Source organism: Dendropsophus ebraccatus, chromosome 1, assembly GCF_027789765.1.
Source record: "Dendropsophus ebraccatus isolate aDenEbr1 chromosome 1, aDenEbr1.pat, whole genome shotgun sequence".
NCBI lineage: Eukaryota > Metazoa > Chordata > Amphibia > Anura > Hylidae > Dendropsophus > Dendropsophus ebraccatus.
In genome coordinates, this window is record NC_091454.1 from 87235005 (window position 1) to 87519960 (window position 284956).

A 284956-nucleotide genomic window follows, 5' to 3' on the forward strand; every position below is an offset into this window, starting at 1 on the left:
GTGTCTCCCCACAATCACCCTCTGTATCACCCATCTCCTGTGTCCCATCTCCCCACAATTACCCCCTGTATCATCCATCTCCTGTGTCCCCCCCATCTCCCCACAATTACCCCCTGTATCATCCATCTCCTGTGTCCCCCCAACACCCCACAATCACCCCCTGTATCATCCATCTCCTGTGTCCCCCCATCTCCCCACAATCACCCCCTGTATCATCCATCTCCTGTGTCTCCCCATCTCCCCACAATCACCCCCTGTATCATCCATCTCCTCATATTCCTCCTGTGTCTCCCCACAATTACCCCTTGTATCATCCATCTCCTGTGTCCCCCCATCTCCCCACAATCACCCCCTGTATCATCCATCTCCTGTGTCTCCCCATCTCCCCACAATCACCCCCTGTATCATCCATCTCCTCATATTCCTCCTGTGTCTCCCCACAATTACCCCTTGTATAATCCATCTCCTGTGTCCCCCCATCTCCCCACAGTCACCCCCTGTATCATCCATCTCCTGTGTCCCACCATCTCCCCACAATCACCCCCTGTATCATCCGTCTCCTCATATTCCTCCTGTGTCTCCCCACAATTACCCCCTGTATCATCCATCTCCTGTGTCCCCCCATCTCCCCACAATCACCCCCTATATCATCCATCTCCTGTGTCCCCCCAACACCCCACAATCACCCCCTGTATCATCCATCTCCTGTGTCCCCCCCATCTCCCCACAATCACCCCCTGTATCATCCATCTCCTGTGTCTCCCCATCTCCCCACAATCACCCCCTGTATTATCCATCTCCTGTGTCTCCCCACGATCACCCCCTGTATCATCCATCTCCTGTGTCCCCCCATCTCCCCTCAATCACCCCCTGTATCATCTATCTCCTGTGTCCCCCCATCTCCCCACAATCACCCCCTGTATCATCCATCTCCTGTGTCTCCCCACAATCACCCTCTGTATCATCCATCTCCTGTGTCCCATCTCCCCACAATTACCCCCTGTATCATCCATCTCCTGTGTCCCCCCATCTCCCCACAATCACCCCCTGTATCATCCATCTCCTGTGTCCCCCCATCTCCCCACAATCACCCCCTGTATCATCCATCTCCTGTGTCTCCCATCTCCCCACAATCACCCCCTGTATCATCCATCTCCTGTGTCTCCCATCTCCCCACAATCACCCCCTGTATCATGCATCTCCTGTGTCCCATCTCCTGTGTGCCCCATCTCCTGTATCATCCATCTCCCCACAATCACCCCCTGTATCATGCATCTCCTGTGTCCCCCCCATCTCCCCAAAATCAACCCCTGTATCATCCATCTCCTGTGTCCCCCCCATCTCCCCACAATCACCCCCTGTATCATCCATCTCCTGTGTCTCCCCACAATCACCCCCTGTATCATCCATCTCCTGTGTCTCCCCATCTCCCCACAATCACCCCCTGTATCATCCATCTCCTGTGTCTCCTCACAATCACCCTCTGTATCATCCATCTCCTGTGTCCCATCTCCCCACAATTACCCCCTGTATCATCCATCTCCTGTGTCTCCCCACAATCACCCTCTGTATCATCCATCTCCTGTGTCCCATCTCCCCACAATTACCCCCTGTATCATCCATCTCCTGTGTCCCCCCATCTCCCCACAATTACCCCCTGTATCATCCATCTCCTGTGTCCCCCAACACCCCACAATCACCCCCTGTATCATCCATCTCCTGTGTCCCCCCATCTCCCCACAATCACCCCCTGTATCATCCATCTCCTGTGTCCCCCCATCTCCCCACAATCACCCCCTGTATCATCCATCTCCTGTGTCTCCCCATCTCCCCACAATCACCCCCTGTATCATCCATCTCCTCATATTCCTCCTGTGTCTCCCCACAATTACCCCTTGTATCATGCATCTCCTGTGTCCCATCTCCTGTGTGCCCCATTTCCTGTATCATCCATCTCCCCACAATCACCCCCTGTATCATGCATCTCCTGTGTCCCCCCCATCTCCCCACAATCAACCCCTGTATCATCCATCTCCTGTGTCCCCCCCATCTCCCCACAATCACCCCCTGTATCATCCATCTCCTGTGTCTCCCCACAATCACCCCCTGTATCATCCATCTCCTGTGTCTCCCCATCTCCCCACAATCACCCCCTGTATCATCCATCTCCTGTGTCTCCTCACAATCACCCTCTGTATCATCCATCTCCTGTGTCCCATCTCCCCACAATTACCCCCTGTATCATCCATCTCCTGTGTCTCCCCACAATCACCCTCTGTATCATCCATCTCCTGTGTCTCCCCACAATCACCCCCTGTATCATCCATCTCTTGTGTCCCCCCATCTCCCCACAATCATCCCCTGTATCATCCATCTCCTGTGTTCCCCCATCTCCCCACAATCACCCCCTGTATCATCCATCTCCTGTGTCCCCCCATCTCCCCATAATCACCCCCTGTATCATCCATCTCCTGTGTCCCCCCATCTCCCCACAATCACCCCCTGTATCATCCATCTCCTGTGTCCCCCCATCTCCCCACAATCACCCCCTGTATCATCCATCTCCTCATATTCCTCCTGTGTCTCCCCACAATTACCCCTTGTATCATCCATCTCCTGTGTCCCCCCATCTCCCCACAATCACCCCCTGTATCATCCATCTCCTGTGTCCCACCATCTCACCACAATCACCCCCTGTATCATCCGTCTCCTCATATTCCTTCTGTGTCTCCCCACAATTACCCCCTGTATCATCATTCTCCTGTGTCCCCCCCATCTCCCCACAATCACCCCCTGTATCATCCATCTCCTGTGTCTCCCAATTACCCCCTGTATCATCATTCTCCTGTGTCCCCCCCATCTCCCCACAATCACCCCCTGTTTCATCCATCTCCTGTGTCTCCCAATTACCCCCTGTATCATCATTCTCCTGTGTCCCCCCCCATCTCCCCACAATTACCCCCTGTATCATCCATCTCCTGTGTCTCCCCATCTCCCCACAATCACCCCCTGTATCATCCATCTCCCCACAATCACCCCCTGTATCATCCATCTCCTGTGTCTCCCCACAATCACCCCCTGTATCATCCATCTCCTGTGTCTCCCATCTCCCCACAATCACCCCCTGTATCATCCATCTCCTGTGTCTCCCCACAATCACCCTCTGTATCATCCATCTCCTGTGTCCCATCTCCCCACAATTACCCCCTGTATCATCCATCTCCTGTGTCCCCCCCATCTCCCCACAATTACCCCCTGTATCATCCATCTCCTGTGTCCCCCAACACCCCACAATCACCCCCTGTATCATCCATCTCCTGTGTCCCCCCATCTCCCCACAATCACCCCCTGTATCATCCATCTCCTGTGTCCATCTCCCCACAATCACCCCCTGTATCATCCATCTCCTGTGTCTCCCCATCTCCCCACAATCACCCCCTGTATCATCCATCTCCTGTGACCCCCCCATCTCCCCACAATCACCCCCTGTATCATCCATCTCCTGTGTCTCCCCATCTCCCCACAATCACCCCCTGTATCATCCATCTCCTCATATTCCTCCTGTGTCTCCCCACAATTACCCCTTGTATCATCCATCTCCTGTGTCCCCCCATCTCCCCACAATCACCCCCTGTATCATCCATCTCCTGTGTCCCACCATCTCACCACAATCACCCCCTGTATCATCCGTCTCCTCATATTCCTTCTGTGTCTCCCCACAATTACCCCCTGTATCATCATTCTCCTGTGTCCCCCCCATCTCCCCACAATCACCCCCTGTATCATCCATTTCCTGTGTCTCCCAATTACCCCCTGTATCATCATTCTCCTGTGTCCCCCCCCCATCTCCCCACAATTACCCCCTGTATCATCCATCTCCTGTGTCTCCCCATCTCCCCACAATCACCCCCTGTATCATCCATCTCCCCACAATCACCCCCTGTATCATCCATCTCCCGTGTCTCCCCACAATCACCCCCTGTATCATCCATCTCCTGTGTCTCCCATCTCCCCACAATCACCCCCTGTATCATCCATCTCCTGTGTCTCCCCACAATCACCCTCTGTATCATCCATCTCCTGTGTGCCCCATCTCCTGTGTCCCCCCCATCTCCCCACAATTACCCCCTGTATCATCCATCTCCTGTGTCCCCCCATCTCCCCACAATTACCCCCTGTATCATCCATCTCCTGTGTCCCCCAACACCCCACAATCACCCCCTGTATCATCCATCTCCTGTGTCCCCCCATCTCCCCACAATCACCCCCTGTATCATCTATCTCCTGTGTCCCCCATCTCCCCACAATCACCCCCTGTATCATCCATCTCCTGTGTCTCCCCATCTCCCCACAATCACCCCCTGTATCATCCATCTCCTCATATTCCTCCTGTGTCTCCCCACAATTACCCCTTGTATCATCCATCTCCTGTGTCCCCCCATCTCCCCACAATCACCCCCTGTATCATCCATCTCCTGTGTCCCCCCATCTCCCCACAATCACCCCCTGTATCATCTATCTCCTGTGTCCCCCATCTCCCCACAATCACCCCCTGTATCATCCATCTCCTGTGTCTCCCCATCTCCCCACAATCACCCCCTGTATCATCCGTCTCCTCATATTCCTTCTGTGTCTCCCCACAATTACCCCCTGTATCATCATTCTCCTGTGTCCCCCCCATCTCCCCACAATTACCCCCTGTATCATCCATCTCCTGTGTCTCCCAATTACCCCCTGTATCATCATTCTCCTGTGTCCCCCCCCCCCCCATCTCCCCACAATTACCCCCTGTATCATCCATCTCCTGTGTCTCCCCATCTCCCCACAATCACCCCCTGTATCATCCATCTCCCCACAATCACCCCCTGTATCATCCATCTCCTGTGTCCCCCCCCCCATCTCCCCACAATTACCCCCTGTATCATCCATCTCCTGTGTCTCCCCATCTCCCCACAATCACCCCCTGTATCATCCATCTCCCCACAATTACCCCCTGTATCATCCATCTCCTGTGTCTCCCCATCTCCCCACAATCACCCCCTGTATCATCCATCTCCCCACAATCACCCCCTGTATCATCCATCTCCTGTGTCTCCCCACAATCACCCCCTGTATCATCCATCTCCTGTGTCTCCCCATCTCCCCACAATCACCCCCTGTATCATCCATCTCCCCACAATTACCCCCTGTATCATCCATCTCCTGTGTCTCCCCATCTCCCCACAATCACCCCCTGTATCATCCATCTCCTCACAATCACCCCCTGTATCATCCATCTCCTGTGTCTCCCCACAATCACCCCCTGTATCATCCATCTCCTGTGTCTCCCATCTCCCCACAATCACCCCCTGTATCATGCATCTCCTGTGTCCCATCTCCTGTGTGCCCCATCTCCTGTATCATCCATCTCCCCACAATCACTCCTGTATCATCCATCTCCTGTATCATCCATCTCCCCACAATCACCCCCTGTATCATGCATCTCCTGTGTCCCCCCATCTCCCCACAATCACCCCCTGTATCATCCATCTCCTGTGTCCCCCCAACAATTACCCCGTATCATCCATCTCCTGTGTCTCCCCACAATCACCCCCTGTATCATCCATCTCCTGTGTTCCCCCATCTCCCCACAATCACCCCCTGTATCATCCATCTCCTGTGTTCCCCCATCTCCCCACAATCACCCCCTGTATCATCCATCTCCTGTGTCCCCCCATCTCCCCATAATCACCCCCTGTATCATCCATCTCCTGTGTCCCCCCATCTCCCCATAATTACCCCCTGTATCATCCATCTCCTGTGTCCCCCATCTCCTGTGTCTCCCCACAATCACCCCCTGTATCATCCATCTCCTGTGTCTCCCCACAATCACCCCCTGTATCATCCATCTCCTGTGTCCCCCCCATCTCAGCAAAGTAAAACAAAAAACAGGCCAGCAGCTACTCACCTCACCACTGGTTCCCCCGCTGTCCCTGTGTCCTCCTGGATGCTTCCTGGTCAGGCTGATCACAGATCTCATAGAGTGCCGGCAGGTAGCGGCACCCTGCACTATACCCAGCACAGCCGGCAGGTAGCGGCACCCTGTATTATATCCAGCACAGCCGGCAGGTAGCGGCACCCCGAAATTATATCCAGCACAGCCGGCAGGTAGCGGCACCCCGTATTATACCCAGCACAGCCGGCAGGTAGCGGCACCCTGTATTACACCCAGCACAGCCGGCAGCACCCTGTATTATACCCAGCACAGCCGGCAGGTAGGGGCACCCTGTATTACACCCAGCACAGCCGGCAGGTAGCAGCACCCCGTATTATAACCAGCACAGCCGGCAGGTAGCGGCACCCCGTATTATACTCAGCACAGCCGGCAGGTAGCGGCACCCTGTATTATATCCAGCACAGCCGGCAGGTAGCGGCACCCTGTTGTATATCCAGCACAGCCGGCAGGTAGCGGCACCCTGTATTATATCCAGCACAGCCGGCAGGTAGCAGCACCCTGTATTATATCCAGCACAGCCGGCAGGTAGGAGCACCCTGTATTATACCCAGCACAGCCGGCAGGTAGCAGCACCCTGTATTATATCCAGCACAGCCGGCAGGTAGGAGCACCCTGTATTATAACCAGCACAGCCGGCAGGTAGCGGCACCCCATATTATACCCAGCACAGCCGGCAGGTAGCAGCACCCTGTATTATATCCAGCACAGCCGGCAGGTAGGAGCACCCTGTATTATAACCAGCACAGCCGGCAGGTAGCGGCACCCTGTATTATAACCAGCACAGCCGGCAGGTAGCGGCACCCCGTATTATACTCAGCACAGCCGGCAGGTAGCGGCACCCTGTATTATATCCAGCACAGCCGGCAGGTAGCAGCACCCTGTATTATATCCAGCACAGCCGGCAGGTAGCAGCACCCCGTATTATATCCAGCACAGCCGGCAGGTAGCGGCACCCCGTATTATACTCAGCACAGCCGGCAGGTAGCAGCACCCTGTATTATATCCAGCACAGCCGGCAGGTAGGAGCACCCTGTATTATAACCAGCACAGCCGGCAGGTAGCAGCACCCCGTATTATAACCAGCACAGTCGGCAGGTAGCGGCACCCCGTATTATAACCAGCACAGCCGGCAGGAAGCGGCACCCCGTATTATACTCAGTACAGCCGGCAGGTAGCGGCACCCTGTATTACACCCAGGCCCGCTTCTGCCATGAGGCGGAATGAGCCTTCCGCCTCAGGCGGCAGATTTTGCGGTCCGGCAGGGGGCGGCATTATGTCCCCCCTGCTGTCATTTTTGTTAAGTATCACTTAACAAAAATGACAGCGGCCGCTCACCTGTCCCGTCGCCCGCGCTCTCCACATCCCGTCAGGTCCCGCGATGTCACCCTGCAGCTGTCACGGACCTCCAGGCTGTGGTGAGTGCCCGGGGTCGGTGGGGGACGCGCTGGGGTGATCGGGTCGCGCGGGACCCGATCACCCCACTCACTCACCACAGCCTGGAGGTCCGTCACATTGCGGGACCTGACGGGATGTGGAGACAGCAGAGAGCGCGGGCCGGCTGCGGCGTGGGACAGGTGAGTGGATGGCTGCGGCGAGGGGGGGGGGGGGGAGTGCCAGCCATCACTCGGGGCGGCCGCCTGAGGTTTGCCACAGGCGGCAGAAACCCCACAATCGGCCCTGATTACACCCAGCACAGCCGGCAGGTAGCGGCACCCTGTATTATACCCAGGGCCGCTTTAACCAGAGGGCACATGGTGCACGTGCACCGGGCCCACTGGTTAAAGGGCCCCCCCCCCCCGAGCAGGCCGGCCGTTGCTATGTGCGACCAATGCGGTCGCACAGGGCTCCGGCCACCAGCCTGTCATGGGGGAGCGCCATGGATGGGTAATCTACTTACCCCTCCATGGCACCCCCTGCAGGCCCCCCCCGTCCGCCGCTGCCCCCGTCCGCTGCTGCTGCGGCGCTTCAGCAGCAGCGACACTGACAGAGAGAGAGCCATTGGCTCCCTCCCTGTCAGTCACTCACTCTTGTGGCCGCACTTCCTGCGGTCACAAGAGGCCGCGCTCTCCCTCTAGCGCCCGACGTCACTGGAGCGTCGGCGCGAGGGTAAGGGGAGTGCAGCCTCTTGTGACCGCAGGAAGTGCGGCCACAGGAGGGAAGAGAAGAGGAACGCGTGGACCCAGGTGAGTAAAAGTGTTTGTTTTTTTCAATGTTATATAGCAGGGGGAGCTATATACTATGGGGGGGGCACAGGGGGCTATATACTATGGGGGAGAACAGGGGGCTATATACTATGGGGGAGAACGGGGGCTATATACTATTGGGGAGCACAGGGGGGCTATATACTATGGGGGAGAACGGGGGCTATATACTATTGGGGAGCACAGGGGGGCTATATACTATGGGGGAGCACAGGGGAGCTATATACTATGGGGGAGCTATATACTATCAGGGAGCACAGGGGGGCTATATACTATGGGGGAGAACGGGGGCTATATACTATTGGGGAGCACAGGGGGCTATATACTATGGGGGAGAACGGGGGCTATATACTATTGGGGAGCACAGGGGGCTATATACTATGGGGGAGCACAGGGGGCTATATACTATGGGGGAGCACAGGGGAGCTATATACTATGGGGGAGCACAGGGGGCTATACACTATGGGGGAGCACAGGGGAGCTATATACTATTGGGGAGCACAGGGGAGCTATATACTATTGGGAAGCACAGGGGGCTATATACTATTGGGGAGCACAGGGGAGCTATATACTATGGGGGAGCACAGGGGAGCTATATACTTTGGGGGAGCACAGGGGGCTATATACTATTGGGGAGCACAGGGGGCTATATACTATGGGGGAGCACAGGGGGCTATATACTATGGGGGAGCACAGGGGGCTATATACTATGGGGGAGCACAGGGGAGCTATATACTATGGGGGAGCACAGGGGGCTATACACTATGGGGGAGAACGGGGGCTATATACTATTGGGGAGCACAGGGGGCTATATACTATGGGGGAGCACAGGGGGCTATATACTATGGGGGAGCACAGGGGAGCTATATACTATGGGGGAGCACAGGGGGCTATACACTATGGGGGAGCACAGGGGAGCTATATACTATTGGGGAGCACAGGGGAGCTATATACTATTGGGAAGCACAGGGGGCTATATACTATTGGGGAGCACAGGGGAGCTATATACTATGGGGGAGCACAGGGGAGCTATATACTTTGGGGGAGCACAGGGGGCTATATACTATGGGGGAGCACAGGGGGCTATATACTATTGGGGAGCACAGGGGGCTATATACTTTGGGGGAGCACAGGGGGCTATATACTATGGGGGAGCACAGGGGAGCTATATACTATGGGGGAGCACAGGGGAGCTATATACTATGGGGAGCACAGGGGGCTATATACTACTGGGGAGCACAGGGGGCTATATACTATGGGGGAGCACAGGGGGCTATATACTATGGGGGAGCACAGGGGGTTATATACTATTGGGGAGCACAGGTTAGCTATATACTATTGGGGAGCACAGGGGCTATATACTATTGGGGAGCACAGGGGAGCTATATACTATTGGGGAGCACAGGGGTCTATATACTATGGGGGAGAGCACAGGGGGCTATATATTATGGAGAGCACAGGGGGGCTATATACTATTGAGGGGGAGCACAGGGGGGCTATATACTATTGGGGGAGAGCACAGGGGGGCTATATACTATTGTGGGAGAGCACAGGGGGGCTATATACTATTGGGGGAGAGCACAGGGGGCTATATACTATTGTGGGAGAGCACAGGGGGGCTATATACTATTGTGGGAGAGCACAGGGGGGCTATATACTATTGTGGGAGAGCATAGGGGGGCTATATACTATTGGGGGAGAGCACAGGGGGGCTATATACTATTGTGGGTGAGCACAGGGGGCTATATACTACTGGGGAGAGTGCACAGGGGGGCTATATACTAATGGGGGAGCGCACAGGAGGGCTGTATATAACTGGAGGAGCACATGAGGGTCTATATACTACAGGGACACCTTAAAACTATGGAGGCACAGAGGGGTGTAACTATGTAGGAGTACAGAGGGGTGTAACTACTGTATAGGGGTACAAGGGACCTAACTACTGTATGTGTTGGAGCCTAAAATATTTGTCTGGCAGATTCTGGAGAGAAGATTCACAGCCAGGAGAAGACTTCAAGGTGGCCCAGGCTGGATGGAGAGAAAAAGAAAAGGTGACAGACTCTGATCGGAGAAGACGCCTCCGGTGAGTCACTGGATGTAACTTCACTCTGTTATAGGCTTGTACTGATAGGGGTCATGGTATGGCGGTATTATGTAATGGTATCAATGGTGATATCTTTCTGTTTTGTTTAGTGCAGTTTTTATGTAATATGTAATCACTGAATGGTGGAAATAGTGTTATAAGGTATCTACTGTATGTATTGGGGCTCTTGATACAGTGTGGGGGCAAATTCAGTACATTATACAATGTGCAGAAAGGTAAGGGGGGGCCCACTCTTGAGGGCTGTGCACTGGGCCCACCAATGTATTAAAACGGCCCTGATTATACCCAGCACAGCCGGCAGGTAGCGGCACCCCGTATTATATCCAGCACAGCCGGCAGGTAGCGGCACCCCGTATTATATCCAGCACAGCCGGCAGGTAGCAGCACCCCGTATTATATCCAGCACAGCCGGCAGGTAGCGGCACCCCGTATTATATCCAGCACAGCCGGCAGGTAGCGGCACCCTGTATTATATCCAGCACAGCCGGCAGGTAGCGCCACCCCGTATTATATCCAGCACAGTCGGCAGGTAGCGGCACCCTGTATTATATCCAGCACAGCCGGCAGGTAGCGGCACCCTTTATTATATACAGCACAGCCGGCAGGTAGCGGCACCCTGTATTATATCCAGCACAGCCGGCAGGTAGCGGCACCCTGTATTATAACCAGCACAGCCGGCAGGTAGCGGCACCCTGTATTATATACAGCACAGCCGGCAGGTAGCGGCACCCCGTATTAAACCCAGCCCCACTCCCAGCCGCCTCGGAGTAGCCAGCTGCAGGGCCCTCCACTTGCTACCGTAACTACTGATAGACTCCCGCCCACTCCTTTCATTGATCCGCACACGTCGCATCCTTGCTTCTGATTGGCGGGAGCAGCTGTCAGTTAGCAGCTGCCAGACACGGGCTGTGCCGGTGTGCGGGGGGCGGAGACGGGAGGTTACGGCTCCTCCCTCTGCCTTCCAGCCGAGTCTGGCAGGGTCTGGCGGCGCAGTGCTGTGCTGAGGGGTAACCAGGAAGGAAAAGGGGGTGAAACTGCTGCTGCGCCCCCTGCGAGGGACAGGTGCGGCGTCCAGAGGAGAGCGGTGTCCGGTCCCTCCCTGCTCTCTGTCCCCGCCCGGCACTGCCGGCTCACTCTGCTCTTTGTGTTGGGTTTGAGCGGACTGCACCGCTGCCGGGTTAGAGCATGCTCCTGCCTGCCGCTGCCATTCATCATCTCCGTGCACGCTGAGCCGGGAGGCCCCCATTGTAGTGGGTGTAAGCTGCTCCCACCAGTGACCTTCCCTCCCTCCTCGTCCTGCCGGGGTTCGGGCTGCTCCTCAGTGTCCGGGCTGCTCAGTGACTGGGTCAGCGATCTGTCCCCATAGTTCTGTATGGTCATCCTCCTCCCATACTTCTTGCCTGCCGCCTCTATAGCGCCCCTGGCGGTGCCTCTAGTCTTCTGGCCTCCTATCATGGCTTCTCTGCTGACCTCTGGACTTGTCTTCCAGAAAACTTCAGCAGAGTGAGTTCAGTCTGTGGACAAGTAGTGGGCACCTTACCATCTTGGCACTGAACAAGAACCAAGAAGACTCAGGATACAGCCAAGACCCAAGAAGTGCAGGAAAATGTCTACCCCCAGCAGGTTCAAGAAGGACAAGGAGATCATTGCAGAATATGAGAGCCAAGTCAAAGGTAAAAACCAGGGGTGTCACAGGGTGGGCATGGCAGAGGGTGTGCCAGGCGTTGGTGGTATCTCTCTGGGGGTGCAGGGGCATATCACACAGCAGGTGGCAGACATTAGATAAGAATAGTCTACTGTCATGTCTGATTACCAGAGTATGTGCTGGAGAAGTCCACTTTGGTATGTGATGACTGCCCCAGCCTTGCATGTAGGCTGCCAAGGGGGGCCGAGTAACCCACTGGACCACCAATGTACACTGCAGCAGGGCATGTGTGTGTAGTACAAAGGCTGCAGACCATTGATCTAATGGCTGCCATTTATACATTGGGTTGTACTATGGTTGTGGTCCCTACAATAATGTCTGGTCACCCCACAGCTGCAGTTATTGGGAATGTATTCAGTCATTCCACTGTCCATAGGACTGCATTCAGTAGTCCCAAGGTTGTAATCCATAAGAAAATGTGGAGTAACAGTATAGCTGCAGTCTTTAGGAGTGCATTGAGTCACAGCAGGGCTGCTGAGCTATAGGAATCCACTGAGCCACAGCTGGGCTATAGGAATCCACTGAGCCACAGCTGGGCTATAGGAATCCACTGAGCCACAGCTGGGCTATAGGAATCCACTGAGCCACAGCTGGGCTATAGGAATCCACTGAGCCACAGCTGGGCTATAGGAATCCACTGAGCCACAGCTGGGCTATAGGAATCCACTGAGCCACAGCTGGGCTATAGGAATCCACTGAGCCACAGCTGGGCTATAGGAATCCACTGAGCCACAGCTGGGCTATAGGAATCCACTGAGCCACAGCTGGGCTATAGGAATCCACTGAGCCACAGCTGGGCTATAGGAATCCACTGAGCCACAGCTGGGCTATAGGAATCCACTGAGCCACAGCTGGGCTATAGGAATCCACTGAGCCACAGCTGGGCTATAGGAATCCACTGAGCCACAGCTGGGCTATAGGAATCCACTGAGCCACAGCTGGGCTATAGGAATCCACTGAGCCACAGCTGGGCTATAGGAATCCACTGAGCCACAGCTGGGCTATAGGAATCCACTGAGCCACAGCTGGGCTATAGGAATCCACTGAGCCACAGCTGGGCTATAGGAATCCACTGAGCCACAGCTGGGCTATAGGAATCCACTGAGCCACAGCTGGGCTATAGGAATCCACTGAGCCACAGCTGGGCTATAGGAATCCACTGAGCCACAGCTGGGCTATAGGAATCCCCTGAGCCACAGCTGGGCTATAGGAATCCCCTGAGCCACAGCTGGGCTATAGGAATCCCCTGAGCCACAGCTGGGCTATAGGAATCCCCTGAGCCACAGCTGGGCTATAGGAATCCACTGAGCCACAGCTGGGCTATAGGAATCCACTGAGCCACAGCTGGGCCACAGACCATAGGAATCCACTGAGCCGCAGCTTGGCCACAGACCATAGGAATCCACTGAGCCGCAGCTTGGCCATAGGAATCCACAGAGCCGCAGCTTGGCCATAGGAATCCACAGAGCCGCAGCTTGGCCGTAGGTATCCACAGAGCCTAACCCATGGGTCTCCAAACTGCGGCCCTCCAGCTGTTGCAAAACTACATTTCCCATCATGCCTGGACAGCTAAATCCAAAGCTTTAGCTGTCCAGGCATGATGGGAGTTGTGGTTTCGCAACAGCTGGAGGGCCGTGGTTTGGAGACCCATGGCCTAAGCAGAGTTTCAGTCCATAAGAATTCACAGAGCCATAGCATGGCTGCAGTCCATAGGTATCCACAGAGCCGCAGCTGGGCTACAGTCCATAGCGATCCATTGAGGCAGAACACAGCTGCAGCCTGTGTCAAAAGTTTCCCATGTCTTTAATTGGTATCCCCATCGCAATTAATATATTTATACGGGTAGGAATCGTCAAGTTTAAATATTTTTGCATATACAACCATTTAGCAAACTTGCCTCCCTCTCCTGATATGTCGCTCTTTCGCTCCCATGGTTGACAGTTCATTGTCTAGGTTGTGGAGCCAAATGTATACTATAGCTATATATACACCAGCCAGACCACTGCTTAGAGCAGAGTGGTGGTCAGTAACCTAGACAACAAGCTGTCAACAGTGGGAGGGAAAGGGCGGCATACCAGGAGAAGGAGGTAAGTTTGCTAAATGGTTGTATATACAAAAATATTTAACTTGACGAGTCCTACACATATAACTATGATAGTATAGATGGGAATACCTCTTTAACTCTGTTACCAGTGTTTGTATTTATAGAACGGACTACTATAGACATTACTCCCAATCCTTTGTTGTGCTTGTATCTTCTATGTCGGTGCCTTGTTCTGTTCTTGCTGTATCTTGGGCTCATTTGGTTTCTTATAGATATAAGTAGTGCAGAGAAATATGTTATGTTTCCTAGTACCACTTATTTCTCCTATAACTTTGCTGGAAAGAACAAAGGAGCCTGGAGAAGTCCGCAGTACAGCATGGTTGTAGGCTGTCAACGTGTGAGGTGCAGGGCCTACAAGTGATGACATGTACCCTTACATTGGGCCTCCTGTATTAGGCTGGCCTTAGAGGCAAGCCTTGTCCCCCATCCATACATTGTTTCAGGATTTCTTTCTATTGTTGTAGATCTGCAGTGATCTTGTTGAGATATTGGTCACATGATTTGTTGCTTGTGTATTTTTTGTATATATTGTATAAGATTTGAATAGATTTTCCTTTTAGTGGTGTGTGCGGGTTAGGTGGAAGAAACCATGCATGTGCTTACACTTCATTGCGTTAAATGAGTCTGGCGGCTGGCCAGGGACCACTTCTAATTCCTAACTGTTTAACATACTGTTCTGTGCTCTCATTTATTCACTGTTCTGTGATCTCATTGACTGTTGCATTGATGTATTTTTATATTTGTGTGTCATAGTCTGGATATTGCTTTGTGGTTTATGTGTGGTCATGGTTTGTGTGGTTTAAGCACATATGACAGCATAGGGACAAAAATCTGAGTAAGGTTTTGTTCACAGAGTGTGCTCGTACAGTCATTTACAGAATGCAAGTGACTTATGTTCTCAGTATATGAAGAGAAATGATACAGGAGTGAAAAAAGCCAAAACATCAGTTTATAAATCCTGGCCATTGTTGTTGCATGTATTCACGCGAAGTTAGAGGTACATTCAGATTGCTTTTTAGTAGGTCTGGACTATCAAATATACTGGATTTCTGAGACATAATAGAAAAAGTGTAAAGGTAAAGAGCATTGAGGAAGACGATAATCTTCTACCTCTGTTCTTGCAAAATTCCAGATTAAAGGGGTAATCTAGAGCTATAGAAATTATTACTGACCTCGCTTAAGACTCCTCAGCTTTCTTGTTTCCACAGTCAATCTCTTTCTCTACGCTTGTATGGGGTGGACTGTGTTGCTGTTGGTTCTAAGTTGTAGCCAAAACCGTGGCCGCACAATTTTGCTAGTAATCCTGGTAATATCATGTGGCCGTTGGTCATTGTGGCTTTATTCACAGCTCAGGTGTAACTCAGAACCCATCAACATGGAAGCTGGAGTGCCAGGCGTGAGGTTAGTAATAAGCTTTTATTCAGCTTGGGTCTAAGCTTATGTATTCACTCTCGTGTCTGAAGGTCCATCATATTTGTGAAATAGTGCAGTGCAATGTGGCGCTGTTTTTTCTAACAATCTGACAGACAACATGGCGGACACAACAGACCCAATGGGTCTGTCTGTCACTGGATTGTCCATCACACGATACATGTGAACAGTCATTGTGGTAAAGTGTTGTATGTATAGGCCTATTATCAGGCTGTGATGGATGGTATCATTGAATATGTCCTTGGGACTTTCTTGTAATTATTCTTTGGGGAATTCTTGGAAGTTCAGCAGTGGCTTGGCTATGTACGGCCCATTGCTTAGCAACACAGGCCGCTACTAGTAGCTGATGCATTTACCATGCACCATCTATCCATTACAAGAGACAGTAAGGAGGGATTCAAGGGAGGTGACATTTTCATTCCACAGACAAACCTGCCACAAAAACCGAATGTCACACAGAGTATTAAAGAACAATGATGAGAAGCTTTGTGCAGTTGACTGTCTAGAGATAGAAGGGTTTGGTATACATCAGTGCTTCTCAAACTGTGAGGCGCCCCCTAGTTTCTGGTGAGGCTCAGCTGGGAAGCCAGTTTTCAGAAAATTTACTATAATCCCCACAGTCCTTTTTTGCAGTTTGCAAAAATCTCCATTAATTTATTTAGTACTTGCTTTATTAGTATCTAGAGCTTGGAAGATGGGTGAAAGGTAGCTCTAGCATTACTTTCAGCTTTTAAGCAGACTTTGGTGAGGCCCAGGCACCCTCTTAGTCATTCTGGTGAGGCCCAGGCATTACCTTGGTCTGTTGGGTGAGGCTCCAGTAGAAAAAGTTTGAGAAGCACTGGTATACATAATAGATGTACTAGCCATAACAGCACCTGGCCTTAGCCTGCAGTACAATACAATGCTCATTGTTTAATGGCAGTGGTTGGGGCTACCATCTGTGGGGTTATTGTGCATCCTGTGACCCATTGATCTCTCTCCTTTTCTTTATGGCTGACACCTACTCTGGGTCTTGATGTCACATTTGGACAAATAGACTCCCTACTGGGGCAGAAGCTATTAAGACTACATAAAGTAATATCAGGTATCAATGAATGGTAAAATATTAATGTATTGGTAATTGAGATATTACTAAGTAATGGTGGATATTGGTAAAATGATAAATAACATTGTATTAGTTGCCTTTAAAGTATAATTCTGCCCTGTCATTCTAGTGATCAGTGGGATTTAGTAGTACTTTATGTTGCTATGCATTAACAGCATCTTGACCAAGTCCATGAAAAGCTTATGCGACTCATGGCTTTAATAAATTTTGGACCAGATTTAGTAAACTGTCCATACCAACCAATCACAGCTCAGTTTTCAGCTCTGGTAACATGACATCTGAGCTTTGTGATTGGTTATCAGTGGTAGTTTACACCAGGATCAGTTTTGGGGTATGTCCACACTACAGAATCCCGTCGGCTCACCCATTGCGGATTCCGCAGCTCATGGCCACACGCATCTTCGCTGGTCCCATAGGTTTCATTCTATGGGTTAGCAGAGTCCGCCGTCAAGAATCTGCCAAACCATAGAATGGAGTCTATAGTAGCAGTGGAGATGCGAGCGGGGGCAAGCTGCAGAATGCAAGGTAGGTGATCCGTGGGATTCTGTAGTGTGGACATACCCTTACACTCGTTGATATTTGGGCCTTTGTGTTTTATAAGAGATTTGCCTCTTTGTAGAGTTTTGATCTCTTCTAGTTTCCATGACCGTGCGTTCTAAACCTTCATAAGGAAGTGGTCTGTGTGCTTGGGTGTTCCAGCCTGTCACACTCAGTATTCCAGAATAGTTTTCTTTGTGTTTATTTGCTTTGTATACTTCTTGTGAAATGACAAGACTCAGATCTTTGACAGCTGTGACTTTAAATGCCAGAGTATGTGACTCTCAATGCCAGTGTGTATTTGTAGAGGCACCTCAGAGGTGAATAAAAGGTGACTCTTCAGAAGATACATTGGCGAAGCATGCATGGGCAGGTACATGACTGTAGGTGTGGGATAACATGTCATCACAGTGTTTTTATTGCTGGAAGACTTCAAAAATAAGAGGTTAAATGTCCTTGGGTGAGTGCACTAGGTATGTTCCTTTCTTCAGTTGGATCTATTGATGAGTATAGAGTGGCTAAGAGAAGTGTACACAGGAATATGACACACAGTAGACTCTGAATGTGAAAGCCTTGAGGCTTCATCTGGCCCATAGACTGGCAGCTGCAGAACTTTGCTATAATGTAAGGATATGCTCAACAGAAGAGATGGAATGACTCACCGAACTAGGAAAACAATGTGTCTCTGATTTCATATACATAGGCTTTATGATTATCCCAAATATATTGGCTTGGGATAGTAGAACACAATGAAAAACATTTTAAGATTATCTCTCGTATTTTCCTCCACTTTTCCACTTTAAACATTTCAGTATAGCCCAAGAGCATGGATGGAGGCCAAGATGCTGAGTTCATGCCAAACACTATGCAAAATCCTTACAATCTACTAGTGAGTGGTGGGAGCATGGCCAAGGCAGGCTTTTAATGCTGCATTTTGATCAATTATTTTCTATTTGGTCTCTTAGGTTAACAAATGTGTATTTACTTGTACATGACCTTTCCAGCAATGAGAATATGAGCAGCATAAGGGGTGTTTTGCCCTCCTGGGAGTTACACAAGCAAACCTTTGTGGTTTGCCAAATGTGGAACATGCTTGTTTTTGTCATCTGTATTCTCTAAACTACACTTTGCTTAAAATAAATGGTTATATTTAGTATGTCTGCCACTTCTGATTGTGGTTGGGGCATATGGCAAGTGGTGCTTCAAAGCTAAGCCATGTTGACCATTTGCCTTAAGAAAACAGGGTACTGTTAACACAGTATGGGTCCATTGTCACCGAACGGGGTGTAGGTGTTATTTTCTATCACATGTCTACGTGCATGCACTATCTATATGGGATAAGTAGAAGCCAGAGTCCGCTGATGTCAAAAATGATGAAAAATAATAAGCCATGAGTGATTTCCCTAGTAGGTTCTAGACATGTGCAAGTCCCTATGTAAGAATATGTTACGTATACAGAATGTATTCATAGATATTCTGCAGCACTGAAATAAACTGAAGAAGAGCATTGGTAACAGTCTGAAGAAAAGCTTCTGTCTGTATACACCACTTGTATTCTTGGTTGGAGAAATTTTGAAAGAATGGGACAGAGCCTTCCAGAGCCCACATAGTGTGATGGTGGGCGGTGGTAATGACAGCCATAGGTCCATGGCTGAAAGGAACTGAATTCATACTGTAGGATGAAACAGAATAAGGAAAGGTGGGTGCAGTTTGGTAATGGGCAATAATGCACCATCTCCATTATGATGTGTGCTGGCTAGTGGGGGTGTCAGTGAAGTAGTCATATGTGATTACATCATGACATATCCTTGTCTTACATGAAGAGGACAGGAAGCTAAAAGGAAAACACAGCTCATTGCTGGAAAGAGCGAGATACCCCTGCAGGTTTGAGAAACTTCCTGAGGCATTCTTTATGAAGCAGTAGTCAGTATATTAGAAATGCAATGCAATTTAGATTAATAAATACCTGGTGGTGCGTTTACACAGAGATTTATCTGACAAATTTTTAAAACCAAAGCCAGTAATGGATTAGAAAAGAGGAGAAATCTTAATCTTTAACCTGTTCCCTGTTTATAGACTGCTTCTGGCTTTGTCTTGAAAGATCTGTCAGATAAATCTCTCTGTGTAAACACACCATTACTTTTTATCCAGGAGGACTAATTATGCGTTTACACAGAGATTTATTTTACAGATTTTTGAAGCCAAAGCCAGGAATGGATTTGAAAAGAGGAGAAATATCAGTTTTTCCTTTGACCTGTTCCCTGTTTATAGTCTATTCCTGGCTTTAGCTTCAAAAATCTGTCAGATAAATCTCTGTGTAAAGACACTTCTCAAATATTATGAATTTTACGACTGTCTAGTGCTGCGGAATCTGCTATACAAAAAATAACAACAACTACTACGACAGGCAGTTTTATAATATGATCAGGCTTTGACAAAAGCAAATAAGTTACAAGAAAAATTAGACACCCATTCATTTCTTCAACTAGAGTTTGCTGACAGTGTCTCGTCAGATCTCATGTACTTTTATTACAGAGTCAGTTTTCTTGACCACACCACAAATATTGAAGCATTTAGAAAGTCTTCAGAGCCTTTTACTTTTGTTTTTACATTTTGTTATATTGTGGTCTTGTTTAAAAAAAACACTTGGTACCCCATATTAACCCCTTAAGGACCGGGCCTGAAATGGCCTTAAGGACCGGAGCAAATTTTATGAATATGACCAGTGTCACTTTATTCATTAATAACTTCGGGATGCTTTTACCTATCTGGCTGATTCTGAGATTGTTTTCTCGTGACATATTGTACTTTACATTTCTGGTAAATTGACGTTGATACTTTTAACGAATCTTTATGAAAAAACCAAAATAACGTGAAAAATTTAGAGAAAATGCATTTTTCCAACTTTAAAACTTTTCTGCTTATACAGAAAATGGTTATACCACATAAATTATATATTAAATAGCATTAGCAACATGTCTACTTTATGTTGGCGGCATTTATTAAACTATATTTCATTTTTTTTAGACAATAGAAAGCGTAAAACATAAGCAGCAAATTTCTAAATTTTCAGTAAAATTTCAAAATCAGATATTTTTAGGGACCTGTTCAGGTTTAAAGTGTATTTGAGGGGCCTGTATGTTAGAAAGCCCCACAAAGCACCCCATTTCAGAAACTGCACCCCCCAAACTCTGCAAAAGCACATCCAGAAAGTTTTTTAACCCTTTAGGGGAGTCACAGAAATAAAAGCTAAGTGTGTAAGAAATTTGAAAATTTTAATTTTCTGTGCAGAGATTTTCTTGTAATCCAATATTTTTCATAATTGTAAACCTATTACCAGAGAAATTCACCCCAATATTGATTGCCCCGTTTCTGCAGTTTATAGAAATACCCCATATGTGGCCCTATTGCGCTATTTGACGCAACCAGAAGCCTCAGATATAAAGGAGCTCCTAGTGAATTTGAACACCTCAGTTATATTTGGTCATTTTTGACTGTACCACTTCAGGTTGGCAGAGGCTCTGGGGTACCAAAACCTAAAAAACACCCCTAAAGGGACACCATTTAGAAAACTACACCCCTCAAGGAATGTAACAAGGGGTGCGGTGAGCATCTGGACCCCACAGGTGCTTCACAGATTTTCTGAACAATATGGCGTAAAAAAATAAAAATAATTTCTTTATACTAAAACGTTGTTCTAGCCTTCAATTTTTCATTTCCACAAAGGGATAAAAGGAAAAAAAAATGCATAAAACATGTAGCGCAGTTTCTCCCGAGTACAGAAATACCCCGGATGTGGCGATAAAGTGCCAAGGGGGTGCAGGACGAGCCTCCAAAGGGAAGGAGCGCCAATTGGCCTTTGAAGCTGAATTTCACTGGAATGGATTTCAAGGGTCATGTCGCATTTACAGACCCCTCGTGCTGCCAAGACACTGGAAACCCCCCACAAGTGACCCCATTCTGGAAACTACACCCCTCAAGGAATCTAATAAGGGGTGCAGTGAGCATATGGACCCCACTGGTGACGGGCACAAATGTGGAACAATGTGACGTGAAAGTGAAAAATTTCATTTTTTCACTTTCAAGACACAAATGTGGCCGTCATCAAGGGGTCCATATCCTCACTGCACCGCTTGATAGATTCCCTAAGGGGTGCAGTTTCCAGAATGGGGTCACTTGTGGGGGGTTTCCACTGTTTTGGCAGCACGAGGGCTCTGTAAGTGCAACATGGTGTTCATCATCCATTCTGGCCAAATCCAGCCTCCAAAATCCAAATGGCGCTCCTTCCCTTCAGAGGCTTGCCCTGCGCCCATATGGCGCTTTATGTCCACATGTGGGGTATTTACGGACTCGGGGGAAATTGCTCTACACATTTTGTGTGTTTTTTTCTCTTTTAACCCCTTGTGAAAATGAAAAATTCAAGGCTAGACCAACATTATAGTGTAAAAAAAGTAATATTTCATTTTCCCGCCACATTGTTCCACATTTGTGCCCATCACCAGTGGGGTCCATATGCTCACTACACCCCTTGTTACACTCCCTGAGGGGTGTAGTTTCCAGAATGGGGTCACTTGTGGGGGCTTTTACTGCCTTGGCAGCACAGGGAGTTTTTAAATGCAACATGGCCCTCGAAATCCATTCTACCCAAATCCAGCCCCAAAAAGCTAAATGGCGCTCCTTCCCATTGGAGGCTTGTCTTGCGGCTAAATAGCGCCTTAAGTCCACATGTGGGGTATTTCCATACTCGGGGGAAATTTCTCTACATGTTTTGTTTTGTTTCTTCTCTTTTAACCCCTTGTGCAAATGAGAAACCTGAAAACTAGATCAATGATGTTGTGTAAAAATTAAATTTTTTACACTTAAACATTGGCCTAGCCGTGAATTTTTCATTTTCACAAGGGTTTAAAAGAGAAAAAGAACACAAAATGTGTAGAGCAGTTTGTCCCGAGTACAGAAATACCACAGATGTGCACATAAAGCGCCATGCGGCCGCAAGACGGGCCTCCGAAGGGAAGGAGCGCTATTTGGCTTTTGGAGGCTGGATTTGGCTGGAATAGATTTCAAGGGCAATGTCGCATTTACAAAGACCCTATGCTGCCAAGACAGTGGTAAACCCCCACAAGTGACCCCATTCTGGAAACTACACCCCTCAAGGAATCTAACAAGGGGTGCAGTGAGCATATGGACCCCACTGGTGACGGGCACAAATGTGGAACAATGTGACGTGAAAGTGAAAAATTTCGTTTTTTCATTTTCACAGCACAAATGTGCCAGTCATTGAGGGGTCCATATTCTCACTGCACCCCTTATTAGATTCCTTGAGGGGTGTAGTTTCCATAATGGGGTCCCTTCTGGGGGGTTTTCAATGTCTTGGCAACACAGGGCCTTTGTAAATGCGACATGGCATTCACCATCCATTCTAGCCAAATGGCGCTCCTTCCCTTTGGAGGCTTACCCTGCACCCACATGGCGCTTTATGTCCACATGTGGGGTATTTCCGTACTCGGGGAAAATTGTTCTACACATTTCGTGTTTTTTTATCTTTTAACCCCTTGTGAAAATGAAAAAATAAAGACTAGATCAATGATTTAGTGTAAAAATTTAATTTTTTTTTACACTAAATGTTGGTCTAGCCTTGATTTTTTCATTTCCACAAGGGGTTAAAAGAGAAAATTAACACAAAACGTGTAGGGTAATTTCCCCTGAGTAAGAAAATACCCCACATGTGGATATAATGTGCCATATGGACACAGGGCAAGCCACCAAAGGGACAGAGCGCCATTTAGAGGCTGGAATGGAGGACGAAGGCCATGTCGGGTTCGCAGAGTGCCCGTGCTGCCAAAACATTGGAAACCCCCCACAAGTGACCACATTATGGAAACTACACCCCTCAAGGAATGTAACAAGGGGTATAGTGAGCATATGGACCCGACTGGTGACGGGCACAAATGTGGAATAATGTGCTGTGAAAATGAAAAATTTTATTTTTTTACACTAAAACGTTGGTGTAACTTTGAATTTTTATGTTCACAAGGGGTTAAAAGAAAAAATAAACCACTACTCATGTAGAGCAATTTCCCCCGATTACAAGAGTACCCCACATGTGGACACAAAGTGCAAAGTCACCGCATGCAAAGCCTCCAAAGGGAAGGAGCGTAATTTGGATTTTGGAAGCTGGATTTGGCCAGAATGGAGGACGAAGGGCTCTCAGAGCCCCGATGCTGCCAAAACAGAGGAAACCCCCCACAAGTGACCCCAACGAACTCAGGAATCTGTGGTTCGTACGGGGTGGGGTCACTTGAGGGGGCTTGTGGGGCTTCCTGGGGCAGCTCCTTGGGGGCTTGTCATCACTAAATGGTGATAACAATGAGGACGAAGAGGAAGGAAGAAGGAACGAGGGATCTTCCTCTTCTCCCTCAATGGTTGTCTCAGTATCGGAGGCAATCCAGGCGAATGCCTCCTCAGCCGAGAACAACCTGTGGCCATTTTTTTGTTATTTTTTCTTTAGGATGCCTTCACACACACACCGGATCCACACACTGCGGATCCAGCGCCAGTGCATCCGTATGAGAATACATACACGCAGCAGGAATGACATCCCACTGCCTATATGTAAGTTAACCCCGAAGGGTGAGAGGAGAGGGGTGGCAGGACAGAGGGGAGAGGGTGAAGGGAGAGGGTGGCATGACAGAGGGTGGAAGGAATGGGGAGAGGGTGGAAGGGGAGAGGGTAAGAGGAGGGTGGCAGCAGGACGCAGGGGAGGGAGGCAGCAGGACGCAGGGGAGGGTGGCGGCAGGACGCGGGAAGGGCTGGCAGGACGCGGGAAGGGCTGGCAGGATGCAGGGGGGGCTGGCAGGACAGAGCACACAGGAGAGGGCTGGCAGGACACGGGGGGGGGGGGGGCTGCAGGACGGATGGGGGTCTGGCAGGACACGGGAGGGCTGGCGGAACACAGGGGGGGACTGGCAGAACACAGGGGGGGACTGGCAGAACACAGGGGGGGCTGGCAGAACACAGGGGGGGGCTGGCAGAACACAGGGGGGGGCTGGCAGAACACAGGGGGGGGCTGGCAGAACCCAGGGGGGGGCTGGCAGAACACAGGGGGGGGGGCTGGCAGAACACAGGGGGGGGGGGCTGGCAGAACACAGGGGGGGGGCTGGCAGAACACAGGGGGGGGGGCTGGCAGAACACGGGAAGGGCTGGCAGAACACTGGGGGGGCTGGCAGATCGCTGGGGGGGCTGGCAGATCGCTGGGGGGGCTGGCAGATCGCTGGGGGGGCTGGCAGATTGCTGGGGGGGCTAGCAGATCGCTGGGGGGGCTGGCAGAACACTGGGGGGGCTGGCAGATCGCTGGGGGGCTGGCAGATCGCTGGGGGGGCTGGCAGATCGCTGGGGGGGCTGGCAGATCGCTGGGGGGGCTGGCAGATCACTGGGGGGGCTGGCAGGACAGAGGACACGGGGGGGGGGCTTGCAGGACACAGGGGGGCTGTCAGCTCGGAGGGGGGGGGCTGAAAACAGGAAGGGGGGCTGGCCGGACTGAGGGGTGGAGGGGAGGAGGAGAAAACACCGGGGAGGCACGGGGGGGGGGGGGGCGGGCGGAGGAAGATGAGGACGACGGAGGGTAGGAAGAACAGGGAGATCAGCTGTCCTGATCTCCCTGTTACCGGAGACGGGGCGGCGGCGGCGGCAGCTTGGGGGGAGGAGGCACCCGGCGCCCTCCAGGACCGCGCCGGGTGCATGCTGCTCCCATCATCTCCTTCTCTGCTGCTGATTATCAGCAAGCAGAGAAGGTGATGATGGTGGTAGTAGTGTGGATCGCCGGTGATTGGCCGGCTGGCGGCAGCCAGCCAATCACGGGCGATCGGGGGGCCGGATCAACGGGCAGGTGATGCCCGGTCACAGCTGTGATTGGTGCTGTCTCTGACAGCACCAATCACAGCTCTTTGCCGGGGTCCGGTCCCGGAAATCCAGCAAATTGCTGTGATTGGCCGATGCGAAGTCATCGGCCAATCACAGCGATCGTCGTCACGGGGGGCAGGGAAACTGCCCCCTACGTGACACAGGAACATGGCTGCTGATAGAATCAGCAGCCATCTTCACCGGAGCGCCGCGCGATTTCGCGCGGCGCCCGTTTAAAGGGCTGACGTACCGGTACGTCATGGGTCCTTAAGTGACAGTGATCCATGACGTGCCGGTACGTCATGGGTCCTTAAGAGGTTAAAGGACAACTCCCGCGGGACCCCAAAAAAAAAACAAAGACAGACACACAGACACCATACTCACCATCTCTCCGGTGACGATCGCCACTCGATTCGCCCGCCGTCCGCCTCTCCGTCGCCGCCGTCCGCCATCCAGCGATGTCTCCGACTTCCGGGTCCAGGGGATGGAAAAGGCTGCCAGTGCGCTTGCGCACCGGCAGCCTTTTCATTGGCTGGAGCGCATCACATGGCTTCCAGCAAGCTCAGCCAATCAGGGCTGAGCAAGCTGGAAGCCATGTGATGCGCTCCAGCCAATGAAAAGGCTGCTGGTGCACATGTGCACCAGCAGCCTTTTCATCCCCATTCACTTTGCATGAAGACGCCGAGGACGAAGAAGACCCGGACCGCCCCTCGGCTCTGACGTCGTCGTCACCAGATGCCGCCCCGGAGAAGAGGACCGTGACGATCGTAATAGGTAATGTATACATTCCTTAACTTCCGGGGTGGGTGGTCGGGGGTCCGAAAGTGGGGGAAGGGGGCCAGGCCGGGTATTTAACCACATTACAAAGTTATATAACTTTGTAATGTGTGTTAAATGAGCAAAAAAAAAATTTTGTGGGAGTTGTCCTTTAAGAATATAAAAACAGAATGATAGAAATCTTTGCAAATTTATTTAAAAAAGGAAAAAAACGAAGTATTGCATTGATATGTGTTCCAACTCTTACTTAGTATATAGATGAAGTACCTTTGGCAATAATTACAGCCTCCAGCCTTCTTGCGTATAATACCACAAGGATGGCACACCTGGATTTGGGGATTTTCTGCCGTTCTTCTCTTGAGATCCTGTTATGCTCTGTCAGGTTGGATGGTGACCATCATTGGATTCAGGTATCTCCAAAAATGTTTGATTGTTTTAATTCAGGCCACTCATGGACATTCACAGAATTGTCCCTAAGCCACTCCCTTCTTGTCTATATGCTTAGGGTCATAGGGGGAGATTGATCAAACATGGTGTAAAGTGAAATCAGATTCCACCTTTCATTTTCCAAAGACTCTGTGAGAAAACAAAAGTGGAATCTGATTGGTTGCTAGGGGCAACAGAGCCAATTCTACTTTACACCGGTTTGATAAATCTCCCCCATTGTCTTAAAAGAAGGTGAACCTTCAGTCCAGTCTGTGCTCCAGAGCACTCTGGATCAGGTTCCATTAAGAATAATTCTGACCAGTTTCACTGTTCCAGCATTGAAAACATTGATGCCGCAGGTGATGGGACTTTCCTCCAGAAATGACACTTAACTTAAAGTGTCTCTGTCGTTTGAAAAAACTTTTGACATGTTAGAGAGGCATGTCAAACGTTCTGATCATTCCGGGTCGAGTGTTCAGATCCATACCAATTGCAAGAACGAGCAGATTTGTTTCAAGTGATCAGTCGTACTGATTGTGTATGTAAGTCTATGGAGCCCGACTGATAAAACTGACACAGAGCAGGGAGCTCCCCCCACTTGTTCTCACGATCGGTCCAGGTCTGAACACTCAGACCCAGAACAATCAAAACTTTTGACATGTCAAAGGTTTTCCCAAAACGACAGTGACACTTAAAAATTGAAGACAAGAAGTAAAATTGTTGTTTCTTACAATCAAGCCACTCTGCAGTGTTAAGTGGTTCAGCATAGTCACTGGCAGCAGTTATACGGTATGTGCAGTAGAACCTGTACCTTCTGATTTACATTTTTGATGTTTAATTCAGAAAAAAAAATCTATTCTTTTGTAAACCACAATATTTAAAGTTGCATTTAGGCCTCATAGACATGGCTGAACCCTGTGCAGAGAGTCAACATAGTGATCTGGGGACACCTTGAAATTTTCTGAAGCTTCTAGGCTAGAATAACTCTGTAATATGGAATGTGATGGAGCACGGAGAAAAAGTACATGATTTCCAAGTAAGGAACTGCAGTTATTAAGGGTTAAAGCATTGTTTGGAATGGTAAACTGTGGCACCTTTTTAGAAGTGTTACTCTTAAGGTGTGACACGTGTAAGTGAAAGGTGGTACTTTGTCTTGTAGGAGTTGTCATTGACTAATGTTTCAACACTTTTGCCAACATTTCAGATAGTGGAATGAAGCTCAATCATCAGTGCTAGGTTTACTGCAGTTATAAAGTTTCTGCCTCTGTTTATTTGGTCAGAACATCTATACTTATTTCAGTATACTGTTATGAAGGAGTAATAAAGCCTATAATTATGGACACAACAGGGCCATTCACCTGAATCATAGATGTCCTGTCCATTTGACTGGAAGTGGTCTAGCTGCCTAATAAAGGCCGCATCATTTTGTACATCATTGTGTTAAATACAGGTTTTGTCTGACACTAAACATATTATTGCATAGACATTGGGTTCACGCATGCTTACAGACTCTTTGGAAAATGAAAGGTGGAATCTGATTGGTTGCTAGGGGCAAATGAGCCAGTTTCACTTTAAGTCATGTTTGATAAATCTCCCCCATAGTTTGGTTTCCTGCTTAGCAGAATGACTGAATCTGTTGGTGGATCTTGCTGGAGATACAATATCCTTGTGATATCTGCACGGTTTTCATAAATCTCAAGTTATAAAGATGTGTCTAGCAGCGCTTGTGCTTCTGGAGTGCAGACCATTAATCATATATATGATGCTTTATGACTGGTTTCACCTAAAGCATGATAGATGTCTGCTGAGAAGATGCAATGCATGCCTTCAGGCACTTCTTTTTATTGCTTACTAGCTGACGTAGACGATGTATATTCTGTGCATCTCAGTCCGTCTGCTCACCAGTGTGTAATGTCTTTAGATTTCATTAAATGCTTGTTGGTTTCTTTTTGTTCCGTATTTAAATGTTTTAGTAAGGATGAGTAAAAAAAACTGTCACTTACTTGCAAAAACAGCACCACCCCTGTCCTTAGGTTGTGTGTGGTATTACAATTCAGCTCTATTTACTCGGATTGAGCTGAGTTGCAGAACCTCACCCAAAGTGAGGACAGGAGAAGTGCTGTTTTTGGAAGAAAGTGGCTGTGTTTACTTAACCTTCATAATCCATTTAATGCAGAGGTCTCAGTATTTGTCCATTCATCCTTCCTTTGCAACTCCTCAGCGGTGTAATCCAGTGCCTCGCTACAGTGAGGTTATGCTCTAAAACAATTGAAGTTGGATGTTTCAGTCTGCTGAGCAATTGACAGGATGAATTGAACATAGGAAAAGTACTTGATGATTCTTTTTAATGCATTGCTGTCTGCCGGTGAAGGTTTTGTTGTCCTTGCCATGATGTGATAATGAGACATTACATTTCCTAAGTAATGCTTCCCTCCGTGTTGCATTGCGTTGCTGTCTACGTGAGCTGTGAAAGTGATGTTGGCTGCCACACTTGGTTTTGGTCTATTTTTAAAGACAAAGCAATTAGATATAAAAATATCTGTGAGTCAGTTTCCATGTCTGAAGATTTTTAGGCTGTGTTCATGTGTAGCCTTGTGTGCCTCAGGGACAGAACTGCATGAGGTCAATTGCTGTGGTTTTGCAATATAGTTAGGCTGGGTTCACACTGCGTTTTTGCAAACACTTTTTTTTAATCCGTTTTTTGCAAAAAAACTGATGAAAACCGGATGACAAAAAGGATGCATTTGTGTGCATCCGTTTTGATCCGTTTTTCCATTGACTTCCATTGTAAAAAAAAACGGATCAAAACGGATCCGTTTTTTTTAACGCACACATAAGTAGTGTCAGCTACGTTTTTGTGTTCGTCAAAGAAAACAGATCCGTTTTGATCTGTTTTTATTTACAATGGAACTCAATGGAAAAACGGATCAAAACGGATGCACACAAATGCATCCGTTTTTTTCATCCCTTTTTTTGCAAGTGTGAACCCAGCCTTACTGACCCTGCTGTTTTGTTTCAGGTAAAACGTGAAAAATGTTACACCTATCTGCAGTGTCACAAAACCATGGTCAATTGGTGTTAACATTGTTAGCTTTTGTTTTTTGTTTACCTGCAAAATGCCTAAGGGTAGCTTCACACGTACAGGATTCGCAGCGGATTTCACATTACGAGTTCTGGAGCGAAATCTGCTGCGATCCTGTGTACTGTCATTTTCTATGGATTTACATACTCGTAGCAGATTTTTTTCATTCTTCCCAATTAACCCATTGCTGCTGGAATAATACGTTACCTGCCTGCACTCCCGCTTTCTTCTCAGGCTCCATGGTGTCCCGCTTAGCTATTCAGTGGCTGTAGCGTGGCAGCGCACTGATTTCCTGAGTGGGACGCCAGGGAGCCAGGAGCATGAGAAGCAAGGTACTGTATTAGCCGGGCAGTGCCGGGGTAAGTGGGACAAGGCTTTACACGCTCGCAGCGGAATTAAAAATCCACTGCAAGTATGTAAAGTCATAGAAAATGACAGGGCACAGTATTGCAGTGGATTTTTCTGTGGACCCTGTATGTGTGAAGCTACCCTTAGGCTTGATTCATGTTTAGCATATTGGTCAGTATTTTACTCATACTGTCTGGTCCTCATTTTCACCAAAACCCACATGGAACTGACAGAGAAAGAAAAAAAATAGTGAAACATGCCTTTCTGCGCAAATTAAATTTTTTTTCTGCCACGTTCTTTTTCCACAGTAAAATTTGCGATTGATATTAAATCCTTTTTTTAAAAATTGATCCTTTTTTAAAAAAAATATTAATCAATGGATTTATTAGTTATTCCTCTGCAAAAATAACTGCCATTAGTACAAGGTCATGTGTGAGAGTGTAATGTTGTGCTTACACAGAGAGATTTATCTGACAGATTTTTGAAGCCAAAGCCAGGAGCAGGCTATAAACAGAGAACAGGTAATAAAGTAAAGACCGAGATTTCTCCTCTTTTCACATCCGTTCCTGGCTTTGGCTTTAAAAATCTGTCAGATAAATCTGTGTAAAGGCACCCTTATGCATGGTGCATGATTGCAAGCAGCTTGCAATTATAGACCACACAATTCTGAAGGGGATGAAGTATATGGAGACACAACTGCAAAATAGACTGTATAAATGCTGGTCTTAATTTCTTGTGGAACTGGTTGGAAACTACACACCGATATGTTTTCAAAACAGATGTGTGGATAAACCCATAGAAATCAATGTTTCCTATTTCTGTCCGTTAATCAGGATCCTGATATACGAACAGAAAAAAAAATGATGTATGGACGAGGCCAAGCCAAGTATTTCAGAACTTATTATGCACCACAACGCATGTGCAATGCGGATACATTGTTTTTAATGGGAGTTGGCTGTTCCCCTTTTTTCGGTGAGTGCAGGTCAAGTCTGCAGGAATAAGGAACATGTCACCTATTCAGAGTGAGCATGCTGACACGGTCATTTGGTGCTTGGCGTGATATTTACCATTGCGGTAGAACTACAGTACATATTTATTTTTCAGAACAAAGTGCAAAAAACAAGCCAGAAACCTGTATAAAAGTGGCCCCTTTAAATGTTCCCTTAGTCTCCGCCTAGCCTCCCTAGCTCTGCGCTGCTTATACAAGACTTTACACCACCAAGATGGGCAGGTGCTCAATTATTGAAACAGAATTTAAACGCATTTTGGCTGCTTTGAACCCTTTACTGAGTACAATGGCCACAATCCTCTGCTCTCTGAGATAACCCACAGAGGATCCCCAATCTTTGTCTCTCTCAGCTGCTTTTTGTTTGCTTTAATGCCTTTTGAGAAAGGGGGCTGTACCCTTATAGACATTATAACCCATTGATAAGTGTAGTGATGGAGACAATGTGTTGTAGCGGTTTCCTCTCTTGTCCGCGGTTCATTTCTGCAGCAGATCTAGAATATGTGAGCTTACTATTTGGGATCCAGTTCAGGTTTTGGCAAGTTTAAAGAATGCATTATCTGTGTAAAACAATGCTTTAGATTATTTGTTACATAAGTAGTCAGTTCTAAGGATGTCACATATTTTCTATTCATGTTGGTTGTATTATGAAGCCTATGCAGTTATTGTTTCCTGGAAAGTACAATTTAGTGGCAGCTGCCAATGGGAAATACCCTCCGGACTCTGGATTTTTATTCCATGTGAAAGCTCCAGAGTAAAACGACTATTTATAACTACAAGGGCACATGAAGTGCGTTTATAGATATTATTCTCTTTCTGTGTACATTGGTCTGAACCCTGACTGCACAAGCCTAGGGAATAGCATGTGTAGCCAGTGTTCCCAATCTGTATTTACAGGATATGCTAAGTGTTGCCCAGACCCTTCTCTCTGTCTGTCTATTGAGCCGATCTATTCTGACACTTTGAAAGGACTGGCAGGACAGTCGCTCTCTAATATTCTCTGGCACCTGCCATTTTTTAGGATTAGGTTATTTTTAATGTGGCATATCAGCAGATGGGATGCGCTGCCCTTATGTATATGGGATTATGGTTTTATACTCGCGTGCATGGTCCTGATATCTGTATTAAAAGCGGTTTTACAATTCCAAAGGAGGCCCTACAGGCTATGGGGAAAGCTGTACCTGAAGACTAGTACATAGGTATATCATCTGCTATTTTCTAAGGTTTACATTGTGGACACTGAAGGACATATAGCTTATCCCAACCAACTACATTGCAGGACAGAGGGAAGGAGGTCTCTCCTCTGCCTTAGCCACATTGGAGTGCTTTCAGTATGTACAGGTAGAGAATCGGTTGTTCTCAACCAGCAGGGACATACAAAGCATCAGTGACATTCATCACAGACAAAGGCCGTCAGTGCCCCATTGTCTGTGATTTGTTCTGTGGGCCCAGCCTGTGTATTACAGGTCTATTGTTCTTCAGGAGGGTCAAGCCTGTCAGGACCTCTGCCCACTCAGCCCTGAATATCTCCATTTTCATGAACTTTTCAGTGCTGGATGAAAGACTCAGCAGGGCTTGTGGTTTTGTCTCTGATTCCTCCCATTCTGTGCATTATGTCAGTGGACAATCCCAAAGTAACAGCTGCTTCTCGGCCCATCATTGTTCTTTACAATATGCTGATGTACCAGCGCAGTGTTTTACACACCATTGTTTGTGACTCCTGTATACTAGAGATGCTTGTTTCAATCAGCCATAACATTAAAACCCCTGAGAGATGAAGTGAATAACATTGATTATCATGTGACATAGGAATGTGTGAAAAGTTTTGATCGATCAGGAAAACAATCAGTGGTGTGTGGTAGCACACGTAACTTTCCTGCTGTCAGTCTCTCAGTCCAGCAGTCTCATAGACTTACAATGTTTTGGCAGGACAAACATTGCTGGATCTGGCTGCCTCATATTGTCATGCTCTTGTGGCAACTATCAGGAACAAAGCCCCAATCCTAACAGTTAACCCTTTAGTGTGACAGAGGGATAGGACTCCCTTTGTCTTCCAATGTTACACAGCCAAGTAATTGCAGGGTAGGCTAGATTCACACAACGTTTTTGTAATCCTTTTTTTTTTTTCATCCTTTTTTTTTTGCAAAAAACGGATAAAAAAAACTGACAGGTAATGTGGGCTGCAAGGACATCGGTAACTATGTCCCTGCAGCCCTCGCTCAACGATCATCAGGCCGTGGACTAGGCCCAGTAAACGAGCGGCGATCTAGCATGTCTACATCGTTGATCGGGCCATCCTCGGCCCGTGAAATAGGACCCTTATGGTGTGTTTACACAAAGATTTATCTGACAGATTTTGGAAGCCAAAGCCAGGAATGGATTTGAAAAGAGGATAGATTCCAGTCTTTCCTTTATGACCTGATCCCTGTTTATAGTCTGTTCCTGGTTTTGGCTTCAAAGATCTGTCAGATAAATCTGTCTGTGTAAATGCACCATTAGAAAGATGGCCTACCACTGATGCCTTTTTTTGTATATGCTTTAAATTGGGGGAAAGCAAAAACTTGAAAAGTAAACAAAATCTCATCTGCTGGAAGGTTAGGAACTCTGCATCACTGAGCAGTCTGGTTGTATTTTTGTGTGCTATTACTTCCTGCTGGCAGCAGCCTGTTTACACAGAGAGATTTATCTGACATATTTTTAAAGCCAAAGCCAGGAATGGATTTGAAAAGAATCTGTCTTTCCCTTATGACCTGTTCCCTCTTTATAGTCTGTTCCTGGCTTTGGGTTCAAAGATCTGTCAGATAAATCTCTCTGTGTAAACGCACCATTAGGGCGCTATTATGTTAAAAGACTATTGTGTGGAAAATTATAATATTGTTTGAATTTAAGCAATTATCTTTCAGTGTGTAGGCAGCCAACAATCAAATGACTAACAAAAATTTGTTTGTATGTTGTTGATAGCATCTTTTGAGCTGACCACAAAATCATTGTTTATCTTTGGCAAATTTTTTGGTGTGAGTACACAAATGATCGTAATTCAAACAGTAACTAACGTCTGGTTCCTTGCATTATGATAAATGATTTCAGGTTGTTCCCAAAAGCTCTCATTCGCATATGTTTATTGTTAATCTGAGAAAACGAAAATCTGGATAATCTGCATCTTTATTTTTACATTATCTGACTAATTGTGTCTGTGTGGTATGTACACTTTTAGGGTTATTTTAGGGTCTGGGCACAGCTTATTGTGCCTGCTTTTAGACTAGGATACTACTAGTTATAGCTAGTACTGTGAATTAGCTCTTTGTTTGGACTAAAGAGCAATACAGACTATTAAGTAAGGACTTTCATTTCTTCTTGCTGCATAAACCTCTGCCTGTGACTTTAAACAAGCTGAATGAAAAGCTGCCAAAAAAGCTAATCGAACTTAAAGGGGAAATATGAACAGGTTAGACGAATCTAACGTGCTGATAGCCCCCTATAGCGCCTGGGATGCTGAGGAGGAAGGTGTGTGTGTTACCTTCCTCCTCAGCGCCAATCTTACAATGTTAGTTGGAGAAATCTTTGCTCTGGTGCGGTTAGGAACATTGCTGCGTTGTCCGGCCCACCTGCTCCATTGATTAGCATCAGAAGGATCGGCCAGATGACGCAGCAATGCACTGGAGCGGAGATGACTCCGACTAACAACACGGGACACACAATGCCAGGCCGACTATGTGCTCAAACGCTGGTGCGTTTCGGAGAGTCTCTCCTTAATCATGGCATGGTTCACAAACCTTACTACACTTGTAGTTTCAGTATGTGCTGCCTCTACGGGGAGTGTGTAAAGAGGTCGTCTTACACAGGTGTTTGTATTTGCCATTTAATTTCTATGTATATATAATATATTAGTGTGTGTGTGGTAATGCTTGTAAACCGTGCCATGTCTAAGGAGCTAGTCTCCGAAACACATCCGCTTTTAAAGTGACTCTGTAGCCACAATCTGACCCCCCCCCCCCCCCAAACCGCTTGAATCATTGCATAGCTGCTTTTAATCCAAGATCTGTCCTGTGGCTGTTCAGCAGGTGATGCAGTTATTGTCCTAAAAAACAACTTTTAAACTGGCAGCCCTGTGTCAGATTGGCTTGGCCTAGAATGTCTGTGCCCTAGGATTGCACCACCCCTCTGTCCCTCCTTTCTGCCCTCATCACCATTAGGATTGCCCCTAGAACAATTTCTCCTATTCATCACCTGTCTAAACACTGCACATGTGCTGGATCGTTAAGGCTTCAGAAAAGTGATGAATAGGAAAAATCTTTCCTGGGGGAACATGATGAGGGAAGAGAGGCGGTGCAGGCCTAGGGCATAGACACTCTAGGCCATGCCAATTTGACACAGGGCTGCAAGTTGTTTTAACGTTGCGAATAAAGTAAAAGATTTTAACATTTGGAGCCGGAGACCATTTTCTTCTTAGCCATAATGTATTATGTGACCCTGGGGACCTTGCCTCTTTGACCTTAGTATTACCTCTCCTTTTCCATCCTTGAACACTTCTTTATGAGGCATGCTCACTCTGTTCTGTGATTTACATCCAGACATGATTATGACAGCTCAAGTATGGCAGAGAACTACTGCGAGAATGATGTGTTCTGTTTGATGTAAACAGATTGAGTGGAAAACCTGTCTCTTAAAGGAAGTCTCTATGCTCGGATAACTATTATTAATTGTTGCTGGGCACTTTTTACAGAACTCCTAAACATCTGTTGTAAGAAAATCTCCTGCTGGCCCTTCCTCAGCATACTAGCAACAAGGCTTTGAGAAATGACTACAAAAGGACAAGTTCCTAACTATTAAAGAACGGTCCAAACATTCTACCTGTGTACATGACATATTAAGTCCTTTGATGGCTCCAATTCAGCCTTGAATGCACATCGTTTCTTGTGACCTCAAAATCCCTTTGCTTGAATGTGCTCTGTGCAGAGTACTCAGAGGCATTACTTTCATCTGATACTATTGCAAAATCACTGCTGCATAGCTAAAAGTGCAACACCGTTATAACCAATACTTATACTAATTCATAATTCATTAAAATGTGTGCGGTATTCCCTCCATTTACAATAGCCATTTGTTCTTAGCAGCTGTGAAAGTTATACCCTAAGGGCTCGTTCACACTAGTGATGCACGATGCACCGAAATATCGATACTACTATCGATATTTCGGGCAGAAAAACGGTTCGATACCAGGATTTCCTGGTATCGATACTTCATGTTAATCTGCATAATAGTGCAGATTAACATGAAGTATGGTGCAGAGAACACGGCCGGCAGCTACTTGAGCGCCGGCCGTGTGCTCTGTGTGCCGCCCCCTGCCCCCTGTCGTCCCCTCCTCCGCCCGCGCGCTCTCCGCTCCCGGCGGCGCCAAATTTAAATAGCCGGCACATAGCGATCGCTAGTGCCGGATATTTTAAAGGGTAGATGCCGCTGTCATAACCGACAGCGGCATTTAACCCCCGCAGAGCCGATCCATATGCAGCACGAGTCTGTTGCATATGGATCGGCTCCTCACTGCTAATGACTGCGGCCCGCAATCCCGCGGGCGGCAGTCATTCAACCATTCCAAATACGGGACCCGCCGGTGCTGCGGCAGCGGTCCCTTACACCAGCCAGTTCCCCAACCTCCGGGTCCACAATCCTGTCGCCGCCCCCCCCCTTCCCGCGGGGCCCACCGATACAGTGGCACAACAATTCCCAGAATACCTTCTTGTGGGGAGTTGTTGTTCACAAGGAGGCATGCTGGGAGTAGTTGTGCCAGGAGGCTGCTAATGCATTACAACTCCCAGCAGCATACCTCCTTGTGCACTACATCCCCCAGCATACCTCTTTGTGCACGAGGAGGCATGCTGGGAGTTGTAGTGCACAAGAATGTATGCTGCACTGATTGGTTGTGTCAGGAGCTGCACAACTGCAATTCCCTGCATACCTCCTTGTGCACTACAACTCCCAGCATACCTTCTTGTGGGGAGTTGCAAAGCACAAGGAATTATGCTCTAAGTTGTTGTTCACCAGGAGGTATGCTGAGAGGTGTAGTGCACAAGGAGGTATGCTGGGAGTTGTAGTGCACAAGGAGGTATGCTGGGAGTCGCAGTTGTGCGGCAGCAGCCTTTCAAAACATCCCAGCATACCTTCTTATGCATTACAACTCCTAGCATACCTCCCTGTGCACTACAACTCCCCACAAGAAGGTATTCTGGGAGTTGTTGTGCACAGGGAGGTATGTTTGAGGTTAGAGGGGAATTAAAAATGTAAAAAAAGTGTTTTTAAAATAAAACAAAAAAAATAATAAAGGTTCTAACAATCCCCCCTTTTCCCTTTTTTTAAAAAAAAAAAAAAAACAACAAAAAAAAAACACCATACATGTATTTGGCATCCATTACATGTGAATTGTCCGAACTATAAAATGTAACAAAGTGATCAAGAAGTCACATAAATAAAAATGTTGTGCATGGGGGGAACATATCTGTAGTCAGGGAGGAGGGAAATTATATTTGTATTTTTACATGTTTTTTTTTTTTTCTCAAACTTTTTATTTAGTATTGAATTGGTATTGAGTATCGAAATCCGAAAGCTGGTATCGGTATCGAACTCAAAATTTTGGTATCGTGACATCCCTAGTTCACACAGAGCAAAAGCGGCTGAATTTCTGCGCTGAATCAGCGCTGAAATTTCAGCCGTTAAAATAGGTGCAGAGCTAATTTCCATTGTGTTGAATGGAGATTCTGCTCTGAACTAATCCGCTTTCCGCCAGAAGAATGAAGCTAGCGGAAGCCTATACAAATCAATGGGGCTCTGATTTTCTGTTTCAGCGCGGAATGCGCATATTCAGCGCGTAATACAAGCGGAAATTACGCGCTGAATCAGCGCGGAAATGGGGAAAAAAGGGGGGGAGGAGGATTCTAGTATATATTCTGGTATAGTCTAGTTTACTCGCCAAATACTCGCTGAATTTCAGCGCTGAATGCATGCGGATTCAGCGCGGATTCCTCGAGTATTCCGCGCTGAATTGGTCAAGAGCTGATTGCGAGCTGAACACTTTCCTAGCGGAATACGCAGGGATTCTGCTTACATTCTGCTTATATTCTGCTCGGAATTCAGCGTCAGTTGATTTCAGGCGGAAATATTTCCTCGCGTAATCCGCCCCTTTTGCTCTGTGTGAACGTAGCCTAAAAAAGACCATAGTTTTGTGGAAGACTAGTAAAGTGCTTCCTCCAAACTCATCTCAAGAAAAAGGTTAAAAAAAATCTAAATCTAAAGAGATTAAAGCAAGTCTCTATGGATGAAAGTGATAAAGAGCAGTTAGGATAAATTGGTGTTACCCACACTTAAAGAATGTACCCTTATCTGTCAGACTTTTATGGCAAATCTTGTGATATCTGCACCTCTTAAAGGGGTTATCCAGCGCCACAAAAACATGGCCACTTTCTTTCAGAGACAACACTACTCTTGTCTCCAGGTTCAGGTGGGGTTTGCAATTCAACTCCATTCACTTCAATGGAACTGAGCAGCAAAACCCCGCCCAAGCTGGAGACAAGAGTTGTGTTGTCTCTGAAAGAAAGTGGCCATGTTTTTGTAGCACTGGATACCCCAACCCTTCTGTTGAGGTGGCAGTTGCTGTTATATTAAATGGGAATAAATAAGGTGGTGCCTGTGCATGTTCACGGCTCTCTCCATTAACTTGTATGGAAGAAACAGTAAAACCTGTATCTGTCAGTGTGTATATACCATAAAATATCTTGTATAGTACACCCTGTACCAAATGAATTAAAGGTAGTATCCCCCACCTAGCATCCAATGGGGAACCCTGGCACATACATTGTATGTATGCTATTTTAGAGTGAGGGGCTGTATGTTATATGGCTATATGCTAAAGCCATATATATGGTGCTAGGGGTCAGATCCTGTTCCTATAAGGACAAAGCAAGGAAGCATTTCCTAAAGGCTTTGTTTAAGAAAGGTTTTCCTGTTTTATCATGAGTATTGTAGATCAAATCCTATTCTTGGTACTAAATGTTCCTCTCCTATGAAGAGCCATGTTACAGCTATCGTGGACCAGAATAGCATTTCATGGCTAGGTTCTACCACTATTTTGAAAAAGGTGAGGCAATTGGTTTTGAAACCACAGGGTTATCCAGTGCTACAAAAACATGGCCACTTTCTTTCTGAGACAACAAGACTCTTGTCTCCAGTTCAGGTGCGGTTTGCAATTAAGCTCCATTCTCTTCAATGGAACTGAGCAGAAAAACCCCGCCCAAGCTGGAGACAATGGTGGGGCTGTCTCTGGAAGAAAGTGGCCATGTTTTTGTAGTGCTGGATAACCCCTTTAATCAGGCACAGGATCAGGGCAGGCTGCTTTAGATGTGGGTCAGACAGTCTGGGTCTGCAACAGGCACAGAAGGGGTAAGGCAGGCAAGTGTTATCAGAGAAAAAGGCACGGGGCAGTATAGACAGAATAGTAGATGCAGGAACACACCTTCGCTAAGGAACCAACAATGCTTCTACAAGAAAGGACAAATGAAGCAACTTTAAATAGGTGCAAGAGAGACAGCATGACTGCATTGGCTCCTCCCTGCCAAGTTCCATCCACTTTTTTGACTCTGCGTGGCTGAGACCTTGTGCAAACATTTGCACTTTTCTCACACAAAACTGAAGTCGTCTTGGGTTGATTAATTCCTCCTTCTTGTTTTAGCATGTAATTAAATGCATTTCTTTCTTTGGTACAGCTTGGAGAGGTAGTCAAGGATCTATTCTCCTTTTCATATCGTAAACTACAACAGCAGAGTACAACTTTTTTTTTTTTTTGTTAAATGCTATATATGCCTTTAAATCTAGAATATTAATTGGTCACTTTATATTTGACTCTGTTGTGCTGGAGGTATAAAGTATGTTTCATTTACTTGGCATCCTACTGTTAGGACTCTGGTTACACTCAATACCCTCCAGTCTTGGGCTTCCTCCGGTCACGCTAATATATTTAGCACACAATTAATATTACCATGTCTGCTTCCGTTAAGGCGTTTAGCATCAATGAAAAACCCCAACACAGCAGATTTTGAAGCTTTGTTCCTTCCCTTAGTGGTCAAGTAAATCCCCTTTTCCTGAGAAATTCTATAAGTGCTTTGATACATTTTGCCAGTCAAACAGCAGACATCACATCCTGGGCTTTGTTTGTTAGCAGTTCTTCCAGTACTTTTTTTTTCATTTTATATTTTGTAAAATGTGGCTACTATTTTTTTCTCATTCTGCTCAGTAGATGTGCATTCTTTCAGCTCAACAGACATTGATCTCATACGTTTGCCTAAGGTATAAAATTAGATGTTTTAAGAGGATAGGAATGTTTCTGGATCAAGTTTAAGTCTACATTCTCAAAAACATATCTAACACTGTTGTCCATTGTCCATGCCGTCCAGCTTTGTCAGTAATATGTCACCTGATAGGTGGGTAAAAAATCAAATTACTTCCTCTAGCACACTTTTTTAAATTAATGTCCACAGCCAGTCTAAAGGAATATTCTCAGCTCAACTAACATAGTTAAACTTGTAGGACTCGTCATAGTAAATTTTTTTGCAAATACCTTAAATTTAACTCTTTACTTACTGCCCCATGTTAATTAAAGGCAGGGGAAAGGCATATGGAGCAGGCTCAGGTGCTAAGCCTCCTCCATACACTACATGGATCCTGCTAATGACAGCAATCCTGCTGATGTCAGTCATGTATCCATTTTATTTCTGCGATCAATAGCTGTCAGACGTTCGGTCGTCACGCCACAGTGCTTTTACAAGGTTGCACAAATGCTTGATAGGTAACTTGTGCAACCAGAGGCCTATACTTACCCTCCATGGCCGCCTTAATGTCTCTGGTAATAGAGTCTGGCTAAGCCAGAGCACCAATCTAACTGAACATGGAATAGTATTAGCAGTCTAATGGTTACTTATGAAAGTTCTCTAAGGGGACTTAGTTTTTAAAAATTTATCAAAATAAAAAACTCTCCGAAGTTCAAATCACACCCTTTTTGCCTGTAAAAAAAAAAAAAAAAAAAAAGTTTCTGTCCTTTGTAGTTTTTGTTTCCATTGTTTTTTGTTTGTTATTTAGATTCCTGGATTCCCAGTTAATACTTTCTTAAAAAGATGAAGTTCTCACATTGTACCAATTATTTGAAAGACTGGCAAAGTACACACAGAGGACAGACATCGTGCACGTGACCAGTCTTAAAATAGATCAGACAGTGACGTGAAATGTGGTAAGGGATATTGCAATGGCAAGCATATAATGATCTGCACTGCAGAGATGGAGGGGGAAAGCATCAGATTCCTAGGACGACTCTGCCTATCACTACTGCTAAGCATAGCAACCATCTCCTAGGAGACACCAACAATCAAGAAGAATGAAGAAAAAAATAGGGAAAACGAGGAACGATTCTTTTGTCAAAATATTTTACAAAGATACTTTGTGTAGCCTGGAGTGTGCAAACTGCTGTATAATGCTTACAAGTCACAAAGTTCAGGGAATAGTTATATATTCGTGCAGTGTATGCTAACCAATATTAGCAACATTTGGTAGGTTTATATAGATTTTTTTATTGGGTGATTAATTAGGACACTTGCTATAAAATATAAATAAATGCCCCTTTGTAGAATATTTGTATTACTTATTTTATCTCTTTACTCCTGGTTCATTCCTGGTAGACAGATTCCTGTGAAGAATTTATGGATACTGACTACAAAGTGTCATGTAGTCAGGTTCTAGACAGTTTTCTCTAGTGATTCATCCTGCAGCTGCATCCCGTCACATCCATGTTCTTAAAGGGGTTATCCAGCGCTACAAAAACATGGCCACTTTCCCCTACTGTTGTCTCCCCTTTAATGTACCTGCTAATATGCCCATAGACTCAAACATATCAGAAGAATACTGAAATGGTGCCCTATCTAAAGCCCCTATTACATAGGGCAATCACCGGGAGCAAGCTGCGCCGACAGTGAGCGGGTAAGTGTGTGTTTGGGGGGAGGGGGGGCTCCCCGGACGATGTAAAGATGGTCCGGGGAGCCCGTGGGAGATAGCAACTGTCTGCTGCCATCGCTTCTATTGCACGGAGCAACAGCAGCGAATCCTTGCCTTCCAAGTCGTTTACACAGACAGATTTATCTGACAGATTTCTGAAGCCAAAACCGGGAACAGACTATAAACAGAGAATAGGTCATAAGGGAAAGACTGATTTCTCCTTTTTTCAGATCCATTCCTGGCTTTGGCTTCAAGAACCTGTCAGATAAATCTGTCTGTGTAAATGCACCATTACACGAAGTGATTATCAGCTGTAATGCCCGATAATCGCCCATATACGGCTGATAATTGCTTTGTGTAATAGTGCCTTAAGGGTACCCATTAACAGATCTAGACAAGCAGAGGGATGTTCATTTTTAAAGGGTACCTATTGCTTGGAAAACCTTCTGACGTCACATGTGAGAACAGGTGGGGGAACTGGCCACCATCTGTAAATAAAGCAAGCTGTTAGAATCACTCAGCTAAGTGATAGGCCTGTTTGTTTCTACTTGGCACCTTACTGTTTGGACGGTGGCATAATCGATGTATGGATTTAGAGTAAGGCTATTGACTTTCTATAGTATTGTAATAAACTCTTAGTGTATGTGCACACTATGGAATACATGCTGAAATTTTAAGCGGAGTCTGCACAGCAGACTCTGTTTGAGGTTCCGCCGTTCTCATAGATTCAATGATGTTCCCAAACGAAATCCCCCATCCGCCCAAAGAATTGATATGCTTGAAATTTCTGCGCATATTCCGTAGTGTGCACATACCCTAATAATTGTCACTTTGTTCTATGTGCAAAACCAGCTGTTTTGCCTGCTTATTTTAGTGATCATTGGGGACTCAGCAACTGGACCACTACACCATGTCAGAAGGTTTTCTAAGCAATAGGTACCCTTTAATGATGATAGAGTTTCTGCTTCATTAATATCTAGCTCTGCCCTGTATTTGTAAAATGCATGGATTAGTAACCCATAGGATTGCCAGCAAAAAAAGACCACCTGGTCCATCTAATGTGACCTTTTTTACTTTTTATTTTTTAGGATAGATACAGGTTTATTGTAGACATGTGCATTTCATGCATATGGCAGCTCCTGTTCACAGCCACGTGTGGTGCTGCAGATGAATAAAACTGAAGAGCTCTGAGACACGTAAGAAGAGTAAAGTCATTCAACACTTGCATCCATACACTCAGCATCTAAAAAGCTATTTAATAGTGTCCTCCAATGCATTTAGCGTTTAAAAGCACTAGAAACGGAAGTAATTTCATCTAGTCCCAAAAACCGAGTGTTAAATGTACGATTGCTGAACCTGCCAAGGGCTGCCCTAAGCACCATAAATTACATGGCTCGCTGAGCGTGCGCTGTGGCTTTGAGCAACAGCTGCCCTGCTAAAACTTGCTGATCCTCGCCGTCTACCTGGCTCAGGCTGTAAATTATATGCCTGGTTTCCATATGACGCAGCTGTTTTACACTCTGCAAGCTATATTTATACTATTCTGTAATAGCAATGTAAAATGGAACCACAGTGTTCTTGTCTCGTATCAGTTGAAAATAAAAACATATTTCTTTTTGCATTGTTCGCAGGTGAAAGCTATAAAAAATAAAATGTGTTTCCATAGAATTTCTCCTTCCACTTTTTTTTTAAGCATATGTTTTTAGAAAAAAATCTGTAAAAGAATGGATGACAGATCCCTTTCATTTGTTTTTCGCCCAGCTGTACATTTTGGCATGCGTTAGCATAGAATCTATTGCAATCCTTGTGCTCGCTTCAGGGCTAGAGGCATATTGATAAAGATGTAATGTGACCTGTGCATTTTGACCTAGTAAGAAAACTACACCCTAAAATAATTGAAGTGTCAGGCTGATGGAAAATGTGTGCGGATCCTAGGTTCAGGATATAAGCTGTAGATCCCTCTGTGTGAGGAGCTGAGAACCTGTGTTATAGTGCGTTTACACGAAACGATAATTGGCCCGATCGTACGATTAAAGATGTCATAACGATTAGCGTTTAGACGGTACAATATATCGTACGGAAAAATCGTTAGGGGTTGTGCGCATGCAGCCCGGCCCCCCGTTCGCTGCCCGGTCCCCCGCTCATCCGCAGCCCGGCCCCACGGTCAACCGCAGCCCCCTGCGCCGCCCCGATCGACACCTTCGCCCTGATCGCCACCCCCGCCGCTCTGATTGCCACCTCCCCACCACCATTGCTCCGATCGCCCCCGCCGCGAGCATACGATACCTGCTCCACGTAGCAGGTCTTCGAAGTCCCCGGCTCCCCTCTTCAGTGCATTGATTGGCTGAAGAGGGGAGCCGGGAATTTCAAACGGCTCCTCTTCAGCCAATCAGTGCTCCTCTTCAGCCCTGATTGGTTTGAAATTCCCGACTCCCCTCTTCAGCCAATCAATGCAAGGCAGCACTGATTGGCTGGAGAGGAGCCGTTAGAAATTCCCGGCTCCCCTCTTCAGCCAATCAATGCAAGGCAGCTCTGATTGGCTGAAGAGGAGCTGTTTGAAATCAGTGCTGCCGTGCATTGATTGGCTGAAGAGGGGAGCCGGGAATTTCAAACTGCTCCTCTTCAGCCAATCAGTGGTGAAGAGGAGCACTGATTGGCTGAAGAGGGGAGTCTGGGATTTCGAAGACCTGCTACGCGGAGCAGGTAACGTATGCTGGGTGGGGGGGGGGGGGGCGATTGGAGCCAGCGCAGGGGGCTGCGGATGAGCGGGTGGCCGGACTTTCACACGACGACTGTTTACACGGAACGATCTGCGAATTTTTTGTGAACGACTATTTGATGAAAATGAACGATTTCTGAAATGAAATGAAAATGAGATGAAAATGAACGATTTCTCGTTCGTCGTTTGATCGTTCGCTGCGTTTACACATACGATTATCGTTCGAATTCGATCGTTATCGCGCAAATTCGCACGATAATCGTTACGTGTAAACGCACCTTTATGCTAGGTTCTTTTTTTGGCCATTTGATGGCTGTCTTTGTGGACGCCCATCATTTTGAGGTCAAATACTGATGTTATTTCAAAATAACGAATGTTAATTTCAAAATAATGGGCATTATTTGACCTCAAAATGATGGACGTCCCCAAAGACTGCCATCGAACGGCAAAAAAAAGGCGTGAACCTAGTCTTGCCCTGTCGCCACCAAACCTTGAGGGAGACAATTGTTTTTCTCGTCTGTTGTTCCATACTTCTCAGCTATGATGCAGCTTGTGGTGTGTAGTAAACGTATAGCACTGCATTTAAGAGGTGATTCTCTTTTTCTTTAATCCGCGTGACCCTGGTTTTGGGTTTCAACTTGCTTTTGTGATCTGCATGTCCCAGAAAGAATAAAATCCTTTCAGTTCTCTCCCATCCTGTTATTTAATACAGTGGTGCTGCTTACACACCAGGCCGCTTATCTCTTCAGAGACTGCATAGTTTAGCTGGCACAAAGCCTACCACTCTGCAAACAAGCAGCACTCTTCCTGAGGTCAAAGGACAAAGAACTGTGTGTGTTTATAAAATATGCAGTAAATGCTATACGATTTCCTTATGCTGACTTAACTGGCGTGCTTGGGATAGTGCTTCTGCTTGGGGTTTCTGTAGCGGTCACGCCACATATTCTAGTGCAACTAATGCTGCACTTATATGAAAACTTAAGGATAGCATTTCTAGATATGTTCTGTTAAGGGTCACCCCTCAGAAACGCATTTGTTGTAAGAATATGAAGGTTATTGTCTGCTGTTCTGTATACTAGATCTTTTGTCTTTGTGAATGCTTTACATATATTTATATAGAGTGACACTAGTGAAATGTGAGCAAGGCCGAAGGGAGCCAGCATACAGTATGCTCTATAAATTATGCACTGTCAACATACGGACGGCTGTGCTTGCCTTATGACATGCTTAAGACCTGTATTGGAAGCAAGTGCAGGATGTTCAGCATTTTTTATCAGGTGTGATAAAAGATCAGCATTTTCCGTCTTTGGTGTGGCTGCTTTGTCACCTGGCACTGGCTAATTCATAGGATATACTAAAGAGGCACTGCCACAATATTATTATTATATTTTTTTTTCAGAAATCAACAGGGGTTGGGAACATAAGCATTTCTGCAGTATTCAATATTTTTTTTAAGTTTGCTATGTTTAAATCAATGTTATACATACGGTCATTAAATATCTCCCTTCACTGCACATGTGTACAGCAGCTGCATGTCCACATTCAGTAGCAGAGAATCCTAGGGGTTCTTGCATTCTCCTTTGAAATAAAGAAAAAAACTCACTACAGATATATCTTTAATAGAGATGAGCAAACCGGGTTCGGGTTCGAGTCCATCTGAACCCGAACGATCGGCATTTGATTAGCGGTGGCTGCTGAACTTGGATAAAGCTCTAAGGTTGTTTGGAAATTATGGATACAGCCAATGACTATATCCATGTTTTCCACATAGCCTTAGGGCCTAATCCAACTTCAGCAGCCACCGCTAATCAAATGCCGAACGATCGGGTTCAGATGGAATCGTACTTGCTCCAGGTTCGCTCATCTCTAATCTTTAACAGTGTTTTTTGTGAAGTAAGAGAAAATACCAGAACTCTATTTCCATTACCTAAACAAGAAGGGTTATTTGAGGTTATTTTTTACAGTGGACAGAGTAAGTGGTTGGGAAATGAACATATTATTGTGAATTTATGTGAAATTCCATTAGCAAAATGGTATTTTGTATGAAATTGAGTCAAGTTCACTGCAATTTTCTATTGTATTTTCACATCTACTCATTATTTATTCTCTAGGCTATTAAAATATAGAAATAACATTTACTTTAATCTTCATTAAAGAATAGTTTTAGCGACTCAAAACATTGGTGGCTATTGAGATGGTAAAGTAAAACTGTCCCATGGAGCCCCTTTCATCTTTTAACAAATATAGACAAAGCAATTTAACGATTACCGATAAACAATCACAGATGAGAGCTCTGTTAAATTATTCACCATATTACATAGAACGATAGTTTTTAGGTACTATGATAGTTTACTCCATCTGATTCCAGCAAAAGAGTGAACGATGTGAAATTACACTTAACGATTAGCCAACGACTAAAGGTGCGTTTACACGTAACGATTATCGTGCGAATTTGCGCGATAACGATCGAATTTGAAAGATAATCGTACATGTAAGCGAACGATCAAACAACAAACGAGAAATTGTTCATTTTGATCTTTAAACATGTTCTCAAATAGTCGTTCATCGTTCGCAAAAAATTAGCAAATTGTTCCGTGTAAACAGTCGTTCGCCGATTTAGGCAATGTGTGAGATAGGCTTAAGTGATCGCAAAGCGAATTTTCCGTACGATATATCGTTCCGTCTGAACGCTGATCGTTTTGAAAAAAAAATCGTTACTCCAACATTGTTAATTGTACGATTGGGCCAATTATCGTTTCGTGTAAACGCACCTTGAAGCTGGGTTCACACACTGTATACTTCAGGCAGTATTTGGTCCTCAAGTCAGGTCCTCATAGCAACCAAAACCAGGAGTGGATTGAAAACACAGAAAGGCTCTGTTCACACAATGTTGAAATTGAGTGGATGGCCGTCATATAACGGTAAATAACTGCCATTATTTCAATATAACAGCCGTTGTTTTAAAATAACAGCAAAAATTTGCCATTAAATGACGGCCATCCACTCAATTACAACATTATGTGAACATAGCCTTTCTGTGTTTTTAATCCACTCCTGGTTTTGGTTGCTATACAGCCTCACAAATACAGCCTCAAATATACATAGTGTGAACCCAGCCTGCCAATGATTTTGGTGTCAGCACAAATCACCGACACATGATGGACTTCTCATTGGTCGTTTGATCATTTACACAAAACGATTATTTAAATTTGAACAGTATAAGGATTTTTTGCATGATAATGGTTCTGCGTAATAAGGAGTTTTGTCTAATAAGTGGCTGATTTTTTTTCCTATCAGAAGGAGGGCCACTCTTATTGTATTAGGTATTGCTTCCCTTTACCATTTAAAGGGGTACTCTGGAGAAAAAAAATGGTTTTAAATCAACTGGTTTCAGAAAGTTATATAGATTTGTAAATTACTTCTATTCAAAAAAAAAAAGAAGAAAACCCGTAGTGTAGACATACAACAATTTTGTGTAATTATTGACATTATTCTTTTAGGGTCCAGGTTCTTCTTCCAACACCCCACAACAGACTGCATACTGCACTTCATCATTTGCAGTTATGTAAAATGTGGACAAGTGGACTAGAGTTATCTAGGATTAGAAAAAATAGCTTTCTTCCAAAATCCGCACCACACCTGTCCATACATTATGTATAGTATTACAACACTGCTCTGTTCATTTCTATGGAATCATTTCTGGAAGAAAGCAGTTACGCTTTTCTAATCCTGGGTACCTATTTAACAAGATCAGCTAAGGTGGAAGTTGTGACATAGTTTTGTCTGATGATATCCAGTGGGGCTTGCTGTGTATTGGGTTTTTGGAAACTTCATATAGCTATATGGCTGTAGAAATATACGTATGATTTTAATTAGAGATGAGCGAACCTTGAGCATGCTCGAGTCGATCCGAACCCGAACTTTCGGCATTTGATTAGCGGTGGCTGCTGAACTTGGATAAAGCCCTAAGGCTATGTGGAAAACATGGATATAGTCATTGGCTGTATCCATGTTTTCCAGACAACCTTAGAGCTTTATCCAACTGCAGCAGCCGCCACTAATCAAATACCAAACGTTCGGGTTCGGATCGACCCGAACCCGGTTCGCTCATCTCTAATTTTTATGCCTTTGTTGATCAAGTTTGGCACCATATTAATTGCTCCCTATAGTCTATGCAGTGATACTGCAGCACTTGTAGTGTTGAATTTACGGGGTAAATACAGTTTTATTTCATTACATATAATGTATATAAATATATATATATATATATATATATATATATATATATATATATGTGTATATGTATGTGTGTGTGTATATATATATATATATATATATATATATATATATATATATATATATATATATATATAATATATATAAATTTTTCGTAACTACTGGGAACACCTTGAAGAAGCTTAGCAAAGTGCCTGAAAGCTGCAAAAAATAAATCTGGTCTAATTTGGATTCTATTATATTTGCACATTGTATTGTACTGATATATTTTTCAATGTTCAGTAATATCATACTTTGTGCATTATTTGTGTAAATGGCTTTTCATTGTTTTCCATTTTGTAGCTCTACGTCTTCCTGCACTGTTATGATATTGTTCTCTGTTCTATACTGCATTTGTTCCAGTCCCCGGTCTTGGGTTGATGTAATAGCCGTGGTTGTCTCAGTACTGTTGTAATGAGATTTTCTGTGGCTTGTCAGCCCTGAGGCGGCCAGATTGAAGGATGAACTTTATATGTAGACAGGAAATTGTCTCCAGTCCAGACACTGGTGTTCGGTGTGCTGATGTGCACATAACATGCGCAGTGCACTGAGACAAGCCGCTTCCAAGCAATTGAACAGACAACAACAAATGAACTTTGTTTATCTCCAAAGGTAAAGACCTGCAGACACTGTCATGCACTGTACTCTGCATCCCCAGCACCTAGTATTTATTGTGCAGAGGGAAGGGGTCACATAGTCTCCTGTAAATTGCTTATTGGAATTATTTCATTGGGTGATTTTAGGTTTGAAGGATTCTCAGATTACATGGTGCATGGAATAAGGGTTTGCTACAATGAATTGTTACTATTAATACATGGAGATCCTCTCCATTGTTGCGTACATGCAGCAAATACCAAGTTTCAGTGTCCTTGGTTGCCCTTACAAAAAAAATCCATTCAACTGTTCTTGTGACAGATAATATAGTTATAACATCTCACGAAGAAGGTACAGTTCTTTTACACAGAGATTTATCTGACAGATTTTGAAGCCAAAGCCAGGAACAGACTATAAACAGAGAACGGGTCATAAAGGAAAGACTGAGCTTTCTCCTCTTCTCATATCCGTTCCTGGATTTGGCTTTAAAAATCTGTCAGATAAATCTCTCTATGTAAAAGCACCCTTAGTCCAGCCTTGAAAAGCATGGACGAAATAAAAATTCTGCGTTACCAATGTTTTTGGAGGAGACACTACACCCAAACCAAAGCCTCCTGGACTCCTCCTTGCTTTCTCTACTGTCATTACAGCTTCCTGTACAAGTTATGCAGCAACACATCCTCCTCTACTGTATTTCTGCATAAAGTTGGAGTTTTTCTCCCGAGAATGGATTAGTTTATAGGAAATAATTCTGAGGGTCCGTTCACATATAGTGAAAATCTGCTGCGAGTTCTTCAGGCAGAGCACTGTTTGAAAATTAAAAAAATTCTGCTGCGAGTATGTAAACCTGTTGAAACTGACAGTACGGGGAATTGCAGTGGATTTCACAGCAAACTCGCTATGTGAAATCTGCTGCAATTCTGCTGTATGTGAACCCATCCTAAAGCCCCTATTACATGGCGCTCGCTTGATCCTCGTTCCCCGCTCGCTGCCGGCGCTGAGGGGGGCTGCCCAGGTGATCGCTTTATCACCCAGGCAGCCCATAGCAGATGGCATCGGTCTGCTGCTGCTCCTATTCCACAGGGTGATGGCAGCATATTGCGGCTATCTAGGTCATTTGTCTTTCAAAATTGTTGTCTTCTATTACGTGAGACAATTATTGGCCGTAACGGCCGATAATCGTTTTGTGTAATAAGGCCTTAAAGGGGTTGTCCGGCGAAAAAAAATTATTCACAGAATAACACACATTACAAAGTTATACAACTTTGTAATGTATGTTATGTCTGTGAATGGCCCCCTTCCCCGTGTCCCACCACCCCCACCCGTGTACCCGGAAGTGTGGTGCATTATACTCACCGCATGTCGTGTCGTCCACGGTCTCCGATCGTCAGCAGTGACGTCTTCTTCGGGAGCTTGGCGGATCTTCCCGAGTGCCGGCCGCCCTCTGCAGCGTCATCCGAAGCTCAGCCGCGATTGGCTGAGCATAACTGTGCTCAGCCAATCGCGGCTGAGCGGCTGATGACGCGGCCACGTCATCAGCTGCTCAGCCGCGATTGGCTGAGCACAGTTATGCTCAGCCAATCGCGGCTGAGCTTCGGATGACGCTGCAGAGGGCGGCCGGCACTCGGGAAGATCCGCCAAGCTCCCGAAGAAGACGTCACTGCTGACGATCGGAGACCGTGGTCGGCACGCGACAGGTAATGTATAGCGCACCACACTTCCGGGTACACGGGTGGGGGTGGTGGGACACGGGGAAGGGGGCCATTCACAGACATAACATACATTACAAAGTTGTATAACTTTGTAATGTGTGTTATTCTGTGAATAATTTTTTTTCGCCGGACAACCCCTTTAAGTCTATGGTTACACACTGCTCAGTATTTTGGTCAGTATTTTTACAACAAAAACCAGGAGTGGATTGAAAACACAGAAACTCTTATGTTCACACACTGCTGAAATGATGTGGATGGCCGTCATTTACTGGCAAATATAGGCCGTTATTTCAGAACAATGTAGGACAGTGTGTAAACATAGCCTTTCTGAGTTTTCCGTCTACTCCTGGTTTTGGTTGCATATTACTGACCAAAATACTGTGTGTGGACATGACCTAAACATGCAGGACTAAAGAATGACCATATTGTCATTCAGAATTATGGAAAAGCTGGGTTACCGGCTCTGAGTAATAAGTGCTTTTTTTTTTTTTTTTTTTACAGTTCTTTGCAAAAGAAAATAATACCACACAAGTTCCATTTCACTTCTTATATTTTCTAAGCAGCTTTTTAGGTTTCGTTCATACGGAGTAAAACTGGGGAATTTGCCGCCGCGGAATCCCGCCAGCCTCCCTGTCATAGTGACAGTCTATGGGAGGCTCGCGCACCTCCTCTCTCAGCGCTGAAGAATGGGCATGTTTGTTCTACAGCACAGAGAGAGGAGGCGCGTGAGCCTCCCATAGACTGTCACTATGACAGGGAGGCTGGCGGGATTCCGCAGCGGAGAATGCCCCAGTTTTACTCCATGTGAACAGAGCTTTACAGTTTCGTTTCTAATATTTTAATTCACATTTTATATTTTAATGTGCCTCATAACACTCCAGCAAGTAGTTGGTTTGTCATTGAAAAGATGTCAATTTTTTGTTCTTTTGACCTCTGCACATCGCTATCCCTAGACCGTATTGATATATTGGAAAGAAAGAGTAATTGTATATTGGCAAAGTGTGCATTTTCTAATTTTTTAAAGCAAGGTGACTTTCTTTTGGTGAGTTAAAGGTGAATCATTTGCTTGTGTATTTGGGATTTTTGTAAAAGATTTCCTGATATACTTGTGTTACCAGAATTACATTTTAACCAGCGCTACACTAGGCATTTTTGTAAATTTAAAAGATTGATTTTAACCATCAAGCTACAGCTGCAGTCCAAAGCAGTATAGTGACTTATGTGCAGTTATGTGGCCTACATCTGTAACTCAGTGTCTAAAATCAGTCGTGTAGCACTACAAATTGCAGTGTAGCCCCTGGCCTAGCATGAGCAGTCACATAATAAAGAAGGGTAGCTGTGAGCCTTCAGACTTATCCACAGTATACAAATGGGACTTCCTGGGGCAGTACTATATCTCTACATAACACAGATATAGTCTTCTGCTCTTCCATCCATCCTGAAGAATCTAGGTGTACTCTCCCTCCATGATGTCTTCCAGGAGTATTCTGTCAGATTATAAGCAATTCTCCACTGTCCAACATGACATGGTTCTAACTATGTAGCTGATGTCCCCCTGAGTTTACAATGTGCAGTCTAAATCATTGTGTTCTATACTTTTATTATGGTTCAGTATAGTGTTAGTAAAACACCAAGCATGATTGTAAATTGAGAAGGATAATGCTGCGTTTACAGGTAACGATTAACGTGCGAATTTGCGCGATAACTGTCGAATTCGAACGATAATCGTACGTGTGAACGATCGAACGACGCACGATAAATCGTACATTTTGATCTTTCATCAGGTCATCAAATCGTCGTTCATCGTACGCAAAAAATTCGCAAATCGTTCCGTGTGAACAGTCGTTCGCCGATTTAACCAATGTGTGAGATGGGCTTAAATGATCGCAAAACGATCGCAGTGCGAATATTCGTACGATATATCGTACCATCTAAACGCTGATCGTTATTAAAAAAAAAAACGTAAATCCGACATCGCTAATCGTACGATCGTGCCAATAATCGTTACGTGTAAACGCAGCATAACAGATAATCTCTGTATTAGGAGCAGATACTATTTGTATAGGTAAGCTTTCCCACATGCTGCTTTGTATCTGTAATCATACCATCTACATAGTAACAGATGATGCCAATACAATAAAGTGCAGCTGTCTAATTTACCAGCATTATGTTTGGTCCAGGCCTGTGAGCTGCACATCTGCCCTGGATTAATTACCACTAACTTCGAGCCTCTTCCAACATGGAAAAGTGTGTGCTCCATCTAGGATGGTCCCTACATGCTTCACATTCAATCCCGCAATTAGGTTATCTGATAGGAAATGAAGCTTATATTATTAGACGCATTTAGTGTTTTCTTATCAAGGGATTAGAGCTGGCAGTGGCACATCAAATTGTTCATAATGTCGCTGTCACTGCTGATCACATCATGTTTCGGATGAATTGCTCCTTAGTCATGGTAGGTGAAATTGAACTCTCTTTATTGCTCTTTGTAAAAGGTGGCCTTTAATGTAAATGAAAGTGGTAGCTTTACATAAAGAGAAGGTACATGTGCACTCCTGAGGAAATGCAAGAAGAGCTGAAGAATACTTATTCAAGATGCCAGCATCATCCTGTAGTAGTTCTAAAGCTTCTTGTTGTTTAAACCTTTTTTTTTATTTTTATTTTTGGAAGAAATTTTAATTACACTTTAGGGTCTATTTACACATATAGTATCGCAACTAATTTCACGTTGCCACTTTGGCAGTGATTGGCTGTGATTCTAACGTGTCATTGTCATTTCAAAAAACGTTTGACATGACATAGAGACATGTATCAAATTTCATTTGTATCCAAGTCTGCATAAATACGACGTTTTAACCCCTCCTGGGATCTTTGTCGCGGGGTTGAGGCGTCGTATTTATGTAGACTTGGATACAAATAAAATTTGGAACAACACCTCTGGATGTCGTTGGCTTCTCTTCATACTGGTTACGAATACTCACCTGGGGATTGTGGGTACACCTACGGGCATCCTAACAAGTAACTACTGCTTAAAGGGACCATTGGAGCTGCTGAACCCTTTCTTTGCCAGCCTTGATGTCATAGACACGTGAAAAATTTTGATCAGTCCTGGTCTCAGTATTCAGACCCATACTAATCAGGCTCCTCATGTAAGTCTATGGAGCCTGACTCTTTCACTGATACGGAGCAGGGAGCTGACCACACTGCAGTGCGGTCCTCTCCCTGCTCATTCTCACAATCGGTATAGGTCGGAACAATCAGACCCAGACTGATCAAAACTTTTCACAGGTCTCTGACATTTCAAGAAATCTTTAAAAGTCTAATAGAGTCCATAGTGGAGTAAAAGTAACTATAGTGCTGCTGTAATGTTAAAATAAAAAGTTATGCTTATCAGTCTATGCTCTGCCCCCTACAAAGTCTCCAGGTCCCCACTTAGTGACAGTGGCTCACAGCCAGAGATTGGCCAAGCAGGCTGTCGGTAAGCCAGGGACAGGAGATGCTGCTTAAGAATATCTGGTGTAAACTTATTTATTTTTTTAACATTACAGCAACACTATATAGTCACAGGTTTATGGAAAATCCATGCGTAAATGGAGTCCTATAGACTTTAAGGGTGCGTTCACATCTACACGATCCGCAGCAGATCTGCAGCAGATCCGCAGCAGGTTTGATGGTTCAGATTTGAGGCTGTGTTCAGTTATTTGAATGAAATCTGCTACGGATCCGCAGCAGAAAATCAGCTGCGGATGCGGTAAGTGTGAACGTACCCTAATAGTAATCAGTATTGCAGTGGATTTCACTAAAGAAGCTTGCATTGTGAAATCCACTTAAGGGTAGCTTCACACGTACCGTATCACTGCGTTTTTAACGGTGCGTCTTTAACGCTGCGTTTTTGCTGTGTTTTTTACATGCGCGTTTTGATTTTCACATGATTTTCATGTGAAAATCAAAACTCGCATGTAAAAGACGCACCGTTAAAGATGCACCGTTAAAGAGGCAGCGATACGGTACGTGTGAAGCTACCCTAAATACGATACATGTGAATGGACCCTAAAGGGGCATTACCATTTAGCATTCTAACATAGTTATGAACAGCAATGTAGAGGATAGCGCCCGCACCACAGGTGTATGAGGCTCACGTTAGGACACTCGGGCAAAAAGACATCAAAGACAAATCCACTGGGGTAGCAGTCGGGGTGCAGTAGAGGAGCGGAGGGTACAATTGGCATAAGCAAGTAGAAAATAATCCAATGCACTCACCGATCAGATGTACTCTTCAGTGGTTTATTGTGTACAAATCATACCAGGGAGGGGGGAGGGTGGAATAGGTGCGGGAGCGTCTCTGCAGTAACAGTTACTGCAGAGACGCTCCCGCACCTATTCCACCCTCCCCCCTCCCTGGTATGATTTGTACACAATAAACCACTGAAGAGTACATCTGATCGGTGAGTGCATTGGATTATTTTCTACTTGCTTATGCCTAACATAGTTATACTTCTAAGGTTCATCAAGTTAAATATGTTTGCAAATACATTCATTTAGCAAACTTGACTTATATACTTCATCTTTCTCTCCTATTGTTGACCTTTCCTTGTCGAGGCTACCAACCACCACTCTGCCATAAAAGTAGTGAGTGGTATATACACAGCTGAAATGTGGTAATTTTTTCTGGCTTGTAGAGTTTTGCTTAAGCAGTACCTGTATTTGAAAGGTAATTTATCACTTCGGGACCGGAGCAGGATACACTTACAATGGAGTCTACTGCACTTCTGGGAATTCCGTCCTTCGCCGTCAACAGAGGAGGAGCGCGCCTGTAAGATTTTTTTTGTGTATCCTGCTGCAGTCGTGAAGGATGGGTACACATTAAAAAGGGAGGGTAAAAAGTTTACTCTCTACTAAAATGTGCTGATGGTTCCCCACTTCTGCTATTTACACTGCTGCAGCAATGATGTGTTGTCTTAAAATATGACCGCAGCAGCCAATCACTGCCTGTTACACAGACATGAAGGGTTCCTGAACGGTGTTACTTAATATTAAATCCTATTATTATGTTTTTGTTTTTTTTTTAGATATGTGACATTTGCCTATACAAGCACTAGTATGCTTTTGTAAACATTGGATTTACTATGTAATAAACACCTTTTTTGGTGTAAAAAATTATTTGCAAAAAATAAAAAAATTGCAACCTTCTGTGGGGTTTATGCCATCCTCGCCAAGTGCTCAAGTGCGTGATCTTTGTGCCAAAGGGGGCCATGCCTCCAGGACCTGGCAGATTTACTGTAGCTCTCACCAGTACTTTGCTCAGAGCTAGTGTAGATTTATACATGCAGCACATGGGCAGCAGCTGCAGTGCAGATACATGAAGAGGAGCATGTCTCCAATCCAACAGCAGTGGGAGTTTACCAAAGACCTCGCTTTTAAATGCTCGTCTTAGTAAATTCCCTAAAACATTTCTTGTGGTTGTACTGTTGATTATATAAGTTGTTCTCTTGTGTAACATATTTACAAATAGAAGATGCCTTTTTTGATTAAAATTTAAAATAAGCTTCACTTTGTGATCATGTAGACTTTGCACTTGATCATCTGACCTTTATTTCATAGTATTAAGGGGGTTATCCAGCGAAAATCCTCTTCATTCAAATCAACTGATTTCAGAAATTTATATAGTTGTGTAACCAGCGTTTACACGAAACGATTATAATTCGCGATAACTATCGCATTTGAGCGATAATCGGCTCGTGTAAACTCGGTGAACGATCAAACGACGAGCGAGAAATTGTTCATTTTGATCTTTTAACATGTTCTCAAATTGTTGTTGGTCGTTCACAAAAAATTCGCAGTCTTTCACTGGTTTTCCTCTTAGTGCGAGATAAGCTTAAGCGATCTTAAAATGATCGCAATAATGATTTTTCTTAGGAATTTTCGAACAATTTTTTAAATGATTTATTCGTCTAAACGCTGATCGTTATAAAAACCAAATCGTTGCTTCAAAAACGTCAAACGATCGATTGGGCGAATTATCGCTTTGTGTAAACGCAGCATAATTTACTTCTATTTAAAAATCTGAAGTCCTACTTATCAGCTGCTGTATGTCCCGCATAAAGTGCTGTTTTCTTTTCAGTCTTACACGGTGCTTTCGGCTGATATCTCTGTCTGACACAGGAACTGTCCAGAGCAGCAGTAAATTCCCATAGATAACCTCTCCTGCTCTGGACAGAGTCCCTGTCTGGAACAGAGAACTGAGCAGAGAGCACTGTGGCAGACTGAAAATAAAACAAACACTTCATGCAGGACATGCAGCAGCTGATAAGTTTGGGAAGATTTGAGATTTTTATATAGAAGTAAATTACAAATCTATACAACTTTCTGAAACCAGTTTATTTAAAAGAAAAAGATTTTTGCTGGATAACCCATTTAAAGCCCTCAGTAACCAGTCAGTGATTACAGAAAGGAAATGAAGTGTACTGAAGTGTCTGAATGTGTGGGGTCCCTCAAAGCAAGAGACACTCCTTGTAGCCATTCTCCTTAGCGGTACTACATAAGGGACCTGCATGTAAAGCCAGCATTACCTATTTGTGTACCAGATAAACCCCTTGGAAGAATTGTTTGTCTAATGGTACTTGTGGTTGTAACTAGTATTAGCTCAGCTTAAAACTGCACAACGCCATCAGTATGTGCTTTTGAAGTAATAATTTACATCTACTTGTGATGCTTCTACCAGGATCCACAGCTGCTACTTCCGTCTCTAATTGGTTTTGAATAGAAAAAACTGTTGCGCTAACTTCTTCTAACAAGTGCTAGCACTGTTTCCACCACTGCTAGTGGAGAGGTAGCCTTTATTTATTTATTTATTTTTAATGTATACAGTGGTGCCTTGGATTACAACATAATTCGTTCCGGGACCAAATCACTCTTAAACCAAAGCATATTTTCCCACAAGGAATCATCACAATGTAGACAAATGGTTCCACACCCCAAAAATATATTTTTTTTAAATTCTGAATAACAGGTTAAATGAAACAAATATTTAGAAACAGCTGAATATGTGATAATATAAGTTACTGTACAGTATAGCAATCAGCATGTAGAATATAATGTATCGTAAGTGCATAACAATTAAAAAACAGCAGTAGTTTGTAGATACAGGATGGAACTGCAGATCCAGATAATGCAGTAGTACAGCAGGCTAGAATAGAGAAGCAGGGCTGCTGTCAGGTCTGTGTGGTCACATGACAGCAATGGGGAAGGGGTGTGTGTTCAGCATGGACCAATCAGGAAAAGAGAATCACAGAGCTGTGCATGAGGACAGTGACAGAAACTTTTCTATACAGCAGTGTGAATGGCTGAGTGTGAGTGCAGGCACTTTATAGCAGCAGTGTGTATAGTTTAGTGTGAGTGCAGGCACTTTATAGCAGCAGTGTGTATAGTTTAGTGTGAGTGCAGGCACTTTATAGCAGCAGTGTGTATAGTTTAGTGTGAGTGCAGGCACAATATAGCCGGAATGGTGAGGATGGGAAACACAAGGGCGGACAGAGACTGCAGGGAGCATGAAGCAATGAGCAGGGCAGATATGGGCACATACATGCAGCACTCTCTGCCCGGGAGAGAGGAGCCCCGATTAGCCGGCCGCACCGACACGCAGACAGGAATCTCAGGCAGGAGTCACAGGCAGGAAAGCTGGGACCACAATGCTTAGGGTAGCAATGCAGAGGCTCCAGCGGCGGGGTCAGGACAGGAGCAGGGATTTATAGGAAGAGCTTGGTGCATACAGCCAATTAGGAGGGTACTGCCTCTTTAAATCTGTAAGAACTGGCTTGCATATGCCCAAGGAGGAGGGGACCAGAGCAGGACAGAACAGGAGCATGAACAGGTGAGACACCTGGGGGGGCAGCAACCCGGGCCCCTGCACGTGAGCTTCCACATCTGCTAAGATCAGCCGGCAGTGAGAGCGAGTGCGGCTGAGCACGGGATGTCGCCGCCGCCGTGACATGATTCCTTTGTTCCTCTTTTCTGCTGTTCCATTTTAATCATTTTTTTTATCAACACTATGACGCAGTTTGTAGTGTTTAGGTTTCTTTGACTATGGCCTGCGCCTTTCCTTGCCCGTCTGTGTTAGTAAATTCCTTTAGCTCTGTGTTCTTTTCCTCTCATACTTTAGAAGAAATGTATGACTAAATAGCCAATTGGGTGTTGCTTGTTGGGGCTAAACGTTGTCACTATTAGACTATGTTTAGTCCATTTCCTGAACAAATATATGAAATGTCTGTGTCGGACAATAGTGGCCGCACAAAATGGACGTGTCAGTTTTTTGTGTGGCCGCATGGAATTGCGGCCAAAGTGCATACAGTGTGTATACACTCCAGACAGAATTCCATAGTAATTAAAGCGATCAGCCGTTGTCATTAAATAATGGCTGTTGTTGCAAACCTGCAATAACGTCCGTTGTTTAATGAAAATATATGTTTTTGTAAACATGGCCTAAATCCGACAACCTTTTTAACAGGTTGCCGATGTGTACCTGTGACGTGTGAACTATAGCAAAAAAAAAGTTTCTTTCAAATCAACTGGTGCCAGAGATTTGTAATTTACTTCTATTAAAAAAATCACAAGTCTTCCAGTACTTATCAGCTGCTGAATGTCCTGCGGGAAGTGGTGTATTCCTTCCAGTCTGGAGAGAAGGAGAGGTTTTCTATGGGGATTTGCTTCTGCTCTGGACAATTCCTGTCACAGAGGTAGCAGCAGAGGGCACTGTGTCAGACTGGAAAGAATACATCACTTCCTGTAGGACACACAGCAGCTGATAAGTACTGGAAAAATTGAGATTTTTTTTTTTTAAATAGAAGTAAGTTACAAATCTCTGTACTTTCTGACACCAGTTGATTTGAGCCAACATCTCTTTGCATCTACTGCATGCTCACTGTGTTTTACATTATAAAAAAATATAGTTCTAGCTCTTGTGTGGTCATTTCAGGAAAGAATCTGTCAGGATGTAATGCAGGAGCTCATCTAGACAAGCTTCTCAACTGGTTCTAGTATCATCCAGCAGGATTGAGGCTTCAGCCTGTTATCTGCCCGTTATCTGTAAAACAGGCTATAACTTGGGATAAGAAATACAAGGACAACAAGTCTGGAATCACACTTTTCCCCCTGTGTATATCAGAAAAGTACCCTACATAAATGCTAAGCACCTCCATAGGGATATGTTACATGACCCAACAGAGATTCTTTTTGCCCTCTTGCCGGTGTAGGTCAGTATACTGCATGAATTGAAGTATTGAATAGCATGGTAGACTACGCTATTTCCATTGACATGAAAATCCATTAAACAAATACCATATTAGCCTGTGGGTGAAAGATGCCACTGTAGTGGATATGTCATGGCCTTTTCAATATCTTTTCTGAACAGATGCCATTATAGATTTTGGGTGATGGTTCATTATATCAATGCCTAATGGTGCTTTTACACAGAGAGATTTATCTGACAGATTTTTGAAGCCAAAGCCAGGAATGGATTTAAAAAGAGAATAGATCCCAGTCTTAATGACCTATTCTATGTTTGTAGTCTGTTCCTGGCTTTGGCTTCAAAGATCTGTCGGATAAATCTGTCTGTGTAAATGCACCTTAACAGTGGTATCTGGCTTCCATAGGCTACAAGGCAACCACTGGGTGAATGTCATTGCAAATCTCAGTGTATGCATTAAATGGATCCCATATTAGTCTTTGACCAAGGCCACTGGTAGGCATCTGCCACAGCCTCAGTATAGTGTATATATCTGGAGCTTTCCCCAGTGTGTACATATACATTAAAATTGGGGAAGATTTACTAAGACCGGAGGTTTCAGACGCTGGTCTCGTAAAATAAAGATTAGTAAATTCCTGTTGGTTTCCAATTTATGCACTTCAGTGGCTGCCCTATGCGCCGTGCCTTGAAATCTTTGCTAACTTCAGGCTAGTAGATTTTAGCTAAAATTTGCATTAGCTCTCTAGCATAAGGTATAGTAAATCTGACTTGTAGGCCACACCGCTTTTCACAGTTTATCCATTTAAATCGGACCTGTCACAGGTTTAAAATAGTTAAATTAAGTGCATTGTTGTATAGTGCTGCTTGGTTTGATTTTACAAACATCTTGCAGGCAAGTTGTAAGATGTGTATAGCTTTTGCATCCAGAAGGAAAAGACCCCTTTGCTTTTGGAACTTATTTCCATATTAATTAAAAAAAAACTCCAGGTAGAGGTAAAAAAGAAAATAACCTTCTGCCGAAGCATAAAGCATTACTTTCCTTTCTATCCCAGTTTTGAAACTACCAAAAATCCATTTGTTTTGGGGGGTTTTGTTCTGTTTTGTGTTTGTACACTTCCTGGTTTATCAGTTGTACACAGTACTACAGGTTCCAGAATGCAATGCTTTCCCTCAGCTGTTCATCACAGTCCTCCACCCTGCACATTCCCCACCCAAATCTATTGCAGAACATCTAGGCTGGGTTTACACATTGCAGTTTCATTTTGTTACTGAATTATTTGCAGTAATTTATTATTTCACAACACACAGTTACTACCTGTGACACCACACAGCACAATGTATTCTCTACCTGTAACACCACACAGCTCGCTGTATTCTCTACCTGTGACACCACACAGCACGCTGTATTCTCTACCTGTAACACCACACAGCTCGCTGTATTCTCTACCTGTGACACCACACAGCACAATGTATTCTCTACCTGTAACACCACACAGCTCGCTGTATTCTCTACCTGTGACACCACACAGCACAATGTATTCTCTACCTGTAACACCACACAGCACACTGTATTCTCTACCTGTAACACCACACAGCACGCTATATTCTCTACCTGTAACACCACACAGCACGCTGTATTCTCTACCTGTAACACCACACAGCACGCTGTATTCTCTACCTGTAACACCACACAGCATGCTGTATTCTCTACCTGTAACACAGATATTGGAATAAAGTAAAGAACTTTTTACATTTAATTTTAATTTTTTTTTCTTTTCATCTCAACGCACATACAGTATTATGATAGCATCTTTTATCTTTGAGGTTGAGCTCCACAATAAGGACTTTTTCCGATATTATGTTACATGGAATATACTGTTTATTCCTTGTTTTTTAGCAGTGCCGGCTCTGATCCTCTCTGCCGTTTAGCATCATTTAATTGTGTTACTGCATCATTTTTGTGAATACGCTGCAGTACTGCAATGACACACTTTTCTTCCTCTTTAATCTGTAAAAGCAAAGTATGCATGCAATCAGACCTATACAACCACCTAAAACTCTGTGACAGGTCCATTTAAATATAAAAATGGGATTTATGAAACGGACATTAGGTCCATAATATAGTAATACCTCGGTTTTCGAACGCTTTGAAACTCGAACTGCTTGGTATTCGAACAAAAATTTACCCAGTAGTGGTGTTTGGAATTCGAACTTTGCTCGGTTTTCGAACGTTTTCCGAACGTTTTTGCGAGCGTGGATGGTGGGTTGTACCTGGTGAGTTAATCAGTGGTGAGGCTTCACATACAGTACAGTGCTGTATAAGACTGCTGGAGTGCATATACAGTGCAGTAGTAGTACAGGCAGTGCACCACCATATCCCATACATTATAGTGCTTAGATGGGGGGGCGCTATACAGTAAAGGATGGGTGAGGAGTTGGTGACTACTGTACTACAATTGCTGGTTCTGATGAACATTTCTTATGTTTAATGTCCTGTACAGTATAGTGCTGTTCTGTACTGTACTGTAGTGATTATACTGAGCACTTAGTCTAATAAATGAGTATTGTAGGTAATTATTGGTGGCTGCTGGAACCAATTAATCACATTTACATTATTTCCTATGGGAAGACACTGCTCGGTTTTCAAACTGCTTGGTTCTCAAACTGCCCTCCGGAACCAATTAAGTTCGAGAACCGAGGTATCACTGTAATAGGAATAATTTATAGGAACCAAACAATTTATTAATGTATGCATTCTAAAATTTTGCAGGCAGTGTGTTGGCAGTCCAATATGATCTCTACTAAGTCGGACTATGTCCAAGAGGTTTCACCACAACGGCCTCAGCAATTTCTAAATATTTTTAGAGTAGCTTAATGGAATGGCTTTGGGTTGTTTCAGTTTATTTAGGTCAAGCGTGGTCAATACTAATACTAGTTCCATGTTCATAAACTGTCCTCAGAACCCATAACTCTCTTGGTTTAGGACTCAATTCATAGCCTAATAGTATTACAGGTTTTCCTGCAGTTTTTTTTCCTTGCGTTCCTTTTCGGAGCATGAAAAGAAAATAAATAGGGGATTTGGTCCTGACTCATTTACCAAGACAACTTAGCAGATTTTGCAGCCATTCACTTATTTCTTGGCCTGATTTTTCATTGACTTTCACCAATTGCTAAGAAAAGACCCATGGCTAAAAGTTATTAGTGGCTGTATTGTAAACTTGGCTGCGTCTTGCTGATCGCTTTGTGTTTGTTTGAATTTCTCTTGTTTCTTGTGTTCTAGCAGCTGTAGTATTCCCAAAAGCCCCAGTCATAACAGAGCGCTTGGAAATGTCAACAGACTGAGCATTATCTGAACACTTACACAACTTTTTACAATTGTCTTTTTCATATTTTGCAGTAATGCTGGTATTGCTTGTAAAGTTTTAGCTTTAAACTGCGGATTTGCCTTAGTAATATAAAGGTCAGATAAGGACACAAAGGTTGAAATGGCATGTGTTTTATACTGAATATAACCGGAATTCAAATGATGAGTTTGGCACACTGTATTTTTTTATTTTGAGAAAAAAAATTCTATCTTGACTTACCTTTTTACCCCAATTTTTCTAGTAAAGAAGTGCTGCCACCATTGTAATCAAAGTTTACCCATGTTCTTCCTTTCTATATAGTCATTGTCATCATTAACTTCTGTATGTGTACATGCAAAGCTACAGTCCATACCTTCATAGATTACAGCCAGATGTGACCACTTTAGATTTTATAGAGGAACAGAAACATATTACACTTTCCCTTCCACTATTCTGAATATTGCCATTTTTTAAATAGAAAATTTGGTATGCATATGTACTAGTCTGAATTAGTTTGTAGACTTAAGAAAGGTCTTGAATCATTTGACTTATTTTTAAGTTAATCGGATCTCTCTTTATTGAACAGTAGCCAAGCTGTTACATGCATCCCGCATAAGAATGTACATGTGCAAGATGTCATATATTGCACAACTGAACACAGTCCTCTCTGTTATAAACTTTAAGAATCACTTAAAGTCCAGTTGAGATTCCCATACCCACCCCCCACCCCAATGGCAAAACCATACTATCTGTAGCATGTTTATCCATTCTTTGCCATTTAATGGGAAATTAGTCCTGTTATTTTAAAACAACGGCCCTTGTTTTGAAATAACGGATGTTATTTGTCATTAAATGGCGGACTTTCACTCAATTTCAACAGTGTGTGAACATAGCCTTTCTGTGTTTTCGATCCACTCCTGGTTTTGGTTGTAAAATACTGAGCAAAAATACTGTGTGGAAACATAGCGTTAGGGCCAGTTCACACAGAGTAAAATCGGCGGAATTTTGTGGAAGAACTGTCCACCGCGGAATCCAGCCTGCCTCAGTGTGGCACTCTTTCTCTTTGTGAGGGCTTATGCCCCTCTTCTCTCTGTGGCTGTCCGCTTAAAGAGTTGTCATGTCCCGTAGAGAAACCTTGCCACACTGAGGCGGGCGGGATGCCGCAGTGGAGAGTTCCTCCGATTTTCCTCCCTTTTGAACTGGCCCTTGGGGTCCATTTACACATAAAGGCCCTTCTCCAGATTTGATGGCACAGATTTAAAGCTGTAGGTATTAATGTAACTGAATGATTGAACCCAGCATTAAATCTGCTGCAGATCCTGTATGTGTGAATTGACTCTTACACTTCAATAATAAAACTGTGACAGCCATTAGATAAGGTTGGATTTTTTATTTTCCGTGTACAAGTACATTCGATAGCATGGTAGCACATATTACACTGAAAAACATCAGCATCCAGCAGAGCTGTTATTAACTTCACAGTGTGCATCCCTTTGTGTCTTCTAAGACAAACAGCAATTTTCAGATCAGTGTGCGGGAAAACACTGAGCGCTTGCCTGCTATCCGCTGGGCATTTCAAATGTCACGGGTAATACTTTAAATGATCGGTTTCAAATATTACAAGCTTGTTGCATTTCCTCAGCTCTCTTTTATATGCATGAGAAAATCATCTTCAACTTTCATAAACCTTTCTGGCGAATAATCTTGCAATTACAACCTTGAGATTAGAGAATTCTCATACAGGTCTATATCTATATAGGTGTATCTCCCGCAAAGATTAAGTTATACATATATATGAAGACCTGCCGGAGTAAATTGCTCCGCGCTGGTGTAGATTCCACTGAGTGTGCACTGTGGAGCTTCGGTGCACTTGTATGCCTTTACATAAATCCTGTGACCCTGGGAGTTTTTAGGACCAGCGAGTTAGATGCTGGTCTTGATAAATTCCCTCACCCCCATAGTGACCTCATAGAGACTTATTGTCCCTTTACTGCGCTAATAGGCCCGAAATAACTTGTAATGGAAGCCAGGTCTTCTCGGGAACCAGGACAGGTAAGCACTCATTCATTGTCATAAAAAAAGAGATTTGTCAGTAAATTTGCTGACTAAAATAAATGCAGTGTACGAGAAGGCTTATTGGCCTGACTTATGAGACAACTCTTTTGTTTTTGTTGCTCCAGCACTGAAATAGGAGCATTAGAAATTGTATGCAAACTAGGAGGTAAAGGCCACAGGGCATTCCCCCAGCTGCAAAAGCCCAGCAATGTTTGTGCTGGCAATCTAAACAGACACAAAAAGGGGGTCAAACATTGCTGAGCTTTTGTGCTCAGGGGAACACCCTGTGGGCTTTATCTTATTTACGTAAAATGTCTAAAGCTTGTATTTCTGCATCAGAGTGGCAGATTGAAATAAGAGTTACATCTCCTGATTTAGGATAAGAAACCCTATTGTACTCTGCTTTTACGAAGACTAATGTTTCAGATGCTAGTCTTTAGCCAAAGTATGATTGCATATTAAGATGCCATCTTGTCTGTTCACCAGAAAAAGAGATATATACATCCACTATTAGCAGGCATAGATTTGTGCCACAATTTACTCCTAATGGCTAGCTGGATCAATGTATTCCCCAATCTGTTTAGTGATTAGCAAGGATACTGTAGCACATGGTTTTTTAAGACTTGCCATTTCTGCTCTTGGAGAGTTTGTGGAATTTGTTTTTGGTACATAGACTGCTTCCATATTGCTGCCAAACTGCTTATTTAGAAAAACAAGCACTACATGAAAATTCCCACATGCCGCATTGTCTGTGCCAGTTGACATATTAAGAAGGGGAATCAGACTTTTTATTTTACACACACTAGAAATCCATTGCAGTTAACAGCTGTGATCTTTTCATAACACCTTTGCAGTGACAAAACAGATGAGCCGTGCTCCTTGTTGTGCGGGGGAGGAAAGCATTTCGGTATATTAGGTGTTTGCTTGTATGCAGATGATTGGTGTTTGCTTAAGCTCTCGAACACAGAGTAATGTAAGATGGCCAAGGTGGCCTGTGGTTTGTGTTGCTGGGATCTCTTCCTACTGGGCCCCCTACTTCATTTTTTATGCTATAATTAATCTTGTGTACCTTGTATTGTTAATGTTTAAAGCTCCCCTTTACTCACACTTACTTTATACTGCTCAGCAAGAACCAAGGCTTTTGCTATGATTAAATGTATGTTTCTCAGACTGTAGATGCTGATTATAAGGAAACACAAAGCCACTGCCATTAATGATAATGGATTTATTGAGAAGCAGTGCGTCATACCTCATTCATCTTGGCATTTTAGCTTCTGTGGTTTTTAGTTGACATCCCCTTATAAAAATCCCCCCCATTCTTGCTCACAAGGTACAGGTACATTGGGAGCAAATTCCAAACGCTTTGTTTTTTTACCTTGTTTTCTGGCGTGAGTTTATTGTCTGCATCATGGTGAACTTGGCATTTGATCTGAGGATTCATATTTGTTTGCTTTATTTTGCAGAGATAAGAGCTCAGCTGGTTGAGCAACAGAAATGCTTGGAGCAACAAACAGAGATGAGAGTCCAGCTCCTTCAGGACCTCCAGGACTTCTTCCGCAAGAAATCTGAAATCGAGATGGAGTATTCCCGGAATTTGGAAAAACTTGCAGAGAGATTTATGGCTAAGACCAGAAGCACAAAAGATCACCAGCAATATAAGTAATAATTGTACTTTTTAATAGTTCTTATGGACTAGGGATGCTACTTTCAGATGTTGCTTAATTGTTTTTTAATTTTTCATGCCTTCAACATTTTTCCTGTGGATCGATGCTTTTGGCCTTTGTTGACCTCCTATGTTTCAGTAACTACTTGCATTCCTCATGAGCTAATGGTTCTGAAACATCTTTTCTTATAGTTCTGTTATGCTGTCCTTATGCTGTTATTCTTACTACAATGGCTAAATAGCCAACTGGGCATTACCTGGGTGATCTTTTTAATGGCATTGTCAGCTTTGATTGGATCAGGAGCGTTGCTAGGGTCCTAAAACATCCGGGGCCCAGGCCCAGGCCCTCTGAGTGCCATCATAAGCGGTTAGTGAAGGAGCCCAGTGCAGAAGCCCAGCTCTATTGCCGCCACTCATAATAACTGCGGCTAAGCAGACACAGACAGCTTCTTCACAGCTCCCCCTGTGCACACAGCCTCTGGGAGGTCTGCCCTATCTCCTATCCTCTAGGCCAGTGTTTCCCAACCTTTTCTACCTCGGGGAACTCCTACCAGATAAAGTTCTACAAAATGCAAAAACCTCATTCAATGACTCACAGGTCACGCATCACGCACACACACTACCCCACCAGTGTGCCTCCCATATAGTAATACCCCCTCTGCTGTGCCTCTTATATAGTAAAAATGGTCCTGCTGTAAATACCATAGTAATAAAGTTCTCCTGCCTGCCTGCAATTAACCTGACCGCCATCCACCCACACTACCCCACCTGACCCCCTCTACCCACACTACCCCACCTGACCCCCCTCCACATACACACTATCCCATTTGACCCCCACACACATACTACCCCACCTGACCCCCCCCCCCCCACACACACACACACACACACACTACCCCACCTGACCCCCTCACACACATTATCCCACCTGATCCCCCTCACACACATTATCCCACCTGATCCCCCCACACACTATTTTATGCATCAAGATAGCACCATTCACCTCCCTGTGCTTCGCTCCCCTGCCTCCCTCATGCTTCTCTCCCCTGTTTCTCTCTCCCATGCTTTTTTCTTCTGTTTCTCTCCCCCATGCTTTTCTCCCCTGCTTATCTCCGCCATGCTTTTCTCCACGTGCTTCTCCCCCATATGCTTTTCCTCCGAGATAGTCGCGGCTGCTGCTGTCCGCCTCCCCTACTGGCCGCCCGTAGCGCCCGGATGTGCTCCTACAACTTAATCAGCTCGGAGCGGGAGCGTGGGGTCGCTGCGGCGGGCTGTGGTGCATGCGTTGATTGGATGCGCGCACCACGGCTCGGGCGGGCGGCCAGTAGGTCAGGCGGACAGCAGCAGCAGCGATCTGCAAGCCAGATGCGGCCATCAAAAGAGCCCCGAATAAAACTGCCTAGCGACGCCAATGGATTGGATAGTGCCAGGCAGTGTAAGGACCCCCCCCCCCCAACTTATAACACCCAGTTGGCTATTTAGCCATACAGTTCTAGAAAAGATAACAGATGAACATAAGATTTTCTAGAATTAATGTTTCATGGAGAAGTATTTATTAAAGCTGGCAAATCTACAAGGGCTCTTTAAGGAGTCTATCCTAGATAGTCTTAAAATTGGAAAAACATTAGCTCTCATTGGCCATATCGAATTCTCTGAAAGGTAAATCTATGCAGATTTGTAGTCCTACAAATGGGGGGGGGGAGAGATATATAATTGCACTACACCTTAAGGCATGCCTATATTTGTCACACATTTCTGTGCAACAGCTTATTTTGCTTGTGACTAGTCTTTAGCGGACCTGTCAAAATGTACGAGTTTGGCAACGCTATCCAAACATGAATGCTTGACATTTGATTCCCCACAGCTGAAGAAGTTGGATGCCGCCCTAAGGTCCTGCAAAACCTTGCTAAAGTCATAGGCGATGGTTTGGGTTTGGATTATGTTGCCAAACCTGATTATTTTACCAGGTCCACTCAACACTACTTGTGACTTCTACAAACCACAGACCACTGAAAATGTCCTTCATGCCAAATTTAATTTGCCACTTTGAAGTCCTATTTCTTCACGCAGAAGCCACTTCAGCCCAGACCACACATAGATATGGTCAAGATTAATTCAAATTGTTACACCTAGTATGAAAACTCAGTACATAAAAACTTCATGATAACTAAGGTGCTACTTCTTGACAGAGAAGTGCAGTGTAAATACAATAGAGCTAGTGGGAGAAATGCTGCCTGTAATAAATTCCCCCCAAAGTGGTGGTGAAACTGCTTGGATATATATAAACTCATATTTTTGAAACACAAAAGCATGAGACAAAACAACATAAAAAAACTTTGCAAGATAAAAAGAAAATGGAAAATTTTTAAAAAATGGGAGATGTGACTAATGCTACTTGAAGGCAGGTGCTATGTGTTAAACTTATAGATTGTTTAGGTCGTAGTTGGCATGAACGACTTTCTATCCCTGGAAGCTCAGGCTAGGCCAAAGATTATGGCAAAGATTGATTAGCAAATTTTCGCACTAACTGGCATTGTGCCAAAAGGAAACCTTAACAGACCAACCATGCTCGACAAGTGGTCGAAATACGTAGTATATGGGCAGCTTAAGCCATGTTGTGACCCTTTGAATACCCAGCTTTGGAGTTATGTGAATCACATGGGACAAGTGATATTTAGTAAAATGTATTTATATTAGCTACTTAGAGCCTCATGGACTCCTATGTAAGTCCAGCCCTGCAGCTGTTTTGACATGCCGAGGTTTCCAGAGCGAAGCAGCATGTTCTGCTGAACAACTTCGGGGTGCACGGATAATGAGATTTACGCTGAAGTTATGTGAAGTGCTCAAGGCTTTTCTCTTGTCAACAAATTGTCAGGGGCCAGCTGTTCACCAGTCTATGACTTGTATTGTAAATACTATATATCCTTGAAGAAACAGCATCAGTATTAAAAGTTCTATGCATGAATTGTTTTAATTCCTACCTAATACCTGGCTGAATATCTGGCTCCTTGCTGCCTTACAATTGCTTTGCTGCATTCTTGATTCACTTGTGTGTCCTCTTTGTGGAAGGTCATGTAGAAGTTTATTTTTTTAGAGCATAACTCCAGTTGGCACTGGCAACATCATATTTGGAAGTTTGTTGAATTACATAAATGCATCCTTTTGTATAATTTATACCAGCTTATATGATGCATACATTCCAGATAATTCCCCTAGATCTCATTTACCACCCTGGAAAGAGATAGATGGGAGGTCAATAAAAGGACAAAAAGACAATAGCTGAAGCTCAGTCTCCAGTCTCCTGAGGAATGATCTCTGGACAGGTCACAGAGCAAACCCAGGAAACATTTCCATTCTAGTGAACAGGGTCTATGCCAATTTGTTTCTATGTCTATGGGGCAAGATGGCTGCCTTTTTAGTATTTTAATGTACTAAAAATTCAATAAAAAATAAAATAAAAATAGATCAGAAAAAAAGAACATGTTTTGGTATTTGCCCTGTTTGGAAATCCCTGGTTGGCAATGGCTTCCTCTGGCTTTTTGATGGGTTTCCCATTGGTAGGACGGTTACTGACCAAATGATAGGATGTGTTGAGGAGGGCACTTCCGTAGTGGTGGTGCTCGAGGCAGTAGGTATCCAAGTAAAATAGTTAGAAAAGACCCGGCACTCACCAGATGATACTTGCTAATTTATTGAGGTGCAAAAAGCATCAGGTACAGAGAGGACGTGTTTTGGGCAAGCATGGCCTTCACTCTAAGCTGATGAAGGCCATGCTTTGCTGAAACGCGTCCTCTCTGTACTTGATGCTTTTTGCACCTCAATAAATTGGCAAGTATCATCTGGTGAGTGCCGGGTCTTTTCTACTATTTGACGCTGATCAATTGATAACTGTGTTGGTCATAGTGTGAAAGGGGTTGTCTCTGGTGAGAGTATAGGTTTGCACATCAGCAAGTTGATGCCTGTGTGGAGGAAGGGAGGTAACAACTGATCTAAGCTAGTCAGCTTGTTCAATGAATGAAAACATTGTGTCTCCTATGCATACACAGTGCTTTACTGTACTTATTGAACAGACATTGGGACTCATACAGGTAGATTTTAGGTGGAGATATGTTTTGAATTGACTGGTAATGTGTTGGTGGGCTTTGGGGCTGGATTAAAGGATTTTTAACTAGACATTAGTTGTTTAATCTCTAGTAACCTGGGAGCAACTATCACATTTATCGCTCATCTGTGAGAACGAGCCCTTGAGAACAAGGCTTCTTCCAAATTACTAAGACATTGAGAAGAGTGTTTAAGGATCCCATGATTATTTAATGATGGTTACTTTCTCCTGGCGGCCACATTAGCCGGCTGTTTCTGATCGCTCTATGGTTGGGAGCTGAGCACACCATTACTGTTTTAGCTTCAGATTTTGTTGCTTTTCCAAGACTGGAGCTTCTGTATTCTGCCTGATAAACAGATCACCTTTATTAGCTATTGTCTGCATGTCATTTGTGGATTTCATTATTTATTTATTTATTGGACAAGTGACAGTGAATGATGGCACATGTATGAGAGCAGCTGGGTGGTGATTAATGTATAATCTAAGCAAGTAGGACAAGTCAGCAGCAGGGGAGCCAGGGTGTAGACGAGTATGACATTTTACTGTCACAGTTAGTATAAAGTCTTCATTTCTAGTTCAACAATTTTCAGTTTATAAACAAAAGTACAACTATTAGTAACTTTTTTTCAAAGGGAAGACTTTGGTAATGCTGTAAATCGTGAAGCTCGTTCAGCGGACAGTTCTCACCTATGTTAACCAGATGAATTTTTGTACCATAACCTCAATAGTATCTCTGTCTGAAGGCGTTTTACAATATTCGTACAAACCTAAGCAGCTGTCTAAACACCAGCCTAAGAACATGACCTAAGTTCCTGCTGATCTGGTCTGTATGACCACAAGGGGTCAAGTTAAAAAGGGTGAAGTCATGTTTGTGGTGTCTTATATAAGGTTGTCCCCTGGATAGTACAGGCAAGGGCAGAAGCATCAGAAACTCTCATTTCTGTAGTTGTTTTAGAAGACATCTTGTGCATTAAACATAAGGAATACATCTTGTCTCTACAGACATCTACTGTAATAATGGTCAACCCAGAACACCAATGTGTGGCTATATATTACTTTCCATTGTTGTGCTGATATTTGTGTATGTCTGGATTGTTACTCTACATATTGATTTCTCAGCTATGATCAGGCTGGCGAAGGTCTGGCATAAGACTTCTCATTTCACTACATGTTGTGTCTGCAGTAATGTGTAGGACATATGGCACATTCTCAGACTTTCTTCACACTTACTACAGTAACTGCTGGTAAAGAAAATCTGTTTCATTTTCTCTGTCAAGGAAGTGATATTTTTGACTATGTATACAGCGTCATGCCACCAGCCAGTATGTAGTAATGCATGTCGTACATAAAGCTTGTATAAATCTCCTCCCTGGACCCAGAATGCTGTTCAGTCCATCTGACTCCCCATTTTCCGCTCAGATTATATATAATCAATAACATCTGAATTCCAAAACCTTTAGGGGGAATTAATCAGACTGTGGAAAGTTGCCAGATTTTTACCCTTGTTTTGTGCAAAACATTGTGACTTTCTGTAACTTTACACCGAGCTTGCTGTACATGTTAGCACTAGGGTGGGTGTGAAAGGGGATGTGGCCTTCAGGAAAAACACCAAAACTGTGCTAAAAGGCTAGTGTGAATTGTAACTGAGCTCGGAGCTAGCTTACGTTAGGCAGCCACACATGCAGCTGCCACACTGCCCTATTTATTAGGAGGCGTGCGGATCCAATATCAAGCAGTTCGTGACCCTGGGGAGTTCCACACCTAGCACTCATGCTTTTTACTTACACAACTGTAACATTTTAAAATGTATAATGTATATTTTATGAAACTTTTTTGGGGAGGTAAAAAAAAAAAATCATTTTTGACATTTGTTTTTGGCTTTGGTTGAGGTTAGGTTTTCTACATTGTGTTTAGGCTCATGAACATGATCTGTTACTGGGCCAGGGTTTGTACATGGTAAATATTAGCACTTTAAGTGCTTTGTTTGCATCGCATTAAGGGTGCTAACACACACGACCGATGTGCAGCAGTTACGCAGGAGATTTGATGGTGTGTTCAGCTATTTACATCAAATCTGCTGCGTATCATAGCAGAAAATTCACTGCGATACGGTCTGTGTGTTAGCACCCTAACACTACGTGACAGCATGTGCACAGCTCAACATTGTGGCCCAGATTTACTAATGGGTCTGCACCAGAATTCTGTCCACATTTGGTATACAGGACCTTTCTCCACATTTATTATGTATTTTAGACAGTTCGGAGACACAGGATCTAAAAATGAGGTGTGGCCTAAGCGACAACACTGTGCACCAAAAATGTAACGCACATTAAGCTAAACTAATAGTTAGTTTAATCGCCCTATTCCACGGGCCGTCTAGAAGAGCAGCGCTCGTTTGCTCCTTGTTCCCCGCTTGCTGAATGCGGGAGGGGCGGCAGGGAGCTGGGGGGGGGGGGGGGGTGCCCGGCCCGGGTGATCGCTGATCGGCCGGGCAGCCCATAGGATACAGCAGCGTCTGCTGCCGATGCTCCTATTCAATGGAGCGACGGCAGCAGATCGTTGCTGTATCAGTCGCTTGATACATGTTGAAAAACAAGCGACTGCAACGACGATCAGCCGACATAAACGATGTCGGCTGATCGTTGCACTCTATTCCACGGGACGATTATCGTCCTAGCGGCCAATATCGGCCGAATACGGACGATAATCGTTCCGTGGAATAGGGCCTTAAAGTTTGCAGGCAGTCTTCCTGAAGGCTGAGAACATGTACTGTCAGAGTAACCTCCTTCAAGTTTTAGTGTGAGTGGGTTTTATTAAACCATACATGTATTAGCATTGATGGCAAAAATAAAAAAAAAAAAAAAAAACAAACAATTTGGCATTTTGTCTTCTACAAGGAACTCTGGAAACCATCATATTGTGGATGTGGCTAAAATAATTACAGCATTTACATAACCAAAAACATTGGCTACATTTAAAGTGAATCTCCAGGCATATATTTTATTGCATAAGGTGCTTTAGCAGGCTAAACAGCAACCCTTCTCCCCTCTTATTACATGTCTCCTTCCCCAGCTAATCACTCTAGTCTGGTCCCAGCACCCTGGGCAATTCACACCTTAGCCCAGAAAATCCAGTGGCTAGAACAATTGTTAAAGCACCCAATACTTGGCAAAAACACTTGGTGTGTTTTAGTTCCTTTATGACAACATAGTAATTTAATATGTAGGGAATATAAATGGTGGCTATGATTTCCAGGTGGCTTTTTTTTTTATTAATGCTTATTCTTCAGTACAGTATGTGGGCTGTGATTGACTTTCACATATCCTGTCTGTTAATTCTCTGTAATTGTTCTTCCTAGGAAAGACCAGAATTTGCTGTCCCCTGTAAACTGCTGGTATTTACTTCTGAACCAAGTGAGAAGAGAAAGCAAAGATCATGCGACTCTGAGTGATATTTACTTAAACAACGTTATAATGCGATTCATGCAGATAAGTGAAGATTCTACCAGGATGTTTAAGAAGGTATTTACGGCATTTTCTTTAACCACACCTCCATGTTTGTTACTGTGTAATGTAGAGATAACATCTGTTAATAATGGGCAACTACATTTTAGTTGTTATTGCCATTTTTTCAGGCTATATAGTAATAATTCTAGGTACTTTTGTCTTTTTTCTGAAGGTCTATGGATTAGATCTTGTAGACCAGTCATATTCACTTATTTTTCAGCATTGAGTACTTTGTCACATAACTGGCCACTTAGCCTGGGTTTACAGCGATTCGGTGGCGTTTTCCTCTGGCGCAGGAGGAGAACACATCTTTGAGCTGATCTCGGTCATTTGAATGGGACAATTCCGGATCGCCAAACAACCAGTGCTCGGGAACGCATCTTGAAGCATTCTTCTGTGCAGTCTGTCTGATCATTGGGCTCCCCACCCATTCAAGCCTATGGAGTGCCGGTTACAGACGCAGACCATTTGCATCTTCCGGCTTTTGCCTCTAGTGCTCCAAGCAGAAGAAGAAGGAGAGCCGAAAGGAAATGAAATCTCCCCGAAGTGAAGCTGGGTAGAGGGGGTGGGTGCTACAGCGTTCCCTTTCTCTCCTTTTGTATCCAGACAGTGCCTGACAACCCTACATCCTGCTCTTCAGCCATGGCCAAGACAATAGGTACAACACAGCTGCTCCAGGACCTGTCTGCAACCCTTTTACTGATCATTTAAAAATGTGATTAAAATTTGAATATAGAAAAATAGAGTAAAAAACTGATGAAAACTGATACAATAAAATTATGGAAACTGATGGCAACTGAGGGCATTTAACTAACAAAAGGATGAAAAGACTGATGACGACTGATGCCTTTTTGGCGTCAGTTGTGCTCTCAGTTGTGGTCAGTTTCTGACAAATACTGCAAAAGATGCAACTTATCAATGTAAACCCAGCCTTAGCTGATAAAATGTGTAGTTCATGAGGGCTATATAGGGGTGGAAGCCTAATAACTGTTCTTAAAGATGACAATCAGCACAATGTCAATGACAGTTATACAAAAATGATTTGTACAAAATTAATTGAAAACAGCATTTTGGTGACTGGTGCATTTGCCTTTGTGTATTAATGAAAACATTAAAGAGGTTGTGGGGAGGCAAAAAAAATACTTTTTGTTAAAAGTAAAGCACTAGTTTCCATTAGCAGGGATGGCCTGATGACCAAAATGGCAGAGCTGTCATGTGATCTTGGAAGTTCAGTTGTTGACATGTTGTCACAGCTGCCTCCCCCTCATGTACTGTATGTGAGTCACTCATTGCACATCAGTAAGAGGACGATCCTATGAGGCCAAACTTATGGGCTCCTATGGCCACTCCTTCATCCAAGTGATGAGGGCATCATTGCCAAGGAAAACTAATTACTTAATTTCTATATCAAGGGCATTGGTCCTGTCTTTGTGCTTCCAATCCGTTTAGGTAGAAGCAAAAACCAAGGGGGAGATTTATCAAACATGGTGTAAAGTGAAACTGGCTCAGTTGCCCCTAGCAACCAATCAGATTCCACTTTTCATTCCTCACAGTTTCTTGGGAAAATGAAAGGTAGAATCTGATTGGTTGCTAGGGGCAACTCAGCCAGTTTCACTTTACTCCATGTTTGATAAATCTCCCCCCAAGTCTCTATCCATAAAGGGATTTGTCTTTTACTTATAGCACCATAGAATAGAATTCCCTTAACCACATGGGATCAGATCCTTTTATCACTGGCATACAGTGCAGTCAGTCTAAACTAAGGTACATTTACACACATTGAATTTTCTGTATCCAGCAAATAACAATGGGTTATAGTGATAATTGTCTGTAAATGGACATTGTGCTTGAGGGAAATCTGGCAGTCACCATTATCACCAACCTTGTAGTGTGAAAGCTGTTATCTCAGAGAAGACTCAGTCTAGGGGAATGAGAAGATGACTTGTTTCCTGTCAAAATGATTCCTATCCTGGAGTAATTTCTGTGAGTTATGTTCCTCACTCAGAACAATTGATCTTTTATTATTAGTGGCCTGCAGTATAGATTTGAGGTAAAAATATTTTATATATGAGCATGGGCAACTGCAGGCTGTCATTTAGACACTGATGATTTAGATATTATTTTGGCGACTTCCTATACTTTCTGACGGTCAGAGTTGCCAACCACTTATCAGAAAGTCACAAATACTGCCAACTGTTTTTCTGGACAAATTGGAAAACCAAAATGAGAAATTGGTAATGAATGCAAAGTAATGCACTGCCTAAAGCTCAGCAGAGTGGTATAAACATAGGGGGAGATTTATCAAACATGGTGTAAAGTAGAACTGGCTCAGTTGCCCCTAGCAACCAATCAGATTCCACTTTTCATTCCTCACAGTTTCTTGGGAAAATTAAAGGTAGAATCTGATTGGTTGCTAGGGACAACTAAGCCCCTACTTTACACCATGTTTTATAAATCTCCCCCATAGTTTTGGCCTGTACAATGAAAGAAAAATAGTACATGGGCTATAGAGTGTCACTAAGGCTTGGGTTTACACTACGTTTTTGCAACCCGTTTTTTGAAAGAAAAAAAAAATGCATTTGTGTGCATCCATTTTGATCTGTTTTTCCATTGACTTCCATTATAAAAAAAAAGGAACAAAACGGATCCGTTTTTTTTTTTAACTGACACAAAACCGTAGCTGACCCTACTTTTGTGTCCGGTAAAAAAACCCAGATACATTCTTCTTCTTTTTTTTTTTTTTCAGAAAAAATGGATCAAACGGATGATCTGTTTTTCATCAATTTTTTGCAAAAAAAACGATTAAAAAATGGATTGCAAAAACATAGTGTGAACCCAGCCTAAGTAAACTAGACAATATTGGGCATATTAATCTTTCCGGGATCAGCCAGTTGGTCTCTGTTGTTTTAGTTTATTGTTTGTTGTAAGCCTTAAATGGAGGCTATCAGAATATTATCAGAGGCTGTTGTTCCTTGTTCTATTTACCAGTAGTGCACTGCACTAGACGTCATCTTATGAGATAAAGGACAACTTCGGTAAAAAGCTTTTTAAACACATTACAAAGTTTGTAATATGCCTCAATCACCTATCTCCCCCCCCCCCTTCCCCCTCAATCCCCCACCAGGAAGTGAAGTAAACTCATTCTTACCTAATGACTGTTGACCCCAGGCTGCTCTGTGGCAGCCATTTTGTGACAATGACGTCATCAAGAGGGAGGTGGGTCTAAGCCCTGTTAGGCCAGCCTCCCTTTGTCAGATGACTCAGGTTGGTCAGCTCTGATTGGCTGAACAAGCTGTAAGGCCTCTAACAGTTAGACATCACAGGAGACAAAGTGCATCATGGGAAAGTCCAAACCAGGAAGTGAAGAAAAAATATTATTATATTAAAAACACAAAGCGAGTAAAATTTAAAATCACATGTATAGCGAAGTAAAGAAAAAATTGAAACTGTGTCTCAGAATATATTAGAGAACGCTCCTGCCTTATTAGAGTGAATGTGGGATCCTATGTGAATATGGCATCATATGTTTTCACTTATTCTGGAGTTTAGTGAGAAATCTTTTACCTGAGGAAAACCATTTAAAGTTCTACCAATGATTGTGAAACTGTGGTCACAGCAATTGATAATATCAATGTGAACCTCACTCTACTGTATGTATCTGAAGTGGTTAAGTGGAAAGAATACAGAATAAGCCCTCTATTTTCCTGTTTATTTTCTTTAACTTCATTAGTGAACTCCTTTCAAGCAGATTAGCTTGTTTCTGCTCATTATCACACATGCTAAGACACGCATTCAGATGAGCACTGCAATGCACCCTCAAGGCTCAAACCATGGGGTTTACAAAAACTCGGCTTCCTTGGAATTCTTCTTTCTCTTTCCAGCGTCTTGTTTGCATCTGTCATCTCTCCCTAATGGGGATGTGAAAGGCTGGGTTGGTTGGAACACTGTGCTCTACTTAATTCTAATAGAACCACTGCAGCCACTTAGCATTCTGAATGGCTTGGTTTCTCGGCCCAGTGTTGCATGGAGCGCCGGAAATCACAAGGAATGTGTCCCCAAAAATAGGATTCACTATAGGCATGCTGTGCTCAGTTGTTAATAGTACCAATCAAGCCTGCTTAGGCTTTTCTTCTTTCCTGTGTCTTTGTCTTCCAGTGTAACAAGTGAGCTTCTATTTACTGTCATTAATTCTTTGCATTTTAGCTTCAACACAAGTATACCATTAAATATCTTTGGCAAAGACGCAATGATTATTGCTAACTATTTCATGGCCAAGGCTTCAGCCCTTATACCCAGAAACGTTCATAAACGTTTTTTCTTTTGCATCATAATGCTTTTGTTTTAACCACAATATTTTATTTTACTGTACCAGTTCTTCGGGGGACATCAGTTTTTACATTACAGTGTTTTGGGGTACCCAAGACATTTTTATCACTTTTTAATTCTTGTTTTTATGGGGGATGCAGGGTGACCAAAAACAGCAATTCGGGTATTTTCTGTTTTAACGTATTCACTACGTGAGATAAACTATATAATTAATATTGTGTGCCCTGAAATGTGAAACCTTTTTTTATTCCCTAAGGCATGAAAAAGTTGGTCAAAATGTTTCCACAATGGGGCTTGCAAAAATTGCAGTTTTGCCACTCTGTCCTGTCACATGGTATGATAAAGTGATAAATTCCCCCTTTAAATATATATATATATATATATATATATATATATATATATATATATATATGCTCCAAATCCTTGTAGAAACAGCGGAATTCCCTTTGTGACGCACAGTCCTCAATTAGGTTGGCTAACACCCAATACGTAATCCAGGAAAAAGAAGGTTTGGGAAGACAGCGTCTTTAAGTGAAAAAAAGTTTCTTTATTTTGCCATATGCACACACAAAAAAAGAACGATTGCATCGGCACAAACCGCGTCTTGGTAACCATGGCCACGCCAAACGCCAAGTGAAGCGAGTGTGGTTTGCATATGCTGACGTATTATGGACAATGCACCAATCATATGGATAGTGTCGAGTCACCAGGACGACGTGTTCGCCAATGTGGATCTGGAGTGTGCGCAGCCGCAGTTCCGTTGTTTACAAGCGGTGGCGAGGAGGCGATGTGTCTGTCCGTGCGGAGGAGTCCCTCGTGGATCAGTAGGAGATCGTGTGTCTTTAGGAGGGGGTAGGAATGATAATAGGCTTTGGAAAAAAGCTAATGTATAAATAAAGATGTATACCTGGGTATAATGGATATAAAATAACCTGTGATTTTGTCCCCGCCTATGGAATCTAGTGATTGGCTAATGATTTTATTGTCACGACCTGGTGATTGGTTTATATGTATTTAAATATGGTGTAGGATTGTAGTAGCACTATACTTGAGGAAGGCTCAGGATGTACTAGAAGAGCCGAAACGTCGTAACTTTTTTTGTGTGTGCATATGGCAAAATAAAGAAACTTTTTTTCACTTAAAGACGCTGTCTTCCCAAACCTTCTTTTTCCTATATATATATATATATATATATATATATATATATATATATATATATATATATAATTTTTTTTTTTTTTATTTCAGCTGTAAACCTAAAGTGGCATCTGCTACTTTTGTACTGTAGCTCCATTACTGCTTGTTGTTAAAACCCAAAAGTCTTATTTAGTTTTACAATAAGCAGTGGGATTCTTACATGTTAATATCATTTTTTGGTTTTCTAATAAACCATGGCTGTGGGTACCCATGGTAATAGATTTTTACTGAAAATGCATTTCCCCTGTAATTTTGTTGATCCTGGGTTTAATTGTACAGCTATTATAAATTGTGTCCAGATGTTCTTAAAAATCCCTTGCATTTATATTGAGATTAACCCCATGCTGTGAGGTGGTGTTCTAGTGATGTGAAATCCGCTGTGGATCCGATACATGTGAAGTTATCTTAAAACTGCACCTATAAAGAGGGTCACTAGTCGAATTCCCCCCCGTGCCCAGTTTACAAGTTTTACAATTTCTTGATATGCCCTCTTGTTCCCAAGATATATGGGTTCATAGATTTGACTATACAGTTGTCAATAATGGTAGGAAATATCAGTGATGTGCGTGATTACACAATCAGAAGATGTGTGTTTATATACCCCTTAATATATTCACACCACCTGACTGTATTAAGTTCACACCCATTAGACTTTTAAAGGGAAACTAACAGCAGTTTAGAGTCTTGTAAACTGCTGTAAGTGTCCCTTTAAGTGAATTGTCAGACTAATGAACACTCATATCTTGGGACTGGGAGGGTGTATCAAGAATCTATTAAAAAAAAAAGGTGTGTAATCATATTCCTATAGCACATGGGAACACTAAGAATGAAGCTCATTTTCTTAGCCTTATCCTCAGTGCTGGTTTCGGTCAATTTTGGTTGTTTTTTTTATTTAGTTGCCTATATAGTAATGCCATGATCCTTGCTCTTCAGTAAATCAAATAATTTTGTGACTAATTATCACAGCATTATATTGTGTGTCCGCCATAGTTAACCATGTGATGTATGTCACTTGATACAAGCCTTTTGAAATTCATTTTAACTTTCTGAAATGTAACAGAAAACAAATTCTGAATTTGATGGTTAGAGGAATAGCTTTAACCAGAATACATCTTCTATATTATATGAGGATGTTTAAGTGAAGTGCTTACAGTGGAAACTTTATGCATCACATATGTTTGCTTTGGTGCCATAACTTTGTGCTCTTTCATCATGATCCTTCCCTCTTTCATCTCCCAGCACCAGCTGTGTTTATTCTTGACATATAAAACCATGGACGTTTAAGCAGCCACACTGCAGGTCCACTGGGGTAACTAAACTAATGGCAGCTTTAAAAGTTAGTGGGTATTTCATATAATATTAGAGAAGCTTAGTCATATCTGTCTTGCATGTATTGATTATAAGCAGTCATTATGTACAGGTCTACTTCTTTCATGTCTTATGATAGGACCACATTACCTGAAAATAAGGGAGGCTAAAAGCACGTTCTAGTGATCTGGACGGGTGTACAAATAAATCACTTCAGCTGTCTATACAAACATTCAAGAACCAAGCAGTGTATTCTATGCATTAATGAATCCGGGATCAGAGGAATAGAATGAGAGTTGTGTCAGAGTAATTGCATACCAGGGAGAACAGATAAAGGGACGAAGAAGAGGCAGACGTGCTTACATACAACAACAAAATTGGAGAGCATGTCAGTAATAAATGGAAGTAATGGCTGAAATGTTTCATTTGCTGCATTTGACACAATTTGTGTATCCTAAAGTGTTTTCAACAAGTTAGTATTTTTTAAATTTGTTGCACCTACATATATGCATATAAATTTTCTAAAAATTTCATATCTCACCTTGATTGTACAGCTTCAATACACCCCCCTTAAGTTTTTGTCTCCATTGATACATTGCCCCCTGAAAGATTTGAATATGCAAAAACAGGGTCTGTGGAGCCTCGTTTTGAGGCACACAACTGAGGCTCCACAGACCGTTTTTTTGCATATTCAAATTTTTCATGGGGCAATGTATGAATGGGGACTCTTGATTGAGTACTCCATTGTTTTTTTTGCTAGTCTCCCTGAGCTCAGTGATTGTTGTGTTTTGTTGGTCTACTGTTCATTGTCCCCATAAGTCAGAATCCTACTCCTCACTGATGAGGGGCAATACTGCGAAACAGCTGTCTGTGGATGTATACTTGGCTTAGGTAGTTTCCTTGTCATGCCACTTGCATGTCACTGAGTTTGACTATGACATAGGGAAATACCAGGGTGGTCCCTTATTTGTGTCCCCATACTCGCAACTGAGTGGGACTTAAGGGACTACATATCAGGGTGGTTTGGTGATCTCACTGGGAGGCACCCCCTGGCAACAGGTTTCCTTCCCAAGAGGGATATCTGTCTATTCCCGCGTTTTGAGACTCGTTACTGAGGCTCCACGGACCCTGTCTTTACTTATTCAAATTTTTCAGGGGGTAATGTATCAATGGAGATTCTTGATTGAGTACTACATTGGATTTTTTTTTTTTATGCTTATCTCCCTGAGGTCCGTGATTGTTGTGTTTTATTTTATATCTAACTTATGTATAAAGGAGAAGTCCAGGGATTATAAAATCCGACAGGGGCAGGGGGATATTCATTACAAGTACTAACTTACCTCTCCCCATGCCCGCTGTGGGACCCCCGTCAGGCTTCGAGACTTCCGGAGCTGACACATCATGGCCTAGCTGATGGACTGACTGCTCAGCCAGTCAGTGACTGGGGTGGGGCACCGCTCAAGTCATTAATTGGCTTAGTGGCCAGTCCATCAGCTGGGACAGGACTGATGGACATCACAACTGGGGGGAAAATGCCTTCTGGCGGAGTTCCGCAGCTGATCCTGCAGCTTACTGCGGCACCAGGGCTATGGAGTTGATAAACTGCAGCTCCGACTCCAACTCCGACTCCTGAATTTTATTAGGACCAACTCCGACTCCCGACTCCTGGTCCTTCATAAATGGCCAGTCATATACCAGGGGAGTTATTTATCACACTGGCTCAGCAGCTTTTCCCTAATGTCCTACATGATCCTGGGGTGACTTCTGAGTGAAAAAAGGAATACTGTATATAAAGCAGATTCTCCTGTGTGTGCAGTGGATGCAGCCAATCTCCAGCCTCCGTGTCCTGAACTACTCACAACTAGACTAGATGGAGCAGGTGGTCTTTTCCTGCTGACAGTCTTCTATGTTTCTAACTAATTATTCACCATACTTAAAGAAACACTGCTAACAATGCCAGATCCCCGTGATATAGAGAGGGGTCACACAGTGATATAGAAGGTCATTGTGGGGACACGCAATAGCGCGCACACACACACACACACACACACACACACACACACACACACACCCTGCTGCAGGCATAGCATACACACACCCACACAGCCTGCTGCAGCCATAGCACACACACACAGCTTGCTGCAGCCATAGCGCACACCACACACACACACACACACACACACACACACACACACACACAGCTGCAGCCATAGAACACTGAAGAGAAACACACAATCTTCTCCCAGAGAGAACACCACACTGAGGACAGAGGTTACTGCTACACTACCTCTGTCTTCTCCTCCTCCTCCTCCTCCTCCTCTATATTACACAGGATATCTCCATATTGCTGCTCATATACAGTCATCCAGCATCTAGGAAGAGAACAGCACAGATCTCCCCCCACACAATGGACTCTTCCAGCTCAGAAACAAACTGCCAAATAGTGACCGACAACTTTTCCATGACCACCCTTATCTAATAGGGCCAGTGTCCTATTAGAATGTTGCTCATAATATATATTAATGAGCAAAACTTGTAAAATTCATATCAAAATTCTACATTTTATAAAGATTTTTTTAAAGCTGGAGTCAGTCGTTACATTTTTTTCCGACTCCATCAAAAACTAGCTCTAACTCCACGACTCCGACTCCACTGCTCTGTGCGGCACAAGGGTGAGGTAAGTTAGTAATCAATTTCTTCCCTGCCGGCTGCTGGATTTTATAATTCGCCAGACTTCTCCTTTAAAGCGCTATGCTAGTGTGGAACAATGACTTGATCTCCCCTCTTTTGTTACTGTAGCGTTTTATCCTGAACCTAAATTATTCATTATGAATTTGCTCTGAATAATTTGGGAAAAATTTCCAGTTTGCTGCATATAATCTCCACATGTTAGGTTTGCGGATGACTTCCTGTAACCTTATCATGAGAGTGTCGACTGAATCCACTGAGGCAAAAAATGTGAAACTTATTATTATTATTTTTTTTTAAGGTCAGAAGTAGGGAAAGCTAGTCATATGCTGGGCTGTATAGCTAAAAATATAATCATAGGAAGAAGGAAATTGTGATCCCGCTGTATAGAGCTCTAGTGAGGTCACATCTGAAATACTGTGTCCAGTTCTAGAGACCTCACCTACAAAAATATAGGAAAGACTTAAGGAACTAAATCTGAATAGTCTGAAGGAAAAGGGGGGGACTTGAAACCTTTATGTATAGAGTTAAAAAAGGTTTAGGATGGATCTGGCTCTGGTAAAAGAAAACAATCTAGGTGACACATCACATTTAGCAGTTAACCTTTCTCTGTCCATTAACAACCTTTTAATTCTGATCCGCATAAAGCATTCATGCCTGCTGCACAGTCTATACAGGAAATGTGCGTCTCCAGTATGGCTAGCCCCAGGGAAGTATTTTAGAGTAAAATAGAATTACAACATAAAAAAAAACTTTTGACATGTCCTAGAGACATGTAAAAAGTTTTGATTAGTTGAGCTCTGGACCCTCAGTGATCATTAGATTGAGCCAAGAGTAATGCTCAGCTGAGTACTTCGTGGGGGGCTGCAGGAGCACATAGGAGATAGTGGTGGTCTGCTGCCCACGCTCCTGTTATTTGGGGCTCAGGCAAGCAGACCATTACTATCTTAAGTTTTTTTCAAACATGTTAAAAGACGAGGATCAGCCAACATTGTGCATATCATCTCATTGTTGCCTTTTAACAGGAGCCATTACATTAAGCAATAATCATCCAAAGACGGTTGATAATCACTTGGTGTAATAGGACCTTTACAGTAGAGACCATCTTCTGCTGCAAGATAGAAAAAGAAAGCTATCCTAGGGGTGAAGTGCTTGGCCAAGTGTATAATTAATTGGTAGGGGTTTGAACACCCAAACCTGACTAATGAAACCGCCTGACCTGTCTCTGGGACAATTTTTTTCATATTGACAGTGCCCATAAACAATCCCATTGTCTTATCTAAAATCTTTGTATTAAAAATAACATAAAACACACATGACTTTACCTTAACAGTATACTTATAAAAATAAAACTTTCTATAAGCATGTTACCAGTAGGTCAGAAGCTGTCATAATGTCCATTGACTGCTATCTAGATTCATGGATAGGCTTTCTGGTCAACATAAAGGATAGAGTCACCCAAAACTGTATACAGTATGTTAACATGGTACTGTATACAGTATGTTAATATGGTATTTGTACCTTTACAATGTTTATGTAAGCAGAATATTCATGTGCTTACTCACACCTTATTACCTCATTATTGTTGTAGCTTGGCTGATACATGAGAACATCTACTTATTGTCTTAGTTTACAGTGAGGTTTTATCTGATTGAAATATGACCTAATATGAGATCATCTTTCCATGCTTGTTTGTACTATAAGGTTAAAGAGGTTAGCAGGACTTTAACCTTGATGGCCCATCCATATTAGAATGGTGGAGGTCGCACCCCTGAAGATCCGTTTCACAGCACTTTGGTGAGCTCTGCGACCACTTCAGAGTTTACCAGGCTCTGTACTTTAATTTTAGTACTGTCTGTGCCTGGTATTGGTGCTCTTGAGTGGGATAAAGCTGTAGGACTGATCTTGGGAAACAATGAAGTGGGTTAGGCATGCTATTACTCCTTTAGGGCTCTATTACACCAGAGGATTATTGTGTGAAAAATTGTTATATTGCTCAAATTTAAACGGTGATCGTTCTGTGTAATTGCAGGCAACGATCGAAAAATCGTTCGTATGTTGTTGATTTAGATCTGAACCAAAAATTATCGTTAATCGTTCGCTGTAATTCTACATTAGTTTGCTGATTGGCAGGGATGGGAAAAGTTGGATCTCCAGCAGTCTCAATTTCATACTTTAGAAGTTTTTTAAATTTAGGTTTCATTTTACCTTTAAATAAGACATTGCTTTTGTATCAGGATGGTAATTGGCGGAGCCTCTTTCTAATAATTAATATACAGAGTTGCTTCTGTAGTGTATAAAAGGATAAAAATTAATGCTTACCTCTTATTTAGAAACCCTCTGAGGGACCTTTATGATACCTGGCACATAGTTAGCCACGCATGGGGAGCTTATAAGGATTTATTGTAGACTGTAAAAGCAAACATTTGGTTGATAAGCACATGTAACATATTTCCCATTGTTCCTCCATTTTAGCCTGATGATGTAGCCCTGGATCTTGAGCTGTGGAAAAAATTGCAGCGAGGACAAGCAACATTTCTGCTGAGCACAGTGTCACTCTAGCAAAATGTTTACTTCCTGTGACAAATCCTGTAAATACACAGCCATATTAATACTATTAGTTTCTTTAGAATGACCTAGAATCAAAAAATGTGCCCACTGCTTTTCCTTTCATTCTGTATCTTGTGCTTTTTGCAGAGTCTTTAGATTTATATTGGGGTTTATTTTTGTGCACTTGATTCATTTTTTTAACCCCTCAGAGACACTTTGAAATTGAATAACCTGGGCTCTGTTTACTTTATGCTTACACAGTTTTGTGATACAAATGAGCATTAACGTTGCCAACTCACCACCAATATGTGTTAAAAAGTCGATCTGCCTAGTTGAATTTTTTTTCGTTCATTGTCTGGTTCTGGTAGAGAAGTCTTAAGTGGCACGTCTGCATCCCATCAATTAAATAAGATACATTAGTTCCAATGGGTATACAACGGTCATTAATAAATATTCAAATGGGTCTATTTCTCACAGGTTTATCTTATCATCCAATCAATTAAAGCCTGGACCAAGTCACAGATCACAACAGAGATTGATGGGTTATTTTAACCTAGGGTATTGTCATTTATGGCGACAACATTGACAGACCAACCAAAGAACAAATCCGTCACAAAAAAGCCACCTGAAATCTGCACTTTGATTCCTGTCTCATATGTGCCTGAGGGAAATTAAGAACCGCAAACAGGAACCTACAATACTGTTTTATGACCTATTCATAGGAAACTTTGCAGAACACTAATTTGCTGGGTGGCAAAATGACTTTACTCTCATGTACAGTAGACTAGTGTCTGTCCTACAGTTGAGGTATGGAGTTAGAGCCCCTTTAGACTGCTCAACAGGAAAACAAGGGTTGATCTCCAGCGTTCATTTAGGAAGCCTATCAAATGGCTCTATTATCGTGCGGACAGGGCCTCCAAAATGACCGATTGCTGGATTGTTCATGAGGTCCTTCACTTTTTATCAATTGTTGGCTGCACATCCTCTTTTATACAGAGAGAAATGGGGCCAAATGAGGTTTCTTTAACCTGCTAAAAGGATGTATTAGGGCCTGTAGGATGACAGACTGGATTGTAGGTGACAAAAGGAAATGCACAAACATGTGGCGCCAACATTTAATTTTTTTGAAGACTACACAGATTGTATTTCAAACAATAACGTGTCACGGTACATCTATATCTGGGTAATTCTCGAGAGGTTTCTGACCATATCACTACTGTGGTAATGTTCTTATATGTGGATATTACTGCACATCTGGGTTTGTATTATTATAAACCATTCTTTACCCATTGTTTGGACTCCCAGTTATTTTGAAGAAAATTAATTGCATCAGGTGCAATTTATTTTTATATAACTATTGTAGTATGTATTGTTTTTAATAGGCTGTTATGGTTATAAAAGCTATAAAACCACACAAGGGATTACCCATGGAATTTACTATACTGTCTTTATTACATTACAGAGCAAAGAAATTGCGTTCCAGCTTCATGAAGATCTAATGAAAGTCCTTAATGAACTGTACACGGTAAGCACCAAGCTCACAAGGATCTTATTAGCTCTGTGTCTCATTGCTTTTTACTTCTGAGACTAAAACAGCTATGTATATCTCATTTGGAGATAAACATACAATATCATAGGTCACCTAATATATTGTTAACAGGACTTCAACAGAATGTCAAATGTCTTTTCTGTCTGTCTCCATTACCAGCCTGTGTGTCTCCCATTACAAGGCCATTATATGACTGTGTTATACATGCCTAAGAAAAATGACCATACTTCCCTAGTGCAATCCTTATTGACCAAATCACACAGGTAAATGACCTCCATATGAAAATGTGACTCTTGGCAAGCAGGAGGGCCAATGATAGAACTGTGGCTTTCTTCAATAAAATAAAAAAGACTCTTTATTGTGCATTGTCTACTAGTATATAAAACCATGCTAATATTTTTAATCCGTGTATTTGTGTAGCTATTTCTGACTGTACGCCAGCTGGTGCCTCTGCATTTGTAAATCACATTCCTTTTCAATCCTTGTGTTACCCACAGACTGTTTGTCATATGAAAAAAAAAAAAGATGCATTTGGTTGCATTCCACAAATGTAATTTCCAGTTTCGTTCTATGCAGAGAAGTGATCAAAGTAAATTTCCATTGTAGACATTGAGAATGTGGTGTTATTCAGCAGTGATATCATGTACTTGTTACACAGTTGTAGCTACCCAGCAATAGTCTGGTTCTAATAAGAGTTAAATGAGTATTTTCATTACAATAAATATACTTAATCTTGTAGGGCTAGTCCATTATATATTTTTGCAAATAAATTAAAGGAGAAGTCTGGCAACATTTCTTATTAAAGTATTGTATTGCCTCCCAAAAGTTATACAGATTACCAATATAGACTTATTACGGGAAATGCACATAAAGTGTTTTTTTCCCTGCACTTACTACTGCATTAAGTGATGTCATTAACCCGACTCCCAGAGCTGTGCGGGCTGTGGCTGCTGGAGCGGATGATGGCAGAGGGATGCTCAGTGTCCCTCCAGTGTACTGTGTTCCTCAGTGTCCCCCTGCCATCATCCTCTCCAGCAGTCACAGCCTGCACAGCTCTGGGAGTTTGTGTGTGTGGGGCGGGGGCCGCAATACAATACTTTTAATATTTTTTGCTGAACTTCTCCTTTAATTTGTCAAACTTGCCTTCTTCTCCTGATATGCCGCTCTTTCCCTCCCATTGTTGACATCTTGTTGTCTAGGTTACAGACCACCACTCTGCTCTAAAAACAGTGGTCTGACTGGTGTGTATATATAGATATACTTTACATATTTACTTTATATCGCTTTATATACACCAGTCAGACCACTGCTTTTAGAGCAGAGTAGTGGTCTGTAACCTAGACAGCAACCTGTCAATTATGGGAAGGAAGAGCACCATTTCAGGAGAAGGAGGCAAGTTTACTAAGTGAATGTATTTGCAAAAATATTTAACTAGATATGTCCTACACTTATAACTATGTTAGTTGGGTTAAGAGTACCCCTTTAAATGGTGGTTATAATGTCATTGATTGTGATAGTAGTTTAAGACAATCGGATGATGTGGTAGTTCTCAGCGTAAATGACTCTGATTTATTATTGTTTGTAAGTGTTTTTCTCCCGTTATGAAGTACTGAAGAATAATTGTTACAGGAAGCTCCATGACATAACGATCAGGGCTCTTTGTTGTGGTTGATCAGGAGATTATTTAGGGATGAGTCGCTGCTTGTAATCTCAATTGTTGGCTTTGGTAGCAAGAATAATTATATCCCTAAATGCAAAGAAATGTTACATTTATGTGCATAGTTCTAAGTTGTTGGAATTGAGGTATCACATGCACTAAAGTTTTATTTTATATACAGTAGATCATGTGCTATATACTCTCCAAGAATAAATAATGGTACAGTGGATGTGCTCACTCTCTGACTATCAAGAATCAATAAACGTTGCTCCCTGGAGTCATAGCTTCTGGGATGTCTGTGCCTGTTTACTTATGCATCACCCACTGGGAATATAAACTGATGTAACTAAACTCACACCCAATACTGCCATGTGTGGGCACTAAAGACCGGCTAATAAATACATCGTTCAATAGCCTGAACTGGATGGACTCTCAGCATTGTGCAGCCATTGAGTGGTGTGTGTGTATAGAGGTAGTGAATACTGGATTAATACATGGATTAAATTGTTTGCAGGGGTGGTCGCATTTTCACAATCGTTGTATTGATCTCTCCATGTTGACTTTACTTTGTAGATTGCTTTCTTGTATCTTCTAATCAATCATGTGGCAGGGAAATTGAAAGCTTTTCCCTTTTTTTTTTTGTCCTTCAGTTCAAAAAGTCCATAGAAGCTTTACAGGTGGACTGTGAGCATTAAGATGTAACCTCTTTACATGGGGCATATGAAAAGAACCTATTTCATTAAAATCTAGCATATTAAAGAAGTACTCCAGGCCACAATTAAATCTCCACTGCAGGCAGTGGTGTCTGGCAACATAATAAGAATCTATACTTACCCATCCCTGTGCCCCTATATTTCTGCTCCTGGACCCCCTGTCTGCCTCCTTTTGGTTCTATCTCCTGCAATGTCACAACCCAGGCTGAGGAATGCCCGTTCATCCAGTCAGTAAAGCAGGGAGAAAATTAATTCTTGCAGCTGAGCGGAGATGTGGGGGGCACGGGGACAGCTAAGTATACATTCATTATTATGTTCCCGCACCCACCTGCCTGCAGTGGATTTTTAGTTGTGACCGGACTCCTCCTTTAAGGATGAGTAATGTTTATGAATTGTTAGAATCATTGCTGCCCGGAAATGTGTTTATTTTATTAGTGTTTTGCTTTCCCTTGCTATATAGCTCACAACTGCAGTGCATCTCAGGGCTGAGACCTGTTGTGCTCTTTAATTTTTGAATGTCTAAAAAAAATATGTCAAAATGTATTACAAAAGACAGTACCACTTTGAATATGAAATTAAATCATAATTACTTTAATTAATAAGAAATTAAAGGGGTTGTTTGGCATAAACTACAAATTTACGATGCTGCAAGGGATCTGCCGCAGCCGGTTCCCAGGCCTCACGCTATCTGCCGCTCTCCACCATGATCCTTTTTTTCACAACTTCCACTGATGTACTGTTTCCACAGGAAATGGCTGCTAAGCATAGACAGCACTATACTGTGCTAAGCATTATGCTCAGCGGACATTTCCTGTGGGAACAGCACATCTGTAGAAGTTGTGAAAAAGATAAGAGCAGTGGTGAGCAGGCAGCCTGGCAACTGTGTGAGTGAGTGAGACAGGTAAGTATATAGCACTGTTATATCCCCCACAGCCCCAGCAGCATCACAGATTGGTAGCTTATGCCAGACAACTCCTTTAAGCTAGCGGCAGTAAATGTTTTAAAATAAAAATAACATACCTGATATAGTAGAATAATACACTTTTTTTCTTTTTCTTTTTCTTTTTTTTTTTTGGGGGGGGGGGGGGGGGGTATGATTTCTAGTATCATCATCATCTTTTTGCTATTCTAGTGCTTTCCTAGATCAGTCCAGCAGGAAGGAAATAATGTCTATTGCTTCTCCAGAACATGATGATTTCCTTTGTTGCTTTTTAAATCTATCTATATATAATAAATATAGATTTGTATCTATAATTATTAAACGCTTGGTTTAGAGCCAGATCCGGCAGAAATTGGGTTACTCTTTACAACTATCTTGATGTTTTAATAACCTGCTGGACGGAGTGCACCTCTACCAGCTGTGGGCTGACACAGATGAGAAGAGCAGTATCATTAATCATATTGACTGCAGAGTAGTAAACCTCTGGATTATTAGTTGCTACGTTCTCCACTCTGCAGAATTTCTCTGAGGAATTGGAGTTGATTGTATTTGTTGTTCCAGTTGTAATTATTACGAGTTTGGAGCCCAGATTTATTACATTGTCATGATCTCTCTGATCAGAAATGTTGGCAAATAACATCTGTATATATGTCGGCCATCAATTTTCATTTATTGCCAATATCATGTGCTTGTTTTGTATACTTTAACTTGCTGTTATGTTCATGTTTGCTTAGAGTCTTCTGACATGCTGGATTCATTGTTTCTCGTTTGTGGAAGGAAAAAAACGTGAAAAAAACAATTCTAGGGTTAATGAAATTTACTTTTCTTTTGTAGGTCATGAAGACTTACCACATGTATCATGCAGAGAGCATCAATGCAGAATCTAAACTAAAAGAAGCCGAAAAGCAAGAGGAGAAACAAATTGGACGGTCTGTTGATCCAGTATTTCATTTACGGCTGGAAGATAAGCACCAAAGACGGAGCTCGGTAAAAAAAATCGAGAAAATGAAAGAAAAGGTAGGTGTGTGTGACTATTGTAGCCAAACATACCTAGAGCGGAGTGGTGGTCTGTAACCCAGAAAATGAGCTGTAAACAATGGGAGGGAAAGAGCGGCATGTTAGGAGGAGTTTGCTAAATGAATGTATTTGCAAAAATATCCAACTTGAGGAGCCCTTCAAGTAAACTGTTAGTTGAGATGGAAATACCCATTTAATTGATATATATTTATAACTGGAGAAGTTTTAGATTCATACATTCAATGTATGCAGTGTTTAGTGTGTGAATAGAGCCTAAGTAACTCCTCTACCATTCATTGTAACCTGCTGGGCAGCTTCTACCAGGCTTTGTTAATCTGAATAATTATTGTGTATTAATGCCTTCATGCTATAAACGTTAGTGCTGTATATAATAATTACCACTATTTCTGTCTCTAGCGGCAAGCCAAATACTCAGAGAACAAACTGAAATCCATAAAGGCACGGAACGAATATTTATTAACACTGGAGGCAACAAATGCTTCGGTATTCAAGTATTACATCCATGACCTTTCAGATTTAATTGATGTAAGTAACTGATTTATTACATCTAAATGCATTTCTTTGTAAGCTAGTTCATTCTTGTTGCGATCTGAGTGATTGCTTTAGTTGGAATTCCTTGTGACATGGATAAGGGTGATGTGGTGGATAATATGGGAATGGTTTTCTACAGATCCCTGATCTTTTTCATGCCTCAAGGAGTAGACTGATTATACTTAAAATGTGTTGTGATCACATGGCAGGAATGGCAGCCATACTTCATTTTTAGCATTAAGCAGGTTATACACATGGTTTTTGACCATGCTTGTTCATATGACTGCAATTTCATCAAACTTTCACACTCCGATCAGCCAAGCAAAAGTATTTTTACACATTATCTATGAGGCCTCCTCTGCTCATATGAGATAGGATGGAGCTGGGCACAGAGACATATTAGGAAAGATCAAACATGGTGTGAAGTGAAACTGGCTCAGTTGCCCCTAGCAAGTGAGCTGTGATTGGTTGCTGTGGGCAGTTTACACCAGTCTATATTTTATACACTGATAAATCTGCCGCTTTTAATAAACGCTTGTGGGTGGAAGCAGGAAGTCCACTTTTGCATGAAAATATGAATCCTCCGTTTTCGCCTTTTTAATTTGTTGGTCATCTGCACAAGAAGCACTACTATAGTGTGCCTGTCCTACTTGACTGTTGCAAGTTGAATTGTGTAGGAAATATCCAAGCTCTACCCATTAGAGACTATGAATGTTATTTGAAGCTTAGTACTGGTTGAATGTTGTTAGTGGTATTTTTTTTTTTTCTATTCCCCATACAGAGTGGTGCTTTTAGTGTGTATTTTATGTAATGTGGTAAACCACTTCTTTCACTACATTCTCCCACCACATCTGTTTCCTTTGTATAGAGTAGACGCTAATCATATATGTAAATGTCACCATTGTGCAGACCTTGTGGTAAGGCCCCCACCTAACCTCATGTCACATCTTAGGTCAATTTCAGGTAGCTTCATTGACTGTTACGTTAAAGACGTTTGTTATCTTTATATAAAGCCTAATGAAGTCTTTTGCAGTTTTACTATAGATTTTTTTTAATATCACGTGTTGGCAGCAAGCGGGTAAGAGCGGAAGGGGGGGGGGGAGCGAGGAAGATCGTCCGGAGCTGCGTCAGGAGCTAGTTCGTCCGGGCAGTTCATAGCAACAGCCATCAATGAGCACAAGCCCCTACAGTCAGCAGATCTTATGTTATCCAAATTACTATTTTTTGTTAATTTCTTTTCTTTTTTCTTTAAATGTAACAACAATTAAACACATGCAGAATGTAAGACTGCGCAGAATTTGAAATCTAAAGCAGATTTGCAACTGAGGGTGCTGTCCTCAAGAACCAATTTTTCTAGTGACTAATACCTCATCACATATACAGTGGTACCTTGGTTCTCAAACTGCTCGGTTTTCAAACTGCTTGGTACTCAAACTGTATTTTCAAGGAAACTTTGCTTTGGTTCTCAAACTCTTGCTCGGTTCTCAAACACTTTTTAGGGCCCCCAGTCTTGAAGTACTAAGTATTTGAACATTTTTGCGTGCGTAGATGGGTTGTACCTGGTGAGTTTAGCACTGGTGAGGCTTCACATACAGTACAGTACTGTATAAGACTGCTGGAGTGCATATACAGTACAGTAATAGTACAGGCAGTGCACCACCATCTCCCATCCTATACTGTATAAGATTGCTGGAGTGCATATACAGTACAGTATTAGTACAGTCATTGCACCACCATCTCCCATCCTGTACAGTATAAGACTGATGGAGTGCATATACAGTACAGTAATAGTACAGGCAGTGCACCACCATCTCCCATCCCGTACTGTACTGTATAAGACTGCTGAAGTGCATATACAGTACAGTAATAGTACAGGCAGTGCACCACCATCTCCCATCCTATACTGTATAAGACTGCTGAAGTGCATATACAGTACAGTAGTAGTACAGTCAGTGCACCACCATCTCCCATCCTGTACTGTATAAGATTGCTGGAGTGCATATACAGTACAGTAGTAGTACAGGCAGTGCACCACCATCTCCCATCTGTTACAGTGCTGGGATGGGGGGACTATACAGTAAAGGATGGGTGAGGAGTTGGTGACTGCTGTTCTATAATTGCTGGTTTTGTTGAATGTTTCTTGTGTATAATGTCTTGTACAGTATAGTGCTGTTCTATAATGTTCTGTACAGTATATAGTGCTGCTCTGTAATGTCCTGTACAGTATATAGTCCTGTTCTGTAATGTCCTGTACAGTATATAGTGCTGTTCTGTACTGTACTGTAGAGATTACACTGGACATATATCAATGTAATATATGTGTACTGTAGATAATTATTGGTGGGTGCTGGAACCAACTAAACACATTTATATTATTTCCTATGGGAAGACACTGCTCTGTTCTCAAACTGCTCGGTTCTCAAACTGCCTTCCGGAACCAATTAAGTTCGAGAACCAAGATACCACTGTAAAATATAAAATAGCACAAATACTTTTGTGATGGATTCGTATGGAATCTGCCAAAATAAATCTTTGCATGGGTCCATTGGAGGCATGCACAGGTAAAGTAGGGACCCATACGCATTACACAGTTTTTGTGTGGTGGTAGGTTTGTTCACACTAGCCCATAGAAAAGAACAGAAGTATGTAATTTAAGGTATACCAAACCAAAATTGATGATAATAATAAATGTCTTATTGAAATAGCAACATATCACAAATGACATAGGCCAACATCTGAAATCACATATAACACCACATGGGACCATCCTGGGTAATTAACAGTTCCCAAGACTGTGACACACAAGTGCAAGAAATCTGTCAGCTATAGGTTAAATTCTGTAAATAATGCTATTCTCCCTAGTTATATAGATGTAAAGTGCTAGTGCTGAGTACATTTATTTGTTAAGCACTTATTATTATGATTACTTTTGGTCTGGTGGGGCGGTTACTTTATTTGACATACTTCCTTTCTTTTCTATGGGCTAGATTGATATCTATGTCATTGATTTTAAGTGCACAGTCCAATTATTTGTCAAAGGTTTGTTCACACTGTGTTAAGCAGTGTCGATCAGACTTACATGTCAGGGGTAGTCCCCAACATATACTTCCAACTATGGCCGATGCCACTTGATTTAGCTGAATGGAATAGTACGGACGTCACTTACATTAATCGGACCCTGCTGGACACTCCTGTAAATGTAGCCTCGTACAGTTCTTACCTGTACTTTCTGCTTTGTTCCTGTAACAGCCATTCCCCTGCTGAATCTGTTCATTTATTTTTGGAGACTGTACACTTGTGAATGTGCTGACTGCTCATCAGCCAGTTTGGCAGGGGTAAATGAAATGTTTTTAACAGCTGGCATTCTTGAGAATGAGAAATAGCGCTGTACTATGTGTGAAACGAAAATTGAGACAAGGTGCCAAGTCTTGTCGTCTGCTTCCCCTGTGTAAAACATTTTTCCCCATAAATTGTTATAATACTATAACACTCTGGCTGTAATTCTCCACATGTTTTAGTTTTCACAGTTTGAGTGCTGTTGCTCTAAAGAATTATGCCTGTGTAATAGATATAATGCTATAAAATATGTCTTAGCTATCTGTTTAATATGTTTATTATGGATGGTTGTGGCTTACGTCACATACATGTTAAGATTTTGTTTTGTTTGTTTTTTAGTGCTGTGATCTAGGCTACCACGCAAATTTAAACCGGGCCATGAGAACCTATCTGTCTGCAGAATACAACTTGGAAACATCGCGGCATGAGGGCTTAGATATCATAGAGAATGCAGTAGATAACCTGGAACCCAGAAATGATAAGCAGAGATTCATGGAGATGTATCCAACAGCGTTCTGTCCACCAATGAAATTTGAGTTTCAGCCTCACCTGGGCGATGAGGTAATATAAAGAGGAAAAAAGGTGGATTTCATTATGACTGGTTGCAAGTTTCAAGATTTGGGCGCATACATACATTATTAATAGAGATGAGCGAACCGGGTTCGAGTCCATCTGAACCCGAACGATCGTCATTTGATTAGGGTGGCTGCTGAACTTGGATAAAGCTCTAAGGTTGTCTGGAAAAAACATGGATACCGCCAATGACTATATCCATGTTTTCCACATAGCCTTAGGGCTATGTTAAATGCTAATCAAATGCCGCACGATCGGGTTCGGATGGACTCGAGCATGCTCGAGGTTCGCTCATCTCTAATTATTAACATACAAGCTACATACTGTTAAAAAATGTCCCTGATACATGTGTACAGTTTTATACTGTGCTGTTAGTTAAAAATGACAAGGAAAGAATAAGAGAAACTCCACAAGGTCAAATATTTAGTAGCTGCATCCGACCACTTCTGGATGTTGTGGTAAAAAAAATGTGTAACAAATGCCATGAGCTACTACCGCTAAGCCCTCTAGTTCATTATTTTAGGATCATTATGAAGTCACCAGTGTCCTGCTCTGCCTTGAAAGCTTACTTTTTTCCCATCTCTTTTGTAAATGAAGGTTTGCCAAGTTAGTGCTCAGCAGCCATTACAGAGTGAACTTATACTCCGGTACCAGCAACTTCAGTCTCGACTGGCTATGCTGAAAATTGAAAATGAAGAGGTAATGTCATGTTAATATGATATTTTTACATCAAAGGAGGCCAGTACATACTCTGGGGGGGGGGGGGGGGGAGGAATCATGTACCAGACTACAAACTGCACCCACTGTTCTTATAAATAGTTATCTAAAAATATAAGATTTTTTTCTGGCTTCTATAGTACACTATAGTATTATTACTGATGATCCTGTAAGATACAGCCTCAGTCTGTCTCCTTGTGATGGGTTACTCCCTGTCATCTTTTGTAAATAGGAGGCAGGGAAGAGGCACCGTGAGACACACTAGCAGATCTACATATGTGTTCAGCAGCATACTAAACATAGAGGGACATATAGATGAACAACAAGGACAGATCTGGGTTGAGAGGGGTCAGGAGGAACTGGGGGGGGGGGGGGGGGTCACATTAGAATCAACAGTTTAACATATATGGATGCACATTAGCTGTTGGGTTAGCATTAGATTTAGAGTTGGCATAAGATAAGAAACAAAGACTAGCACATGGCCATTGCCCCAATAGTGACATGCTGATAATTTCAAAACTATGGGTTAGGGCCATATTACACAACCCAAGATTAAGAGCAAGTAAGCACCGACTTGTCAGGATAGTGCTTGCTTGTTCCTTGTTCCCCACTCGCTGTCTGTGCTATTACATGCACCCGGGGGTGGGGGGTGTAGGCCATAGAAGATAGCAGTGGTCTGCTTTTACACGGAGCGAGGGCCAGCAGACTGTTGCTACCATTATCTGCTTTTTGGTTCATGCAGGAAGAAACTGTTCTTGTCTTCTGACCCTTGCCTTTCTTTTTTTTTTTTTTTAAACGAAATTTTATTAGTGGCTTGTGTAATATTTGAACATACATATTGAAAATTCATTACATATTCACAAAGAAAGTCGCTCACAGGCAACAAAGGATTGTATGTTTACAATATCATACAGATACAATAAGCCTTTGTAATAACCTTAAAAGATATATTATCATATACAATACAACGTAGTCTTACCAAAAACATAAGTAGAAAAACAGTAATTTATAATATCACCTTAAAACATGGTATAGATGTCAGATATTCAAATATGCTACCAATAGAATGGACAGAAATGTCTTTAACAGAGAAAGGGAAAAGCTTAAGATATTTGGAGTGCTCCCAGAGTTCCCTTTTGGGCGGCCATGCAATACCAATCAGTGTCCTTAAATTGATTAATGACAGAGTCTCTCTCTTCTATAGTAAAATCATGAATTAGAAATTGTGTCCATTTGGACATAAATGGTTTTGTTGATTTTTCTTTGGTGCGCAATACATCCAAAAGTTCCCAATGAAAGATCTCCCTTAGAGCGGAGATTACCTCAGAAATGTCTGGTAGAGTATCCAGTGTCTTAATAAACATTTCAGGGAAACTAATAGAGTTAAATGAATTCCTTTAGAAGGAAGTAATTTAGGAGAGGGAGTAGTAGAGTCTATATCAATAAAATGAAAAAGATAACTAAGAGGGAGAAGTGGTATGGCATGGCCCCAAGTGGACCCTTGCCTTTCTGCATTAGCTATTATACAAAGCGATTTTCGGCCAGAATGTTGTACATTAGACTCCCAAAACTGCAATTCTTCTTTCCTCTTTTCTCAGATACGTCTTAAGATAATGAATGTTCCGCACTTAACTGTACTGGGGTATAGAGTTAATGGTCTATAATTAATTCTCTGTAGTGAATTGACAATTTGCTAGTTATTACATGTTATACATTCAGACTCATTTGCAAAGAACAATAAAAGTATTGGTGTTCTGTAATTTATGTAATGGTGGGTTCTTGGTAGTGGTGGGGAGGGGGGGGGGGGTTAATTTGGTGTTAACCTTGCACTTGTTTTAGTCAATCTAGCAAATGAAAGACCAAGCCTAATTCTTTTGTTTGGCAGTAATGATATATATCTTAGTAGTTTTTAGTGAGTCGCTTTGTCGTGTGTGTGTGTGTGTGTGTGTGTGTGTGTGTGTGTGTGTGTGTGTATATATATATATATATATATATATATATATATATATATATATATATATATATATATATATATATACACATACACATACACACACACATACACACCCTCTAATGAATGTCAAAGGATATTTTGAAGGCCAAGTGTCATGCTTTTGTGTGTAAGAAACAAACTAGTGGTAAATCACTTAAGAAACCCAACTTTGGAACCTTGTGATATTAGGGACCTGTATAAGCCTCAATTTCAGAATTGAAATAGCTTACTTTTTTAGAAGCTATAGTTCCTTCCATTTATACAAAGATGTCCTAGCAGATGCTGCCTATAATCTTCTGATAGTACCTTGAGGTCAGCCACAGGAAATCTGAATTCCTTGTAAATATGACTGGGCTGCTGTTGTAAAGTACTTGCTTGTAAAGGAATTATTAGAATGATGGATATCCATTAGAAAATTGCTGCTGAAGCGAACTAGTCAACACGTTTTTCATCTTTTCACCATTTGCAAAGCATAAGAGGCGTGCTGATGAGTTCTCCTACCGTGTCTTTGTAGAGGTAGTTGATATGATATAAAGTTTTAAAACTACCCGTATGCAAATTAGAGCTAAGTAGGCATCAGAGCAGTCTCCCTGTTATCTAGTCAAGGCTATTTGGTTTTAATCATTGCTCTGTAGGTGAAAGCCAGCATAAGCTATGGCAGTGAATTGTGACGCAGCATGCTCTTTGGCTGTCAATCATGCCTAGAGACAGCTGTGACTAAATAACAGGGAGTCTCCGCCCCAACTCCTACTTTGTATTCATTTGCATACAGTGCTGCCACTTTATTTCATCTTCCTCTTCAACATGTAAAGATGGTTATTCCATAAACACTAGCTTACTTTGCTGAATATACTGTTACTATTTGTACTGCTAGTCATCTTTCCATATATTGTATGCACTGCGCAGTAGCAATAAGATTTTGTTTTTTAGGTAAAGAAAACCACAGAAGCCACCCTCCAGACGATCCAAGATATGGTGACAATAGAAGACTATGATGTTTCAGAATGTTTTCAGCACAGCCGCTCCACCGAGTCCGTAAAATCCACAGTATCTGAGACATACTTAAGTAAGCCGAGTATTGCAAAACGAAGGGCAAACCAACAAGAGACAGAACAATTCTATTTTATGGTAAAAAAAAAAAAAGAATTAATTTGTATTTTGGATTCTTTTATTTATTTCTTTGAATATCTTCATTCAAAATGTATATGTATGAGCTAAAAAAAATACCCCAAATGTTTTCTGTGTAGAAATTCAGAGAACATCTAGAAGGAAGCAATCTCATCACAAAACTACAGGCTAAACATGACCTGCTTCAGAGGACTCTTGGGGAAGGAAAAGGTAAGCCAGGTCCTGTAGTCACATTGTGATATTGTACATATGTTTCATGCCTGGGGGTTATCAAGGGCAAAAATAGAAAAAAAAGAAAAATATATGCTTTCTTTCAGAAACCACTTTGCTCAAAACCAGTCTGTGTGTGCTATTGCAGCTATGCCCCATTGAAGTGAATGGAGCCTAGTTGTAATATTGCACACAACCCCAGGACAGGTGTAGCATTGTTCTTGTTCCACAGATTCTGGTTTTATTTTTTTTGTATTAAACTAATAACTTTGTCTGGTTTTCCTTGCTACTTGCAGCTTTCTAGCTGGCAATACTCGATAAACCTGACACTACGTTACCATTGGTGTAAGGCCTAGGAAGAGAGGCATGCACGATACATGGATTCAAAGTTGTTATTTATATATAAACATGGATTCAAAGAACACCAAAGAGAAGCACTGTGCGGTACACACACCATCTCTTCAGAACCTGTACTATGATGAAATGCACTCTCATAACCTGAAATGTGTTATGTTTGCACATCAGATGAAGGATTGGATATGATGGATTTCACCATGTCTGATCCATTCTTCTGCAGGAGATAGGCCACTACCAGTGAGTTATCTGGCAGGGGCTGTATTCTTTTTGAGAAGTGGACGTTTTTAGTGGAGATTACAGTTTGAATGAAAACCTTTTTGTGTATAACAGCCTTTAAAACGTATTTGCATGTGTGGGAAAATAGACATTTGCAATACTTGCTTTTGTGTTCATTAGTTGTTAAAAAAAAAAAAAAAACAACAACATAGATTAAAACGGAGTTAGGATATCGGGGGAAGTGTCCTGGAGGGGGTCTTCCTGGCTTCTTAATGTGTGGCTTGGCTTGATTGATTGGTGTCTCTGTTTAGAAAAAGGGAGCGCTATCAATGAAGATGAGCCAATTGGAGAAAAACCAAGGAGATAGCTTCCCAGACACTTTACCTGATGCCATGGTTACCGTTTTAGAGAGAGCATAACGTTTCAGAGTAAACCATAGTTGTTCATAACAAATGAGCTTGTTGAAATGTTGTGCTACCCATGCCTGGGGCAGCATATATCTGCTCACAAACTCCCTTTAACTGTATGACCTAACTAAAAATTGAATTCCTGACATCATCTGATGTAGTAATGTGTTCTCTGACTAATTCTCCAACTACATCAGTTAGTAATAGAGGTTAGCTCACTGTATATAAGACATGGTTTCATAGGAATTAATTACATGTTTTTGACAGCCATAGAAAAGAGAATTCTTTTGAGGTCAGTAGTGTCGACTCGTACATTATTTATCAGGCACGCAGAACTGGTTACTTCTGAGGCTTGTCTATAGACTGGTTACATTGGTGCAAGATTAAAATAAAAATCCGCCATTCATGTAGCAGGATCTTTTGCACCAGGATAAATAGTAAATATTCTCTAAACATGTCTCTTGGTTTTCTTTCAGGCTATAGGGCAGAATACTTGACTACAAGGTATGTTACTGTTTTTGTGGCTATCAAAACTACATTTTTGGGCTCTGGTATAGGATGCTGATGTTTTGGTAGAAATGGTTTAAAAGTGGTAAATAGGTCCATATTTTCTGTTCAATTGGTATTGATTAAATTGTTAATAACCCCACATAATATATACATAGGCAATGTGTACAGTGCACTAGTTTCTACATTTAAAATTTAGTTTATAGTATACCAGATAGAAATTTGTTTGGTTCTTTTAAACTATATCAGAATTGTGTGTGTGTGTGTGTGTGTGTGTGTGTGTGTGTGTATGTATGTATACATATTTATATAATGTTAATGATGTGTCGTTAGTGAATATTTCAGAGAAGATACCCAGGTGATCCTAAAGGGAAAATACTATATGCATACAACACGGTTAGCAGCTCCTAACAACTACTAAAGTGTTCTCTTACTATACTTTGTGTGCTGTTCTCCTAGGGGTATATAGGAGGAAACATTGTTTTATTTCAGCATGCGCTGCAGTGAGAGAGGCTGGAACAAATCATCTGGGCCATAACTAGTCACAACTCTCTGCCTGTCTGCATGTTCTGCAGGGATGATTGACAGGCAAAGAGGCCTATTAAAATCCTCTTACCTATCAGTCATTCCTACTGAGAGCCGTGAATAGTTACGGACTGGCTCTTCCGAAATGACTAGTTTCCCATTCCCCCCTGCAACATGCGCCACAATAAAGAATTTTTTCCTACATACCCACGTGGTGAATGGCACACAAAGTATGGTAAGATTTGGAGCTGTTAAGAGTGTTATGTGTTATAGTTGTGATTGGTTCCTTTTAAATGCCCAAAATGCAGTGGGACACTGTTCGTAGACAACACTCTAAAGCTACCATAATTAAAAAGCTAGTTTTACTTCCGGAAATATATACAGCTGGATATCATAATTTGATCAGTTATATATTAGTAATATATCATTAATTTCAATGTCTTAAATCCTAAAGATAGCTTTATGAAAATTGAGAAATGGAGGTTTGTGGATACAGATTGTTCATCAGTTACTTTTTTCGTAATCACGGTAGTGGTTTAGTTAATTTTTTTCAGCTATGTCACTTTTTGCTCATGTTCCCTTTCCCAGGCCTCCAAATGTGCCCCCTAAACCTCAGAAACAAAGGAAACCCAGACCCGTTTCTCTATATATTACTAAGTTGTTTAACGGGGATCTGGAGTCCTTCATCCAGGTACTCGCACTTGTAATGCTGAGGTCTTACCTGCACCTTTTGCTTTTAATGTAATGTCCAGGGCCTCACTGCAGCTGAGGGACGTCATTACATTCTACATTGTGGTGGGCTGTTTTTTCCCTTCTGATCAATATCCTTCCGGAGTCTACAGAGAGATGGACGTGTAACCCCTTCCTCAGTAACTCATACATTATTTTTGTCTACTGTAGACTGTGACATCTATGCAGTGAACTCTGTTACAGTGAAATGTTTAGGGCAGGAAACATTTCCTCAAAAGCCTTCCTGTTATTCTGTTATAGGGAAACAAATACAGCAGTGACTCTGATTTCATTGCACATCAACTGTTTAGCCTGTGCTTATGGTAGGCGACACATAATGTACTGCAGATATTCCAGCAAGCATGTATATTGATGATTGAAGGGGTAGTCTAATTCAGAAAACCTGTTTTCATAAACACTATTCCGAATGAGCAATGGGAGGGTTCTCTGTACAAGACTCTCATCTGTTGAGGTGGAGAACAGTTACAAAGAGTTTCCCACTCTGGAGAACCTATCTAATCCTGCATTACATGCCACATTATATGATCTGAGACCCCCCCCCCCCACCGACTACTACTGACGGATTTCACATTGCATAGAACACTGCAGCTACCCTAAATGTGAAAACACAAGAAAAACTAGGCAAATTTTTAATAAAGACCTCTAGAGGAATTGATTTTGTACTCTAAAAAGTAGAAAACTGAAAAATAGTTTAAAGGTATCTATGAGTCCCTTTGAAGGCATTTTTTAAATTCTTGCTTGCGCAGTGTTACTTTGGCATCCACAACGTACATTTTCTTTAAAGACAACGTCTTTTTGAATAGAGACTAGTCAGCTCACCTCTGTGGGTTTGCAAATCCTTTTCACTGCAGCACAAATGTAGCATTACGTGCTGACAATAGAATGTCTGTCCAGGTAGTGTATTCACTCGCAATGTCCATGAGTGCAGCTCTTTCTTCTGGATGATCAATTCCAGTCTATGGCAAAGGATCTACCAGATTTATATGTCCTATGGTCAGGAGTTGTCTTCACAAGACAATGGAGTAGATTTACTATTGCAAGTAAGAAGTATCAGATCTGTGTGTCTGACATAGGAGGCTTGACTAAAGATGTGGCACTGCACGCCAGTAAATTTGCCAGAATTTCGTTTTAAGATCCTGGCACAGTTTATGCCAGCATATTGCTGTAAACTTCGAGTCTAAGAATGTGCCAGATTTATAGAGTGTCTCGGGCTGTTTGATAAATCTGTCATTATTTTACACTGTCAGTTTTAGTAAATCTATGCCAAGGCCTTAAGGACAAATAAGTAAATAGGAACAATTGCTATGAAAACTTGCTGTCTGCTTAGAGCCTCAGCACACGAATCCTTTTGCTGTTCTGTAGAACACTGTGTCGGTATGTGTTGTATCAGAGTTCACTGCAGTCACTATAATACCACATTACACTGCACTGATGAAGGGGGTTACACCCTTCTTTCCCCTGTTCCTCCAGGAATGCTATACTATGAAATCAGTAAAACTATTCTATCTTGGATCTTCACTAGATTTATTCTCGACTTCTTCTTTTTCTGTCCTGTATCTCTAACATTGCTTTCTAGTCGGGGAAGAAGGAATTCGCACACAAGACATCAGGTATTGTGCTATTGGTGACAGTCATCTGCCTATTTTCTCATGATTTGCACCTTGCTTTGCAGTTGTCTTTTGTACAAGGGGATATTTGCACTCAGCAGAAGTATACATATGTTTTTTGGAGCATTGAAACTTACATTATACCTGCAGTATATTACAACATAAAATGCCTGACAAAACATATTTCGCATATAGCAGGTGGAAAATAAAAATCACACATATTCATGCAAGTATGGAATTCAATGAAAATAAACTATATCCAGTCTATTTCCTGGTATTGGCTTTTACTGTTACAGTGTTGAACTGAGATACATCAATCACAGTGTTCTGCTGTGGTTGTAGCCTATTACAAGTGCTATACTGTTATGCAAACTTGCACCTATATTCTAAATGCTGTGTGCAAATATTCCCCTGTCAAAGATTTCTCTATGCAGCAGATAAATCATGTCTAACCAAAGTCTGATCTATTACTAACTTTATTTTATGACATGTCTTGTCTGCTTTATGAAACCCAGTGTATTCTATGTTTGTATTCATATGTAACACACTAACGCATCAAGCAGCAATTCATTTACAGTTTTTATAAAATCTATTGCTAAGTAACTGTGATTTGTTGTCTTGTGCTAATCTTGGACTGCCGTTCATACCTGCCTTAAGATGCATTCTTAAAAAGGAATTATGGCAATTTTTTTTTTCAAATCAACTGATGTCAGAAAGTTATACAGATTTGTACTTCTATTCACAATCTTCAGTCTTTCAGTACTTATCAGCTGCTGTATGTCCAGCTGGAAGTGGTGTATTCTTTCCAGTCTGAGGCAGTGTTCTCTGCTGCCACCCTCTGCCCATGTCAGGAACTGTCCAGAGCAGGAAAGGTTTTCTATGGGGGTTTCCTACTGCTCTGAACAGTTCATGGTTTGGACATAGGTGACAGCAGAGAGCACTGTGTCAGACTGGAAAGATTACACCACTTCCTGCAGGATATACAGCAGCTGATAAGTACTGGAGGATTAGAGATTGTTAAATTGAAGTAAATTACAAATCTGTATAACTTTCTGAAACCAGTTGATTTGAAAGAAAAAAACATTCGCTAGACTATCCCTTTAACACCTTTGCTGTGATCATACACTTTGAGTGACATCTACCCTTTCATGGTTGGAACCTCCCTACATAAAAATTTGACTCTGGAGTGTAGAATAAAATGAAGTCAGCAAGTTTTCTGTGTCAGTTTCTATGTGAATCCACATTAGAATGAAAAATTGAGTGATCTGAGCAACTTCTAACAAGGCACAATTGTCGATGCTAGATTAGACATGGCCAGTGTTTTAAGAACTGCCATGCTGGTGGGGGGTTCTCATACAGTGGTGTGGAAACTATACCAAGAAGGTGTGATCAAGAAAAAAAACATCATGGAAAAGGTAATCTTGTGGATGTAAAGGCAGGCAGATGTGTACTTCTTGATAAATCTTGAAAAATCCACCAAAATGGACGAAAATTAGAGGTTAGAGCGGCACATGTAACCCCAGAACTCCAGAGGACAAAAAGAGCACAAAATTGCATTATTGAGCAGTAGAAAAACATCCAGATTTGTATTACATCATGTTGGGTGATGCCGTTTTTGTTCTTTTAACCTCTGAAGTTTTGCCTTTGTTTACCTTAGGCTGGGTTCACAGTACGTTTTTGCTATCCATTTAATGGGGAAGAAAGACCAGATTTTCCATTGACTTCCATTATAAAAAGGAATAAAACGGATCTGTGTTTTTAGCGTACACAAAAACATGGTCAGCGTTTTGATCTTTTTTTTTTTTTTTTTTTTTTTTTTTTTTGTTTTTATAATCGAAGTCGGGAAAACGGATCCAAATGGATGGCTGCACACTCATGCATTTGTTTTTTCGTCCATTTTTTTTAGCCTTTTTTTCCTCCATTAAATGGACCGAAAAAATGCAGTGGGAACCTAGCCTTAGACAGCAATGGCACTTGAACTGATTGTACACTGTTACAGCTCATCCGTGCTAAGGAACGATGACTTGTGCATCTATATACATCAGTTGAAGCGCTAGCACTGTGTTTGAATGCCAATTGCTTGACTGCGTGCCACCTGTTCCTCAAAATTATTCCAGACATCCTCATCATACCCCTTTCGTTGATGGATTGTTTACATTGTCAGGATCTCCTTACACTGGATGCTTTTCCTTGATCACACCATTCTCTGTATCCTCTGAACACCATTGCAAACGAAAACACCATTGCAAACGAAAAGGTTGGCAGTTTATGTTAAACTGGCTACAGCTTGTCTGGCACCAATGAATATACTTTTTTCATAGTACCTCAGATCGCTTGATTTTACCATTCTAATGCGCATCCGCAAACTTGTTAATCTGATTTAGTGCTCTCAAATTTCCATATAGGAAAGCTCCGATCATGAGACCATGAAGCACCTATCAGAGTGCAGATCACCGGAACAAGCTCTGTATCAAACATGAAGGGGTTACTATTAGAGATGAGCGAACCTCGAGCATGCTCGAGTCTATCCGGGAGGGAGGAGGGAGGCGGGAGGAGCGCCTGAAAAACTGGGATACAGCCTATGGCTATGGCTGTATCCCAGTTTTCCAGGCGGTCCTCCCGCTGTATCCACCCTCTCCACGGAGTCGGCAGACAGCGGGAATCAATACCGAGGGTTCGGGTTCGGACCATCCCTAATCATTGCCTTTATCATTTGTGCTAGAAAATTAGCTGTATAGATGTCCTTTGCACAGTGAGAAAGATGTGTAAGCTGCACACCTACTTTCTCGGTACTAGACATTGCACTAAACTCCGTTCTGTATTATGGCACAGATTACCTGAGATACATGATTGGAGTTTTAGTCATTAACAGCCCAGATATCTATAAATGTGTAGATAAGAGAAGCTAAAGTGTTAATCCGTCTGCTGGGTGTCAAAGATCGCCTTTTAGTCATTCCTATCACTTTATCGCTCTAGGAATCTGGGCAAATAATTCCCCTCATCGTGGAAAGCTGCATTAGATTCATAAACCTGTATGGTAAGAATCATTTCTATTCATCTTCTTCATATCCTTTAGATTATTACTGACCCATGACGTTATTAAATTTTTCTGTTTTGATTGATACTTGTAGTCACTATTATGTTGGTAATATTCTCCTTTTCAACATTGTCCTCAGGACTTCAACACCAGGGTATATTTCGAGTTTCTGGTTCCCAGGTTGAGGTGAATGATATAAAAAATGCATTTGAAAGAGGTAAGATCTTTTGATGTAATATAAATAAATAAGTTTAAAATATTATATATACAAAATAATATGCATAAAATGTACTTTTTAACATATGTAATGTAGTTTGCGCTGTATTTAGTAAGCACTGTGGTCACCTCAATGATCGCTAAGCTGACTGACCAGGGGGCAGATCCCATGTACACAGGTTTTTAGTGTAGCAGCAATGTGGATGAGATCTCATTCGGTTTGCTAATAGTGTCTGATTCTTTTAAGGCCAAATGAGGCAAACATCTCGCCGTGTAATAGGGCCAGCATCAGCCGACAACCAAGCAACCACTCAATTCTGTAAAAAAAAAAAAGTAATCCGCTGTTGGACACACATCTCTCTATGTAATAGGACACGTGTGGTCAATGGCAGATTAAAGACAAGGGCTGCACAAACATAGCTGGTGACACCATCATTGGGCAGTGTAATAGGCTCTATAAACAATCGCTTATTTAGCAGATCACTGCTCATTTACATGGCAGCTCGGGCCAAATTATATGTCCTTTAGACAGTGCAGCTTTAGACTAGACAGCCTAAAATACTTGAGATTTATTGGTGCATGCCTATTCTAAAGTTTGACCAATTGGCTTACTTTAAACAAAAATGTCACACCATACATTTGTAAATTTTTGGCACACAAAACTGCATACAAGCCAGTCCTGTTTCCTCTGAAGTCCGAAAGCATCTGTAAAAAAATATTTTCCAAAACACATAATATATGTGAAATAGTCACACTATAGTAGTATTCACGCTGCCTCGGCCCTCCTTCCAGACCCTCGAATGGCACCCACACTGTATAACCCAGCATTTAGCATTCCAGTCAAGAGTGAGTGTCTGGGAGGAGGGTAGAAGCAGCATCACTACAGGCCCCTGCAGCTCTGCCCCCATGACCAAGGTTCAGAGCTTATTTTGAAGCCGCCCAGCAGCAGACTACAGGGCACAGTGTCAGAGTGCTATTCCCTAACAGCAATAAGATACTGGGGAGGGTTTAAAAAATTGATTCAGTTCCCTTTAAGTTTATATTGTGTATTAATTGTGGATTTTCCCCTTTGTATTTACTGAGTAACTCTAAAGCTATAGTATTTTCACTTTGGATATTCTGCACCAAACTGCACCAGAAACTGCATCAGATAAACTCCAAAATCTGCATTGTTTGGTGGGGGTTTTCAGCTGTGGATTTTGATGCAAAAAAGCTGCCTGTACAACACCCTAAGGACCCTATTACACCAACAGATTATCTGACACATTTTTTTTTTTAGCCAAAGCCAAGAATGGACTATAAACAGAACAGTTATTAAGGGAAAGACTGAGATTTCTCCTATTTTCAAATCCATTCCTGGCTTTGGCTTAAGAAAATCTTTCAGATAATCTGTTGGTGTAATAGGGCCCTAAGTGTGGTCATCCCTTTACAGTGATTTAATTTGTCTATCCATTTCCCTGTAATGCTTGTAGCAAGCATAGGCCTAATACTTATTGATTTAGCAGAGCACACAACGTACAACTATTAATAGAATTTAGATATGAATGACATTTACTGTCCACATTGTTTTTGTTTCTATATATAAAGTCAGTAGATACTGATCATTTCTTAAGCCACAATCCTTCTAAAATACTCTGCTTTGAAATGCCACATTTTCTGAACTCAGTATATTACATGTGGCTTATTCTGGGGAATATTTGGATATAGACCTGACCCTGTGGTGAGAACAGCCTCTAGTTACATCCCTGGAGGTCCTTCTTGTTTTAGATTTACTGTATAATTTGCTTGCATATTATACTATTGTTAAATGTAATGCTATGTTTTCTTTTTAAAAGTATTTTTGCTATTTTTACTGGTACACTGACATTATAAGGTTTAATTATAGACAAGGAGATGTTGTAGCGCACGGTCAGATACTACAGACAAGCTTGATGGTAACCTGGTCATTATGTGCCTTTCCACAGGAGAAGACCCTTTGACTGATGACCAAAATAATCACGACATCAACTCCGTAGCTGGTGTCCTGAAGCTGTATTTCCGGGGCTTAGAAAACCCACTCTTTCCCAAGGAAAGATTTAACGATTTGATATCCTGCATCCGTAAGTCACCTTTTGTCTTCCAGAAGTTTACCCTTTCCTTGCTTCACTAAAACCCCCACCCTTCTTCCTTACCATAGCCTTACTCTATCCCAGCTAGCATTTCCTGGAAGAGGAAGAGAACAGTTAGATGTCTTAAAGGCAATTTGTCCCACATCTGCGCCACTCTGGGAAGGGAATTTAGTCATACTTGCAGCTGGGACCGCTCCCTTTTTTCAACATGATTATGTATAACTCTTTGTGTCCAACACAGCAGGAAAGCATTCCTGCAGGCATAATAGAGGCTTTTATTCACTTCAGTAATTGTCTTCTCTTTCATGTACAGATCAGGTTCAGACAGGCAGCTACAGCAGCTATGAGGCACAGCAAGCATAGGCAAAGCTTGCACTTTACTCTGATCTTTTCTAAGCTATTGGGATGAAGTGCTGCTAAGATTCTGGGGGCAGAAAATGGCAAGGACAGAGAAATAGCCTTGTACTTTATGTATGAGAAAAGCCTGATCCATTGGTTTGTCAATAACCGGACGCCATGGCCAAATAAAAATGCAGCACAGCAAACTTGAAATTACTTCATGTAAAAGCATAAAATAATCTACTGAATGTCATATTTCTGCTTTTAGCTGTCACTTCTCCCCTAAAGGCAAATACAGCAGAATGCCGTATTCTAGTTACAAAACTTAAGCTCTTCCTGAGAGCGTTGGTGTTCTTCAGCTGAATTCATGTTCATACAGGTGTGACCTAAGGTATAATATCCAGTTTCCACTTTTAGAATAGACCTTACATTTTACCTCTGTAGAAATATGCATTGCTTATGAGTTCATTCATATGGTTACTTAGAATGCAAACAGCATCATATGTTTTAGCCATGTCCGATCTCAAATCCCTCTGTTCACATTTGGCAGTAGTTATGTCACAGTAATCCCAAGGAAACCTATAGGTGCAGTTTTTCTTATGTCCTTTTTCCCTGGTATCTTTTTCCCACATAAGAAAATAACCTGAGTAGAGTGTGGACAATTGCAGTATAGTCTGAATCCAAGGGCACAAAAAAATCTGTATTAAAAGGGTTTTCTCAGCTGCCAAACTTGCCTCTTTTCATGCACCTGGCCTGTTTTTACTTTCTTCTTTGGGTGGAGATCAGGCACCTCCACAGTTATTAGCTGTTCTGGCCAGCAGCAATGTGCTCCTCTTCTCTACTGTTCTGTTCAGCTCTGCTATGCCAAGTCCCGTTTTGACAGCTCCATGGGCTGGGAGCTGTCAGTGTGAAAATGGATTACTACAGATAACATGGCCCCGCAGAGGAGATCCCGACCACCCCCCTTCAGAGCAGTGAGGGAATGAGTGTTCAGTCCTGCCACCGCTGATAAGAGAGGTGGTCGGAAACGTAGACAACTAGCTGTAAACATGACAAGACTGTTCAGAGTGCCTAGCCGGGGAGACAGAGCTAAGAATGTAAACTGAACTAAAGTTTCTTAACATTAAAATTACTTTCTGTTTTAGCTACAGTTGTTGATATGAGAATACTCTCTTAAAGTGTACCTGTTGTTCTATGTTAAAAAAAAAAAAAAGTTCACATACAGTTAGTGCTACCTCTCTGGTTGCTGTCTGTTGTTGTTCGCTGCATTCAGCTCTGGTGCCCAGATATTTCCCCACGTCACCCTATTTGGCATGAAATAGTGTTGGCAGCAAGCGGGAAACGAGGAGCAAGCGAGCACTGACCTCACAGGTTGACGCTCGCTGGCTCCCTCTCGTCACCCCGTGTAATAGGGGCTTTACACATGCCCAGGGCCAATGAGCTGCATCCTAGCCTGTATTGCTGCCCTCTCTGTGTGAAGATGCTTTTTCAGGGCAGTGAGGATGACATTACAGCATGGGATTCAATACGAATAGTAACCCCCTGGTGCTGTAGCCCCATTCCCGCCAACATGCCCTGTCCCGGGGGGGGGGGGGGGTACACTTTGCCACCTGCCGGTAAGTCCTGCCCCCCACGGTACACCTCGCCACCTGCCAGTAAGCTCTGCCACATTGTCTGCCATTACAAGTCAACCCACCACACACACACACACACCAACCTGTTTCTTCTGGTCTGTGAATGTGTTTCTGCTCTGCCACCTGCAATTCACATGCTAGGAGACAGATGTGCACTGGGCAGGGCTCTCAATCAAATGAGTGTTGCTCGGGCGCTTGCATGGGGTCGGGACTTTTTGTGTCTCAACTCTTTTTTTTCTAATTAAGAAAGAGTATAGATTTCGTCCAGTATAACAGTAATTAAAAAAATAATGAAAACCGCGCCCCCTGGTGTTAGAAAGTATAGGCTAGGTTTCAAACACATTATGGCCAAAATATTTAATTAAAGTATATTACAAGATTGTCAATAAGCCCAGGAGCTAATTAAAAAAAAAATAAGAATAACAACAGGTACTCTAGGGTGCTGTGGAATTCTGCCTGCTTCAGTGTGTGAATGGGAGCCGCGTGCGCCTCCGCTCAGAGAATTGACATGTCAGTTCTTTGAGTGGAGTGACGTGCAGAGGCCCGTGCAGCATCCCATTGACACACTGAAGCAGGCGGGATTCCACAGCGCCACTTTTACTCCATGTGAACATACCCTAACACTCAGATTTTCGATGTAGTTGGATCACCTTATTTCACTGCATTCTGTAAGTATCCCATGAGCCACTGGGTTGACTAAGCATACTGCACTGTATTGTGGAAATCCTGAGGAAATGCTGGTCTAAGTATAGCTCTGCGGAGCTCAGCAACAAACACAAACAAAGGGGCACATGTCCAAGGTACAGTTCTAGCAACATGAAAGTGATGCTGTAGTCTGATTTCATTCCATAGCAGCACTGGCCTGGAATTGATAGACTACTTTTGTTTTCCTTTTTGTATTATTATAGCCCTAGAGACTGTGGTGGCAAACTTTCAGAGCCTTCCCATTTCCTAGCAATGACAAAGCATGTGCCTCTCCTCTGAGCACAATTAATGTGGAATGTATTCTATCTTTCTGGCTGTTGTAGACATACTGAATGGGCAGTGCTGCTAACACTTACATTTGCCATGCTTGACCACATGTAATGGAATAGTCCGAGAACCTGAACAATATACTTTGACTTTTATCTGACATATGAATCTGCAAATAAAATCTTTGTTTTACTGTGAGTTTTGTCTTAAAGTGTCACTGTCATTAAACTTTTTATTGCAGAAATCAATAGTCCAGGCGATTTTAAGAAACTTTGTAATTGGGTTTATTAGCTGAAAAATGAATTTTTATCATGAAAAAGCAGTTTGAAGCTCTCCCCCCTGTCTTCATGGTTTTCCTATGGAGAGAGAAAGTAAAAGCAGCAAAACAGGACAACAAAGAGTTAATTTACATTCACATCTCAGGCTCTCTCTTCTGACAGGCACCATGGAGCTATCTGACCTCTAATTAGGGCTCTGAATAGCTCCCCCGCTGAGCAATCCTTTGTTCTGGCTCTCAGCTGCCTGCTAATCTCACTCCTTCCCCCCTCCCCCCTTCATAGACCAGACAGGATCCGACTGATGAAAGAGATGAAAAAACAGTCGAGATTTCCTGATTCTGAGCAGTGGATGACAGAAAGGAGAGGAGGGGGCGACCTGGGAAAAGGCTTTTTACATGCAGATAATGGCAGATTTGGCTAATAAACCCAATTACAAAGTTTCTTAAAATTGCCTGGACTATTCTAAATTCACAGATTTTCAGATGTTTGGGTTTTTTTGCTAAAAGAGTTTACCAGAAAAAAAAACTGTGAACATAGTAAAAACCTGTCTAAACAGGGCCTTAAAGGGGTTTTCTGGGTAAAAATGATTGATGTGTACAGAAGGAGTCACCGTGATATGTGCCACCCTAAGGCTGGGTTCACACTACGTATATTTCAGTCAGTATTGTGGTCCTCATATTGCAAACAAAACCAGGAGTGGATTAAAAACACAGAAAGGATCTGTTCACACAATGGTGAAATTGAGTGGATGGCCGCCATATAACAGTAAATGCCATTATTTCAATATAACAGCCATTGTTCTAAAATAACAGCAAATATTTGCCATTAAATGGCGGCCATCCACTCAATTTCAACCTTGTGTGAACAGAGCCTTTCTGTGTTTTTAATCCACTCCTGGTTTTGGTTGCAATATGAGGACCACAATACTGACTGAAATATACATAGTGTGAACCCAGCCTAATGCCGGAAAGACCGCTATGCCATAAAATATGGCTGCTATTATCAGACTGCATAGTGTGTAAACAGATAAACGGGACCAGTATAAACAAATACACATCAGTAAAGAGTATATGCATGTAAAGTCACTGCACTAAATAAGCAACATGCCCAGAATAGTAAATACCCAATGCACCTAACCCTGCCCTACACGTTCCATTAGCACACTGCTATCTTCCTCAGGGGTGGCAGTTTGAAGAGTCTCTGTATCCTGTTTATACACACTATCTACCACAGTATAAACCAATAGTAGAAACATCCAAAAAAGAAAATATGGGAGTGCTCTAACCCTGTTAAAATCTTCCTCTTTATTGTTCATTCAGCAAATAAAAACCATCAACATGGCTTGTGGATAGTGGGGATGCCAACACCTCCGGATCTGGAGGTGGTGGCTTTTCCACTATCTGGAAATTTTTGTGTGGATTTGTGTCTTTGGGAGGAAGCACCATGATACCCTCATATATTTACACCTGTGGAAATTCCCGTTTTCCATCCATCTTAATACACCTAGTAGTGCCGGTTACCGTGACCGTGTTTTTGTGGAATAATAGAAACAGCTGCTACCCACATGTGCATACAGACATCACAGTGAATAGCATGGCATCCAAGACCAGAAGTAGCTCAGTCTAGCAAACAGCTGCCATCATAGGGGGGTGGGCAGTGCAAATATTGATGGGTACAACATCATCCCATCAATGTCGGGATCAATTAATTTGACAGTGACATCCCAATGAATTAACGTTCCACCACCACTTGGTGAAAAACAGCCATCTGAATGAACCTCATATGTAAGCAAATCATAGGTGGTATACAGACAGGATACCGGCGATTTGCAGGTGAAGTGCAAATAATAAAAAAAAAAAAAAGTCAAGCGCACATACCCATGAGTCATAAATGTCTCAAGCATATCTGACCGTTGTCAGGTTAGGTTGTGCTAAACAGTTGAGTGCCTATATACTACCTATGCTTTGCTGCCTATATACTATCTATGTTTTACTGCACATCATTTGATTTGTTTACATACTCTGCAGTAGTATATACTATGCAGTGATGTATACTACAAGATAGGTCACCAGCTACTGATTGTCAACTGCACTACACAGTCAACAGGGCTTCGTTTACTGTATAATGTCTGGTCACTGGAGCTTATCTGCCATTCACTTTAATGGGAGCTGAGCTGCAGTTGCACATTGCCACCACTATACATTTAACAGAGCCACTGTCCAGGCGCCCAACAACTGACCCCCTTTAAGCAAAGTTTTGATTTCCAATTTTCTTTGTGTGTATAGTGACAGTACTGATCACATCTAAATTCCACAGTATGATTTACTTGTATTCCAATGCTCATATGATGAGCCTGCTTCCTGATTTGCCATCTTCCTACCACTAAAATTGCTATAACCAATCAAAGGAAAGGCTTGAATATATGTGACAAAAAAATCTTTATTAATTACATGTATATAAAAACAGAGAAAATCACAAACATTAAAATAGAACAGTGGCAATCTCGGAGGAGATAATACACATTTATATATGCTGCAGTCCCAGAAAAAGAAACATCAGCGGACAAAAGTTATATAACAACATCAATATTGTGAGATGGACTCACAATACTTTATGCTAGTTTCAAGTGTCAATGCATAGGAAAGTGCCAATCACATCGCCAGACCATTAATCAATCACCTGACTTGTCCATAAACGTACCATACCTCACACAGATTTAGGACAAAGCAATATAGTTGCCTCTAATGTTTTACTGTAGGCAGCCTCGGGGACGACACCACCACCACGATGCGCGTTTCGTTGCCTTCATCCGGGGGTGATGACATCCCATAAGGTCAAGGTTCATATACCCCCATTCCACCAATCACTCCTGAGCAGTTGTTATCAATCACCTGCGGCTTAATGGCGCATGTCACGTTATCCATCTAGGACTGGAGACAACTGGTCATGTGACATAGATTCTGGCCTGTCCGCAATGCTACTTGTATGGACATGGATAACGTGACATGTGCCATTAAGCCACAGGTGATTGATGATAACTGTTTGGGAGCGATTGAAATGTAAATGGATGCAAGATACTGTATTACATGGCAGACTATATTGCACAGCATATCAGTTACATTTAAAAAATGCAACAAAAAACACACAGTGTGAACACAGAATAAGAAAACAACAGGTGAACCTGTTTCCTATGCAAGGACCTTGCCAAACAAATCCTTATGCTTTAGGGTGCCTTTACACAGAAAGAGTTATCTGACAGATTTTGAAAGCCAAAGCCAGGAATGGATTTTAAAAGAGGATAGATCCCAGTCTTTCCTTTATGACCTGATCCCTGTTTATAGTCTGCTCCTGGTTTTGGCTTCAAAGATCTGTCAGATAAATCTGTCTGTGTAAACGCACCATTACTTGGTAAAATGTCTGTTTTGCTTTTAACTATTGATATGCTGCCAAAATATGAACACTAGTCCCCCTTACACACGATTCCTGTTCAGGATGCTACTAGAAAGTGCATGTAAAGATAACCAGTTAAGCAAGTGTGAGCTGGATGAGAGCATGCCCTGTGGGTACAGTAGCAAGATGCACTTAATGGGAATAATTCTTATTGTTTAGTATATTTAAGGTAAATATCATTTAACATTCATCTTACTAGAAAATATACATTTATTTGTGCGCCAAAGATACTAAACCATTTCCAACAGAGCCTATTCTTTACATTCCTTGGTGTAGAATTTCTCACTGGAGGAAATGACACACTATCCTTATGCAGTGTCACAGGCCTTTATTCCCAAGGGCAACACATGAAGAAATGGAGTGTTCAGCTGGCAATGTGGTGTCTAGCTGTAGTATAATATACAGCAGAAACACTTCATCATTGCTTACCATGAGTCTGCACTAGAGTGAAATCCTAGACCACATATTTGCTGTCTAGCTGCTGGCAGCCCAACTTGCAGTATCTTGCCATCTGCTTTATAATAAAGATTTAATAAGTGAAAAGCATTATTTCCACAGTCCAGTCGTTTTTACGGGATGCTTTGTTACTGCTCTTCCCAGAAGCCTTCCCTTGCTGTTTTTATGTATCAGAAATAATACTTCACTAAAAGGGTCTTATGTTTCTATTTACATAGAGCAGTCTTTTGTTTCTAATATATTGAGCATGGGTTGTGTTTGAAATATTGCCATACATGATATAGTACTATATTAAAGTACCCAGATGGCTAAAACAGATTTCCTGAAAAGAATCCAATGTTGCAAGGTAATGTCTGGTTATTTTATTGAGGACTGATCGCTTACACGTCTTTCTTCCAGTCTTTGTTGCAAAAATTAACTATTTGACGTCTTCCTCTGCTGCTACTTTTTAATTAGTAGGGCGATTATATCAGAGTTATTTTAGGCTCTCATACATAGTCAGATGTATGAGTGTGTACCTACCACTATCTTCTAGAGTGGAACCAAAAAAAGATGTAGATGGCATCCATTGAGCTGGCAGCTGAGAGACACACATTTTTACATTGGTTACACTTTCAGTAGTTGTCAGCCAAATGTTTGGCAATTTACTCCTGATTTCCTCATACACATGAACGTCCAGCTTGGTCTATGGAGAAAGGAGGGGTAAGCCAAAGCCAGACTGCTCAGGCAGTAGCTTATGTCTCCCAGGGCAATAGGGTCAGGCAATAGAAATCCAACATGCCAGATCCTTTTCTCCCCAACATCTTTGCTTACCAGTAAGTTTCTATCTAAACTAATACAATTGTGAAAAGGTCTGCAGATACAGAACCGTGGCCAAGCTTTTCTTCACGGGGAAAACTTTTACTTTGCTGCCCTAGCCCTGTAATTAATTAACTGTAATAAGGCTAGGAGACTTATTGACCATATCTGACACTCTGGCCCAGAGAACATGCCCCAGTAGCCCTACTTTCTGGCTACACCAAAGTCCAAGTTTTCTTTTTTTCTTTGTTTTCTCCTCGTGCATGTCCTCTGTTGGGCTGGGGGGGGGGGGGGGCGGGGTTTGGGTGAAAGGGATTATATCGGGAAGTCTTATGTGATATAAGTAAATTTGCCCTTTAAGTGTGGAGTCGGGTGGGGGTAGGGATGGGAAGGGGGGCGGGCGGGTGTTTTGTAGTGGTTTTAATTGTTTGGAATTTTGTTCTTTGTACATGTAAATCAAATTAAAAAGAATAAAAAAATTTTGTAAAAAAAAAATGGAAGCGGTAACGGTCCTTTTACACTGAGCGATTATCGTTTGAATTTTTGCGATAAAGATCGCATTTGAGCAATAATCGGCTTGTGTAAACACAGCGAACGATCAATGAGCGAGAAATCGTTCATCTTGGTCTTTCTACGTGTTCTCAAGTCGTCGTTGGTCGTTCGCTGAAAATTCGCAGATCGTATCGCGTAAACAGTATTTCACAGATTCGCCCTAATGTGTGAGATGGGCTTAAGCGATCTTAAAATGATTGCAATAACGCAATTTTTCAAATGATTTATCTCTGTCTAAATGCTGATCGCTATTAAAATCATTGCATCAAAATCGTTAAACGATCGATTGGGTGATTTATCGTTCTGTGTAAAAGGACCATAACCCTCTGTAAAAAAAAAAAAAAAAAAAGTCCAAGTAAACAAAACATAGTGTGAAGTATCGCTTAACAGGGATCATGTGAGTGTGATTATTAAGGTTCACTTCAGTTAAATCCACCCATTTAACATCACATAAGATAGTGTTCTACAACAGCTATATGGACTACAGGAACCTATAATGTGGAGCTTACCCAATGACTGGGCGAGTGTTCTAGGCATGCTCTGTGACCTGTGCAGAGGCCATTGGGCTGGCATGTTTAACTTAAAAACTTGATTAAGGTAATTTTCTGATAATACATCCTTTTGATCATGTGTTTTTCTGACAGGAGTGGAGAATCTCTATGAGAGGGCCATACACATCAGGAAAATCCTGTTGACATTACCCAGGACTGTGCTTATAGTCATGCGATACCTCTTTGCATTCCTTAACCAGTAAGTATCCTAAAAATTTATATATGTTATTAAAAGACATGATAAACCAAGATGCTATGACGCTTTCATCATTAAAGCAAATGTACCATCAGTACATTCCTCACACCAATGCCATTCTATCCACGTGCAAAACTTAAAGCATTTGCTTTAATATCTTACAAAGTTGTAATCGACTGAAAGTATAACAGAGCTACCAGAGAAACTACAGTGTCTACATGGATAGGATACTAAATAAATTCACACTTCCTACCCAGACATTATGGTGCATAGCTGCTGGTTTAATCAACATATAAAATCAAACAATAGGAGTACTCCTCATTGCACTGGGTAATCTGACATTATACAGAAAGGGAGAAAACAATTGCCAATAGCATTAATCAGATTGTATTCTTCAGTCACTTTAATCTTCTCCTTTTGTTTCATACAGCCTTTCTCAGTATAGTGATGAAAATATGATGGATCCATATAACTTGGCAATCTGCTTTGGCCCCACGTTGATGCCTGTTCCAGACATTCAAGACCAAGTGTCCTGTCAGGCTCATGTGAATGAAATTGTTAAAACAATAATCATCCATCATGAGAATATTTTTCCAGATGCCAAAGAGCTTGAAGGCCCGGTTTATGAGAAATGCATGGCTGGCGATGACTACTGGTAGGTCGATAGGCATAACATAACAGGGGCTCAAATGTGTTTTTTATCTAAATAGGGAAGAATACATTGGAATTACATATAACTAGATACAATTAGGTTTCGATTTTGCCATTGCAGCTCTATAACTGTATTTTTCTAGTGACACTGTCTGCAGTGTACAAAACCACCACTACCTTCCTATATCTTCTCCGAAATATAGCAGTTGTCCTATTCCTGTTAAAGTTGGCAGTGGTGTTCTATGACCAGATGATTGATTCTTTTATTTTAATTTTTTTTTTTTTTATAAAAAGACTAAAGCCTCTTTAACACGTTTCATAGTCTGCATTTGCTGACAGCACTATGAACCCATTCATTTGAATGGCCCCATTCACAGACAACTACGGATGTAGTTCAGTAGTGCTGTTTATAGCTGCAGGTCAGCAGCTAAGGACAGTCTATGGAATGTGTGAATGGAGCCTAATGCTGGTATATTTTGGAGCATGAAAGAATTAACCTATAGAAGGTTATTGTTTGTGCAGCCACTTTTTACACTTGTACTTGATTTTAGCGAATTACTAAAAGTTGGCATTTTTTTTTTTATCAGCAACTAAATGTCTCACGTTGTTACCTTGCAACTCTGAAATGGAGAAGAGTGTATGCTTATTAAAATAAAAATTGAGAACTGACTAAACAACTTCATGTCCCTTTAGATCATCTTAGAATAATATGCCCCTAGGAAATGGACCAATGTGGACATTTGATAAAGCAATGGCATACCCATACATTGTTTTTAAAGAATGGTTGGAAAATGTCCTAAACAGGACAAATGAGAGGCTTGATTCAGTGGGGGTAAATAACAGCATAACTTACTGGGGATGAAGGTTATTTTCAGCAACATTTTTGGGGAAATTTGTGTTTCTTATAGAAATGAGGCGTTTGTTGTGTTGGGAAGGCCCTCTGCAGTGTTGTCACTCTGACATGCATCACTGCAGAGTGCAGGATAAATATCATTAAGAGGAGCAGACTGGCCCGGAAAGATCGATGCACTTCGAGGTAGTCCCACCCCCAGTGCACCAAACTGCCTCATTTATGTACAAAGTACAATATTGTGTATGTCAGCTGATCGTTGCCTTTCTGCATGAGCTATTACACAAAACAATTATTGGCCGGTAATCGGCCAAGTACTGCTGATAATTGCTATGTGTAATTGTACCCTTAGGGTCCTATTACACTAAGCAATTTTTAATGACTAACGATAAACGATTGAAAACGAGATTGTTTATCGTTAACCTGAAATTGTTCACCATATTACACAGAACGATAGTTGTTAGTTACGACCGTTACTGCATCTGATCCCAGCAAAACAATGAACAATGTGCAATTACAGTGAACGATTAGTGAACAAATGCGGAACTACAGCGAACGAATGTGGAATTACAGCAAATGATTAACAATGGTTTTTGGTTCAGATCTAAATCAACGATCAACGACACGAACGATTTTTCAATCGTTGCCTGCTATTACACAGGACGATTATTGTTTCAATTCAAGCGATATAACGATTTTTTGCATGAAAATTATTCAGTGTAATAGGGCTCTTGGTTAGTTTTTTATTTATTTCCCCAGTGACTTTATCTATTTGATGTAAACCAGGGGTGGGGAACCTCCGGCCCGCGGGCCGCATCCGGCCCCTGAAACCTCCGGATGTGGCCCGCGGCTCCCCTGTGACATGCGCCGCTCTGGAGGAGAAGGAGCCGACACACACGGCATCCTCCTGTGTCTGTGACAGCTGCCAGGAGGATGCTGTGAGTGCCGGCTCCTTCCCCTCAGAGCGGTGCACATCTTCTGACTCCTGCCCTCCTGTGACGTGCGCCGCGCTGGTGAGGCAGGAGCTGGCACAGACACAGGAAGATGTGTTGTATGCCGGCTCCTGCCTCACCAGCGCGGCGCAGAGCGGCGCACGTCTTCTGACTCCTGCGGGCCGCGCGTGATGATGTCATTTCATCGCGCGCCGCCTGCAGGAGAAGACCGGCACAGAAGAGAGGAGGGAGAAGAGGACCTGGACAGCGTGGGAGCGGAGGAAAGGTGAGTGGGATGTTTATTTTTTTCATTTGGGGCAGACACTGGGGGTTAACTAGGCCACCAGGGACATGACTGGGGGGGGGGTAACTAGGCTACCAGGGACATGACTGAGGAGTTAACTAGGCTAACAGGGACATGACTGAGGAGTTAACTAGGCTACCAGGGACATGACTGGGGGGTTAACTAGCCCACCAGGGACATGACTGGGGGGTTAACTAGGCTACCAGGGACATGACTGGGGGGGTTAACTAGGCCACCAGGGACATGACTGAGGAGTTAACTAGGCTACCAGGGACATGACTGAGGAGTTAACTAGGCCACCAGGGACATGACTGAGGAGTTAACTAGGCCACCAGGGACATGACTGAGGAGTTAACTAGGCCACCAGGGACATGACTGAGGGGTTAACTAGGCCACCAGGGACATGACTGAGGAGTTAACTAGGCCACCAGGGACATGACTGAGGAGTTAACTAGGCCACCAGGGACATGACTGAGGAGTTAACTAGGCCACCAGGGACATGACTGAGGAGTTAACTAGGCCACCAGGGACATGACTGAGGAGTTAACTAGGCCACCAGGGACATGACTGAGGAGTTAACTAGGCCACCAGGGACATGACTGAGGAGTTAACTAGGCCACCAGGGACATGACTGAGGAGTTAACTAGGCCACCAGGGACATGACTGAGGAGTTAACTAGGCCACCAGGGACATGACTGAGGCGTTAACTAGGCCACCAGGGACATGACTGAGGCGTTAACTAGGCCACCAGGGACGTGACTGAGGAGTTAACTAGGCCACCAGGGACATGACTGAGGGGTTAACTAGGCCACCAGGGACATGACTGAGGGGTTAACTAGGCCACCAGGGACATGGCTGGGGGGTTAACTAGGCTACCAGGGGCATCACTAAGGATTCAAATCAGGTACAAGGGGCATCACAGAGGGTTAACTACAATAGCAGGGGCATTAGGGGAACAATACTTTGCCTTGTTCGGGTGCTGCAAACCCCCGCTACTAACTGCCGCGCACGGTATAACATTGAGTGCGGCCCTCGAATGATTTTATTAAGGCCCGACCGGCCCTCGACATGGAAAAGGTTCCCCACCCCTGATGTAAACGGTGTAAATGACTCCTATGTGGTGATGCTGATTTTTTTATATTCATATATGTGCTTATTTCAGTGACAGCCCATACAGTGAACATGGCACATTAGAAGAAGGCGACCATGACGGGGGCAATGAGACTCACACAAGTGAAGATGGTAATACTATTTTCGACTATTTAATTTTTGTAGTTCTGGATCTGTCTTTTCCTTTTAAAAAAAAAATAAAAATTTCAGAAATAGATTGCTGTAAGTTTGATTGGTGTAGGCTGTACTTAAGGAAAAAAATGATAAAATGGGAACATGCTCGTATTTCTATATAAATTTCTGTTTTACTGTTATATAGGAGATCTGTGCATTATACTTAAAGCAACTCTGTACCCATAATCTGCCCCCCCCCAACCGCTTGTACAGGCAGATGAGTGTTTTTAATCCAAGATCTGTCCTTGGTGATGCAGTTATTTTCCTAAGAAAACAACTTTTAAATTTGCAGCCCTGTGTCAAATTGGTGTAGCCTAAAATACCCGTGCCCTAGGCCTGCACCATCTCTCCATCCCTCCTCCCCACCCTCTTCACCATTAGGAATGCCCCAGGCAGGATTTCTCCTACTCATCACTTGCCTGAATACTGCACCTGTGCTGGATCGTTAAGTCTTATGTGCAGTGTTCAGACAAGTGATGAATAGGAGAAATCCTGCTTGGGATATTCCTAATGGTGAAGAGGGCAGAGAGGCAGTGCAGGCCTAAGGCACACAAACTCTAGGCTGCGCCATTTGACTTTTTGCAAAGTTGAATTTTTTTTAGGACAATAACTGCATTACCTGACAAATGGACCCCAGGACAAATCTTTGATTAAAAGCAGCTAACCGATGGTACAGAGTCACTTTAAATCGAATATAAAATGCTTGTCTGTGTTGGAAAAAAAAAAGAGGAATGGTTTAGAAAGCCAATGAAAAAAATGTGCACTTGCAGTATATGTCCTAGAGCGTAAGGGCACTCCATTTATAAGATCACATGTCACCCTTGTTTATATCCCCTCTAAATGAAGATCTCAGGTGCATAAAACTGTCTTTCTGTTCAGTGTCTGAGGGATGCCCAGGTCAGCAAACTGTGTATTTGTTGTTATTGATTTGTTTCTTTCTGCCACACAAGCATGTCAGAAAATAGCAATATTGATCGGTTACGCCATAGATCTGGCTATAAGATGGTATTTGCCAAGATTTATTACATTTTACAATCAGAATGGCTTAACAGATTTAATCTAAAGCTTGCATATTGACGTGTCCTTAACAGTGATTTGTGCAAGATTCATATACCTTACTTGGTTCCACAGAAACTCTGTTATATTTCCCTTAGGAGGATACACTAGCTTTAACAGGATTATTCTTGTCATTGCAGTTAATGGTCAGTCTTGTTGATGGACTCAGAACAATTTCTGTTACAAATAAGTGAGAAAAACTGTATTTCTATTGATTTGGGCTAGTACTTACACATAAGCAGTAATTCTGTGTTAAATGCTTCGGCATGTTAATTATGTTCTACCAGTTCTATTAGTGACTTTAAACATTGGGAAAGATCTATTGCACTTATAGACTTATGTCTTATAGTAAAGGTGGTCATACACCTTCAACTTATCGCCTTCTATTGGTTAATTTCTAGCAGTATAGCAACCTCCCCCCCCCCCCCCCAAACTGGTAACACCCAGTCGGCTAGAGTATATTCACACCAAGGGCCGTTTTACACAGGTTTATTATATGCAACGAGTGTTGCTATAAACGCTCATTAAAGTGTTGAGGAGCCGAGTAGCAGGAAATGCTGATCTCATCTTTTGAGCAGCCCTATAAATCATTGTTTACCGGCTGCACATCTCCCTGTATAAACATGGATAGCAATGTATTTAAGTGGCCGCATGAACGATGCAGGAAACGTTTTTACGGCCTAGCCAATCGATTAGTTCTGCCATGTAAAGGCACGGTGAGCGCCTGTTTGCGGCCGGATGGCCGAAGATTGCTCTGTCTAAAAGGACCTTAAGTAATTTAAATCAGATTTACTAATCCATTTGCTCAGTGTGGATGGACCTTAACTTGTACACTTCTAATAGGATTAACAGAGCTATAAGAAAAGATGTTCCAGACTTGTTTCCTCATGAAAAGTAGGATTTGGTTCTGGAGCATCAAAACGTCAGCTCAGAATAAGAACAAAATGCTATGTGGGATAAATCCCTGTCTATGTTTAGGACAAGTGCTTCTTCAGGGTATTGTACAGATTCATCAATCTGTCTGAGACAAAGGCTGCCTTATTAGTCAATAGAGACCAATCACTGCTCACCTCATTTACCTGAGAAATGTCATATCACAGTGTACTATAGAGAGGAGCTAAAAGACAGACAATACATGCAGATACCACTGAAATGTCACTCTGATTTGGCAGATATTTTAGCCATTTACATAAACCATGCACCTGGACTGTCTTTATCATTGTATGCCGATTATTATTTCAAGTTACGATGGTCTTTCCTGAACCACTTTATGTTGCAAATATTGTAACCGAGTTCCATTTTATTGCTGAATTAGATGCTGCAATAAAGTAATTTTACTGTGTTTAGGCCCAATATATAGTAGTAATCACAACCAAAAGCACACCCATTAACATATGCTATGTAAAGTGCCAGTGCAAAATATAAAGGATATAATGATCAAATAGAAAATAATCGCAAACACCAACATGAACAAATACCAAGAATAAATAAGCGAGAGCTATACACAAAGCATGTACAAAATAGGACAATGTGACATCATTGTGGCCCAGAGGGTCCTCGCACAATTTTCCCCATTACCGCACCTTCCTAAGCTTTTAATTCTTGCTTATTATGTTTATTCATCTTGTCACACTCCTATTTACATCTTCTACCTACGAGCAGTTTCAAAGTAAAATTAGACCGTACGTTTGACTGGAAGCTGCCCAAATGGATTCTGGGACACTGATCTTATTCTAATGATGTCTTTAGTCTTCCATAGCCTTGGAATATGCTAGCTGTTCGGGAACACTGTTTAGTCTGTAAACAAAGCAGCCTTGTTTGTTATCTTTTTTATTTCCTAACCTTACTGCCCACACAGAGAAAGGAAAGTGCAACATGAAAGAGTTCATATTCTAAGTGGTGCATTGTAGAGGGAAATGAGTTCCAGGCCTTAGTTGTTCTAATGAAAGAAAGTCAGTGTACAGTGATTTTACATTTTTCAACAATCCACCTTGCTGCATTTTGTGTTGAATTTGTTTTAAAGGTAAAGAACTTTAAGTCTTAAATGCTTAAGGGCGTATTTCACGCTGCAAGTTTTGCAGTGACATCCATTGCGATACTGATTTTCCATTTAAGTCTGTCACTCCATTCCCGCAGTAAATTTAAATTCCACTGCGGGAATATCATGCTATAGACTTTACTGAATGAAGTGCTTGAATATAAATCTGTATCGCTGCAGATTTTACTGCGAGAAACTTGCCGCATGAAATCTTCTGCAAATAAAGTACATGTGAATCTACTCTTAATGTATTTAACAGCCTTAAAGATTACGGTATATATTTCAGTCAATATACTGAGAATCCTAAGGGTGCGTTCACACCTACAGGATCTGCAGCAGATTTGATGCTGTGTTCAGTTATTTAAATGAAATCTGCTGCAGAAAATCAGCTGCAGATCCTGTAGGTGTGAACACACCATTAAAGGGTTTTTCCGGGATTTACAATTTTTATTTTTTTATTTTATATCCTGCTGGTGCTGCTTAAAGAAAAAGAAAATTGATACTTACCTACCCTTATCCCCAATAACTCCAACTGCACATTTCAGTTCTCCTCCTGCTCATCTCTTCTCCCTGCTTTTAAAGCGAAGACCTGCCCACTCAGTGCTCATCTGAATTGGCAGGTCCTGCTCCAATGCGTCATCTCGGAAGCAGGTAGAAGAGATGTGCATCGAGGAACAAGAAGGAGCTGCAACTGGAGCTGTGGGGGATCAAGGTAGGTAAGGGTTCTTTTACACATACAGATAAATCACTTAAGCCCTTGTTTGTGACAAGCAATGATTTTTTTCTATTAAACGTTTTAGAAGAAAAGTAAAATCCTTATGAAAAATCGTTAATTATATTAATGTGATCATAATATAATGCTGATCCCTGTGAACAACTGAACGACAAGTGTTTACACTGAAAGACTTTAGAATGGTTAATGATCATTTAAGGGCAGCTTAAAAGATGCGCTCAATGACATACAAGCAACTTTTCGTTCATTGCTTGATCGTTGTCACATTTACACAATTCATTGATTTATTGCATGATAATTGGCCTGTGTAAAAGGCCCTTAAGTATCATTTTTCTTTCTTTTTTTTTTTAAAGCAGGGGATACCCAACTTTAATACTCACTATGTCCAGTTATACAGCTCCATTGATCCATACTGGCTTTGTTTACACGGTTGCAGCCGTGACATGGGTATGTGGACATGTCTGCAACCTTGTAAATAAAGCAAGCAGGGAGGAGCAGAGCTGTGGTGCAGGAGGACAACTCCTGTGATGGGAAAGTGGGTTGGGTTGATGACTAGATTTCTATGGCTATGTGTAACTCTACATTACCTTAAAGTGTCACTGTCGTTTGGAGTAACTTTTCATACAGTATGTCATAAGTTCTAGGGTAAAGTTAAAATGAGGTATTTGTAGGAATTTCCTAGGAGCGTAATTTTGTTTTTAGAATTATCTAAGTAGTTATTTTTTAGACACTACACATAAGCAGTAACTAGAAGAATGAGCTTTGTATCACTCAAAACAAACCAGTGACACTTACTACTTTTTCTCTTGTGTCTATTTTGTAGTCATTGTCCCTAATACTCTTAAACATTTGATTGTAGAGTGTGAACCAATTGAAGCCATAGCCAAATTTGATTATGTGGGACGATCTGCTCGAGAGCTGTCATTTAAGAAAGGTGCATCCCTTCTCCTGTACCATCGTGCATCTGAAGACTGGTGGGAAGGACGACACAATGGAATTGATGGACTAGTACCCCATCAGTACATTGTTGTGCAAGACATGTAAGATTTTTCATTCACATTGTCTAGAAAACCATCTTGGCACAAATGAATGTCACTTATTTTTAAAAAAAAATTATTTTTAGGGATGACACATTTTCAGATTCTCAGAGTCAGAAAGCAGACAGTGAAACCAGCAGTGGTCCAGTAACTGAAGATAAGTCATCATGTAAAGACATAAACTCCCCAACTGACCGACATCCAGATTTATACTCTGGCAGGTAAGAAGTTTTTTCCTTTTTTTGAAAAAATTGATTTAGCATTCTTATACCATCTTTGTGCATTTATTCTGTCATTGAAGGGAATGGTCTTCCTCGTCACCATATACTGTAAAATCATGTTTTAAATAGAAAAAAATAAAAAATAAAAAGAATTTCTAACACTGCTTTGTCCTATTTTTCACAATGCAGACACAGAAGGCGAACAGATCCACCACCACCTTCTCGCCGTTCAGGCAGGTCTAATGATAGTCACTGCCCAGTACATCCACCGCAGTCTCTCAACAACTCATCAATGGAAATTGGATCTTCCAATATTTCAAGCCATTGTAGCCCACGTGCCCTTCTACAGAATCGCAACCTTAACACTGACAGCCCTGAACGTAGACGTAAACCAGGCCATGGAAGCCTAACCAACATAAGCCGGCACGATTCTTTAAAAAAGATAGACAGTCCTCCAATACGGAGGTCTACATCATCGGGACAGTACACAAATTTTAATGACCACAAGACTCTTGACCCAGAGAGTATTGCTCAGGTATGTAAAGGGAGTAAATGGTATTGTGCATAACTTGAAGAGGTTGTGTAAAATAAAAAATAAAACTATAATCAAATTTAATTCTCATCTTTTACATCCATGTAAATAAAAAACAAAGTCAGCCATGTAAATGAAGCCAGCAGGGAGGACCAGAGCGATGCCACTAACTATGATGGAAACATTTTATGTTACAAAATATCTCCATTTTGCCCCCCAAAATGACCTCTATCATCTTCTACACAGCCTTTAGTGTAGGGCAAAAGTTTCCTAAATATATTTGATGTACTTATTTTGTTGCCTTGCTTTCCTTTTTTGCCATTTATTTGTGGGGTTTTTTATGTAGACAGAACTCTGTAGTGCTGATCCACACTGTACAGGGTATATCTTCAGTAATGACCCAGTCAGTAGGAGAAAGAACAATGCACACACATAGTAAAGCTGCCAAACGCATTAGATTTTAGCAGGACCAGCCGGCCATCTCATGTGTATGGTTTCCTCAACTGTCTCTCAAAGACAGATGTTGGGGAAAAGAAGGATTGGGAAGACGGGCTGATGCTAAAAACCATTCAGCATTCAGCAAACATGCACGTTCAGATGAGCGCGCATGTGTATGAGGAGGAATTAGCAAGGATTGGTGTCATTTGTGTGTGCTCAGCCTAAGAGAGTCAGTTACTTAAAATTGTCCCTGTCATTACAAAAAAAAATTGACATGTTGCAGAGACATGTCAAAATTTCTGATCATTTATGGTCTGAATGTACAAAACTGTACTTCTACCCTCGGCTTGCTACCTTTTCCATCTCACTGCATGAAATAATCTAGTAGATCACAGAAAGCTGGGGAACAAAACTCGTTTAGGAGATCAATGGGCGCTTGAACACTGTGACCCCAACAGTGTCTGTGACATGTCAACATTTTTTCCAATGACAGGAACTCTTTAACACCTTTTCATTTTAGCCCCCTGTTCATTGTTTCTAGTATGATTGAAGGATAGAACATTAATGTATATTACACACACTTCTCTGTGTTCTGTAGAATTACCCAATGTTAAGTAAAAGCTGACCCTACAATTTAAGACACTTACACAGGTAGGTAAAAGGCAAATGGCATCCAAATGAATGTCCTCTTGTGTCTACTACCATTACCTGTAAATGATTTATTGGTTCTTATAGTCCTTGTCTTTCCTTCTTTTTTAACATAAAACTTCTGAAATGTCTTTGTAACTGCTGAAGCACTGATCTATTGGTTTGTTCTAATTTACAATTAAGGTTTATAGCAGCGCTATATTACATATATTAGAGAATCCTCTGACTGTGGTCTAGTGTGCTTATTTATTGATGTATTTTTGTATCTTAAGCAGGATATAGAAGAGACCATGAACTCAGCCCTAAATGAGTTGCGTGAGCTTGAACGACAGAGTTCTGCAAAACATGCGCCAGACGTTGTCCTGGATACACTTGAGCAAATAAAGAACTCCCCCACCCCAGCAACATCAACAGAGTCTCTGAGTCCTCTTCACAGTGTCATTCTCAAGAACACAGAGCCACAAATTCGGCGTAGCACTAGTTCATCTAATGACACAATGAGCACATTTAAGCCAATGGTTACACCTCGGATGGGTGTACAGTTAAAGCCTCCAGCTTTAAGGCCAAAACCTATTGTGTTACCAAAAACTAATCCTGGCATAGGACCATCCCAGGCTGCACAAGGGGCTGCTGATAAATCATGCACAATGTAATGTCACATTTAATAGCACCCTGTGGATAAAGAGAGGCGAACAGATGAAATCAATAGTGGCATGATTTTACTAGAAGTAGTATGAAACACCTGAATTCACACTAAGTTTTTACTACATGAAACTGGACTGTGTTGTGTGTTTACAATTGTAGAAACACATAAGAACATACTTGAAGATTTGATGCTGCACAAATTGTATACTTTGCAACATAGATCACAATGGCTTCCCACTTATGTTACAGAGTCAGACCTCTCATCTATTATAGATATATTGTAGGCAATTCACATTGAGAAGTGTCCATATATTTTACTTTACAACTCATAGTGAGTCATGGATCTGTGGATACCGAGGTCTATTTGGTTTGCAGAGCAGCCTAAAGAAAACGCATTAGTAGTTTCCATAGAACTTTTGCATTACATTCCTCTGGGGCCTTACTGCTTGCTATATAAACCTCCAAATAGATCCAAATAAGTATATGGACGGACAACAAATCATTGTAACCACTGTTATTGTGACTGTATATTCCCTGAATGTTAGTTATAATGGGGAAAACGCTAACATGTATAATATGCTCTGCATGTGGTTCTTACGATAGGTAGACATAAATATGTCTCTATATATGTTTCTGTATAGAGATAAGTATATATGGAAGAAAGTTGTTTTGCACATTCACAATATACAGAGAGATGAACAATTTATTGCTTTTCAAAGACACTTGGCTGGATTTGTTGTTAAAGAAACATTAGGTTTAAGCACGCCTGTATAGCCACTGTTAATAGCCAGGGACCCAAGCTATAATATAGAATATATTTACAGTGAGTTTATCTAATGTGGTTTTACTTAGATTTGGGGCATTAAGATGAGATGCTCTGCTGTCAGGGTTGAAACATCGCTTTGACACTACATAATAACATGGCTTGATCTCAAGATCATGAGCTATTTTACTAAGGATTATATTATAAAACATTAGATGATGATTCAGTGTCAGTGCAGTATTATTGTCAGCCCTGTATCCCAGGCAGAACAATGGAAATGTGTAGTGCCACTTTATATATCTATTGCCTCCTATATGTAATTTATTAATTTTCTTCTGAACTATCCATTAGTCTACTAAATTGTGGTGGAGCTGTTTATCTTGCCATGAAAATGTACAAACTGCACAATGTAATACAAAGGCCTCAAACATTACTCTTTCTGTTATTTTAGGCCTATAATATTATACTGGTACTCCTTTTCATTACTTTATCTTTCTAGTAATTGTATATATGATCTGTATATACTTACAGCCAGCACACTACTTGTCTGGCTTCTTTTTTATACTTTTTTTTTAAGTTACTAAATAAATCGATTCATGGTATATACTAGGTTTTACTTTTGTGCTAGAAATTAGAATAGTTTGGCCCAGAAAAGCAGTCAACCCTTCTGGTGATTCCTTTGGGACTATACTTAGAATCTATCTATAGACTGCTCCAGTTTTTTCCAATCTACAAAATTGGGAGAATTATTTTAAGATGTGAACTGTGCTCCTTTATCTCAGATGTGGGACACACAAAAAATAAAACTGATGTGCTGACTTATTTTTAATACATAGCCTAGTATTTTCTTACCACTTCTGTAGTAATTTACAGGCCTTGTGGTATAAGTCCATTATCACTACTAAGCTTCCAGTGTACAGAAGCAAGTCATTTGTCTACAATCTGTTTACCTCTTCATTGCAGACTCGAGCCTGTAGTTGAAGCTGAGTAAAAAGCTCTATGAGCAACTTAGCTCTTGATACAAAGCTGTGTCCTAACACAATCATAGGTGAGACATGGAACTCACAGGAACAAACTGGAATTCTCTCCTGATGCTCAAGCACGGGTCTAGCCTGGTACTTGTTTTGTTCTGGTCTGTGTGACATAATTGGGTTAAATACATGTCTTTTAAACAGTTGGAAATATGTATAATATTTGTTATAGACTGTGTATTCTTATTAGAATTAGTGTAGTACAAGAATATGTTAGAAGCAGTGCACCCAGAAAGTGTGCTGCCATATATATATATGTGTAGTTTGATGGTTCTAGGTATTAGCAGTACTGTAGGTGGATGTGTACAGATGTACGCAGCCCGGTCACTAGCAAGGCCCACTGGGAGTTACTTCTAACACAGGACTAACTCTTGCACAGCCAGGTGTCTGTATCGTCTTTACTGTCAGTTTGGATTACAGTACTGATAGCAGTTTTTGTTGACTGTTAATTCTTTGTGTTGGTGTACATCTGTAGTATGTACATGTGAAAGTGCCTTTAAACTTTTAGAGGAACTTCAACTTTTTACTCTGTGTATTTCATTTCCCCTACATTCAATCCCAGTCTCAAAAAAAAAAAAGAAAAACTGAGGGGAAAAAAAGTTTGACTTTCATTTCAAAGACTCATGTGTGATGTTAAATGGTTGTGATGATGCACTTTTATGTATATGACTGTACATTTTGGCATGTACCATTACAGGCTTCAAAGTCCATCCAGGTTTGTTCCTCCGTAGATTTTCTTTATAATAAAGAATATAGTTCTGTCAGCTCTCTGTTGTGTTTATTGGTAGGAAGTGTTTCTGAAATTACTGTAATCCCTATGAACTGCTGATATAAGTAAATGGGTGGAGTCTTCTGGTTACTCTTTGCACAACTGTACAAAATGAAAAATACCCTATTTAATTAAATAGCAAATGAGCTCCAGCTTCTGAGGAAATATATGGGTATCAAGCTTTCTGGTACGAAAGCCAACTTATTATACACACTCCTGACGTTTTGGCCACTAATAGTTTGCATATCTTCCTCTAAATACAAATGCATATACAACACTCCATCTTCCGTCTTATTAATCTGTGATGCTACTTTAAAACTCTGATGCCAATTGGATTTTAGGATATGGAACTATACAGTAATAACATATTACAATCTAAAGGGGTTGCAAACAGAAGGCCAATAGCTGTCAACAGTCTAGCTACAGGAAAAACCTCAGGTTTAGTGTATTGTAAATACTGACTTATGCTTCACATCCTGCAAAAACACCCTACAAGTAAAGGCTGCTGATTCAGTGTTTAGCCAAAGAGTTACAGATGACCACAGGCAGTACAGAGCTGATAAACTATGAAGTATAAGCAGATTATTTTACAGGCCAATTCCCACAAGCATTACATGCATAAACTTCGGAAAGGACATGGTTTTACTACTTTGCCTACACACGGTGTTTATTTACTTGATCTGTTTTCCTGTAAAAAGATATATGTATGTATAGCTGGGTTCATTAGTTGCCTTATAACATAGATGAATATTGGGTGAGTTCAATTTTCTTAACAGGTAAGTATGGTACATATCTAGTAAAAATAAAACTGCTGATAACAGGAACCAATAAAGTCATATGGCTAACTGTTTCCCATACTGTATAAAAGGGGGTTAAACTAAATACATATAGAAGTAATGTTAAAGCTCCACATGAAGTAGCAGTGCACATAAAAAGGTTTTCCATGTATGAAGGACTGACACTGAGGTGTATTAAAGAGTTAAAAGCTTTCACTTTATATTGAGGTCATGCATCTTGCGTGAGGTGATGTGTAGGTGTGATATGCATCTGACTATTAGGGATCAGAATGAATGTGAAATAACTATCTGTGTGTGGGGGGCAGTAAGTTGCACAGTAAAAGCATATTCCATAAAAAGACATAATGCTCACAGTTAAAATGCGGATGACTCATATCGGAACAAAGCCTGCGTCAGCTGTTCATGGAGTCAAGCATAATGTGGCCCAGCACCAGCTGCGATATTTTTATATTCTTCAGGGGGGAAAAAAAGCATTCAGGGGAAATAACCTATTACTGGTTGATGTTACCAGGCAGTTTGATTGATGGGAGGGAAATTCTTTGCTCCATTCACAAGCCATTCATGTTTGTTCTGTAGTTACAATCCATGTTGCTTAGTTTACTATATATTCCAGCAAGATTGCTGCTTTTAGAGCAGAATGATAGCGGGTAACCGAGACGACAAGTTTAAGTGAATGTATTTGCAAAAATATTTACTTTCCCTCCAATGGGAATACCCCTTTAACTAACTGCTATGGCATCAACAACAAAACTAATGCCCATGTAACTCCCTCCTGCCTAGTTAAAGGGGAACTCCAGTTGACTTTTCTCTCAAGTCAACTTGTGTCAGAAAGTTTTCTAAACTTGTAATTTACTACTTCTTAAAAATCTCATCTTTCAGTACTTTATCAGCTGCTGTATATCTTGCAGAAAGTAGTGAATTCATTTCAGTCTGACAGTGCTCTCTGCTGCCACCTCTGTCCATGTCAGGAACTGTCCAGAGTAGGAGAGGGTTTTTTTTATGGGGATTTCTTACTGCTCTGGACAGTTCCCGACATACAGTAGCTGATAAGTACTGGAAGACTGGATATTATTACATGGAAGTAATTTACAAATCTATGTAACTTTCTAACACCAGTTTATTTGAAAGAAAAAATAATCGCTGGATAACTTATTTCACTGCAGCAACATTATTTGATGTACACAGATAGCATGAGCACAGAAAATGTATAAAGGGAGAAATCTCCTTCTGTTCACCATTGAAGCTTTGCGAAGGGATCACAGAGTCCCAGTGGTGGCCAGGGCAACCAGAGCCCTCCAATGTCCTGGTTATGGAAGCAGGATCAGTGAAACACTCAAGGAATAATACACTGTTGTACCGATCAGTAGTGTTGAGAGGATACTCCCCGAACCTGCAGAAGTTGTATGCAGCCCCAGGGAGTCCTGAAAAACTTTAAGGCTTTAAAGGACAACTCCCGCGGGACCCCCCCAAAAAAAAAAAACACAGACAGACACCATACTCACCATCTCTCCGGTGACGATCGCCACTCGATTCGCCCGCCGTCCGCCTCTCCGTCGCCGCCGTCCGCCATCCAGCGATGTCTCCGACTTCCGGGTCCAGCAAGCTGGAAGCCATGTGATGCGCTCCAGCCAATGAAAAGGCTGCTGGTGCGCATGTGCACCAGCAGCCTTTTCATCCCCATTCACTTTGCATGAAGACGCCGAGGAGGAAGAAGACCCGGACCGCCCCTCGGCTCTGACGTCGTCACCAGATGCCGCCCCAGAGAAGAGGACCGTGACGATCGTAATAGGTAATGTATACATTCCTTAACTTCCGGGGTGGGGGGTCGGGGGTCCGAAAGTGGGGGAAGGGGGCCAGGCCGGGTATTTAACCACATTACAAAGTTATATAACTTTGTAATGTGTGTTAAATGAGCAAAAAAAAAATTTTGTGGGAGTTGTCCTTTAAGGCTTCATTTACATGTGTTGCGTTCACACTACGTATATTTCAGTCAGTATATGTATATTTCAGTCAGTATATTTCAGTCAGTATTGCAACCAAAATCAGGAGTGGATTAAAAACACAGAAAGGATCTGTTCACACAATGGTGAAATTGAGTGGATGGCTGCCATTTAATGGCAAATATTTGCTGTTATTTTAAAACAACGGCTGTTATATTGAAATAATGGCAGTTATTTACTGTTATATGGCGACCATCCACTCAATTTCAACATTGTGTGAACAGATCCTTTCTGTGTTTTTAATCCACTCCTGGTTTTAGTTGCAATACTGACTGAAATATACTGACTGAAATATACGTAGTGTGAACGCAGCCCCATGATGTACGGTCCATAAGGTGACTCTAAATCATAGACTGAACTCTTACGGAACTCCAGGCATTATAAATTATGATGCTGGAAGCTTTGTAAAAGCTAAAGTTCCTTGCTGCTGAACTAACATGGCTATGTCAATACAGAAGCATGGAACTTTTAGGGGCCTATTCCACGGAGCGATAATTGTCCGATAATCACTCTGTGGAATAGAGAGAACGATCAGCCGATGATCTTGTCATCGGCTTATAGTTTATTTAGGTTCAAACCTAAAATCATCGGTCACCACCGTGCATCGCTATGTGGAATAGCGGGTGCGGCGGGGGACAGACGATTTCACAAACATCATACATTACCTGTCCAGGCGCAGGTCTTGTCTTTCTCCTGGTCCCGCACGGCAGCATCAGCTTCGTAGCGGCCTGTCTGAGCTGACAGATAGCTCAGCCAATCACTGGCCAGGACCGCTGCGGCCAGTGATTGGCTGAGCGGTCTGTCAGTTCAGATAAGCCGCTCCGAAGCTGATGCTGCCGTGCGGCATCGGGGGAAGGAGAAGACCTGCGCCTGGACAGGTAATGTATGAAACAAGGGCTGCGAGGACATCGGTAACAATGTCCTTGCAGCCCTCACTAAACGATAATCGGGCCATGGAATAGGCCCAGTAAATGAGCGCCGGGATGATGCCGGGAATTCCATAGTTCCATAGAGTTCAGTCTGTGATATACAGTCAGCTTACGGACTGTATATCACAATGTATTATACCTGCTATCAGCTGATGGCACAGGAAAGTCCTCCACTGGGAAAAGAAAAATACAAAATCAAAAATCGTGAGCATACTGGATAAAATTTACAACTACCCTTCAGTACAATGTGTTATGAAAAAACTGTCAGGTCAGATATGAGAAATAGCCTCTGGTCCTTAAAGGGAAACTCTTGGTAGCCTTGTTAAATAGGAACTCCGGGTAGGGGTAAAAAAAAAAAATAATAAACCTGCTGCAGAAGCATATAGCATTGCTTACCTGTCTAACCCAGTTTTGAAACTACCAAAAATTCATTTGTTTTGGGGGGTTTTGTTCTGTATCCTGCTTCTGTACTTCCTGGTTGAGCAGTTGTACACAGTAATACAGGTTCTCATGTCCACGCACATATTATGATCAAGCATCTTTTATCTTTGAGGTTGAGCCCCACAATAAGGACTTGATCCATTATTATCTTACATGGGATATACTGTTTATGCCTTGTTGTTTTGTCCAGGTGGGATTGGCAGTGTTTAGCATCATTTAATTGTGTTACTGCATCATTTTTGTGAATACGCTGCAGTACTGCTATGAAACTCCAACATGTGTGAACATATCTGTAATTTCACTGCAGACTTTTGCACAATCAGTGAAGTTGCAGCACCTGCTTCTGGCTGGTCAGAGATGGTGAATCACTCAGGGGATTTGGGGATCCAGCCAAGCCTCCTGGGACATCACACCCTGACGCCTGTCTGCATCATCAGCCTGATCTCAGCAAACACACACAATGTGAGACAGAGGCATGGAAGATTTTGTCTCCTAAGGAGGGAGAGCAGTGGGAGCAGGAGACAAAGTGGATTGTCACAAAGGCCATTTTTCTTCAGTTCCTGGATGTCAATCAGCTACCAGTGTGGCAGAACAGCACAGATATGGTAATACATTATATAGACACATCTATATAACTTTTAATGTACTTCTAATGGACAAATAGTTTTCTTTATGTGGAGTTCTCCTTTAAAAAAAACAAACTTTCTAACCATGCAAGGTTCTTACCCATCCTCTTCCCCTGGACTGCTATCAGACTATATTCCCCAGTAGTCTTTGCATAAGCAAGGCTCAGAACATCCTTCCCCTTAACCTTGCCCCTTCTTTCCCATGCCTCGTCCTTTCTCCACCTATGCATCAAACCCTCTCAACCCTGTCACATCTGCAGTCTCAGTCTGTGCTCAGCAAACAAACTGAATGCAAGACAGGGGCAGCAGAGGGAGCAGAAGACAGTGAATTGCAGTGTCCACAAGAAACACAGACCTTGGCACTCCCGTATGCTGGTAATTAGTCTCAGGTGCTTTAGGTGGAAACCTGCCTTTAGAATCCATGCTACCGTGCTAACACAACAGGTTACATGGTACAGACATGAAAAAGCAAAAACCTTTACATGTAATGTGGTTTATCACAGCCCTCTGTGATAAAGCACATAACGTGTGAAACAGCTGTTGCTTTTTCTTGTCTGCACCATGTAATCTGTTGTGTTTTCCAATAAAGAAGATTTTATTTTTGCTACAATCGGGTGAGTGCCACAATGACTCTCAAGTTGCTGCATAGACAGTGAATTGCACAGAGGCCAGTTTTCTGCACTTCCTGGAAGTCAATCAACTGCCAGTTCAGCAGAACTTTGCATTCACGGTAATACATTATATGGACACATCCAGGGGCGGATTAACTTTACCATAGGCCCCGGGCTGTTCACCAAGCCTGGGCCCCCCCACCCCACTGTAACTGTGGCAGCACTAGCCTGGCGTTCATAGTACAGGACAGATAATGTCATGATGTCCTGATTTGTGCAAAATTGCCATAAAAAACTGATTTTTTGCAAATAATGGCGGAAGTGTAGCCAGGAGACAGTACACCACTGAAAGTATAAGTCTTTTTGGGTGGTCATGGGCCCCCCAGGAGCTCAGGGGGGTTGTGCTGTATTGCGTTTCTGTACTTCCTTGTTGAACAGCTCTAGATGCAGAACATTTAGGCTGTGTTCACGCATTGCAGTTTCATTGTGTTACTGAATTATTTGCAGTACTTTATCATTTCATTGTGGTCCCACCCACATAGCATACAGTTACTACCAGTAACACCACACAGCACTCTGTATTCTCTACCTGTAACACCACAAAGCACACTGTACAGTCATGGCCAAAAGTTTTGATAATGACACTATTATATTTTCACATGATCTGCTGCCCTCTGGTTTTTATGTGTGTTTGTGTAACACCTGGAGTAGTGGATCCACTGGACCGTCACCAGCGATGGTACTAACCTCACCAGGGAGCGGAGTCTAAGGGGCCGCTGGTTTTCACCAGAGCCCGCCGCAAGGCGGGATGGACTTGCTGCGGCAGGCGACCCCCAGGTCGCTACCCCTGGCTTGGTTGCTAGTGACGGCAGGCGAGGCGTGGCAGGAGATAGTGCAGGCTGAGGATAGTATACGTGCTTGCAGGTAGTGGACAGGACTCAGGAACAATGGGAAGGCAGCGGGCAAGGACTAGGGACCAGGACTGAAGACAGGAACAAGGGACAAGGACTAAGGTCAAGGACAACAGGGAGCTGGGCCAAACGCTATGGGAAGCATATAGAGGCTCCAACACGAGGGGCAGGGCACGCTGGGATTTATAGGGAGTGATAGGGTGCAACTACCAATTAGGGACGGACTGGCCCTTTAAATCTGAGACAGCCGGCGCGCGCGCGCCCGAGGAGGCGGGGACGCGCGCGCCGGCCGGCACAGACGGAGACCGGAGAGGGACGAGGTGAGGCGCCCCCCGGGGCCGAACAGACCGCAGCGCCGGGTCCCTGCACAAGGACCCCGGCAGCTGCATGGGACAGAGGGAGGTCGCGGCGGCGGCGGCCCGGAGCACGAGACACCGCCGCGGCCATGACAGTTTGTCAGATGTTTTATGAGTAACAAAAGCTTATATTGACAGTTAGAATGAGTTAATGCAGCAAGTAAATATTTGCAGTGTTGACCCTTCTTCTTCAGGACCTCTGCAATTCTCCCTGGCATGCTCTCAATCAACTTCTAGCCCAAATCCTACTAATAGCAGTCCATTCTTGCACAATCAATGCTTGCATTTTGTCACAATTTGTTGGTTTTTGTTTGTCCACCAGTCTCTTGATGATTGACCACAAGTTCTCAATGGGATTAAGATCTGGGGAGATTCCAGGCCATGGACCCAAAGGGAGAGATTTATCAAACATGGTGTAAAGTGAAACTGGCTCAGTTGCCCCTAGCAATCAATCAGATTCCACCTTTCATTCCTCACAGACTCTTTGGAAAATAAAAGGTGGAATCTGATTGGTTGCTAGGGGCAACTGAGCCGGTTTCATTTTACACCATGTTTGATAAATCTCCCCAAAAATCTCTGTTTTGTACCCTGAGCCATTTAGTTATCACCTTTGCTTTATGGCAAGGTGCTCCATCATGCTGGAAAAAGCATTGTTGATCGCCAAACTGCTCTTGGACAGTTGGGAGAAGTTGCTCTTGGAGGAAATTCTGGTACCATTCTTTATTTATGGCTGTGTTTTTAGGCAAGACTGTGAGAGAGCCGATTCCCTTGGCTGAGAAGCAACCCCACACATGAATGGTTTCAGGATGCTTTACAGTTGGCATGAAACAAGACTGGTGGTAGCACTCACCTCGTCTTCTCCGAATAAGCAGTTTTCCAGATGTCCCAAACAATCAGAAAGAGGATTCTTCAGAGTATATGGCTTTACCCCAGTCCTCAGCAGTCCACTCCCTGTACCTTTTGCAGAATATCAGTCTGTCCCTGATGTTTTTTCTGGAGAGAAGTGGCTTCTTTGCTGCCCTCCTTGACCAGGCCTTGCTCTAAGAGTCTCTGCCTCACAGTGCATGCAGATGCACTCACACCTGCCTGCTGCCATTCCTGAGCAAGCTCTGCACTGCTGGTAGCCCGATCCCGCAGCTGAAACACTTGAGACACTATCCTGGCGCTTGCTGGTCTTTCTTGGGCACCCTTGAGCCTTTTTGGCAACAATAGAACCTCTCTCCTTGAAGGTCTTGATGATGCGATAGATTGTTGACTGAGGTGCAATCTTTCTAGCTGCAATACTCTTCCCTGTTAGGCCATTTTTGTGCAGTGCAATGATGACTGCACATGTTTCTTTAGAGATAACCATGGTTAACAAAAGAGAAACAATGATGCCAAGCACCAGCCTCCTTTTAAAGTGTCCAGTGGTGTCATTCTTACTTAATTATGACAGATTGATCTCCAGCCCTGCCCTCATCAACACCCACACCTGTGTTAATGGAGCAATCACTGAAACGATGTTAGCTGGTCCTTTTAATGCAGGTCTGCAATGATGTTGAAATGTGTTTTGGGGGATAAAGTTCATTTTCTAGGCAAATATTGACTTTGCAAGTAATTGCTGTTAAGCTGATCACTCTTTATAACATTCTGGAGTATATGCAAATTGCCATTTTAAAAACTGAATCAGTAGACTTTGTAAAAATTAATATTTGTATCATTCTCAAAACTTTTGGCCATGACTGTATTCTCTACCTGTAACGCTGATAGTGGAATAAAGTAAAGTTTTTTTCCTTTTCATTTCCACGTACATATTATGATCAAGCATCTTTTATCTTTGAAGTTGAGCCCCACAGTAAGGAGTTAATCCAATTCTATCTTACATGAGATATACTGTTTATGCCTCATTTTTTCTTAAGGTGGGACTGGCAGTGCCGTCTCTGATCCTCTGTGCCTTTTAGCATAATTTACTTGTGTTACTGCATCATTTTTGTGAAGACGCTGCAGTACTGCAATGAAACTCCAACCTGTGTGAACACAGCCCCTAATTTCACTGCAGACTTTTGCATTATCAGTGAAATCAGTGCAGCAGCTGCTTCTGGCCATTTAGAGATGGTAAATCACTCAGGGGATTGGGGGATCCAGCCAAGCCTCCTGTGACATCATGCTCTGCCCCCTGTCTGCATCATCAGCCTGTGCTCAGCAAAAAACATACAATGTGAGACAGTCATGGAAGATTTGTCTCCTAAGGTGGGAGAGCAGTGGGAGCAGGAGGCAATGTGAATTGGCACAGGGGCCATTTTTCTTCACTTCCTGGATTTCAAACAGCTACCAGTGTGGTAGGACTGTACAGATATGGTAATTCATTATATTGACACATCTATATAACTTTTAATGTACTTTTAATAGAAAACAAGTTTTCCTTATGTGGAGTTCCTCTTTAAGGCGCCACACATATAGGGTTTTGGCAACACAGGTGGAATTGATTGTAATTGTGGCAACACAGATTGTAATTGTGGGAGCTTCCCAAATATCTTGAAGGAGACTTGTGGCTTTAGCAACTTCTGAAGAAAAGAACTTACTTTGGAATACATGTGTTCTATTCACATTACTGCCCTCAGTGCACCAATCCGGCCCACCCCTCCTTAATAATATTGAGGCAGCGCTCTACAAAATGTCACACTGCCTGCACCGGAGAAGAAGCCGGGCGGAGGCCGGGAACGGGCCCAGGTAAGTTAACTGTTCGTTAATTTATTCATTTAGCTGCAGTTAACCCCTGCCTGATCATAGAAGCGCTGCGGTCAGGCAGGGGTTAACATTTTCCGGCGTATAAGGCGAATCCCTGACAATCTTATTGAAAGTCAGGGGTCGTCTTATACGCCCAGTCGCCTTATATGCCGGAAAATACGGTATATTTATTTATTTTTCTGTTGTTGAACTCTTAACTGTTTTAAAAGAAATAAAAAAAGATTGGAAGCAAATTCCACCTTGTATAATATTTAGTATACTATGCGGAAGTTCCAAAGAAGTGTTTTTCACTCTCAGGTTTCCCCTTTTAACTGAGTGCTAAATGTTTTCTGAGTAATGTCTAGATTCTCACCTTCCCATTTCATTATTGATGTAGTCCCTACATTATTAATAAGCTTCCTTCATAAGGGAGTGCTCCAGCCCAATATTTACTATAAAAAGCTATAAAATCTATTTCTTATTACTTCTACCATTGCTTCCTGATTTGATCTGAGATCTAATGTTAATACAATAGGCTGGTTATTTTTTACTTTGGTTTATGTTTGAAGGCTGTGTACACTTTTAGAACCATTGTTTTAATGCTCTAATGCGTCTAAAATGAAAAATAAGACAACTTTGCAAATACTTCTCATTAAAAAGTTTTCCTTTCCCTTAGTTGTTTCCTCCAACTTGTTTCACCTCTGTGTTCCTGGGCCTCCTTTATTGCAACTTCTTAGATTTGTGTTTATTTACAGAAAGAACTTCCAGGTCACAGGGGTCAGCAGTTACATCACAGCTTTGCAAGCCTATTGCTCCACCCCTCTCTGAATCCAGCCCCGCCCACTCTACCCATAGGCAGGGAAATGTCTGTCTCAGTGGTTAGTGTTGTTCCCTTGGGATCTTTGGTTCAAATCTAGCTCTAGGTATTTTTATATTCAAATACAAGAGTAAATAGTAGACTAGTGTGCTGGTAGAAATGCATATTAGTAGTATGGTGGCAGCGGTCAGCACTATTGTCTTGCTGCACTGGGGTTCTGGCACCAAAACTCACCAAAATGGGGGCTGATATTTTTGTCTCCTGAAAATACTGAGTAAAGAAGCCATATGCATGTAGAAAGGGCTGGATTATAGCTGCTGGAGACCCCACCATTTTATCAAATAAACTTACTCTGCAGTGCTCTACAGAGATTGTAGTCACCCATATTGGCCCCTGTACTCGATGGGGCTCACAATGTTTTGGAGGGACATAAATGCAGCTGTTATCCTTGGTGGCATTTGATCCTAGCACTCCACACAACATGGCTAACCTTTGTGCCCCCCCCCCCCCCCCTTCCCAACATAGCTATCAGCTCCTGCTCTCCTCCATGCCACCCTTACTGCTGCAGTTTCTACTGGGCTCAGATGTTAGCTCCTCCTACGGGGTGGGACTAAATCAATGTGGATGTATATCCTACCCATCTGATGACTCACTGTTCCATCACTGGAAACAGGAAACAAACAGGGAGCGTGACAAAGAAAATACAGGCAGAGTGGTCATGTGACTGAGCCTGAGAACAGTATAAGCGCTCTAAATAAAAAAAAAAAAGTGTATATAGAAATGACAACACCCACAGAGGTCAATGCAATATTAGTTTATTAAAATATACCTAACAATGCCTTTAAGACTACATTAATATAGAGGATTTGTTGCAGATATCAGTGTAAATAATTCAACGCAGCAGATCCTGTACATTGGGAAGCAACCTCAAGAAGATTGCCTTCTGCGCTCTACTGTTTCTATGAAAAACTTTCCATTTGCCTGCTGCTTGATAGTGGTCTCCTTAAAGGGAACCTGTCTTTTCTTAAACTCATTCCCACCACTGCACAGTAAATTAACATCGTTGCAGCCTATGCCCGAAGCTGCAGCGACATTAATTTACGATCCAGGATGACACAGGCACAGAATCTGCGCCTGTGTCATACACGCAAATGCCTGCACTGGAGCCATGCTGCTGGTTCTGACAGATAACCATATAGATACTGCAGTTGGCACAACCACAGCATCAATAGGGCAGAATTATCCCTCTACAGAGCTCCAATGGTAGCCATGGAAATCGGACGCCTCAGGCTTTCAGTTTCCTCCCTACGGATCCCGGTGGGGAAGGGAGAGAGGTAAGGCCGTCATATTGCCATGCGCAGCCGCGAGCTCTGCCTCCTCTCTCTCCTGCTGCTGTTACAGGCTTTTAAGGGAGGGGGCAAAGCTATGGACTTAAGCTTATGAGATCATAATGATCCCAAAAGCTGAAGTCCAAAAATGACCTGGGCATTGAGGCATAAATGCACATTGGTTGTGAAACGGTTAATGCTACGTCTCCACAACAGGAAAATTACTATCTTTCTTGATGGCCATCATTTTAGCACCAAAACAAAAGACATCTATTAGCATAAATAATTATCACGAACAATAGACAGACATCTTTCTCCTTGTGGGAACATAGCCTTATACTGCCTAAGACCATGTTCACACACACTGTATTTGGTTGTTAAACAACGGCCGTTGTTTATTTACAGTGCTCAGGTCTATTGAAGTGAATAGGACAATGGCTGTAGTGTATACATGCTGTATACACTCCGTCCGCTGTTCACTGCGGCCACACAAAATAATTGACAAGTCGGTTTTCTACGTCTGCAGTTCGGTGAACAGTGGCCGTAGAAAATAGGCTGTAGTTACAGTGTAGAATATGGCTCTTGGACGTATTTTACACTGTTGGAGTAGTGTGCCCGCATTCCAATTACAAACAAAAGATGTTCATCCAGCCCATACTGCAGTATTGTATTGTTTGACATGGCCGTGTGAAACAGCCGCTGTTTTCACACTGTGTGAACATGGGTTTAACCAGCTTTAATTGATAGATTTCTCTGTCTGGGTATAGGAAAAGATCTATTAATCAAGGTAAGGTGGGCAGGCAGAAGTTACAGGGGACTGTCCTCATGACTTGTCCTTCAGGTACCATAAAAATAACGACAGGTTCCCTTTAAAATAAGAAAGTTATATTTTTATTTGTGTATGTGATACATAAGTAATACACCCTGTTCCCTACATCCATTTTTTTTTTAAGCATTTAAGCTTGTACAGACCTTTCTTTACTCGTAGAACAAAACACTAAGGTCTTTTTGTGCTTTTAATAGAATGTGTAATTATGTTTAGCATATAGTCTACTGTGTATAGTTTGATAGACACTTTAAGTCCTAGCAGGGGAGAATATAATTCCTATACTTAGAAAAGTAATTGATATATGAAGAAAGAGCACATTAGAGAATTCTAAAGCAGCATGCATCACACGGGCCATTCATACTGTTTGAAAATAGAGGAACGGAAGAAGCTTGTTTGCATATACTTTGCATATCATGTCGATGATGAATTCATTAGCATACAGACAGATTTAGGACAGCTGCCACATAAAAGGATAAAAAGAAGGTAAGACACTCATTCCCTCTTATAGAAGTGTCTCACATGCAGTACTAAGCAGGTTGTATGAGCTTACATGACTGATAATATGGCATAATCATAGGATGGCTGCCAGTCATTCCAGTATTGTTAGTACTCCATAAGGAAAGCAATCATTTTCCCTGACTTTATGCCAGTCAATAAAAATAACTTTACAAAAAAAAATAAAAGAATTCACATTGCATTGTAAATACGTACATAAGCCATTTTACATCAATGAATTTTTAGGCTTCATGCACACAGCAGTAATTCCTTCTTGTACAGCACTGAAATAGGGCTAAGGCCTCTATAGTTCCGATGTATGCTCGACTGCCCAGATGTATACACAGTGGGGGAGATTTATCAAAGTGTGTAAAATATAGACTGATATAAACTGCCCACAGCAACCAATCACAGCTCAGCTCTGGTAAAGTAAAAACTAAGCTGTGATTGGTTGTTGTGAGCAGTTTACACCAGTCTATATTTTACAAACTTTGATAAATCTCCCCCATTGGGTTAAATAAATAAAACTTTTTCCAGTACTTTTTGCTGGGTTTCACACTTTTTTTTTTTTTACGCACACCACTTTGCCCTAACCCCTAGACGACCTAGGACGTACCAGTACGTCCCGGAAGTCTGTGCCCAGACGACCCTGGACGTACCGGTACGTCCTGAGCTATGAAGCACGCTCCGGAGCGGAGCGCGCTTCATAGCAGGTGGGGGCCGGCTGCAATCAGCAGCCGCCACCTCACCGTTAATGACGCGCTGCAGTAATCGCGCTGCATTGTGACATTAATTCCTTAAATGCCGTGAACACGGCTGCGGCGTTTAAGTGTAAGTGACAGGGGGAGTCACACTGCGGGGGTCCCGATAGTTAAAACGGATCGCCGGAGGTCTCTTACCTTCCTCCGTGTGGTCCGATCGGCAATCTGCTCACTGAGCTGTGCAGGCTCAATGAGCAGAGCGCCGATAACGCTGATCAATGCTATGCCTATGGCATAGCAATGATCAGTAAATAAAATGAAACTATTGTATGTACAAGTCCCCAAAGAGACTTAAAATGTATAAAAAAAAAGTTAAAATCACTAACACACTACCTCAAAGCGCCTCCCCCAATAAAAGTCTTAATCACCCCCCTTTCCCATTATATAAATAAAACATTTAAAAATAAATAAACATATAATATACCATAGCGTGCGTAATTGTCCAATCTATTAAAATATAACAAGCGTCATTGCGAATGGCGTACACGAAAAGAGGGAAAAAAGTGCGCAGATTACCGATTTTATGTTACATTATATATAAAACAAAATTAATAAAAAGTGATCAAAACGTCCGATCTTCACAAATATGGTATTATTAAAAACTAGAGATCATGGCGGAAAAAATGACATCTCATACAGCCCCATAGGTGAAAAAATAAAACTGTTATAAGCTTCACAATAGGCCCATTTTATTAGTAATTAATTGCAAAAAAAAAGGATTTCATAAAAAAAAAAAAAAACATATATAACAGAGAATCTGTGTAACCTGCATATGGTTGTGTTCGGACTGACCTATAGAGTAATAGTATCATGTCGCTTTTACCATATAGTGCATTACGTAGACACAGGAACCCCCCAAAAGTTACCATATTGCATTCTTTTTTACAATTTCACCTATTTATATCTTCATAAATAATATATTTATTCCATCATACATGTTATGGTAAAATGAATGACGCCATTACAAAGTACTACTATTCCTGAAAAAAACAAGCACTTACATGGCCCTGTAGATAGAAAACTGAAAGTGCTAGAGCTCTTAGAAGGGGAGGAGGGAAAAACTAAAGCACAAAGATCAAAATTTGCGCGGTTCACTGGGTCACTGGGTTAAAGTGTCACTGTCTTTTTTTTTTTTTTTGCAGGAATCAATAATACAGGCGATTAAAAAAAAATTTGTAATTGGGTTTATTAGGGAAATATGCCATTATCTGCATTCAAAAAGACTTTCCCCAGGGGGCCTCCCTCCTCTCTCTCTCTCTCATTCGCTGCTCATTATTAGGAAATCACGTCTTGTTTACATCACTTGCACAATGTGAACAGGGAGCTAACCTCTTCAATACAATATGGGATGCCACCTCTGTTTAACTAATGATACACAACACTAAACAGACAAACTAATAGGTGCACCCACGAATTATCAAAAAATATATAAATTTTTATTCAGCATAAATTCATCCTCTACACAAAGCTAGACAAGCAATTAAAAACACCCTTGATGGTGAAAAGTACAAAGAAGCAGACAGGATACGCTTACTTCCACACCGGAGAGCACCGGAGTTATGGGATCCACAATAATAAATACTCAAGAAAATATTATAAATATTTGTTGAACATTGACGCTAGTTCCTATTTCCTCCTAATAAAGTGCCAATGCAAATAACCTTAAAAATATATATACACACACACCAATAATTCATACAATAATTTCATATATACATATAAGCCAATAAATAATGAAATAAAGTGCTGATACCAAATATAAATCTCCTATAATGATGCAAAAACACATAATACAAAAAAAAGTTTCTCAAAAAATGTATATTGTTCCCCCCAAAAACAAGGAAATAGGTAACAAGCAAACAACGTATAATATCAAATAATAATGAAGATATCACCCAGGACCCCTGCAGGCTACTCCTGACCAAACCCTACGCATATCGTCAGTCGTGGATAGTGACTTCAATCTCATAACACTATTTAGGTAGCTCTCCGGTGTGGAAGTAAGTATATCATGTCTGCTTCTTTGTACATTTCACCATCAAGTGTGTTTTTAATCGCTTGTCTAGCTTTGTGTAGAGGATGAATTTAAGCTGAATAGAATTTATATATTTTTTGATAATTCATGGGTGCACCTATCAGTTTGTTGTCTGTTTTGTGTTGTTTCTTGTTTACATCAGACGTGCGCTTTCTAATTTATGGAGGGGGAGGAGGGAGATTAGTCGCCAGCAGAGAACAAAAGATTACACACAGGGAGCTGTGTGAAAGCAGATATTCAGAGGTCAGTGCTGACTTCAGAGGGGATAGCCCGGTGATGTAGCTGCAAATTAACTCTTTGTTGTCCTGTTTTGGTGCCTCATCTCCCTCCATCCCTCCCCTCTCCATAGATAACCATGAAGACAGGGGGGAGAGGTTCAAACTGCTTTTTCATGATAACAATGCATTTTTTTCAGCTAATAAACCCAATTACAAAGTTTCTTAAAATCGCCTAGACCAGGGGTACTCAACAACTTTTAGTGAAGGTCCACTTACCGGGGTCTATTGTCAGGTGAAGGTCCGAGCTGAACATCAGTAGGAAACGTGTTTTGTTACTTTTCACAAACGTTGCTCAACTATTTACGTACAGAATTGATGCTAATTAGTGGGAAAACAGGACATCCCCAGAGAGCGCGTATCAGCTGGGGGCTGGGCCAACACTGCCCCCAGCCCCACAGGCATACTGAAATCTAAGGGCAGTACGCCTATGGGGCGGGAGGCAGTGCGGTGGGGAGCGGGACACATGGGGGCGTCCCGGTATAGCGGGACAATTTTGTCCCGCCGGATCCGGGTGGTTGGGAGGTCTGGGGTCTGGACAGCTGGCTTCCGCGGTCCGGGTTCAGACCACGGTCCGCCAGTTGAGGACCCCTGGCCTAGACTATTGATTTCTGCAAAAAGTAAAACAATTTAAACAACAGTAACACTTTAAAATTTGTGCCAGAAACCCTAGATTTCCCTGAAAAAAAAACAAATATCTGACAAAAAGGAATTAAGCTAGAATTTAAAAAAAAAAAAAGTTAAAAGCTGACCCTTTTTGCGCAAATGTAAGCACTTTGAAATTGCTAGAAACAGAGTTTGGCCAAGCAAAATGTTTGCAGGGCACCAAATAAATGAAAGGGTGCACCACTTTCAATAATCAAGCTGCTGAGAATAGAAAAATACACAGATTTCACCAGACCTTTCATTTATTCTCCCAGTGCATAGAGCTGGAAGCTTCAGCTCTATACTTGGCGTGGGTTCACAAATACAGGATCTGCAGCAGATTTACTTTAAAGTGTCACTGTCTTTTTTTTTTCTTCCAGAAATCAATAGTACAGGCGATTTTAAAAAACTGTGTAATTGGATTTATTAGGCAAATATGGCATTATCTACATTCAAAAAGACTTTCCCCAGATCCCCCCTCCCTTCCTTTCACTCATCCACTGCTCATTATCAGGAAATTTCGACTCTTTTACATCAGTCTGGTTCTGTCTGTTCTATGGAGAAGGGAGGGGGGAAGGAGGGAGATTATTCGGCAGCATAGAACAGAGAACAAAGGATTACACAGCAGGACCTGTGTGAAAGCCTCTATTCAGATGTCAGAGAGGTCAGTGCTGGCTTCAGAGGAGATAGCCCGGTGATGTAGCTCCAAATTTACAATTTGTTGTCCTGTTTTGGTGCCTCATCTCCATCCCCTTGCCATAAGAGAACCATGAAGACAGGGGGGAGAGCTTCAAACTGCTTTTTCATAATAAAAATGGATTTTTCGGCTGATAAATCCAATTACAAAGTTTCTTAAATCACCTGCACTATTGATTTCTGCAAAAAATAAATAAATAAAAATTTAAACGACAGTGACTTTAACCCCTTAGTGACCGCCATGCTGCCTTTTCACGGCGGCCACTAATGGGCTTTATTCCGATGCGTACGCCTTTTAACGGCGGGTGCATCGGAATAAATTACCGCCCAGCGGTGGCTGCAGGTCGGGGGATCAGCGGTCAGTGTGACAGCTGACCCCCTCCTGTAACTGCCCGGAGCGGAGGATTCTCCGCTCCGGGCAGTTTAACCCATTAAATGCCGCTGTCAAACCATCACAGCGGCATCTAACGGGTCCCGGTGGATCCCGGACGGCGCCGTGGGTCACTTACGCGATCGCGAAGTCCCGCGGCGCCGTCCGGGGTCCCGATGTCTCCATGGTGATCCCGGGGTCCTAATGAAGGTCCCCGGGGTCACCATGGAGATGCCTCATGCTCACAGGTGTGGCTGTGGCTATTGCCTGTCAGCATGAGGCATGATACAATACATTGCAGTACATCAGGTACTGCAATGTATTGTATCAGTGATCAAAGTATTTTACACTAGTGTACAGTAATGTACACTAGTGTAAAAGTAAAAAAAAGTGAAAAAAGTGTGCACCAAATGCACTACAAAATGCATTACATTCCCTATACCCAATAAAAAGTGACATAAAAGTGATCAAAAACACAAATCCTATACATATTTGGTATCGCCACGTCCGTAACGACCCAATCTATAAAACTATATCAATAATTATATCGCACGACACACGCTGTAAAAAAAAAAAAAAAAAAAAAAAAAAATAGAAAAAACAATACCAGAATAGCTGTATTTTATCAATCCACTTAAGAAAATACGTCATAAAAGAGATCAAAAAGTCATATACATATAAAACTTGGTATCAATAGAAACTACAGATCTTCCCGCAAAAAATAAGCCCAAAACCAGCTCTGTCGCGCAAAAGATGAGAACGCTATGGATCTTGCAATGTGGCGACAGTTTTTGTTAGGAAGATAGTTTCTATTGCGCCAAAGTGATAATAGTTAAAAAAAACCTATACAAATGTGGTATCACCGTAACCGTAGTGACCCAGAGAATACATGTATTATGTCATTAGTGACCGCCGATACGGATTTTTACGGCGATCACTAATGGGCTCTATTCTGCTGCCATCAGCTCTTTATGGCGATGGTGCAGAATAGTGCAGCGGCACCGGTAATGCCCGCAGCCCCCTCTTCTCAGCTATCGGAGGTCGCTGAGGGGTTGGGGCAGAGTGTGGGCTCAGTCCCGACCAGTCCCCTCACCGGCGATCGCCGTTATTACCAGTATAACGGCAGCCACCGGTAACAGACATTGCCAGCGCAGCTGAACACTTTCATCTCTTTTCACCGTGAATCCACAGTGAGAGGAGATGAGAACATGTCCCCCCCTGTCCCCAGAATTAACCCTAGTGACCTGGTCACTGACCCTCCCCTCCCAGGGCGGCCATCTGATCCAAGATGGCCGCCGCCATCTCTGTGAACAGACTCTGTTCACAGTGATGGATTCCTAAAAATGATTAAAGCATCATTCTCTCCACCACCGGAGGTGGCGGAGAGCATGGGGCAATGATCGGTGACCACCTGGTGTGGTCCCAGTACAAGTGATCAGCGGTATATACTATATATCACTGATCGCTTGTTCCAAATGGTGCCTGTCACCAAAGTCAAGTGCCCTTGATTACCCGTAACCACCCTGGATTACTTGTAACCACCCCAGATTACCTGTAACCACCCCAGATTGCCCGTAATCTCCCCAGATTGTCTGTAATCTCCCTAGATTGCCCGTATCCCCCCCAGATAGCCCATAACCATTCCAGACAGCCCGTAACCACCACAGATTGCCCGTAACCACCACAGATTGCCACAGACTGCCTGTAACTACCCCAAATTGCCTGTAACCACCCCAGATTGCTCGCAACCAGCCCAGATTTCCCGTCACCACCCCAGATTGCCCGTTGCAACCCCAGATAGTCAGTGAACACCACCAGATTGCCTGTCACCACCCCAGATAGCCAGTGAACACCCCCAGATTGCCCATCACCACCCCAGATAGCCAGTAACCACCCCTAGATTGCCCATAACCACCCCATATAGCCAGTAAACATCCCATAACCACCCCATACAGCCAGTAAACACCCCCTAGATTGACCGTAACCACCCCAGATTGGCACAGACTGCTCGTAACCACCCCAGATTGCCCATAACCCCACCAGATTGCCTGTTGCCACCTCAGATAGCCAGTAAAAACCCCGAGATTGTCCATTACCACCCCAGATAACCAGTAAACACCGACATATTGCCTGTAACTAAAATGACACTCCTTCTCTTCTGAGCCCTGCTGTGTGCCCATACAGTGGTTTATGCCCACATATGGGGTACCATTTCCTCCAATACCTGTGGGGTCAACATGCTCACCACACCCCAAGATGAATTCCTTGAGGGGTGTACTTTCCAAAATGGGGTGACTTTTGGGGGGGGTTCTATTCTGTAGACATTACAGGGGCACTGCAAATGCACCTGGCTCTCAGAAACGTCTTCAGAAAAATCATGCACTGAAAATGCTAATTGGCGCTCCCTTCCTTCTGAAGGCCCACTATGTGCCCACACAGTGGTTTATGCCCACATGAGGTTTCGTTCTACTCAGGAGTACCTGCGTTACATATATTGGGGTGAGTTTTCTCCCCTGTTCCTCGTGAAATTGAGAAATTTCAAACTAAACAAACATGTTATTGGAAAAATTCTTTTTTTTCATTTTTACTGTCTTCTTTTGAATACTTTCCTCTAATACCTGTGGGGTCAAAATGGTCACCAAACCCCAAGATGAATTCTTTGAGGGGTGCACTTTCCAAAATGGGGTGACTTTTGGGGGGGTTCTATTCTGCTGACACTACAGGGGCTCTGCAAACGCACCTGGCACTCAGAAACTTCTTCAGAAAGATCATGCACTGAAAATGCTAATTGGCGCTCCCTTCCTTCCGAGGCCCGCTGTGTGCCCACACAGTGGTTTATACCCATGTATGGGGTACCGTTCTACTCAGGAGAACCTGCGTTACATATATTGGGGTGCGTTTTTTCCCCTGTTCCTCGTGAAATTGAGAAATTTCAAACTAAACAAACATGTTATTGGAAAAATTCTATTTTTTCATTTTTACTGTCTTTTTTTGAATACTTTCCTCTAATACCTCTGGGGTCAAAATGGTCACTACACCCCAAGATGTATTCTTTGAGGGGTGTACTTTCCGAAATGGGGTGACTTTTGGGGGGGGGGGGTTCTATTCTGCTGACACTACAGGGGCTCTGCAAACGCACCTGGCGCTCAGAGACTTCTTCAGCAAAATCTGAACTGGAAATGCTAATAGGCGCTCCTTCCCTTCTGATCCCCGCTGTGTGACCATACAGTGGTTTACACCCGCATATGGGGTACCATTGTACTCAGGAGAACCTGCGTTACAAAATTTGGGGTGCATTTTCTCTCATGTTTATTATGAAAATGAGATACTTTAATCTTAAATATATTATTGGAAAATTTCAATTTTTCCATTTTTTTCCAGGCCAATTTTGAATACTTTCCTCCAGCCCCTGTAGGGTTAAAATGCTCATTATACCCCTAGATTAATTCTTTAAGGTGTCTAGTTTCCAAAATAGGGTCGCTTATGGAGGTTTCCAGTATACAAGCCTCCTAAATCAACTTAAAAAAAGAACTGGTCCCTAAAAAAAATCAGTTTTGGAAATTTCATGAAAATTTGATAATTTGCTGATAATTTCTAAGCCCCGTAACACCCTAAAAAAGTGAAATATGTTTACGAAATGAAGCCAGAATAAAGAGGACATATTGATAATGTGACCTACTAACTAATTTTTGTCATGTGCCTTTTTTTTTTTTAGAAGCAAAGAATTTCAAAGTTTGTAAAGTGCAATATTTTAAAATTTTTCATTATATTTTGATGTTTTTCACAAAAAACACACAAGACAGTGACCAAATTTTGCCACTAACAAAGTACCATATGTTACGAAAAAACAATCTAAGAATCACTAGCATACGTTAAAGCATCACCGAGCTATAAGCGCATAAAGTGAGACAGGTCAGATTTTGAAAAATGAGCCTGGTCATTAAGGCCCAAACAGGCTTGGTCCCTAAGGGTTTAAACTGCCCGGAGCGGAGAATCCTCCGCTCCGGGCAGTTACAGGAGGGTGTCAGCGGTCACACTGACCGCCGATCCCCCGTCCTGCAGTCGCCGCTGGGCGGTAATTTGTTCCGATGCGCCCGCCGTTGAAAGAAAAATCTGCACTGCAAATGCTAATTGGCGCTCCTTCCCTTCTGAGCCCCGCTGTGTGCCTATACAGTGGTTTATGCCCACATATGGGGTACCGTTGTACTAAGGAGAACCTGCGTTACAGATTTTGGGGTGCTTTTTCTCTCCCTTTCCTTGTGAAGTTGAGAAATTTCAAACTAAAGGAACATTTTATTGGAAAAATACTTGTTTTTCATTTTTACTGTCTAATTTTGAATACTTTCCTCTAATACCTGTGGGGTCAAAATGCTCACCGCACACCAAGATGTATTCTTTGAGGGGTGCACTTTCCAAAATGGGGTGACTTATGGGGGGGGTTTCACCCTGCTGACACTACAGGGGCTCTGCAAACGCACCTGGCACTCAGAAACTTCTACAGCAAAATCTGCACTGAAAATGCTAATTGGCGCTCCCTTCCTTCTGAGCCCCGCTGTGTGCCCATACAGTGGTTTATGCCCACATATGGGGTACCTTTCTACTCGGAAGAACCTGCGTTACAGATTTTGGGGTGCCTTTTCTCTCCTGTTCCTTGTGAAATTGAGAAATTTCAAACTAAACATACATATTATTTGAAAAATTCTAGTTTTTCATTTTTACTGTCTAATTTTAAATACTTTCCTCTAATACCTGTGGGGTCAAAATGCTCACCATACACCAAGATGTATTCTTTGAGGGGTTATCTTTCCAAAATGGGGTGACTTTTGGGGGGGTTTCACTTCCCTGGCACTACAGAGGCACTGCAAACGCACCTGGCGCCTGAAAACTTGTACAGCAAAATCTGCACTGAAAATGCTAATTGGCGCTCCTTCCCTTCTGAGCCCCGCTGTGTGCCCATACAGTGGTTTACGCCCCCATATGGGGTACCATTGTACTCAGGAGAACCTGCGTTATTCGTGTACTCGTGAGAACCTGGGGTGCTTTTTCTTTCCTGTTGCTTGTAAAAATGAGATACTTTAATTTGAACGAACATATTATTTGAAAATTTCTATTTTCCATTTTTTTCCGGCCTAATTGTGAATACTTTCCTCCAGCCCCTGTAGGGTTAAAATGCTCATTATACAACTAGATTAATTCTTTAAAGGTGTCTAGTTTTCAAAATGGGGTCACTTATGGGGGTTTCAAGTATACAAGCCTCCTAAACACACTTAAAAACAGAACTGGTCCCTAAAAAAATTAGTTTTGGAAATTTCATGAAAAATTGGTAATTTGCTGATACATTTCTAAGCCCCGTAACACCGAAGAAAAGTAAAATATGTTTATGAAATTATGCCAGAATAAAGAGGACATATTGGTAATGTGACTTAGTAACTAATTTATGTGATACAACTTTCTTTTCTTAGAAGCAGAGAATTTCAAAGTTTGTAAAGTGCAAATTTTTCAAATTTTTCATGATATTTATGTTTTTCACAAAAAACACAAAAGATAGTGACCAAATTTTACCACTACTATAAAGTACCATATGTTACAAAAAAATAATCTCAGAATCGCTAGCATATGTTAAAGCATCACTGAGCTATAAGCGCATAAAGTGAGACAGGTCAGATTTTGAAAAATGAGCCTGGTCATTAAGGCTCAAATAGGCTTGGTCCCTAAGGGGTTAAAGTGACTTTGTACTGGCACCTTTCCGCCCCTTAACATGCTGTTCCCAGTGTGGGGGGTTGACCTTTCTCCCGGTGCCAGTATTTCGAAGAAAAATGACGCCTTAAAAGAAAAACAACGGCGCAGCAGGCAGTCAAACTAGCGTTGCCTACAGCTTCAGTGCCCTAGGCCTGCAGCGCCTCTCTCACTGTGTCCATCCGGCCCAGGGGCGTTCTGAAGGAAGGAGGGGTTAGAGGCGCTGAACGCCCCGCCGCATTGATAAAAGTTTATTTCTTCTAAGTAGAGCACTGGGAGACAGGCTGACCCTAAAGTGCCGGAACAGAGTCGCTTTAATGTAGTAATGCTGCTGGGTTACCACAGCTTCCATTTACTTTAATAACAACTGCACTGCAGTAACACAACACAGCCACCACATAATCTATGGAGTTGTCATTTTGCCAATTTTGCCCAAGAAAACTTTATGTGAAATATAAAATTGTGACTAATTATGCCCGAAGGCTAATACCGTGCTTGCCCCAAGGTAAAAACGTAACTTTTATTTAATTGTTTAAAATATACAAATCGTGATCTATATATATACAGTGCCATAAAATGACTGTGTTTACAGGTGCTGGATCGTACGTATGTCTGAGTAGTTGTAAGCAAATTGGTACTGACGACTTGTATGCAAGTTTCTGTTAATATACAACGGTATCTACAATGAGTAGTGTGTATTTCGCAACATACATTATGTAACAAAGTCGCATACCAATGAGGGGTAATAAACTACCGTGCTAATAGCCTCGCTGCTCTGCAGTGTTTTAGAGGCTTGTGCGTACTTTACTCGTAAGAGTGATTGGAGATATCGCACTAGTGCTGCTACTATCCAGTTATGTGTACTCCGCGATCAATCGCTGATTGGAGATTACAAAAAACACTGGGGTGGTGCACTAACAGAGTGTCATACTGGTACACAATGTCATAGCCGTGCTGTCACTGCATTCTGCAGGTCTGTAATTTTGCACGCTATGATACCTTGGATTGGGTGACCTGCTAACGTTATCCCCGTGCTACCGTTATACCAGTCCTGCTGGACCTGGTCTGTGACAGTTAGCTACGGCGGAGAGTTGCTTGTATCATTGACACTGCTAACAGTAGTGTGCTGTAGTAAGCCCCATAACTAACTACATATATGCCCAGATACACATCCTTCTACAGTAAACACTAGCCAGATTAAAAATCCATAGCCTTTCACTAACTAGTTTCGTCGGGTTCCCAGACTTTCTCAAAGAATTCATTATCTTCAATGTACCTACCTACCTATCCTCTATCATCCATGATACCCTCCCAACAAATAGATGCTATCCTGAAATCAGTGTAAATATCTACACCCCGGCGCTATGTCAGCGCAATGCTGCCCTTACCTCAGGAACACATCTGCCCCGACACTTAAACCCATTAGTCATCATACTTTTAGTTTGTATGACTGGTACACTTAATACATCTAGTAGCATAACTATCAAGTAATTGTTTACTAGTCCCCTCATTAGGCACGAAGTAAAACACAATCAAGTGACAGTGGATTGACCATTATCCAAGTACTTACGTGTATCCTTGGACTGCCGAAACCCAAGTGCCCGGACATGCGCAGTCAAGAGTGCTCCTGTCATTCTTCAGGTGTAGAAATGACCAAATATCCAAAAAAAACACAAGTCCGCAATCATGCGCATTAGAGATTCACAGTCCCACCCTGATATATTCTAAGACAGAAGACATGCGCAGTCAGACTAAGCATCTGTAACAAATACAAGTGCTTAGTCATGCGCATTGGAGACCTATAATTCCACCTGATATATTCTAAGACAGAAGACATGCACAATGAGACTAAGCACCTGCAATAAGTATAAGTCCTCAGACATGCGCATTAAGGAGTTGCAACCCAATATATACTATGTCCACTGACATGCGCAAACGAGTCATTAACAGACAATGGGGAGTTACTTACGCTCACCCGCCATTTCCATAGTCAAAACAAACTGAAACCTACCAATCACAACTCATATGGGAGTGGTTTGATACGCAAATGGATGATGATAGGCTAATTATGTCTGACCACGGGCGAAGCCTCCGGTACCCAACGTATAAAAATAGTAACAGTGTCCTGCCCGCCATCGCCAATATCTTTGAGAAAGTCGGGGAACCCGACGAAACTAGTTAGTGAAAGGCTATGGATTTTTAATCTGGCTAGTGTTTACTGTAGAAGGATGTGTATCTGGGCATATATGTAGTTAGTTATGGGGCTTACTACAGCACACTACTGTTAGCAGTGTCAATGATACAAGCAACTCTCCGCCGTAGCTAACTGTCACAGACCAGGTCCGGCCGGACTGGTATAACGATAGCACGGGGATAACGTTAGCAGGTCACCCAATCCAAGGTATCATAGCGTGCAAAATTACAGACCTGCAGAGTGCAGTGACAGCACGGCTATGACATTGTGTACCAGTATGACACTCTGTTAGTGCACCACCCCAGTGTTTTTTGTGATCTCCAATCAGCGATTGATCGCGGAGTACACATAACTGGATAGTAGCAGCACTAGTGCGATATCTCCAATCACTCTTACGAGTAAAGTATGCACAAGCCTCTACAACACTGCAGAGCAGCGAGGCTATTAGCACGGTAGTTTATTACCCCTTATATTGGTATGCGTTTTTGTTACATAATGTATGTTGTGAAATACACACTTCTCATTGTAGATACCGTTGTATATTAACAGAAACTATTGCATACAAGTCGTCAGTACCAATTTGCTTACAACTACTCAGACATACGTACGATCCAGCACCTGTAAACACAGTCATTTTATTGCACTGTATATATATAGATCACGATTTGTATATTTTAAACAATTAAATAAAAGTTACGTTTTACCTTGGGGCAAGCACGGTATTAGCCTTCGGGCATAATTAGTGATATTACCAATACCTCCCACAAGGTTGGGATCCCCACTCCCAAATATAAAATTGTGGGTATGTCAACGGCGCGTTTTGAAACCACAGCATGTAGTGTGGTATTTTTCTGGCATTTCCCATATGCTTTTCTACAGAACACATGTTAAAGGGTATGTTTACACGCTGTAATACAACGGCCAAACAACGGACACTGTATTACATGTTCCTCCAGCCGATAATGCATTATCAGCTGTAGGAACATTATTTTACACCCATAGAAGTCTGCTGGCCATGTGAGTGTGTAAACAGTCTTTTTTCCAAGTCCGTCGATTGCGAATTGTGGCTGTAGAAAACTACAAATCACTACAACAAAATGAATTTGAAAACCTACAGCTGTTGTGTTCAATAACCACTATGGCCGCAGTTTTCCAATTTCACCGCAGTGCCTCAACAGGAAACAAAATAAAAATCACCAAAAACGATTGGTAAAAAAAACTTAAAAATTGCTAGAAACTGATGGGAAGCACTTACATAAACACAGTAAAAATGTGTGAGGCAGAGATCCCTAAAGGGGTTTCCACAAGTAATCAGTGGGTGGAATACATGGACCTTTTCCTGCTTTTTGCCAGCTCTCATGCTAGTTTTGGGTGCACAGAGCTTTGTGCCAAAGTTTTAATTTATTCCCCCAATTTTTAATTGCCAGTGGCATCACCAACTTGGTAATGTAGAGATGATTTCATACAAGGGTTTTGTTTGTTTGTTTGATGGGGGCTCAACTGTGAAAAAAGAAAATTCTAAACCTACAATGCTTTTTTGTTTTTGACATTTTTTCTTTTATCTTGAGAGGACTTCTTTTTAGGTCAGTAACAGTTTAACACACACACACACACACACACACACACACACACACACACACACACACACACACACACACACACAATGCTTTAGCTTTAATTTGTTTTTTTCCACCATAGCTCTCTATGGGTTGAAAATGCATAGAAAAAAAACATGTCTTAATATAGGTGTGCTGCATTACTATGAGCAAGACAGAGGAAAATACCTCCCATTCAGTAATAAACCCCTGACTGACTATATATGTGTGTATATATATTTTTTTTCCCCCTTTTTTTTTCTTTTTCCTCGTAAATAAACCACTCTTAATAACAGATCTCCACACAGGCTACTAGAGGTAGGACTCAAACAAGACCATCAATAATTAGGACAGGGGAAAACTACCAGCAAAATGCAATACTCTGGCTCCACCTACTGGTGCTTTCAAAGTCAAGCAATGTTAAAAAATTAAAAATAAATACAGTGGCTCCTTGTATTACGAGCATAAATTTACGGAACCGTGCTTGTAATCCAAATCCACTCTTAATCGAAAGCAAATTTTCCCATAAAAAAATAATTGGAATGAAAAAAATTGGTTCCCCACCCCAAAAAATAATGATTTTTTTTTTTTATTCTGAATAACATGTAAAACAAATGAAACAGCTGGATATGTGATACTATAAGTTACTGTACAGTATAGCAATCAGCATGTGGTGTATAATGTATAGTAAGTGCAAAGCCTGAAAAAACAGCAGCAGTTTGTAGATACAGGATGGAGCTGCAGATCCCCATAATGCATTAGCATAGTACAACAGGCTAGAATAGAGCTGTGCATGAGCACACTGACAGAAGAGTTTCTATATAGCAGTGTGAATGGCTGAGTGTAAGTGAAGGCACATTATAGCAGCAGTGTGTATAGCTGAGTGTGAGTGCAGGCACATTATAGCAGGAATGGAGAGGATATGAAACACAAGGGCTGACAGAGACTGCAGGGTGCATGAAGGTTTGAGCAGGCAGATATGGGCAGAGTATATTACAGCTATGAAGATATTACCTCCACAGTCCTGCCCCTGATGCAAGCTCCAGCCGGAAGGGGATCTGCCATGATTTGGAAGGTGAGGGAGACTTCCTGAGTCAAACTGTGAGGGCTTCTAGCAAAACGCTCTCAATCCAAGTTACTCTTAAACCAAGGTACCACTGTGTATATATAGTGTCAGGTATAAAGGGAATAGGAGTACACTGAGATCACAGAAAGGCTTTCCTTTAATATATAGGTATGGTACACTATAAAACAACTTTGCGCATGGCACTTATCTACCTATAATTGTGTATTTTAAATACTTCTACAAGGCTGCATAGATTTTGTCTCATGTTTGGACTGGTCCAGAAGCCATTGATTAATCAAACTAGTCAAACGCTCTAGTCATTTTCTATAGTTCAACCTCAGCTGCTTTTCTCAGCATTTGAGTCCACTTTGCTATTGGCATAAAAACTGCATTGGCAGTTTTTCAAAAAACTGCAGTGTTTCCAGCCTCAAACGTCAGAGGTGGCCTAGACTACAAAAGCATTAACTCCTATTCATACCTAAAGGAGTTACAGAAACTGTCTGCTAAAGCCCACTTAGCAGGTTTCAAAATCTCATCCACTTTGGCAACAGCAATTACAGTCAAACAAGAAAGTTCCGGACACCGAAAATATTTGGTGAACATTGTTTGTCAGAGATTAGCGTCTCTAATACCGGGACACCCTTACCCAATGCAGAAAAAAGTGGGATGTAACTATTTGTTTGATAAGCAGCAATTACAGGACATGTCTCTATGAGGCATTTACCTAATGTTTTTTTCTTAGCGGACAATACCCATTTACGTTAAAGGGAAACTCCGGCCAAATCTAAAAATATGATGCAGACAGGGGGAACATAATAAAGAATCTATACTTACCTGTTCTTGTGCCCCCCGCATCACTAGTGCACCCACAGTTACCGGCCTCCAACAGCTCCCGCTACATCACATTCCAGCTCAGAAATGCCCACTCAGCCCAAGTCAGTGGGATGGGACACCCGCTGCAGCTACTGACTGACTGAACGGGTACTTCCTGGCAGCTTGTGACGATGCAGGAAGCCGAGAGAAGCAGAAGACCGGCGGCTGTCAGATGGCATTGCGGGGACACAGGGACTGGTTGATTCTTTATTATGTTCCCCCCACCCCCTGTCCGCACTAGATTTTTAAATATGACCAGAGTTCCCCTTTAAGCACAGACATGCTGTTGAGGAAAGAGAAAATAAATTGATGATGATGATAATAATAACAATAATAAATAATAATAAAGAGTAATAATATGTTTGCAAACAGATTTTAATTCAGCAGCATACAGTATAAGATTCTTAACCCCTCCATTAGTGCAGTTATTTATACCCGTTCAAATTTTTTACATATTGCAACAATGTATCTTTTACATGAGCATTATCAAAATGTAAAAAGCAACATGTATTAAAAAGATGTCATTTTTGTTGTAGTCCCAGAAATAGAACCAATACAATTGCTTTTAAAAGTAAAAATATACAATATTTGTTGGAAAAAAAAGTCTAGTTTATTCAGACACCCAAGGCCACAACTCAATTTAGAGCTGTTCCAGTCACAAAAACATAAATATATAAATTAAGAAACTGTTTCCTGCACTGGGATAGCAGCTACCAGTAGTAGTCATCAGTAGAAACACACAGCAACTATAAAAACAAGTTCTGCAATACTGCTTGAATACAGTAAATCTGTTTATTTCTACAGGACTGGCAGAAAGATTGCAGAAAGATTTTCCTGCTGCTTATATACTCATATTTAGATTGTGCTTTTTTTCCCACAGCAGAAAGCTCAGTCAACTGAAGTAACTTCCCCTACAGCGTGACACATCAGGGTGTATTCGAAAGATGGAATGCCCAGAATAGGCCACTACTGACATAAAACACAAGTAACTAACATAAATCACGAGTTACTGAAATGCAGTATGGTAAAGTACAACTAAGTACGGGTAAAAAGGGTTATCTGGGGAGCAGAAAAGTTCTGTGGTTTTACCTGCATACAATGTCCAATAGCTGCCCAAATTCTATGTGACATCAGTAACAGCGGGCAGCTATTAAATCTTGCCCACAACATGCACCCACCCCCCTCTCATCTTGGAAGTTATTGGGCAAGGGGGGAGGGAGTGCTGTGCTGGACAGCAGAACAGGTAGGACCTTTTCTGCTCTCCCGATAACCCTTTAAATTTCTGCTACCATGTCACTGTGATTTTGCGGTTTAGAGGAAATATGTCACCAGAAATCTTGTAGTTAAACCCAACCACAAGGGGCTTAGGAGAAGTGATAGATTTTATTTGATGATCTTGCACTGGGGCTGCACCTCTGGTCCCTGCAGCTTTGCACTTCCTCTGACGTACAGGATAGCAGGAATTACCTGCTCAGCCAGTCACTGGTTGAAGCCCTAACCCACCTCATCAGACATTTCTTGCAGTCAGATGAAGCTAGGAACAACAGTAAGCAGTGGGGACAGGAAACAACTGGAAAAACGGATGCAGAGGATCAGGGCAGGTGTCAAAATAGGGTGCCAATGTATCTGTGCACAGACCCCATTTACTGTGGTACGAATGTAGTTAGCATATATGAGGGTAATGACTCGCACACAGCCACTAGCCAACTACTTTCAGGCCATGGAAGTGAACAGTCTGTTTGTCACTCCGTGCACACATACATCAGCACCCAATCTGGACACAGTGCTGAGGAATCTGTACCACATTCGGCACAATGTGCAGAATATGGATAGCAGGTATTACTGTGCTGCACTCCATGGGGGGGATATATCAAAGGGTGTAAAATTTAGACTGGTGCAAACTGGCCACAGCAACCAATCACAGCTCCTCTTTCCTTTCACCAGAGCTGGAAGCTGAGCTGTGATTGATTGCTGTGGGCAGTTTGCACCAGTCTAAATTTTACACCTTTGATAAATCTCCCCCATGTCTTTTTGTTTTCGCCATAGAAGGAAACTGAAATGACAAGGTGAGTGAGGCTACAATTAATGGGCACCGGCAGTGCTATAACCTATGGCCATTTTAGGTTAATGTGCATATTTTACAGGGTCACAGTCATGCTCCTAAGTCCTATCTGGCTATGGGATTCATTTAAAAGGTTGCTGTCAAAAATAACTTGACATGTCATCAGGCTAAGACCCACTGTGATCGGGAGAGCCAGGGAGAGAGCTTAGCAGCAGCCATGTCAGCCACCCCCAGCCATATCTTCATAACAGACAATTCAGACAATGTAAGTCTACAAGACAACATTGTTGGAATTAGTGGCCAGCCAGAGAATGAATCTCGCTGCTGCTATGCTCTCTCCCGGCTATATCTCCTGATCACAGTGGGTCTGAGCCCGATGACATGTCAAGTCATTTTGTGATGACATACTCTTTAACTATGAGATTTCTAGTAACAGACTCCCTTTATTATTTCATCAAAATCCTGACAGAATACAGACTTTGTATAAAAAGACAATACCATAAGTAACTATTTTAACGTACATGTCTCTTTGGATGGACTTATTGCATTTTGCAGAACTTTGGGAAACTACCACTAGAATGTAGGTTCCCAGCTGAAAGAGGCAATAAGAAGGGGCAAGCTTAGTACAACTGTATAAAGGTAAAATAAACCCTTCCAGTATATCATGAAATAAGACTGGTAACTAACTTTCAAAAACCGGAAAGGCACAAATATGTTAATAGTTATTCCTCTTCCTAAAGGTCATATGTAAAGATGGTTTTGGCTACATATGACAGGAAGCCTATAGGTTGATAATCATTAACCAGACCGCCACAGAGATACAGAGTCACCTGGAGAAATGTGACATTTTTTCAAAGGGAGAATAAGCTGCTATAAGCTACTGGATCTTTGTTTTCGCAGATAACTCCTTTCAAGCGACTCTGTACCCCCCCCCCCCCCCCCCCCCAAAAAAAAAAAAAAAACTATTTGTACCATCGAATAGCTGCTTTTAATATAATATCTGTCCTGGGGTGTGTTCGGCAGGTGATGCAGTTAATGGCCTAAAAATCAACTTTTAAACTTGCAGCCCTGTAGTAAATTGGCGTAACCTCAAGTGTCTATGCTCTGAGCTTGCACCGCCTCTCTGTCCCTCCTCATCACTAGGAATTCCCCTGGGCAGGGGATCTCCTAATCACCACTTGTCTAAGCACTGCACAGATGCTTTAACAATCCAGTACATGTGCAGTGCTCAGACAAGCGATGAATAGGAGAAATCCTACCCAGGAGTGTTCCTACTTATGAGGAGGGTGGGGAGGAGGGACAGAGAGGTGGTGCAAGCCTAGGGCACAGACACTCTAGGCCACACCAATTTGACACGGGGCTGCAAGTTAAAAGTTGTTTTTTAGGACAATAACTGCATCACCAGCCGAACGGACCGCAGGACAGATCTTGGATTAAAAGCAGCTGATGGTAAAAGCAGTTTGGAAGGGGGGGGGGGCAGATTGTGGGTACAGCATCGCTTTAAATGGGACAGGACTATGGGTTTGAATTCACCTTTCTACAATACTAGACTGCACTTTTGGCTTTAACAGTTAGTTTTAGCTTTTTGAGCCTGGCTTTAAGCTTGCATATACTCTGGAGGTTTTTAAAGACTGAGAAAGCTCATTTAAAAAAGACAGAAAGTGGGAGTCTCTCTCTGATTTCTTTGAATCAAAAATGACCACAATGGTAAAATGTGGCTCAGGTCGGGTCAGAAAATACGTACTTTGCACTTTCTCATCATAAAAGTGCACAACCTTCTCTAAAGTGTTTAGATCTGCTGTCTTCTCAGTCATTATCATAATAACATTTGGCCAGTGAACCGCAGGTCTCTCAAATGGTAGTGACACCACTGCAGGATATTGGTCAACCCCTTTAGGGGCTTCTCTGTAAGAATCCGGGTGATGGTACCCATGACCCTGAAAACTCTCTGATCCCCGGTTATCAAAAATTAAGGACACATTCACTGCATCATATTTCCTAATGAAGCTGGATATTTTTCCAAAGTAATCCGGATTAGTTTTAGCAGTGAGGGTTTTCATCTCTGAGGTCTGTCGGCTTAGTGATTCATGGAAGTAGAAGCTGAACTTGGCAAGCAGGATGTTTTTAAATTTCAGGAGCCACGAGAAGAGATGTGGTGGCTGCACCGCCTTCTGAGACTGTCCACCAAATAGATGTTTTTTGGTCTCTTTTTGTTTTTCAAATATTTGACCCCAGCTTTGGAGTTTAGTATGTGCATTGTGTAAGTTTACAAGCGACAGAAGAAACTTCCACTCAAAAATCAGGCTCTGGGCCTTTAAAAGGTGCACAAGAACATCAACTTCAAGCTGGAAACCATTTTCAAGAGGAGATAATATAGGATGGTGAAACCTACAAACCAAAAGAATTACAAAAAAATGTACAAGGATTAGTGTAAGCAGTAATTTCAATTTGGTAATGTAAGTGTGGTTAAAAAGATTTCACCAGTGACATAATTGAAAGGTTATCGGTTTCTGTGTATTTTTGTTCAGAATTACTACAATTGTGCCATTTATTGGCTTTATTTTTAAGACATTCACTGTGCAGTAAAAACGTATGTTAACCTTATTCTCTGCACTTGCTGCAATACCAAAATTTATATTGTTTATTTTATGTTTGACTACTAACTAGCTAGAAGCCATGGTTGCTATTTCCCACAGTATACAGGAGGATATAGGTGGATGTCAGTGGTATAACACAGCCAGCACCCATTGCATATGGACTGGGGCATATTTCTTCTGTGTTAAAGTGTAAATGTCACGAAGACGCAATGAGACCATAATGCAAACATCCCCCATTGGATGCAATGGGGGTCACATGCATTATGGTCTTATTGCGTGTCCATATCCATGGAGGCCCGAACTGATCCGTAAGAGGCCCATCGTGATGTTGCATAGTGGATATACATAAAATGTTCTTGAGACCTCTGTATTTTGAGGCAGATATTTATGAGAGGTTAATGATCAATATCCCCACAATGTAAAGAAGGGGAGGTGGAATCAACACACAACATTTTTTTTAGATTTTTCTTGATGTTTTGCAAACAGGAAAAATAATTATATTGATAAGGAGAACTTGGTTTTTTGAACAGATTGTACTTTCACCTAGTTGCCTAAAACTCTAACCATAGTGGCTAAGGGGAAGAGGATCAAGTCGTAAAAAAAGCCCACCTGGAGTTGTACTTCTTTAAGATGGCATCTAAGATGGTCACAAGTTCCTCTGCGTTCACAAATTTTTGACTGCTCAATGTGTACATTTTCTCATAGAAATCAGCAATTTCCATTCGAGCCTGTACAAAGAAGCAGAGTTGTTCAGACAGATGTGAAAGCAGTTCTTCCAAGTGAGGAGCTGTCCCACCAGTGGCATTTCTTCCTGTCGTGACTACTTTTTTCAGTTCGTTGTACAATGAAGTGTAATTCGTTCTGATAGAATCCTTTCTGCTGAAGAATGACTGACCACCTAGAAGAGATGAAATGCTGATGTCAACCCACAGACCTTGGAAAGACAATAAAATAAAGTCATGTGCAGCTTCACGGTACTACACTGCCAATGGTTGTAAGAGATTCCTGCCAACAGAATTCACTTATACCCAACATTAATTTTTTCAATATGTTTGTAGGTGGCATAGGAAAAGTTGGTTGGTAAGGTTTGTTTGTTTGTTTGCTGATGACACAAAAGGGTGGAATACGCTCAAGACTGCTGGAGAAGTCAGTAATATGGAAAATTATTTAGCTTCCCTATACAGTGATCCCTCAACATACAATATTAATTGGTTCTGGGACGACCATTGTATGATGAGTTCATAACACTATGGAAGACTGGTAATTGGTTCTGAAGCCGCAAATTATCACCTTCATAGATAGATAAAGCAAGTTCTTACATATGTAGAAGACTGGACTGTTTTCAGGGTCCTGTACAGTTCTGTCAGGGTCCGATGAAGCTGCCCTCAACTGGAACCTAAAGGAGCAGCTCACCCTGGCACAGGCAAAGAGCAGCACAGGACATGCAGTATCACACTGTACTGTACAGAGAAGATACAAGACACACACAGCAGTACAGGACATGCAGTATCACACTGTACTGTACAGAGGAGATACTACACACACAGCAGTACAGGACATGTAGTATCACACTGTACTGTACAGAGGAGATACTACACACACAGCAGTACAGGACATGTAGTATTACACTGTACTGTAGGGAGGGGATACAAGACACACACAGCAGTACAGGGCATGTAGTATTACACTGTACTGTAGGGAGGAGGTACTAGACACACACAGCAGTACAGGGCATGTAGTATTACACTGTACTGTAGGGAGGAGGTACTAGACACACACACACAGCAGTACAGGACATGTAGTATCACACTGTACTGTAGAGAGGAGATACTAGACACAAACAGCAGTACAGGACATGTAGTATCACTGTACTGTACTGTAGGGAGGGGGATACAAGACACACACATCAGTACAGGACATGTAGTATCACACTGTACTGTATAGAGGAGATACTAGACACACAGCAGTACAGGACATGTAGTATTACACTGTACTGTAGGGAGGGGATACAAGACACACAGCAGTACAGGACATGTAGTATCACACTGTACTGTAGGGAAGAGATACCAGACACACACAGCAGTACAGGACATGTAGTATCACACTGTACTGTACAGAGAAGATACAAGACACAGCAGTACAGGACATGTAGTATAACACTGTACTGTAGGGAAGAGATACCAGACACACACAGCAGTACAGGACATGTAGTATCACACTGTACTGTACAGAGAAGATACAAGACACAGCAGTACAGGACATGTAGTATAACACTGTAGTGTAGAGAGGAGATACTAGACAGCAGTACATGACATGTAGTATCAAACTGTACTGTAGAGAGGAGATACTAGACACAAACAGCAGTACAGGACATGTAGTATAACACTGTACTGTACTGTAGGGAGGGGGATACAAGACACACAGCAGTACAGGACATGTAGTATCACACTGTACTATATAGAGGAGATACTAGACAGCAGTACATGACATGTAGTATCAAACTGTACTGTAGAGAGGAGATACTAGACACAAACAGCAGTACAGGACATGTAGTATAACACTGTACTGTACTGTAGGGAGGGGGATACAAGACACACAGCAGTACAGGACATGTAGTATCACACTGTACTATATAGAGGAGATACTAGACAGCAGTACAGGACATGTAGTATCAAACTGTACTGTAGAGAGGAGATACTAGACACACACAGCAGTACAGGACATGTAGCATCACACTGTACTGTAGAGAGGAGATACTAGACACACACAGCAGTACAGGACATGTAGCATCACACTGTACTGTAGAGAGGAGATACTAGACACACACAGCAGTACAGGACATGTAGCATCACACTGTACTGTAGAGAGGAGATACTAGACACACACAGCAGTACAGGACATGTAGCATCACACTGTACTGTAGAGAGGAGATACTAGACACACAGCAGTACAGGACATGTAGTATCACACTGTACTGTAAAGAGGAGATACTAGACACAGCAGTACAGGACATGTAGTATAACACTGTACTGTAGAGAGGAGATACTAGACACACACAGCAGTACAGGACATGTAGTATTACACTGTACTGTAGAGAGGAGATACTAGACACACAGCAGTACAGGATATGTAGTATCACACTGTACTGTAGAGAGGAGACACTAGACACAGCAGTACAGGATATGTAGTATCACACTGTATTGTATAGAGGAGATACTAGACACACAACAGTACAGGACATGGTCCAAAAAGAAACAAACATTGTATGTTGAAAATATTGTATCCTGGGGCCATTGTAAGTTAAAGGACCACTGTATTACTTTACTGAAATTAGTAGACATTGGGAAAAAATGTCCAGCAGATATGGTTGGTAAATCTACAATAACAGAATGTAAACATGCCTGGGATAAACATATCTATCCTAAGATAATAAGAAAGGAATTACTTATGGCCAGTGAACTATGAGGAAGCCATAGCACTTGAAAGAGTGCAAAAGCCATTCAAAGGGTTGCATGATGGGATGTAGGGAGTCAGACCCCCCTCCCCCAATCTGATACCAATGACCCATCCTAACACCTGGGGGTCACTTCAACAAACTTTGTACACATGAATAAAGCAAGCAAATGTAAGATACTTTATAAGCTGCTTTCTTCCTTCATTTCCTGCTATTGATTTATACAAAGTTTTTGTAGAAAAAAACATTTCTAGTATTACTAGAAAATACAGGCTACTATTCATGGATGTCACAGCATAATCCCAGCTAGAGCTGGGCAATAAGGCAATTTTTTCAACATTTTAGATGGTTCTCGATGTTATTGGTGTTTGAGGCAGCATCTGTGCCGCTTCAGACTATGTTCACACTACGTAAGTTCCATAGTAATCACGGCTGTTGTAACAACGACCATGATTTCTATGGCACTTACTTAGTGCTGCCTTCTGAGGAATCCCGGTCGGAGTGTATAAACATGTCAGTTTTTTGCAGCCACTATTCAATGAATAGCGGCTGCAGGAGACATGTCAGTGCACACTATGGAGCTCCATTGGCCGCATTCTCCATTGTGTGCAGTGGGGAGTTCTGATGCAGGCGTGCATGGATGCGCCTGCATCAGAACAACTCAGCGGCGCTTAAGATCATCCGGCCGGTACTGCAGTACCAGCTAGGATGATCTTTTCTGAGACCATCCGTTCCGTGACCCTTACCAAGTGTGAACATAGCCTCACAGTGTAACCCCCCCTGTAGTAAAGTCGCCTTATATGTTATGGGAATACTGGCTGTCATTATGGGGGCACTATGGCTGGCAATGTTACAGCCTAGCACAGTGTACTTTTCAGTAACCTGCCCCTTCACTACAAATCCCAGCATGCCAAACCGCAGTCTACTCTATAACACCTCCTCAGTACATTATACCCTCACCTACATACAACATCATGCCCCGCACATCCTCTGCGATGTATACAAAACCAATACCATAGAAACATAGAAGATTGTGGGCAGAAAAAGACCACTGGGTCCATCTAGTCTGCCCTTTTAGTATTTCCTTTCTTATTATCTTAGGAGCGATATATGTTTATCCCAGGCATGATTAAATTCTGTTATTGTAGATTTACCAACCATATCTGCTAGAAGTTTGTTCTAAGTATCTACTACTCTTTCAGTAAAGTAATATTTTCTCACATTGCTTCTGATCTTTTCCCCAACTAACCTCTCACTGTGTCCTCTTGTTCTTTGCTCAGTTTTTTTTTTTTTTTTTTACTAAAAACACCTCCCTCCTATTGCAGCGGATTTTCTGCTGCGGATCAGCAGCAGATTTGACTAAATAAAATAACACAGCATCAAATCTGCACCATCAAATCAGCTGCGATACGGTACGTGTGAAGCTACCCTAAATGTTTCGATCATGTCCCCCCTTTCCCTTCTTTCCTCTGATTATGCAGATTCACATCCTTAAGTCTTTCCTGATATGTTTTATGCCTAACACCCTCCACCATTTTTGTGGCCCGTCTTTGGACCCGTTCTATACCAGTTACCTAACTGTAAGCAGCACCCGCTGGCAACTAACTGCCCGCCACCTACCCCTCACTCATCACAGGTGAAAGCCTTAATACACTATCATGGCAGACTGATTTTATATGATCGGTTTAGATACAGTAGGTCTTCAGAAAGTAATACACACAATAGGCTTAGATACACCGGCTCAGTAAAAAGTATCACACGCAATGAGCATAGATAAACTGGTTTAACTTGAAGCTTAGATACACCTGCACAGCAGTGACTATAGCTCATGATAGACTTAGATTCACAGGCTTTGCAGACTGTATCATTAATAATTAAATAAGTAAAGATAAGTTTAGATATTGCAGCTGAGCAGTTGTTAACACTGAATGGACTGGATACATAGGCTCTGCAGGCAGTATCACACACAACAAGCTTAGATACACTAGCTCAGCAGTTATTATAAGTCCTCCTCCTCATGTACCCCATCTGTGCTGCAGCTTATAACTCACAGGGATTACAAGGGTTAAACCGCACATCTTTCTCCTGGTTCTTGTTCTGATGACTTGCCTGCGGAGGTTAGAGCTAAGCAGTGCACCATGGCAATGGTGCCATCTGATAAGCTCTGCTCTCGCTGCTACCCGCAGGTAGGAAGAGGTGCGGACGGGATCCAGAAGTCATCAAAACAAGAACCGGGAGAAAGATGTGCGGTTTAACCCTTCCTGTGCTATTTATGCTGCAGCCCAGAAAAAATAAAAAGCAGGAGCTGCCTATACTGATGTCTCCTCATACACTGATACACGAATGATCAGCCCTTCTGGGCAAATTAATTCAATTAACTGCCAAGCCCTCATTCCGGCATATTCTTTGTAAGTGGTACAATGTGCCACATAGTCGTTTCTGGGGGTACAATACACTGCCCATGAGGAGCTAGTCGCCACATTCATGGTAAACGTCCCATACAAGTAGTGATAGCAGCACATGCAGCACCAGCTCCTCTCCATCCATTCACCACATAGCTGCCTGCCTGGAGGGGTGGGTTCCCCCTCTGGGAAGCATATGGGCGTGCTGACCCTCCCAGGAGGGGAATGGAGACATGGTGGTGAGTGGAGCTCCATTCCCTTGTATGGAGGTCAGTGACCCAGCCATAGGTGCGTGTATGGCATGTGTATAGCAGTGGACAGCGCCCTCACCCGGCTTCTGTCCCAGGAAGCTCATGCTATGATACGCCTTCTCGGCGGCCGCCAGGTGAGCCAGGGCTGCCAGCATGGAGGACCACGAGGCGCCAGCGTTCTTGTTGGCCTCCTTCTCCCGCTCCACATTGTCCTTGGCCTTGTCGTAGGAGAAGTGGCCGAGATGCGAGAAGAAGGTGTGCAGCACATTCTGCTCCGCGGTGACCGGCGGAGTTTTCTGCGGGATCATCACCGAGGTCGTCATCAGCAGCAGCGGCTCCTCGTCATCCTCGTCCTCCTGCCCCTGGGCGGCCGGAGCATCTCCCGCTTGCTGGGGCACCACCATACAGCGATACAGCGCGACACCGCGGAACACGGCACACAGAAAGAGCCCGACCCGCCGCTCCGAGGAACTTACTGGTGACACCAGACTGTTTACCTATCACACGTGACTGCGCCGGAAGAGTGACGTCTTGAATGACGTGGCCTTGCCGTTCTCAATAACTTTATTCATAACAGAAATTTTGGACATTTAGAGGAAGCACATGGCCGCTAATGTATAATTATTTCAAACTTTCTTTGCACAAATAGCGGTCCCGGCCAGGGCTATTCTGAGTAGTGAGTAGATCCCATGGAGAGTCTCCATCCCTTCAGTGATAATGCTGTGGAGGAGACTTCACGTGCTGTCCTGTGTACAAGGATAGGTCAGCAATTCACACACAGTATATTTGCTCAGTATTTTGTACCAAAACCAGGAGTGGATTGAAAACACAGGAAGGCCATGTTCACGCCATTTTCTGACAAATAATGTCCGTTATTTAATAACGGCCAATGTTTTAAAATAACACCAATTATTTGCCATTAAATGACGGCCATCCATTAAATTTCACCATTGTGTGGACAGATCCTTTCTGTGTTTTCAATCCACTCCTGGTTTTGGTTGCAATATGAGGACCAAAGTACTGAGCAAAAATACTGTGTGTGAACATAGCCTTGTATTGTGCGCAGTACGGGTGCATTGTGCATCTAAATACATGTGTAAAATTTCCTAAACATTGATTGAATTGAGAATAGGAGCCACATTCTGCCAGGAAGCAAGAACATCCTTAGGCATCTTGTAGATATTGCAACAGTTCTGCTGGTAGAAATAAAACACTACTACTTATAGACGTGTCCAAATCACCATTAGCTAGTAGAAATGTACAATCTTCATGTGACTAAACTTGGCAGCCAGAAATCCACAGAATATGGCCTTATTCACGTGTCCTGTCAAGGTCTCCGTGATTGCGGATCAACTTATTGCCCACTGATTTCTATTGTGCTATTCACACATATTTCCCTTTCGGTATGAATTAGCCAACATGACATCTATGGGATCTGTGCTGTTTTCAGACGACGCATATATCACATGCGAGACATCCGTGAAAAACGTGCCTCAAAAATGGGCAGCCAATTAGCTTTTTTTTTTTTTTACCAGTTCATCTTTATTAACTAAAACTGTACAATTTAAGCAGATATGGATGCAATTACGAGCCATTTTTGCAGATCATGAGTAAAAATAGTGGACCTTAAAAATCACTGACCGTGTAGATGAGGCCTTGGCCACAGTTTACATTGCTTTTTTGCTGTCCGTTCAACTTATTAGTTTTTTGAGGAAAAAACGGATGCAGACGTATGGCATCCGTTAGGATCTGTTTTACATTGACTTACATTATATATATAAAAAAAAAAAAACGGATCCATTTTTCATTTATTGTTTAGAGTACACAAAAATATGGTTGATCATATTCTTCTGTAGGTTAAAATTATACCTAAAATTATATCTAAAAACAGATCCATTAAACAGAAAGCAAAATCGTTGTGTGAACTTAGCCTTAGCGTATTTTATCCGTTTTTTTGGAACTGATGTTAAATAAAGCTATTTACATGAGCGTGTAAAATTTGTGCATATTCCAAACACACAGTCAGTGTATCTATTATGCTGGTGAAATTGTATTTCATTAGTATTTTTATTTATTCAGTATCCGCTTTTCAAAGCGTAATTCAATTACTTAAGTCAGCCTATGAGTATGTACTACACAGTACTGGTGACATACTAGTGGTATTACATCCGTAATATGACATTTAACCATTTACTCGTGTAAAGCAGGGTTTAGGCTCAGTTCACACTGTGTTAGAGCTATACATTAGCTGTATGCAACTGGCATACCCCTTTAAGAGACCAAATGTAGTGTACTAGCAGTTGGGGGGGGGCTGCTTTTAACTATTTTCATGTCTGTAGTGGGTCTGTATCTTGCCATTGCGGTGAGCTGTTGTATTTTTTGTGTTTTTATGTGTTTGCAGCTTTAGAAATACCTTTTTTTTCTGATTCTTGTTTATATGTTGTTGAGCAGTTGTGACCTTATATACCATGGAGAAAGCTCTCTTCTCATGTAAATCCTCGTTAGTATAGTGGTAAGTATCCCCGCCTGTCACGCGGGAGACCGGGGTTCGATTCCCCGACGGGGAGACAAAAGTTTTTATCTTGTATGTAATAATTATGTTTATTTTGTATTTATTAATTATGAATAATATTATTTTACAATGTATATGTTTCACATACATCAAAAAGGTATATGCTACAAGCTAGTTTTGAGGAAGGAGGGGGGGCATTGTTTACCCAGGGTAAGTATGTCATTGCATCATTCACATAAAAAGCCTACATATGAAAAGAAAGTTTGATCAGATGATCTGTATAAGATATTAACAACAATTGAGTAAATCATTCTCCATACGAAGCAGCTGCGTTTCTGCTGTACACAAATAAATACAATAGGATGGTGAGACTCTTACGCTGTAGATTTCTTTTAAACAGTGCCCCTAGTGGTCAGCTCATCCTGAAATCCTGTACATTTGCATACATCTGGAACACTGGAATATGCTTTTTCAACTATTGCAACTCAAAACAAACACCTACTAGGATATGTGCACACTGGTGCTGTGCTGTGGCTTGCTAGAAGTCACGGACAGCATAGGGAGTGGGGGCCAGACCTAAAGCTCTTATTAATTTCAGTGGAAACTTCAGAACATGGGTCTCCAAACTGCGGCCCTCCAGCTGTTGCAAAACTACATTTCCCATCATGCCTGGACAGCCAAATCCAAAGCTTTAGTTGTCCAGGCATGATGGGAGTTGTAGTTTTGCAACAGCTGAAGGGCCGCAGTTTGGAGACCCATGCTTCAGAACATAACTGCAGAAAGAAGTCACATGTAACTTCTTTTTCGTGCACTTGCTTATTTCCCACTAAATCAAAAACCAGGCTATTTAGGCCCATCTAAACATACCCTAACATTTGCGTAATTTAAGTCAATGACTGCAAAAAGTCCCATAGTAACATAAGCTGTGGGCAGAAACAAACCACCTCGTCTATCTAGTCTTCCCTTTTATTATTTCCTTTATTATTATTATTATTATTATTATTATTAGATAGATAGATAGATATAATTATATCCCAGGCACCTTTACATTATTTTACTGTAGAAATGCCAGCCACATCTGCTGGAATTTTATTCCAAGCATCTACTACTTTTACAGTAAAATAATATTTTCTCATGTTGCTTATTTTTCCACCGAACTAACCTCATTTAGCCCTTTACATATTTAAAGGTTTAATTAGAGATGAGCAAAGCGGGCTTTGTTTAGATTCATGCAAAGCAGAAGAATCATCTTTTGAATCCTGCTGTCTGCCTGCTTCACAGAGAAGGTGGAAACAGCCTGGGGAATACCATAGTCCTATTTTATCAATATCTTTTTGTTGGTGAGGTCTCCAGAACTGGATACAGTATTCTAAATGTGGTCTCACTAAAGCTCTATACAGCAGGATCACAATCTTCTGCTTCCTACTGGTTATACCTCTAGTTATAAAGCCCAGTATTCAATTAGCTTTCTCTACCACCTGGCTGCACTGGTGACCCATTTGAGGCCGTCTGAAATCACTGTCCCTAAATCCTTCTCTTCTGAACCCTTTTTTAGCATATAACTGCCAATATGATACTAGAATAGAAGATTTCTTTCCACCAAGTGCATTATTTTACATTTAGAAACATTGTACTTCAGTTTCTGTTATTTTGACCACTAATTAACTAACGCTAAATCATTTTCTATATTACAGGAATATCAACTCCATTGCACACATTTGTGTCATCAGCAAAACAGACAAACCTTACCTATCAAACCCTCTTCTATGTCACTTACAAACTTACCAAAAAGAACAGGACCCAGAGCAGACCCTTGGGTCACACCACTTGTAACCAGTCTCTGCTCCGAATAGACTCTATAAACAACAACCCTCTGATATCTATCCTTCAGCCATCCACAAATCCACTGAACTATCCAGGGATTAAAGGGGTAGTGCCGCGGTAAACAATTATTCACAGAATAACACACATTACAAAGTTATACAACTTTGTAATGTATGTTATGTCTGTGAATGGCCCCCTTCCCCGTGTCCCACCACCCCCACCCGTGTACCCGGAAGTGTAGTGCATTATACATACCTGATCCGTGCCGACACGCGTCCGCCATCTGGTGCCAAACTTCATCTTCGGCCGGCCGGCCCGAACACCTTCGATCTTCCCGAGTGCCGGCCGCGTCATCAGCTGCTCAGCCGCGATTGGCTGAGCATAACTGTGCTCGGCCAATCACGGCAAAAGATGGCGGACGCGTGTCGGCACGGATCAGGTATGTATTAAGCACTACACTTCCGGGTACACGGGTGGGGGTGGTGGGACACGGGGAAGGGGGCCATTCACAGACATAACATACATTACAAAGTTGTATAACTTTGTAATGTGTGTTATTCTATGAATAATTTTTTACCGCCGCACTACCCCTTTAAGTCAAATTTTCACTTCTCTATCAGCTCTTTATGGGGAACTGTATCAAAGGCTTTGCTGAAGCATTGTCCCCCCATGTCAAAAGATTTTATTAGTGACATGTACGCTTTAAGGAAAAAAACTAACTTTGTTACTGCGTAGGGCACTAATAGGAGACTATATTTATAAGACCACCAGACTAAGCATCAAGATAGTATTATCAAAAGATGAGAGATTGTATCAGGGCTGGGGAGTCGGAAGCCACAGCTTCGACTCCAAAACTTTATCAGGACGGACTCTGACTCCAACTCCTTTATAAATGGCCGGTCAGACACCAGGGGACTTATGTGTCACACTGGTGTAAAGTAGATCTGGCTTAGCAGCTTCTGTATAATGTCCTACATCATCCTGGGGCAACTTCTGGGTGAATAAGGAAAGATATAAAGCAGATTCTCCTGTGTGTGTGTGTGCAGTAGATGCAGCTAGTCTCTAGTTGATCAAGCAGTGTTACAGTAAAAAATTCTTTGTTGCCCTTAGCAACCAAAGCTCGGCTTTCATATATTAATAAGCTCTGATAAAAGAGGGCAGTATTACTATAAGATGGCGCAGTATATCTCCCCCATTGTGGCTTTTATCATGTGACTTAGTAATTATAGTCTATATAAATTTCTGCAACAATTATTAAGGGATCGCTCCTCCCAAAAAGTGAACATTTTGGTTCTCCCCATCCTTATTTTGGTGTCCTCAGTGTTCCTGCTATCAAAAAAGACAAGGGCCCAGATTTATCAACACTGCGCCAGTGAATACTTGAAAATAATCACAAATTTTTGTGCAGAATATTTTGCCATAAACAAGAGCGTAAATGACACAGAGGAGACACACACTGCAGTTGTTGTGCCAAAACCTGAAGTGGATCCAAACTGGATGGAAACTATAAAGGGAGGATGTGAACTTCCCTTTTCTGTCGCAGCCACTTCTGGTTTCGGAACAAAAGCTGCAGTGGTAGTTTTTTAAAAAAAACTACTCTGTGTGTTTCCAGCCTTAAAAGGAGAAGTCCGGCCAAAATAATTTTTGGGTATGTTATTACTAATGGAAAGTTAGACAAATTTCTGTGCTTACCAGTAATGGAGATCGGCGCTGGTACTACTCCCCCATCATCTGCTCATACTATGAGCAGATGATGGGAGTAGTAGTACTGTGTATATGTGGCAGCACCAAGCAGGGAGGGAGGGGGGAGGTAGATGCACAGGCACCTCTCTCCCTCCCTGCTCGGTGCCCTCCAAATGTACTGATTGAATACATTTATGGAATACTTTGGGGAGCAAGGACACTTGCTCCCCAAAGTATTCCATAAATGTATTCATTCAATAAAGTACATTCCATTACTTTACATAGACATCCATAGAAACAATAAAGTCCTATAGACTTCTACATATAGAGCACCCCCTGCTGGACACTCCATAGGAATTACACCCTGGGTTGAGACGTCTATGTATCTGAGAGAATTCTAACACTTTCTAATCTGCTAAATTAAGGGAAATAGCCCTATATGCGCATTTCCCATAATGAGCGCTGACACTGCTCATTTGCTCCTCCAGTCGGCCCATGGAATAGGGCCTTTAGGGAATGTGCACACTACGGAGCCGGGGCGGATCACCCGCTGCAGATTCTGCAGCTTGCCCCACTTTCAGCTGTGTGCATCTCCACCTGTGCCATAGACTCTATTCTATGGTCAGCCAGATTCCGCAGTCCGCTGGAAGAATGAGCAGGTTCATTCTTTGGGCGGATGGCGGAATCTGCCTATGCATAGAATGGAGTCTATGGACTATACACATGTTAATCACAGTCACACATACAACATACTGCCTAGACAGATTTTGCAAGTATAAACACATAGGGGAGAATAATTAATCTTTGTGCAATGGTACAGCCGTCCACAGCAACCAATAAGATCCATTCCAGCTTTCATTTAAAAAAAATCAAACCTGGAATCTGATTGGTTGTTGTTGTTTTGGCCGGTTGGCTGCCTCAATGATTGGAAACCTCTGGGGTTGTTTAACGTCACTTGGACACTTGTCACGGTAGCCTGGAGTGGTAGCAGACCCGCCCAGGTTGTTGGTACCAGCTCCGATGGTACCAGCTCCGTAAGCCGCAGCTCCGACTCTGACTCCTGAATTTTATCAGGACCGACTCCGACTCCTGCTCCTTCATAAATGGCCAGTCATATACCAGGGGAGTTATTTATCACACTCGCTCAGCAGCTTCTCCCTAATGTCCTACATGATCCTGGGGCCATTTCTGAGGGAATAAGGAAAGATATAAAGCAGCTTCTCCTGTGTGTGCAGTGGATGCAGCCAGTCTCCAGCTTCCATGTCCTGAACTACTCACAACTAGACTAGATGGAGCAGGTGGTGTTTTAGTTTCTAACTAAATATTCACCATATACACAGAAACACTGGTAACAATGCCAGATACCTGTATTATAGAAGTCAGCTATAGTGATATAGAGGGGGTCCCACATAGTGATATAGAGGGGTCAGCCATAGTGATATGGAGGGGTCACTGTGGGTGTGGATAGCACACACACCCACACACACAACCTACTGCAGCCATAGCATACACACACAGCCTGCTGCAGCCATAGCATACACACACAGCCTGCTGCAGCCATAGCATACACACACAGCCTGCTGCAGCCATAGCACACGCTCACACAGCCTTCTGCAGCCATAGCACACATACACACAGTCTCCTGCAGCCATAGCATACACACAGCCTGTTGCAGCCATAGCATACACACACGTAGCCTGCTGCAGCCATAGCACACATACACACAGCCTGCTGCAGCCATAGTACACACACACACACACACACACAGCCTGCCGCAGTCATAGCATACACACACAGCCTGCTGCAGCCATAGCATACACACACAGCCTGCTGCAGCCATAGCGCGCACACACACACACATACACACACACATATACACAGCCTGCTGCAGCCATAGTATACACACACAGTCTGCTGCAGCCATAGTATACACACACAGTCTGCTGCAGCCATAGCACCCCCCCCCCACACACACACAGCCTGCTGCAGCCATAACAACTGCAATAAAACATTGAGGACAGAGGTTACTGCTACACAAGCCCAATAGTGACTGACAACTTTTCCCCGACCACTCTTATCTAATAGGGCCAGTGTCCTATTAGAATGTTGCTCATAATATATATTTATGAGCAAAACTTATAAAATTCATATCAAACCTTAATTCTAAATTTATCTAAGATTTTTTTTAAAGCTGGAGTCGGAGCCGGTACATTTTTTCCAACTCCGACTCCAGCCAAAACTAGCTCCGACTCCGAGACTCCCACTCTGACTACACAGCCCTGGTTGGTACCGCCACTCACAGAAAAGGGGAGATAATCCAAGTATACGGTGCTGTATGTGGGTGCAGGTGCTAACCGAATAGACCGCAGCCCCGTGCATTTTGTAAAAAATATAATATTTTACTGTAGTAAGAGTCAAGTTGAACAGTACACTTGATAACAGTAGTAGCACAAATCTTGAACTTTGGTACTGACAATGAGGTAGAACCAGTGCTTGTAGAAGTAATAGGTGCTTTGTTGAGAGAGGAATGCAGTTGCCAAAAGAGCCCTGCCCAAAGTAGTGATTGTGCTCTGCTGGAACATGTGTAGATACAGAAGAGATAAGAAGATACTCGTACTTACGGATGCCAATAAAGGCTCTAAACTGCCCTATGCCCCCTAGTTGCGAGGTACATGTCCTAGGTAGGTAATACGAGCCCCAGTCATCAGCTATCAGGGTGAAGCAGACTTCCGAGGTTTCCCAGTTGTCTTGCGCCGCACAGTAGGATATGTAGACCTTGCACGGTAGCTTTGTCTTACTGGGGTCAGACTGGGGGGAGACTGCCCTGCACTTTTTAGAGAGGTTACTGGCATGGGAAATGGTTATTCCTAGGTGTCTTCTCTCCTCTAAGTAGAGCTTACCACTGCATATTTTCTTTAGTTACTGGTATAGAGAAATCTGTAGATGTTATCTTTGGTAAGGGTCCTAGCCAAAGCCAGGCCCTGGCTTAACTTTTTCAGAAAGTGAGTTTTTTTGTTTGCTTCCTTTCACAATGAATACTAAGTAGACTGAACTTACTTCCTTTCACCAACATTACTTCCTTTCACCACAGTGTAAAATAGGATTAGATACACCACTGTGTAGGGTTACACTGCAGTGTAAGGGTGCCTCTACACAAAGAGATTTATCTGACAGATTTTTGAAGCCAAAGCCAGGAATGGATTTTAAAAGAAATCTTGGTCTTTCCTTTATGACCTGTTCTCTCTTTATAGTCTATTCCTGTATTTGGCTTAAAAAAAACTGTCAGATAAATCTCTGTGTAAACAAACTGAGAGATTTATCTGACAGATCTTCAAAGCCAAAGCCAGGAACAGACTATAGAGAACAGGTCATAAAGGAAAGACTGAGATTTCTCCTCTGTTTAAAGTCATTTCTGGCTTTGGCTTCAAAAATCTGTCAGTTAAATCTCTCTGTAAAAACACACCATAAAATATGATTAGATACACAGTTTAAGATTAGGATTAGATACACAGCTGTAATAGACATATTTCTGCGCATACTGCAATGCAAGACACATATGGGTTACACAGCAGTGTAAAATAGGATTAGATACACCACACGGTAAAATGTGATTAGATACACAGCTGTGTAAAATAGGATTAGATACACCACAGTGTAAGATAAGGAGTAGATGCACAGACCCAACAGACAAAACAACCTGGCTTGAACCATATTTTTTATGTGTTATACACACTCTTTAGCAGTTACTAAAATGCACCAAAAACGAATCCAAGGTATAAAACATACACTTGCATAAAACATAAAACTTTGGGGGAGATTTATGAAGCTGTTGCATAGCAACAAAGCAACCAATCACAGCTAAGTTTTCATGTACTCATGAGCTGTGGTAAAATGAAAGCTGAGCTGTGATTGGTTGCTATGGACAACGAAGCTTTCTTACTGTAAGGCTGCTTGATAAACGGCTCCAAGGCTAAAAGGCATGATATTACTGCTACAACTGATCACTGGACAGCACAGGATCACCAAGGCCTGTGATTGGCTGTATGATATCACAGTCACATGACATCACAACAGTCTATGACATGATATCACAATGACTTACCTGCATAAGAAGATCATACACCACTGGAGCTCCTCATTCTTCACAGAGAAGCTGAAGGAAGCTGACTATTCTCCTGAGAGGAAGATGAGTGAACCAGGTACATTATGTCTGGCAGCTACACCATCCACATCTACAATACAGGGCCTACATACAGTATGTACACGCTGGAGAGGATCCAGGATCTGGTGGAGAAGACTCCTATTGCCTTCCATGGTTTACATGTCTGACCCCACATTTATTTGGTGTTTTAGACACAACATCACTTAACAAGGGTATGGCTTACTGGTAAAATGTGTGATGTATCAGGAAAGATGGAGTAGCTCAGGTGTGGCCTTCAAAATTGTGGAAACAGTTGATATAGACGTATTCTGAATGTCCAGGATTATATAGATGGTCACTTCAGGGGTACTTTATCTATTTGACCAACCCAGACATAGATTTATATCCAGTGCTGAGGTAAAGGTTGTGGGACAGTGGGGATTATGTTTGTGAGTGTACACAATATGGATTTTTATGTTGTCTCTTACCCCACCTTCACTGGTCCTGGACTCATTGGAGGAAAATATTAAGAAGCTAATTTAAAAAAAATAATAAAGAATATGGCCACCATCCAGCAGCTTGTCTTCTGCTACATGGCTGACAGCCATCAGCTTCCATTCTGTGACATCATAATGCAATCTATGACATCATAAAGCAACCTGTAACATGCTACTGCCAATTTTCTTTCCTAAATCCCAGGATAAAAATAAGACAAGTGGTTATCAATGTTGGGGACCAATGTTAGCTGGTATAAAAGTAAATTTTTTTTGCAATAAAAAATAAAACTAAAATGCCTTCTCCCACAGTTCGACACCAAAATGTGATGTTCATTTGCATTTTGTCTTGTGCTTTATTGCAAATACATTTTTCTTTTACATCAGCTAACATTGGTCCGCTGTGTATCTTATGGCAGAGTAACTGAGTTTTTTTTTCATCCTCCTGTTTCAACACGTCCTAAATAATACTGAGGCTTTATTATTCCTTAGGGGGCATCGCTAGAGGAGCAGGTAGGTGTAACGCCGCCAGTGCACAGGATAATACAATGTCTTTTAGGGTGCATTTTTGAAGTCAAAGCCAGAAACAGACTATAAACAGGGAACAGGCCATAAAGGAAACACTGACATTTCTTCTCTTGTCAAATCCATTACTGATTTTGGCTTCAAAAACCTGTCAGATTTACATTTACATTTTCCAGGAATATAAACAATTACTCTGGCGATTTAGGTACAGTCCATCACAACTGTCTTTATTCTGTGGTTATTTGTCGCTGTAAAGAATTTGGGAGCGATTGATTAAGCAGTGTTACAGTAAAAAAATCTTTGTTGCCCTTAGCAACCAATCACAGCTCGGCTTTCATATATTAACCCCTTAGCGACCCATGACGTATCTGATGCGTCATGGTGCCGCGGGGGAGTTCAGAGAGGGGTCCCGCGGGGACCCCGCTCTGAATGGTGCTGCACCCAGCTGTAATCTGTAGCCGGGGAGCACCTCTATTAGCCGGCACGGGTCCCATTGCCGCGCCGGCTAATTAAGCCTCTAAATGCAGCTGTCAAACCTGTCGACCCCCGTCCGCCATCTTGCGACAATGATGTAATCCAATCGCGGATGACGTGGCAGAGGACGTCCGGCACGAGGGACGGTCGGAGCGGTTCGGCCGGCCACCCGAAGATTACATCATTGTCACAAGATGGCGGACGGGGGTCGACACGCATCAGGTGAGTATAGAGCACTACACTTCCGGGGGTGGCGTGGGTGGGGGGAAACACGGGGAAGGAGGCCATTCACTAACATAATATACATTACAAAGTAGCCAACCCCTCCAGTAGTGTCCCACATAGTTACCAGCCCTCCCAAAATTGCCCCACATAGTAGGTAGCCCTACTATTGGTGCCCCACATAGTAGCCAGCCCTCCCAATCGTGACCGATATAATAGTCAGCCCCTCAAATGTCCTATATAGTAGACAGACATTCCGTAGTGCCCCATATAGTAGCCAGCCTGCAATATAGTAGCCAGCCCTACCTAATAGTCTCTTATATAAAAGCCAGCCCTCCCCAATAGGGTTTTTTATAGAGGCCAGCTCTCCCTAATAGTCTTATATAGAGGCCAGCCCTCCCCAATAGTCTTATATAGAAGTCAGCCCTCCCAATAGTCTGATATATAGTAGCCAGCCCTCCCCATAGTCTCTTATATAGTAGCCAGCCCTCCCTTATAGTATGATATACAGTATAGAAGCCAGCCCTCCCCAGGTTTCGTATATAGTAGCCAGTCCTGCCTCATAGTCTCTCATGTAGTAGCCAGCCCTCCCCATTGTCTCTTACATAGTAGCCAGCCCTCCCTCATAGTATGTTATATAGAAGCCAGCCCTGTCCAAGTCTCGTATATAGTAGCCAGCCCTCCCCTATAGTCTCTTATGTATTAGCCAGCCCTTCCCCATAGTCTCTTATGTATTATCCAGCCCTTCCCCATAGTCTCTTATGTATTAGCCAGCCCTTCCCCATAGTCTCTTATATAGTAGCCAGCCCTCCCTTATAGTATGATATATAGAAGCCAGCCCTCCACAAGTTTCGTATATAGTAGCCAGCCCTCCCCCATAGTCTCTCATGTAGTAGCCAGCCCTCCCCATTGTCTCTTACATAGTAGCCAGCCCTCCCTCATAGTATGTTATATAGAAGCCAGCCCTGCCCAAGTCTCGTATATAGTAGCCAGCCCTCCCCCATAGTCTCTTATGTATCAGTCAGCCCTCCCTATAGTCTCTTATGTATTAGCCAGCCCTTCCCCATAGTCTCTTATGTATTAGCCAGCCCTCTCCATAGTCTCTTATGTACTAGCCAGCCCTCCCCCATAGCCCCTTATGTAGTAGCCAGCCCTCCCGCATAGCCTCTTTTGGAGTAGCCAGCCCTCCCCCAAAGTCTCTTATGAAGTAGCCAGCCTTCCCCTATAGTCTCTTATGGAGTAGCCAGCCCTCCCCCATAGTCTCTTATGAAGTAGCCAGCCCTCCGCTATAGTCTCTTACGGAGTAGCCAGCCCTCCACCATAGTCTCTTAAGAAGTAGCCAGCCCTCCCCTATAGTCTTTTATGGAGTAGCCAGCCCTCCCCCATAGTCTCTTATGAAGTAGCCAGCCCTCCCCTATAGTCTCTTACGGAGTAGCCAGCCCTCCACCATAGTCTCTTATGAAGTAGCCAGCCCTCCCCTATAGTCTCTTACGGAGTAGCCAGCCCTCCACCATAGTCTCTTAAGAAGTAGCCAGCCCTCCCCTATAGTCTTTTATGGAGTAAGCAGCCCTCCCCCATAGACTCACCCTTCCTGCGGCTGCAGAGACGCATTTCCGGCGTCTGGATGCTGCTTACATACTGCTAGGTAACAGGCTAAAAACTGCCTGCGGCCTACAAGATTATAATATGGGAGGTCTGAGCAGCCGTTTAGACCTCCCTTATTATAATCTACAATGTTGGCGGGCCAGATTAAATAAAACAGTAGAATAGTGTGGCAGGCCAAAAATAATGGTACCGCGGGCCAGAGTTAGAGGGATCTCCCCATGTTTATTTTGGTGTCCTCAGTGTTCCTACTATCAAAAAAGAGAAGGGCCCAGATTTATCAACAATGTGCCAGTGAATACTTGCAAATAATCACTAATTTTTGTGCAGAATATTTTGCCATAACCTAGAGCATAAATGACACAGAGGAGACTGAGACTGGATACACACTGCAGTTTTTATGCCAAAACCTGAAGTGGATCCAAACTGGATGGAAACTGTAAAGGGAGGACGTGAACTTCTCTTTTCTGTTGCAGCCACTTCTGGTTTTGGAACAAAAACTGCAGTGGTAGTTTTCCAAAAAACTACTCTGTGTATTTCCAGCTTTAGGCTGGGTTCACACTACGTATATTTCAGTCAGTATTGTGGTCCAAAACCACAATACTGACCAGGAGTGGATTAAACCAGGAGTGGATTAAAAACACAGAAAGGATCTGTTCACACAATGTTGAAATTGAGTGGAAGGCCGCCATTTATTGGCAAATATTTGCTGTTATTTTTTTAAAAAAAGGCTGTTGTATTGAAATAATGGCAGTTATGTACTGTTATATGGCGGACATCCACTCAATTTCAGCATTGTGTGAACAGATCCTTTCTGTGTTTTTAATCCACTCCTGGTTTTGGTTGCAATATGAGGACCACAATACTGACTGAAATATACGTAGTGTGAACCCAGCCTTAGGGAAAGTGTACACTATGGAACCCGGACGGATCACCCGCGGCGGATTCCGCAGCCATAGACTCCATTCTATGCCATAGACTCCATTCTATGGTCAGCCAGATTCCGCAGTCCGCTGGAAGAATGAACAGGTTTATTCTTCGGGCGGAAGGCGGAATCTGCCTGTGCATAGAATGGAGTCTATGGACTATACACGTGTTAATCACAGTCACACATACAACATACTGCCTAGACAGATTTTGCAAGCATAAACACATAGGGGAGAATAATTAATCTTTGTGCAATGTTACAGCGGTCCACAGCAATCAGATCCATTCCAGCCTTCATTTTTAAAAATCAAAGCTGGAATCTGATTGGTTGCTATTGTGATGGCCTATTTTGGCCAGTTGGCTGCCCTAAGTGTTGATAACCTCTGGGGGTGTTTAGGGTCACTTGGGCACTTGTCACGGTAGCCTAAAGTGGTAGCAGACCCGCCCAGGTTGTTGGTACCGCCACTCACAGAAAAGGAGAGATAACCCAAGTATACGGTGGTGTATGTGGGTGCAGGTGCTAAAAGAATAGACAAGAGTCCTGTGCGTTTGGTAAAAAAAATAATACTTTACTGTAGTAAGACTCAAGTTGAACTGCACATTTGATAAGTGCAAGTAGTGCAAATCTTGACACAGAACTTTGGTACTGACAATGAGGTAGAACCAGTGCTTGTAGAAGTAATAGGTGCGTTGTTGAGAGAGAAGAGGAGAGGTGTTGCCAAAGTAGTGAATGTGCTCTGCTGGAACAGGTGTAGATACAGAAGAGATAAGAAGATACTCGTACTCATGGATGCCAATAAAGGCTCTTAACTGCCTTATACCCCCTAGTTGCGAGGTACCCCTCCTAGGTGGGTAATACGAGCCCCAGTCACCGATTATCTGGGTGTAGCAGACTTCTGAGGTTTTCCAGTCTTGTGCTGCGCAGTAGGTTATGTAGACCTTGCATGGTAGCTTTGTACTACTGGGACCAGTTCCTCGTTCTTCAGGAGACTGCCCTGCACTTTTTAGAGAGGTTCCTGGCGTGGGTAAGGGTTATTCCTAGGGGGCTTCTCTCCTCTAAGTAGAGCTTAGCACTGCATACTTGCTGTAGTTACTTGCATAGAGAAATCTGTAGTTGCTATCTTTGGTCCCTTTCAGGCGTCCTGGCCAAAGCCAGGTCCTGGCTTAACTTCAGCAGAGACTGAGGTTTGCTTCCTTTCACACTGAATACTAAGTTTAGACTGAACTCACTTCCCTTCACCAAAGCTAACTCCTCCTACAAGGTATAAAACTAAACCCTCCTGTGAGTGGTGGGGCTGAAAGGGGTAGTGTAGTGTAAAGCATTTATTCACTAAATAACACACATTACAAAGTTATACAACTTTGTAATGTGTGTTATTTAAGTGAATGGTCCCTTCCCCATGTTTCCCCCCACCAACGCTAGACCTGCTAGTGTGGTGCATTATAGTTACATATTCGCTGTTGACCATCGCCACCATCTTGGGACAATGACGTCATCTTCAGGAGGCCGGCTGGACCGCTCCAGCCCTTCCTCATGCCGTCCCCCCTCCATTGCCTCATCGGCTGCTCAGCCGCGATTGGCTATGCTCAGCCAGTCGCGGCTGAGCAGCTGATGACTCGCTGGAGCTTTAGCTTTAGCTGTCCAGGCATGATGGGAATTGAATTTTAAGGGCCTGAGTTTGACACATCTGGTATCGTACATTCCTCGTCCACTGCACAATATCCATGCAAGTAACTCACATTGTAATAGACTTATATTTCTGCATACTGCAATGCAAGACACATATGGGTTAAACAGCAGTGTAAAATAGGATTGGATACACCACAGTGTAAAATAGGATTAGCTACACCACTGTGTAGGGGGGTTAGGATTAGATATACAGCAGTTTAAGGGTGCCTGTACACAGAGAGATTTATCTGACAGATTTTTAAAACCTAAGCCACAAATGGATTTGAGAAAAAAGAGAAATCTCAGTCTTTCCTTTATGATCTGTTCTCTGTTTACAGTCTGTTCCTGGCTTTGACTTCAAAAATATGACAGATAAATCTCTCCATGTAAACACACCCTTAGACAGAATTAGATATGCCACAGTGTAATGCTACGTTTACACGAAACGATTATCGGGCAAATTTTCGCGATAACGATCGAATTTGAACGATAATCGTACGTGTAAATGCGGCGAACGATCGAAAAATCGTTCATTTAGATCTTTTAACAGGTTCATAAATCGTCGTTCGCCGATCACAAAAAATTCGCCGATCGTTCCGTGTAAGCAGTCGTTGCGCGATAGTCCGTCCGGCCGTCAGCAGCGCCGCCCGCCGCCCGGCCCCCCGCTCGCAGCCCGGCTCCCCGGGGGGGGCGATCGGAGCGGTGGGGGTGGCGATCAGAGCGGCAGCGGTGGGGGCGATCGGAGCGGTGGCGGGGGGGGGGGCGATCGGAGCGGCGGCGGGGGCTGATCGGAGCGGCGGGGGTGGCGATCAGGGAGGCGCAGGGGGCTACGCTTGAGCGGGGGGGCGGGCGTAAAACGATATATCGTACCGTCTAAACGCTGATCGTTATAAAAAAAAAATCGTTACTTCGAAATCGTTAATCGTACGATCGGGCCAATAATCACCTCGTGTAAACTTAGCATAATGGTGCATTTACACAGAGAGATTTATATGACAGATTTTTGAAGTCAAATCCAGGAACATACTATAAACAGGGAACAGGTCATAAAGGAAAGACTGAGATTTCTCCTTTTTTCAAATCCATTCCTGCCTTTGGCTTCAAAAATCTGTCAGATAAATCTCTCTGTGTAAATACACCATAAAATATGATTAGATATACAGCAGTGTAAGATTAGTATTAGATAAACAGCAGTGTAAAATATGATTAGATACACCACAATATAAAATAGGATTAGATACACTACTGTGTAGGGTTAGGATTAGATACACAGCAGTGTAAGGGTGCCTCTACACAGAGATATTTATCTGACAGATTTTTGAAGCCAAAGCCAGGAATTGATTTGAAAAGAAATCTCGGTCTTTCCTGTATGACATTTTCTCTGTTTATAGTCTGTTCCTGACTTAAAAAAATCTGTCAGATAAATCTCTGTGTAAACACACCGTAAAATATGATTACATACACAGCAGTGTAAGATTAGGATTAGATACGCAGCAGTGTTATGGTGCGTTTACACGAAACGGTAATTGGCCCGATCGTACGATTAACGATGTCGGAGTAACAATATTTTTTTCATAACGATCAGCGTTTAGATGGTCCGATATATCGTACGGAAAAATCGCTTTGCGATTGTTTTACGATCGCGCGTCCGCAGCCAGGCCCACAGCCCGCCCCCCCGCTCGCAGCCCACCCCCCCGCTCGCAGCCCGGCCCCCCGCTCGCAGCCCGGCCCCCCGCTCGCAGCCTGGCCCCCCGCTCGCAGCCTGGCCCCATGGTCGACCGCAGCCCCCTGCGCTGCCCTGATCGCCGCCGCCGCCGCTCTGATCGCCACCCCTGCCGTGGCAATCGGAGCAGTGGCGGGGTTGGCGATCGGGGCGGCGGGGGTGGCGATCAGAGCAGCGGCGGCAGGGGTGGCGATCGAGCCGGCACAGGGAGCGGGGGGCCGGGCTGCGAGCGGGGGGTTGGGCGGCCGGACTATCGTGCGACGACTGTTTACACGGAACGATCGGCAAATTTTTTGCGAATGACGATTTGATAAGATGTTGAAAGATCAAAATGAATGATTTCTCGTTCGTCGTTTGATCGTTCGCTGCGTTTACACGTACGATTATCGTTCGAATTCAATCGTTATCGCGCAAATTCGCACGATAATCGTTACGTGTAAACGCACCATTAGATTAGGATTAGATTCACAGCAGTGTAAAATAGGATTAGATACACAGCTGTGTAAAATGGGATTAGATACCCACAGTGTAAGATAAGGAGTAGATGCACAGACCCAACAGAGCAAACCACATATGTGGCACCATTTACCACAAAACAACCTATGTCATAGCTTGAACCATATTTTCTATGTGTTTTACACACTCTTTAAACTTCATTTCTGTGAAAAGGAGCCATGACTAAAATGCACCAAAAACGAATCCAATTTATAAAAGATACAAACTTTGGGGGAGATTTACCAAGCAGCCTTACAGTGAGAGAGTTCCTTGTTGCATAGCAACAAAGCAACCAATCACGGCTCAGCTTTCATATACTCATGTGTGTGTTAAAATGAAAGCTGAGCTGTGATTGGTTGCTATGGACAACAAAGCTTTCTTACTGTAAGGCTGCTTGATAAATGGCTCCAAGGCTAAAAAGGCATGACATTACTGCTACAACTGATCACTGGACAGCACAGGATCACCAAGGCCTGTGATTGGCTGTATGATATCACAGTCACATGACATCACAACAGTCTATGACATGACATCACAATTACTTACCTGCATAAGAAGATCATACACCACTGGAGCTCCTCATTCTTCACAGAGAAGCTGAAGGAAGCTGACTATTCTCCTGAGAGGAAGATGAGTGAACCAGGTACATTATGTCTGGCAGCTACACCATCCACATCTACAATACAGGGCCTACATACAGTATGCACACGCTGGAGAGGTTCCAGGATCTGGTGGAGAAGACTCCTATTGCCTTCCATGGTTTACATGTCTGACCCCACATTTATTTGGTGTTTTAGACACAACATCACTTAACAAGGGTATGGCTTACTGGTAAAATGTGTGATGTATCAGGAAAGATGGAGTAGCTCAGGTGTGGCCTTCAAAATTGCGGATTTGGTTGATATAGACGTATTCTGAATGTCCAGGATTATATAGATGGTCACTTCAGTATATTTTGTGGATGAGAGGGATATGTAAGAGCATTTCAAATTTTTAGGAGAAGGATGTTCAGAGGGGGTGTACTGTATCTATTTGACCAACCCAGACATAGATAGTTTTTTATCCAGTGCTGAGGTAAAGGTTGTGGGACAGTGGGGATTATGTTTGTGAGTGTACATAATGTAGATTTTTATGTTTTCTCTTACCCCACCTTGACTGGCCCTGGACTCATTAGAGGAAAATACTAAGAAGCTAATTTAAAAAAAGTGATAAACAATATGGCCACCATCCAGCAGCTTGTCTTCTGCTACATGTCTGACAGCCATCAGCTTGCATTCTGTGACATCATAATGCAATCTATGACATCATAAAGCAACCTGTAACATGCTACTGCCAATTTTCTTTCCTTTTCCCAGGATAAAAATAAGACAATGTTGGGGACCAATGTCAGCTGGTATGAAAGTATAATCTATTTGCAGTGACAAATAAAACAAAAATGCCTTCTCCCACAGTTCGACACCATCATGTGATGTTCATTTGCATTTTTGTTTTGTGCCTCATTGCAAATACATTTTTCTTTTACATCAGCTAACATTGGTCCACTGTGTATCTTATGCTAGAGTAACTGAGTTATTTTTTTCATCCTAGGATTATGCTGTTTGGAGTGGACCTACACACTGATGCTCCGACCCTGTACATCACAGCGGATTTGTGTATATTCCAAGCCTGCATAAGAGAACAGCACCATCAGGTTAGTGCAATCACTGCTTTTCACTCACCCGATTGTTGTCTAATGATTCCACACTAGGGAGCGTCCCACATTGGGGCAGTTCTACCTGCTCCTGTTTCAACATCTCCTATATCATACTGAGGCTTTATTATTCCTTAGGGGGCATCGCTAGAGGAGCAGGCAGGTGTGACGCCCCCAGTGCACAGGATAATACAATGTCTTTTAGGCTATGTTCAGACTGCGTGAGAGACCGGCTGTTCCGTGACCCGGCCGGGTCACAAAACGTCCGGTCTCTGAAAAGATCTTTAGGGCCGCAGAGTTCTGATGCGGGCGCATCCGTGCGCGCCCTAATCGCTCCACAATGTGCACTGACAGGGTTTTCTGCTGGCGCTATTCAATGAATAGCGTCCGTAGAAAACTGAAATGTCAGTTGTTTGCGGCGCCGCTAGGGTTGCCGGCCGAGCGCATCCCATAGACGGCAAGGTAACATATTTTTCATAAAAATCACGGTTGTTGTTGCAAAAATACTTGTGTGAACATAGCCTTAGGGTGTGTTTACCCAGAGAGATTTATATGACAGATTTTTGAAGCCAAAGCCAGGCACAGACTATAAACAGGTCTTAAAGGGGTTAGGCTCGGTTCACACGTTTTTGACATCCATTTTTTTTAATCTGTTTTTTGCAAAAAACGGATGAAAACGGATAGAAAAAAACAGATGCAACTGTGTGCATCTATTTTTACATTGACTTCCATTATAAAAAAAACAGATCTGTTTTTTTTGATGGACACAAAAACGTGGTCAACCACGTTGTCAATTGCATCCGTTTTTTCCATCCATTTTTTGCAAAAAACGGATTGCAAAAACATAGTGTGAACCCAGCCTTATCCAGCGCTCCAAAAACATGGCCACTTTTGAACCACTCTTATCTCCAAATTGGGTGGGGTTTGAAACTCAGTTCCATTGAACTAAATGGAACTTAATTGCAAACCACACCTGAACTGGAGACAAGAGCAGGGGGGGGGGGGGGAGTGGCCATGTTTCTCTAGCGCTGGAAAACCCTTTTAAGGGTGCCTTCACACCTACCGACTCGCAGCGTTAATAACGCTGCAAGTCGGCTAGGTCCTGGCAGATCACTGTTAGTACATACACGCAGCGGTCTGAACGACTGCTGCGTGTATGTAAAACTGCCGGCCACTTAACCCCTTCTCATGCCGGCCGGCCGCCTCCCGCTCAGCTCTGTATACATTACCTCCTCGCTCCACGGGGTCCCGGCGTCCTGCTCTCCCGCCCGGCCAATCAGTGGCTGCGGCAGGGAAACACACTGATTGGCCGGGCGCGAGAGCAGGACGCCGGGACCCCGTGGAGCGAGGAGGTAATGTATACAGAGCTGAGCGGGAGGCGGCCGGCCGGCATCAGAAGGGGTTAAGTGGCCGGCAGATTTACACACACGCAGCAGTCGTTCAGACCGCTGCGTGTATGTACTGACAGTGATCTGCCAGGACCTAGCCGACTCACAGCGTTATTAACGCTGCGAGTCGGTAGGTGTGAAGGCACCCTAAAGGAAAGACCGAGATTTCTCCTCTTTTCAAATCCATTACTGATTTTGGCTTCAAAAGTCTGTCAGATTTATCTCTCTGTGTAAACACACCATTACATCTTCCCGGACTATTCTATGGTTATTTGTAGCTGTAAAGAATTTGGTTGAAATTGATCAAGCAGTGTTACAGTAAAAGAATTATTGTTGCCCTTAGCAATTATTAATGAGCTCTGATAAAAAAAAGGGACAGTATTACTATAAGATGGCGCAGTATATCTCCCCCATTGTGGCTTTTATCATGTGACTTAGTAATTATAGTCTATATTAATATCTGGAACAATTATTAAGGGATAGCTCCTCCCAAAAAGTGAATATTTTGGTTGTTGTAGAGGGATCTTCCCATCCCTATTTTGGTGTCCTCAGTGTTCCTGCTATCAAAAAAGACAAGGGCCCAAATTTATCAACACTGCGCCAATGAATACTTGAAAATAGTCACTAATTTTTGTGCAGAATTTTTTGCCATAATCTAGAGCGTAAATGACACAAAGGAGACTGAGACTGGATACACACAACAGTTTTTGTGCCAAAACACAGTGGATCCAAACTGGATGGAAACTATAAAGGAAGCATGGGAACTTCTCTTTTCTATCGTAGCCACTTCTGGCTTCGGAACAAAAACTGCAGTGGTAGTTTCCAGCCTTAGGGAATGTGCACACTACAGAAGCCAGGCGGATCACCTTCCGCGGATTCCGCAGTTCACCCCCGCTCTCAGCCATGCGCATCTCCACCTGTGTCATAAACTCCATTCTATGGTCAGGCAGATTCCGCAGTCCGCTCGAAGAATGAACAGGTTCATTTTTTGGGCAGATGGCGGAACCTGCCTATGCATACAATGGAGTCTATGGACTATACACGTGTTAATCACAGTCACACATACAACATACCGCCTAGACAGATTTTGCAAGTATAAACACATAGGGGAGAATTATTAATCTTTGTGCAATGGTACAGCCGTCCACAGCAACAAATCAGATCCATCCAATCAAAGCTGGAATCTAATCGGTTGCTATTGTGATGGCCTGTTTTGGCCGGTTGGCAGCCCCAATGATTGTTAACCTCAGGGGTTGTTTAGGGTCACTTGGGCACTTGTCACGGTAGCCTGGAGTGGTAGCAGACCCGCCCAGGTTGTTGGAACTGCCACTCACAGAAAAGGGGAGATAATCCACATACACGGTGGTGTATGTGGGTGCAAGTGCAAGACCAGAGTAAAAAATATAATACTCTACTGTAGTAGTTGAACAGTACAAGTGATAACAGTAGTGCAAATCACACAGAACTTTGGTGCTGGCAATGAGGTAGAACCAGGAGAGAGGAGTGAAGTTACCAAAAGAGCCCTGCCCAAAGTAGTGAATGTGCTCTGCTTGAACAGGTGTTGATACAGAAGAGATAAGAACATACTCGTACTCACAAATGCCAATAAAGGCTCTGAACTGCCTTAAGCCCTCTTATTGCGAGGTACCCGTCCTAGTTGGGTAATACAAGCCCCAGTAGTCGGTTATCTGAGTGTAGCAGACTTCTGAGGTTTCCCAGCCATCTTGCACTGCGCAGTAGGATACATTAACTTTGCACGGTACCTTTGTCCTACTGAGTTTAGTTCTTCTTGCTTCAGGAGACTGCCCTGCACTTTTTAGAGAGGTTCCTGGTGTGGGCAAGGGTTTTTCCTAGGTGGCTTCTCTGCTCTACGTAGAGCTTAGCACTGCATGCTTGCTTTAGTTGCTATCTTTGGTCCCTGTCAGGGGTCTTGGCCAAAGCCAGGCCCTGGCTTAACTTCTGCAGGGACTGAGGTTTTTTGTTTGCTTCCTTTCACACTGAATACTAAGTTTAGACTGAATTCACTTCCCTCCACCAAATCTAACTCCTCCTACAAGGGCTAAAACTAAACCCTCCTGTGAGTGATGACGAGCAATGTTCCCTCTAAGCTTCAGCCACAGCTGAGCGGAATGGTAATAGAGCTTAGCAATGGTCAGGCAAAATTGGGCTAATCAAAAACTTGACACAGGAACATTGATACCATAGGCTCTATACACTATATATATTACAGTGCAGTTATATCAGGTGACTCACAGGGGACATCTTCTCTGATCAGAGTTCTTCCCTTTTCATCTTCTTCTCCATCTGCCCTGGGCCATTATGAGAACTTCACCGAGCCACGAATCCACAGAATCTGCCAGAAAACATATTAGGCTCCTCACTCCAGCACCATCCTCATGTCAAACTGCACATCTGTATTGGCCCCTTTGTGCCCTCATTTAGTGGGTAGGCTGACTCTATGTGACCCCCTTATAGTATATGCCCTCACTGCCTCCTTATAGATAGTCCCTCTGTGTATTCCCTCTTATAGATGGCTCCTTTATTGTCCCCCTTATAGATGGCTCCTGTATTGTCCCCCTTATAGATGGCCCCCTGTATTGCCCCCCTTATAGATGGCCACCTGTGTATTCTCCCTTACAGATGGCCCCTTATGTTGTTCCCCTTATAGATGGCCCCTATGTTGTTCCCCTAATAGATGGCTCCTGTATTGTCCCCCTTATAGACACCGCCCTTGTGATGTCCCCCTTATAAATGTCCCCTTATGTTGTCCCATGTATCGATGCCCACCTTCCTGTGTTGTCCTCCTTATAGATGCCCCTTGTGTTGGCCCCCCCTTATGTTCCCCCCGTGTTATCCCCTTCTAGATGGCCCCCCTGTTATCCCCCTTATAGGTTCCCCCCTAATACCACTCTTATAGATGCCCCCTAATATCCCCCTTATACATGCCCCCCTAATATCTCCCTATAATCCCCCTTATACATGCCCCCTGTTATCCCCTTATAGATGGCCCCCCTAATAATCCCCCTTATACATCCCCCCAGTTATCCCCCTTATAGATGGTCCCCCTAATATCCCCTTTATAGATGGTCCCCATAATATCCCTCTTATACATGCCACCCTGTTATCCCCCTTATAGATGGTCCCCCTAATATCCTCCTTTTACATGGCCCCTGTTATTCCCCTTATAGATGGCCCCCCTAATATCCCTCTTATACATGCCACCCTTTTATCCCCTTTATAGATGGTCCCCCTAATATCCCCCTTATACATGCCCCCTGTTATCCCCCTTTTAGATGGTCCCCATAATATCCCCCTTATAGATGGCCCCCTAATATCCCCCTTATAGATGGTCCCCCTAATATCCACCTTATAGATGCCCCCCTAATATCCCCCTTATAGATGGCCCCCTAATATCCCCTTTATAGATGGTTCCCCTAATATCCCCTTTATAGATGGCCCCCTAATATCCCCCTTATACATGCCCCCCCTGTTATCCCCCTTATACATGCCCCGCCCCCCAACTCTTTATCCCCCTTATAGATGGTCCCCCGTGCAAATAAAAAAAACAACTCACCTAACAAATCGTTCCCCCGTCGCTGCTCTCTTCTCCTCCGGCTGCTGCTCTGCTCCCTGGGGGTGTCCCGGGGATTTCTGGGCGGCTCACTTATCAGGAAGCTCAGTGTGCGCCGGGGCTGGTACTTCTGGAACAGGGAGCATCTCTAACTCGCGCTCCCTGTGCCGGAAGTCCCAGCCGACGCACACTGAGCTTCCTGGTGTGTGCGTCGGCTGGGACAACCTCGGGGAGAGAAGCAGCAGCTGGGGGATGGATTGCCTCTTGTGACCGCAAGCAGAATACTGCGTGCAGTCACAAGAGGGATTGGGAAGGGGAATGTCCCCCTCACATTCAGCCGCTGCCCAGAGATGTCGGGCTGAGCGGGCATCTGGAGGCAGTGAGCGGGGCCTTCCTTTCAGCTGAGCCGCCGCGCGGCTTAAAGGGAACATTGGTGATGAGGCTGAGTGTGTGTCAGAGAGAAGAAAAGAGATAGGACAAGAGAGAACAAGCACCTCCAATTGGTCAACATATAAACATGTGGTACAAAACAATTAACCCTTGGTAACTTCAGCTGTGCAACAGGTTACGCAGAAACAGTAGTGACACCTACTCCCACTCTTGTGAACCTGAGGGAGTGACTTACTAAGGTGCCACAGACAGCAACAGTGGTGGGACACCACACTATGTGCAACTAAAGCACTTTTTCTATTCACAAAGTGAGATAAATATCCCCCATAGGATCCTTCAGACAACACAAACAGAAATGAATGGCCTCTTACATGAATTCTGGTGATGCCAGGTGATAGCTCCATTTTGGGCTAAAGGAAAAGTGGAGGGGCTAGAGAGCCGCTGCCTCTCATTATCTAGGTGCCAAACTTCTGGGTCAAGGGTAGTGGAATGGAAGGATGAATGGTATCGTACATTCCTCGTCTACTGCACAATATCCATGCAAGTAACTCACATTGTAATAGACTTATATTTCTGTGCATACTGCAATGCAAGACACATATGGGTTCCACAGCAGGGTAAAATAGGATTAGATACACCACAGTGTAAAATGGGATTAGATATGCCACTGTGTAGTGTTAGGATTAGATACACAGCAGTGTAAGGGTGCCTCTACACAGTGAGATTTATCTGACGCCAAAGCCAGGAACAAACTATAAACAGAGAGCAGGTCATAAATAGAGATGAGCGAACCGGGTTCGGGTTTGAGTCAATCCGAACCCGAACGGTTGGTATTTGATTAGCGGGGGCTGCTGAAGTTGGATAAAGCTCTAAGGTTGTCTGGAAAACATGGATACAGCCAATGACTATATCCATGTTTTCCAGATAGCCTTAGGGCTTTATCCAACTTCAGCAGCCCCCGCTAATCAAATGCCGAAAGTTCGGGTTTGGATGGACTCGAGCATGCTCAAGGTTCGCTCATCTCTAGTCATAAAGCAAAGACTGAGACTTCTCCTGTGTTTAAATTCATTCCTGGCTTTGGCTTCAAAAATCTGTCAGATAAATCTCTTTGTGTAAACAAACCATAAAATATGATTAGATAAACAGCAGTGTAAAATAGAATTGGATACACCACAGTGTAACATAGGATTAAATACACAGCAGTGTAAGATTAGGATAAGATACACAGCTGTGTAAAATAGGATTAGATACACCACAGTGTAAAATAGCATTAGATACACAGCTGTGTAACATAGGATTAGATACACCACAGTGTAAGATTAGGATTAGATAAACAGCAGTGTAAAATATGATTAGATACACCACAGTGTAAAATGGGATTAGATACACAGCTGTGTACAATAGGATTAGATACACAGCTGTGTAAAATAGGATTAACCACAGTGTAAAATAAGGAGTAGATGCACAGACCCAACAGACCAAACTACATATGTGGAACAATTTACCACAAAACAACCTGTGCCATGGCTTGAACCATATTTTCTATGTTTTACACACTCTTTAAACACTTGCTTGATAAAGGGGGCGGGGGAAAGGAGAGGGCGACGAGAGCTTCTGTGAAAAGGAACAATGACCAAAATGCACCAAAAAATATTTATAAAAGATACAAATTTAGGGGGAGATTTATCAAGCAGCCTTAGGGTACAAACACACACAGCAGATACGCAGCAGATTTGATACTGTGTTCAGTTATTTAGATCTAATCTTCTGCGTATCTGCTGCGTATCGCAGCAGTAAATACGCAGCGTATATGCCGTGTGTGTTTGTACCCTTACAGTAAGAGAGATCTTTGTTGCATAGCAACAAAGCAACCAATCACAGCTCAGCTTTCATATACTCATGAGCTGTGGTTAAATGAAAGCTGAGCTGTGATTGCTTGCTATGGACAACAAAGCTTTCTTACTGTAATGGACCTTTTACACGGATTAGATTGATCGTTCGTTTTTGCACGATAACGATCGAATTCGAACGATAATCGTACGTGTAAACGCAGCGAACGATCAAACGACGAGCAAAAAATCGTTCATTTTGATCTCTCAACATGTTCTCAAATCATCGTTGATCGTTCGCAAAAAATTTGCAGATCGTTCAGTGTAAACAGTCTTTCAGCGATTTCACCTATGTGTGAGATAGGCTTAAACGATCGCAAAACGATCGCATAGCGAATTTTCCGTACAATGTATCGTTCCGTCTAAACGCTGATCGTTATACAAAAAACATTGTTCATTCAAAATCGTTAATCATGCGATCAGGCGAATTATCGCTCCGTGTAAAAGTACCATAAGGCTGCTTGATAAATGGCTCAAAGGCTAAAAAGGCATGACATTACTGCTAAACTGATCACTGGACAGCACAGGATCACCAAGGCCTGTGATTGGCTGTATGATATCACAGTCACATGACATCACAACAGTCTATGACATGATATCACAATGACTTACCTGCTTAAGAAGATTATACACCACTGGAGCTCCTCATTCTTTACAGAAGAATCTACAATACAGGGCCTACATACTGTATGTACACGCTGGAGAGGTTCCAGGATCTGGTGGAGAAGACTCCTATTGTCTTCCATGGTGTGCATGTTCGGCTCCACATTTATTTGTTGTTTGAGACACAACATCACTTAACAAGGGTATGGCTTACTGGTAAAATGTGTGATGTATCAGGAAAGATGGTGTAGCTCAAGTGTGGCCTTCAAAATTTTGAATTCAGTTAATATAGACGTATTCTGAATGTCCAGGATGGTATAGATCAGGGGTGTCAAACTCAAATACACAGTGGGCCAAAATTAAAAAATTGAACAAAGTCGGGGGCCAACTTTGATAATTATTGAAGCGCGAATGCGATCCTAGCACTGTCAGAGCAGGTCCCTCAGCTGTGCACTATGATAAATGACATCATGAATTGCTATGACATGATTAAACCCCAACCCATGTAATAGCCCCCCCCCCAATATTGCCCCATTTAGTAGCCATCCCAACCACATATTAGCCAGCCCTCTCAATAGTGCCCAAATAGTAGTCAGCCCCCCAAGTGTTTCATGTAGAAGCCGTCCCTCCCCAATAGTCTCATATAGTAGCTAGCCCTCCCCAATAGTCTCATATAGTAGCCAGCCCTCCTCAATAGTCTCATATAGTAGCCAGCCCTCCCAATAGTCTTATATAGTAGCCAGCCCTCCCTAATATTCCCATATAGTAGTCAGCCCTTTCCAATAGTCCAATATAGTAGTCAGCTCTCCCAAATAGCCTCATATAGTAGCCAGCCCTCCCTAATAGTCTCATATAGTAGTCAGCCCTCCCCCATAGTCTCATGTAGTAGACAGCCCTCCCCCGTAGTCTCATATAGTAGCCAGCCCTCCCCCATAGTCTCGTATATAGTAGCCAGCCCTCCCCCATAGTCACATGTAGTAGCCAGCCCTCCCCTGTAGTCTCATATAGTAACCAGTCCTCCCCCATAGTCTCTTATACAGTAGCCAGCCCTTCCCCGTAGTCTCTTATATAGTAGCCAGCCCTCCCTTATAGTCTCTTATATAGTAGCCAGTCCTCCCCATAGTCTCTTAATATAGTAGCCAGCCCTCCCCAATAGTCTCATATAGTAGCTAGCCCTCCCCCAAAGTCTCATATAGTAGCCAGCCCTCCCCCAAAGCCTCATATAGTAGCCAGCCCTCCCCCAAAGTCTCATATAGTAGCCAGCCCTCCCCCAAAGTCTCATATAGTAGCAAGCCCTCCCCTGTAGCCTCCTATATAGTAGCCAGCCCTCCCCTGTAGTCTCAAATAGTAGCCAGCCCTCCCCAATATACTTTTATATAGTAGCCATCCCCTAAAACAGTTGTTAAAAGTAACCTGTCACCCGTGGACAGCCCCCCGAACCCACACTACCCCTGGATACAGCCCCCATACTTGCCCCATCCTGCCGATCCCACTCCTGATGCCGGGCCTGCTTCACATGTAAGCATAGGGGGCTGTCCAGGGGTGACAGGGTGGCAGGACATATTATAATCTAATGCGATGGCAGGCCAGATGTAATTCAAACTCTAAATTGCCTTGCGGACCAAAAATAATGGCACCACGGGCCAGATTTGGCCCCGGGCCAAAGTTTGACATGGCTGGTATAGATGGTCACTTCAGAATATTTTGTGGATGTTCAGAGGGGGTGTACTTTATTTATTTGACCAACCCAGACATAGATTTATATCCAGTACTGAGGTAAAGGTTATGTAATTGCAGGACAGTGGGGATTATGTTTGTGAGTATACACAATATGGGTTTTTATTAGAGATGAGCGAACCGGGTTCGGGTTCGAGTCCAGCCGGACCCGAGCAATCGGCATTTGATTAGCAGCGGCTGCTGAACTTGGATAAAGCCCTAAGGCTATGTGGAAAATATGGATATAGTCATTGGCTGTATCCATGTTTTCCAGACAACCTTAGAGCTTTATCCAAGTTCAGCAGCCCCCGCTAATCAAATGCCGAACGTTTGGGTTCGGCTGGACTCGAACCCGGTTCGCTCATCTCTAGTTTTTATGTTATCTCTTACCCCACCTTCACTGGCCCTGGACTCATTAGAGGAAAATACTAAGAAGCTAATTAAAAAAAGTAATAAACAATATGGCCGCCATCCAGCAGCTTGTCTTCTGCTACCTGTCTGACAGCCATCAGCTTGCATTCTGTGACATCATAATACAATCTATGACATCATAAAACAACCAATTTTCTTTCCTAATCCCAGGGTGCCTTCTCCCACAGTTCGACACCATCAAGTGATGTTTATTTGCATTTTTGTTTTGTGCCGTATTGCAAATACAGTACATTCTGCTTTTATATCAGCTAACATTGGTCCGCTGTGTATCTTATGGGAGGTATAATTTGGTTCAGATCAATTCTAGAGAACTGGCTCATATACCCCATTTTCCCCAGTGGCTTAAAATGTAACCTCTGTTATACAGTTATAAAATTGTAGAAACTAAATGTGAACAAGGTGCAATTCAAATAGACACTTACTTGTATAGCTGTCTCTTGTGCTCTGTATGCAGTGCGTTATACTCACCCTTGCAACGTACAATTTATAGCGCGTCTACAAGCCCAGCGGGGCTCATTATGATGGAGACTAAAACTTATACAAGAGTGGGGTAGGGGTTCCCCTGTATTCAGAATGCTGTTGAGTACTAGGCAATGCCCCGTTTGGGGTTATTGAATTTCGAGGGTCTGGGGGGCTGTTTGATTTGTATATGTTCACCAATATCCCCCCCCCCCCCCCCCCCGGTATGCTCACTAACATAGAATATGTTGATAAGGCTAATATAATGAGGCTTTTCCATGTTAGTGAGCATATACAAATCACCCCCCCCCCCAGGCAGACTAGTTTAGCTCACCCAAGCCAGTGATAGCGAATACATGGCGGTGAGAACGCTTTCTAGGAGATCCTGTTTGTGCAGCAGAGGTGTCTTTATCCTGCTCTGCATAGACCCTCGAAATTCAATAATCCCAGACGGGGCATTGCCTAGCACTCAACAGCATTCTGAATACAGGGGAACCCCTACCCCACTCTTGTATAAGTTTTAGTCTCCATCATAATGAGCCCCACTGGGCTTGTAGACACGCTATAAATTGTACGTTGCAAGGGTGAATATAATGCACTGCATACAGAGCACAAGAGACAGCTATACAAGTAAGTGTCTATTTGAATTGCACCTTGTTCACATTTAGGTTCTACAATTTTATAACTGTATAACAGAGGTTACATTTTAAGCCACTGGTGAAAATGGGATATATGAGCCAGTTCTCTAGAATTGATCTCACACACAGACACCAGCACACATGTATACAGACACCAGCACACATGTATACAGACATACAGACACCAGCACACATGTATACAGACACCAGCACACATGTATACAGACATACAGACACCAGCACACATGTATACAGACATACAGACACCAGCACACATGTATACAGACATACAGACACCAGCACACCAGGACACGATGAAGTTTGAACTTCTGCAACCTGGAGAAATCACCTGATATCACCTGCAGTCCTATGTAACACCACATAACACAGTGGTATCTCTGAGTACAGATAATGTAGTAGATTTCACCTGCAGTCCTATGTAACAGCACAGATAACACAGTGATATCTCAGAGTATAGATCATGTAGTAGATGTCACCTGCAGTCCTATGTAACACCACAGATAACACAGTGATATCTCTGAGTACAGATAATGTAGTAGCTGTCACCTGCAGTCCTATGTAACACCACAGATAACACAGCGATATCTCTGAGCACAGATAATGTAGTAGTCACCTGCAGTCCTATGTAACACAACATAACACAGTGATATCTCTGAGTACAGATAATGTAGTAGTCACCTGCAGTCCTATGTAACACAACACATAACACAGTGATATCTCTGAGTACAGATAATGTAGTAGCTGTCACCTCGGGGCGCCCCTACTAAATGATGTTCTACAAAATAAGAAAAGTGTTATACAGGGACTCACAGGTGACGTCTTCTTTGATCTGAGGCGTCACTTTCCCTTTTCCTCTTCATCCGGCCCAGACCTCCATGATGAGTCCTTCCAGATACGTTTCATCCCCTTAGAACCTGCGAGACAAACAATTTAGGCTCCGCACATTTCTAGCAACTTCCTTTCCTTTCTCCCCCCTGTAGGCTCCCATAGTAACTGCGCTGTGTGGGATGCCCCCTGTATGTAGGATCCCCTGCTGTGCCCCCTGTATGTAGGATTCCCTGCTGTGCCCCCATGAGCTAATAATGCCCCTAGAGGTGCCCCCATGAACTAATAATGCCCCCAGAGGTGCCCCCATACACTACTAATGCCCCCAGAGGTGCCCGCATACACTAATAATGCCCCCAGAGGTGCCCCCATACACTAATAATGCCCCCAGAGGTGCCCCCATACACTAATAATGCCCCCAGAGGTGCCCCCATATACTAATAATGCCCCCAGAGGTGCCCCCATATACTAATAATGCCCCCAGAGGTGCCCCCATATGCTAATAATGCCCCCAGAGGTGCCCCCATATACTAATAATGCCCCCAGAGGTGCCCCCATGAACTAATAATGCCCCCAGAGGTACCCCCATATACTAATAATGCCCCCAGAGGTGCCCCCATGAACTCATAATGCCCCCAGAGGTGCCCCCATACACTACTAATGCCCCCAGAGGTGCCCCCATACACTAATACTGCCCCCAGAGGTGCCCCCATACACTAATAATGCCCCCAGAGGTGCCCCCATATACTAATAATGTCCCCAGAGGTGCCCCCATATACTAATAATGCCCCCAGATGTTCTACAAAATAAGAAAAGTGTCATACAGGGACTCACAGGTGACATCTTCTTTGATCTGAGGCGTCACTTTCCCTTTTCCTCTTCATCCGGCCCAGACCTCCATGATGAGTCCTTCCAGATACGTTTCATCCCCTTAGAACCTGCGAGACAAACAATTTAGGCTCCGCACATTTCTAGCAACTTCCTTTCCTTTCTCCCCCCTGTAGGCTCCCATAGTAACTGCGCTGTGTGGGATGCCCCCTGTATGTAGGATCCCCTGCTGTGCCCCCTGTATGTAGGATTCCCTGCTGTGCCCCCATGAGCTAATAATGCCCCTAGAGGTACCCCCATGAACTAATAATGCCCCTAGAGGTGCCCCCATGAGCTAATAATGCCCCTAGAGGTGGCCCCCATGAACTAATAATGCCCCCAGAGGTACCCCCATGCACTAATAATGCCCCCAGAGATGCCTCCATGAGTTAATAATGCCCCCAGAGGTGGCCCCATGAACTAATAATGCCCCCAGAGGTGCCCCCATATACTAATAATGCCCCCAGAGGTGCCCCCATATACTAATAATGCCCCAGAGGTGCCCCCATACACTAATAATGCCCCCAGAGGTGCCCCCATACACTAATAATGCCCCCAGAGGTGCCCCCATATACTAATACTGCCCCCAGAGGTGCCCCCCATGAGCTAATAATGCCCCAGAGGTGCCCCCATACACTACTAATGCCCCCAGAGGTGCCCCCATACACTAATAATGCCCCCAGAGGTGCCCCCATATACTAATAATGCCTCCAGAGGTGCCCCCATGAGCTAATAATGCCCCCAGAGGTGCCCCCATACACTAATAATGCCCCCAGAGGTGCCCCCATACACTAATAATGCCCCCAGAGGTGCCCCCATATACTAATACTGCCCCCAGAGGTGCCCCCCATGAGCTAATAATGCCCCCAGAGGTGCCCCCATACACTACTAATGCCCCCAGAGGTGCCCCCATACACTAATAATGCCCCCAGAGGTGCCCCCATACACTAATACTGCCCCCAGAGGTGCCCCCATACACTAATAATGCCCCCAGAGGTGCCCCCATATACTAATAATGTCCCCAGAGGTGCCCCCATATACTAATAATGCCCCCAGAGGTGCCCCCATACACTACTAATGCCCCCATACACTAATACTGCCCCCAGAGGTGCCCCCATACACTAATACTGCCCCCAGAGGTGCCCCCATACACTAATAATGCCCCCAGAGGTGCCCCCATATACTAATAATGCCCCCAGAGGTGCCCCCATACACTAATAATGCCCCCAGAGGTGCCCACATACACTAATAATGCCCCCAGAGGTGCCCCCATATACTAATAATGCCCCAGAGGTGCCCCCATATACTAATACTGCCCCCAGAGGTGCCCCCCATGAGCTAATAATGCCCCCAGAGGTGCCCCCATACACTACTAATGCCCCCAGAGGTGCCCCCATACACTAATTATGCCCCCAGAGGTGCCCCCATATACTAATAATGCCTCCAGAGGTGCCCCCATGAGCTAATAATGCCCCCAGAGGTGCCCCCATACACTAATACTGCCCCCAGAGGTGCCCCCCATGAGCTAATAATGCCCCCAGAGGTGCCCCCATACACTACTAATGCCCCCAGAGGTGCCCCCATACACTAATAATGCCCCCAGAGGTGCCCGCATACACTAATAATGCCCCCAGAGGTGCCCCCATATACTAATAATGCCCCCAGAGGTGCCCCCATATACTAATACTGCCCCCAGAGGTGCCCCCCATGAGCTAATAATGCCCCCAGAGGTGCCCCCATACACTACTAATGCCCCCAGAGGTGCCCCCATACACTAATAATGCCCCCAGAGGTGCCCCATATACTAATAATGCCTCCAGAGGTGCCCCCATGAGCTAATAATGCCCCCAGAGGTGCCCCCATACACTAATAATGCCCCCAGAGGTGCCCCCATATACTAATACTGCCCCCAGAGGTGCCCCTCATGAGCTAATAATGCCCCCAGAGGTGCCCCTATACACTACTAATGCCCCCAGAGGTGCCCCCATACACTAATAATGCCCCCAGAGGTGCCCCCATACACTAATACTGCCCCCAGAGGTGCCCCCATACACTAATAATGCCCCCAGAGGTGCCCCCATATACTAATAATGTCCCCAGAGGTGCCCCCATATACTAATAATGCCCCCAGAGGTGCCCCCATACACTACTAATGCCCCCATACACTAATACTGCCCCCAGAGGTGCCCCCATACACTAATACTGCCCCCAGAGGTGCCCCCATACACTAATAATGCCCCCAGAGGTGCCCCCATATACTAATAATGCCCCCAGAGGTGCCCCCATATACTAATAATGCCCCCAGAGGTGCCCCCATACACTAATAATGCCCCCAGAGGTGCCCCCATACACTAATAATGCCCCCAGAGGTGCCCCCATACACTACTAATGCCCCCATACACTAATACTGCCCCCAGAGGTGCCCCCATACACTAATACTGCCCCCAGAGGTGCCCCCATACACTAATAATGCCCCCAGAGGTGCCCCCATATACTAATAATGCCCCCAGAGGTGCCCCCATATACTAATAATGCCCCCAGAGGTGCCCCCATACACTAATAATGCCCCCAGAGGTGCCCCCATACACTAATAATGCCCCCAGAGGTGCCCCTAAAAAAACAAACATCCTACTCACCTAATCCGCGCTGTGGCTGCAGGCAGCAGCTCTTCCTCCTCCTCTTCGGGCTCCATCTTGCGAGCCGCAGGGACGGGACTTCCGGCAGGCGTGATGACGTCACATCATCACGCCTGCCGGAGAGGTCATCATAGGCTCCCATAGGCTGCTGGTATGAAGTGTCGGCAGCCTATGGGAGAGAATACAGGAGGAGGATGCTGCCAGGTCCTTCTCCTGTATTCTGATTGCTTTAATGTTCCGCCCGCTCACTGTGCGAGCGGAACATTGAAGCGATCAGTGCATCCCGAGAAGCTGCGCGGCCGCAGTTTCTCGGGATGCTCAAAAACAGGTGGCAAGGGGGGCCGTGCGGGCCCCCCTAGCGTAGCGGTCGGGGGGCGGCGGCCGCCGGGCCCGCCGGGCCCCCCCCCCCCCCCCGTGTCTCTTAGGGTCCGGGCCCCATACGGCAGTACCACTTGTACTGCCCTATCGGCGGCCCTGGCTGAGCCAGTTTCACTTTACACCATGTTTAATAAATTTCCCCCAATGTCTTTTAGGGTGCGATTACACAGAGAGATTTATATGACAGATTTTTTAAGCCAAAGCCTGGAACAGACTATAAACAGGGAACAGGTCACAAAGGAAAGACAGATTTCGCCTCTTTTCAAATCGATTACTTATTTTGGCTCCAAAAATCTTTCAGATTTATCTCTCTGTGTCAACACTCCATTACATCGTTCAGGACTATAGACAATTACTCCGGCGATTTGGGTAAAGTCCATCACAACTGTATTTATTCTGTGGTTATTTGTAACTAAAGAATTTGGAAGCAATTGATCAAGCAGTGTTACAGTAAAAAAAATGTTGTTGCCCTTAGCAACCAATCACAGCTCAGCTTTCATATATTAAAGGGGTTATCCAGCGCTACAAAAACATGGCCACTTTTCCCCCTACTGTTGTCTCCAGTTCAGGTGCAGTTTGCAATTAAGCTCCATTTACTTCAATGGAACTTAGTGTCAAAAGCCCACCCAAACTGGAGACAACAGTAGGGGGAAAGCGGCCATGTTTTTGTAGCGCTGGATAACCCCTTTAATGAGCTCTGATAAAAGAGGAGAGTGTTACTATAAGATGGCGCAATATATCTCCCCCATTGTGGCTTTTATTATGTGACTTAGTAATCATAGTCTATACTAAAATCTGGAACAATTATTAAGGGATCGCTCCTCCCAAAAAGTGAACATTTTGGTTGTTGCAGAGGGATCTCCCCATCCTTATTTTGGTGCCATCAGTGTTCCTGCTATCAAAAAAGACAAGGGCCCAGATTTATCAACACTGCGCCAGTGAATACTTGAAAATAATCACAAATTTTTGTGCAGAATATTTTGCCATAACCAAAAGCGTAAATGACACAGAGGAGACACGCACTGCAGTTGTTGTGCCAAAACCTGAAGTGGATCCAAACTGGATGGAAACTATAAAGGGAGGATGTGAACTTCTCTTTTCTGTCATAGCCACTTCTGGTTTCGGAACAAAATCTGCATTGGTAGTTTTCCAAAAATCTTCGGGCTGATTGCGGAATCTGCTTGTGCATAGAATGGAGTCTATGGACTATACGCATGTTAATCATTGTCACACATACAACATACTGCCTACTGCCTACAGTATGTTTACTACAGTCGTCAGTTATCTGGGTGTAGCAGACTTCCGAGGTTTCCCAGTCGTCTTGTGCTGCGCAGTAAGATATGTAGACCTTGCACGGTAGCTTTGTCCTACTGGGGGTCAGTTCTTCTTGCTTTAGAAGACTGCCCTGCACTTTTTAGAGAGGTTCCTGGCGTGGGTAAGGGTTATTCCTATGTGGCTTCTCTCCTCTAAGTAGTTACTTGCATAGCGAAATCTGTAGATGCTAACTTTGATCCCTGTCAGGGGTCCTGCCCAAAGCCAGGCATGTGCTTAACTTCTGCAGAGACTGAGGTTTTTTGTTTGCTTCCTTTCACACTGAATACTAAGTTTTAACTGAACTCACTTCCTTCCACCAAAGCTAACTCCTTCTACAAGGGCTAAAACTAAACCCTCCTGTGAGTGGTGGGGCTGAGTGTGTGTGAGAAAGAAGAAAAGAGATAGGACAAGAGAGAACAAGCACCTCCAATTGGTTAACATATAAACATGTAGGCTCAGGCGGAAGTCCAAAATGACTTCGATGACATCATGGACTCAGGCCAAATAGCGGCTTCTATTTCCTCCATTTATCCAGTCATTAGGAAACAAATGTTACGTAGGGAAAAAGATGAGGCATTTCAAAAGTGGGCTAGGGACTTAGCTGATGAACACTTACCTGAAGGAATACTGCAGGGCCTTGAAGGTGTGCGGAAGGCAATGATCAATGAACAATGGCGACAGATGTACTTCAAAATAATTCACAGGGCCACCTATGCCTATGACTTATCCTATGCAAATGCCCCGGCTCATTACTTGCGTGCATGTCCATCTTGCAACCTGGAGAGGGCTAATCTTCTACATGGCTTATGGTCATGCCCGGAGGCCACAAAAGTGTGGACTGAGGCTTTTGCATATGCTAAGAGGGTCTGGAAGGTCTCTTTGCCATTTACTCCCCAAACGGCAATATTTCATGTCCTTACACCAGACACACCAGACCTAGACTTAAATCACGCTCCTGTTCTCATTATTCACGCGTTCCTTTTAGTGGTCATGAAATGCTTACTTCGTCACTGGTTGGAACCCTCCACACCCACTATGAGGGAAATTACGGATACTATGTCCCATATACTTCATATGGACCGTATAGAAACCGAAAGACATAAAGAAAAGGGGGCTAAGAATTTTTTTTAGAAAATGGAGGATCTTTATTGAACAGCAATTTACACCTGTAGAAATAGAACAACTAATGATAACTTTTAGATACACGGAGTGGTACAACAAGGGGGCGCTAAAAAACACACTGGGCAAACTACAATTACCTGATAGAAGGTCAACTTAACGGCCATCTTCTCGGGACAAGAAGGGAAGGGAGTAGAGGGGGGGGTTCTGGAAAGGGTTCTAAGTTTGGGGTAGGGGTTCTAAGTTTGGGGTAGGAAAAATTTATAGTGGATTATTATATTATTTTCTAATGATGCTGGTTCTGTACCCCCTGTCGGGCATGGACTGGACTTTGTACTTTAGGCAATCAATGTGAATCTGTATTTACATTTCTGTCCCTCTGCTTTCTTATATGGCCTCCTGGAGGGCCCGATGTACAGTGTAACTCTATCTGTATGATATGGCATCTATTCTGTCTTTAACAATAAAAAAGTTTAAAAACAAAAAAACAAACAAACATATAAACATGTGGTACAAAACAATTAACCCTCGGTAACTTCAGCTGTGCAACAGGTTAAGCAGAAACAGGAGTAAAACCTAATGGGGAAAACACAATATTACATCTCCCACTCTTGTGAACCTGAGGGAGTGACTTACTAATGTGCCACAGACAGCACCAGTGGTGGGACACCACACTATGGGCAACGAAAGCATTTTTTCACAAAGTTTGATAAATCTCCCTCAGAGGATCCTTCAGACAACACAAACAGAAATGAATGGCCTCTTACATGAATTCTGGTGATGCCAGGTGATAGCTCCATTCTGGGCTAAAGGAAAAGAGGAGGGGCTAGAGAGCCACTGCCTCTCATTATCTAGGTGCCAAACTTCTGGGGCAAGGGTAGTGGAATGGAAGGATGAATGGTATTGTACATTCCTCATCCACTGCACAATATCCATGCAAGTAACTCACATTGTAATAGACTTATATTTCTGCGCATACTGCAATGCAAGACACATATGGGTTACACAGCAGGGTAAAATAGGATTGGATACACCAAAGTGTAAAATAGGATCAGATACAACACTGTGTAGGGGGTTAGGATTAGATACACAGCAGTGTAAGGGTGCCTCCACACAGTGAGATTTATCTGACAGATTTTTTGAAGCCAAAGCCAGGAATGGATTTAAAAAGAAATCTCAGTCTTTCCTTTATGACCTGTTCTCTGTTTATAGGCTGTTTCTGGCTTTGGCTTAAAAAATCTGTCAGATAAATCTCTCCATGTAAACACACCCTAGACAGAATTAGATATGCCACAGTGTAATGGTGCATTTACACAGAGAGATTTATCTGACAGATCTTTCAAGTCAAAGCCAGGAACAGACTATAAACAGGAGGTTTCTCCTCTTCTTAAATCCATTCCTGGCTTTGGCTTCAAAAATCTGTCAGATAAATCTCTCTGTGTAAACGAACCATAAGATATGATAAGATACACAGCAGTGTAAGATTAGGATTGGATACACAGCATTGTAAGATTAGGATTGGATACACAGCAGTGTAAAATAGCATTAGATACACAGCAGTGTAAAATAGGATTAGATACACCACAGTGTAAAATAGGATTAGATACACCACAGTGTAAAATAGGATTAGATACACTACAGTGTAAAATAGGATTAGATACACCACAGTGTAAAATAGGATTAGATACACCACAGTGTAAAATAGGATTAGATACACCACAGTGTAAAATAGGATTAGATACACCACAGTGTAAAATATGATTAGATACACTACAGTGTAAAATAGGATTAGATACACTACAGTGTAAAATAGGATTAGATACACCACAGTGTAAAATAGGATTAGATACACCAGAGTGTAAAATAGGGAGCTTTTATAAAAAGGAGCCATGACTAAAATGCATCAACAACGAATCCAATTTATCCAAGATACAAACTTAGGGGGAGATTTATCAAGCAGCCTTACAGTAAGAGAGATCTTTGTTGCATAGCAACAAAGCAACCAATTACAGCTCAGCTTTCATATTCTCATAAGCTGTGGTAAAATGAAAGCTGAGCTGTGATTGGTTGCTATGGACAACAAAGCTTTCTTACTGTAAGGCTGCTTGATAAATGGCTCCAAGGCTAAAAAGGCATGATATTACTGCTACAACTGATCACTGGACAGCACAGGATCACCAAGGCCTGTGATTGGCTGTATGATATCACAGTCACATGACATCACAACAGTCTATGACATGACATCACAATTACTTACCTGCATAAGAAGATCATACACCACTGGAGCTCCTCATTCTTCACAGAGAAGCTGAAGGAAGCTGACTATTCTCCTGAGAGGAAGATGAGTGAACCAGGTACATTATGTCTGGCAGCTACACCATCCCCATCTACTATACAGGGCCTACATACAGTATGTACACGCTGGAGAGGATCCAGGATCTGGTGGAGAAGACTCCTATCATGTCTGACCCCACATTTATTTGGTGTTTTAGACACAACATCACTGAGGTAAAGATTATGTAATTGCAGGACAGTGGGAATTATTTTTGTGAGTGTATATAATATGGGTTTTTATTTTATCTCTTACCTGACCTTCACTGGCCCCGGACTCATTAGAGGAAAATACTAAGAAGGGAAGTTAATTAAAAAGGCTTGCCTTCTGCTACATGGCTGACAGTCATCAACTTCCATACTGTGACATCATAGTGCAATCTATGACATCATAAAGCAACCTGTAACATGCTACTGCCAATTTTCTTTGATAATCCAAGGATAAAAAAAAATGAGCCAAGTAAATGAAACAAAAATGCTTTCTCACACATTCCTACTCTAAAATGTGATGTTCCTTTGCATTTTTGTTTTGTTCCTCATTGCAAATACATTTTTCCTTTATATCAGCTAACATTGGTCCGCTATGTATCTTATGCCAGAGTAACTGAGTTATTTTTTTCTTCCTAGGACTAAGCTGTTTGGAGTGGACTGACACACTTTTATGAGTGCTGATGCTCCGACCCTGTACATGACAGCGGATTTGTGTATATTCCATGTCAGCATAAGAGAAGAGCACCATCAGGTTAGTGCAATCACTGCTTTTCACTCAACCGATTGTTGTCTGATGATATTAAACTAGGGATCATCCCACATTGGGGCGGTCCTACCTGCTCCTGTAGCAACGCCCGCTTAATAATACTGAGGCTTTATTATTGCATAGGGGGCATCGCTAGAGGAGCAGGCAGGTGTAACAGTGCTTAGGATAATACAATGTCTTTTAGGGTGCGTCTATACAGAAAGATTTATATGACAGATTTTTGAAGCCAAAGCCAAAAACAGACTATAAGCAGGCAACAGGCCATAAAGGAAAGACTGAAATTTCTCCTTTTCTCAAATCCATTACTGATTTTGGCTTCAAAAACCTGTCAGATTTATCTCTGTGTAAACACACCATTACATCGTCCAGTACTATAGACAATTACTCTGGCGATTTGGGTAAAGTCCATCACAACTGTTTTTATTCTGTTGTAATTTGTAACTGTAAAGAATTTGGGAGAGAATGATCAAGCAGTGTTACAGTAAAAAATTCCTTGTTGCCCTTAGTAACCAAGCACAGCTCGGCTTTCATATATTAATGAGCTCTGATAAAAGAGGAGAGTATTACTATAAGATGGCGCAGTATATGTCCCCCATTATAGTCTATATTAATATCTGGAACAATTATTAAGGGATCGCTCCTCCCAAAAAGTGAACATTTTGGTTGGTGTAGACTGTAGAGGGATCTCCCCATCCTTATTTTGGTGTCCTCAGTGTTCCTGCTATCAAAAAAGACAAGGGCCCAGATTTATCAAAGGGACAGAGAAAAAATGACCCCTTCTGCACTCCAATGTAAGTCAATGGGGTGATTTTTGTTGCTATGTGCTAGGAATGAAACTCAGTGCGGATTGGATGAGATGCACCTTAAGCACCCAGGATCGGCTTTAGTTTCACTTGTATCTCTTAAGCTGGCAGAGAAAACCGAGCTGATATGCGCTCAAGGCAATTGAATAGAGATGCCATTGATTTCCTATGGGAATTCGGGAAATGTCTTCTAAGGCTCGCAAAAACACCTTTTTTCCCCAAGGTGGTAGGAATGAAACTCAGTGCGGGCTGGATGAGGTCCCCCCTGGGCACCGCAGACCAGCTTAGGCTCACAAAAACAACACTGCGCCAGTAAATACTTGAAAATTTTTACTAATTTTTGTGCAGAATATTTTGCCATAACCAAGAGCGTAAATAAAACAGAGGAGACTGGAAACACACACTGCAGTTTTTGTGCCAAAACCGGAAGTGGATCAAAACTATAAAGGGAGGACGTGAACTTCTTTTTTCTGTCGTAGCCACTTCTGGTTTTAGAACAAAAACTGCAGTGGTAGTTTTCCAAAAAACTACTCTGTGTGTTTCCAACTTTAGGGAATATGCACTCTACAGAACCCAGGCGGATCACTCTCCGCGGAATCCAAAGCTCATCCCCGCTCGCATCCATGCGCATCTCCGCCTGTGCCATAGACTCCATTCTATGGTCAGGCAGATTCCGCTGTCCGCTCGACGAATGCCAAATCTGCCTGTGCATAGAATGGAGTCTATGGCACAGGCAGAAATTCGCAAGGGGGCGAACTGCGGAATCTGCGGCGGGTGATCTGCCCAGGTTCCCTACTGTGCACATACTCTTAGCCCGATGAAGAAGAAAGTAAAAATAAACAACTCTGATCAGGGAAGATGTCACCTGTGAGTCATTGGATATCACTGTTTATTCTGCGTCTGCATCTGATTTGGGTGAGAATACATATGGTCTGTATATATGATAACTAGAGATGAGTGAACCGGGTTCGGGTTCGAGTCGATCCGAACCCGAACCCGAACGATCGCCATTTGATTAGTGGTGGCTGCTGAAGTTGGATAAAGCTCTAAGTTTGTCTGGAAAACATGGATACATCCAATGACTATATCCATGTTTTCCACATAGCCTTAGGGCTTTATCCAACATCAGCAGCCACCGCTAATCAAATGCCAAAAGTTCGGGTTCGGATCGACTCGAGCATGCTCCAGGTTCGCTCATCTCTAATGATAACCAAATAAGATGTAATTTTGGGTAAGAAGCTTTGGTGTAAGCTACACCACATGTTCAGTGCCAATTCCTTTTGATTTCCATGTACACCTGTGAAGCTTTTGCTCTTCTGTCTGGTTATGGGATATTGGTATATAAATATATTGTGTCCATGGTGGCTTGGATGGTTTCTTCTAGTGATCTTATTGATAATAGTTGTTGTTGTTGTTATTATTATTATTATTATATTTTTTATTTTAATTAAAGGTAATCTGTCAGCAACCTGGGCCCTACCTGTAGTGCTGACAGTGTGCTATAGCTGGCAGTTCCCTAGTGAGCCTGGTACCTTTTAGCAATTTGTCTATGCAGCGGATTATGTACAATGTCACCTCTCCTACTGTAATGAAGTGTCAAAGAGGAGTTATTTGTGCCACACACACTGGCACGCCTTACAACTCCGTCCTCCCTCCTCTTCATGATCAATCAATTCTGCCCCGCCTCCTGCTCACTCAGCTTTCAACCAGTGTCTTTGATTGCAGATCAGTCCTCTGTAGGCAGTTTATTTCTGAAAGAAACACTCAGATATAGTTGAATCTCTGAGACCCAGGGGCGTAGCTAATGTCTCATGGGCCCTGGTGCAAGGGGTCAACTTGGGGCCCCCCTAAGAAAAAAGTCCCCTCTACCCTAAGGCTATGTTCACACAGCATTAAAGTATGGCCGGTGTTGCCATCGGCAACAACGGCCGTACTTTGTACGGGTGGAACACTCCCTTTTTTTCTATGGGATCCCGGCCAGAGTGTACACACATCGTATACCCTCCGGCCGGGATCCCATACAACGCTGCAAACAACTGACATGTCAGTTTTCTGCGGCCACAATTCAGTGAATTGCGGCCGCAGAAAGACCTGTCCGTTCACATAATGAAGTGAGCGGCTCTGGACGCTTGCTTCATTGTGTGCTATGAGGTGCTCTGATGTGGACACGCTGATGCGCCCACATCAGAACACTGCAGCCGGAAAGATGATCTGTGCAGAGATCGGCCATTCCGTGATCCGGCTGGATCACGGAACGGCTGGTCTCATACGCTGTGTGAACATACTCTAAAATAGTACAGATAAGTACAGATGAGCACACGGCAAATGCACCTCACACAGCTCAGTCCATAGTAGAATACAACATTTATAGGGCTCAGAGAATTGGGATGTAAGGTGATTGCTTCTTTCAAAAGAGTTGTGTCTTTGTTTTAGGCTGCTGCCACACACAGTTCTGTCACACACTGCAGTTTTGAGAGGGCGGGGGGGCAAAAAGTATAATTTCTCCCACAATAAAGAGACCTCATAGAAGAAAAAATTGTAATGAAAGATACAAATTACTATGATGGGAACTGTTACTGTAATGTGTATGGCAGCTACAGTGTGCAGTGTCAGTGTATACTGCTGCCCTGTCCTTATATTCAGGAGCCAGGGTGAGAAGTCCTCTCCAGTAACCAGTCATAGTAACCAGAAAGTGATTGCTTTCCTAGCAATATTTTGTATGATAGGAAAACACTTTTTAAAGGCTGACTTCCACCTGCGTGGCTGTGTATAGGTGGTGTGAAATATTGAACAGAGGAAACTCCAAGTGCTGGTGCTGGACAAGTGGTGATCAATAACCCCCCGATGCAGCTGTTTATAGAGAATAAGAGATCATAAGTTAGGGCTACATGGAGATTTTCTGCAGCAGGGAGGGAACTGGAGGGGACAGGGAAAAAGTGGATTCATTCTGTGAACTCACTAGCAGCTGTATAGTACTTGTAGCTACTACTGAGGAAACTCACAATAAATCCCCCTTAAGAGCTCCGGAGCTGTGACCTCCTGCCCCTGTGTGTCTGCTCCAGTCAGGGGGAGGAAGCCTGATAAGGACAGTGTGCAGGAGCCCAGACAAACCTGACAGCCTGATACAGCAGATACACAGCCCTCCAGCCCCCGACCCACTCACTCTGATGATGCTTCCTCCCTCCAGTCCCGACAGCTGCTTATGAGGAGGTGAGTGCTGCATATGACCAGCCCCCTGCTTCAGTGGAGAGAGGAGGGGGATGTGCGATCCCTGACTCGTCCTGGTGAGGGTCCTCAGCTCTGCAGCCTGCCGCTGAAGACTGTCAGACATACAGGGGGCAGGGCCTCAGGCCCCCTATCGGCTCCAGCGCTTCCTGTGTAGCGGCAGCAGCCTGCATCCATGGGTTTGTGGGATGTGAGCAGCTGCACAAGGTTGGTTAGATTGTGAATTGGCAAGGGGGGGCGGCCGGGCCCCTCTGACTGGCGGGCCAGGTCGCAACTGCGACCCTTGCGACCACTGTAGCTACGCCCCTGCTGAGACCAAATGTGTTGTGGAGCTGTGGTCTAGGGGTAACTAACTTGTCTAGAGACCTGTAAGCAGTTCATTCTTTGATTCGAATTCCCAAATGGAAATGAAATAGAGGTCTTTATTTAGTTATTTATTTATTTTCCCTCATTATTTTATCATTTTTAATGTTCAAATTTTATGTTGAAATTTAGTAGATGACTGTCATTTAATGGCAAACAACGGGGATTATTTCAAAACAATGGCCGTTGTTTTGGGAAAAAAAAAACAGCAATTATTTGCCATGAAATCGCAGCCATCCACTCAATCTGAACAGGGATTTGAACCAAAGAATGAAATTCTGCCAGGTCTCCAAACAGGTGTGTTACCCCTAGACCACAGCTCCAACACATTTATGCTCAGAGATTTATCTATATGTGAGTGTTTCTTTCAGACATAAACTGCCTACAGAGGACTGGTCTGCAATCAGACACACTGGCTGAGAGCTGAGTCAGCAGGTGAACGGGCAGCATTAATTATTATTGAAGAAGAGGGAGGAGAAGAAAGTGGTGGTAAGGCTTGCCAGAGTGTGGCACAAACAACTCCTCTTTGACGCTTCATTACAGAAGGAGACCTGAGATTCTGCATAATCTGCTGCAAGGACAATTTACCAAAACGCACCATGCTTACTAGGGGACTGCCAGCTACAGCACACTGTCAGCACCTTAGGTAAGGCCTGGGAGCTGACAGATTCCCTTTAAAGCCTTTTGTATGGGTTAAAGGGGTAGTCCAGGATTGGCCATATCTGTACACAGGTTGCATGTGGTGTTGCAGATCAATACCATTTACTTCAATGTGGTTGAGCTGCAGATGTGAACCTTTTTGTATTTAAAGTGACACTGTCGCCCCCTTTGTGCATACTGACATCTCTACACAGGTGTAAAGGGTAAATTTAGCGTTTTTCATACCTTATTTCATATCAGACGTCATGGTGCTTGTTCAAGTAGGATAAGTCAAACTTATCCTAGTTTCCCTAGCTGGGAAACTAGGATAAGGACTGCACCACATTAGGTGAGTATGTGTATAAAAAAGTTTCCCAGCTCACAAGGTCGGTAAAGGATTTATGGGCCCCTGCACAGTTTTTTGTTATGGAGCTTCATGAATACAAGCTAAACCCCTGTACACAGACTGTTCTTTTCTAAAATCAGAGGCACAGCTAGCTTTTTCTGCACCCTGGGCAAAGATTATGCTTGGCCATCCCCCTTTATCTTCTAAAGTAAGGAAAGCTCCTCTAAGGGCTGTATTACAGAGCCCAATGAATAATGTAAGTTAGTGCCGATCTACTAGATTGGTGCTCACTTATTGGACTTATTACACTGCTCGATAATCGTGTAGCAAGGGCTGCATGGACATTGTTAGTGATGTCCGTGCAGCCCTTGCCTAATAAGTATTAAAATAATTAACTTATACCTACCTCTCTGTGCTTCCTAATGTCCTGCTAGCTTTGGCCCCCTCCCCACAGCCACCACTGGAACTTCTGCAAGGGTCTCTGAAGTGACAGGCCACCCAGCCAATCACCAGGACAGTGCCATGGCCAGTGATTGGCTGAGTGGTCTGTTACTGCAGAGACTGACTGAGAAGTTCCAGTGGGGCGGGCCAAAGCTAGCAGGACATCCAGGAGAGCAAAGAGGTATTTATAAGTTTGTTATCTCTTTCACACTGTCATCAGCCGATGTGTGCCAGCCGATGATCATTTCTTCTACACACAGAGCACTACACAGAGCGATGATCTGTGTAGGGATTGGCCTGATTTGACAGATTATTGCTCCGTGTTATAGGGCCCTTATTGTCCCATACTGCACCACCTTGTAAATACTACCAAACACTATACCTCCTAAACATCATATCACCACACACTGCACCCTGTAAATACTGCCAAACACCGTAGCTCCTAAACATAACACTGCCACACACTGCACCCTGTGAATATGGCCAAACACTGTATCTTCTAATTATAATACTGCCACATACTGTACCCTTATGGGGATGATTTTGTTCCCTTTCTTAGGATTAATGTGAGTCCAAGTGGTCAAACCCCCATTAGTCATCTTCTTATCTCCTATCTTAGGGCCAATTCATACTGAGCCCTCCACCGCGGAATTCTACCTGCCTCAGTATCAAATGGAGACACTATGGGAAGGCTTGCGCTCCTCTGCTCTCCTCCACTATCCACTCAAAGAATTGACATGTCATTTCTCTGAGTGAGAGTGGAAGCGCATGAGCCTTCCCACAGAGTCTCCGTTTGACACTGAGGCAGGCGGGATTCTGCGGCGGAGAGATCCGCTGTGGAATTCCGCCAAATTTACTCAGTGTGAACCTACCATTTCTGGGGTTCCTTCTTCAATAACTTTTAAAGCGCCCCACAATGTAAGAAAGAGAGACGGGAACTAGTCAGCTAGTCACAGCTCCTGTCAGCATGCTCTGCCTCTAATGGGCCTCTTTACCTGTCAGTCCACTCCTCAGAAGGAGCTGACAGGCAGAGAGCCATGACTAGTTACGGGCCGGACACCTCCCAGATGACTAGTTTCTGCTTCTCTCTCTGCCTTGCAAGCCACATTAAAAGACGTTTTTTCGGGATATGATGTTACCCAAGAAGGAACCCCAGACATGGTAGGGGGGCTAGTTACAACATCTATTAGGAAAGTTAAACAGCACAATAGTGTTGAATGGTCCCCTTTAACCCTTTCAGGACCAAGGCAAATTTTATGAATATGACCTGTGTCACTTTATTCATCAATAACTTGGGAATGCTTTTACCAATCCTTCTGATTCCAAAATTGTTTTTTTGCTACATATTCTACTTTATGTTAGTGCTAAATTTGAGTTGATAGCTTTAGAATTTTTTTGTGAATAATTTCAAAATGTTGTTAAAAATGTAAAAAAAAGCGCATTTCTCTACATTTGAAAGTCTCTGCCAATAAGGAAAATAGTAATACTACATTCATTATTTATTAATTCATATCTATAACATGTCTACTTTATTTTAAAAGCATTTGGTGAACATGCTTTTACTTATTTGGGATGTTAGAGGCCGTAAATGTTTAGTAGCAATTTTCTAAATTTTCGTGAAAATTTCAAACTCAGAAATTCTTTAGGCACCAGTTCAGTTTTGGAGTATATTTTAGAGGCTAAAAAAACTAAAAAACCCCACAATTCAACCCATTTTGAAATCTTCACTCTTTCAAATGTTTAAATTTACATTCATTCAGTTATTTAACCCTTTGGGCATTTCACAGGAATAACTGCAAAGTAAGAGTGAAAAGTTAAAATTCGCATTTTCTTTCCAGAGATTCCAATGTTATCCTATGTGTTTTTTACAAGACCAATTACCGTTACTGATCCACCAATGCCGGCAATTGCCGATGCTAGACCCTCTTTGGGGGTCCAGTGGCAGTTACACTAAACTGTCAGCTATCAGCTGAAAGATTAGTTGCAGCTCCCGGTCACTGTTTGTGTAGACAGTGAGCATCTGAAGCAGGTCAGTACATTTACTGACTTTTGCTTAATGTTTATCACAGTTACACATACAACGATGAGACAGATTTAGCAAGCAAAAAAACATAGGGGAGAATTTTTAAATGTGTAACGGTGCAGTTGTCCACAGCAACTATTGAGATCCATTCAAGCTTTCATTTTTTATAAATTGATTGGTTTGCTATGGGCTTATGTAAAACTGTATGTATTTTTATGGATTTTTTCAGTTCACAAAGTTTGATAAATCTCCCCTATAGAATCATACAGACAACACAAACAAATCAATGGCCTCTTACTTAAGATCTGGGGTTAAGGAAAAGAGAAGAAGCCAGACACCCCTCATAATAACCTTGCCTGTCATTATCTGAGGCACTCAGGCTCCTATCTCCTCCTCACATGAATCTTCTCTTATAACATTATACAGGCAGCAGGGCAATCAGGGCTGAGAAGAGGAAGGGAGCCTGGAAACAGGGATAAGTCTACCAGCTCTGACTACATGTCACCAGACTCCCCTCCTGTCAGTCTTTGTGCTGGTGCTGCAAGTGTCATTTTTCATCAAAAGCAGCAGCAGGTTCCTGTAATGGCCCTATTCCACGGGCCGCCTAGTGGAGCAAACGAGCGCTCTCAGCGCTCGTTTGCTCCTCATTCCCCGCTCACTGCCGCTGCTATTCGACACAGCTGCAGCGAGCGGGTGAGTGCGGGAGGGGCGGCGGGGGGGTGGGGGGGGGGGCAGGTGGTGTCCGGGTGATTGTTGATCGTCCAGGCAGCCCATATGATACAGCAGCGTCTGCTGCCGATGCTCCTGTTCAACGGAGCGACGGTATCAGATCGTTGCTGTATCAGTCGCTTGTTTTTCAACATGTTGAAAAACAAGCGACTGCAACGATCAGCCGACATGAACAATGTCTGTCGGCTGATCGTTGCACTGTATTCCATGGGACGATTATCGTCCGTAGCGGCCGATATCGGCCAAGTACGGACGATAATCGTTCCGTGGAATAGGGCCTTAAGGAAGCATAGGGGCAGGGAAGGGGTAATTAAAGTTTTACTGTCGTTATAACTCTCAAAATCTAAATCAACAGTACATGTGATATAAAGCAAGTTTGCAATATATATTCATTATTTTTTTTTTTGTTATCATTGAAAGCACAGCACTTCCTGTTTTCTGACTATTTTTTCTTCAAAGAGTCAGAAAACAGGAAGTCTTTGTTTCCCAGGCCATCTGAGCGCTCACAGAGAGAAGGCTGTCATGTGATTGATGGACACATTGAGCCGTGACTCTCTGTACTGTCCGGAATTCCTGTGTTTAGTCTGTTTATTTCAATCAACACAAGTCTAAAAATCTGGATTTCTGGTACGTTTCTGGTATGTTCAGCATAATTTTTCAGCATGATAACAACAAAAAGAATAATGAATGTATATGGCAAAGTTGCTTTATTTTACACTTTAACCTATTAGTGTCCGGTATTGCTGCCTGCTAGGGATGGTCCGAACCGAGTTCGGTTCGGGTTTGTACGAACCCGAACTCTCGGTAATGATTCTCGCTGTCTGCCCGCTCCGTGGAGAGGGTGGATACAGCGGGAGGACCGCCTGGAAAACTGGGATACAGCCATAGCCATAGGCGGTATCCCAGTTTTCCAGGCGGTCCGCCCGCTGCACGGAGCGGGCAGACAGCGGGAATCTGCTGCCGAGCATTTGGGTTCATACGAACCCGAACCTCGGCAGTTTCGGACCATGCCTGCATAAGTCATAGGGGAACATAATGGAAACCTTTAGGTGGCCTGCAGCACTCCCAATTGGCTCTAACCTTGCCCCAGGGCCTTGCTAGGATTAGACACACAGTAGTGTAAAGTGGGATTAGATACACTGTAGTGTAAAATAGGATTAGATACGACACCGTGTTAGGAAGGATTAGATACACCACTGTAAAAATGGGAGTAGATACACCACAGTGTAAGATTAGGATTAGATATACAGCAGTGTAAAATAGGATTAGATGCACCACAGTGAGATTAATCAAGCAGCCTTACAGTAAGAGAGTTCTTTGTTGCCCATAGCAACCAATCAGCTCAGCTTTCATATACTCATAAGCTGTGGTAAAATGAAAGCTGAGCTGTGATTGGTTGCTATGGACAACAAAGCTTTCTTACTGTAAGGCTGCTTGATAAACGGCTCCAAGGCTTAAAAGGCATGATATTACTGCTACAACTGATCACTGGACAGCACAGGATCACCAAGGCCTGTGATTGGTTGTATGATATCACAGTCACATGACATCACAACAATCTATGACATGACATCACAATGACTTACCTGCATAAGAAGATCATACACCACTGGAGCTCCTCATTCTTCACAGAGAAGCTGAAGGAAGCTGACTATTCTCCTGAGAGGAAGATGAGTGAACCAGGTACATTATGTCTGGCAGCTACACCATCCACATCTACTATACAGGGCCTACATACAGTATGTACACGCTGGAGAGGATCCATGATCTGGTGGAGAAGACTCCTATCATGTCTGACCCCACATTTATTTGGTGTTTTAGACACAACATCACTTAACAAGGGTATGGCTTACTGGTAAAATGTGTGATGTATCAGGAAAGATGGAGTAGCTCAGGTTGTGGCCTTCAAAATTGTGGCCTTCAAAACAGTTGATATAGACGTATTCTGAATGTCCAGGATTATATAGATGGTCACTTCAGTATATTTTGTGGATGAGAGGGATATGTAAGAGCATTTCAAATTTTTAGAAGGAGAAGGATGTTCGGGGGGGGGGGGGGGGGGGGGGGGGGTACTTTATCTATTTGACCAAAATGTTCCAGTGGCATTCCTAATGATGAAGAGGGTGGGGAGGAGGGGTGGTGCACGGGGCTGTGGGTTTAAAAGTTGTTTTTTAAGAAAATAACTGCATCACCTGCCAAACGGACTGCAGGACAGATCTTGGATTAAAAGCAGCTATCCGAAGGTACAAGCAGTTTGGGGGAAGGGTGAAATTGTGGGTACAGAGTCGCTTTAACTGTCAGCTTCTGAGCTTCTGTGTCCCACTCGGCTGGTTGTTTCGCTCAACTCTAGTTCTGATCCTTACACTATTGTCTCCACTTCACTTCTGTGGCAGTACCAAACATAAGTTTATAGTCAACGCTACTTTTCTGTGCTAAATGCTTTCCCAGTCTCCTATACTTACCTTTTTTAGGGTCCATCTACACAGAAAGATTATTTGACAGATTATCTGCCAAAGATTTGAAGCCAAAGCCAGAAACAGACTATAAACAGAGATCAGGTCATAAAGGAAAGCCTGAGATTTCTCTTCTTTTTAAATCCATTCCTGGCTTTGGCTTCAAATCTTTGGCAGATAATTTGTCAGATAATCTTTCTGTGTAAATGGACCCTAAGTCTGCAGGTCAAGACCTGAAGAGGAACCAAGCAGCATGCCCGGTGTCAACCTGGAGTGCCTTCAACCCACCAGAGGAAATCATTCTTGGGGCAGACTTTCAGCCACCACTCTTATGGGCCTTTTACATGGGCCAGTTATCGACCAGAAACATTGCTAGAAAAGCTCCTGTGGCCGATAATCAGCCCGTGTAAAAGTGACAGCGAGCTGCAGAGGAGTGGACAGATTGCATTTTTCAGGCAGGCTTACAAATATATTGTTATTGGCCACAAATCTTTCAGTATAAACAAGAGATGTGTGGACAAGAGCTTCGGCAAACTGACAGCATGGATAGAGAGCGGGAGGCCAGGTCACAAGCAGTGCACAAGGTAATTATGCACTGCTTGTGATGTGATACGAGCTGTCAGTTTTCATGGCTGCACGAACGATTCACAAATCATTCATGCAGCCTGGCAGCTCAATTTGTGTCAGGGGCGTAACTAGGATTCATAGGGCCCCATAGCAAAAAACTTTATGGCCCCCCCCCCACTCCCACCCACCTGCCAGACACACACTCACCTGGCCTGGCGCAGTTCCCAGGCGTGCCACTTGTGCACCATGGGGCTGGGAGAATAAAGGAATGCTGCAACGGGCAAAGTGAGTATGTGTATGGGGGGGCTCTAGTGGATGGAGGTGCACAGCTGCCTCTGGCCACAAAAGAAACCCTCTCTGCCATGTGACGTGTTGTGAGCCGCCATGAAGGCGGAGCACGCTCCGGAGTTGTGAGGCACTGTGGTGCTGGCTATCCCTTGTGTATTGTGCTACCATCTCCCCCTCATGTACTGTGTTATAATCTTAAGTGTGTGAACTACAACTCCTATTATGTGATGTAGACCTGCAAATTACCACACACACACCATGCTGAGAGATGTAGTCCCGCATATTACCACACACACACACCATGCTGGGAGATGTAGTCCTGCATATTACCTCACACAAGGCTGGGAGATGTAGTCCTGTATACTACCACACACCATGCTGGGAGATGTAGTCCTGCATATTACCGCACACAATGCTGGGAGATGTAGTCCTGTATACTACCACACACCATGCTGGGAGATGTAGTCCTGTATATTACCCCACACCATGCTGGGAGATGTAGTCCTGTATACTACCACACACCATGCTAGGAGATGTAGTCCTGCATATTACCACACACAATGCTGGGAGATGTAGTCCTGTATACTACCACACACCATGCTAGGAGATGTAGTCCTGCATATTACCACACACAATGCTGGGAGATGTAGTCCTGTATACTACCACACACCATGCTGGGAGATGTAGTCCTGCATATTACCACACAGCATGCTGGGAGATGTAGTCCTGTATACTACCACACACCATGCTAGGAGATGTAGTCCTGCATATTACCACACACAATGCTGGGAGATGTAGTCCTGTATACTACCACACACCATGCTGGGAGATGTAGTCCTGCATATTACCACACAGCATGCTGGGAGATGTAGTCCTGTATACTACCACACACCATGCTAGGAGATGTAGTCCTGCATATTACCACACAGCATGCTGGGAGATGTAGTCCTGCATATTACCACACACAATGCTGGGAGATGTAGTCCTGTATACTACCACACACCATGCTGGGAGATGTAGTCCTGCATATTACTGTGCCATGCTCCCCCCTCGATACTGAGTCATCCTCTAATCCATTGCAGAACTACAACTCCCATTATGTTCTGCCAATAGGGCTTGATGGGGATTGTAGTTCTGCAACAGTGAGAGCAACAGGTTACAAAACTACAACTCCCACCATGAACTATTAGCAGGACATGGTGGGGGTTATAGTTCTCTGTGGGGAATCTTACCTGACCTGGTTCCTGCTCTGGCCTCCTCTTCTGGTCCTGTGCTGTCTGGTAGGGAGAGCTCTTTTCCAGGAAGAGGGGAAGAACGGGGGTCACGGGCGGCCCTGAAACACCATCTGGGGGGCTCCAGGAAACTGCTCCGTTGTTGGGGGGGGGGGCGCCGAGGGATGGCAGCGACCAGGATCTGTGGCGGCGATGGGGCCGTGCCGACACACTGCACCGGGGGAGGGGGGGATGCTCTGATTGGCGGGGCGCGGAGGGGGCGGTTGTCAGAGGTGGGCAGGACGAAGCCGGGTGCTGGCTCCGGGAAGCCTGGAAAGGGGACAGCGCCGGTGATGCTCTTATACACCGCTAACGGTGGGGGGGTGGCGGTGTCCTGAGATGCGTGTGGTAGCATCATGAAGGAAGGCCATGCTTTGCCCTGGGGGGCCCGGGCCCCCCCACCCCCACCCCTGCGTGCCCTGCCTTCATGGTAGCTACACCACTGATTTGTGTCCTTGCACAGCCACATACCACCAATATATAGAGAAAAATATTACCACCATACTGACCAATAATGCCACTGTACCAGTTCACAAAGGGCAGTTTATCTACCACCACATATTGACTAATACTTTACACAGGCTCTGCACACCATATAAGTGATTATACAGTACTGCTACTTCCAATGACTTCTCTGAGTAAAGGGATGTCTTCCCTGAGTGAAACTGCTGCTATGCAACTTTCAACATGCATTTTTCAGGGAAAAGTCCAATTGATGTGTTTCCCCTAATTGCTTTGAATCCCTAATTATGCCTCTGCTAATATGACTTCAGTAAGCTGACTATGAGCTCCTACAGAAGGCAGATCAGCACCTATAAAAGTAACTCACACATGCTCACAAGTGTCATACCAGTTGCAGATATGAACTATGCAGATGTTAATTCGATTTCAGGAGTTAATTTAAACTGTCCAGATGCAGACATCAAAGTAAAATGATCATCCCGACTGAAGTATTTCATACATAACTGCAACTGAAAATGTAAGTTTATTGTATTATATAGTTTTTACCTTTTTTTTTCTTCAGTCCCTGTGGATTGCATCTGATGAAGACAGAAGATGGCTTATTTTCGTGTTTTGTTTTTTTTTTGCAGCAGGCACTTTCCGCTTTTGCTTCAACCCCTCTGGATTATATCTGATGAAGACTGAAGATGGCTTTTTTTTGTGGTTGTTTTTTTTATCACGGTGGGCACTTTCCACTTTTTTTTTCGGTCCCTGTGGATTGCATCTGATGAAGACGGAAGATGCTTTTTTTGTGTGTGTATTTTTATTTTGCGTCGGGCACTTTCCGCATTTGCTTTGGTCCCTGTGAATTGCATCTGATGAAGACAGAAGATGGCTTTTTTTGTGGTTTTTCTGTTGCGGCGGGCATTTCCCTCTTTTGATTTGCTCCCTGTGGATTGCATCTGATGAAGACTGAAGATGGCTTTTTTATTGTGTTTTTTTTTTTTTGTGTCGGGCACTTTCCGCTTTTGCTCCGGTCCCTGTGGATTGCATCTGATGAAGACAGAAAATGGCTTTTTTATTCAGTTTTTTTTTGCATCGGGCACTTTCCGCTTTTTGCTTCAGTCCCTCTGGATTGCATCTGAAGATGGCTTTTTTTGTGTGTTTTTTCTTTTGCGGCGGGCACTTTCCGCTTTTGCTTCGGTCCCTGTGGATTGCATCTTAGGAAGACTGAAGATGGCTTTTTTTGTGGTTTTTCTTTAGCGACGGGCACATTCCGCTTTTGCTTCGGTCCCTGTGGATTGCATCTGATGAAGACAAAATGGCTTTTTATTGTGGGTTTTCTTTTGCGGCGGGCACTTTGCGCTTTTGCTTCGGTCCCTGTGGATTGCATCTGATGAAGACTGAAGATTCCTTTTTTTGTCTGTTTTTTCTTTTGCTGCGGGCACTTTCCGCTTTTGCTTCGGTCCCTGTGGATTGCATCTGATGAAGACAGAAAATGGCTTTTTTATTCAGTTTTTTTTTTTTTGCATCGGGCACTTTCCGCTTTTGCTTCGGTCCCTCTGGATTGCATCTGATGAAGACAGAAGATGGCTTTTTTGTGTGTTTTTTCTTTTGCGACGGGCACTTTCCGCATTTGCTTTGGTCGGTCCCTGTGGATTGCATCTGATGAAGACTGAAGATGGCTTTTTTTGTGGTTTTCTTTAGCGACGGGCACTTTCCGCTTTTGCTTCGGTCCCTGTGGATTGCATCTGATGAAGATTGAAGATGGCTTTTTTTGTGGTTTTTCTTTAGCGACGGACACTTTCCGCTTTTGCTTCGGTCCCTATGGATTGATGAAGATAGAAAATGGCTTTTTATTGTGAGTTTTCTTTTGCGGCGGGCACTTTGCGCTTTTGCTTCGGTCCCTGTGGATTGCATCTGATGAAGACTGAAGATGGCTTTTTTTTTGTGTTTTTTCTTTTGCGGCGGGCACTTTCCGCTTTTGCTTCAGTCCCTGTGGATTGCATCTGATGAAGACAGAAGATGGCCTTTTATTGTGGTTTTTCTTTAGCGACGGGCACATTCCGCTTTTGCTTCGGTCCTTGTGGATTGCATCTGATGAAGACTGAAGATGGCTTTTTTGTGTGTTTTTTCTTTTGCGGCGGGCACTTTCTACTTTTGCTTCGGTCCCTGTGGATTGCATCTGATGAAGACAGAAAATGGCTTTTTTATTCTGTTTTTTTTTTTTGCATCGGGCACTTTCCGCTTTTGCTTCGGTCCCTCTGGATTGCATCTGATGAAGACAGAAGATGGCTTTTTTGTGTGTTTTTTCTTTTGCGGCGGGCACTTTCCGCATTTGCTTCGGTCGGTCCCTGTGGATTGCATCTGATGAAGACTAAAGATGGCTTTTTTTGTGGTTTTCTTTAGCGACGGGCACATTCCGCTTTTGCTTCGGTCCCTGTGGATTGCATCTGATGAAGACTGAAGATGGCTTTTTTTGTGGTTTTTCTTTAGCGACGGACACTTTCCGCTTTTGCTTAGGTCCCTGTGGATTGTATCTGATGAAGATAGAAAATGGCTTTTTATTGTGGGTTTTCTTTTGCGGCGGGCACTTTGCGCTTTTGCTTCGGTCCCTGTGGATTGCATCTGATGAAGACTGAAGATCGCTTTTTTTTTGTGGTTTTTCTTTTGCGGCGGGCACTTTCCGCTTTTGCTTCAGTCCCTGTGGATTGCATCTGATGAAGACAGAAGATGGCCTTTTATTGTGGTTTTTCTTTAGCGACGGGCACTTTCCGCTTTTGCTTCGGTCCCTGTGGATTGTATCTGATGAAAACTGAAGATGGCTTTTTTTGTGGTTTTTCTTTAGCGACGGGCACTTTCCGCTTTTGCTTCGGTCCCTGTGGATTGTATCTGATGAAGACTGAAGATGGCTTTTTTTGTGGTTTTTCTTTAGCGACGGGCACTTTCCGCTTTTGCTTCGGTCCTTGTGGATTGCATCTGATCAAGACTGAAGATGGCTTTTTTTGTGTGTTTTTTCTTTAGCGGCGGGCACTTTCTGCTTTTGCTTCGGTCCCTATGGATTGCATCTGATGAAGACTGAAGATGGCTTTTTTTTGTGGTTTTTCTTTAGCGACGGGCACATTCCGCTTTTGCTTCGGTCCTTGTGGATTGCATTTGATGAAGTCTGAAGATGGCTTTTTTGTGTGTTTTTTCTTTTGCGGCGGGCACTTTCTACTTTTGCTTCGGTCCCTGTGGATTGCATCTGATGAAGACAAAAGATGGCTTTTTATTGTGGGTTTTCTTTTGCGGCGGGCACTTTGCGCTTTTGCTTCGGTCCCTGTGGATTGCATCTGATGAAGACTGAAGATGGCTTTTTTTGTGTGTTTTTTCTTTTGCGGCGGGCACTTTCCGCTTTTGCTTCGGTCCCTGTGGATTGCATCTGATGAAGACTGAAGATCGCTTTTTTTTTGTGTTTTTTCTTTTGCGGCGGGCACTTTCCGCTTTTGCTTCGGTCCCTGTGGATTGCATCTGATGAAGACTGAAGATGGCTTTTTTTAGTGTTTTTTCTTTTGCGGCGGGCACTTTCCGCTTTTGCTTCGGTCGGTCCCTGTGGATTGCATCTGATGAAGACTGAAGATGGCTTTTTTTGTGTTTTTTCTTTAGCGACGAGCACTTTCCGCTTTTGCTTCGGTCCTTGTGGTTTGCATCTGATGAAGACTGAAGATGGTTTTTTTTGTTTGTGTTTTTTTTTTTAGCAATGGGCACTTTCCGCTTCTGCTTAGGTCCCTGTGGATTGCATCTGATGAAGACAAAAGATGGCTTTTTTTTGTGGTTTTTCTTTTGCGGCTGGCACTTTCCACTTTTGCTTCGGTTCCTGTGGATTGTATCTGATGAAGACTGAAGATGGCTTATTTTTTTGTGGTTTTTCTTTAGCGACGGGCACTTTCCGCTTTTGCTTCGGTCCCTGTGGATTGCATCTGATGAAGACAGAAAATGGCTTTTTATTGTGGGTTTTCTTTTGCGGCGGGCACTTTCTGCTTTTGCTTCGGTCCCTGTGGATTGCATCTGATGAAGACAGAAGATGGCTTTTTTTTGTGTTTTTTCTTTTGCGGCGGGCACTTCCTGCTTTTGCTTCGGTCCCTGTGGATTGCATCTGATGAAGACAGAAGATGGCTTTTTTTTGTGTTTTTTCTTTTGCGGCGGGCACTTTCCACTTTTGCTTCGGTTCCTGTGGATTGTATCTGATGAAGACTGAAGATGGCTTTTTTTTTTTGTGGTTTTTCTTTAGCGACGGGCACTTTCCGCTTTTGCTTCGGTCCTTGTGGATTGCATCTGATGAAGACTGAAGATGGCTTATTTTTTTGTGTTTTTTCTTTAGCGACGGGCACTTTCCGCTTTTGCTTCGGTCCCTGTGGATTGCATCTGATGAAGACAGAAAATGGCTTTTTTATTCAGTTTTTTTTTTTTTTGTGTAGGGCACTTTCCGCTTTTTGCTTCGGTCCCTCTGCATTGCATCTGATGAAGACAGAAGATGGCTTTTTTGTGTGTTTTTTCTTTAGCGGCGGGCACTTTCTGCTTTTGCTTCGGTCCCTATGGATTGCATCTGATGAAGACTGAAGATGGCTTTTTTTTGTGGTTTTTCTTTAGCGACGGGCACATTCCGCTTTTGCTTCGGTCCTTGTGGATTGCATCTGATGAAGACTGAAGATCGCTTTTTTTGTGTTTTTTCTTTTGCAACAGGCACTTTCCGCTTTTGCTTCGGTCCCTGTGGATTGCATCTGATGAAGACTGAAGATGGCTTTTTTTTTGTGTTTTTTCTTTTGCGGCGGGCACTTTCCGCTTTTGCTTCGGTCGGTCCCTGTGGATTGCATCTGATGAAGACTGAAGATGGCTTTTTTTGTGGTTTTTCTTTAGCGACGGACACTTTCCGCTTTTGCTTCGGTCCTTGTGGTTTGCATCTGATGAAGACTGAAGATGGCTTTTTTTTGTGTTTTTTCTTTTGCGGCGGGCACTTTCTGCTTTTGCTTCGGTCCCTGTGGATTGCATCTGATGAAGACAAAAGATGGCTTTTTTTTGTGGTTTTTCTTTAGCGACGGGCACTTTCCGCTTTTGCTTCGGTCCCTGTGGATTGCATCTGATGAAGACTGAAGATGGCTTTTTTTGTGTGTTTTTTCTTGAGCGGCGGGCACTTTCTGCTTTTGCTTCGGTCTCTATGGATTGCATCTGATGAAGACTGAAGATGGCTTTTTTTTGTGGTTTTTCTTTAGCGACGGGCACATTCCGCTTTTGCTTCGGTCCTTGTGGATTGCATCTGATGAAGACTGAAGATGGCTTTTTTTGTGTGTTTTTTCTTTTGCGGCGGGCACTTTCCGCTTTTGCTTCGGTCCCTGTGGATTGCATCTGATGAAGACTGAAGATCGCTTTTTTTGTGTGTTTTTTCTTTTGCGGCGGGCACTTTCCGCTTTTGCTTCGGTCCCTGTGGATTGCATCTGATGAAGACAGAAGATGGCTTTTTTTTGTGGTTTTTCTTTTGCGGCGGGCACTTTCCGCTTTTGCTTCGGTCGGTCCCTGTGGATTGCATCTGATGAAGACTGAAGATGGCTTTTTTTGTGGTTTTTCTTTAGCGACGGGCACATTCCGCTTTTGCTTCGGTCCCTGTGGATTGCATCTGATGAAGACAAAATGGCTTTTTATTGTGGGTTTTCTTTTGCGGCGGGCACTTTGCGCTTTTGCTTCGGTCCCTGTGGATTGCATCTGATGAAGACAGAAGATGGCTTTTTTTGTGTGTTTTTACTTTTGCGGCGGGCACTTTCCTCTTTTGCTTTGGTCCCTGTAGATTACATCTGATGAAGACTGAAGATGGCTTTTTTTGTTTGTGTTTTTTTTTTAGCAACGGGCACTTTCCGCTTCTGCTTAGGTCCCTGTGGATTGCATCTGATGAAGACTGAAGATGGCTTTTTTTGTGTGTTTTTTCTTCTGCGGCGGGCACTTTCCGGTTTTGCTTTGGTGCCTGTGGAATGCATCTGATGAAGACAAAAGATGGCTTTTTTTTGTGGTTTTTCTTTAGCGACGGGCACTTTCCGCTTTTGCTTCGGTCCCTGTGGATTGCATCTGATGAAGACAGAAAATGGCTATTTATTGTGGGTTTTCTTTTGCGACGGGCACTTTCCGCTTTTGCTTCGGTCCCTGTGGTTTGCATCTGATGAAGACAGAAGATGGCTTTTTTTTGTGTTTTTTTTTTTTGCGGTGGGCACTTTCCACTTTTGCTTCGGTTCCTGTGGATTGTACCTGATGAAGACTGAAGATGGCTTATTTTTTTGTGGTTTTTCTTTAGCGACGGGCACTTTCCGCTTTTGCTTCTGTCCTTGTGGATTGCATCTGATGAAGACTGAAGATGGCTTATTTTTTTGTGGTTTTTCTTTAGCGACGGGCACTTTCAGCTTTTGCTTCGGTCCCTGTGGATTGCATCTGATGAAGACAAAAGATGGCTTTTTTGTGTGTTTTTTTTTTTGCGGCGGGCACTTTCCGCTTTTGCTTCGGTTGGTCCCTGTGGATTGCATCTGATGAAGACTGAAGATGGCTTTTTTTGTGGTTTTTCTTTAGCGACGGGCACTTTCCGCTTTTGCTTCGGTCCTTGTGGATTGCATCTGATGAAGACTGAAGATGGCTTTTTTTGTGTGTTTTTTCTTTAGCGGCGGGCACTTTCTGCTTTTGCTTCGGTCCCTATGGATTGCATCTGATGAAGACTGAAGATGGCTTTTTTTTGTAGTTTTTCTTTAGCGTTGGGCACATTCCGCTTTTGCTTCGGTCCTTGTGGATTGCATCTGATGAAGACAAAAGATGGCTTTTTTTTGTGGTTTTTCTTTAGCGACGGGCACTTTCCGCTTTTGATTCGGTCCCTGTGGATTGCATCTGATGAAGACAGAAAATGGCTTTTTATTGTGGGTTATCTTTTGCGGTGGGCACTTTGCGCTTTTGCTTCGGTCCCTGTGGATTGCATCTGATGAAGACTGAAGATGGCTTTTTTTGTGTGTTTTTTCTTTAGCGGCGGGCACATTCTACTTTTGCTTCGGTCTCTATGGATTGCATCTGATGAAGACTGAAGATGGCTTTTTTTTGTGGTTTTTCTTTAGCGACGGGCACATTCCGCTTTTGCTTCGGTCCCTGTGGATTGCATCTGATGAAGACAAAAGATGGCTTTTTTGTGTGTTTTTTCTTTTGCGGCGGGCACTTTCCGCTTTTGCTTCGGTCGGTCCCTGTGGATTGCATCTGATGAAGACTGAAGATGGCTTTTTTTGTGGTTTTTCTTTAGCGATGGGCACTTTCCGCTTTTGCTTCAGTCCTTGTGGATTGCATCTGATGAAGACTGAAGATGGCTTTTTTTGTGTGTTTTTTCTTTAGCGGCGGGCACTTTCTGCTTTTGCTTCGGTCCCTATGGATTGCATCTCATGAAGATTGAAGATGGCTTTTTTTTGTGGTTTTTCTTTAGCGACGGGCACATTCCGCTTTAGCTTCGGTCCTTGTGGATTGCATCTGATGAAGACTGAAGATGGCTTTTTTTGTGTGTTTTTTCTTTAGCGGCGGGCACTTTCTACTTTTGCTTCGGTCTCTATGGATTGCATCTGATGAAGACTGAAGATGGCTTTTTTTTGTGGTTTTTCTTTAGCGACGGGCACATTCCGCTTTTGCTTCGGTCCCTGTGGATTGCATCTGATGAAGACAAAATGGCTTTTTATTGTGGGTTTTCTTTTGCGGCGGGCACTTTCCGCTTTTGCTTCGGTCCCTGTGGATTGCATCTGATGAAGACTGAAGATCGCTTTTTTTGTGTGTTTTTTCTTTTGCAACAGGCACTTTCCGCTTTTGCTTCAGTCCCTGTGGATTACATCTGATGAAGACTGAAGATGGCTTTTTTTGTGTGTTTTTTCTTTTGCGGCGGGCACTTTCCGCTTTTGCTTCGGTCCCTGTTGATTACATCTGATGAAGACTGAAGATGGCTTTTTTTGTGTGTTTTTTCTTTTGCGGCGGGCACTTTCCGCTTTTGCTTCGGTCCCTGTGGATTGCATCTGATGAAGACTGAAGATCGCTTTTGTTGTGTGTTTTTTTTTTTGCGGCGGGCACTTTCCGCTTTTGCTTCGGTCCCTGTGGATTGCATCTGATGAAGACTGAAGATGGCTTTTTTGTGTGTTTTTTCTTTTGCGGCGGGCACTTTCCGCTTGTGCTTCGGTCGGTCCCTGTGGATTGCATCTGATGAAGACAGAAGATGGCTTTTTTTGTGTGTTTTTACTTTTGCGGCGGGCACTTTCCGCTTTTGCTTTGGTCCCTGTAGATTGCATCTGATGAAGACTGAAGATGGCTTTTTTTGTTTGTGTTTTTTTTTTAGCAACGGGCACTTTCCGCTTCTGCTTAGGTCCCTGTGGATTACATCTGATGAAGACTGAAGATGGCTTTTTTTGTGGTTTTTCTTTAGCGACGGGCACTTTCCGCTTTTGCTTCGGTCCCTGTGGATTGCATCTGATGAAGACAGAAGATGGCTTTTTTTTGTGTTTTTTCTTTTGCGGCGGGCACTTTCCACTTTTGCTTCGGTTCCTGTGGATTGTATCTGATGAAGACTGAAGATGGCTTATTTTTTTGTGGTTTTTCTTTAGCGACGGGCACTTTCTGCTTTTGCTTCGGTCCTTGTGGATTGCATCTGATGAAGACTGAAGATGGCTTATTTTTTTGTGGTTTTTCTTTAGCGACGGGCACTTTCTGCTTTTGCTTCGGTCCTTGTGGATTGCATCTGATGAAGACTGAAGATGGCTTTTTTGTGTGTTTTTTCTTTTGCGGCGGGCACTTTCTGCTTTTGCTTCGGTCCCTGTGGATTGCATCTGATGAAGACAAAAGATGGCTTTTTTTTGTGGTTTTTCTTTAGCGACGGGCACTTTCCGTTTTTGATTCGGTCCCTGTGGATTGCATCTGATGAAGACAGAAAATGGCTTTTTATTGTGGGTTATCTTTTGCGGTGGGCAGTTTGCGCTTTTGCTTCTGTCCCTGTGGATTGCATCTGATGAAGACTGAAGATGGCTTTTTTTGTGTGTTTTTTCTTTAGCGGCGGGCACTTTCCGCTTTTCCTTCGGTCGGTCCCTGTGGATTGCATCTGATGAAGACAGAAGATGGCTTTTTTTGTGTGTTTTTACTTTTGCGGCAGGCACTTTCCGCTTCTGCTTAGGTCCCTGTGGTTTGCATCTGATGAAGACTGAAGATGGCTTTTTTTGTGTGTTTTTTCTTTTGCGGCGGGCACTTTCCGGTTTTGATTCGGTGCCTGTGGATTGCATCTGATGAAGACAAAAGATGGCTTTTTTTTGTGGTTTTTCTTTAGCGACGGGCACTTTCCGCTTTTGCTTCGGTCCCTGTGGATTGCATCTGATGAAGACAGAAAATGGCTATTTATTGTGGGTTTTCTTTTGCGGCGGGCACTTTCTGCTTTTGCTTCGGTCCCTGTGGATTGCATCTGATGAAGACAGAAGATGGCTTTTTTTTTGTGTTTTTTCTTTTGCCCCGGGCACTTTTTCACTTTTGCTTCGGTTCCTGTGGATTGTATCTGATGAAGACTGAAGATGGCTTATTTTTTTGTGGCTTTTCTTTAGCGACGGGCACTTTCCGCTTTTGCTTCGGTCCTTGTGGATTGTATCTGATGAAGACTGAAGATGGCTTATTTTTTTGTGGTTTTTCTTTAGCGTCGGGCACTTTCCGCTTTTGCTTCGGTCCCTGTGGATTGCATCTGATGAAGACAGAAAATGGCTTTTTATTGTGGGTTTTCTTTTTCGGCGGGCACCTTGCACTTTTGCTTCGGTCCCTGTGGATTGCATCTGATGAAGACAGAAAATGGCTTTTTTATTCTGTTTTTTTTTTTTTTTTGTGTAGGGCACTTTCCGCTTTTTGCTTCGGTCCCTCTGGATTGCATCTGATGAAGACAGAAGATGGCTTTTTTGTGTGTTTTTTCTTTTGCGACGGGCACTTTCCGCTTTTGCTTTGGTCCTTGAGGATTGCATCTGATGAAGACTGAAGATGGCTTTTTTTGTGTGTTTTTTCTTTAGCGGCGGGCACTTTCTGCTTTTGCTTCGGTCCCTATGAATTGCATCTGATGAAGACTGAAGATGGCTTTTTTTTGTGTTTTTTCTTTAGCGACGGGCACATTCCGCTTTTGCTTCGGTCCTTGTGGATTGCATCTGATGAAGACTGAAGATGGCTTTTTTTGTGTTTTTTCTTTTGCGGCGGGCACTTTCTGCTTTTGCTTCGGTCCCTGTGGATTGCATCTGATGAAGACAAAAGATGGCTTTTTTTGTGGTTTTTCTTTAGCGACGGGCACTTTCCGCTTTTGATTCGGTCCCTGTGAAATGCATCTGATGAAGACTGAAGATGGCTGTTTATTGTGGGTTATCTTTTGCGGTGGGCACTTTGCGCTTTTGCTTCGGTCCCTGTGGATTGCATCTGATGAAGACAAAATGGCTTTTTATTGTGGGTTTTCTTTTGCGGCGGGCACTTTCCGCTTTTGCTTCGGTCCCTGTGGATTGCATCTGATGAAGACTGAAGATCGCTTTTTTTGTGTGTTTTTTCTTTTGCGGCAGGCACTTTTCGCTTTTGCTTCGGACCCTGTGGATTGCATCTGATGAAGACTAAAGATGGCTTTTTTTTGTGTTTTTTCTTTTGCGGCGGGCACTTTCCGCTTTTGCTTCGGTCGGTCCCTGTGGATTGCATCTGATGAAGACTGAAGATGGCTTTTTTTTGTGTTTTTTCTTTAGCGACGGGCACATTCCGCTTTTGCTTCGGTCCCTGTGGATTGCATCTGATGAAGACTGAAGATGGCTTTTTTGTGTGTTTTTTCTTTTGCGGCGGGCACTTTCTGCTTTTGCTTCGGTCCCTGTGGATTGCATCTGATGAAGACAAAAGATGGCTTTTTTTTGTGTTTTTTCTTTAGCGACGGGCACTTTCCGCTTTTGATTCGGTCCCTGTGGATTGCATCTGATGAAGACAGAAAATGGCTTTTTATTGTGGGTTTTCTTTTGCGGTGGGCACTTTGCGCTTTTGCTTCGGTCCTTGTGGATTGCATCTGATGAAGACTGAAGATGGCTTTTTTTGTGTGTTTTTTCTTTAGCGGCGGGCACTTTCTACTTTTGCTTCGGTCTCTATGGATTGCATCTGATGAAGACTGAAGATGGCTTTTTTTTGTGGTTTTTCTTTAGCGACGGGCACATTCCGCTTTTGCTTCGGTCCCTGTGGATTGCATCTGATGAAGACAGAAGATCGCTTTTTTTGTGTGTTTTTTCTTTTGCAACAGGCACTTTCCGCTTTTGCTTCGGTCCCTGTGGATTGCATCTGATGAAGATTGAAGATGGCTTTTTTTTGTGTTTTTTCTTTTGCGGCGGGCACTTTCCGCTTTTGCTTCGGTCGGTCACTGTGGATTGCATCTGATGAAGACTGAAGATGGCTTTTTTTGTGGTTTTTCTTTAGCGACGGGCACTTTCCGCTTTTGCTTCGGTCCTTGTGGTTTGCATCTGATGAAGACTGAAGATGGCTTTTTTGTGTGTTTTTTCTTTAGCGGCGGGCACTTTCTGCTTTTGATTCGGTCCCTGTGGATTGCATCTGATGAAGACAGAAAATGGCTTTTTATTGTGGGTTATCTTTTGCGGTGGGCACTTTGCGCTTTTGCTTCGGTCCCTGTTGATTACATCTGATGAAGACTGAAGATGGCTTTTTTTGTGTGTTTTTTCTTTTGCGGCGGGCACTTTCCGGTTTTGATTCGGTGCCTGTGGATTGCATCTGATGAAGACAAAAGATGGCTTTTTTTTGTGGTTTTTCTTTAGCGAGGGGCACTTTCCGCTTTTGCTTCGGTCCCTGTGGATTGCATCTGATGAAGACAGAAAATGGCTATTTATTGTGGGTTTTCTTTTGCGGCGGGCACTTTCTGCTTTTGCTTCGGTCCCTGTGGATTGCATCTGATGAAGACAGAAGATGGCTTTTTTTTTGTGTTTTTTCTTTTGCGCCGGGCACTTTCCACTTTTGCTTCGGTTCCTGTGGATTGTATCTGATGAAGACTGAAGATGGCTTATTTTTTTGTGGCTTTTCTTTAGCGACGGGCACTTTCCGCTTTTGCTTCGGTCCTTGTGGATTGTATCTGATGAAGACTGAAGATGGCTTATTTTTTTGTGGTTTTTCTTTAGCGACGGGCACTTTCCGCTTTTGTTTCGGTCCCTGTGGATTGCATCTGATGAAGACAGAAAATGGCTTTTTATTGTGGGTTTTCTTTTTCGGCGGGCACCTTGCACTTTTGCTTCGGTCCCTGTGGATTGCATCTGATGAAGACAGAAAATGGCTTTTTTATTCTGTTTTTTTTTTTTTTTGTGTAGGGCACTTTCCGCGTTTTGCTTCGGTCCCTCTGGATTGCATCTGATGAAGACAGAAGATGGCTTTTTTGTGTGTTTTTTCTTTTGCGACGGGCACTTTCCGCTTTTGCTTTGGTCCTTGAGGATTGCATCTGATGAAGACTGAAGATGGCTTTTTTTGTGTGTTTTTTCTTTAGCGGCGGGCACTTTCTGCTTTTGCTTCGGTCCCTATGAATTGCATCTGATGAAGACTGAAGATGGCTTTTTTTTGTGGTTTTTCTTTAGCGACGGGCACATTCCGCTTTTGCTTCGGTCCTTGTGGATTGCATCTGATGAAGACTGAAGATGGCTTTTTTTGTGTTTTTTCTTTTGCGGCGGGCACTTTCTGCTTTTGCTTCGGTCCCTGTGGATTGCATCTGATGAAGACAAAAGATGGCTTTTTTTGTGGTTTTTCTTTAGCGACGGGCACTTTCCGCTTTTGATTCGGTCCCTGTGAAATGCATCTGATGAAGACTGAAGATGGCTTTTTATTGTGGGTTATCTTTTGCGGTGGGCACTTTGCGCTTTTGCTTCGGTCCCTGTGGATTGCATCTGATGAAGACAAAATGGCTTTTTATTGTGGGTTTTCTTTTGCGGCGGGCACTTTCCGCTTTTGCTTCGGTCCCTGTGGATTGCATCTGATGAAGACTGAAGATCGCTTTTTTTGTGTGTTTTTTCTTTTGCGGTGGGCACTTTCTGCTTTTGCTTCGGTCCCTGTGGATTGCATCTGATGAAGACAGAAGATGGCTTTTTTTTTGTGTTTTTTCTTTTGCCCCGGGCACTTTTTCACTTTTGCTTCGGTTCCTGTGGATTGTATCTGATGAAGACTGAAGATGGCTTATTTTTTTGTGGCTTTTCTTTAGCGACGGGCACTTTCCGCTTTTGCTTCGGTCCTTGTGGATTGTATCTGATGAAGACTGAAGATGGCTTATTTTTTTGTGGTTTTTCTTTAGCGTCGGGCACTTTCCGCTTTTGCTTCGGTCCCTGTGGATTGCATCTGATGAAGACAGAAAATGGCTTTTTATTGTGGGTTTTCTTTTTCGGCGGGCACCTTGCACTTTTGCTTCGGTCCCTGTGGATTGCATCTGATGAAGACAGAAAATGGCTTTTTTATTCTGTTTTTTTTTTTTTTTGTGTAGGGCACTTTCCGCTTTTTGCTTCGGTCCCTCTGGATTGCATCTGATGAAGACAGAAGATGGCTTTTTTGTGTGTTTTTTCTTTTGCGACGGGCACTTTCCGCTTTTGCTTTGGTCCTTGAGGATTGCATCTGATGAAGACTGAAGATGGCTTTTTTTTTGTGTTTTTTCTTTAGCGGCGGGCACTTTCTGCTTTTGCTTCGGTCCCTATGAATTGCATCTGATGAAGACTGAAGATGGCTTTTTTTTGTGTTTTTTCTTTAGCGACGGGCACATTCCGCTTTTGCTTCGGTCCTTGTGGATTGCATCTGATGAAGACTGAAGATGGCTTTTTTTGTGGTTTTTCTTTAGCGACGGGCACTTTCCGCTTTTGCTTCGGTCCCTGTGGATTGCATCTGATGAAGACAAAAGATGGCTTTTTTTGTGGTTTTTCTTTAGCGACGGGCACTTTCCGCTTTTGATTCGGTCCCTGTGAAATGCATCTGATGAAGACTGAAGATGGCTTTTTATTGTGGGTTATCTTTTGCGGTGGGCACTTTGCGCTTTTGCTTCGGTCCCTGTGGATTGCATCTGATGAAGACAAAATGGCTTTTTATTGTGGGTTTTCTTTTGCGGCGGGCACTTTCCGCTTTTGCTTCGGTCCCTGTGGATTGCATCTGATGAAGACTGAAGATCGCTTTTTTTGTGTGTTTTTTCTTTTGCGGCGGGCACTTTTCGCTTTTGCTTCGGACCCTGTGGATTGCATCTGATGAAGACTAAAGATGGCTTTTTTTTGTGTTTTTTCTTTTGCGGCGGGCACTTTCCGCTTTTGCTTCGGTCGGTCCCTGTGGATTGCATCTGATGAAGACTGAAGATGGCTTTTTTTTGTGGTTTTTCTTTAGCGACGGGCACATTCCGCTTTTGCTTTGGTCCCTGTGGATTGCATCTGATGAAGACTGAAGATGGCTTTTTTGTGTGTTTTTTCTTTTGCGGCGGGCACTTTCTGCTTTTGCTTCGGTCCCTGTGGATTGCATCTGATGAAGACAAAAGATGGCTTTTTTTTGTGTTTTTTCTTTAGCGACGGGCACTTTCCGCTTTTGATTCGGTCCCTGTGGATTGCATCTGATGAAGACAGAAAATGGCTTTTTATTGTGGGTTTTCTTTTGCGGTGGGCACTTTGCGCTTTTGCTTCGGTCCTTGTGGATTGCATCTGATGAAGACTGAAGATGGCTTTTTTTGTGTGTTTTTTCTTTAGCGGCGGGCACTTTCTACTTTTGCTTCGGTCTCTATGGATTGCATCTGATGAAGACTGAAGATGGCTTTTTTTTTGTGGTTTTTCTTTAGCGACGGGCACATTCCGCTTTTGCTTCGGTCCCTGTGGATTGCATCTGATGAAGACAGAAGATCGCTTTTTTTGTGTGTTTTTTCTTTTGCAACAGGCACTTTCCGCTTTTGCTTCGGTCCCTGTGGATTGCATCTGATGAAGATTGAAGATGGCTTTTTTTTGTGTTTTTTCTTTTGCGGCGGGCACTTTCCGCTTTTGCTTCGGTCGGTCACTGTGGATTGCATCTGATGAAGACTGAAGATGTCTTTTTTTGTGGTTTTTCTTTAGCGACGGGCACTTTCCGCTTTTGCTTCGGTCCTTGTGGTTTGCATCTGATGAAGACTGAAGATGGCTTTTTTGTGTGTTTTTTCTTTAGCGGCGGGCACTTTCTGCTTTTGATTCGGTCCCTGTGGATTGCATCTGATGAAGACAGAAAATGGCTTTTTATTGTGGGTTATCTTTTGCGGTGGGCACTTTGCGCTTTTGCTTCGGTCCCTGTTGATTACATCTGATGAAGACTGAAGATGGCTTTTTTTGTGTGTTTTTTCTTTTGCGGCGGGCACTTTCCGGTTTTGATTCGGTGCCTGTGGATTGCATCTGATGAAGACAAAAGATGGCTTTTTTTTGTGGTTTTTCTTTAGCGAGGGGCACTTTCCGCTTTTGCTTCGGTCCCTGTGGATTGCATCTGATGAAGACAGAAAATGGCTATTTATTGTGGGTTTTCTTTTGCGGCGGGCACTTTCTGCTTTTGCTTCGGTCCCTGTGGATTGCATCTGATGAAGACAGAAGATGGCTTTTTTTTTGTGTTTTTTCTTTTGCGCCGGGCACTTTCCACTTTTGCTTCGGTTCCTGTGGATTGTATCTGATGAAGACTGAAGATGGCTTATTTTTTTGTGGCTTTTCTTTAGCGACGGGCACTTTCCGCTTTTGCTTCGGTCCTTGTGGATTGTATCTGATGAAGACTGAAGATGGCTTATTTTTTTGTGGTTTTTCTTTAGCGACGGGCACTTTCCGCTTTTGTTTCGGTCCCTGTGGATTGCATCTGATGAAGACAGAAAATGGCTTTTTATTGTGGGTTTTCTTTTTCGGCGGGCACCTTGCACTTTTGCTTCGGTCCCTGTGGATTGCATCTGATGAAGACAGAAAATGGCTTTTTTATTCTGTTTTTTTTTTCTTTTGCGACGGGCACTTTCCGCTTTTGCTTCGGTCCCTGTGGATTGCATCTGATGAAGACTGAAGATGGCTTTTTTTGTGTGTTTTTTCTTTAGCGGCGGGCACTTTCTGCTTTTGCTTCGGTCCCTATGAATTGCATCTGATGAAGACTGAAGATGGCTTTTTTTTGTGGTTTTTCTTTAGCGACGGGCACATTCCGCTTTTGCTTCGGTCCTTGTGGATTGCATCTGATGAAGACTGAAGATGGCTTTTTTTGTTTTTTTTCTTTTGCGGCGGGCACTTTCTGCTTTTGCTTCGGTCCCTGTGGATTGCATCTGATGAAGACAAAAGATGGCTTTTTTTGTGGTTTTTCTTTAGCGACGGGCACTTTCCGCTTTTGATTCGGTCCCTGTGAAATGCATCTGATGAAGACTGAAGATGGCTTTTTATTGTGGGTTATCTTTTGCGGTGGGCACTTTGCGCTTTTGCTTCGGTCCCTGTGGATTGCATCTGATGAAGACAAAATGGCTTTTTATTGTGGGTTTTCTTTTGCGGCGGGCACTTTCCGCTTTTGCTTCGGTCCCTGTGGATTGCATCTGATGAAGACTGAAGATCGCTTTTTTTGTGTGTTTTTTCTTTTGCGGCAGGCACTTTTCGCTTTTGTTTCGGACCCTGTGGATTGCATCTGATGAAGACTAAAGATGGCTTTTTTTTGTGTTTTTTCTTTTGCGGCGGGCACTTTCCGCTTTTGCTTCGGTCGGTCCCTGTGGATTGCATCTGATGAAGACTGAAGATGGCTTTTTTTTGTGGTTTTTCTTTAGCGACGGGCACATTCCGCTTTTGCTTCGGTCCCTGTGGATTGCATCTGATGAAGACAAAAGATGGCTTTTTTTTGTGTTTTTTCTTTAGCGACGGGCACTTTCCGCTTTTGATTCGGTCCCTGTGGATTGCATCTGATGAAGACAGAAAATGGCTTTTTATTGTGGGTTTTCTTTTGCGGTGGGCACTTTGCGCTTTTGCTTCGGTCCCTGTGGATTGCATCTGATGAAGACTGAAGATGGCTTTTTTTGTGTGTTTTTTCTTTAGCGGCGGGCACTTTCTACTTTTGCTTCGGTCTCTATGGATTGCATCTGATGAAGACTGAAGATGGCTTTTTTTTGTGGTTTTTCTTTAGCGACGGGCACATTCCGCTTTTGCTTCGGTCCCTGTGGATTGCATCTGATGAAGACAAAATGGCTTTTTATTGTGGGTTTTCTTTTGCGGCGGGCACTTTCCGCTTTTGCTTCGGTCCCTGTGGATTGCATCTGATGAAGACTTAAGATCGCTTTTTTTGTGTGTTTTTTCTTTTGCAACAGGCACTTTCCGCTTTTGCTTCGGTCCCTGTGGATTGCATCTGATGAAGATTGAAGATGGCTTTTTTTTGTGTTTTTTCTTTTGCGGCGGGCACTTTCCGCTTTTGCTTCGGTCGGTCACTGTGGATTGCATCTGATGAAGACTGAAGATGGCTTTTTTTGTGGTTTTTCTTTAGCGACGGGCACTTTCCGCTTTTGCTTCGGTCCTTGTGGTTTGCATCTGATGAAGACTGAAGATGGCTTTTTTGTGTTTTTTCTTTAGCGGCGGGCACTTTCTGCTTTTGATTCGGTCCCTGTGGATTGCATCTGATGAAGACAGAAAATGGCTTTTTATTGTGGGTTATCTTTTGCGGTGGGCACTTTGCGCTTTTGCTTCGGTCCCTGTTGATTACATCTGATGAAGACTGAAGATGGCTTTTTTTGTGTGTTTTTTCTTTTGCGGCGGGCACTTTCCGCTTTTGCTTCGGTCCCTGTGGATTGCATCTGATGAAGACTGAAGATCGCTTTTGTTGTGTGTTTTTTTTTTTGCGGCGGGCACTTTCCGCTTTTGCTTCGGTCCCTGTGGATTGCATCTGATGAAGACTGAAGATGGCTTTTTTGTGTGTTTTTTCTTTTGCGGCGGGCACTTTCCGCTTGTGCTTCGGTCGGTCCCTGTGGATTGCATCTGATGAAGACAGAAGATGGCTTTTTTTTTGTGTTTTTACTTTTGCGGCGGGCACTTTCCGCTTTTGCTTTGGTCCCTGTAGATTGCATCTGATGAAGACTGAAGATGGCTTTTTTTGTGGTTTTTCTTTAGCGACGGGCACTTTCCGCTTTTGCTTCGGTCCCTGTGGATTGCATCTGATGAAGACAGAAGATGGCTTTTTTTTGTGTTTTTTCTTTTGCGGCGGGCACTTTCCACTTTTGCTTCGGTTCCTGTGGATTGTATCTGATGAAGACTGAAGATGGCTTATTTTTTTGTGGTTTTTCTTTAGCGACGGGCACTTTTCGCTTTTGCTTCGGTCCTTGTGGATTGCATCTGATTAAGACTGAAGATGGCTTTTTTTTTTGTTGTTTTTCTTTAGCGACGGGCACTTTCTGCTTTTGCTTCGGTCCTTGTGGATTGCATCTGATGAAGACAAAAGATGGCTTTTTTTTGTGGTTTTTCTTTAGCGACGGGCACTTTCCGTTTTTGATTCGGTCCCTGTGGATTGCATCTGATGAAGACAGAAAATGGCTTTTTATTGTGGGTTATCTTTTGCGGTGGGCAGTTTGCGCTTTTGCTTCTGTCCCTGTGGATTGCATCTGATGAAGACTGAAGATGGCTTTTTTTGTGTGTTTTTTCTTTAACGGCGGGCACTTTCCGCTTTTCCTTCGGTCGGTCCCTGTGGATTGCATCTGATGAAGACAGAAGATGGCTTTTTTTGTGTGTTTTTACTTTTGCGGCAGGCACTTTCCGCTTCTGCTTAGGTCCCTGTGGATTGCATCTGATGAAGACTGAAGATGGCTTTTTTTGTGTGTTTTTTCTTTTGCGGCGGGCACTTTCCGGTTTTGATTCGGTGCCTGTGGATTGCATCTGATGAAGACAAAAGATGGCTTTTTTTTGTGGTTTTTCTTTAGCGACGGGCACTTTCCGCTTTTGCTTCGGTCCCTGTGGATTGCATCTGATGAAGACAGAAAATGGCTATTTATTGTGGGTTTTCTTTTGCGGCGGGCACTTTCTGCTTTTGCTTCGGTCCCTGTGGATTGCATCTGATGAAGACAGAAGATGGCTTTTTTTTTGTGTTTTTTCTTTTGCGCCGGGCACTTTCCACTTTTGCTTCGGTTCCTGTGGATTGTATCTGATGAAGACTGAAGATGGCTTATTTTTTTGTGGCTTTTCTTTAGCGACGGGCACTTTCCGCTTTTGCTTCAGTCCTTGTGGATTGTATCTGATGAAGACTGAAGATGGCTTATTTTTTTGTGGTTTTTCTTTAGCGACGGGCACTTTCCGCTTTTGTTTCGGTCCCTGTGGATTGCATCTGATGAAGACAGAAAATGGCTTTTTATTGTGGGTTTTCTTTTTCGGCGGGCACCTTGCACTTTTGCTTCGGTCCCTGTGGATTGCATCTGATGAAGACAGAAAATGGCTTTTTTATTCTGTTTTTTTTTTTTTTGTGTAGGGCACTTTCCGCTTTTTGCTTCGGTCCCTCTGGATTGCATCTGATGAAGACAGAAGATGGCTTTTTTGTGTGTTTTTTCTTTTGCGACGGGCACTTTCCGCTTTTGCTTTGGTCCTTGAGGATTGCATCTGATGAAGACTGAAGATGGCTTTTTTTGTGTGTTTTTTCTTTAGCGGCGGGCACTTTCTGCTTTTGCTTCGGTCCCTGTGGATTGCATCTGATGAAGACAAAAGATGGCTTTTTTTGTGGTTTTTCTTTAGCGACGGGCACTTTCCGCTTTTGATTCGGTCCCTGTGAATTGCATCTGATGAAGACTGAACATGGCTTTTTATTGTGGGTTATCTTTTGCGGTGGGCACTTTGCGCTTTTGCTTCGGTCCCTGTGGATTGCATCTGATGAAGACTGAAGATCGCTTTTTTTGTGTGTTTTTTCTTTTGCGGCAGGCACTTTTCGCTTTTGCTTCGGACCCTGTGGATTGCATCTGATGAAGACTAAAGATGGCTTTTTTTTGTGTTTTTTCTTTTGCGGCGGGCACTTTCCGCTTTTGCTTCGGTCGGTCCCTGTGGATTGCATCTGATGAAGACTGAAGATGGCTTTTTTTTGTGGTTTTTCTTTAGCGACGGGCACATTCCGCTTTTGCTTTGGTCCCTGTGGATTGCATCTGATGAAGACTGAAGATGGCTTTTTTGTGTGTTTTTTCTTTTGCGGCGGGCACTTTCTGCTTTTGCTTCGGTCCCTGTGGATTGCATCTGATGAAGACAAAAGATGGCTTTTTTTTGTGGTTTTTCTTTAGCGACGGGCACTTTCCGCTTTTGATTCGGTCCCTGTGGATTGCATCTGATGAAGACTGAAGATGGCTTTTTTTTGTGGTTTTTCTTTAGCGACGGGCACATTCCGCTTCTGCTTCGGTCCCTGTGGATTGCATCTGATGAAGACAAAAGATGGCTTTTTTTTGTGTTTTTTCTTTAGCGACGGGCACTTTCCGCTTTTGATTCGGTCCCTGTGGATTGCATCTGATGAAGACAGAAAATGGCTTTTTATTGTGGGTTTTCTTTTGCGGTGGGCACTTTGCGCTTTTGCTTCGGTCCCTGTGGATTGCATCTGATGAAGACTGAAGATGGCTTTTTTTGTGTGTTTTTTCTTTAGCGGCGGGCACTTTCTACTTTTGCTTCGGTCTCTATGGATTGCATCTGATGAAGACTGAAGATGGCTTTTTTTTGTGGTTTTTCTTTAGCGACGGGCACATTCCGCTTTTGCTTCGGTCCCTGTGGATTGCATCTGATGAAGACAAAATGGCTTTTTATTGTGGGTTTTCTTTTGCGACGGGCACTTTCCGCTTTTGCTTCGGTCCCTGTGGATTGCATCTGATGAAGACTTAAGATCGCTTTTTTTGTGTGTTTTTTCTTTTGCAACAGGCACTTTCCGCTTTTGCTTCGGTCCCTGTGGATTGCATCTGATGAAGATTGAAGATGGCTTTTTTTTGTGTTTTTTCTTTTGCGGCGGGCACTTTCCGCTTTTGCTTCGGTCGGTCACTGTGGATTGCATCTGATGAAGACTGAAGATGTCTTTTTTTGTGGTTTTTCTTTAGCGACGGGCACTTTCCGCTTTTGCTTCGGTCCTTGTGGTTTGCATCTGATGAAGACTGAAGATGGCTTTTTTGTGTTTTTTCTTTAGCGGCGGGCACTTTCTGCTTTTGATTCGGTCCCTGTGGATTGCATCTGATGAAGACAGAAAATGGCTTTTTATTGGGGGTTATCTTTTGCGGTGGGCACTTTGCGCTTTTGCTTCGGTCCCTGTTGATTACATCTGATGAAGACTGAAGAAGGCTTTTTTTGTGTGTTTTTTCTTTTGCGGCGGGCACTTTCCGCTTTTGCTTCGGTCCCTGTGGATTGCATCTGATGAAGACTGAAGATCGCTTTTGTTGTGTGTTTTTTTTTTTGCGGCGGGCACTTTCCGCTTTTGCTTCGGTCCCTGTGGATTGCATCTGATGAAGACTGAAGATGGCTTTTTTGTGTGTTTTTTCTTTTGCGGCGGGCACTTTCCGCTTGTGCTTCGGTCGGTCCCTGTGGATTGCATCTGATGAAGACAGAAGATGGCTTTTTTTGTGTGTTTTTACTTTTGCGGCGGGCACTTTCCGCTTTTGCTTTGGTCCCTGTAGATTGCATCTGATGAAGACTGAAGATGGCTTTTTTTGTGGTTTTTCTTTAGCGACGGGCACTTTCCGCTTTTGCTTCGGTCCCTGTGGATTGCATCTGATGAAGACAGAAGATGGCTTTTTTTTGTGTTTTTTCTTTTGCGGCGGGCACTTTCCACTTTTGCTTCGGTTCCTGTGGATTGTATCTGATGAAGACTGAAGATGGCTTATTTTTTTGTGGTTTTTCTTTAGCGACGGGCACTTTTCGCTTTTGCTTCGGTCCTTGTGGATTGCATCTGATGAAGACTGAAGATGGCTTATTTTTTTGTGGTTTTTCTTTAGCGACGGGCACTTTCTGCTTTTGCTTCGGTCCTTGTGGATTGCATCTGATGAAGACAAAAGATGGCTTTTTTTTGTGGTTTTTCTTTAGCGACGGGCACTTTCCGTTTTTGATTCGGTCCCTGTGGATTGCATCTGATGAAGACAGAAAATGGCTTTTTATTGTGGGTTATCTTTTGCGGTGGGCAGTTTGCGCTTTTGCTTCTGTCCCTGCGGATTGCATCTGATGAAGACTGAAGATGGCTTTTTTTGTGTGTTTTTTCTTTAGCGGCGGGCACTTTCCGCTTTTCCTTCGGTCGGTCCCTGTGGATTGCATCTGATGAAGACAGAAGATGGCTTTTTTTGTGTGTTTTTACTTTTGCGGCAGGCACTTTCCGCTTCTGCTTAGGTCCCTGTGGATTGCATCTGATGAAGACTGAAGATGGCTTTTTTTGTGTGTTTTTTCTTTTGCGGCGGGCACTTTCCGGTTTTGATTCGGTGCCTGTGGATTGCATCTGATGAAGACAAAAGATGGCTTTTTTTTGTGGTTTTTCTTTAGCGACGGGCACTTTCCGCTTTTGCTTCGGTCCCTGTGGATTGCATCTGATGAAGACAGAAAATGGCTATTTATTGTGGGTTTTCTTTTGCGGCGGGCACTTTCTGCTTTTGCTTCGGTCCCTGTGGATTGCATCTGATGAAGACAGAAGATGGCTTTTTTTTTGTGTTTTTTCTTTTGCGCCGGGCACTTTCCACTTTTGCTTCGGTTCCTGTGGATTGTATCTGATGAAGACTGAAGATGGCTTATTTTTTTGTGGCTTTTCTTTAGCGACGGGCACTTTCCGCTTTTGCTTCGGTCCTTGTGGATTGTATCTGATGAAGACTGAAGATGGCTTATTTTTTTGTGGTTTTTCTTTAGCGACGGGCACTTTCCGCTTTTGTTTCGGTCCCTGTGGATTGCATCTGATGAAGACAGAAAATGGCTTTTTATTGTGGGTTTTCTTTTTCGGCGGGCACCTTGCACTTTTGCTTCGGTCCCTGTGGATTGCATCTGATGAAGACAGAAAATGGCTTTTTTATTCTGTTTTTTTTTTTTTTTGTGTAGGGCACTTTCCGCTTTTTGCTTCGGTCCCTCTGGATTGCATCTGATGAAGACAGAAGATGGCTTTTTTGTGTGTTTTTTCTTTTGCGACGGGCACTTTCCGCTTTTGCTTTGGTCCTTGAGGATTGCATCTGATGAAGACTGAAGATGGCTTTTTTTGTGGTTTTTCTTTAGCGACGGGCACTTTCCGCTTTTGATTCGGTCCCTGTGAAATGCATCTGATGAAGACTGAACATGGCTTTTTATTGTGGGTTATCTTTTGCGGTGGGCACTTTGCGCTTTTGCTTCGGTCCCTGTGGATTGCATCTGATGAAGACTGAAGATCGCTTTTTTGTGTGTTTTTTCTTTTGCGGCAGGCACTTTTCGCTTTTGCTTCGGACCCTGTGGATTGCATCTGATGAAGACTAAAGATGGCTTTTTTTTGTGTTTTTTCTTTTGCGGCGGGCACTTTCCGCTTTTGCTTCGGTCGGTCCCTGTGGATTGCATCTGATGAAGACTGAAGATGGCTTTTTTTTGTGGTTTTTCTTTAGCGACGGGCACATTCCGCTTTTGCTTTGGTCCCTGTGGATTGCATCTGATGAAGACTGAAGATGGCTTTTTTGTGTGTTTTTTCTTTTGCGGCGGGCACTTTCTGCTTTTGCTTCGGTCCCTGTGGATTGCATCTGATGAAGACAAAAGATGGCTTTTTTTTGTGGTTTTTCTTTAGCGACGGGCACTTTCCGCTTTTGATTCGGTCCCTGTGGATTGCATCTGATGAAGACAGAAAATGGCTTTTTATTGTGGGTTATCTTTTGCGGTGGGCACTTTGCGCTTTTGCTTCGGTCCCTGTGGATTGCATCTGATGAAGACTGAAGATGGCTTTTTTTGTGTGTTTTTTCTTTAGCGGCGGGCACTTTCTACTTTTGCTTCGGTCTCTATGGATTGCATCTGATGAAGACTGAAGATGGCTTTTTTTTGTGGTTTTTCTTTAGCGACGGGCACATTCCGCTTTTGCTTCGGTCCCTGTGGATTGCATCTGATGAAGACAAAAGATGGCTTTTTTGTGTGTTTTTACTTTTGCGGCGGGCACTTTCCGCTTTTGCTTCGGTCGGTCCCTGTGGATTGCATCTGATGAAGACTGAAGATGGCTTTTTTTGTGGTTTTTCTTTAGCGACGGGCACTTTCCGCTTTTGCTTCGGTCCTTGTGGATTGCATCTGATGAAGACTGAAGATGGCTTTTTTTGTGTGTTTTTTCTTTAGCGGCGGGCACTTTCTGCTTTTGCTTCGGTCCCTATGGATTGCATCTGATGAAGATTGAAGATGGCTTTTTTTTGTGGTTTTTCTTTAGCGACGGGCACATTCCGCTTTTGCTTCGGTCCTTGTGGTTTGCATCTGATGAAGACTGAAGATGGCTTTTTTTTGTGGTTTTTCTTTAGCGACGGGCACTTTCCGCTTTTGATTCGGTCCCTGTGGATTGCATCTGATGAAGACAGAAAATGGCTTTTTATTGTGGGTTATCTTTTGCGGTAGGCACTTTTCACTTTTGCTTCGGTCCCTGTGGATTGCATCTGATGAAGACTGAAGATGGCTTTTTTTGTGTGTTTTTTCTTTAGCGGCGGGCACTTTCTACTTTTGCTTCGGTCTCTATGGATTGCATCTGATGAAGACTGAAGATGGCTTTTTTTTGTGGTTTTTCTTTAGCGACGGGCACATTCCGCTTTTGCTTCAGTCCCTGTGGATTGCATCTGATGAAGACAAAATGGCTTTTTATTGTGGGTTTTCTTTTGCGGCGGGCACTTTCCGCTTTTGCTTCGGTCCCTGTGGATTGCATCTGATGAAGACTGAAGATCGCTTTTTTTGTGTGTTTTTTCTTTTGCAACAGGCACTTTCCGCTTTTGCTTCGGTCCCTGTGGATTGCATCTGATGAAGACTGAAGATGGCTTTTTTTGTGTGTTTTTTCTTTAGCGGCGGGCACTTTCTGCTTTTGCTTCGGTCCCTATGGATTGCATCTGATGAAGACTGAAGATGGCTTTTTTTTGTGGTTTTTCTTTAGCGACGGGCACATTCCGCTTTTGCTACGGTCCTTGTGGATTGCATCTGATGAAGACTGAAGATGGCTTTTTTATTCTGTTTTTTTTTTTTTGTGTAGGGCACTTTCCGCTTTTTGCTTCGGTCCATCTGGATTGCATCTGATGAAGACAGAAGATGGCTTTTTTGTGTGTTTTTTCTTTTGCGGCGGGCACTTTCCGCTTTTGCTTCAGTCGGTCCCTGTGGATTGCATCTGATGAAGACTGAAGATGGCTTTTTTTGTGGTTTTTCTTTAGCGACGGGCACTTTCCGCTTTTGCTTTGGTCCTTGTGGATTGCATCTGATGAAGACTGAAGATGGCTTTTTTTGTGTGTTTTTTCTTTAGCGGCGGGCACTTTCTGCTTTTGCTTCGGTCCCTATGGATTGCATCTGATGAAGACTGAAGATGGCTTTTTTTTGTGGTTTTTCTTTAGCGACGGGCACATTCCGCTTTTGCTACGGTCCTTGTGGATTGCATCTGATGAAGACTGAAGATGGCTTTTTTGTGTGTTTTTTCTTTTGCGGCGGGCACTTTCTGCTTTTGCTTCGGTCCCTGTGGATTGCATCTGATGAAGACAAAAGATGGCTTTTTTGTGGTTTTTCTTTAGCGACGGGCACTTTCCTCTTTTGATTCGGCCCCTGTGGATTGCATCTGATGAAGACAGAAAATGGCTTTTTATTGTGGGTTATCTTTTGCGGTGGGCTCTTTGCGCTTTTGCTTCGGTCCCGGTGGATTGAATCTGATGAAGACTGAAGATGGGTTTTTTTGTGTGTTTTTTCTTTAGCGGCGGGCACTTTCTGCTTTTGCTTCGGTCCCTATGGATTGCATCTGATGAAGACTGAAGATGGCTTTTTTTTGTGGTTTTTCTTTAGCGACGGGCACATTCCGCTTTTGCTTTGGTCGCTGTGGATTGCATCTGATGAAGACAAAATGGCTTTTTATTGTGGGTTTTCTTTTGCGGCGGGCACTTTCCGCTTTTACTTCGGTCCCTATGGATTGCATCTGATGAAGACTGAAGATCGCTTTTTTTGTGTGTTTTTTCTTTTGCGGCAGGCACTTTCCGCTTTTGCTTCGGACCCTGTGGATTGCATCTGATGAAGACTAAAGATGGCTTTTTTTTGTGTTTTTTCTTTTGCGGCGGGCACTTTCCGCTTTTACTTCGGTCGGTCCCTGTGGATTGCATCTGATGAAGACTGAAGATGGCTTTTTTTGTGGTTTTTCTTTAGCGACGGGCACTTTCCGCTTTTGCTTCGGTCCTTGTGGTTTGCATCTGATGAAGATTGAAGATGGCTTTTTTGTGTGTTTTTTCTTTTGCGGCGGGCACTTTCTGCTTTTGCTTTGGTCCCTGTGGATTGCATCTGATGAAGACAAAAGATGGCTTTTTTTTGTGTTTTTTCTTTAGCGACGGGCACTTTCCGCTTTTGATTCGGTCCCTGTGGATTGCATCTGATGAAGAGAGATAATGGCTTTTTATTGTGGGTTATCTTTTGCGGTGGGCACTTTGCGCTTTTGCTTCGGTCCCTGTAGATTGCATCTGATGAAGACTGAAGATGGCTTTTTTTGTTTGTGTTTTTTTTTAGCAATGGGCACTTTCCGCTTCTGCTTAGGTCCCTGTGGATTGCATCTGATGAAGACTGAAGATGGCTTTTTTTGTGTGTTTTTTCTTTTGCGGGCACTTTCCGGTTTTGCTTCGGTCCCTGTGGATTGCATCTGATGAAGACAAAAGATGGCTTTTTTTTGTGGTTTTTCTTTAGCGACGGGCACTTTCCGCTTTTGCTTCGGTCCCTGTGGATTGCATCTGATGAAGACAGAAAATGGCTATTTATTGTGGGTTTTCTTTTGCGGCGGGCACTTTCTGCTTTTGCTTCGGTCCCTGTGGATTGCATCTGATGAAGACTGAAGATGGCTTTTTTTTGTGTTTTTTCTTTTGCGGCGGGCACTTTCCGCTTTTGCTTCGGTCCCTGTGGTTTGCATCTGATGAAGACTGAAGGTGGCTTTTTTGTGTGTTTTTTCTTTTGCGGCGGGCACTTACTGCTTTTGCTTCGGTCCCTAAGGATTGCATCTGATGAAGACAAAAGATGGCTTTTTTTGTGGTTTTTCTTTAGCGACGGGCACTTTCCGCTTTTGATTCGGTCCCTGTGGATTGCATCTGATGAAGACAGAAAATGGCTTTTTATTGTGGGTTATCTTTTGCGGTGGGCACTTTGCGCTTTTGCTTCGGTCCCTGTGGATTGCATCTGATAAAGACTGAAGATGGCTTTTTTTGTGTGTTTTTTCTTTAGCGGCGGGAACTTTCTGCTTTTGCTTCGGTCCCTATGGATTGCATCTGATGAAGACGGCTTTTTTTTGTGGTTTTTCTTTAGCGACGGGCACATTCCGCTTTTGCTTTGGTCCGTGTGGATTGCTTCTGATGAAGACAAAAGATGGCTTTTTTTTGTGTTTTTTCTTTAGCGACGGGCACTTTCCGCTTTTGATTTGGTCCCTGTGGATTGCATCTGATGAAGGCTGAAGATGGCTTTTTTTGTGTGTTTTTTCTTTGGCGGCGTGCACTTTCCGCTTTTGCTTCGGTCCCTGTGGATTGCATCTGATGAAGACTGAAGATGGCTTTTTTTTGTGTTTTTTCTTTTGCGGTGGGCACTTTCCGCTTTTGCTTCGGTCGGTCCCTGTGGATTGCATCTGTTGAAGACAGAAGATGGCTTTTTTTTTGTGTTTTTACTTTTGCGGCTGGCACTTTCCGCTTTTGCTTTGGTCCCTGTAGATTGCATCTGATGAAGACTGAAGATGGCTTTTTTTGTTTGTGGTTTTTTTTTTAGCAATGGGCACTTTCCGCTTCTGCTTAGGTCCTTGTGGATTGCATCTGATGAAGACTGAAGATGGCTTTTTTTGTGTGTTTTTTCTTTTGCGGGCACCTTCCGGTTTTGCTTCGGTGCCTGTGGATTGCATCTGATGAAGACAGAAAATGGCTTTTTTTTGTGTTTTTTCTTTTGCGGCGGGCACTTTCCACTTTTGCTTCGGTTCCTGTGGATTGTATCTGATGAAGACTGAAGATGGCTTTTTTTGTGGTTTTTCTTTAGCGACGGGCACTTTCCGCTTTTGCTTCGGTCCCTGTGGATTGCATCTGATGAAGACAGAAAATGGCTTTTTATTGTGGGTTTTCTTTTGCGGTGGGCACTTTGCACTTTTGCTTCAGTCCCTGTGGATTGCATCTGATGAAGACAGAAAATGGCTTTTTTATTCTGTTTATTTTTTTTGTGTAGGGCACTTTCCGTTTTTTGCTTCGGTCCCTATGGATTGCATCTGATGAAGACGGCTTTTTTTGTGGTTTTTCTTTTGCGGCGGGCACTTTCCGCTTTTGCTTCGGTTGGTCCCTGTGGATTGCATCTGATGAAGACGGCTTTTTTTGTGGTTTTTCTTTAGCGACGGGCACTTTCCGCTTTTGATTCGGTCCCTGTGGATTGCATCTAATGAAGACAAAATGGCTTTTTATTGTGGGTTATCTTTTGCGGTGGGCACTTTGCGCTTTTGCTTCAGTCCCTGTGGATTGCATCTAATGAAGACTGAAGATGGCTTTTTTTGTGTGTTTTTTCTTTTGCGGCGGGCACTTTCCGCTTTTGCTTCGGTCCCTGTGGATTGCATCTGATGAAGACTGAAGATGGCTTTTCTTTGTGTTTTTTCTTTTGCGGCGGGCACTTTCCGCTTTTGCTTCGGTCGGTCCCTGTGGATTGCATCTGATGAAGACTGAAGATGGCTTTTTTTGTGGGTTTTTTTTAGCGACGGGCACTTTCCGCTTTTGCTTCGGTCCCTGTGGATTGCATCTGATGAAGACAGAAAATGGCTATTTATTGTGGGTTTTCTTTTGCGGCGGGCACTTTCTGCTTTTGCTTCGGTCCCTGTGGATTGCATCTGATGAAGACAGAAGATGGCTTTTTTTTGTGTTTTTTCTTTTGCGGGGGGCACTTTCCACTTTTGCTTCGGTTCCTGTGGATTGCATCTGATGAAGACAGAAGATGGCTTTTTTGTGTGTTTTTTTTTTTGCGGTGGGCACTTTCCGCTTTTGCTTCGGTCGGTCCCTGTGGATTGCATCTGATGAAGACTGAAAATGGCTTTTTTTGTGGTTTTTCTTTAGCGACGGGCACATTCCGCTTTTGCTTCGGTCCTTGTGGATTGCATCTGATGAAGACTGAAGATGGCTTTTTTTGTGTGTTTTTTCTTTAGCGGCGGGCACTTTCTGCTTTTGCTTCGTCCCTATGGATTGCATCTGATGAAGACTGAAGATGGCTTTTTTTTGTGGTTTTTCTTTAGCGACGGGCACATTCCGCTTTTGCTTCGGTCCCTGTGGATTGCATCTGATGAAGACAAAATGGCTTTTTATTGTGGGTTTTCTTTTGCGGTGGGCACTTTCCGCTTTTGCTTCGGTCCCTATGGATTGCATCTGATGAAGACTGAAGATCGCTTTTTTTGTGTGTTTTTTCTTTTGCGGCAGGCACTTTCCGCTTTTGCTTCGGTCCGTGTGGATTGCATCTGATGAAGACTGAAGATGGCTTTTTTTTGTGTTTTTTCTTTTGCGGCGGGCACTTTCCGCTTTTGCTTTGGTCGGTCCCTGTGGATTGCATCTGATGAAGACTGAAGATGGCTTTTTTTGTGGTTTTTCTTTAGCGACGGGCACTTTCCGCTTTTGCTTCGGTCCTTGTGGTTTGCATCTGATGAAGACTGAAGATGGCTTTTTTGTGTGTTTTTTCTTTTGCGGCGGGCACTTTCCGCTTTTGCTTCGGTCCCTGTGGATTGCATCTGATGAAGACTGAAGATCGCTTTTTTTGTGTGTTTTTTTTTGCGGCGGGCACTTTCCGCTTTTGCTTCGGTCCTTGTGGATTGCATCTGATGAAGACTGAAGATGGCTTATTTTTTTGTGGTTTTTCTTTAGCGTCGGGCACTTTCCGCTTTTGCTTCGGTCCCTGTGGATTGCATCTGATGAAGACAGAAAATGGCTTTTTATTGTGGGTTTTCTTTTTCGGCGGGCACCTTGCACTTTTGCTTTGGTCCCTGTGGATTGCATCTGATGAAGACAGAAAATGGCTTTTTTATTCTGTTGTTTTTTTTTTGTGTAGGGCACTTTCCGCTTTTTGCTTCGGTCCATCTGGATTGCATCTGATGAAGACTGAAGATGGCTTTTTTTTGTGTTTTTTCTTTTGCGGCGGGCACTTTCTGCTTTTGCTTCGGTCCCTATGGATTGCATCTGATGAAGACTGAAGATGGCTTTTTTTTGTGTTTTTTCTTTAGCGACGGGCACATTCCGCTTTTGCTACGGTCCTTGTGGATTGCATCTGATGAAGACTGAAGATCGCTTTTTTTGTGTGTTTTTTCTTTTGCGGCAGGCACTTTCCGCTTTTGCTTCGGACCCTGTGGATTGCATCTGATGAAGACTAAAGATGGCTTTTTTTTGTGTTTTTTCTTTAGCGACGGGCACTTTCCTCTTTTGATTCGGTCCCTGTGGATTGCATCTGATGAAGAGAGAAAATGGCTTCTTTTTGTGGGTTATCTTTTGCGGTGGGCACTTTGCGCTTTTGCTTCGGTCCCTGTGGATTGCATCTGATGAAGACTGAAGATGGCTTTTTTTGTGTGTTTTTTCTTTTGCGGCGGGCACTTTCCGCTTTTGCTTCGGTCCCTGTGGATTGCATCTGATGAAGACTGAAGATCGCTTTTTTGTGTGTTTTTTCTTTTGCGGCAGGCACTTTCCGCTTTCGCTTCGGTCCCTGTGGATTGCATCTGATGAAGGGTGAAGATGGCTTTTTTTTGTGTTTTTTCTTTTGCGGCGGGCACTTTCCGCTTTTGCTTCGGTCGGTCCCTGTGGATTGCATCTGATGAAGACAGAAGATGGCTTTTTTTTTGTGTTTTTATTTTTGCGGCTGGCACTTTCCGCTTTTGCTTTGGTCCCTGTAGATTGCATCTGATGAAGACTGAAGATGGCTTTTTTTGTTTGTGTTTTTTTTTTAGCAACGGGCACTTTCCGCTTCTGCTTCGGTGCCTGTGGATTGCATCTGATGAAGACAAAAGATGGCTTTTTTTGTGGTTTTTCTTTAGCGACGGGCACTTTCCGCTTTTGCTTCGGTCCCTGTGGATTGCATCTGATGAAGACAGAAAATGGCTATTTATTGTGGGTTTTCTTTTGCGGCGGGCACTTTCCGGTTTTGCTTCGGTGCCTGTGGATTGCATCTGATGAAGACAAAAGATGGCTTTTTTTTGTGGTTTTTCTTTAGCGACGGGCACTTTCTGCTTTTGCTTCGGTCCCTGTGGATTGCATCTGATGAAGACAGAAAATGGCTTTTTATTGTGGGTTTTCTTTTTCGGCGGGCACCTTGCACTTTTGCTTCGGTCCCTGTGGATTGCATCTGATGAAGACAGAAAATGGCTTTTTTATTCTGTTTTTTTTTTTTTTTTGTGTAGGGCACTTTCCGCTTTTTGCTTCGGTCCCTCTGGATTGCATCTGATGAAGACAGAAGATGGCTTTTTTGTGTGTTTTTTCTTTTGCGGCGGGCACTTTCCGCTTTTGCTTCGGTCGGACCCTGTGGATTGCATCTGATGAAGACTGAAGATGGCTTTTTTTGTGTGTTTTTTCTTTAGCGGCGGGCACTTTCTGCTTTTTCTTCGGTCCCTATGGATTGCATCTGATGAAGACTGAAGATGGCTTTTTTTGTGGTTTTTCTTTAGCGACGGGCACATTCCGCTTTTTCTTCGGTCCCTATGGATTGCATCTGATGAAGACAGAAAATGGCTTTTTTATTCTGTTTTTTTTTTTTTTTTGTGTAGGGCACTTTCCGCTTTTTGCTTCGGTCCCTCTGGATTGCATCTGATGAAGACAGAAGATGGCTTTTTTGTGTGTTTTTTCTTTTGCGGCGGGCACTTTCCGCTTTTGCTTCGGTCGGACCCTGTGGATTGCATCTGATGAAGACAAAAGATGGCTTTTTTTGTGGTTTTTCTTTAGCGATGGGCACTTTCTGCTTTTGATTCGGTCCCTGTGGATTGCATCTGATGAAGACAGAAAATGGCTTTTTATTGTGGGTTATCTTTTGCGGTGCGCAATTTGCGCTTTTACTTCGGTCCCTGTGGATTGCATCTGATAAAGACTGAAGATGGCTTTTTTTGTGTGTTTTTTCTTTAGCGGCGGGCACTTTCTGCTTTTGCTTCGGTCCCTATGGATTGCATCTGATGAAGACGGCTTTTTTTTGTGGTTTTTCTTTAGCGACGGGCACTTTCCGCTTTTGATTTGGTCCCTGTGGATTGCATCTGATGAAGACTGAAGATGGCTTTTTTTGTGTGTTTTTCTTTTGCGGCGTGCACTTTCCGCTTTTGCTTCGGCCCCTGTGGATTGCATCTGATGAAGACTGAAGATGGCTTTTTTTTGTGTTTTTTCTTTTGCGGCGGGCACTTTCCGCTTTTGCTTCGGTCGGTCCCTGTGGATTGCATCTGATGAAGACAGAAGATGGCTTTTTTTTTGTGTTTTTACTTTTGCGGCTGGCACTTTCCGCTTTTGCTTTGGTCCCTGTAGATTGCATCTGATGAAGACTGAAGATGGCTTTTTTTGTTTGTGTTTTTTTTTAGCAATGGGCACTTTCCGCTTCTGCTTAGGTCCCTGTGGATTGCATCTGATGAAGACTGAAGATGGCTTTTTTTGTGTGTTTTTTCTTTTGCGGGCACTTTCCGGTTTTGCTTCGGTGCCTGTGGATTGCATCTGATGAAGACAAAAGATGGCTTTTTTTTGTGGTTTTTCTTTTGCGGCGGGCACTTTCTGCTTTTGCTTCGGTCCCTGTGGATTGCATCTGATGAAGACAAAAGATGGCTTTTTTTTGTGGTTTTTCTTTAGCGACGGCACTTTCCGCTTTTGCTTCGGTCCCTGTGGATTGCATCTGATGAAGACAGAAAATGGCTTTTTATTGTGGGTTTTCTTTTTCGGCGGGCACCTTGCACTTTTGCTTCGGTCCCTGTGGATTGCATCTGATGAAGACAGAAAATGGCTTTTTTATTCTGTTTTTTTTTTTTTTTGCGGCGGGCACTTTCCGCTTTTGCTTCGGTCCCTGTGGATTGCATCTGATGAAGACAGAAGATGGCTTTTTTGTGTGTTTTTTCTTTTGCGGCGGGCACTTTCCGCTTTTGCTTCGGTCGGACCCTGTGGATTGCATCTGATGAAGACTGAAGATGGCTTTTTTTGTGTGTTTTTTCTTTAGCGGCGGGCACTTTCTGCTTTTTCTTCGGTCCCTATGGATTGCATCTGATGAAGACTGAAGATGGCTTTTTTTGTGGTTTTTCTTTAGCGACGGGCACATTCCGCTTTTGCTTCGGTCCTTGTGGATTGCATCTGATGAAGACTGAAGATGGCTTTTTTTGTGGTTTTTCTTTAGCGACGGGCACTTTCCGCTTTTGCTTCGGTCCCTGTGGTTTGCATCTGATGAAGACTGAAGATGGCTTTTTTGTGTGTTTTTTCTTTTGCGGCTGGCACTTTCTGCTTTTGCTTCGGTCCCTGTGGATTGCATCTGATGAAGACAAAAGATGGCTTTTTTTGTGGTTTTTCTTTAGCGACGGGCACTTTCTGCTTTTGATTCGGTCCCTGTGGATTGCATCTGATGAAGACAGAAAATGGCTTTTTATTGTGGGTTATCTTTTGCGGTGCGCAATTTGCGCTTTTGCTTCGGTCCCTGTGGATTGCATCTGATAAAGACTGAAGATGGCTTTTTTTGTGTGTTTTTTCTTTAGCGGCGGGCACTTTCTGCTTTTGCTTCGGTCCCTATGGATTGCATCTGATGAAGACGGCTTTTTTTTGTGGTTTTTCTTTAGCGACGGGCACTTTCCGCTTTTGATTTGGTCCCTGTGGATTGCATCTGATGAAGACTGAAGATGGCTTTTTTTGTGTGTTTTTTCTTTTGCGGCGTGCACTTTCCGCTTTTGCTTCGGTCCCTGTGGATTGCATCTGATGAAGACTGAAGATGGCTTTTTTTTGTGTTTTTTCTTTTGCGGCGGGCACTTTCCGCTTTTGCTTCGGTCGGTCCCTGTGGATTGCATCTGATGAAGACAGAAGATGGCTTTTTTTTTGTGTTTTTACTTTTGCGGCTGGCACTTTCCGCTTTTGCTTTGGTCCCTGTAGATTGCATCTGATGAAGACTGAAGATGGCTTTTTTTGTTTGTGTTTTTTTTTAGCAATGGGCACTTTCCGCTTCTGCTTAGGTCCCTGTGGATTGCATCTGATGAAGACTGAAGATGGCTTTTTTTGTGTTTTTTCTTTTGCGGGCACTTTCCGGTTTTGCTTCGGTGCCTGTGGATTGCATCTGATGAAGACAAAAGATGGCTTTTTTTTGTGGTTTTTCTTTAGCGACGGGCACTTTCCGCTTTTGCTTCGGTCCCTGTGGATTGCATCTGATGAAGACAGAAAATGGCTATTTATTGTGGGTTTTCTTTTGCGGCGGGCACTTTCTGCTTTTGCTTCGGTCCCTGTGGATTGCATCTGATGAAGACAGAAGATGGCTTTTTTTTGTGTTTTTTCTTTTGCGGCGGGCACTTTTCACTTTTGCTTCGGTTCCTGTGGATTGCATCTGATGAAGACTGAAGATGGCTTATTTTTTTGTGGTTTTTCTTTAGCGACGGGCACTTTCCGCTTTTGCTTCGGTCCTTGTGGAATGCATCTGATGAAGACTGAAGATGGCTTATTTTTTTGTGGTTTTTCTTTAGCGACGGGCACTTTCCGCTTTTGCTTCGGTCTCTGTGGATTGCATCTGATGAAGACAGAAAATGGCTATTTATTGTGGGTTTTCTTTTTCGGAGGGCACTTTGCACTTTTGCTTCGGTCCCTGTGGATTGCATCTGATGAAGACAGAAAATGGCTTTTTTATTCTGTTTATTATTTTTGTGTAGGGCACTTTCCGCTTTTTGCTTCGGTCCCTATGGATTGCATCTGATGAAGACAGAAGATGGCTTTTTTGTGTGTTTTTTCTTTTGCGGCGGGCACTTTCCGCTTTTGCTTCGGTCGGTCCCTGTGGATTGCATCTGATGAAGACGGCTTTTTTTGTGGTATTTCTTTAGCGACGGGCACTTTCCGCTTTTGATTCGGTCCCTGTGGATTGCATCTAATGAAGACAAAATGGCTTTTTATTGTGGGTTATCTTTTGCGGTGGGCACTTTGCGCTTTTGCTTCGGTCCCTGTGGATTGCATCTGATGAAGACAGAAAATGGCTTTTCTTTGTGTTTTTTCTTTTGCGGCGGGCACTTTTCGCTTTTGCTTCGGTCGGTCCCTGTGGATTGCATCTGATGAAGACTGAAGATGGCTTTTTTTGTGGTTTTTCTTTAGCGACGGGCACTTTCCGCTTTTGCTTCGGTCCCTGTGGATTGCATCTGATGAAGACAGAAAATGGCTATTTATTGTGGGTTTTCTTTTGCGGCGGGCACTTTCTGCTTTTGCTTCGGTCCCTGTGGATTGCATCTGATGAAGACAGAAGATGGCTTTTTTTTGTGTTTTTTCTTTTGCGGCGGGCACTTTCCACTTTTGCTTCGGTTCCTGTGGATTGCATCTGATGAAGACAGAAGATGGCTTTTTTGTGTGTTTTTTTTTTTTGCGGTGGGCACTTTCCGCTTTTGCTTCGGTCGGTCCCTGTGGATTGCATCTGATGAAGACTGAAAATGGCTTTTTTTGTGGTTTTTCTTTAGCGACGGGCACTTTCCGCTTTTGCTTCGGTCCTTGTGGATTGCATCTGATGAAGACTGAAGATGGCTTTTTTTTGTGGTTTTTCTTTAGCGACGGGCACTTTCCGCTTTTAATTTGGTCCCTGTGGATTGCATCTGATGAAGACTGAAGATGGCTTTTTTTGTGTGTTTTTTCTTTTGCGGCGTGCACTTTCCGCTTTTGCTTCGGTCCCTGTGGATTGCATCTGATGAAGACTGAAGATGGCTTTTTTTTGTGTTTTTTCTTTTGCGGCGGGCACTTTCCGCTTTTGCTTCGGTCGGTCCCTGTGGATTGCATCTGATGAAGACAGAAGATGGCTTTTTTTTTGTGTTTTTACTTTTGAGGCTGGCACTTTCCGCTTTTGCTTTGGTCCCTGTAGATTGCATCTGATGAAGACTGAAGATGGCTTTTTTTGTTTGTGTTTTTTTTTAGCAATGGGCACTTTCCGCTTCTGCTTAGGTCCCTGTGGATTGCATCTGATGAAGACTGAAGATGGCTTTTTTTGTGTGTTTTTTCTTTTGCGGGCACTTTCCGGTTTTGCTTCGGTGCCTGTGGATTGCATCTGATGAAGACAAAAGATGGCTTTTTTTTGTGGTTTTTCTTTTGCGGCGGGCACTTTCTGCTTTTGCTTCGGTTCCTGTGGATTGTATCTGATGAAGACTGAAGATGGCTTATTTTTTTGTGGTTTTTCTTTAGCGACGGGCACTTTCCGCTTTTGCTTCGGTCCTTGTGGAATGCATCTGATGAAGACTGAAGATGGCTTATTTTTTTGTGGTTTTTCTTTAGCGACGGGCACTTTCCGCTTTTGCTTCGGTCTCTGTGGATTGCATCTGATGAAGACAGAAAATGGCTTTTTATTGTGGGTTTTCTTTTTCGGAGGGCACTTTGCACTTTTGCTTCGGTCCCTGTGGATTGCATCTGATGAAGACAGAAAATGGCTTTTTTATTCTGTTTATTATTTTTGTGTAGGGCACTTTCCGCTTTTTGCTTCGGTCCCTATGGATTGCATCTGATGAAGACAGAAGATGGCTTTTTTGTGTGTTTTTTCTTTTGCGGCGGGCACTTTCCGCTTTTGCTTCGGTTGGTCCCTGTGGATTGCATCTGATGAAGACGGCTTTTTTTGTGGTTTTTCTTTAGCGACGGGCACTTTCCGCTTTTGATTCGGTCCCTGTGGATTGCATCTAATGAAGACAAAATGGCTTTTTATTGTGGGTTATCTTTTGCGGTGGGCACTTTGCGCTTTTGCTTCGGTCCCTGTGGATTGCATCTGATGAAGACTGAAGATGGCTTTTTTGTGTGTTTTTTCTTTTGCGGCGGGCACTTTCCGCTTTTGCTTCGGTCCCTGTGGATTGCATCTGATGAAGACAGAAAATGGCTTTTCTTTGTGTTTTTTCTTTTGCGGCGGGCACTTTTCGCTTTTGCTTCGGTCGGTCCCTGTGGATTGCATCTGATGAAGACTGAAGATGGCTTTTTTTGTGGTTTTTCTTTAGCGACGGGCACTTTCCGCTTTTGCTTCGGTCCCTGTGGATTGCATCTGATGAAGACAGAAAATGGCTATTTATTGTGGGTTTTCTTTTGCGGCGGGCACTTTCTGCTTTTGCTTCGGTCCCTGTGGATTGCATCTGATGAAGACAGAAGATGGCTTTTTTTTGTGTTTTTTCTTTTGCGGCGGGCACTTTCCACTTTTGCTTCGGTTCCTGTGGATTGCATCTGATGAAGACAAAAGATGGCTTTTTGTGTGTTTTTTTTTTTGCGGTGGGCACTTTCCGCTTTTGCTTCGGTTGGTCCCTGTGGATTGCATCTGATGAAGACTGAAGATGGCTTTTTTTGTGTGTTTTTTCTTTAGCGGCGGGCACTTTCTGCTTTTGCTTCGTCCCTATGGATTGCATCTGATGAAGACTGAAGATGGCTTTTTTTTGTGGTTTTTCTTTAGCGACGGGCACATTCCGCTTTTGCTTCGGTCCCTGTGGATTGCATCTGATGAAGACTGAAGATCGCTTTTTTTGTGTGTTTTTTCTTTTGCGGCAGGCACTTTCCGCTTTTGCTTCGGTCCGTGTGGATTGCATCTGATGAAGACTGAAGATGGCTTTTTTTTTGTGTTTTTTCTTTTGCGGCGGGCACTTTCCGCTTTTGCTTTGGTCGGTCCCTGTGGATTGCATCTGATGAAGACTGAAGATGGCTTTTTTTGTGGTTTTTCTTTAGCGACGGGCACTTTCCGCTTTTGCTTCGGTCCTTGTGGTTTGCATCTGATGAAGACTGAAGATGGCTTTTTTGTGTGTTTTTTCTTTTGTGGCGGGCACTTTCCGCTTTTGCTTTGGTCCCTGTGGATTGCATCTGATGAAGACTGAAGATCGCTTTTTTTGTGTGTTTTTTTTTGCGGCGGGCACTTTCCGCTTTTGCTTCGGTCCTTGTGGATTCCATCTGATGAAGACTGAAGATGGCTTATTTTTTTGTGGTTTTTCTTTAGCGTCGGGCACTTTCCGCTTTTGCTTCGGTCCCTGTGGATTGCATCTGATGAAGACAGAAAATGGCTTTTTATTGTGGGTTTTCTTTTTCGGCGGGCACCTTGCACTTTTGCTTCGGTCCCTGTGGATTGCATCTGATGAAGACAGAAACTGGCTTTTTTATTCTGTTTTTTTTTTTTTTTGTGTAGGGCACTTTCCGCTTTTTGCTTCGGTCCATCTGGATTGCATCTGATGAAGACAGAAGATGGCTTTTTTGTGTGTTTTTTCTTTTGCGGCGGGCACTTTCCGCTTTTGCTTCAGTCGGTCCCTGTGGATTGCATCTGATGAAGACTGAAGATGGCTTTTTTTGTGGTTTTTCTTTAGCGACGGGCACTTTCCGCTTTTGCTTCGGTCCTTGTGGTTTGCATCTGATGAAGACTGAAGATGGCTTTTTGTGTGTTTTTTCTTTAGCGGCGGGCACTTTCTGCTTTTGCTTCGGTCCCTATGGATTGCATCTGATGAAGACTGAAGATGGCTTTTTTTTGTGGTTTTTCTTTAGCGACGGGCACATTCCGCTTTTGCTTCGGTCCCTGTGGATTGCATCTGATGAAGACAAAAGATGACTTTTTTTGTGGTTTTTCTTTAGCGACGGGCACTTTCCGCTTTTGATTCGGTCCCTGTGGATTGCATCTGATGAAGAGAGAAAATGGCTTTTTATTGTGGGTTATCTTTTGCGGTGGGCACTTTGCGCTTTTGCTTCGGTCCCGGTGGATTGCATCTGATGAAGACTGAAGATGCTTTTTTTTGTGGTTTTTCTTTAGCGACGGGCACATTCCGCTTTTGCTTTGGTCGCTGTGGATTGCATCTGATGAAGGCAAAATGGCTTTTTATTGTGGGTTTTCTTTTGCGGCGGGCACTTTCCGCTTTTGCTTCGGTCCCTATGGATTGCATCTGATGAAGACTGAAGATCGCTTTTTTTGTGTGTTTTTTCTTTTGCGGCAGGCACTTTCCGCTTTTGCTTCGGACCCTGTGGATTGCATCTGATGAAGACTAAAGATGGCTTTTTTTTGTGTTTTTTCTTTTGCGGCGGGCACTTTCCGCTATTACTTCGGTCGGTCCCTGTGGATTGCATCTGATGAAGACTGAAGATGGCTTTTTTTGTGGTTTTTCTTTAGCGACGGGCACTTTCCGCTTTTGCTTCGGTCCTTGTGGTTTGCATCTGATGAAGACTGAAGATGGCTTTTTTGTGTTTTTTCTTTTGCGGCGGGCACTTTCTGCTTTTGCTTTGGTCCCTGTGGATTGCATCTGATGAAGACAAAAGATGGCTTTTTTTTGTGTTTTTTCTTTAGCGACGGGCACTTTGCGCTTTTGCTTCGGTCCCTGTGGATTGCATCTGATGAAGACTGAAGATGGCTTTTTTTGTGTGTTTTTTCTTTTGCGGCGGGCAATTTCCGCTTTTGCTTCGGTACCTGTGGATTGCATCTGATGAAGACTGAAGATCGCTTTTTTGTGTGTTTTTTCTTTTGCGGCGGGCACTTTCCGCTTTCGCTTCGGTCCCTGTGGATTGCATCTGATGAAGGCTGAAGATGGCTTTTTTTTGTGTTTTTTCTTTTGCGGCAGGCACTTTCCGCTTTTGCTTCGGTCTGTCCCTGTGGATTACATCTGATGAAGACAGAAGATGGCTTTTTTTTTGTGTTTTTACTTTTGCGGCTGGCACTTTCCGCTTTTGCTTTGGTCCCTGTAGATTGCATCTGATGAAGACTGAAGATGGCTTTTTTTGTTTGTGTTTTTTTTTTAGCAACAGGCACTTTCCGCTTCTGCTTAGGTCCCTGTGGATTGCATCTGATGAAGACTGAAGATGGCTTTTTTTGTGTGTTTTTTCTTTTGCGGCGGGCACTTTCCGGTTTTGCTTCAGTGCCTGTGGATTGCATCTGATGAAGACAAAAGATGGCTTTTTTTTGTGGTTTTTCTTTAGCGACGGGCACTTTCCGCTTTTGCTTCGGTCCCTGTGGATTGCATCTGATGAAGACAGAAGATGGCTTTTTTTTGTGTTTTTTCTTTTGCGGCGGGCACTTTCCACTTTTGCTTCGGTTCCTGTGGATTGTATCTGATGAAGACTGAAGATGGCTTATTTTTTTGTGGTTTTTCTTTAGCGTCGGGCACTTTCCGCTTTTGCTTCGGTCCCTGTGGATTGCATCTGATGAAGACAGAAAATGGCTTTTTATTGTGGGTTTTCTTTTTCGGAGGGCACTTTGCACTTTTGCTTCGGTCCCTGTGGATTGCATCTGATGAAGACTGAAGATGGCTTTTTTATTCTGTTTATTTTTTTTGTGTAGGGCACTTTCCGCTTTTTGCTTCGGTTCCTGTGGATTGCATCTGATGAAGACAGAAGATGGCTTTTTTGTGTGTTTTTTCTTTTGCGGCGGGCACTTTCCGCTTTTGCTTCGGTCGGTCGCTGTGGATTGCATCTGATGAAGATGGCTTTTTCTGTGGTTTTTCTTTAGCGGCGGGCACTTTCCACTTTTGATTCGGTCCCTGTGGATTGCATCTAATGAAGACAAAATGGCTTTTTATTGTGGGTTATCTTTTGCGGTGGGCACTTTGCGCTTTTGCTTCGGTCCCTGTGGATTGCATCTGATGAAGACTGAAGATGGCTTTTTTTGTGTGTTTTTTCTTTTGCGGCGGGCACTTTCCGCTTTTGCTTCGGTCCCTGTGGATTGCATCTGATGAAGACTGAAGATGGCTTTTCTTTGTGTTTTTTCTTTTGCGGCGGGCACTTTCCGCTTTTGCTTCGGTCGGTCCCTGTGGATTGCATCTGATGAAGACTGAAGATGGCTTTTTTTGTGGTTTTTCTTTAGCGACGGGCACTTTCCACTTTTGCTTCGGTCCTTGTGGTTTGCATCTGATGAAGACTGAAGATGGCTTTTTTGTGTGTTTTTTCTTTTGCGGTGGGCACTTTCTGCTTTTGCTTCGGTCCCTGTGGATTGCATCTGATGAAGACAGAAGATGGCTTTTTTTTGTGGTTTTTCTTTAGCGACGGGCACATTCCGCTTTTGCTTCGGTCCCTGTGGATTGCATCTGATGAAGACAGAAAATGTTTGTTTTTTTTTGGAGTGTTTTTTTTATTTTGCTTCGGGCACTTTCATCTTTTTCTTTGCTCCCTGTGGATTGCATCTGATGAAGAGAGAAAATCACTTTTTATTGTGGGTTTTATTTTGCGCCGGGCATTTTCCGCTTTTGCTTCGGTCCCTGTGGATTGCATCTGATGAAGACAGAAGATTGCTTTTTTTGGCGTGTTTTTTTATTTTGCGGTGGGCACTTTCCGCTTTTGCTTTGGTCCCTGTGGATTGCATCTGATGAAGACTTAAGATGGCTTTTTTTTGTGATTTTTCTTTTGTGGTGGGCATTTTCCACTTTTGCTTTGGTCCCTGTGGATTGCATCTGATGAAGACAGAAGATAGCTTTTTTTTTTTTTTTTCAGCGAGCACTTTGCGCTTTTGGCTTGGTCCCTGTGGATTGCATCTGATGAAGACAGTAAATGTTTTTTTGGGGGTGTTTTTTTATTTTGCGGGGGGCACTTTCTGCTTTTGCTTCGGTCCTTGTGAATTGCATCTGATGAAGACTGAAGATGGCTTTTTTTTTGTATTTTTCTTTTGCGTTGGGCACTTTCCACTCTTGCTATGTTCCGTGTGGATTGCATCTGATGAAGACAGAAGATGGGTTTTTTTTGTGTTTTTTTTTTTTCTTTTTGTGTTGGGCACTTTCCTTTTTTGCTTTAATCCCTGTGGATTGCATCTGATGAAGACAGAAGATGGCTTTTTTTGGCGTGTTTTTTTTATTGTGCGGCGGGTACTTTCCGCTTTTGCTTCGGTCCCTGTGGATTGCATCTGATGAAGACAGAAAATGTTTGGGTTTTTTTTGGAGTGTTTTTTTTATTTTGCTTCGGGCACTTTCATCTTTTTCTTTGCTCCCTGTGGATTGCATCTGATGAAGAGAGAAAATCACTTTTTATTGTGGGTTTTATTTTGCGCCGGGCATTTTCCGCTTTTGCTTCGGTCCCTGTGGATTGCATCTGATGAAGACAGAAGATTGCTTTTTTTGGCGTGTTTTTTTATTTTGCGGTGGGCACTTTCCGCTTTTGCTTTGGTCCCTGTGGATTGCATCTGATGAAGACAGAAGATGGCTTTTTTTGGCGTGTTTTTTTTTCTTTTGCGGTGGGCACTTTCCGCTTTTGCTTCAGTCCCTGTGGATTTCATCTGATGAAGACAGAAGATGGCTAGTTTTTCTTGTGGCGGACACTTTCCACTTTTTCTTTGGTCCCTGTGTATTGCATCTGACAAAGAATGTCGATCCATGGAATTTCATCATATGTTTCATTGCTTAATGTGGATTATATCAGATAAATAAAAATGTTTTTACCAAACTGTTGTTTTAGTTTTTTTTTCCATAGATTTTTTTTGCAAAATAACTATTTTAAAGTACAGGATAACAATTTGTTTAAATAATCTTTTTCTTTCCTGGAGCTGTCAGGCAGGGCCAGACTGTGGCTTAAAAATAGCCCTGGCACACAGACACTACCAGCCCACATACAATAGCAAGCTCCAAGTCCTCTGCCCTGTGAAAGTATGCTGCCGCTATCTAACAAGAAAACCGGACTTCCAACAGAAAAAGGAAAATAAAGGTAGAACAGTGGAAAAGTGGAAAGTAAGACCCTTATTCACACATTTACTGGAGGAATAACTGAAAAATTAACAACACTAACTTTTAAGTAAATAACTGTTATCTCATCGGTCATAAACAGCTGTACCCTAAGAGACAGTATGTCCGTATAGGTGACACATCCTCTATTAATTTATAGCACAATTTTGGTGGACCAAGCTCCCCTAGGCGTCTTGCATAACATACCCTATCAGGAGGTGCTGTATTTACTTCTTATTCTTCAGCAAATCAGAGTTGGGCTTTTTCCTATTGGAAGTGTAAACGCAGCCTAAGGCCGGGTTCACACTACGTATAACATCGGCCATTCTGTGAACCGGCCAGGTCACAGAACTGGCGTTGTTACTGATGATCTCCATTTCTGGTGAATTTGGATGAATTTAGATGTCACTGTATTATATATGTGGAAGTTGCACAGCTGAAGGATGTAAAGGGTTACTATTTCCTTGTGTGTCACCAGAATCTGTAAACCAGTAGGATTCCGGTTTTCTTCTCTCCTCACATTTCCTCTTATTTCTTCTGTTGCACTCTTCATCCACTCTCAAAGCACGTTAGTTACGTTGGGGAAGTAAGTCACGTGGGAGACAGGAAGCGTAGTTCAGTCTTAGCTAGCACCCCGCATGGGAAGGACGCAAGACAGTACATCTCTAAGAACTTTATTACTAGTGACGCTACAAAGCACTATGCAGTGTTAAAACCTCTTAGGAGAGGACAAGCCAGAACACCCTCAACCCCCGCCGTGAACAAGGAGAAGTTACAGTGCAGGACAGTATCCACGAAAGCCATAGAGGTAGGAACTGATCTAGTTAGAGCAAAGTTGCAGTAAGCTTATGAACTCTATCTCGCAGCGCGGGAGTCAGCAGTGAACCCCTTAGCATTCTGCTCATTCCAGGTAACAAGGCCTGGGGCCTGTGTCACCCATTAGGAAGGTTCAGCCGAGCCTAGTGGGCATAAGGTGGTGTGAAGACTAATACAAAGTCAATACACGGACATAGGTGTTCTTCTTCTTCTAAGTATTCTACCTCATCCTCCAACATTCTGTCAGAGCACAGTACTACATGGGTTGAGACTCTCACGGCATCCTCCTCTCTGCTACTCTTCGCACTACTCAGCACTCAGTCAACACGACTATATCCTACACTGCACTTTCCTACAGATCTGGTCGTTGTATGGTCAAGTATTTATTTGGAACTATTGTCAAGTGTGTGATCCAGTGCTTTATCCAGAGAAACTTCATATAATTGACTCTTTATTACCTGCTGCAAATTTGCAAACTAGTAAACCATCCTATATTACACTCAAGAGACTCTGTGATTTCTCGCAGTCCACCTACACAGCACACACCGCAACCTTGGGAAACTTCACCTTTCTGTGGGTGGCGGTTTCTATAATCCGGGAGGGTCACTACACCGCTCTGGCCATCCGTGAACGCTCTAACCCAAGGGACCCAGTAGCAACCCGGCAGTACACTGACCACAGGGGAAGAAGGTACAGCTGGCCTTCAAAAATAAAAGCAGGAGTGCCATCACACCTGTGTGCCCCCCAGGCACTGGCGTCACAAATTAACACCTCAAGGTCCGGCTGTATCTCGGCCATCCACCACCGGAGTGGCATCACACTTCACAACCTAGCAAGTGACCTGCCGATACTCCGATATAACATCACAACGGGAGTACACCACATTTGCCCTCTCCTTCCTGCGCCCTAGGCACCTGCTCTGCCCACTGCTCCTCTCCTGATAAGCTGGAAGAGGGTGCACAGAACAAACCTAGCACTCACTGTATGGCCCAGGCTTAGCCAACCAGCATCAGTCTGCTTCCCCAGCTCATTAGTGCAGTAATATGTAGGCTCAGACTCTGCTCACTTTGGACAGTGCCCATATTATACCACAAAACAGGCCCCTTTATACCACAACACAGGCCCCTGTTTGCCCAGGCCCCTGACAGCAGTACAGGGGTTAATAACTCAACCACCCCAAGGCAGCCAATGAGTGCCCTGCTTTTCTGAAGTTCCTCTTCTTTCTGCTACACACATGCTTTCACCTCTTCTGACTGACCTGAAGGTGAGTAGTGTCAGTAGGTGGAGCCAGCCAGTCCAACATCCACAGGAGGACCCTAGGGCAGGCCAGGTGAAAAGAGCAGGGGCAGCCTCAGAGGAGGAGGAAAGTGTTGGGGGATCTCATCCGATGGTTTATCATCAGATAGGTAACCGGCCAAGCCAGCCCACCACATCACACAGAGACAGAACAGCATACATAGTACCACACATAGATGCACACAGCTGCGCCTACACAGCCAGCCCCACCACACATACACACAGCAGACAGCTGTGCCCCCTAGCAATTTCAAGAAGATCTATCTGGTAGCTGTAGTTTCCCTAGAGTCCCTCTAAGGGCTTCCTTGTACCATTCCGTGTATTGGAAAGCTTTCATAAGCTCTTGGATCTCCCCAGTGCTAAAGTGAAACTCAATGAAAGCTTATGCCTCTCAGTCTCAATACTGTCTAAGTGTAACATGTGATTCATGGTATCCTTAATCTTGGACAATGTAGGGACTGATGGCTGTAGCCAATGCCTAAGTTTGCATTTCTTAACAACTAACAACCAAAGACCAGGTAGGAAGTTTGCTTTCTCCCGGTGGCATGATGGGCATGCTCTTAAGTAGTACGGTAAGTCAAAAGTCGCTTTATAAATGATGTGATAATACATCTCTCTCCATTGTTCACTAATAAATGCTTTCCGCACTCCCTCCCACCCCTTCCTAATTTAGTCTGGTAGCTCAGCATTCTCCAATTCACTAGCCCATTTTTGGAATAAGCCCTCTCTATCTTTGCAAAGCAAACGCTTTCTCAGGGCGAGGTAAAGAAGCAAAATAGAATCCACATTATCCTTCAACCCAAACAGACCAAAGACCCCTGGGCTTTATGCCTTGGCCATAACCCTGACTCTAGCTTGACAGAATTCCTTAACTTGTGCATAGACCAGGAAGTGTTGGGGTCCGAGATCATATCTAGAGGAAATGACCTCCCATGTCCCAAATTGTCCCGTATCTTTCCACAACAAGTCTCCCAGCAATAGTATACCTTTTTGTCTCCATTGAAGAAGTAATTTGTTATGCCCCTTTTGCAGCAGAAGCTGGTTATCCTATAAGGACATAAATTTAGATAGACTATAAGGCAACCCATAAAGTCCCCATACCACTTTCCACCCTCAACAGGATACTGTATTTAACACCAGCTGGTAGCTCTGAGTATTTATAGTGAAGGAGCGCTCCAAGACAATGACCCTGTGCCAGAGCTTTTTCCAAAGGTAGGTTGGAAAAGTGCACAGTAACGATCTAAGGTGCAGCTCACCTGTATCTGATTTGGCTGAGGTTAACTGGAATACACCATCCAATGTACACAGTAACTAAAAAATTCTTAAACATACCAGTCCTCAAAGCAAAATCTGATAATATGTGTCAATTTATTGTAATGAAATGTAATAAAAATGTATATAAATATATAATAAAAAAAAATAAAAAAATAAATCTTAAACCTGAAATGTCTTTCTGTGTAGTCCAGGATAAAATACTCATAAACACATTAAAAGCATAAACCATACAAATACATAAGCCCCGGGGCCCTTATAGTACAATAGATGAACATAGAGGGTTAGGGAATGCGGTACAAAAGCATATGAAAACAAATGGAAGAAAAAAGAAAACAAAACAAAACATAAAGGTGTAAAAGTGTATAAAACAACTAGATACTCATATAAATAGCCATATAGTCGTTGTACTGCAATGCTTCAAATATATAATCAGCACAAGTAGTGGTAGAACTGGTCTTTTGGTTCAGACCAAGAGGGGGATTCCCATCATCCTCTCACTGACTTGCAGTAGAATCACACAGTGAAAGCAGGCAGATGGGGGTAGTAGTCCTGGCTCACTGGACTGATCCCACTTTGTTGTTAAAATTAAAAAGTCAGTTCGTTTGTAGATTACGATCCAAAGTAAATGAACTCCTTGTGTGGAGTGTATAGTTATTAGACCAGTATAATAGATATCACTGATCCCTGGTGTTCTGTCTGAGATGTACTGCAAGCACTGGATCTGAGATGTACTGCAAGCACTGGATCTCTCTGGCTCTATCACTGTTTGTTGTCATAGGGGAGGATTTATACACATTCACATAGTTTGGTGCATGTGCACCGCTCACCCATACAGGATCTGCATCTTCTCCGGGGTCAACGGCGTCCCGGTCTGCCCACGTTGAATACGGTGACGTCACCAGTCTTGTTCCTGGTCTGTGTCAAAGCGTGGCTCTGCTGCCAGTAGTGCAGTAGACAAAGTCACTGTTGAGCCAGCTCCTCCCAAACTTAGAGAGATGGGGAATAGATCCAGGGGTATGTTCAGGAGACTGTTGAGGAGTGTAGGCCAATGTTAGGTGGCTCTCAGACGCGTTTCGAAGCTGCTAGCTTCTTCCTCAGTGGCTGTGAAATAGGTTGGAAAAGTGCCTTGTGTTATAAAGCCTTGGCATTCCTCAGGAGGGCTGCTAAATCCTACCCCCTCAGAAGGGGCAATTGTAACCCTCCCTAGTGCTTGGGTAGCGCAAGTTTGGTATGCGCAATCCTGGGACGTTTCTTGTTCCATAGAAATTGTGTAACCTCTGATAGTCTACGTATCTTAACAAAAGGGGGATTGTCTGTAGTGGGACCAATAGGCGAGCAAAGCTCACCATTTTCAGGAGATGGGCCCTACCCATCAAGGATAAAGGTAGATCAGACCAGTGAGTCAATTCCAATATAATTTTAGCGATCAGCGGACCATAATTTAGAGCTTGGAGTGTAGAGCTAGGAGGTGGATCTGCCCAATTCAATTCCCAGATATTTAATCGTTTTTCTTACCACTTGTACCAACCAATTAGAAATTGTCTGAAGTAACTCCCAAGAATTAGAGTTGTCTCTTTTACAAGTTAATCCTATAGCCCGTGAAGTAGCTCACTTCGGACAATAGTGAGGGATCCCCCTTGAAATGATCTTGTGGGCATACCAGACAGAGTAGTAGATCCCCTGCACAGCAAGATGCTTTGACCTTTGCCTCAATAAAGGCTCAAGGGCTAGGTCAAAGAGTAAAGGCGATAAAGGACAGCCTTGTCTGGTCCCCATTATAAAGGGGAAAGAAACCAGACAAGTGTCCTAGGAGATGGAACTTTGTCTGTGGATCACTGTACATGGCAGATAAGTACTTACTGTCAAAGGTTTTCTCTGCATCCAGTGTTAGCAGTGCAGGAAAGTCCTTTTCCCTCACACCTCTTGATGCCAGCATATCCTGGACCACTAACACTGAACACAGAATGGCCACCTCGGATTGCCCTTGCATGAAGCTTACTTGATGCAGACCCACTAGATTAGCGGTTTGCCCACAATTTAGAAAGTATTTTTACATTCACATTAACTAGATGGTCTGTACGCTTCTGGAAGGGAATCGTCTTTCCCCCGGCTTGGGCAATACTCTAATGTACGCTACATTTCTGGATGAAAGAAGCCCATTTCCCTGCCTAATGTGGTCAAAGATGGATAAGAGAGCCTCTGCCGTCTTCTCAGATAGCATCTTAAAAAAAAATCTACTGATAGCCCATCCGGGCCAGGGGCTTTCCTGTTTGCCGATAATTTTATGATCCCAACTGTTTCCTTCTTGGTTACTGGTGTGTTAAGAAAGGTTAAGTCATCCTCTGACAAAGTGGGAACTGAAAGCGAGTCAAGAAATTCTCTCCTTGTGGACATATCTGTTGGGGCTTGAGTGTACAGGGCTCTAAAGTGTGCCTCAAAAGTTTCTACTATATCTTTGGGATGTTGTATGAATCCCCAATTATTAGAGCAAATGCCCTTGATATATGGAGCTACATATCTGCCTTTAGACAATTTTGCTCCTTGGCCTCTGTCCACTTGGATTTAGAGCTGGGATTTGGATTTTGCAAGAAGTTAGTATATATCTTCCATAGTTTATCCCCTGCTTCCCTATGATGTTTGTGAGAAGCTGTTTTCAGCAATTTCTCAAAGCCAATTACTCGAACCCCCCATTACAGCCTTAGCTGTCTCTCAATAGAGGAATGGTTCCCCAACATGTTGGCCGTTAGATGCCTTATAACAGGGGTGGGGAACCTCTGACCCCTGAGACTTCCTGATGCAGCCCACTGCTCTCCTGTGCCGCCGTTCTGGTGGGGCAGGAGCCGGCATACACAGCATCCTCCTGTGTCTGTGACGGCTGCCAGATAAAGGAGGATACTGTGAGTGCTGTCCCCTTCCCCACCTCGCGCCTGCCTGCAGGATAACGGCAGCACAAACTAGAGGTGAGAGAAGAGGACCTGGGACCTTGAGACAGACACTGGGGGTTAACTAGGCCTACCAGGGACATTACTGGGGGGTTAACTAGGCCTACCAGGGACATGACTGGGGGTTAACTAGACTACCAGGGACAAGACTAGGGGGTTAACTAGACTACCAGGGGCATCACTGGGGGGTTAAGTAGGACAACCAGGGACATCACTGGGAGGGAGGGGGTTTACCTAGACTACCAGGGACATGACTGGGGGTTACCTAGGGGTTACCGTATCTTTTGGCTTTATGCGATCCTCCCTCGGGTCCAAGATCGTATTGAGATCGCCACCTACCAGGATTGGTAGCACTGCTTACCTGTCTGACCCAGTTCAGAAACTACCAAAAATCCATTTATTTTCAGGGTCTTAGTTCCATATTTTGAGCCCCACAATAAGGACTTTGTTTGCTAATATCTTACATGGGATATACTGTTTATACCTTGTTTTTTGTAAGGGTGGGATTGGCAGTGCCAGCTCTGATCCTCTGTTTAGCATCATTTAATTGTGTTACTGCATCAGTTCATTTCAATGAAACTCCAACATGTGGGAACATAGCTCTAATTTTCCTGCAGACTTTTTCAGGACTTTCAGAGAAGTTGCAACAGCTGTTTCTGTCACTCCTTGCCTGCTCAGGAGTAGACCAGAGGGGCTGGTCAGAGATGGTGAATTGGTGAATCACTCGGGGGGAGAGATCCAGCCAAGCTCCCTGTGACATCAGAGATGATGCATTTACACGGGGAGAGAAGCTGGGGGTCAATACAAATTTTTTAGTCCTTTTATTTTCCATTTCCTGTCAGTGGTGAAAAGCCAGAAAAGCCACTGAGGACTATTGGTAATAACATAATGTTAGAATGTTATATATCTTGGGGTGATAGTTTCATTTAAATACAATTTTCTCATACTGGAGTACCCCTTTAAGAGACCTATCTGCTCTTCCAGTACTACCCTCAAATATCGGCCCTCCTCATCAGCTGAGTGGGAAAGGAAAGTGCAATGTAATTCTTTATGTAGGAGGAGCAGCACACCCGCCTTGCCATTCTTTGCTGGGGAGCCTACCACATGCGCCACCCCCATTCAGTCATTCTGTAGAAATTCTTCAATTCCAAGTGCGTTCCCTGTAAAATTGCGCATTTTGTATTTGGGTGCTTCAAGTGGTGGAGTATTTTTATTAGGGGCTCTAAGCCCCTTTACATTCCATGTAATAAGATTCATAATCTACTACCTGAATAGTGGTTTCACAAATAGTGGGAAATAACCAGGTTTCAATTCCAAGTGCGTTCCCTGTAAAATTGCGCATTTTGTATTTGGGTGCTTCAAGTGGTGGAGTATTTTTATTAGGGGCTCTAAGCCCCTTTACATTCCATGTAATAAGATTCATAATCTACTACCTGAATAGTGGTTTCACAAATAGTGGGAAATAACCAGGTTTCCAAAAGTCATGAATGGCAAAGCAAGTAGTGCTACTTTGTGCAGACGCGTGAAAAAGGGCTCCCCATCTAACAATAAAACATAAGCCCAGTAATATGTAACCATATGCAATATAGACCAGATCCTGGACTTCACTTTTTTCGTGTATGGTGATCAGGAGCTATTGCAAACGCCCAGATTTAGAGCTCACTGAATAAATCACCATAAGAGAGCAAAACTACCTCGGACCCCCCACCCCCCGATCCGGTGCAATTGCAATCGTCTTATATATCAGCAGGTTCTTTTCTTATTCGTTGTATCTGTGCTCCTGACCGTTACCCAGATCTTGGTTGTCATATGAGAGTCTGAATGTCCTCAAATGAAACAGGGTAATCATAAGCATAACAATAGCGTCCAAACATCATAAGAGGGTGATCCCCCTTCAACTCGAGAGGTAGCAGTCACCGATTAGTAGCCAGCAGTTAGTGGCCACCTTCGTTGCCTTCCATGTCTGCCATCCAGAGCCCACTGTAGGACAGCTGGATAGGTAATAGCAAGGATGAGCGGCCTTTAGTCCACTGTGATAGGTGGAACAATTGTGTCCCCCCAGCGCTTTAGTTTCCTGGTGTCTTCTTGATCTTCCATCTTGTCCTGGAGTGATTGTATAAAGGCCTTTGCATCTTCCGGGTTCTGAAAGGTCTCATTAGTCATCATTGTTGTATACTCGCAGTGTGGCTGGAAATTGTAGGAAGAAACGTAGTTGGCATTGTACAATAAGTGGTTCGGACATCCTCTTAAAAGTCTGCAAAATCAATGTCTTTTCTGCATAGTTCATATAACGCACAATAACTTATCTGGCTTTGTGCAGGGTAATAGCCATCTTGTTGCTCGGTTACTTCAGTGGGCCAACTCTGTGCGCTCTTTCTACTACACAAACAATGGAGAGGCCTAAAGCTTGAGGGATGTCTGTCACACGAATCTGAGCTAGCTGTTGGTTCGGCACTGATTCGGGCAGGCCCACAATCATTCTGGGTTTTTTTTTGCGCAACCTGTTTTCCAGGTCATCCGCATTGCTAAACAATCACGTATTCACATGCTCCATGGATTTCATTGGATCCGTGTCCCCATAAGCTCATCTCCAAGTCCCCAATCTGAGTAGTGTGGGCTCTTTGTAAATGCTGCAGTGCCTCAACCACTGTAGATTTCAGGGCCGCAGTGACATCAGGCACCAAAATCTTAGCCACCTCAACAGCTATGGTTTTGCAGGACAACCCCACCTGAGGGATGATGACCTCCTCTCCTCTGCTGTCAGCCCCCACTGTGAAAGTTTGTGTTGGAGCTGGAGCTTGGTTTGAAGGATGGAGCGACTGGCGCAGCGGAGCCGCTGCCATCTGGAGAGCTTGCTTGTCCTTGTCTCTCTTAGGCTAGGGCTTTAGTGTAGTTTGCCCCCTGCACTGGAAAGTGCAGGGACATTAGAGACGGGTGTAAACCTGGCTATAAGCAGATTAATTACGTGTGGGGGGGGTTATTGTTATGCTGCGTTTACACACACAGATTTATCTGACAGATTTTGGATGCCAAAGCCAGGAATGGATTTGAAAACAGGAGAAATCTCAGTCTTACCTTTATCACCTGTTCCCTGTTTATAATCTGCTCCTGGTTTTGGCTTCCAAAATCTGTCAGATAAATCTGTCTGTGTAAACGCACCATTAGCGAGGGGTCTGGAGCAGAGCTCTGCTACACCTGTACGCTCATACACACGCCAAAGCAGGAAGTCCCTTAGAGTTTATTTCTTCTGAACCTGCCTGAGATTCATTTTAGGCTCTGGACTTTTCCAGCAGCTTCCTTCCCTTTTTCGCAAACTTCTCCCCCCCCCCAAAAACTATTTTGTAAAATGCCCCACATAGTAATAATGTCCCCCTGCTGTTCACCCCACATAGTCAAATGCCCCCTACCTGTTGTGCACCCCAAAATAGTTATGTGCCCCTTCTGAGCACTAAAATGCCCCCTGCTGTGTCCTATATAGTAATGCCCTTTGCTAAAAGCCAAGGGCATGGTATGCAACCCAATGAACTGCATACAGTAATAATAGCTTTCAATGACATAAGAAAAAAATAGTAATAGTAATTGAAGCACATTACAAAGTTTATAACTCTGTAATATGCTTCAATCACCTATCTGCCCCCCCTTCTCTGTCTTTTCCCCCCTCCACCCCTCACCAGGAAGTGTCCTAACTCCCACAGACCTAATTACTGTTGTCACTGTCACCAAGCTCTTCTCTCAGCTCCTGCACCTGTTACAGCAGTCCCCCCTCCCCTGCCTTGTCAGGTGACTCAGCTTGCTCAGCTCCCATTGGCTGAACAACTGCAAGCCATCACTTGGACTGGGGAGGGGGGGCTGCTGTAACAGGACCTAGAGCAGCCTTCCTGCTGATGACTCATCCTCACAAGAAGGAGCTGCCTGGTGACGGCAGTAATTAGGTCTGTGTGAGTTAGGACACTTCTTGGTGGGGGGTGGAGGGGAGGCAGATAGGTAATTGAAGCATATTACAGAGTTATATAACTTTGTAATGTGCTTCAATTACTGGGAAAAAGTTTATCATGGCACTTGTCCTTTAAGCAAAAAAAGTCAGCGGAGCCACAGTTACGAGTCTCAAGACACAGGACTAGCCAGATATCCCTCCAGGGAAGAACCTAGCAAAGGGATGACAAATACTAACAAAACACACACCTGATCCGGGCATGGAGCAGGTCCCCTCATCTTTTGGCCTCCAGCCTATGAGCTGCTGGATGGGCTCCTCCACAGCAGGTGCCAAGACATAATAACATTGCCTCAGCTAGAGAGGAGGTCACATCCCGGTCTGTTAGTTCCAAGGCCCTCTCGGTTATAGACAATGGCTTTGCCAACATGTTTGCCTTGTAGCCTTTAGATTTTCTAGCAAACAGAAGAAATAATTTCAGGTTCCCTTCAGAACAAATTTATAGTTCATTATTTCTTCTTTCAGAGCAGATTGCAACCAAAAAGACAGCTTGCCATGAAAGATATTTACAATAAGTAGTTAGTAAAAGCTCCTAAGGTGGATGGTTAAAATGTATGAGTACGGAGGCTGTGGAGCTGAGCGAAATACTACAAAGATGGGCTCTGTTGACAAATAAGCAGGACCTACTAACTCCAAAGAACAAAAAGCAAGAACCCCTCTGCGTGCTGCTGCACCCCCCTCTCCACCCCACTGGCGAAGGTGGTGCAGATGGGAAAACGCCGCTCTGCCCCATCTGCGACTAAAAAAGGCATTTACGCCTTTTCATATAAGTCCCCCATGGTGTGCCCCTCTCCAACCTCCTCCTCCTCCTCCCAGGCTGCCTCTTCTGCTCTATGTGCTGTTGCTGGTAGTTGGGACACAAGAGCAGGAAGGAAGAGAGGCTGCAGCACAGTGTGAAAGTTTTTGAAGCTGCAAATTCCACAGTATGTGGATACGTCTGTGTGTGTGCACAAAATATGTATGCGAGCGTGTGTATATGTATTTATATATGTATTGTGTATACTTGTATGGAATAAGTATGTACACGGGTTATGCACTAATTTGAAAGGTATGTGTGTTTTTGAATTAACTTTTGTAATGTGCACTTTGTATGTATATATCTAAATCAATGTTCAATTACTTAAAGCTGAAACCCACTCTGATCAGAATAGCTGGGGAAAGACTGCATCATTGCAATCATCCCCCAACCAGCTGCGTAGTCCACCAATATTTTCAGTCTACGAGAAAGCACTGACCAAATGAGAGGCCGGCGGGGGAATTGATTGCGATGACGTAATTTCTCCCTGCCTATATCTTCTGATCAGAGCAGGATCATGTCCAATGACATGTTAAAAGTTATGGGAAGTTACAGTGCAGTGTCTATTTAAAGTATTAGGCCTCTTACACCCATGTGATTACTGTCTGCAATTGTGGACAGTATATGGACCTATTTAGGTCTATGGACAGATGCACATAAACATGGATGCCATAGCATTTGCCTGAAGCCCTGACCACATGGGGGGGGGGGGGGGGAATCAAAAATGTAAAAAATAGAATGGTCCAGGCTCCATACACATGCGCAGGGTCACCCACAGATGACACTCCCATGTTGTGCACAATTGTGATTGTGGGCAACATGGAAGTGTCATCTGTGGGTGACCCTCAATCATGGAACATATATTAAAAGGCATACACGGATGTGTGCAAGTGCCCCTCTGTTCACACTGCAGGTTGAACGCCGAATGTGGTAGAAGTTTTTCTTTTTTTGTCTGTACAAGCGGCATGTCATGCAGATGGGTCGAAACTTTTGATCAGTTGGTGTGTCACTGCTAGCATCCTCTGCTGCCTAGATAATCACACAATCCGTCCTGTTACAAAAAACGGGCATACACTATAATGGAATCCATCTACTGCAATGAGCGCAGAGCCCGTCACTTTTGAAAGATTAAGTGATGATCCAGCTATTGTTGGGGATCTTAGCACTTAAACACTAACATGTCTCTATAACATGTTAAATCCCATGAAGAATTTTAGCAGCACTGTTGAATATAACTTCAAACAAATGTGTTTATTTCACCCAGATATCATGTGATTCTCTCCCATCCCCTGGGTAAACAACTATTGTAAATGTTAGATAGTTTCTGCTTATTTCTCCCTTTTATTTTAAAATTGTTATTGCATGTATGTATGCATGCCATCTTTTTGGATCTTTATTTTTTGTATGCACTATACCTTTCGTTTATAAAAGCTTAAAACTAAGTTTGGTCCTTATATCCTCTAAGAATCTTAAAAAGTGCTTTTTCCCCTGCCCTTACTACTGCATCAAGCCTTTATTTCCTCAATAACATGGTGATGTCATGACCCGACTCCCAGAGCTGTGCCGGCTGTAGCTGCTGGAAAAGATGATGGCAGAGGGATGCTCAGTGTCCCTCCAGTGCCCTGTGTCCCTCAGTGTCCCCCTGCCATCATCATCTCCAGCAGCCACAGCCCGCACAGCTCTGGGAGTCGTGTCTTGACATCACCATGTTATCCAGGAAGTGAAGCCTTGATGCAGTAGTAAGTGCAGGGAAAAAAGCAGTTTATGTGCATTTCTCTTGTCTGGATATAACCAGATTTATGAAATTACCATCATCCCTATATCTCCTTCTGTGTGGGGTTGGTGGATGCGGCCTGTAGCAAAGGCAA

General features: G+C 43.3%; 2 protein-coding genes across 9 annotated transcripts; one reads left to right on the forward strand and one right to left on the reverse strand.

Annotated features, from left to right (window-relative positions):
- The first annotated feature begins 11270 nt into the window (after positions 1-11270).
- On the forward strand, positions 11271-134296 carry SRGAP1 (SLIT-ROBO Rho GTPase activating protein 1). 7 transcript variants are annotated; one of them, XM_069974380.1, is made up of 22 exons: positions 11271-11973; positions 67152-67347; positions 74812-74974; positions 88491-88553; positions 92722-92904; positions 93322-93450; positions 97132-97353; positions 97963-98064; positions 101006-101203; positions 101323-101413; positions 102870-102897; positions 104014-104116; positions 108759-108819; positions 108959-109036; positions 111000-111134; positions 120267-120372; positions 120800-121024; positions 124269-124348; positions 129077-129257; positions 129341-129475; positions 129665-130010; positions 131366-134296. In XM_069974380.1, the coding sequence occupies exons 1-22, from the start codon at positions 11907-11909 to the stop codon at positions 131744-131746; spliced, it is 3273 nt and encodes a 1090-aa protein (XP_069830481.1). In that variant the 5' UTR covers positions 11271-11906; the 3' UTR covers positions 131747-134296. The 7 variants fall into 7 exon arrangements, with proteins under 7 accessions (XP_069830481.1, XP_069830491.1, XP_069830500.1 ...); XM_069974390.1 differs by having other exon boundaries at positions 131369-134296; XM_069974399.1 differs by lacking the exon at positions 104014-104116 and adding an exon at positions 105752-105785.
- A 32152-nt stretch (positions 134297-166448) lies between these two features.
- Positions 166449-174688, reverse strand: KICS2 (KICSTOR subunit 2). Of its 2 annotated transcripts, none has more exons than XM_069955832.1 (3): positions 169372-169628; positions 168662-168950; positions 166449-167843 (listed from the first exon to the last, which is right to left on the reverse strand). In XM_069955832.1, the coding sequence occupies exons 1-3, from the start codon at positions 169553-169555 to the stop codon at positions 167033-167035; spliced, it is 1284 nt and encodes a 427-aa protein (XP_069811933.1). In that variant the 5' UTR covers positions 169556-169628; the 3' UTR covers positions 166449-167032. The 2 variants fall into 2 exon arrangements, with proteins under 2 accessions (XP_069811933.1, XP_069811931.1); XM_069955830.1 differs by lacking the exon at positions 169372-169628 and adding an exon at positions 174239-174688 and having other exon boundaries at positions 166457-167843.
- Positions 174689-284956: the final 110268 nt, after the last annotated feature.

Coding starts and splice junctions, on each gene's coding strand:
- KICS2 (XM_069955830.1), bottom strand. CDS start 174,563: ATGGTGGTGCCCCAGCAAGCGGGAGATGCTCCGGCCGCCCAGGGGCAG. Junction 168,951..174,238: donor CTTCCTGGGACAGAAGCCGG/GTGAGGGCGCTG, acceptor CATCTCTTCTAG/GTGGTCAGTCATTCTTCAGC. Junction 167,844..168,661: donor TTAAAGAAGTACAACTCCAG/GTGGGCTTTTTT, acceptor TTTGGTTTGTAG/GTTTCACCATCCTATATTAT.
- SRGAP1 (XM_069974380.1), top strand. CDS start 11,907: ATGTCTACCCCCAGCAGGTTCAAGAAGGACAAGGAGATCATTGCAGAA. Junction 129,258..129,340: donor TACATTGTTGTGCAAGACAT/GTAAGATTTTTC, acceptor AATTATTTTTAG/GGATGACACATTTTCAGATT. Junction 129,476..129,664: donor CCAGATTTATACTCTGGCAG/GTAAGAAGTTTT, acceptor TTCACAATGCAG/ACACAGAAGGCGAACAGATC.